Raw genomic sequence first — 288,358 nt, 5'->3', positions numbered from 1 at the left:
GAGAGGGGTCTCAAATTCTCCCTCAGATCACGTCCTGAAAGCATCATTGCTTAAAAGCTTTACGTAACAAATATAATATTACACTTGTTTCTCGTTCTACATTTAGAATTGGTAAAATCATAACTTATAGAGGATTATAATAAAAGCATAAAAATTACAATACCAATCATGTATAAATTATCCTGTAAGTTACCAACTTTGGGTCAGATTAAAACTCAAATATTTGTTTCCGGATTGCACTTAGAAGTAAGTTCTCTCTAAATAATCCGGATTGGAAATATTTATAAGCATATTTTTTTATTTTACTATTTTTACTATTCAATATTATATACACTTCATTTCCAAAATCAAAATCTCGAAAATGTATATTGTACGAGTGCAGACTCGCAAATAAATGATTATTTATCATATATATTGGTCTCTATTCGAAATTCTATTTAATCGAATCCGACAAGAACACAGACAGAAACTTCGAGAACAGGTGAAAAAAAAGAGAGAAAACGGCGTTGTACCCGGCGGGGACTCGAAGTAAGTTCGAATGGTGCTTTACAAGCCGAACGCCTTAGACCACTTTTTTTTTCTTCCTGACTTATTTTTCTATTTCCACCACTTTTCAGGACTACTAGACTCGACAGGGACACGAACACAGAAATATCGAGTACAGTTAAAATTCCACCCTTGCTACTACAGAGGGACTCGAACCCCCAATGGGCTTCACCTCATGATCATCAGCCTAACGCCTCAGACCGCTCGGCTACACCCACCGGCTGGACCACTCGGCTATGGTAACAACTAATGATTGTAGCAAAGGCTTCGAGTAGTAGTTCTTATTACAGAATAACATTTTCTATTGCCTAAAATTTAAACCTAATTTACTTTGATATAATATATCTATTAATTTGTTACATGAACACGTTTTCGTTACTTTGATGAATGATGTATGTTGTTGATATAGATTCTATTACACGTTCTTTCGTAAATATTATAGAAAGTATCAGGGTTATTTATGATCTTTCATGGACATTGACTGGCGCATGCGCAGTACACAGACAGTTCAATTGGAAGGCGAGGAAGGAAACGCTAACACACTGTTAGAATGTTTCATCGCTGTGAAGTATAAAGAAAAGCTAAAAAGTATTTTACGCTTGTCATTGCGTAAAGAATTACCAGATTAATGTTTGTCCAAGTTCTCACTAATCAACTGGACTCATGAAAATAATTAATATTGTCATTACTGCACAATATGAAGAATAAGGAACGTATATCACACCACATTGTTCTCGAATTCGAACTTAGCTATATTCGAAGGGACAATAAACAAAATATGATTTATTCATTCGAATTGAGATAATTCAATGAAACTAGAAATTACACAATCAAAAGGAAAAATATCGTTAAAAAGACAATAATACTTTTATCCGAGATGTGAAATAAAGTTATTAATTAACTGAAATGAAAGTAATATTGTTCATGATAAGTAAGAAAAAGCAGTAAATGTATTCTTAGAAACGTACAAAGTAAAATCACAAATGCTTTTTGAAGATATACTACTCTTCCTTTACGTTTTAACGAACTAATAAGTAAACAAGCAAAGGAAAAGAATGAAGAACGAAAGTATTGCTCTTGAAAAAATATAATAAACAAATGAAACTTAAATAAATGTTTACACAAAAAATAACACACTAGTACTTCGTGTAGTCACCTCCAGAGTCTGTAACTTCTTGAAGTCTGGAGCAATACGACGGTGTGTCACGAAAATGTTGCCACAGTTCCATAACATGATTTTGAAGAAACGTTTGGTCTCTGTCTTCACGTCTCTCTTCCCATTCTTGCACCATGTAGGCCCACAGATGTTCAATTGGGTTCAAATCTGGGGATAGAGGGGGCCACTCAATACAAATTAACTCTGGATGTTCACTTAGCCACTCTCGTGTTTGCCGGGAAGTGTAAACAGCACTGTTGTCATGCATAAATATATATTCTTCCTGTTCGAGGAAGTTTCTTTCTAAGGACGGTAAACACGTATTTTCGAGGATATTAATGTAAACACTGCTGTTCATTCTCTCAGGCACCGCAACCAAATCTCCAGGACCAGCAGCCGTCATGTATCCCCAAAAGTGTGCTGATATTCGTCCTGAACAAGTTCTGATAATATTTTGTTCAGCATACCTGGTTCCGCGCTGTCTATACAATATAACTCTGCCTTGTTGGTTAGACTTGAAAACCTTCTCGTCGGTCCAGATGACTAAGTCCCAATATGACTGAGGTTGGGTTATGTTATCCTGTGCCCATTTCATTCGTCTGGCCTTGTGAGTTTCAGTCAGGAGAGTCTTCCTAGCGGGTCTTGAACAGTGTAGACCAGCCCCCAGTAATCTTCTTCTTATTGTTTCGTGAGAACAATTATATTCTCTGGCTTTGTCCAAGAGGATTGACGTGTGGCCTAGAGGTCTGTTGATTAGTTCTGTAACTAAAGCTTGATCTTGAGCTGCAGTTGTCACTTTTGGCCTTCCACTTCTTGACCGAGACCTGAACCATTCACCACCTTCTTCATGTCGCTGAACCCATTTCTTGACCGTTTTCTTGTCACATCACAAATCTCTAGCAATCTGAGGCACAGTTTGTCCCATTTTTGCTCGGCCTATGATTTCTCCTCTCAGAGCAACAGACAGTTCTCCACAACCTTTAGAACGAGGCATTTTAAAAACCTGTTAGAAATTTGCGTTCTGGCGTGTATGACAAATGTCGGTAAAGTGCATCTTTCTGTTTCTACTGCGCATGCACCAGTCAATTTTCATGAAAGATCATAAACAATACTGACAATTGCTGTAATATTTATGAACGAATACGTAATAGAACCTATATTAACATCATTCGTCAAAGTAAAGAATACCGTAAACATAAAACAATTTCAACAGACTATTACATCAGGCCAAAATAGGCTTAAACTTCAGAGGATACAAAATAAATTTCATACTGTAACAAAAGATTGAACATGAAACACCCTTACTATATTTTCAACTTGTCACGTTAGCCGAGTGGAGTAAGGCATTCGGCTAGAGATTCTGAGGCACCATTCAAGAGTAGTTCGAATCCCACCACAGAATAATTTGGTTTTACCTCTTCTTGACGTTTCTGTTTGTGATCCTGCCGGATTCTATTAAATATAATTCCGTAATACGCTAAAATATACGTAATATTTGAAGTTCTTAACCTCCCATATTTACATTTTTCAAGCTCAATTGAGAAGAAAGAGGGAAAATGAAAGTACAAAGATTTACAAGTAGGTCACATGTCTCCATTTTTCGATTCTAACTTGAAAGTTACAGTTTAGGCGGTGACATATCGAAGACCCAGGGGGTTGTAACCCCTCCCATTGAAACTTTTGTATTCTATTGAAATAAAAAGTGTTTCAGTTTATAATCTTGGAAAAGCAACAATCACTGTGTGTGGAGGACGGTTTATTTATACTACGATTTATCACTTCCAAATGTGTAGAAGATGTGACTGGATATTGTGTATAATCATTCAAGAAATATAAAACAACGAAGGGACTTCGTAAACCCTTCACGCCACCCCAGGCGAACGAAGTGCGTCCCGCCGTCCCTCGGTTGGGAACTGCTGCTTGCGAGGGAAACATTCTAACAGTGTGTTAGGCTAGTTTTAGACGGAAGCATTTATCGTAGCATTTTTCGTAGCAGATGTGCTGCCAAAAATTTCATATAATATTCTATGGCATAAAAAGTATATGGTGCTTTTAAATGGTAGCATTTTGATAAGCATCTGTCGTGACTTAGCAAACAAATCACTGGAGAAGAGCGCAATTATGGCTCCGAAATTAAGCGTAAGGTAGCTAAAGCTATAGTAATTGTAACAACAGATCTCGCCGGTCATATTAAAAAACGAAAATCTCAAAGAAGTATGTGGACAAAGAGCATCCCTACTCCAACTCATTTTTCTTTACTACAATTCAATTTCCCACACAAAATAAAGAGCATGGATATTTTGCACAAAATCTTTCGCTTCTTTTTAACACACCACGGCGCTGCAATCGGACCAGAAATGCTAGGGAAAATGCTACGAAATAGAGCAGGTTCTATCGACAAGAAATGCCATAGAATATGCTATGACATGGGAAATGCTATAGCATTTGCTATTTTACACGGTAGGATATCGATGATACGAATTTTGCTACGAGAAATGCTACGATAAATGCTTCCGTCTAAAACTAGCCTTAGCATTTCCTTCCTCGCCTTCCAATTGAACTGTCTGTGTACTGCGCATGCGCCAGTCAATGTCCATGAAAGATCATAAATAACCCTGATACTTTCTATAATATTTACGAAAGAACGTGTAATAGAATCTATATCAACAACATACATCATTCATCAAAGTAACGAAAACGTTCATGAAACAAATTAATAGATATCAGTAGCGGTTCGTGGTCTGTACAAGCACCGGTTGCAATGTTGCAATATCAAAGGTATCTAGGTATGCGCAAGTGTTCCCCTCCCCCAGCATTCTTGAGTCTTATCCAAAAAATAAATAAATAAATAAATAAATAAATAAATAAAAATAAAAATCAGGAACTATGAAGAGGAAAGTCTTTTAAGCTTTATTTGTATATTATTGATTAAATTATTTCTCTAATATTGATTTAATATATAAGCTATTTCCTTTTTTTTTCAAACAACCACTATCAATGTACGTTTATACACTAATTTATACAAAACCTCTACATTCATGTTATTGAACAAGCGATAAATCGAATATCTAGTATGTGCTGTACGCCATGAATGATGGCGTTAATCCGAAATGAAGAAAGAAAAAAAAAGCAAGAAAATTGCAAGCACGCAGTTAAACAAAATTATTTAATTATATAAACTATGCATTATTTTAGAATGGAAGATCTTTTTTCGTTCTTTTGGGCTTCAAATTTTTCTATGACTTCATTGAAATCTGAAATGCTGCTTGCCATGTTTTTCTGAATAGAAAGCATCGCTACCGCAAACATTTTCAACTTTATTTTCTTTAGGGTCCAGAAACACTCTCTCCTCCGATAATATGCATTTTGATAGCATTTCTTTGTATAAATATACGGTTCAAAATGTGCATTTTCAGAAACCACGTATTTTTGTCTGCTGTTCTAGTATAAAGAAGCATGAAGTCTAAGATGTTTTCCTTCGAAAATGAAAATAAAAATAAAATAGTTTAACATTCCAGCAAATTAGGCTAAAGAAGACCGATGAGTATTCTTTTTGATTTGATATTAATAGTTTATGCTCTCCGCCAGAAATCCAACACGAGATCATGTGCACGAAAGACACAGAGCTAGGAATTAGACCAATGGTAAGACATTTTCTTTTTCGAGACTCGATCGGACACCACCCACCCACCCCCAGAATAGGATTTTTTTAAAATAAAACTTTTTACCTTTGTATTATAAATGTTAAATAAAATCTATTAACTTCGAAAGACCGCCCCCCAAACTTTCAGCCTGGATCCGTCCCTGCTACCACCAGAAACTTATATTTGTTCTTTGCGAGTTTGTTTTGTGAATAACTTCTTTCTTCCAAGCGTCTGTATCTCCGTCGCCCTATCAATTGAGTCAAGCGCTGCTAAGCGGAGGAATTCGTAACTATTACAGAAGCTGACCAGTTGCGGGATAACGTGCAACTGTAAGCCGCCAATACGGGAAGATAGGAGCGATGCAAGTATAAATCCACTTCCTCATGTTAAGAGATAGGAGCCCGCTGCCATATGCTCAATGTTACTGCTTCCAGTGGCAACGCTCGCTGCCACTGGAAATGTAAATCTCTCTATTTCTTTCAGTTTTTTAATTGATTTTTTTAGAGAAATGCATCAATACTGTTTTGCACTCAAGAGCAAAGGTTTATTTTTTACTGATACACTACTTTAATATTTAAAAAATATTTTTAGTATTAAAAAAATATATCCGGTTGCACAACCATGCAACATATAGTACCAGCCGCCGCTGATAGATATATTATATCAAAGTAAATTAGGTTTAAATTTTAGGCAATAGAAAATGTTATTCTATAATAAGAACTAATTACTACTCGAAGCCTTTGCTACAATCACTAGTTGTTACCATAGCCGAGTGGTCTAAGGCGTTCGGCTTGTAAAACACCATTTGAACTTACTTCGAGTCCGCGCCGAGTACAACGTTTTTTTCTCTCTTTTTTTCACATGTTCTCGATATTTCTGTCTGTGTTCCTGTCGGATTCGATTAAATAGAATTTCGAATAGAGACCAATATATATGATAAATAATCATTTATTTGCGAGTCTGCACTCGTACAATATACATTTTCGAGATTTTGATATTGGAAATGAAGTGTATATACTATTGAATAGCAAAAATAGTAAAATAAAAAAAAAATCGTTTAAATATTGATTAATTAGTGTTAAACATGGGTTTCCAATCAGGATTATTTAGAGAGAACTTACTTCTAAGTGCAATCCGGAAACAAATATTTGAGTTTTAATCTGACCCAAAGTTGGTAACTTACAGGATAATTTATATATGATTGGTATTGTAATTTTTATGCTTTTATTATAATCCTCTATAAGTTATGATTTTACCAATTCTAAATGTAGAACGAGAAACAAGTGTAATACAGTAAAACCTGTCTTCAACGGACCCTTTATTAAACGGAAAACTGTCTTAAACGGAAATATTTCACGGTCCCATGAATTTTGGAGAACAAAACGTGTAAAAAGTCCCTTCATTAAGCGGAAACTGTGTTACGCGGACAACGGAAAGAAAAATAAACATTTAACGGAAAATTCTGAGTTCCGGACTACAGCGTTTAGAAGATATTTAGACGTTTTGTGAGACATATACATTACACTGTCTGCGATAAAATGTTAGTTCTTTTGTTAAATATTTCTGGACAGTGTTTACCTTCCCCAACCACTACTCATATTCACCCCTACAAATTGTCCTAAATCTCCGCAACTTAATCAAAAATCATACGGAATGTCGGAAAGAAGAAAACGAGATACAGGAAGAAGAGGAATACGATACCGAGTTCGAAGAAGAGTGTAGAATAAATACATATCAAGATGCTCTCAGAAGTTTAAAGGAACTGAAAAATTTGTCTTACGGAAAAATGATTCTGATTCACTTAGTATAATTTCTCAGGCTAAAGTGTATGCGGAAAGTCAAGCAGCCAAGCAACAGTGTACACAGAAAACCCTGCTTGGCTATTAGAAAAGTAAAGAAAACGTGTGCATAGTATATTTTGTATTCATTTAAACTTTTTTGTGTATTTATTCGTAGAAGAAAGAAGTACTGTAATCGAACAATGTACGTACAGCAATATATTTTCTCAGTATGCCCCTTTATAAGCATGTTTTTTTTTTTTTTTTTTAAGAGAAAAGGTCTACCTCCATTAAGCGGAAACCTGACTTTAACGGAAATTTTTGCAAGTCCCGCTCGATTCCGCTAAAGACAGGTTTCACTGTATTATATTTGTTACGTAAAGCTTTTAAGCAATGATGCTTTCAGGACGTGATCTGAGGGAGAATTTGAGACCCCTCTCGAGCTAAGAAATTTCCGCCTTCAGGACCATATTTTCGATCGTGCTCAATGTGAACTACCAATGTTTGCCCTCCACCCGCATATTGAAATTCCCCCCGAGGATAATTTTCTGAAGTCACCACTATTTATAAATAGTTTTTCGTTACAAATCAGAGGATAATAGAGTAGTGAGTATACTTCAGTTTTTAGCTATGGATTTAAGATTCGCAATTCATATAATGTTCCGTTCTAATCGAAAGTGAAACAAAGGAAGTTTTCATTGAGTTACTCAAAAAAATATTTTCAGCCTCCGAATGAAAATAGGAAGACACTTAAAAAAGAAACAACTTGCTTCCAGGTTTGAACACACAAACATGTGAATGATAGTGTATCGACCCAAACCACTCGACCGTTTTCTATGCATTTGGACATCTTCTTTCGCCTTTTATTATAGCAGTTTACTGTTCCATACTCGCTTTTGTTTATTCCGATACGACTATGAGTTCTCAGTAAATATTTGGACGTTACAGCTCTTGCAATGTATAAAAGTGTTTTTAGAATAAATCACAATCGATATTATGTCCTAATAACATACGTAAAACAGGTTGAATTCGTGAAATGATTGAGGTTGGGCTGAGCGTAAATGTTTTCATAGTTAGGAGCCTGGATATGCAAACCCGTTTAACGTGGGGATTTAATATTGTGAAATTTGGTACAGCAATAGCTCTTAAAGCTGCTACATTCTTTTCATTTATTATATCTAAACCTAGTTTTACGTTTTGTTTTTGTATGTTAGATGGATACAAACACTTGCAAGACGAAATAAGACCATATTTTACAACAGACTTCTTTTCCACACTATATAACACTTCTAAATGCTTATATTGTGCTTTGAAAAGAACATTCTCATTATTCATATCAGGATACACTACACTGCGTCCATCATTTCTTTTGGCAAGCCAGTTATTTCGAAAGCATTTCAGGATGTGAACAGTATCGAAGATAAAAAATAAGAGTCTAGAGTTATCTACTGGATGAGAAATACTCGGTTCAAGAATTTTGTTCGGGCTTAAGAACTCAAAAGCTTTGCGATTTACAGAATTGTTATCTGAGATTACACTTAACACCTGAAAACAATTTTTCTCAAGAGCAAAAATAACTTTTAAAATCAAGTTTTTCAATTGTTCACTTGTAAGGCCATGAACAAGTACAATACTGACCACATCTTTAAATTTAGAAAACACAGAAGAAATCATAAAAACTTGAGCTGTTTTTGCAACCTTGTTAGGATTTAACTGACTAGACCCATATATTGATCCACCCTTAAAACTGTAATTCTGTTCCATGTATATTTCGTCAATCAGTAGGTGAATTACATGCTCATGCTCTAACAAAAAGGGCAATTTGGCTTGCAGGTACCGCATACTACCTTCTAAAGAGCTACCTTCGAGTGAATATTTACAAAGTAATTTTTCTAGATTTCTTGGGTGAGGAAGACAAAGTAATGTACATTTATAAAGAACAATATAGGCTGATCGTGAATGTATATATAATGAAACTGCTAACAACATAGTATTGTCTCTATAACATCTCTTAGGTTTTGGCACCTGGTTATGTTTAAGCTGTTCACAAATAAAATGAATTTGAGGTGAATCACAAGACTGAAGAACAGAAATAGCAGTATCAATACAGTCAGCTTACTATATTGTCGTTAATACTACTTTTTTCTCAAGAAATTTCATTAAATCTTCTAAAATATTTACAGAACTTAGTTTTTGTAACCCTTTTGGAAGTAGAGTTTTTAGCACTTCTGTTTATTTATACACGTTTCCAAAAGTGCATTACCACCTGCAATTCTCCTTTTCCTGCGATGGCAGGCAACCCAAAATGCTCGGCGCTTCGGTTGGTTGCGAACTCGAAAGGCGTCGGACCAAACCTCAATTTTGTAACAAATATATCAGTGTGGCAAACTGCAAATAAGAGAATAAAACAAATTGATAAAAATGACAACTTTATTATTGTGACGGAGTTGGATCACATCAAAAGTTACAAAATGATCTTACTTAAGCAGTTCAAACAAGATGAATGGCAAGAAACAGATATCAGAGGAAACCATTTCTCTCCCTCCATCCCGGAAGAAGAATTTCATAAAAAAGAAAAAATACATAATGTAAAGGTTTAATATAAAAGACAATCCCAAAATTTTCAAAGCTGACACCCGAAAGGCAAGAACAACTAAACCACAGTGAATGAAACTGTGCAGAGATATTGCAGACGTAAAATGAAGGAATACGGGTTTCGAAATTTAACGGAGAAAACGGTTGGGTGGGGAATAGGCCCCTCCAAACATTTGATCACGAAACATCAACAGTGTTGGTAACAGTATGTCAGATGTGTGTAGAGAATATAAGGAATTGCAGCGAAAATTTACGTATGGACAATACGAAAAATCAAACGAATACGTTTTTTATTTTCTGCGGAAAAACGGTTTTAGGGGGCAAAAGCCCCAACACAAAATTTTGAAAGCTGACTCCCAAAAGGCAAAAAGAAGTGAACCGAAGTAAACGATATTGTGGACAGATATTATAGACGTAAAATGTCAAAAAAGGGTTTCGTATTTTACTTGAAAAAACGGTTGGGTGAGGCACGAACCCCTCCAAACTTTGATCACAAAATATCAAAAGTGCTAGTAACAGTATGTCAGATGTTTGTAAAGGACATAGAGAATTACAACATAATTTTGTGTATGGACAATGCGCAAAAATAAACGAACACGGGTTTTTTATGTTCTGCGGAAAAATCATTTTAAGGGGGCACAATTCCCAACACAAAATTTTGAAATTTGACACGCGAAAGGCAAAAACAAGTGAACCAAAGTGAATTAAATTGTGCACAGATATTGTAGATGTAAAATGACAGAAAACTGGTTCCGTATACTCCTGCAAAAAAGGGTTGGGTAGGGCAAAGACTCCTCCAAACCTTTGATCACGAAATGTCGAAAGTGCTAGTAACAGTATTTCAGATGTGTGTAAAGCACATGAAGACTTGCAACGAAACTTTGTGCATGGACAATACGCAAAAAACAAACATATACTGTGTTTTATTTTCTGAAAAAAGGGGGGTTTTGGGGGCAAAAGTGTTGAAGTCCAAAATTTTGAGTGTTGACGCCCGAAAGGCAGGAAGAAATGAACCAAAGTGAAGAAGTTGTGCTCAGATATTGTAGACATAAAATCAGGGAATACGGGTTTAGTATATTCCTGGAAAAAAAGGGTTGTTTGGGGCACCGACCCCTCCAAACCTTTGATCACATCGTGTGAATAATTACATACAATATATTAATACTTTATTACCGTTATTTGAAAAAACGAATATAAAATTCCCCGTCGAAGTAGCACACATAAGGAAATTTGAACATATGTATAATTCTGTATTTACTAAGGAACAAATTTCTATTAATATATATGGCATTGATTATGATAATGAAACAATTTTTCCGTTACGTATAAGCGAAAATACAGGTGTTTTTAAACATATAGATTTATTATATTTAAACTCTCATTATTGTTTAATTAAAAAATTTAAATGGTTTAGTTAGACATCAGTTAGGTACTCATCAAACATTTATTTGTAGACGATGTTTAGTATCTTTTTATAACAAATCAAAATTAGATGAACATGAGAAAATTATGTAAAGAACACACTCCAACCAAAATTAACATGCTGAAACAAGGAGAAGTTTTAAAATTTCGAAATTTGAAATTGTTATTACAGAATGATGTGATAATAGTTGCAGATTTTGAAAGTTTATTAAAACCTATAAATAAACAAAGTGGATCTAGTACAATACAAATTCAGCAACATATACCATGCAGTTTTGGTTATATTGTATGTTGGAGTAACAAATATATGCAATCAGATTTAGTTATTTATCGGGGAGAAAATGTATCGATGAAGTTTATGTCTGCTATGGAGTATGAATTAACAAAAATCATAAACATATTAGATCAACAAAAACCAATAATACCATTAAATAGTTCTCAGTTACAGGAGTATAATCTATCCACTAAATGCTCTGTTTGCGATAGTAAATATATGAGTAACAATAGAAAAGTTAAACATCATAACCATTTAACTGGTCAATATATTGCCACGGTGTGCAACAACTGTAATTTGCAAACTAAACGTCAAAGTAATTTTATCCCTATCTTCTTCCATAATTTATCTGCCTATGATGCACATTTATTTGTGAAAGAATTACGTTGCACACCTGGCAATATTTCCGTAATTGCTGAAAGCACTGAGAAATACATCACATTCTCTAAGTACTTTAATTTTAATGGTAGACCTATCGAGTTACGTTTTGTAGACCTATTTAAATTTCTTCCATACAGTCTCGAAAATTTGGTGTCAAAATTAAAACCTGAGCAATTCGTCTATACAAAGCAATATTTTTCTGATGATAAGTTCCCTTTAATTCTTCGTAAGGGAATTTATTATTACGATTACATAACAAATTTAGATACATTTAATGAAATTGAATTTCCTGAAAGAGAGGCATTTAATAGCAAATTGAATAGAACACAAATTTCCGAGACTGATTATCAATATGCAAAACTGATTTGGCGTGTGTTTAAATGTGAAAATTTAGGGGACTACCACGATCTATATTTAAAATGTGATGTACTTCTCACAGCAGATGTGTTGGAGAATTTTCGAAAGACGTGTTTAAATGCTTTTTGCATTGATCCGATTAATTGTCTTACTGCACCTGGGTTGGCATGGCAAGCCATGTTATATAAAACATAAATTGAACTTCAACTTTTATCAGATATCAATATGTATATGTTTGTAGAAAAATCGATTCGCGGAGGTATTACACAAGCTGTATTAAAGTATGCCAAAGCTAATAATCCTTACGTACATGATTTTGATGCGGAAAAAGAAAAATCTTATTTACTCTATATTGACATGAACAATCTGTACGGACTATCAATGATTGACTATTTACCATATGGTGGTTTTCGGTGGGAGGATAAAATTGACAATTGGCAAGACAAGAATAAAATTATCAATTGGCCCACGGATAGTGAATGTTTTTTTTTTCTAGAAGTGGACTTAGAGTATCCAAATTATTTACACGAATACCATTCTGATTTTCCGTGTGCTCCCACTAATGAAGTTCCACCAAATGGTAAATACTCAAAATTACTATTGACACTTAAATCGAAATCGAATTATATCTTGCATTATAGAGTATTACAATTTTATCTAAAACAAGGTTTAATATTGGTGAAAGTACATAAAATATTATGGTTTCGTCAATCTAAATGGCTTGCATCTTATATACAAGAAAATACTCAGCGTCATGCAAATGCCACAATTGAATTTGAAAAAGATTTCTATAAGTTATTAAATAATTCTGTTTACGGAAAGACAATGGAGAATGTACGAAAACGAATTGATATAAAATTAATTAACAATGAAAAAAAGTGTAAAAAATTAGTAGCGCAAGATCAGTTTCAAAATTGGGTAAAATTAGGAGATAATCTTGCATTATTCCATATGTTAAAAAAATCTGTAACTAAATAAACCGATCTATGTAGGAGCTACAGTTTTAGAACTATCAAAATTAGCAATGTATGAATTCCATTACAATATAATGAAACCTCGATATGGAGATAAGATTAGCATTACTTATATGGATACTGACTCTTTCATTTACTACATTAAAACCGATTATATTTATAAAGATATAAAAGACATGAACGATTATTTTGATACTTCTAATTATGCAGAAAATCATGCTTTATATAACAAAAAAAACACGTTTTGGGTAAAATGAAAGATGAGTTAAGTGGAGTTCCTATCATTGAATATGTTGGTTTACGAGCAAAAAATTATGCAATAAAAACTTATGAAAATAAAGAATTGAAAAAATGTAAAGGGATCAAGAAAAATGTAGTTAAAGAACAAATTACGTTTGACGATTATAAATCATGTCTATTTCAAAACGAAACGATTCATAAAACAAAATTTGAAATTAAAAGCAAATATCACAATTTAACAACAAATCAGGTAACAAAATTAGCGCTAGATCCGTATGATGACAAGAGAAAAATTTTAAATTGTAATATACATACTGTTCCTTGGGGGTATCATAATAAAGATTTAACATGTAAGATTTGTATATTGTAAATATGATAATTTTTTTATATATTAGTATTAAAAAATATGTCACAATCAGTTCGAGAACAAATAGTTGCAGAATTACATAAAAGTGCAAGACGAAACTATCCTCGAATACCCGTTATAACGAAAGGTATTCATGATTTATGTCAAGCTGATTTAGTTGAAATGAATAGTGGAAAATTGAAAGGTCTAGCAAAAATTAATCGAAATTTCAAACATTTATTAACTGTGATAGATACATTCTCTAAATATGCTTGGGCTATTCCTGTGAAAAATAAAACTGGGAAAGAAATTACACAAGCATTTATAACAGTACTGAGAAAAGCAAACAAAAGCCATAAATTTTTACAAACTGACAGGGGTCGAGAATTTTATAATTCAGAGTTTCAGAAGGCGATGAACCAAAATAACATTAAACATTATTCCACGTACAGTGATGTGAAAGCAAGTATTATTGAAAGATTTAATAGATCATTACGTAATTTAATGTGGAGACAATTTACATTGCAGGAAAATTATAAATGGATTGGCATTCTGTCGGAATTACTAAATAAATATAATAATACTATTCATTCCACTATTAAAATGAAACCTATCGACGCTATTAAAAAAGATAATGAAAAACATCTATTGCAAAAAGTTTTCTGTGATAAAAAGAAAACGTAAATTTAAGCTAGGTGAATATGTAAGAATTAGTAAACTTAAACGTCCCGGTTTTGATAGAGGTTTTACTCGCAATTGGAGTACAGACATTTTTCGAATTGCTAAAGTTTTTTCACTAATCCTCCAACATATCACTTAGTAGACTCAAATAATAAACCTATTGAAGGAAGATTTTACGGACACGAATTACAATTAACGAAATTTCCAAAAACATATTTAATTGAAAAAGTTTTGCGAAAGAAAAATAATAAGGCCTATGTGAAATGGTTAGGTCTGCCAAAAAGTGAAAATTCTTGGATCGATTTAAAACATACTATATTGTAAAAAAAGAAAAGTCAAGAATTTATAGGTGAAGCATGTCGTCACAAGTATTTTAAATTCTAGCAACACTGTAAATTTTCGTTGCTTAGTTAAATTGTCATCGTCATCACGAGGTCTATCAGTATCACAAGTAAAAAGTATATTAAATCAAATTTGTTCTTCAACAAACGCTGTGTTTTTATGTAAAGGAGAAAAGAAAGCAAAATATTTAAAAACGCTATTTAAAATAAATGCAATATATCTGTAATAGAGATGGAATGGAAAATTCCTTTTACATGTATGGTAGCAGGTCCTACAGGCTGTGGAAAATCATATTTTGTTAAAACATTTCTTGACCATTATAGTAAGTTATTTAAAAATATTGTATGGTGTTATGGTGAATGGCAATCATTGTATGATACTCTTTCAAACTGTACGTTTAAAGAAGATTTACCTCAAAATAATGAATTTCAAGCGCACGAAGGTCCACATCTTGTCATTATTGATGATTTAATGCGAGAGTGTGACCATCGGATTTTAGATATTTTTACTAAGGGTAGCCATCATAGAAATATAAGTGTAATATTTATAACAGAATATTTTTCATCAACAAAAAGGAATGCGGGATATTTCGTTAAATTGTCATTATATTGTTTGTTTTAAAAATCCTAGAGACCAAGCTCAAATTAATTATCTCGCACGACAATTGTATCCAGGTAATACAAAATTTATTCAAGAAGCATATCAAGATGCAACTCGAATTGCACATTGTTATTTACTTTTTGATTTAAAACAAAATACTCCGGATGAGCAGCGAGTTCGAACAAATATATTTCCAACAGATTCTTTTAATTACGTTTATGTGCCTGTAAAAAAATAATTGCAATATGGCTTATATTCTAACAACTATTTGTGCTTTAATAGCCGTAAAAAATGATTAGTAAGGAAAATGCACATTTGTTAAAACTTTTAGCAAAGTCAAAACCGAAAGCACGTAACGCAATTTTACAAAATGCAGATCCTGATTTAATTCGCTCTATTTGCGAATGTTCCTATAACGTATTACAGGGAAATGTTCCACTAAATAAAACAGAGATAAATAAGCTAAAAAAATATAAAAAGGAACTGAGATATTTGGTGAAAAAAGGTCCGTCATTAAAACAAAAGAAAAAACGAATAATTATACAAAAAGGTGGTTTTCTTACTGCATTGCTTGCACCTATTTTAGGAGGTATACTATCTAGTTTAATTAAATAATTATGCAAAACGCACAAAAACTTATTTTAATCTCACCAGAAAAATTACATCATTATCAAACGATATCTAATCTTGATGATGAAATGAAAGAAATTTTAAATAATAGAAGTTTAGATGCGGAAGAAAAATGGATAAGATATAGAGAAGTCTTATAAAAATATTTAAATATAATTCCAAAACCGGCAGCAGTTACAACAACAGCAACTACTACTACTACTACTACTACGGAGGAAGAAGAAGAGGAGGAGGAGGAGGATGAAATAATATCTACTCTCCCTGAAATTTGTAAACGTAAAGCAAGACCTTTATTACGTAAATTGAAACAAAATCCAAATATTCAATGGGACGATAATGGAAATGTGAATATTAATAATAAATTAATTCCAGGTGCAAATATAGTGGATTTGATATCCGATTTTGTTAGATGTCGTAAGAAAAATATTTCAGTTGCCGGCTGGAAACCTTTTGCTACATTATTAGCAAAAGCCAATATACCCTTAGAGTACATTGGTAATCCTCAACAAATAGATTATATTAGAAAACTAACAGAAGACGAAGAGGACGAACAGGATGGTCCTCCACCCCGTAAACGCAAATGGTGTACTTATAAGCGATAATACTAATATTCTATTGTAATCTATTGATATTTTTGAGTATATAGAAAGAAAGATGAATGGGCCGTACTTTAATTATTACACACATCAAGCAGGAGGTGATTATAACGTGTATAAAGGTACAGCATATCAAGAAGGTTATGGCATTGGTAGTTTACTAGGAGGTTTATTTCGTACTGTATTTCCTTTATTAAAACAAGGTGCAAAAACTTGGTAAAGAATTGATACGTACAGGAATTAATGTAGCAGGAGATGTACTAGATAATAATAGACCTATTGAAGAGTCTGCATGATCGATGGCAAGAAGATAAAACAAATTTAAAAAATAAAGCTCAAAATAAATTAAATCAGGTGCTGGAAGGATCTGGAAGAAAAGAAAGAAAGTTCATTTTAGTGGTGGTGGTGGTGGTGTGAAACGGATAAAAAGATCCAAAGATATTTTTGATTGACTGATTATGGAGCAAAGTGATAGTTTTTATCTCACACTTCCTAGCAATAGTTCTATGAAATATTTTCCACAAAATACTCTTCCTTGTTATACTACTAAATTATATCAACCTATTGTACTGGAAAAGGGAGTGTGGGAAACAGCTGTTGTTGAAGTACATTATACAAGTTCATTTCAGAATGTTTCCAAATATACAAATAATATTTATTACCGTCTCATGAATACAAAAAGCTGGAACATAACTAAAATCTTACCAGGACACTATTATAATGTTGATGATATTCTATCTCAAATTAATCATAAAAGTGATATATTAAATTTACAATTAAAAGTTAAAGCATCAGTAAAACGAATCGAAGTCAGTAGAGTAATAAAGGATCAAGAGAAGCATATAGAAGTACGCCTATCTCCTGAACTAGCCAGAATACTAGGCTTTGATCACATACAACAAGAAGATAATGCAGTTGTGCATCATGCTCGTTATCCACCTGATTTACAAAAATCGCTACCTACACTTATGTATATTTACAGTGATATTGTAGAACCACAAATGGTGGGTGACACCATAGCTCCATTGTTACGTATTATAAATACAAATATTACAGAGTATGGTATTAATAATGTACATATTTTTGACAATCCTCACTATGTTCCCGTGCAACGTAAACAATTTGATCAAATTATTATTGATTTAAGAGATAGTACAGGTAATCCACTTCCTTTCCAACATGGCAGTGTATGTGTAAAATTACATTTTCGCAAACGTAATACGGTATTATAAATTTTACCATGTGTGAATATTAATAGTAAGAAAAAGACAAAAATGCAGTGTGAGTGTATGAAATCAGAATTAGATTTATTTGCTGGTTTACCCACTCAAACCAGTATTATAGGTAATAAAATAGTTCCACATAAGCCTGTGGCTTCGATAGCTGATAATGCACCAATAGAATTTGTAGTCCCCGGTCATGGGGATGACTATATTGACTTACCGCACACAATGTTATATGTTAAAGGTAAAATTACTAAATCAGATGGTTCTAATTTAACTTCTGCCGATAAGAAAATCGACCCTGTAAATGATTTTCTCAATGCAATGTTCAGTGAAGTGCAATTATATTTAAATAATCAACTTATTTCCTACTCTTCACATACATATCCATATCGATCGTATATTGAAAAACTACTAAATTATAATGCTGAAGCTAAAACAACGCATCTTCAAACATCAATGTGGTTTAAAGATACTGCAGGGCATATGGACAGTGTGGCCGATGCTAATGTAGAATTTAAACAACGTTTTCTTCTCACTGCTTTAAGTCAGTCATTTGAATTATTGGGTTATATTCATGCTGATATTTCAATCAGGAGAAATTTTTACTGAATGGTGTACAATTGCGTATTAAACTAATTCCAGCTAAACCTACATTTTGTCTAATGGGTGACGCAGATGCTGATGGAAAAGTTGTAATTACAGATGCAACATTGCTTGTGAAAAAGGTTGATGTATCACCAGCAGTTAAAATAACACAAAATAAAGTATTACAAAATCCTAAATTTAGAATAAAATATCCTATAACAAAAGTGCAGGTGAAGACAGAAACTCTGCCACAAGGAATTATGGATAGTACACTTCCAGATCTGTTTTCAGGCATAGTGCCTAAACGTATTATTATTGGTTTTGTTACTAATACTGCTTTCAATGGTACTTATCAAACAAATCCATTCAATTTTCAACATTTTAGTATGACGTTTTTTACACTGTATGTTGATGGAACTCCAGTCCCCTTCAAACCATTACAACCGGATTTTGATAATAATCTATATGTACAAGCATATTCTACGTTATTTACAGGTTCAGGTATTTATTATTCTAATCAAGGTAATGATATTTCACGTGCTGAATATCCTAATGGTTATACTCTACTGGTGTTTGATTTAACTCCTGATTCAAGCGCAAGTGTTGCATTTCATACTAGTCCACAACGGCAAGGAAGTGTACGTTTAGAGGTTCATTTTAAAGAAGCACTGCCATCTCCTGTAACAACAATTATTTATGGTGAATTCTATTCAGAATTAGAAATTGATTTCCAGAGAAAAATATATATTAATTAAAAAAATGTTAAATACAATTGAGCTTTATGAAGCATTACAACAAATTTTGCCTAAAGATCATTTTATTGGTGTATATGCTGCTGATGAGTTACCTTTGTTTATTCATACATTTCCAGCCGTCATAATTATAAATACTGATTCTAGTGATAAGCCTGGTGAACATTGGGTTGCTGTTTATATATCTAATATGTGTGTGGGAGAGTATTTCGATAGCTATGGTATACCTCCCTATATACAACATCATATAAGGTTTTTAAAACGAAACTGTCTGTATTATACATGAAATAATAGATGTATTCAAGGTGATCTATCTCAATTTTGTGGACATTACTGTTTTCTATATCTAGCATGTCGTGCATCTGGTTATTCACTGCACGATTTTTTAAACAAATTCTCACTTACCACTATTGATGCTAATGATATTATGTTTTATTCATTTATGAGAGTATGATGATGTTATTTTTTTAAACTCCGCCATTGCCGGTCCCAAGCCCTGGATGAGAAAGGAGGAGGGTTAGGGGTGTTGCTACCCCCGTAAAAGAAAATAATCTCTGCTATGTTCAAATAGGGGTTGGAAAAACGAGTTCACCCTATCTGCTATGTTTCGTAGTCTCTGTCTGATGCGCTATGTTCAATTAAGGGTTGAAGTCTGATGTTCTGCTATGGTAAAATAGGGGGTTGGAAAACGAGTTGATCCTTAAAATGGAGGTGGTTGTGTGTTACGTAGTGTTGATAGTCTCATGTTCAAATAGGGGTTGGAAACGAGTTCACCCCTGCTATGTTTCGTAGTCTCTGTCTGATGCGCTATGTTACCATACTCTTTTACTAGTTCTGTTATGTTAAAATAAGGGTTGGAAAATATGCTCATAAAAGAGAACGAGTTCACCCTTGCTTTGCTATGTGTTCGTAGGGGTTGGAAAATATGCTCATAAAAGAGAATGAATACACCCTTATTATGTTACGTACTCTTGTGTTATCTGCTCTTCTATGTGTTCGTAAGGGTTGGAAAATATGCTCATAAAAGAGAATGAATACACCCCATATTCTTATCTGTTATCTGCTATGTTAAAATAGCGGTTGGAAAACGAGTTTACCCCTTAAAAAGTGGTCATAAAAGAGAACGAATACACCCCCTAAAAAGTGCTCATAAAAGGGAACAAATTCACCCCTAAAATGGAGGTCGTAAAAGACCGTGGTTTCACGATGCTCATAAAAGGGAACGAGTTCACCCCTTAAAAAGTGGTCATGAAAGAGAACGAGTACACCCCCATAAAAAGTGCTCATAAAAGGGAACAAATTCACCCCTAAAATGGAGGTCGTAAAAGACCGTGGTTTCACGATGTAAGGTGTTCAATTTCCCAGGGGCTCCTGAGTTGGCTAATGTTGTCCGAAGGTGGCCCAGATCGATCCATTTTCTACTACTGCATAGTTATTTTATTTTCTGCGGAGAAACGGTTTTTAGATTGCAAAAAAACTCACTAGAAAATTTTAAAAGTTGATGCTGAATGCTAAAAGGAAGTGAACCAAATTGAATGTAACTTTGCACAGACATTGTAGACGTGAAATGATTATACGGATTTCGTATTTTCCTTCAGAAAACTGTTGAGTGGGGCACCGAACCATCCAAACCTTTGATCATGAAAAATCAAAAGTGCCAGTAACAGTATTTCAGATGTGTGTTAAGGACATGAAGAATTTTAACATAACTTTGTGTATGGACAATACGCAAAAAATAAACATATACTGTTTGTTATTTTCTGCGGAAAATCGGTTTTAGGGGGCAAAGTCCCCCACCAAAAATTTTGAAATTTGACACCCGAAAGACAAAAAGAAAACCAAAGTGAATGAAGTTGTGCACAGATTTTGTAGACATAAAATGAGGGAATACGGGTTAAGTATATTCCTGGAAAAAAGAATTGTTTGGGGCACCGAACTTTTGATCACGAAATATCGAATGTGTTAGTAACAGTATGTCAGATGTGTGTAAAGGACATGAAGAATTGCAACATAACTTTGTGCATGGACAATACGCTAAAAATAAACGAATACTGTTGTTTTTATTTTCTGCGGAAAAACGGTTTTAGGAAGCTAAAGAGCCCATCCCAAAATTTTTAAAGTTGACTCCCGAAAGGTAAGAAGAAGTGAACTAAAGTGAATGAAATTTTGCAGATATTGCAGATACAAACTGAGGGAATACGAGTTTCGTATCTTCCTGTAAGAAACGGTTAGGTGGGGCACGGACCCCTTTGATCACGAAATATCAAAAGTGCTAGTAACAGTATGTCAGATGTTTGTAAAGGACATGAAAAATTTGAACGAAACTTTTTGTAAACTATGGCCCTTCGTGTTTCACATGTGTCATGTCTCCATCCGATTCTTTAAATTTTTCAGATCAACTACAAGCACAAACAGTATAGCGTTTTCTATAGTATTTCAGGAGGCACTTTTAACCCTTATAATGGCTTTGCGCATAAACAAAAATACGTGTCGATTTATTTGCAGTTTGCTCTTGATCTGCCAAATTTGAAGCAAAACGGATAGGGAAACTTGAGAAACACGAAAGGGCTTATGTCACATAGGGTGTATATAAAATCTACACACAATTTCATTTGCTTCGGTCCACTCCTTCCTGTGCTATTAAGGAAATATTTACTTTTTTCGGATGGGGCCTAGGCCACAACAGTGTTTTTCCGCAAAAATTAAAACACGGTTCATTTATTGTTTTGGAAAATAAGAAATTTGGTTGCAATTCGAAATATTCTTTAGGAACGTCCGACATATGCTTATTTGCAATTTTGATATTTAGTAATCAACGGTTTGTAAGGTCCGTGCCTCACTCAACCGCTTTTTTCCAGGATAAAACGAAACCAATTATCTCATCTTACGTCTACAATATCTGTGCACAATGTAATTCAATTTGGTGCAGTTCTTTTTGCCTTTTGGGCCTCAATTTTCAAAATTTTGGGTGGGAGCTTTTGCCCCTAAAACCTTTTTTCCGCAGAAAATATAAAACCCGTATTCGTATACTTTTTCCATACTGTCCCTAAACAATGTGTTGATCCGATTTTTCATGTCCTTCAAGCACTTCGGACACTGTTGTTAGCACTTTTGATATTTCAAGTTTTGAAGTTGAATATAAAAAACCGTATTCCTTTATTTTTTTTTTTTTTTGCATATTGTTCTTACACAAAGTTTCGTTGCAATTCTTCATGTCCTTTACACACATCTGACATACTGTTACTAGCACTTTCAATATTTCGTGACGGAAGTTTTGGAGGGTTCCGTGCCCCACCTAACCGTTTTTTTTTTTTTAGGAAAATACGAAGCACGTATTCCCTAATATTGTCTGCAATATGTGTGTAAAATTTCGTTTATTTCTGTTCAATTTCTTTTCGATGCGGGCGTCAACTTTCAAAATTTTGCGTGGTGTCTTTTGCCCCCTAAAACTGTTTTTCCGCAGAAAATAGGAGACACGTATTCGTTTATTTCATGTGTAATATCTACCTCCCAAATTTTATCAAAATCGAAGTGTTACACATCGGAAGTGTTCCTTGTTAGTAACTAATATCTCTTTAAAATTTTGGAGGCGCGGTGGCTCAGTGGTAGAGCATTTACCTCCGGTGCTTGGGGTTCCATGTTCGATCCCAGCTCGCGCTGTGTGGACTTTGTGGTGGACAAACACCGTGCTCGTGTGTTTTCTTGGGGTTCTCCCGTTTCCTTCCACATTTTTCATTCCATCATTTCACTCATTTCTCCTCATCACCGTCTCCTTTAGCCTAACCGCCATATACGTGGGATGTAAAACTTAAAGATTTCATTTGATTTTTTCTTTAAAATTTTATGAACAAATAGTGGGAATTAAAGATTATATAAGCGAAAAATTGAGATCTACTGCAAGTTTCGGCTCCTTTCAACATTGAAGGAAATGACGGCACAGGTATTTAGATTCAAGGTAGACATGAAATTTGAAACTGAGATTTCACTATATTTGTCATCATTTTAATGCACTTGTAAAGTTCTTAAATGCTAATTAAGTCAGGATTTTGCATCCAAATTAAGTTGCAACAGATTAATTGTTAGAAAATCCGAATTGGCAATGGGAATTTAAGATTAGTCGATACTTTAGATAACATGGAAAAAAGTTGAAGAGTGTGGCCAAGTAGGTTGCGAGGCGATTTAATAAATTGCATGTCTTCTACTCGCCAGAGTCCACCTCAACCGTTTCATTTTGTTTTAAAACACTTTTATCATGAGTTACATTAGCATACAGTACATGAGTGACAATTTATATTAAGATAGAATATACTATGAATTTTAATAGAAAAAGTGCAGACAGTCGATAATTATTACGTGGTAAGATGTCAATAGATTCAGTGCTTGATTGTGCCGTGTGTGAACTTATGAAATAATTATCGCCCTTCCCTTGACGCTCTGGTATACACTGGATAAAATGGGTTTCAATCCTACTTTATTTACACTGGATAAAGTTGGCAACTATGCTTTAGTCCCTACCTTGATCATATCCTGGTTCGGCGGCTAGGTTTCCGAGACGAGACGAGACGTCTCTTGAAATGCCTCGTCTCGTCTCATATCTCAAAAATGTAAACACAGTTTTTGAAAGTGTTTAAAATGTATTAACTCGGAATAAATTATTGCCTTCGAAAGTATACCAGCGTTTATTATTTCAAATGGGGACTATCCTAAAAACAAGGAATACCTAACGTTTTTTTTAAATGATTCTTACAAACAGCTTTCATTTCCATTTTCCAATCGATTCAAGTTTAAATATTTTGTGATAGTGTTCCAGATTCAATTAAATGTTAAACCATGCATCGAGATCAGTGTTTCAAAAGATTTCATTCCGAGGGCTGGTCGTTATATGTATGTATAAAAATTCTTTATAGAAATACAAGTTCTCTTAATGCCAGTTTTATCAGTGACTAAGCATTGTTTCATGAGTTTTCTCGTTTCGAACAGACACAAACGTGTTAGCCTTTTTCTGTCTGAGTTTGAAAGGATGCTGGTTTGACAATAAAATTTAATTTCTTTTTATTGTTTTATGATGTTATGCGAACCAAAGCCATTTTTGGAATCGGAAAGCCACATAGGTTGCATTTCTTAATAATTTATTTCATACATACTACAAATAGAACTACTCATAACATTTTAATTACACAGCACATAGTTCTTTGACATACAGGGAAATCTTTGGTTATAGCAACATCCAGTATTACCAATGGGGATTTCCCTCATCTCCCTTGCAATTTGCACACCGTTAACAGATATAGAACATTGCTGAACATTTCTCGAACCACTTCATCACCCTCCTGGCCTTGTGACATGGTGCATTTTCTTGTCGAAAAATGCGACTTCCGTTGGAAAACATGATTGTCATGAAGGGGTGTACGTAGTCTGCAAGCAGTGTGCGATACGCCTCGGCCGTCATTGTGCCTTGCTCGAGCTCCACTAGACACATGGATGCTCACGCGAATGTTCCCCAGAGCATTATTATTATTATTATTATTATTATTATTAGTAGTAGTAGTAGTAGTAGTAGTAGTAGTAGTAGTAGTAGTAGTAGTAGTAGTAGTAGTAGTAGTAGTAGTAGTAAAATCAAATATCACGACATTAATTATTAGTTTTAATTAACTGAATTGAGCTGAAAATTAAATCTTGATTTCGAAAGATTAACTATTAAGTTTATCCGTTTTGTACCTTTCTAAAGTAATAAATTCTGGAATTGGTTTTAAGGCTGTTTCTGAGTGAATACATTCTTCAAAATAATATTAAAAATTATAGAAAGATTTTCGATACAATCGAGTCGAGTCGAGATTTTTACGAACAGTCTCGACTCAAAAATTATAGTCGAGAAATACGTTTGTCTCGACACGTCTCGAATTTTACAAAGTGTGTCTCGACTCGAATTCCAGTCAAGATTCGAGACATGTCGACTCGTGCGCATCCCTAAATATTCATATTTTAAATGTGCAATACTACCTCGCGAAAAATGACATCGATGTTAATTTACCAAAGTCTACTTTCTTCTTATTAGATTAGTGATTGCTGTTTAGGATAGATTATGCAAAGTCGGATATGGTTAGGTATGTTTACAATTTCGTTTCTTTCTTTCAAAATGTATTCCTATCTATTCCGTTTATTATTAATAATTTATTTCTTGCATTTATTAATAACTATCTGAAAAAGCCATTATTCGCATGGTGGCTGTATTTGGAAGTCAACGCCTGTAGTAGTATCACCGTTGATTTCAGCCAGTGCAAAAACTATGGATTTGACATTAATATCGGTCATTTTGGATTATTTTTACACGTGAGGGTATCCCCTCCGGTACAGATACATATAGGGATGCGCACGAGACGAGTGGAGACAGGATTTTCCTGACCAAATTCGAGTCGAGACACGGTTCTTCCAATAGTGAAATATACATTTTTCGAGTCGAGACATCACTTTTACAGCACATTTTCGAGACCAGACAGCCACAAATCTTGTGTTGTGCGCATCCCTAGATACATACAAACAGACAGACAGACACATAAACAAACTTTTTATTTTATTTATATTAGATTATGTATATTTCAAACAGTGTTTCTTCCAGAAGTATTTTTAGGGGGCACTGCTCGCCCGGAGCTGTGAGAGTACCCCCGGAAGAGACCAAAATAACACGTGTATATATAATAATAAATAGAATAATATCACCAGTGTCCCCCGGAATACGAAATGTGCCCCCCGGGAACATAGTTTCTGAAAGAAACACTGATTTCAAACCCAACAGATAGAACCAATGGCGCCGACTTTCCAAAATGTATGTGGGTGCATATCAATGGCGGGGCGTGTTATATGTTTTCAGGGGAGTCTCGATATTTTTTTTTGATTGATTTCTTTTCAGTTAAAATCTTTTATGAACGCTGTCATAAAGGGCTTTGCTGTGATAAAGTAAAATATACCGGTAATATAAGGATAAGTTGGGGCTGTCCTAGCTCAGTCGGTAACACGACTGACTTAAACGTAAAGAAACAGGTTTAAACCCGTGATCAAGTTTAATTACTGTAACACATATTACCAACATATACAATCGTGATATTTAGTATATATTTTCAACAACTTACATGATGCACAATGAGTGCAAGAAGCAGTGATATTATCAATACGTTACTAAAAGAAAATATTACATTCATACAAAATAAAATGAAAAAAAATCATCATAAAAGAAAATACTTTTAATGTTATTCCAGAAAGAAATTGCAAGGATTTTGTTGTGGACATAAAGTATAATGTGATTAACTTAGTGTGTTCCTTGGTTGCCATTGCACAAACAAACTTGAAACAAACAATTATGCTTTAGAGGTTAGAAATTTCAACTTCAATTTTGATGGTTTAATTGTTTATTTTTTGATAGTGGCAAGTGAGAAATATTTATTATTTTATGTTTCTATGAACAAAGAAAACCTTATCTCCAGCGCCCAGACAAGATTATTTGTGTGAGAGCTGGAGCCAGGGAGCACCCACGTAGTCGGCTCGCATGGACAGAACAATCCCTAGCATTTCTTACACAGCACATGGTTGTTTGGCATACAACGTTGCTACTATACTAGCGAGTTCCAGCTAGTTAAGCCTTTTATTTACAGCCAGAGGCAGCATTCTGTTATATCGTTGTAGTGAGTCGCGTGTTAAAATACTCCTAGAATCAGCGCTTTCATTCTTCTATTGACCTTGAAGGATAAAACAAATGCCTTTCGAGGAATACAAGTTCCCTTTAATTCATGAAGTTGATATAGAAATGACCTTCCAACCTATGCTGTGTATAAATGTTGGAAGTTTTTCTAAAACGAGCGGAACGAGCAAGCCATTTAACAAACGGCTCGACGTCAAAAACTGACTCGTCTCGGAACTCGATTCGGGAAAATTATCTTTGATTCGACTCGAAACTCGACTTGAATTCGAGTCGTGTTTTAGCTCGACTGGTGCCCATCCCAAGGCATTAGAAAAAATGGCAGCTTATTATTATTCTGCTAAACTAATTATATAATAATAATAATGTTGTTATGTAAAATTAAAAATACAGAATATAGAGAAACGTAGGATATACAAACTGATCTGAAAGAACTCCAATATTACATACCATCAACAAACTATTTTCTAGTAGTACAGTAGGCCTGCTCATCAGAACACAGTTTATTCATATTAACCCCTTACTGTATATCGTTAATTATGGTACCATTGTTTTCAGGGTCGAATTACCGGGGCGATGAGGGGTATTTGTCCCCCTCAATCACATTTTGTTCCCCTCCAAGATATCAACTGAAGTTTCCCCACCGGAGATACTCGCTTTTCCCCCAAAAACCATGCTTAGTATAACGCCAAATTTCACTGATTTTTGTCATTTCTTGTAAGTTTAATCTGCTAGCCGTATTTCAAAATGAGCGATGTAAACTGTTCAGTATTGGTCATTCTAATTTCCCCACAATTTTCACCGTTGCTTAGTTTAACTATAATATTATGACTACAGTTGTTACTTGCAACGGTATCCTCATACCCTTCAGTTCGTCGTCGTTCGTGAATATTGAATGTACTAATTGCGCATAAGAAAGTAGGATATGGATTTATAATTGCTCTTAGTGGTTGGCCAACAAGTAAACAAATAGCTTCCTCCATCATACTCGGGCATGTCATATCCATCCTCTACATTTGTATCGATTACCATCTTGTTTTAATTTTTGTTATATTTCATTTTAGTTTGCATGTTTCCATAATATTTGTAACATCCAATAAATAGAACAAGAGGATTTAATAGAACATAAGTGGACTATTATTGCTTGAGCATCACTGCCTTTTATAGTTTACGGAAATGAACTTTTGACACTGTACTCAAAATCTGAGTCCGGCCTATATATTCTCTCGTGGCTATATGTTAGTGTATAAACTTACGATGCGTCCGTAGTGAGCAGACACGTTAGTGAAAGTGAGTAAGAGCATAAGATTTGTTTTAGCATGTGCTAATACGACTGATTCTCCGTGTCATTCATTGTCTGTCTGTGTCTGTATAAGCACTTCAACTGGAGCGGGCTGTTTAAAGTTAACCATTCACTTTCTATCTTTCTTTTCGCTATACAGTTTGCTGTCCACTCCAATAATCTTGTCTGGAAAATTTCAATGTAATATTTATACTTCATTTGATAACATAGAACATAATGAATCAACTCAGCTGTATCCTAACAGGAAAGTAATTATAAGTGCTGATTTCCTGAGCTCCATGATAGACTTGACTTAGGGATGCGCACCAGACAAGATTTGAGGCTGTCTCGTCTCGAAAATGTGCTGTAAAAGGAATATCTCGACTCGAAAAATGTATATTTCTCTATTGGAAAAGCTGTGTCTCGACTCGAATTTTGTCAGGAAATCTCTGTCTCGACTCGTCTCGTGCGCATCTCTAACTTGACTTGATTTTAACTTCAATTACATTTGTAATCATCTTTTTCTTTTAACACAAGCAAAGCACGAAGTTTCGAACACGGATATATATATTGCTAATATTCGTAAGTTTCAAACTTGTAAAAGAAAGTAGCTGTTTTGTCTTTCTATTAAGGTTTACGATATTTCTACGGTATCTAGTCTGAGTTGCAAAACGAAAGATAATACATTTATCGATTTATGGTTAGGGATTGGTCCTTTGAGACATTTAATTATGTCGAGAGGTGATAGAAAGAAACTATCACTCGAAAAACATGCATTTTCTTCTGTGACAGATGAGAATACTACTTCAAGTTTGACTATTGAATTCATATAGTTTGGAAATCTTCGTTTCACACTGTGAAACGATACTCACATCTTTTAGTTTGGCATTGGTACTGGTAACTCGTCTTCTATATGCAACAAGTTAACACTCTTAGTCATAGATTAGAAACTTGTAGCAATACACGTTGAAACCGTACTTGGCTAACTTCAGCTACTTCTGGTTTGAATACACGGAGAAAAATGCATAATCCAGTCGGCATGTTAATGCTGTTTTTACCAGGTTACGCGCGTCACCACATTAAGTAATATTGTTTCATCAGTAGTACGATCTACACCACCGTCTAGCGAAAATGTTGTATTGTGGGACCACCATTTCAAATCTAGAATTAACGCCATACCCATTCCGACGGTGGTAACCTAAGTATTATCTGTCAAAAAAGAAAATGTATACCTATTTTTCGAGTCTGGCATTCCTGCGCTCCATCCATGGAGAGTATGAGAATTAAATCAATCAAATGTTTACTGAGGGACAAAAAGAAAAGTCTAATCTGAATAAGACGTTGCAGAGGGGCACAAGCTGCGAACACGAATAGTGCATAGTGTAAATAAAGGACGACACGGAAAGAGAAAGCCAGAAACAGCTGTTAAACGAAGAAAAAACAGTAAAAATTGTCGAAGTGGGAACATAAAACACAAATAAAACAAATACGCCGATAACTAAACCTTAAGATGCCATGATATTGGTGTAGTGGTTAAGGTGCTGGCTTACAAATGCAAAGGATGCCAGTTCGAATTCCCGGCAAGGACGTTTTTAAATTTTTTTGTTAATAGTACATACAGCTCATGGGAGATGGTAAAAGAGGTCGTATTTAGCCTTTCGTAGCAATAATTATTGGTAATGTGTAGTACTGAGAATACCGATAATGCTGGTCAAAACGTTTTACAAAGAGGCCCGGTTTAGTTCTGACGCAGCACAGGTGCGGGAAGAAAACAAAACACTTTTTCTCTTTCACTCTGTGTCTATTTATCTATCTATCTGTGTATATATAACGCTATTTGTGAATGCCATAACCACCTTAATTTTCAGCGGATTGAGACGAAACTTGGCACAAACATTAATGGTTGAAATATCTTGATGAGTACGTTAACCAGAATAATCAGATAAAATGTTCAAAATGGCGCCCCTTCAAACCCTTAAAGGAACCAAATTTCGCCCATAAATAGGTATTCAGAAAGTTTGAATAACTTTTCCTTTTTTACTGAAATATTTGTGTAGAGGGACTTATCCTCTTTTATTGAAATATTGGACCCGATTAATCGCCTAAAGAAGGTTCACGCCCTTTCGATACGGTCAGGCCTTTTCTTTTTGCAGGAGGGGGGTTATTTTCGTATCGGAACAAGATGATTGTTAGTGATGATATGAAATTACACATTGAAAGTGAAGTAACTTGTGAAACGTGTTATTTGAAAGAATAATATAATAAATGTGCTTTCCCCTAACACAGAGAACTGTAAATCATGTATTTCGAGTTCGGGAGCGTGAATGGCGAAGAGTGTTATTTGATTTGATTTTTAGTAACACATTGCAATGCAAATAAAGGTAGGCAACATTAGTGGTAAGTAAAACAACAATAATAATAATAATAATAATAATAATAATAATAATAATAATAATAATAATAATAATAATAATAATAATAATAGGTGTTGTTTGTGGCAAGGCAATATCTTCCTCAATTCTTCTTCAAACGTAATGACTGTAACACCATATCTCCCTCACAAACAAAATATTAGCAATTTATATCGAGAGAACGGGAAATTGTAGTGATGGGAGCAACTTGGACATTATGCACTCATAGTACTGAAAAAAATAAGCAATTTCCATGCAAAATGAACGAAGAGTCATTGTCATGGGGAGTCATGGGGCCACGGCAGAGCCCTCTTTAGGCAAAATGTCGATAAATTATATCGAGAGAACAGGAGGTGATAGTGGGATGGAACCAACGTTGGACACCGTGGACCCATAAGGCGCATCGACAAAATTAGGGTGGGGGCGCCAGCTATCCTTACTTATTTCCACATAATAATATAAAATTATATTGTAGAAATACACACTTGAGTTGGCTAGTAATATTTCATATTATTATTATTATTATTATTAACAGCGTCTTTTCATTACGTGTTCATGTTTGACATGAAACCAAAGAGAAGATCCATCATTCGTAGAAAGAATAAGAATAGCCAGTTACTTTAACTGTGAACGACAGCGAAAAATACGAAAAGAGTGACTACCTGTAGCGAAAAGAAACAATACTTTAGCTCAAATGGATAAAAAATCTAGCCGAGATAGATTCGAACTCGCATGGACGTCGCGAAAAGCCAGTACTTTGTCCACTTTTTTCTTAACTGACTCACCAAACGTGTTTCAGTAACTTACTTATTGCTAATTTTACTTGCTTCACTCGTTTAACTTGCTTTTTCTAATAACTTATAACGACAGGGACACGAACACAGAAACATCGAGGACAGTTAAAAATCATAAACGCTCTCCCACCGGGAATCGAACCTGGAATATCATACACCAAAAGCGCACGCGCTAGCCACTAGACCAGCGGGGAGGGCACCGCTCATTCCCTGTGTCGCTATCGCTTCTGTGGGTTGTATACTATGATCACATGTTTCTTCTTTGTTGGAAGAGTTAAACCTACATTCTATGTAATACATGAGGTATTTAGACCTACATGCTCTTCATATAATGTAATAAAAGGGTCATGCTGGGAATAAGAAAAAAAAACATTCCTTGGACAAAACGGAAACTATTGGCATCATAAATATTTATCTACGAGGCATGCGCAGTAGTATATTTCAGAATAGTTACTGTTTAGTTCAGTAAATATAGAAAGGGGTATAAAAAAGCAAATATGTCGTGTCAACGAAATCGACCAGATTTGACAGAGGCGTAAGCAGATGTGTAGTAATACAACAACTTGGTTAAATTGATAATTAATTCTGTATCCCGTAGTAGATCGTATCACAACTTTACGGGAGAGCAGAGAAAAACTTACTAACGCTATCATACAGTAAGCTTTAGTAACACGATCATATAGACACAAATGGATGTAACTGTGAGTACTACAACTTGGATTTAACGAAAGCCGTTTAGATATTCAGAGGTTTCCAGAGTTGTATAAGACACAAAAAGATATGACACAATACAATTCTTCATACCTCAGCTTCCAGTAGCTAGATACATGCAATTTCTGGTTAGATACTGAAACTCCAGTCGGATTTTAATGCATGACGTATTGCAGGATACAAAATGCTTTGCATTACTTGTTTGTTTGTAGACAGCTACTACCTTAGTGTTCTGAAAGGTTGAGTATAAAGTAGGGATACCCAATTCCGGAATTATTACTTTCCGGACTCCCGAAAGTAAAACCGGACAAATTCCGGAATTCGGAAAAATCGGGAATTTAGAAATTTCTGATTTCATTAACATTCCGGAGTTCGGAAAAATCCGGATTTTTTGAAATCCGGAATTTTTCTTCATTCCGGAATTTTCTAAATTCCGGATTCTTTCCGAGTTTTGCAATTCTTCTGAATTCCGGAGTTTAACTGAATTCCATAATTTTCCGAAATCTGGAAAGTGAAAGTTCCGCTTCCCAAAAATGAATTTATTTTTAATGTGAATTGTGGCGGAAATAAGTCTTTGGCCAGGTAATGGCGACTGCTTTGAAAGAAATGGAGAGTATGAGAATTCAATTTGTCATATTTGTAGTTCCCTGAGGAGAAAAAACAAACTTGTGAACCAACGGTTTAAGAACAACTCAGGTTATTAATGTAAACTTTGCCCACATTATAAAAGAAATGCGAAAGACATTTTGAATCGTGAAATATAACATACAAGTTTGCTAGCGGAGACAAAGAAACCTAAGGTAACCAGATTAAAGACGAATCGTTTACCGCGTAGCGATCGCAGTTCAGTGGTCAAGATGCTTGTGCGAATACACGTCGCAATTTTTTTTTTACTTTAGGATTTTTGATGGCGATTGATCGGCGATGACACGTTTTATTATATTCAGATATTTGAATACTCGGATGTTTCAATACTTGAACTATCAAACCTTCAGGAATAATAATGGTAATAATAATAAACTAATAATTATTATTATTTTCTCGTGGAAGATTGAAAACTAGGAGCTAATTATCGCTCAGGTCATACCATTACAAGCAGAAACGTGACACTTGGAAAGAATATTTCGGTTTGGTTTAATGTTGCCCACGAGAAGAGGAATTTCTCATCTCGTTTCTAAAACAAACACAATCACATGAGAGTTAACATTTTACATTCGACACGGGACAAGGCTAACTCAAACTTTTCGTCTCGCTTTGGAGATGAGAATCGAGACGAGACGAAAAGTATCGTAAGCCTTTCCCGTCTGGACTCGATTCTCGAAATAGTGTATGTCCATTCTTTAAGTAACAATTGCTCTGTAGACTGAATCTCATAGGCTATTTCGTTACATTGTATTTCAGAGCGCATTGAATTATGGTCTGTGTAGGTATTTTTGTAGCAAAGTTTTTATATTTAGCTCTGCATATTCTAAAAATTAGTTTATTATATGTCTTACTGTTGCGTGATATTCAGTTATATTTATTAAAGTTATTTTCCTTAAAACATATTGTAGAATACTTTCTGCATGAACCTTCAATGGAACGCTCTAGTTTAAATGTTGGTAGTTGCATAGGTGTGTCTTAAAGGTACGGAACACTCTCCCCCAAATCTCTACAAATCGCTACCCGGGTTGGTCTTCTGCTTGGGCTCAAGAATTCGACCGTGCAGGTCTCAGCCTTGATTTTAAGAACTACAGTATGTACTTATATTGGTGATTACGACATTTGAAGCTGTCTCGTAATAATAATAAAAAACTCTTGTCCTCTCGTTATCCAGACGAGACGAGATACACTAAAATTGCCCCACGAGATGCACTAAAATTACGCGACGAGATGCACCCCTGTCGTGAGCAAGCTAAAAGTATTCCACATTACTGCTTACATTTCTCATGGCTTTCGCTTTCCAGTCTAATCAGGAATATGTTTGGAACGAACCGGTAATGTTCCTGTAATGATATTTCCACCAAAGTGCATGCCGAAGTTAATTTATTCGATGATCTGGAGACAATTTAGTGCCCATTAATAACATACAATGGTGTAAAATTAGAGAAATGATATCGTATTATATAGTATTTCCGCCGTGAAAGTTCAATAGTATAATAATAATAATAATAATAATAATAATAATAATAATCATCATCATAATCGGTCCTGCGCGGAAAGTGAGAATTAGATCAATCACATATGTAGTCAAGGTAAGGAGAAAAGAATAAAATGAATAAGACATTGAAGCGAGTCACAAGCTGGGAATAAGAATAGTGCATGGTGTAAATAAAAGACGACACCGGAAGAGAAATCCAGAAACAGCAGGTAAACGGAGAAAAAAAAGTAGAAATTGTTGAAGTGGAAACATAAATACAAATACGAATAGGGATGAGCACGAGTCGAGCCAAAATTCGACTCGACTCGAGTTCAATTCGAGTCGAGTCAAAGGTAATTTTCTTGAGTTTAGTTCTGAGCCAAGTCGCTGTTTCTGAGATCGAGTTTTGAGTTGAGTCGAGTTTGATAATGGCTCGCTCGCTCGTTCAGCTCGTTTTGAAATAATGGCCTGATTAGAAACGAAAGCTATGAGAAATGTAAACAGTAATGTGGAATACTTTTAGGGTTGCTCACGACAGGGGTGCATCTCGTCTCGTAATTTTAGTGCATTTCATGGGGCAATTTTAGTGTATCTCGTCTCGTCTAGATAACAAGAGGACAAGAGTTTTTTTATTATTACGAGATAGCCTCAAATGTCGTAATCACCAATATAAGTATATACTGTAGTTCTTAAAATCAAGGCTGAGAACTGCACGGTCCAATTCTTGAGCCCAAGCACAAGACCAACGCGGGTAGTGATATCAACCGGCTCGGCTCCTATCAACTGAGCAAACAGCTCGAGTCAGCTCGATTGGGATTAGCCGTCGGCTCGGCCCAATTGAGCAGATGACCTGAGCCGGCTCAGTTGGAACGAGCCATCGACTGGCTCAATTGAGCAGATGGCTCAAATCGGCTCGGTTGGGTGAGCTGTTGGCTGGGCTCATTTCTCGGTTCGGTTCGATAGTGAATGAGCTGTAAGCCGAGCTGTTCGAGCCATTGACAAGCCTAAACCCGGTCCCAGCTGTTTTGAACATGTTTGGTTGAAGCCTATAACTTTTAGCAATTTTTTTCTCGAGCCCGAATACTAACCCTTTCGGAACTCAAACCCAGAACTTGACCAATGTCCTTGCCTCCTGAAGACTTCTCGACGACCGAGATCGACAGTCAATTAGCTTTTACTATTCAGATACAAAACCGCATATCTTTTAAAGATTATACACGGTGTTGATATAATAATAATAATAATAATAATAATAATAATAATAATAATAATAATGGCATTAAAAGTTTTAAACTTGTCCTAAAATTTGGCAAAACTTACTTACAAGTAGAGATTTCGGGGAAACTGTTCCGTACCTTCAAGACACACCTCTGCAACTACCAACATTTAAACTAGTGCGTTCCATTGAAGTTTCATGCAGAAAGTATTCTACAGTATGTTTTAAGGAAAATAACTGTAATAAATATAACTGAATATCACGCAACAGTAAGGCATACAATAAACTAATTTTTAGGATATGCAGAGGTAAATATATGCAGAGCTAAATATAAAAGCTTTGCTACAAAAATACCTACACAGACCATAATTCAATGAGCTCTGAAATAAAATGTAACGAAATAGCCTATGAGATTCAGTCTACAGAGCAATTGTTACTTAAAGAATGGACATACATTATTTCGAGAATCGAGACAAGACGGGAAAGGTTAAGATACTTTTCGTCTCGTCTCGATTCTCATCTCCAAAGCGAGACGAAAATTTTGAGTTAGCCTTGTCCCGTGTCGAGTGTAAAATGTTAATTCTCATGTTATTGTGTTTGTTTCAGAAACGAGATGAGATATTCCTCTTCTCGTGGGCAACATTAAACCAAACCGAAATATTCTTTCCAAGTGTCACGTTTCTGCTTGTAATGGTATGACCTGAGCGATAATTAGCTCCTAGTTTTTAATCTTCCACGAGATAATTATAATTATTATTAGTTTATTATTATTACTATTATTATTCCTGAAGATTTGGTAGTTCAAGTATTGAAACATCCGAGTATTCAAACATCTGAATATAATAAAACGTATGTCATCGCCGATCAATCGCCATCAAAAATCATAAAGTAAAAAAAATTACGACGTGTATTTGCACAAGCATCTTGACCACTGAACCGCGATCGCTACGCGGTAAACGATTCGTCTTTAGTCTGGTTACCTTAGGTTTCTTTGTCTCCGCTAGGAAATTGTATCTTATATTTCTTCGATTCAAAATGTCTTTCGTATTTCTTTTATGATGTGTGCGAAGTTTACATTAATAACTTGAGTTGCTCTTAAACCTTTGATTCACAAGTTTGTTTTTTCTCCACAGGGAACTACATATATGACAGATTGAATTCTCATACTCTCCATTTCTTTCAAAGCAGTCGCCATTACCTGGCCAAAGACTTATTTCCGCCACAATTCAAATTAACAAAAATAAATTCATTTTTCGGAAGCGGAACTTTCACTTTCCAGATTTCGGAAAATTATGGAATTCAGTTAAACTCCGGAATTCAGAAGAACTGCAAAACTCGGAAAGAATACGGAATTTAGAAAATTCCGGAATTTGAGAAAAAGTCCGGAATTCGAAAAATCCGGATTTTCCCGAATTCCGGAATGTTAATGAAATCAGAAATTTCTAAATTCCCGATTTTTCCGAATTCCGGAATTATTCCGAAATCGGAAATTTCCGAATTCCGGAATTTGTCCGGTTTTACTTTCGGGAGTCCGGAAAGTAATAATTCCGTAATTGGGTATCCCTACTTTATACTCAACCTTTCAGAACACTAAGGTAGTAGCTGTCTACAAACAAACAAGTAATGCAAAGCATTTTGTATCCTCCAATACGTCATGAATTAAATTCCGACCGGAGTTTCAGTATCTAACCAGAAATTGCATGTATCTAGCTACTGGAAGCTGAGGTATGAAGAATTGTATTGTGTCTTATCTTTTTGTGTCTTATACAACTCTGGAAACCTCTGAATATCTAAACGGCTTTCGTTAAATCCAAGTTGTAGTACTCACAGTTACATCCATTTGTGTCTATATGATCGTGTTACTAAAGCTTACTATATGATAGCGTTAGTAAGTTTTTCTCTGCTCTCCCGTAAAGTTGTGATACGATCTACTACGGGATACAGAATTAATTATCAATTTAACCAAGTTGTTGTATTACTACACATCTGCTTCCGCCTCTGTCAAATCTGGTCGATTTCGTTGACACGACATATTTGCTTTTTTATACCCCTTTCTATATTTACTGAACTAAACAGTAACTATTCTGAAATATACTACTGCGCATGCCTCGTAGATAAATATTTATGATGCCAATAGTTTCCGTTTTGTCCAAGGAATGTTTTTTTTTCTTATTCCCAGCATGACCCTTTTATTACATTATATGAAGAGCATGTAGGTCTAAATACCTCATGTATTACATAGAATGTAGGTTTAACTCTTCCAACAAAGAAGAAACATGTGATCATAGTATACAACCCACAGAAGCGATAGCGACACAGGGAATGAGCGGTGCCCTCCCCGCTGGTCTAGTGGCTAGCGCGTGCGCTTTTGGTGTATGATATTCCAGGTTCGATTCCCGGTGGGAGAGCGTTTATGATTTTTAACTGTCCTCGATGTTTCTGTGTTCGTGTCCCTGTCGTTATAAGTTATTAGAAAAAGCAAGTTAAACGAGTGAAGCAAGTAAAATTAGCAATAAGTAAGTTACTGAAACACGTTTGGTGAGTCAGTTAAGAAAAAAGTGGACAAAGTACTGGCTTTTCGCGACGTCCATGCGAGTTCGAATCTATCTCGGCTAGATTTTTTATCCATTTGAGCTAAAGTATTGTTTCTTTTCGCTACAGGTAGTCACTCTTTTCGTATTTTTCGCTGTCGTTCACAGTTAAAGTAACTGGCTATTCTTATTCTTTCTACGAATGATGGATCTTCTCTTTGGTTTCATGTCAAACATGAACACGTAATGAAAAGACGCTGTTAATAATAATAATAATAATAATATGAAATATTACTAGCCAACTCAAGTGTCTATTTCTACAATATAATTTTATATTATTATGTGGAAATAAGTAAGGATAGTTGGCGCCCCCACCCTAATTTTGTCGATGCGCCTTATGGGTCCACGGTGTCCAACGTTGGTCCCATCCCACTATCACCTCCTGTTCTCTCGATATAATTTATCGACATTTTGCCTAAAGAGGGCTCTGCCGTGGCCCCATGACTCCCCATGACAATGACTCTTCGTTCATTTTGCATGGAAATCGCTTATTTTTGTGAGTACTATGAGTGCATACTGTCCAAGTTGCTCCCATCACTCTACAATTTCCCGTTCTCTCGATATAAATTGCTAATTTTTTGTTTGTACGGGAGATATGGCGTTACAATCATTACGTTTGAAGAAGAATTGAGGAAGATATTGCCTTGCCACAAACAACACCTATTATTATTGTTGTTTTGCTTACCACTAATGTTGCCTAACTTTATTTGCATTGCAATGTGTTACTAAAAATCAAATCAAATAACACTCTTCGCTATTCACGCTCCCAAACTCGAAATACATGATTTACAGTTCTCTGTGTTAGGGGAAAGCACATTTATTATAGTATTCTTTCATATAACACGTTTCACAAGTTACTTCACTTTCAATGTGTAATTTCATATCATCACTAACAATCATCTTGTTCCGATACGAAAATATCCCTCCTCCTGAAAAAAAGCCTGACCGTAGCGAAAGGGCGTGAACCTTCTTTAGGCGATTAATCGGGTCCAATATTTCAATAAAAGAGGATAAGTCCCTCTACACAAATATTTCAGTAAAAAAGGAAAGTTATTCATACTTTCTGAATACCTATTTATGGGCGAAATTTGGTTCCCTTGGAACTTTTTAAGAGTTTGAAGGGGCGCCATTTTGAACATTTTCATCTGATTATTCTGGTTAACGAACTCATCAAGATATTTCAACAATTAATGTTTGTGCCAAGTTTCGTCCCAATCCGCTGAAAATTAAGGTGGTTATGGCATTCAAAAATAGCGTTATATATATACAGATAGATAGATAAATAGACTCACAGAGTGAGAGAGGAAAAAGTGTTTTGCTCTTTTCTCGCACCCGTGGTGCGTCAGATCTAAACCGGGCCTCTTTGCAAAACGTATTGACCAGCCTAACCTAAACACAAGCCTCTTACTTGCTAACGTAGAAACGTGGTCGAGAGGTGTAAGGCATGTAAAAATTGTATTTTTAATAATCATGAGTATGGATTCGAACCCCTCCACTTCCATGTTTTTTTTTACTTTTTGCAGCTACGTCGGAACATTCAATTCTTATTCTTTACTAATTGCAAATGGCGTTTACATTGAAAATAACAGGAATTTTTGTGGCATTTGTTCGGATATTCTTCCCTTTCGAAACGAAGAAAAGAATAAAGCAATACACAAAAGAAAAAAGTATTATCAGTACTAAACATTACCAATAATAATTGCTACGAAAGACTAAATACGACCTCTTTTACCATCTCCCATGAGCTGTATGTATTATTAACAAAAATTTTTAAAAACGTCCTTGCGGGGAATTCGAATTAGCATCCTTTGCATTTGTAAGCCAGCACCTTAACCACTACACCAACATCATGGCATCTTAAGGTTTAGTTATCGGCGTATTTGTTTTATTTGTGTTTTATGTTCCCACTTCGACAATTTTTACTGTTTTTTCTTCGTTTAACAGCTGTTTCTGGCTTTCTGTTTCCGTGTCGTCCTTTATTTACACTATACACTATTCGTGTTCGCAGCTTGTGCCCCTCTGCAATGTCTTATTCAGATTAGACTTTTCTTTTTGTCCCTCAGTAAACATTTGATTGATTTAATTCTCATACTCTCCACGGATGGAGCGCAGGGATGCCAGACTCGAAAAATAGGTGTACATTTTTACTTTTCTGACAGATAATACATAATGTTGTTACTACCTTCCTACGAGTGTCCCCTCTTGGTTGTTTCTAAATCTGTGACTCCCTACCTTACGAGAGTAATAGTTTTTAACATAAAATCAATAATGTGAATAAAATTATCCAATCACAGCGAGTCTAGTTCGACGCCGAACTCCAGACTTGGCATGGTGTTCCCACCTGCTGTACTTTTATACATGAAATTACATTACTTAAGGAGCGTACCCGCGTAAATACGATGTATCCACACGGAAATCCTAGTCCTTTTTTTCTCAGTGTAGGAATTGGTGGAAAATATTCTTGTGATGCTGAATTCTTGGAGGAACACTTTTTTACGACCCTGAATTGATTCTAAAAAAGCCGTTCCTTAATATCTCCTATTGTTTTGATTCCTGGAAACAAGAATTGAAATATGAAATAATAGTTAATTTGAAACACTTCCTGTTGATCGTAAAAAAAATAAGCCGTATCCTGGTATCTCCTATTGTTTTGATCTATGGAAAAAAGAATTGACATAGGAAATAATAGTTAATTTGAAACACTTCCTCTTGATCGTAAAAAGAAAGCCGTATCCTGGTATCTCCTATTGTTTTGATCTATGGAAAAAAGAATTGAAATAGAAAGTAATAGTCAATTTCAACCACTTCCTGTTCCGGTAGCGTGTTGACAATAATTATGGCATATTGCCTTGAGATGCTAAATCGTTTGGACAAAGATATTCTCACTATCTGTTACTGTTTTCGTTCTATGGCGAGGAACGTTCAAACAGAATATGGCTTATTTTAACAAATTCTGCTTTGATCAAAGCTGCCATGGAGAAGGAGGAAGCTATTCTTGGGACGATGAATCGATTGCAAAAAGCTATTTTTTAATATATTTTAACATTTTTGCTTTACGGAAATCAGTATTGGAACCGAAAGTACTAGTAAATTTGAACAGTTGCCAGCTTTGGTAGAGTTATATGGATAGCAACGATATGTTTGTAGAGAGGCTGAATTGTTTGCTTCAAACTGCTTCTCCCTATCTGCTGCCGTTTTCGTTCTATAGCGATAAACGTTGAAACCGTTATTGAAACCAGAGTTATAGTAAATTCTAACTACAACCGAATTTATTGGAGTATTGTTGATAGTCATGATATGTCGTCTTTAGACTCTAAATCATTTGCAGAAACCACTTCTCAATATCTGTTATCACTTTCTTTATATATCGACAAACGTTCAAACCAAAAATGGCTAATTTGAACCAATTCCGGTTTGAGTAGAAGGTTAACGAAGGAAATAAAATCTATTCTCTGGACACTGAATTAATTGCAAAAGACCACATCTTGAAGCATTTACTATTTCTATTAGGCGGAAATTAGAAATTGAAACCGGAAGTAATAGTAAATTTCAACCATTTGTGGTTTCGGTAGAATATATTGGATACTCTTGATATTGGCTCTAGATGGTAACTCGTTTTCAAAAATCAGTTCTCGCTATGTTACCGTTTCATGCTATGACGATAAAAGTTTAAACTGTTGTTGAAACCGGAAGTAATAATAAATTTAAACCCTTTTCAATTTTAGTAAAGTATTGTGAATGACCATGATATGTTGCCTATACACGCGCAATCGTTTACAAAAAGGTCTTCTCCCTGTGTGTTGCCGTTAAATGTTAGAACCGCAAACTGCTAATTTGAACCACTTCTGGCTTGAGTATAGAGTTAACGGATAAGATGGAACCTATTCGTTGCATGCAGAATCAATAGCAGAAAACCATTTCTCTATATCACTGTCTCTGGTACCTGTCGACAGCAGAGCCCTGCACGGGCCGGGAGCGCCCGGTTCGGCCCGGAATATGCCCGTACCGGCCCTGCCCTACCCGTTTCAAATAATATCCAACTGAACCGGACCCTAACTGGGCCGAACCGGGCCAAGCATATTCCGGACCGAACCGGGTCGGGCACATTTCGGGGCGAGCACAAATGCTATAGGGCCGAACCGGGCCTGGCCAATCTGAAAGACGGATCGAAACTAATCTTGTCAGCCTTTTTCTTAAATGTCCTCCACTACCCCTGCCTTTGCCGTGATCGTACGGTCTTACTGTCAGCCTATGCTAATCGTAATGTGTTTGGGAAGCTGACTCTTTATTCAAGACTGCAAAGTACTGTAATACTACCACTATTACTACTTCTACTACTACTACTACTACTACTACTATTACTACTAGGACCACTGCTAATACTACTACAACTGCTACGACTTTGCGTCAGAGTTGACATGTCTGGTGGTACCAAATTTCTTCCACCAGACATGTCAATAGAGAAAAAATAGAGAAAAAACGGAGGAATGCTAGTTATTATGGCCGGTCTGCATAGAATGTGAACCGATGCTTGATCTACGAAGGACAACGCTGGCTAAGTAGGAAAAACACTCACATCAGGTGCTAGAGGTAGTCGGATCAATCACTGCTTGTCCTATGTGTGCTTTGTGGTGGACAAACACCGTGTACTTGGGAGTTTTCGGGGTGGTTCCGCTTCCACCCACTGTTTTCATTCCACCAATTCATCCCATCATCATCCATACGGCCTGAGCCGTATGATAACCTAAAGAACGTATGATAAAGTCAAGTACTTGACCTACTAAGTAGAATTTGGTACGCTACCATAAGACCACGGAGGCCAAAACCGTGAACTGGCGTGCTCATAAGATCAGTACAATTTGTAGTAATGTTCAATTAGCAAGGCAAATACCAAATAGTGTTACATCTTTGTGTATTGTTTATAGTATGATACTACAAATATAACAAAATATAATGATGAAATAAACCACCAAGGTGCAAGGCTCGATTAGGTGTTCCTGGAATGGTGGATCAGTGGTTGAACGTTCATCTCTAGTGGATGGGGTCCCTGGTTCGATGCCAGCTCTCGCGAAGTGAACTTTGTGCTGGACAAACACCGTGTGCGGGGTTTTTCGGCGTTCTACCGTTTCCTCCCACTTTATTCATTCCACCACTTCTTTTATTTCTCATCATCACCGCCTCCTTTAGCCTAGCCGGCATAACTGTGGGACGTAAAACTCAAAGATTTCATTTTCATTGTTTTGTTTTCGTATTACTAGTAATAGAAGTAGTGGTATTCGCTGTCGCATTAGTATAGTAATGAGTAGTAGCAGTAGTGATAGTAGTAATAGTAGTAGCAGTGGCAGCAATAGTGGAATTAACAGTAGCATTCGTAATCGTAATAGTAATAGTAGTATCAGCTGTAGTAGTTGTAGTATTAGTATCACATACGGTGTAACAGTTTTACATATCTTCTCTGTTACTCGTAATGCACTAATGAGCGTAGTATAAGACTTTTACGTCCATGAGCTGTATTATTGTATAATAAACATGACTGGGCAGAGCAAGCACAGATAACAAATAGACAGACAGAAGAGGGACATAGAAAGGAAACCTTAGGTAACCTTTCACACGACTTTCCTATTCGAGAAGGACAAAAAGACATTGCAATATTATGACGAAACATTTCTCATTTCCCATTGCATATTGAAGGATTGACTTGACTTATCTACTTGGTTGTTCCCAGGCCGGTTACGCCCGGTCCGTTTAGAGCCCGGCTCGTTTGTGCCCGGCCAGTTTAGTGTCCGGGCCGTTTGTGCCCGGCTCGAGATTCGGGCCGGACCGGATCGGGTCGAGCCGGGCACTGAATACAGATCCATTCAGACCGGGCCGGGCCGGTCTTTGGGCCTGGGTTTGCAGGGCTCTGGAACTTTTCCTACTTTTATGCGCAGCATAGTTTGGAAGTTTAAAACCTGTCCTTGGTCCCATAAATATTATTAACACTAACATATCAATGATACTCTTGTGTATAATTCAAAAAGTTAGTCGTGAAATTTAATCCAGATTGGAAGTAGTTGTGGAAAGGCCTCTCGCTATAACAGATTTGTGGGTGTTCAGATAAAACGGGTGACAACCAGAAGTCCTAAAGTGCAGAAGTCCTAAAATGCAGAAGTCCTAAAAATATGGGCACTAGACCTAAATTTTAGGACTTCTGCACTTTAGGACTTCTGCATTTTAGGACTTCTGCACTTTAGGACTTCTGCATTTTAGGACTTCTGCACTTTAGGACTTCTGCATTTTAGGACTTCTGCACTTTAGGACTTCTGCACTTTAGGACTTCTGCCGTTTAGGACTTCTGCCGTTTAGGACTTGTGCCTTTATCATTCACTTGCTTTAGTTCTGAAATTCGCCACCACCACACGAAATTGGGACTATGCAGCAACTAGTTGGCAATAATGTTACGAACGTATCTAATTCCAACAGTAACAGCTATATTTGTACTACTAAGATCGTTATTATCACTATCTGTTCTGCACTTATACGCGAATTACATAATACAACCTATTTCATTCTAAGAATTAATTACATAATTTGTTAAGAAATTCGTTTCTTTCGAATGGAGATACGAGAATCCCAAGACAAATTCCTAAAACAAGAATAAATAAATAAATAAATAATAAAAAAAATGTTTAAAAAGAATATTTTACCAGACTTCTGAAACCAAGCAAACATTCAGAATTGCAATATATACTGTGCGGAGCGTATTTTATTAAGAGTAGGACAAAAATCCACCAAAGTTTACTTAATTAGGACAAAAGCACACTAGACATTTCACGAGTGAACATTAAATACCAACTGTATACATAAAGAACGCAGTAAATTTAAAATTGAGCAAAGAACATTTATTATGCAATACAGTGGGTGACATTAATAAGTCTTAAATGGCACAAGTCCTAAAAATATAGGCATTAGACCTAAATTTTAGGTCCTGTGCCATTTTTGCAGAAATTACTACATAGTCATTTAGGGGTGTAGCCTGCAAATTTTTCTAGGGGAGCATGATTTTTATATATTAAAAGCAAATCAAAAGTTTATTTCCAGATTACGAAAGCTTCAATAAGACAATAAATTTATACATATTACACATGTACACAAATACATAATATTATTATATTTCCAGTTAGTTCCTTTTTGAAACCTGGACCTTGACAGAGCGTAAATTTAAAATCACAGCTTGTGGGAAATGTACGAATCAGGTAGTTATAAGAAATCGGAAACTGTTCATGGAAATCCATTTGTTTGACTGTATTTATCTTCTGTACTCTTATATAAAAGAGTAAAGATGAGTGATTTTTTGGGCATACTGCTACAAGTAGAGTCGTTAAATTTTAATTATAAAATATAATTTTCTTATGAAAGCAGGACATAAGAAAGAATTTTTGGAAATAAGTATCGTAAAACGGGTGGGGCAAGATTTTTTTAAAGGGTAGTGTATCTCGCAAGTTTCTGAAGCTAGTAAAATGAAACTTGGCATATAATCTTTCCTGTTAAAAAACTGAAAATTGAACACATAAAAAGGAAAGAGCAAAGGGAGCACTTTTTTAATGTTCGAATTCCCCATTACTTACTCAGAAAATATGTAAATAAATTAAGGAAGGATTTGTTTAAGCTAGATGCGTGAAACTCGGTATTTGAACTTTTAACTAAAAGTAATAAAATACTATATGTTTCAGTATCTTGAAAATTACACTTCTAAGGGGAAGGAGGGTCAATTTCTATAATATTAAAATATCCCACTGCTTATAAGATTTGGGCAGAAAACTCTTTTCCTTTAGGCCTCGGTTATTCCAGTTAAGCAAATGAGAGTACAAAGTGGCTAATTAATTAGGTTCTTTTAATTATTTTAACATGTTGACGTAGTTTAATTCTTTTAAAACTGTATTCTTTCACATTCTATTATAAACATCCTTCATTTGCTGTAATTATTAAACACGTTTAAGAACAAAAGAGTAACTCATAATAGAAACAATTTCTGCAGGAACAACTGGTAGGATTCAGCCTCTTGTTGTGTTCTTTAGGCCGTTAAAAATTTTCTTGAGACATTTTTCTGACACTGTCCTTCTCTACAACTATAACATGAGTTTACATCTCCGTAATAATATAATTAAGATCTCATCACTGATTCATAATCAGTTTTCTTTTCCTAGATTTGCTAATCTTATTGGGTATGCATGATATAAAAGCGGTTATTGGAAGAAAAACCATCTGTGTTTGAAAATTTTCTTTCAAAGATTGTGCAGCATTTTGCGATTTGTGCACAGTTATCGCCGTAATAAGGTGTGTGTGGTGTACACAATGTTTATGCATCACACACTTTTTTACTATATATCATTACCGTAAAACGTTTTCCCAATCAATTAATAATTCCCAATCAATAATTATAACATTTGAGGATATAAGAAGTTCTGACATAGAGTGAAGCGAGGGGACTCACTATAAATAAGTAACCCTTGCCAATTACAGAAACATTTAATTTATATTTTATTTATTAATTTATATATTCTACTTCGTGAATTTATTTCTCCCTAACGAATAATTTTCATTTTGAAGAGTGGACGTTTCGGTGTAAACATTAGAGCTTTTACACCGAACCAGCCTGACCTTAACCGGCGAACGTCCTTACACCGAGCAATCCGTACACCGAAACGCCCTGCACCAAAACGTCCTACACCGAAACAGCCGTATCCCAGGAGTAGTTAATTACGAATATGACAATTATTTGCTACAGAAAGACTTCTGTACAAGAAATATATGTGTAAAAATAATTTACTTCAAAACAACACAAGGAAAGCAAAATTTATGACGTACATAACTAAAACACAATATTATGTTACTAATATGAAGTCAATGGTGTGGAAATAGAGAAAAACAGACATTATGAAAGATCTGGGAATCACATTTGGTAGAAAGTTAAAATTTTGTCAACATAGAAATATATCATGGAAAGAGTAAGAAAGGACAATAGGCTTCATTTATTTATTTATTTATTTATTTATTTATTTATTTATTTATTATTTCAGAACGATAGAATATGTATTTATACAAATAACTTGTAAGAACTAAGGCTCTGTAATATGAAACAGTATATCTAAAACTTGACTAACATATTGACAGTATTCTTCTTACGGACGCGATGGTAGCGCCACAAGAGATTTTTAGGACTTCTGCACTTTAGGACTTCTGCCTCGGTATGATTTTTAGGACTTCTGCCTTTTAGGACTTCTGCATTTTAGGACTTCTGCATTTTAGGACTTCTGCACTTTAGGACTTCTGCACTTTAGGACTTCTGCCATTTAGGACTTGTGCCGCGAAATAATTTTTAGGACTTGTGCATTTTAGGTCTAATGCCGTTTAGGACTTCTGCATTTTAGGACTTCTGCCATTTAGGACTTCTGCCGCGTCCCCGATAAAACCAACATAATCTTTCTATTGCACAACGGGTGAGTAATGCATAGGTCATTTCTACTGTATATCAACTTCACGGGCCAAAGCGACTTCTGACTTCATGAAAAACCATTTGTTGGTTCTTCAAGGTCAATAACAACAAAATAGCTAATACTAAGAGTACACGCGATCTGTTACTTCGATAGAAGAGGCAAATTCAACAGACGTGTTTACGTATAAAAGACTGATGCCCTTCGGCACTTACTAGAAGGCTTAACTGGGTGGAAGCAACATAGCAACGTTCTATGAGAAAGAACGCTGTTTGTTCTATCTGTTGTGTGTATGAAGCACGAGTTTGCTTGTGTGTCTGTCTGTGTGCGTCCTGGGGATCAGACGAGTTGACATAAAGTTACTAAATTTTGATCACGGAAACTTTTGTCCACGCCCCAGACTAGGACGAAGCGTTTTTTTTTTTTTCAAAATTCGAACCAGGGTTCTCAGGGGAGGGGTACAATGTAATGATATTAGAAAATGGCCAATATTTGTGTCAAATCCATAGTTTTCACGGTCGCTGAAATCAATTGTGACACTTCCATTAGCAATGACTCAAACTCGGCTACTATTGTATGCGGGCCGGGGTCACCGGGGGGTGGGGGTACCGAAACACGTAAAAATAGTCCAAAATGATCTATATTTGTGTCAAATCCCTAGTTTTCACGGTCGCTGAGATGAATGGTGATTCTTTCAAAGGCGTTAGCGTCTAAATACAGCTGGAGCCGCGGTGGCTCAGTGGTAGAGCGTTCACCTCTGGTGCTTGGGGTCACGGGTTCGATCCCAGCCTCCTCCAAGTAAACTTTGTGGTGGACAAACAGCGTGTTTCATAGCTCACGGACTCACTGACAATGACTGATTTAACACGTTTGAAAACAGCGCGTGTATTAGCTGATTTATAAACTTAGTTGATATAGCGTGTATACCTGTAGATAAGAGGGTAGCGTGTGTAACAGTTGTTCTAAAAATTCTGTGTTCGAGTCGCACCCTAGACTGAATTAATTTTTTCTTCAAGGAATTAAACACTATAAATGATGTTCGCGTTCTATGCTGAAAAGATTTATCCTATGAAGGAAGAAAAACCAAGACAGGTACAGGGGGCAGGGGGACAGACGCAGACTGCATGTTAAAATTTAATTTATTGCCATGTCTTTTGCTCTTTCCTTTCCCTCTTTCCTTTTTTCCCATTTTGTTTAGCTTTCTTTACTTTTTCGGTCTCTGCATGGTGCGTATTATTATTTTCGTTTTCTTTGCATTGATTTCTCTCTCTTAGAACTTAACGTGAATGGAATTTCTGCAGATTTATCTCGTGGTTGTTTCTCTAAGTGATGCTCTAAGATAGCAATACTTTTCCCTCCAAATGGAGGAATATGCAAGGCTACTGTACCATACGCGCACAACACCTATGGGACTATGGTAGTGAGTTGCGCAGTTTGAGCAATACGCACGGATAAACCACGCTTACATTTATATTTATTAAATCTCATATTAGAACTTACTTTGCAATACAAACTTTTAACAAATGTGCCTTTTAAAATTCTGTTCTTCTTCTTCTTCTTCTTCTTCTTATTATTATTATTATTATTATTATTATTATTATTATTATTATTATTATTATTATTATTATAGCAATAGCTATATAGAGCAATTATTTCGGCAACTTGGTCGGGCCGAGGTGGTTCAGTGGTAGAGCGTTCAACTCTGGTGCTTGAGGTTCCGGGTTTGATCCCAGCCCACGCAAAGTCAACTTTGTGGTGGACAAACACCGTGTGCGTGGGTTTTTTCGGGGTTCTCCCGTTTCCTCCCACTTTCTTCATTTCATTAATTGCTCATCATCACCGTCTCCTTTAGCCTAACCGGCATAACCGCGGGACGTAAAACTCAAAGATTTCATTTCGGCCAACTTCGTTAATACACACCATTCATCAACGGGTAGTTGTAGAAATGAGTCTTTTACAACAGGAGTTGTTAGCTCAATTGGTAGAGCGCTGACTCATGGATTAAGGGTTGTCAGTTCGAAACTAATCCGAGTCAAAAGATTTTTTTCTGATTTAATCCTTCAGATGGAAACGTTTCTCTATTCACCTTTATCTCGTAATTCTGGATAGAGATGTTCGGATGTGAAAAAAGATACTAGAATATAAGAAAAGAAAGATAAATTACGTGATATCTTTTGCAATTTTTAACTATATTTTCACCTATCTAGGACGTTTCTGAAAGTTCAGACTTCTATATCTCCTTTTCGCTCTCTTACGTGTCATTTAACTACGTAATTCCCACCCTTATTTCATAAATCACATATACATATATTGCGGTACTCTTTCTCTTCTCTCTACATCATGCCTGGAGATAAATGTTTCGACAACACGTTACAGACACGATTTACACACACACACACACAAAAAAAAAAAAACAATACGATCTACGATATCAGTGATACATGTTATGGTGTTTAACTTAACATATAAAACAATAAATAGAAAAGCTGAGAATACGAATCTTTACAGAGATGACAGTGCACTGATGCTTCAAATCTGTGTATTTACTCCCTATACCTATGTTAATTCCCTAGTGAAAATAAAAACTCTTCAAAATTAATCACAAATTCTTATACAACTATCCCTTCCTTGGAGTACCGCGCAGTCACATACCCGTCACGGCGATGTAACGGTACTTTTGGTGACGAGGATAAAAATACGCATACGTCAGAAGTCCCTAAAAAATATGGAAAATTGCAACGAAACTTCGTATTGGGACTATTTGCAAAACAATAAATGAATCGTGTGTTAATTTTTGCGGAAAAACACTGCTGGGGCCTAGGTCTCATCCGAAAAAAGTAAATATTTCCTTAATAGTGCAGGAAGGAGTGGACCGAAGCAAATGAAATTGTGTGTAGATTTTATATACACCCTATGTGAAATAAGCCCTTTCGTGTTTCTCAAGTTTCCCTATCCGTTTTGCTTCAAATTTGGCAGATCAAGAGCAAACTGCAAATAAATCGACACGTATTTTTGTTTATGCGCAAAGCCATTATAAGGGTTAAAGGTGCCTCCTGAAATACTATAGAAAACGCTATACTGTTTGTGCTTGTAGTTGATCTGAAAAATTTAAAGAAATCGGATGGAGACATGACACATGTGAAACACGAAGGGCCATAGTTTACACACCAATATCTACATACAATTTCATTCGCTTTGGTCCACCCCTCTCGCCCCTCAAAGCCTCGGTCCACTCAACAGGTTTTTTGTTTCAGGAAGAATACGAAACACATATTACCTCATCTTACCTCTGCAATATTGTGCACATTTCATTCATTTCGGTCCACTTCTTTTTGTCTTTCTTGCGTCAACTTTCAAATTTTTGAGTGGGAGCTTTTGCCCCCTAAAACCATTTATCCACAGAAAATAAAAAAACGCGTATTCGTTTATTTTTTGCCTATTGTTCATACACAAAGTTATGTTACAATTCTACATGTCCTTTACACACATCTGACATACTGTTACCATAGGTGTCCAAACTCGCGAGCCCGACGCTCGTAAGCTCGGCACTCACGCTCAACCTGGCTCGGGCTCAATAATTCAGCGCGAGCCCGAGCCCCAGTGAAATAATTGAGCGCGAGCCCGAGTGAGCCCGAGCCCAATGAAATTAGTGAGCGCGAGCCCCAGTGAGGGCGAACCCAATCGAGAGAAGTGAAAGCCCGAGTGAACGCGAGCCCGAGTGATCGCGAGCCCAGTTAAGAGAAATGAGCGCGAGCATAGTTCAAAGAAGTGATCGCGAGCCCGAGTGGGCGTGAGCGCAGTTGGGGGAAGTGATCGTGAGCTCAAGTGAGTGCGAGCCCAGTTGAGGGAAGTGAGCGCGAGCGCGAGTCAGTGCAAGCTCAGTTGAGAAAAGTGAGCATGAGCCCGAGAGAGCGCGAGTTAATTTGAGTGCGAGCCCGCGCTCATTTAACACGCACGTGGACTCATTTGCTTTAGAGTAAAAAAAAAAAAAAAAAAAAAAAAAATAGGAAACTCATTCCATGTGCAGAATTGTAAAGGAAGAATGAAACAACTTTACAAAAAGAAAAAGCACACTCTTGAGGTCCGAGCTCTCATTTTATTGTCCAGAGGACTTCAAACATCTTTCGATAGAGAACCGACTTTTTTTATGGTTATTATGAGAGGATGGTATTTGTTTGAGGCAGGTATTTGTTTTTGTTGTTTTAGTAACAACTTCTATGACCCCAAGCTTTTTTTTTTTTTTTTTGTGTGTGTGAGATAATAGAGTAAGGAAGCTACTTGACCTTGCGAAGTAGGAAATTTATTTACTAGCAACTAATGAAGCTGTGCGTTCATAGAAAAGTCGACCGAAATAATTATGTATTATTTAATTGTAGCTTCTTTAAATCCCAATAAACAAGAATAGCTCTTAAGAATGTTGATAACTTGCACCATAATGGTTATTCAACCCATTTATTTATATGGGGAAACATTGTTTTAATTTTTTGAAATAAAAGAATTTTAGCCTGTTAATTTTACTGACTACTTCTTCTTGAGATCTTTAAATGTATTCTAAGCGAAATTTAACTACGGTATTATGCAATTTTAATATATATCAATAAAAACTTAAACAATATTACATTGAATATTTTTAAAGCAAGGAACTCTTAAATAGGCCAGTAAAAGAAATTAGTAAAATTGAATGATTAAAATCTCGTCTATTTAAAAGAAAAATACTTCCTCATACAAATCAATGGGCTATTAAAAAAAAAGAAAGATAGAAATTCAACATCCAAAAAAAAAAAATAAGACACACACACTTCCTTTCATTAAAGTCTTTTTTCGAAAGCTATCCTGAAACGATGGCGAGTCGTTTGTTACAACCAGTGTTAAAAGTGAGGGAAAACACGAGGGACGTCATCCCCCACTTCCAAAAATAGCTATGGCGTCCCTCCACTTCCTAAAAAATATAGTAGGCAAAGATAGGCACAGGGGACGGCATAACGTCATGTGTTCCCCAACCTTTTCAGATCCATTTTTATCCTTGGTTACAATTCGATTTTGATGTTGTTTGACACAATATTTTCATTGCGGATTTATCAAATCTTATTACCGTGAAGATTAGCACATACCTGACGAAATAGCTAAGGGTTGCCAGCCACTTATTCATATGGATTCACTGTGAATAAGTGGTAATTATTTTCATCTTCCAGACGAGCGAGATCTCATATAACCTCACTGATGAAAAAGAATATTAAGCTCCAAACAAACAAACACAAATCATTCTAAATTTCACGATAGCTTCGTAAATTGACATAATTACATTTCCTCTTTTAACGCAGTCCTTAATATTACCTCATTTTATATAGATACTATTTTTCCGTTATGTTACGCCATTAAAGAACCCGCTTTTAATATGCATAAGGAAATGTAACGATAATTGAAAACTACAACCACAATATGCTAACCATTATCGAAAGTATTACACATAACTTCTCGACTCAAACTGATGTTATGACGTAAATTTCATTCATAAACATCTTTATTGAGCTTTCATTAACTTCTAATTTTCTTTGGTGTGTTTTAACAAAATACAGGCTATAATCAACGCATATTTTCAAATTTTCAGTTTCAATACTCTTAAAGTTAGCCTAAATTAAGAAATATTCATATTTAATGTATTTTAGCAGGACAATATGCTTTCAAATACATAATGAAAAGTAGAGGTTGCTCCTGAGGGAAGTCACAAAGTTAAAAAAATTAAAGTTTTATTTCTTCAAAGTAAGGACAAAAAGTAATATAATGGACTTAAAAGATGCAGGCCCGAATGGGGACACTATTGTGGGGCTCCAGGTTTCAGAAAAACATGTATAGAAATCGCATGAAGACTATATCATCCCGGTATTCATGGAGGTGTCATATCACTTAATAGGCCTATTTTTTCATCAGAAGTTGGAAACGTAAAGAAATAAAGAAACTACTGCAGAATTAACTTTAGAAAATATTGCTTGTTTTTTAATACAAACTATTCACTCCCTCAAATTCTAGATAGAGGCCAACAGGCTATACGTTCCCTTGTTTGTCCATTTTTATATGAGATCCCGATCCCCCATATTGTTTTATACGGAAAGTACGTACACATGGAATACTTACAGAAAGTATTATAAAACATGAGTTTTCAACTATACGTTTGCAGTCCAAAAACTACAGGATTTACAAATGTAACATACGATTTTACATACGCCACGTACACTTTTTTCTCAGTGTATGGTTTTGAAGCATGGTCTCAGATACATAGCTATTATCTACAGAGCACGACAATGAATGAGCCTCGAGGCTTGGCAATACAATACAACTTGAAAGTGAAGGTCTGCTTTTAACATATCTGGGATTTACTAATTTGGTTGTACTTACTAATTCATGCAGTTCCTGAGCACAAAATTATCATCGGCCAGGTTGATTTACGCTTCACTGACTCGGGGTTGGATAGTTTGTTTCTTAACAATGAGGATGGGACGGGGGGGGGGGGGGTTAACATTCTTCAGAGCACTAACACTTTCACTTTGAATGGCTTGGTGACAGGGGTACATGTCTCATATAGCCTCGCTGATGAAAAGGGACGGTGAAAGATAATCAATTAATCAAACAACAGTATTTCAAATTTCAGCTGCATAAACAACCTATGACTTGTAGCACTAGTTCATTTTGTTAAAGCAGCTGTTTTAACGAAGTTTAGTATTAACGTGTCGGGTATTTCTATGAGATAAGAAAAAATATTATTTTGTAACTAAATGATAGCTCTATCCACATAGATTCTGCAAACAGAAACAATGAAAATCGTGACTCACATTATTTAACAAAAATCGATTTAGATAATAGTTTGGGCTGCCGCAAAAATAGGAAAAGTCAGAAAACTCCGATTACTTGTAACAACTCCATCAGGGGTTGAAATTGGATGGAGCATACGCCATTAATCAGCCCAGTAAGGTGTACTAGCACGCGAGCATGACTCTTGCGCTCAACTGGGCTCGAGCTCAATAATTGAGCCCGAGCCTCAATGAAACAAGTCAGTGCGAGCCCAACTCAGAGAAGTGAGCCCGACTGCAATTGAGCTCGAGCCCCAATGAAATACGTGAGCCCGAGCCCAATTGAGGGAACTGAGCCCGAGCACGAATGAGCGTGAGCCCAATTGAGAGAAATGAGCCCGAGCGCGAGCGCAGTCGAGAGAAGGGAGCGTGAGCCCGAGTGAGTGCGAGCTCAGTTGAGACAAGTGAGCGCGAGCCCGGATGAGTGCAAGCCCAGTGGACAGAAGTGAGCGTGAGCCCGAGTGAGTGCGAGCCCAGATAAGATCAGTGAGTGCGAGCGCTAGCCCAGTTGGGAGAAGTGATCGCGAGCCCAGTTGAGACAAGTGAGCGCGAGCCCGAGTGAGTGCAAGCCCAGTGGACAGAAGTGAGCGCGAGCCCAGATAAGATTAGTGAGTGCGAGCGCGAGTGAGCGCGAGCCCAGTTGGGAGAAGTGATCGTGGGCCCGAGTGAGTGCGAGCCCAGTCCAGAGAGATGAGCGCGAGCCCGAGTGAGTGCGAGCTTAGTTGAGAGAAGTGAGCGCGAGCCCAGTTGAGACAGATGAGCGCGAGCCCAGTAGAAAATGGCCATCTATGACTGTTACTAGCATTTTTGATTTTTCGTGATCAAAGGTTTGGAGGGGTTGGTGCCTCACCCAACCGTTTTCTCCAGGAAAACATCAAACCGGTATCCTCATTTTACGTCTGCAGTATCTATTGACAAGTTCATCCGAATAGGTTCCTTTCTTCTTGTCTTTCGGGCGTCAAATTTCAAAATTTTGGGTGGGGCCTTTGAAACCTAAAATCGTTCTTATGCAGAACATAAAAAACCCGTATTCGTTTATTTCTTTTCGTATTGTCCGTACGCAAAGTTATGTTGCAATTCTTCATGTCCTTTACACACATCTGACAACTGTTACTAGCAATTTTGCTATTTCGTGATCAAATGTTTGAAGGGATCCGTGCCCAACCAACCTTTTTTCGAGGAAAATACGAAACCCGCATTCCCTAATTTGATGTTATACAATATCTGTGCAGAATTTCATTCAATTCAGTTCACTTTAATTTGCCTTTCGAGCGTCAACTTTCAGAATTTTGGGTGGGAGCTTTTGACACATAAAACCGTTTTTCTGTAGAAAATAAAAAACCCGTATACGTTTCCTTTTTGCGTATTGTCCATGCACAAAGTTTCGTTGCAATTCTTCATGTCCTTCACACAAATCTGACGTCCTTTTACTAGCACTTTAATATTTCGTAATCAAAGGTTTGGAGGGGTCCGTGCACCACCGAACCATTTTTCTCGAAAAATGCTAAATCCGTATCCACATTTTACGTCTGCAATATCTGCGAACAATTTCATCCACTTGACTCACTTCTTCCTTGCTTGTCGGACGTCAACGTTAAAAATTTTGGGTGGGGATTTTTGCAACCTAAAACCGCTTTTACGCAGAGCATAAAAAATCCGTATTCGTTTATTCTTTGCGTATTGTCCATACACAAAGTGTCGTTGCAATTCTTCATATCCTTTACACACATCTGACATACTGTTACTAGCACTTTAGATTTTTCGTGATCAAATGTTTGGCGGGGTCCGGTCCCCACCGAACCGTTTTTCCAGAAACATAGGAAACCCGTATCCTCCTTTTACGTCGTCAATATCTGTGCACACTTTCATTCACTCCGGTTCACTTCTTGCCTTTCGGACGTCAACATTCAAAATTTCGGGTGCGGGCCTTTTCATCCTAAAACCGTTACTCCGTAGAACAAAAATCCCGTATTCGTTTATTATTTGCGTATTGTCCATACACTAAGTTATGTTGCAATTCTTCATGTGCTTTACACACATCTGACATAATGTTACAAGAACTTTTGATATTCCTTGATCAAAGCTTTGGAGGGGTCCGAGGCCCACCCAACCCTTTTTTCCAGGAAAATATGAAACCAGTATTCCCTCATTTTATCTCTACAATATCTGCCCTGAATTTTATTCACTTCGGTTCATTTCATTTTGCCTTTCGAGCGTCATTTTCAATATTTTGAGTAGGAGCTTTTGCCCCTAAATTGTTTATTTTTTTCGCAGAAAATAAAAAAAGTATTAGTTAATTTTTTGCGTATTGTCCATACACAAAGTATCGTTGCAATTCTTCATGTCCTTTACACACATGTGACATACTGTTACCAGCACTTTTGATTTTTCGTAATCAAAGGTTTTGAGAGGTCCGAGGCCCACCCAACCCTTTTTTCATTAAAATACGAAACCCGCATTCCCTCATTTTATGTCTACAGTATCTGTACACAATTTCATTCACTTCGGTTCATTTCTTCTTGCCTTTCGGTCACCAATTTTCAAAATTTTGGGAGTGGGATTTTGCCCCCTAAAATAGTTTTTCCGCAGAAGATAAAAAACCAGTATTCGTTTTTTTGGCGTATTTTCCATACACAAAGCTATGTTGCAACTCTCCACGTCCTTTACACACATGACATAATGTTATTAGCACTTTTGATATTCCTTGATCAAATGTTTGGAGGGGACCGTTTTCTCCGTTAAAATTCGAAACCCGGATTCCCTCATTTTACGTCTGCAATATCTCTGCACAGTTTCATTCACTGTGGTTCAGTTGTTCTTGCCTTTCGGGTGTCAGCTTTGAAAATTTTGGGATTGGCTTTTATATTAAACCTTTACATTATGTATTTTTTTCTTTTTTATGAAATTCTTCTTCCGGGATGGAGGGAGAGAAATGGTTTCCTCTGATATCTGTTTCTTGCCATTCATCTTGTTTGAACTGCTTAAGTAAGATCATTTTGTAACTTTTGATGTGATCCAACTGTGATGTATGGGCAGATAGCCCACATAAATTCCTCGTTCAATCTATAAATAAAATTAAACAGGCGTCAGTGAAACATCTAAATACGATTTACAAACATGTGTATTTAGTACATTTTAAAAATTGAACGTTATTAATATTACACGAACATACATATTTACTAAGTAAGTCAGTCTTTCGAAAAAGAAAGAAGGCTCTTGTGTTATAAATGGCAGTAAAAATAATTAGTGATAGATTACATGACCGGCAACCACCAACTTTTTCGATGCCAGATCAATTGTCAATGATATATATTATATGTAGGTTCTCCCACACATGTTACACAGCTTGTGGGTAGATTCTTTGGACCAAACTGGTTTAGTTTTCTTAATACCATTTTCTAGACTACGGCTTCGTTTGTAAGATACAGGGTTGTCAATTGTGAGGCACCATTGACTTTCAAAAATAGTAAATACAATTGAAAACTGGGCAACAATAGTGATAATATATTGCAGCAAGGTGCTGTGTATACAATTAGTGCAATGAATACATGAAACATCAGTGACACGGTATTAAGAAAATTAATTTGGTCCAAAGAATTACTAGCTGTGTAACAATTTGGTCCAACCATGGTTTTTATTGAAAAAACCAAAAAGTTTTTTGTTTAAACCAGGTTTGTTTGGTTTAAATAATTTGCTCTATGTATTTATATCCCATATGGACAGAAATAGGTTTGCTTCGCCTTGGTGGTGTTATGCAACACCCGGGTTATGCTGGAAGGGGTCACGTAAGCTTAAGGCGGAATCCAAACCGCTTCTTGGTTTACATCCGAGAGAAATTGTCCTCCATTTGAACTTGAAACCGCGACTAATTGGCCACAAATGCGATACGTCTGCCGACTCACTCACGAAGGACTCCTGATAAAAATATGTTGTACTGTTCTTTACATACTTGTTAATATAACTGTCAAGAGTCATTTCAGAAACTCGGAACACTACACAGAATTGCATATGGAAAATTTCAAAGCACTGCAGAGTACAGAAAAACAAATTTAGTCCACGTTAGTTCACTACGACTTTTATTAGTCGAAGTTGAGGAAATACAATGACTTAATTTGCATATCACTAAGAAAAGTGAATATAGGTACGAATTATTTGAGCCCACTTTGGCTCTGACTCATTTATACATAAATAGATACCAAACATACTTCTGATTTCAATAAATGCCTCTTGAGGGTTTGTATGACCCCCCCCTCCAAAGTCGGCATTTCGAGGTATTTTATAAATCGTGAACACTATTAAAACGAAATGATATTTAGATTTTTTCTTTGATTGCAATTACATAACAATAATAACAAATTATAAAAAAATTACAAAAGAAACATTCATCTTCTATATATATAAAAGAGAACGTACAAATCCTTTGTTAGCTCATCACGCTAATACGGCTGAACCAATTTCTTTCATTTTTGGGGGGTTATTAAGATTTGGACCCTAGATGGTTTTTATCATATCACTTTAATTTTCAATTACCAGTGTCTTGAGATAATTGACCATTCAAGTGTCCATAACGTAGAAATCCTTTGTTAGCTCATCATAGCTAAATCTAACCGTATTTATATGCAACCCACATGACCGTGTCACTCGGCGGTTAACATAAATGACAGGCGATATAATGTTAACATTTACTGCAATCTTCTATGGTTTTTATCATATCACTTGAAAGCGAAAAAGTAAAAATTATCTAAGTAACAAAGTTTATTGCGTTCCGGGTGACCCCAGCGAAGCGGGGTGAACGCTGCTAGTCACTTATAAAAGAAACAAAAGGTGCTTTTGTAGTATAATCTATTTGAGTAATGAAAGGGTGTGTATATAATACGACTAATATACGGGAGTGAAACGTGATAACCCACAAATGTGTGTTCATCAAGATTTTACGAATTTTTTGTTTTTTGGTTTAAACCAGTTTTTTTTTTTTTTTCAGCTGGTTTAAACCAGTCAATTCTGGCTGATATGTTTCCACAACATAACGTAGTATGAAATTTAAGAACGATTTATTACATTCAGAAATAGACCTTTCAAATATAAGGGATTAATTCACGTTTGCATCAACTCGTGAAATGAAATTAATTAATTAATTATTACATGATCGAAACTGATTTTTAGTTTTTAAAAACTGAAATATATATATATATATATATATATATATATATATATATATATATATATATATATGTATATGTATATAATGGCGCAGCTACAAAGTATTCAGGCAGTACTCAATTTACGGAAACTGTTAGTGGGTAAAAAAGGAATAACATATTTATTAGTGTGGAAAACCTGTGTGCAATAATACGAAGTATTGTCATAACTTACAGGAAGATTTTAACATGTAACTTGTATCGGTGGATTTTAGTTTCATGCGCATTCCCACAATCTCTTCGCGCCTCCTGAGTTGCGATAAGTACCATCGTGCTCAGTTTTTACTCGGATTCGAATAAAAACAAGTTTTCAAATTTGTATGGTGGATGTAGGTGTCGCTAAAGTGAGTTCAAAAGAAACATCGTTTAGTACTAAAAAGTGGTTTTACAACAAGAATAGTTTATTGATACAGGGTATCGTGTTGCTCTCCTATTCCGCGACACAATTTGTCACCAACAACAATGTCATGAAAGGCAGTGAATCTTTCAGAGATGATTATCCACGTAATTGCTTTCGTTCAACTTATTGATATGAACGAATAATCAAACTAGAATTTAAAATTAACGAATGGACAGTAGCCTACGGGATTCTATCAATATTCTTTGAATTACTAACTCTTGTGTGATGTTTTTAAGCACCCTTAGCACTAATTACTTGTATCAAAAAGAAACATATTGGTAAGGTGGACTAGCATAACAGGATTATGCCACAGAGGAACGCCAAAAATATCCACACCAAAATTTTCAGTTCTGTGTCATTTTGTAGCAAGGACAATAACTTGCATTTAGCCATGCACATTACAGTAGCTTAGTGTATGTTACCTTACGTATAAACATATTCGTGTGACTGCTCCGAGAGCAGCTTGAAACCCTTCCTAACGAAGCAGAGTTTTATAAGGTTATTGCCGTTTACATAGGCATAAATATGAATGCGTGTAACGTAAAGTAGGGCGAAGTCGAAGTAGGATAGGGCGAAAGTCGAAATACATTAGGCATAAGTATTGAGCTTTTTCGTAGGTTTAGTAGTGCAAGGATGGAATAGAATACAAATGCAGTTAATTTGCAAAGTCGGTAGTATGAATTAAGCATATCTTTTTCTAGGTCTGATACTGTAGTGGAGGGGAGTAACTACAGTTAAGCACTGTTTGAAACCAATAAATCGTATCTGGGAGTGAATAGACATGGGAAAGTAAATACGTTATGGTGGAACTGTTTGACAAGGCGAAAGGCGGGTGAATACAAGCAAGGAACGAAATGCCAGTAAGTGTATGTTAAGCTTTGGAAAATGGCCGTCTGCAATGGTCGCAACGACAATTGTTTGTAACTTAAAGGTAGGGAAAAACTAGCCCTACGGGACTTCTAATCCCCTTCGCTCGCTCAGATACGTTTCGTAGCAGTAGTGGCCAAAATCTAGTGAAAAAATATTATAAAATCCGTCCATAAATATAAATTTGGTAGAGCCGTTTCCTAAAGTAATATTCCCTAATCTAACACACCATTATCTAACTTTATCTAACCTAATAATAACAAAAAAATAGCGGTTATAAAATTATATAATAACCTTAATTAACCTAACACAAACTAACCTATCCTACCCTAATCTACTAACTGAACGTAAACTAACCCAGACCTTAACATAACTTAACGCAGTATCGTAAACTCCATTCAACTGTAAGATATAAAGAGAAATGAGCAAAATAGTAACAATATCTTAGAAAAAACCCTGACCACCTCAGGGGTGTAGCCAGCAGGTTTGTGTAGGGGGGGCCGTCGTTTTTGAGGGGGGGGCAGCTACAATGTACAAAGCCAAAAAAAAGTGTTGCTGCTAGTGTTTTTGAGGTCTGAAAGAAAGGAAAATTTTGGTTTTCTTCTGGAAAACTAAAAACACTATTTTAGCTTATATTATTATTATTATTATTATTATTATTATTATTATTATTATTATTATTATTATTATTATTATCCATAAATTATATTCAAGATAGTTTTTATTATGCTTAATCAAGAACTACTGCCCGGGACCAAAAGCTATACTTTTGTGCATAACTATAAAGGTAACCAAGAAAGTTCTGTCCCTTTTCGTGGAAGTCTGTGTTCAATTGGACCTCACACCGTGAGTTGAATGCGAGTGGAGATAAGGCGAACGTCAGTTGTTGGTGTGGGTATATCCAACATACTACCTGGTTGTGGCAATTCAGACACACCGTGAACTTGCGTAAAGACAGAGGGAACATGGGACATCCACAGAGCGTCATAAGAGCATGTATGCTGAACGAGTTCAAATGGAGGTCAAACGCCGCTGTAGCGAGACAGACGATATGCCAGGCCTTTGGTGAGGGTGTCGTGACGAAACGGACATTGCAGCGATGGTTTAACAAGTTTCAGGACGATGACGGAACACCCGAAAACACCACGTGCCAGAAGACCAACACATGTATACACGACTCCAAAAGTGCATTACCACCTGCAATTCTCCTTTTCCTGCAATAGCAGGCAACCCAAAAAACCCGGCGCTTCGGTTGGTTGCGAATTCGAAAGGCGTTGGACCAAACCTCAATTTTGTAACAAATATATCAGTGTGGCAAACTGCAAATAACAGAATAAAACGAATTATTGAAAATGACAATTTTATTATCGTGGCGGAGTTGGATGACATCAAAAGTTACAACATGATCTTACTTAAGCAGTTCAAATAAGATGAATGGCAAGAAACACATATCACAGGAAAGCATTCCTCTCCTCCTCCGCAGCAAAAAATAATCTCATAAAAAGAAAAAAGTTACATAATGGGAAGGTTTAATATAAAAGCCTCACCAAATATTTTGAAAGTTGACAACGGAAAATTCAAGAACAACTGAACCGAAGTGCATGCGAATGAATTGTGCACAGATATTGCAGACGTAAAATGAGGATACGGGTTTCGTATTTTCCTAAAAAAAGGTTGGGTGGGGCACGAGCCCCTCCAAACCTTTGATCACGAAATATGAAACGTGCTAGTAACACTATGTCAAATGTGTGTAAAGGACATGAAGAATTGCAACGAAACTTTGTGTATGGACAATACGCCAAAAATAAACGAATACGGGTTTTTATGTTCGCTGGAGAAACGATTTTAGGGGGCAAAAGTCCCCACGCAAAATGTTTAAAGCTGACGCCCGAAAGGCAAGGAGAAGTGATCGAAACTGAATGAATTTGTGAACACGATATTTGAATGAATGAAAAAAACTATCGGACTATCGAATAAAAACTATCGATAGTTCAAAACAACTATCGAATGATCATTCGATAGGAAAAAGTATTCGATAGTGCCCATCACTCGCCAACTGTCGCCAAGCGAGTGGGCGGAGTTCTGGTGCATGCTGTTCACTCTACGGTGCATGTTGTTAAAGTGAATTTGGAATCACTATTGCCACAGTCCTAGCTCCGGAGTGGGCTGAAAAATAGTACCAGATTGAAACAAAAAAGGGCTGAATTCATTATTTTATACCAGTGTAATGCATGGCTCTATAACACGAAACTAAAAGAGGTAGAGTTCTAGAAAACTCCCCCTTTCCACTTCCACGAGTCCAAATCAAGAAAGTCTTTATCTTCGTCAATATGGCGTCACTAGTAAACAACTTATCCCGGTAAGCCGGCAACTACGTCAATGTATTTTTTTCGTTGCTATTATTTTTTTGGTGTAGAATCTTAGCAATGACACATAAATTGTAGACTTGCTTGAGCACACGCTGGTCTTCTTCAAAATTTCCAGCACTTGATTCAAAGCTTTCTCTTTTTTCAAGATTTCAACCTAAAATTTCCACCACACTGTTTCTTTCTCGTCTCCTTCATGCGCCCATCTAGCGTCATTTGTTTCCCGGTATAGTTCGAATTACGAATTTTCGTAGTGTTATGCGGTGCAACGTTACTGAATGAATGTTCAATAGCATTATAAGAGTCCGACACACAGTATAAGTAACGTGAGATGTAGGAAAAGTCTTACTGACACTTTTGAAAATGTGACAAGTATTTGTTAAATGGTGCTGAATTGGGTATAATTGTATCAACTTTTTCACAAAATGGGGCTGAAAATGCCAGCGTGGTACCAACGGGCCGACGAATGACAAAAAGGGCTGAATTTGGTACAATGGTACCAAGTGTGGCAACAGTGTTCGGAATCGATTCCAGCTAATCAGAGCAAGCGTAGAGAATCGAGTATGGAGCTCAGAACTAATTTATGAGAAAACAATTCCGAGCACAAATAGAATCGATTCTGGATTCAGATGTCCTGGATTCGGTTTCTGAAAAGTGAACACAAGCAGAATCGAGACCAGCTGTGCTCGGAATGGAAATACAGGAAAGCAGACGCTTTATTAGCCTACTTTGTTCGTTACTGGTCAGTCAGACTTGAATAAAGGAACAACATTAACACAATCAATGGCACCAATATACAAGATAATTACAATTTCTAAATTGCAGGTGTTCCATACGTGTATTTTAACATACATTTGCTATAATTATGGTAGCCTTCATTCTATGAATGGCTTTATCGCGCCAGATAATAACGTTCAACATAATGATACGTGGTCAGTACCAGGGATGTACGCGAGGTGGGTTCTTGGGGTTCAGGCCCCCCTCCCAGAAATCTCGATCTGTCTGTAAATTTAAAATAATTTTAGGGTTTCTTAGTTGCTATTCACGCAATATGTTTACATGCAATATTTAGTCCTATATTCATTGGAATGTTTTTCAATTCATGTACATTCCTTCGTTGTTGTTGCGGTGGTTATTCTATTGCCTTATTGTTGAAACGTTGCGTTGAAGTAACAATGGAAAGATTGTTATGTTTATTTCTTAATGTTGTCCATGTATATTAAAGTCTGTAATAACATTTTGACAAATATATTTCATTATAATAATTTTAGGGGTAATTTTACAAATTTTAATACGATTTATTCTCATATTGAATTTGAACGCACTCGGAAAACCTTTGGACCCCCTCAAAATAAATTCCTGCATACGTCGCTAGTTAGTACAACGACTCAGTGTCGTTTCTTCTTTTTCGACTCATTCAGTGGCGGTTGTAGCCCGGGGCCGAGGTACCTAGGTCCCCCAGGTTTCGAGTCACAAAAATAGTTTAAGCTATTATTTATGTATTTTTGAAAGTGTATAGTAAACTCATGATAAAGCCTATACCTATCATAGTCTGAGGTCTGGCTGGCCCCCCACAGTTTTTACTTTCTAGAAAAGCCTCTAGACTCATTACTCACAATTCACTAATTAAAATACACTCATAATAATAATAATAACGAACCATGGGAATTATGAGGTATGTATTAAGTCTAGAGTTGAATTACGCAGTAGACCCATACAAAAAGGTACACAGGTACCGTTATGTTCTTAGTTTATTTGGGAAACTCCGTGTCCTCCTTTTTTTGACTATGATTACGTGTATGCACCGTTTGGAAAGTTCGTGTCCTTTTCTGAGTGTGATTACGTGTATGTACCGTTTTGGAAAGTTCGTGTTCTCTTTTTGAGTGTGTATACGTGTATGTACACGATGTATATTGGATATTTTTAAAAAGAAAATAATAATAATGGAAATTTAGATTTGGATTTTAATTGGTTCGATTTGAATTAAATCTGATCAATTGTTAGTTAATTAGAATATTGGTACATATGATGAAACGTTATTCTGTATCACTTACTTCCGTATCACTGATTAAATTAATAATAATATTGAATATATTTACATTATTGACATTGAGATGAAGACCCGCGTTCGAATCTCGTATTATACAGATGGTTTTTGACTAATAGAAACTCACATTGAGATATGTAATTTGGAAAAATGAAATCTTTGAAAATGAAATGATACAGTTCATTAGAAGTTTCTTGTAAATTATTTTATTCTCTCACATGTATAAGATGTTCGAACAATATGTGAGTATACTAAAATAAGCTTGTTGTTGTTGTTAATTATTTATAAAAGCTCTTGAAAGAGTATATAGAAAGTGGGAGCAAACCATTTTATAAAAGCTCTTGAAAAATATATATTATGAAAGTTTATTTGGTGGATGCTAGGATTGAACCCGGGACCCTTAGCACCAGAGGTGAACGCTGTATGAGAGAATTATTGCAATCCCCATAGGTATCTTGGAGAGAAAAAAATAACATTGGGAGACAGGAAAGCTCTTGAAAAATATATATTATGAAAGTTTATTTGGTGGATGCTGGGATTGAACCCGGGACCCTTAGCACCAGAGGTGAACGTTGTATGAGAGAATTATTGCAATCCTCACATGTAACGTGGAGAGAAAAAATAACATTGGGAGCTGGGAAAATTGTGTGTGGATTGAATAGTTTATTTATTTATTTGTTAATATTCATTTTTATTGATTTTGTTCTTGGCTTTTAGTTAACTCAGTTCTTATAGCCTGTATTTAAGTTTGAAATGCAGAGAGACCGAATGATTCCTTCGTCTCTTATAGAGAATATCTTAGAAATGAACACTCAGTCTTACTATTGCAAAGGATTGCTTCCGGGTAGGTGATGTACGCTTTCCATTGCTTCCGTTAGAAATCCGAGTGGTGACACACATAGCTATACAGTGTCACTGAACTTTCTACTTTATTTCCCATTTTCCCTCTGTACTGAAACAACATCCATTAACCATGAATGACACTGACTTCGTTATCTGCATTGATGAAGACAGATAGATAGAGATTTAATGTTTGCGACATGTAGAAACATTTCTTTCCTCCCTTCACAAGATATTATGGACAAACACATAAATGTTTTTTGGCGATATCTGATTTTGGCAACGTGAAAGTTTTATTTGTAACCATTTCCTTAATTAGTTGAGAACCGTACGATGTATTCTAATTCCTACATGAACTATGGCGACAGCTTGTCGTGAATACAAAAAAATGGTAGCTTTCCCTTGAAAGGTCATTTACTGTTAAGATGCCTACCTCGGTTGATGAACTTGTAAATAAAAATTTTTAGATTTTTGCTGGAGGACTGAATACTGAATAACTTGAACGTGTCGATTTTTAAACATGATGAATAATGACCGACACCCGTTATGAACTTTTAGCTTTATAACAAAAAGAAGGAAAAATTATGTACATTGAACGTTATCGGACATGTTGACTATTTATATTTAATGAAAAGTATTAAGAAAAACGGTTTTTGAAATATGACGAAAAGATGTTAGAGGGGGACCACATTGAATTGCTTTATAAATATTACGGAAATAAAGATGAATTTTATTATTATTTACATAGTGCACGAGTGCATTTTGAAAAAGTTTATTTGTTGTTGTCTATTAAAGTTTTTTGGTCGTTGATTCTGACTGTTGGAAGGAAGTTGATTTAAGGTGACAATCAGTTAACTTTTTTAAAATGCTAAAGTTGCTTGTATTAACCACTTAATTATAATGGAAGTTTCTTGACTAATTATTTTCGAACTACACGAATCGCATTGTAGCTGTACTAGGAAAGGAACTCGGGACTAACTGCAATGTAGATCTATCAGGAAATGAACTTGGAACCATTTGTAATAAATGCGAGAGGGTTAGGATTTGTGACAGACCGGGACCAGTGGAAATGTAATCTGATTTTTTTAAATGCTAAAGTTGCTTGTATTACCCACTTAATCATAATGGAAGTTTCCTGACTAATTATTTTCAAACTACACGAACCGCATTGTAGTTGTACTAGGAAATGAACTCGAGACTAACTGCATTGTAGATCTATGAGGAAATAAACACTGAACCATTTGTAATAAATGCAAGAGGGTTAGAAAGTGTGTGTTAGGCGGGACCAGTGGAAATGTAATTTCGATTTTTATTACTAAAGTTATTATTATTATTATTATTGTAGGAGTACATATTTTGGGGGAGATGAGATATTTTACTTAAGAATATATGAATGAGCATTTGTAAAATGAATATACTTGCCTTTTCTCCCTTAAGAACCGCCACTTTGATTTTAGCAATAGCTAAAAACGAACCATTTTCTTGTAGAGTTTTATTTGCTTAATTATAGTGTGCTTAATTACAATATGTTTCACTGATTTGTTATGAATTTTAACTTTAATACATATTGTTATACCAATTGTGTACTGAAATATGATCACTTTACACTTTTAAAAACACTTACACACGATATATGTACGCACTACAGATGGGGTTGAACTGAACTAAGATGTAATTTAGAATTTTGCCGTTATATGTCATACAAGTACACTTGGTACCATATTTAATAATCTTTTAGGAAAACAAATGTTTGAAGACATTTATATAAGGACTAGTAATGACTTATTTGAAAAAAAGAAAGAAAGAAAAAAAGTTTCAGTTTGGGGGGAGGGAGCCCACTGTCCTAGAGTTTTGTATCTTATACGCGGATGGCTAGTACTTTTATTATTATTTTTTTTTGTGTTTTAATAGTAAATATTACTGAATGTTATTTATTTGTGGTTGGTATTCCCATAACGCGAACAATAGCTTTAATGTTAAGAAAAAGAGAGAGGATGAAAATTTTACGGGTGGGAGGCCCTCCCTAAATAAACAAATACATTATTTATTGAAGACTGTCTTTTGATCTTGAAAACTTGTTGTGTATTCTCGAAGCGAAAGAGAATTATGTAGGGCTATCCCTAGCATGTCCCTCCAACTGAGGGGGTCTTGCCCGCTAGATAGATCCCTTAGATTTTAACAGTATTAAAAATAGAATGAACATATATTGTATTACAGCGAAAAAGAATTATGTAGGGCTATCCCTAGCATGTTTTTCCAACTGAGGGGGCTATTGCTCCTTAGTTAGGGTCCCCCTTAGATTTTAACAGTATTAAAAAATAGAATGAACATGTATTGTATTAGAGCGAAATGAAATTATGGACGGCTATCCCTAGCATGTCCCTACAACTGAGGGCGTGTTCCCAATTAGTTAGGGTCCCCTTTGATTTTAACAGTACTAAAAAATAGATTGAACATATATTATATTAGAGCGAAATGAAATTATGGACGGATATCCCTAGCATGTCCCTACAACTGAGGGCGTGTTCCCCATTAGTTAGGGTCCCCTTAGATTTTAACAGTATTAAAAATAGATTGAACATATATTGTATTACAACGAAATGAAATTATGTATTGCTATCCGTAGCATGTGCCTCCCATTAACTGATGGGGGGCTTTTCCCCATTAGCTAGGATCCCCCTTAGATTTTAACACTATTAAAAATAAATTGAACACATATTATATTATAGCAAAAGGAAATTATGTACGGCTATCCGTAGCATGTTTTTTCAACTGAGGGCGTGTTTTCCATTAGTTAGGGTCCCTACAAGTGATGGGGCTTTTTTTTCTGAATAGGTAAACGTATGTTGTAATAGCATGATGATTATGTTCAACTAATGGGTCCTATGTGTTGGTAGGTAGGTAGGTCCCCCTTAGGGCTTTGTAACATAATGAACATGTGTTGGATTACTGATAGAAGAAGAAGCTATGCCCCACAAAGTACGTTTTATTAACAGAACACAAGTGCGAGAAGGGTTTATGCCTCTTATTTAATGCTATCACTAGTATTTTTTACGGTTAAAAAGATATATAGCATACTTTACCTTTAAAATATAGAAATATATTCGGGACCATCGACGAAATATGTCAACACGACACACGGGCTAAACTAAACTAAGGTCTAATTTAAAATTCTTCCGCGAGGTGTCACTGTTAGTGGTGGTGGGAGAACACTTGATAGAACATGATATAACCTGCATTTGATGTGTACGCTTATCATTTTTTCTTACGTCAAGGTGCGTTAAAGATCACAAAGAAAGATTTCCTGATTATTAAACCTATTTTAATAGTATTAACTAAAGTACATTGGATTATCATTATATTTATTGCAGCCTGTTTTATTCCAGACATTGAAGCTTTGCTGATCATTGAGTGGTGGTAGCAATCGCATTGAAACACCCAGACATTTACTTATCCATTAAAAGTACCGACGTAGAGTCGAGATTTCTTCTTTTTCTATTTTTGTGGATTTGTGAACGAATACTTAAGGCTTGAAAGGTGTGTATTTCTTATGGTTATTGTGATTTTTTTTAAAAAAAGAAAGAAAGAAATTATATACTTTCTAATTGTACTTGAGTTGTATTTAATCAATATTAATGAACAGAGAGAGACTTTTTGTGTGTGGATATTTTAATAGAATAGTTTACAAGTCAATATAAGTGAATATATTTACTGATTTTTCATAAATTAAACAGACTGATTTCTATTTACATATTATTTAACTATAGATTTAAAATGAGTGATTGCTCTTTTTTCTGTACATATTATTATAATTTAACTATAGGTTAAAAGTAATCAAATGGTCTCTCTCTCTTTTATATTAAAGTGATATATTAACGTCAACTTGATTACTCAAAATAGTTTTTCTTTGTCTTATTTTTTTCAGATGGATTTCTTCTGCCCAACGGAAGAATTGAACATGATCGATGAAATTTATCTTCAGGAATTGGTGCGCGGTCTCAACCAGTATCCGAGGGTTTTTAGTACCTGGAAAGCCATTATGGAATTGAACAGGCTTGGCCATAGGGGATCGGGGAGATGCGATGGCATATTGCGGACCCTTCCTGCCTTTGAAAGTAATGATACACTACTTCTCCAGCATTGCGTAAGCAGTGCTGACATAATAGATTTTTTGTATGGGTTTTTCCGTACCCATGATACTTACGAAGCGGCGCAGGCAAAACTCTTTTATTTATTATCATGTGGGGAAGGTCAGGTGGATAGGATAAAAGATGCAGAGTTATCTGACTTTTTTTATTTTGGCAAGCGCTTTGTTTCGGAACCGTGCTTAATCCCATCTGAAAATAATGCCATAGTCATGACCCCTCAAGAAACTCCTAATAATTTGAGTCCTAATAATTTACATCAATTAACGAATGAAGATTTAGCTTTTCTAAATGATAAAGCAGATGGGATTGGCAATCTAAATTCCGTTGAAATACCAATTGAAGAAGAAATGAGGAGATTGGTTGAAAATGAGGAAAATGCTATAGTGCAGTCCCTAAGTGAAATAATTTGTATGGATCGTGCATTTCCGGTTACCAGCACGAAATTTGGTCAGAGTGTTTAACGCGACATGTAAATGAGAAAAAAGCCGGGAGACAGCTTCTTAATATGTTTCGTGTGCCTAAGGGCGCCATCTTGAAAAATAGTCTACTTTCCACAAGTTCCTCAAATTTTGTCCGATTTACGCCGTCTTTGGGCTCACATTCACAGGCAAAACTACTATAGAAGACTGAAAACTGATAGACAATAACGGCAATAGCTTTAATTTCTTGAGGGGGCTAGTGAAAGGGCACAGGCATTCTGGGGGGAGGCAGTTATTTTGTGTACACCAAAAACAAGACTGTTGTGTTACTTGACCTATATATCAAGTCAACATCTCTGGAAAGGGGGCTCACGACAGGCCCGTATCCACGGGGGTCATGGGGGCCACCCCTAAATTTCTGCTGCCTCCTAAAGTTTTCACGGTAGGCATGCAAGAGCAGATATTACAGTTAATATGGTTGGATCGGGCCCCCTAACATCTACCGCACCCCTACGTTTTTGCGATGGCTACGAGCCTGGCTCACGATGCCACCAGAGGTCACTTGCCCTCTTCTTCCCATCTAGCGTTGTCACAGTGCTGCATGTACTTGTTCAAGCTGGAGTAACAACGCCCGGTCCAGCTGATACGCTCCTTACGGCATCTCACGTGAAACGTGCCAGGTACGCCCATGAAGTCACAATCGCTGCGCTACACGTCCTACTGTACGAGGCCTACGAGTCTTCCAATCGTGAAGCTTCCGAAACTAGTAATATAGCAATGTGGATATCCCAGCAGTGGCAGCACTCGACTCAATTCCAATACTGGGTTACAGTTATGGAGCTACAAACACTGTTGTTACTGTTTGTGAAAAGTGTGCGTGATGGTAATTTCATGGTTTATGTAGAAGTACTCCAGTCCATGTGTCCGTGTCCTTGGACCAAGTACACTACGGGCGATGGTTACCAGTCTTTCTTCATACTCTGAAGCAACTTCCAGTTCGTCATCCTGACGTATTTAAGGAATTCTCTAAGGGACATTTCACCAGTAGGAAATCTTACCGGAACTTTTCACGTATGTCAGACGACCAGCTTAACGAACAGAAGAACAAACTGATAAAAGAAAGTGGTTCTCTATGGGTAGCTTCCAATAACCCATTTACTCTTTTGAAGAAAATAGTCAGTTGTCAAGAAATCGCTCGTGTACTGGCTGAGTATGAAGACAGCAACTCTGTTGAGTTGCACGTATCGAGATCACACCACGAGGACACGGATGGATTCCAAAGCAAGTACACGAAACATGTGAAGAACCTAATTAATGTACTTCGTGACACTGGTAATCCTTTTGAAGAAGAGCATCTGTCTACAGTTGGGTTCACCAGACGTATAGCACCAGAAGAGTCGTGCCAGTCTGTCCGCATCGCAGCTACCACAGAAACCAAAATGTATGAGGACTTCGTTTATAACCGTGTAATGACATGCAAGCAGTCCATACACAATGTTATAAAGAAAGTTAATATGCAGCTTCTCATCTGTAGCTCGTTGAAAGTTCGTTACAAAGATAAGATGAAATTTGCTAGTGCACACAAAGATTATAACCTGTTCTGCAAGATGTTCATACCATGTCAGGAAAGGGAGGGCGATATCAGAGAATTCTTTTCTCATGAGAACACAACTTATCCTCCATCAATATCTGAATGTGGAGATCTCAGACTTCCTACCTCTAAATCAGATATTTTGAAAAATTGGATGGGCGTACAAGTACTATCATCCCCCATTCCTCTTGTCTTATCGTCGATGGAGCGATGCTGGTGCACCAACTGCAAGAAGGAGCAGCGAAAACATTTGCAGAATATGCCGCAGTTATGAATAACTGAGTTTCTTTCACACTTTGAGACACTAAACGCTTATACGTGGTCTTTGACTGCTACATTGAAAAGAGCTTGAAAACACAGATGCGTCAGAAGCGTGGGCAGGGCGATCGCTTTGTTGTCAAGCCAACGGGACCGCTTCCAAAAAATTTCAAGAAGTTACTTGCAAATTATGACAACAAGGAAAGACTATTTCATTACCTCCCCGAAACAATAACTGCAGCTGATATTTCAGAAAGAGAAATATTCTGCACAAGAGGAAATGAAGTCTTATCCTCTTCCTCAGGCTTAGATATTACTTGTATTTCTCCCTCATCCCACATAGAATCTGATGGAAGACTCCTTCTGCACGTCCGTCATGCCGTCGAGAAGGGTCACAAAAATATTACAGTTCGTAGTTGAATCCGATGTTGTTGTCAACGCTCTCTTTGCGTTTCTGCATCTGTCACCCACTCTGGAGAAACTATGGATTGATTTTGGTTCTGCAAAAATGTGACGTTTCATTCCTATACACACCATGTGCACGAACTTACCTTCTGGAACGATAGAATTGCTGCCGTTTTTTTACAGTTTTACGGGCTGTGACACAGTGTCAGCCTTCCTTAGCGTTGGCAAGACAAGTGTATGTTATACGTGGATGGCGTTTAAAGAAATGGATACAGCTTTCCGGGAACTATCAGTCGTTCATTCTCACGATGTTGTAAGCCACCAATCTCGCATGCTAATCCAGCGATTTGTGACGCTCATGTACGACAGATCAAGTACTTGCGAGGAAGTCAACGAAACCAGACCTATTCTATTCAGCAAGAAAAATCGCACAATAGACAGAATACCTCCAACCGAAGACGCATTGAATCTATATACAAGAATAGCAACTCTTCAGTGCAAGATCTGGCGACAATGCCTCGAAAAGGATGTGCATGATGTTGAACCCCTGAACTGGGGTTGGAAAGAAACAGATAACCTACTCGGCTACCAACCTGTGTACACTACGTTGAGGAGTATGTCTAATAACAGTCGACAACTAGTGACATGCCGTTACAAACTGCGCTGTACTGGGAAATGTACTTGTATTAAGAACGGCCTCGTCTGTACGTTGCTTTGCAAATGTGAAGGACAATGCTCAGTGATATCACTATGAACAGAGCAGCTGAACTTTTTACTTCAATGTGAAAGTGTATATGAGTTATGTAGATATGTAACATTGTAGAAAACGTATTAAAGTTGTAGAATGATAAACTGTATTAGTTTGTACTTGATATACAACACCTCTACAATAAAAGCTCACAGTGAGGTCGGGTGACCGGAAAGGCCATTCATGCAGTTAATCCTTATGGGACCTTGCCTTTTTAAGGTAAATTTTAGTTTCAGTCAAGCACCTATTGCAACGAGACTATTTATCGTAGGATCATGGTTCATACCTCGTTTTTTGTAATGAAGCTGCGTTTCCAACTGTATTAGTCAAATTTCCTTATTTTGTACCTAAGGCGGGAAATTCCCACCCAAAGTGGGAAAAATGGAAATTACAAAATAATGGCACCAATATCTTCCCTCGAACATGCAAATGGTACATGACATGAACATGCAAGTGGTACCAAAACAAACTTTGCTATATAGTGAATAGAATGAGGTATGAAGGATGGTCCCCCCAAAATTAGTCAGATGCTCTAGCCGATTAACTAATTTCCCTCAATAATACATTATCAGTCAATTGTTTTTCAATGAGCTTCAGCATAAAGACTATTCTTCGTAGGAACATGAATCGTACCTTGTTATCTTTGGAATGAATCAATCCTTTGAGTGGTACCACTCGCATGTGGGTACCATGTGCCTGTGGACGGAAAATTATCTCCAAATGGAAATTTTGTCAGAAAAAAATCACTCTCAAATTTGGGTCCCTCTTCCCCCCGTGTTAACGCTTGGATCTCAAAATCGCCTAAAACATACTACATGGTGTATGTAATATCTGTGGAAAATACCAATCTCATACCTTGAAAACTGAGGGCGGTAAAAAAATTTCCCCACGTGGAAAGCATAACCTTTACTACTTTAAGGGAAAAACAAAAGTCCCTGACACGTACCTATTTATCCGAGGATCATAATTCGCAAACGATTTCGTGTCAAATTATAGTAGATTTCAAATGGTACCACATACATGTCTCCATCGTGTCCCTGAGGGGCGAAATCCCGAAAAAGGGAATTTTTCCCTAAAAAATCTAATTTTTTTCAATTTGGACGAGATTTTCGCGCTTTTGATACACAATAAGGGAAATTTTAATAGTACAGTTGAAAACAGTGCTTCATTACGAACACAACGAAGTACGAATCATAATCCTAGAATAAATAGGAAGTGTCAAAAATTCCCCCAAAAAACTCGAAAATTTATCCAATTTTTTCTTCCGTAGGCATCGCACGAATGATTGCAAAATGCCCATAAAACACGTTCTTTGATGCTTTCACGCTTGAATAAATGCAAAAAACCCGATGTGAAAAGCTTCACTAGAGACTTATAAGGCAAATTCCAAAGGTCGACGCTATGGTACAGATCTGTTCCATCGGTCTCCAAAGGGTTAAATGACTAGAATCGGAAAATTTTTGCTATTAACTGTTTCTTATTCTGTGTGGCAGCAGACTGGAAAAGAAGAAAAATTTTCTAAAGCTTGCATGTAAATATTTAGATTAGGTTGCTAGAAGTTAGCCATTTTCCAATATCGCATCCAGTGTCGACCATAATGATTCTACGAACTGTATCCCGGTAATTTTTCAACCTTGATTGGACATGTAACAAAATGGCGAACTTTCATGCTGGTAACCGGAAATGCAGGATACTTACGCTAACATACCACACTACTGTGGTTATACCCACGCAACATGTCCAGGAGAAAATCGTATATACAATCCACCTCAATACTGTGTACAGGATAATCACGACTATGGGAACCAAATGATTTTTTCTCCTCAGCCTGGTCCATCATATGCTAGTGTACCACCAATGGTTGGACATGGCAACATGAACAAGAATAGTACAAATAGTACTACTGGTAGTCCTAATAGTGGTAGTACAAGTGGTAGTAGTAGTGATAATAATAATGACGGGGATAATCAAAGAAATAGTAATTTCGAAGTTGTAAGACAAAGCAGACAAAGGTTTCGTAAGTTTCATCTTACGGGCCATGAAATTGCCGTCAGACCTGTGGGTGATGAAAGGAATATTAATAACCCAGCGGCCTATATTGAAAGTTTAATTGATTTTGCGTTGGAACATGTGATCTCCAATGCACGCCCCGGGGACTACATTGGTTTATACATAGAGAGTAGTAATAGCACAAATAACAAGCCAGTGTATGTGCCTTTTAGAAGAAAGGGCAATTTCGCTGCTAGAACAGTCCTCACTTCAATCGAACGGGTACTAAATTCGAATGAAGTGTTCCTTTTGGGGCAAGAAGTTTTGTTTCGATTTCACATAGCTGAGAATTTGCACGGACAAGGAAGACTGATGCAATGAGTGCTGTTCAAAAATATTGCAAATACCAGGATTACTTGGAAAAGCGATTAATTCACATTGAAAATAAGAATATGTATTGCCTCCCCATGGCCATAATATATTGGATAACAAAACATACCTCAAGTAAACAAGTTTTATGTAATTTAAGAACAAGAGACTATAATAGGTGGCTTTTAGAAGCAGAAGGTCTCTGCGTGATGGCAGGGGTTAACGTTCAAAGTAAGCAAGGTTGTGACATTTCCGATTTGGAATCCTTTCAAACATATTTGAAAGGAGAGTATCAAATCATGATTTATGAGGAGGTTGAAAAGAATAATCGGGAATATATAGTACGTTACCCGGGAGAACCAGCTGAAAATAAGATTTTTATCCTGTATCAAAGAGGTAACACTATTGGCCATTTCGAACCCATTGCCAATATTACAAGTTTTCTTAGCAAACGGAGGTATTGTTATTATTGTTTGGAAGGTTATGATGAAAGATATCGGATACACAAGTGTAAAACTCGTTGTACTTTTTGCGAACATACTCATGAACGTGATTATACTGCAAACAGAATGAAATGTAATGCATGCAATAGAGAGTTTGCTGAGGGTGCAATAGAGAGTTTGACAACCATGTGACACGTAATAAAGCGGCTAAATCCGTATGTGATAATGTAAAGCTCTGCATCGACTGTGGTATCATCTTTGATAAGAGAGGGCGAAAATCTGATCACATGTGTGGTGAACATTTTTTTTTCAACGTGCCGTGCGTATGCTGATACAAACCACACATGTTTTGTTCAGAGAATACGACCTGTTCATACGAAAAGGTTTTTGTACATCACCTATGATGTAGAGACGATGTTGAAGACACCGAATAAGCGCGGTGAAAGAGACCATAAAGTTGTACTGGTGTGTTGTCATCATGTTTGTTACGCCTGTATAAGGAAAGGTATCGATGAGCCTTGTAAAACGTGCGGTGACAATATTGGAAATCGTTCGTTTTCTTTTAAGACAATGACGGATTTTATTAACCACGTGTTAGTAGAGCGTCCTGTCTTTCAGAAGATCGTCGCGATCGCCCATAATGGTCTCTTCTGTCTTAGAACTGTAATAGAAGACCAGCATATTGTACCTAGTGTTCTTATCCAGGGTCAAAAGATTTTTAATATTAACATAGGTAACCGTATCCTTTTTTCGCGACTCTTTCCTTTTCATTGGCGTGAAATTATCCAAATAACCGAAAACGTTAGGCCTTAGTCAAAATTTAAACAAGGGAGATTTCCCATATTTGTTTAATACTGACGAGAATCAAAATTATGTCGGTCCCTACCCTTCGCTTGAGTACTATGACCCTGAGGGGCGAAGCACGGAAGAAAGAAAACAACTGGAAGCCTGGCACGTGCGGAAAGTGGCGAGGAGTTTAACCTGCTGAAGGATATGCTGGCTTATTGTGAAAATGACGTTAGAATTCTAACAGAAGCGGTCATTAAGTTTAGCGATATCATCGAAGAGAAAACGGAGTGTTTGCAATGTTTTATAACATCATCCACCATTGCAAGTCTTGCAATGCGCACATATCGTACCTTGCACTTACCGGAAAATACTATTCCTATCATTCCCGCGTTGGGATTTCATCATAAGACCAAGTATAGTACGAAAGCTATGCAATGGCTTATGTATATGGAAGACCAATTAGCATGCTAGAAGAGGTGGGGAAAAGTATATTGGTAGGTACAAGGTCGATGGATGGCACGAAGGACTCAACGCTGCCTTCGACTATCACGAGTGCTATTTCCATGCTTCTCGGCTTTGTTTTCCCTTTAACCGTGACGCGGTTTTGCACGATGCTCAAGACTCGAACAATACGATGGAGAAACGATATGAGCAAACCATGCAGCGCCGTAGGTACCTGAAAAGTATAGGTGTAAACCTATATGAAATATGGGAATGTTCTTGGGACAATAAGATAAAGACGGACAAGGAAGTGCAAAAGTTTGTTCAAGAACCTTGTACTAATCTACCTGATTTTCTTATTCCTAAGAACTGTTACAACGGTGGTCGCACGGAGGTTTTTCGTTCCTACGTCAATTGTGCGAGTGATGAGAGAATTTACTATGCCGATGTAACTAGTCTTTATCCATGGGTGATGGCGCGTAAACCTATGCTGGTTAAATCACCTAAGATTTACACGGGGCCGGACTTTCCAGATCTGGAAAGTATTCACGGTGTAGTTAAATGCACAATCCTCCCTGCAAAGGACCTCTATTTTCCGGTGCTCCCATACGTTGCGGGAGGCCGATTACTTTTCGGTCTTTGCCGCACATGCATGGAAGAAGAAAACACTAACGAATGTACCCATAGTGACGCTGAGTGTGCTCTCACAGGAACATTTTGCACTCCAGAGTTACGCCTTGCTCTTAAAAAAGATTACAAAATAATCGATATACATGAAATATGGGAATTTGAACTCTTAGATCCTGAAGAGGGGAATTCAGGTGGACTATTCGCGACCTATGTGAATTCCTTCCTTCAGATAAAGCAGGAATCCTCTGGTTTTCCTGCTTACTGTACCACTGAAGAAGACAAACAAAAATATATCGATCAATATTATGCCCGTGAAGGCATACGATTAAATTATGATAATATTAGGGTGAACCGAGGATTGAGGCAACGTGCGAAACTATACCTCAATTCATTGTATGGAAAGTGGGGGCAACGCACAGACATGTCACAGACTGTAATCGTTAGTGATGAGGTCACATTTCTTAGGTATTTAACTACGGCAAGGTATGAGATTCAAAGTGTGGTACCAATTGATAATGACCATCTCATTCTCACATACAGAGACATTGAAAATGAAAACGTTCCGTTAGAGTTTTCCAATGTGATACTAGCCGCATTTATTACTTCGTGGGCAAGACTTAGACTTTACGAACTACTGACGACTGTAGGACCTGACAGAGTAATCTACTGTGACACTGACAGTATCATGTACCTACAGAAAAAAGATGAGGAACCCTTGTTACCGCTCGGAAACTATTTGGGTGATCTGACAAATGAAATTCCTGAAGGTTGGGAGTTTACAACCTTTATAGGTCTAGGCTGTAAAAATTATATTATGCGGCTAACAAATGCCCAAGGGGATGTTCGGCATACATTCAAAATTAGGGGGATAACACTAAATGATAGGACCTCTTAAAAAATTAACTTTGAGAGTTTCTATAAATTAGTGTCTGGACAATTAGAGTCCACAGTAATAGAAAACCCAAATAGCATCGTTCGTAGACCGGGGTTCCGTATCTTTAGCAGTAAAGAGACAAAGACACACCGTGAGGTCAACAAAAAACGAAAACGTATTGACGATCCGGACATAACTGACGATGAACCAATAAAAAACGTGCAAGTGTACCTTACGGTTATAGACCCACGAATGAGTGAATGTGACTTGTATGAATGTCTCTTTCGTGCAATGAAACCCCCGAACAATTATCGATTGTAAAATATTTATTTTTAATTTATTTCTAATTTATTTTTATATTTTCGTTTGCTGTGCAAACAATATATAAACTAGTCATATCAAGCTTTAATTTTATATCCCAGTGATCTTTTTATTCATTTCCTTTACTGTGTAAACTCTGTCTTTGTATTCTTTCGTTTCATTGGAAACTCCTTCATAAAATTGATCGTGAAAATATTTAATGTATGAGTGTGAGTGTGTATATAAAGCAGAGTCTCTATTGTATGCATTCATTTGATTACAATATGTTAAAGTTTCAACATCCCTCTACTATTTTAATCGCTGGTCCTTCAAGGGCTGGTAAAATTTGTTTTGTAAATCGTTTACTTAATAAATGTGATCAAATGTTTAGTATAAAATTTAATAATATTGTTTGGTGTTATGGTGCAATAATACCAAAATTAGATGCAAATGCAAAAATACGTTTTGTAGATTGTAGAGGGAATACCTGACATGAATAATTTTGAAATTAAAGAAAATTCATTATTAATACTTGATGATTTAATGTCAGTAACTAATGGGGATGTTGCTAATTTATTTACAAATTACATCATAAAAAGTTAACTGTAATATTTATTATTCAAAATTTATTTCCAAAAGGAAAACATGAACGTGATATTAGTTTAAATGCACATTATATTATAGTATTTAAACATCCACGTGATAAATTAAAAATACAATATTTAGCAAAGCAAACTATGCCTCGGTATAGTAAAGAAGTCGTGAGTGTGTTCGAAGAAGTAACACGGGAGCCTCACATTTATTATTTGACTTGACACAAAAAACAAACGATGCATTGCGAATACGTACAAATATTTTCCCGAATGAAATCATGTATGTGTACGCTAACGTAAAAGACATGCATACAAAAATTTTTGTTTAGTCTGCATCAAGATGTTGAAGGTGAAACATCACTACAGCACGCTCTGTGCAACTGCAAGAATGCAAAACGAAAAAAAATTTACAAAATGCCTTAGGGGATTTAATAAGAACAATATCTCAAGTAGCTGAAAACACAATAAAAGGAAACATTCCTTTAAATTCTCGTCAGAAGCAACGTTTACGTAGACATAAAAAGATCTTACGTGCTCTATCTCAGCAGCGTACTGCATCGAATAAAAAGAATAAATTGTTATTACAAAAAGGTGGTGCGTTTTACCGTTAATCTTGGGACCACTTCTTGCAGCAGTAGGAAGTAGTATTTTTAGTCGTTAAATATGTCAGAATTACGTAAAATGATTTTAGTTCCTGAAAATGCTGTACATGAAATAAATCGAATCTTAAATCCATAGATTCGCATCAATCACGTTTAGATGAAGAAATGAATAACATCTTAAATATCGTGATCTTAGTGTACAACAAAAGTGGAAATTATATCAACAAGCGTTGCATTGTTATTTACAGTATACATCTTCTTCACATAAACCAGTGTTGGGCAAAATCAATTGAAATCAATTGCAATTGATCAATCAATTGAAAGTAATTGCTCTGAAAATCAATTGCAATTGATTTCAATTGCAATTGATTTCAATTTGTAATTGACAATTAATTTCAATTGCAATTGAATTCAATCATAAAATTTGCAATGAAATTTTCGTCAATTGTTAATTGTTAATTGCTCACCAGGCAATTGAAACTTTTAATTGTTAATTGTCAATTGCAAAGGGTGCAATTGAAACATTCAATTGTTAATTGCAATTGACAATTGAAACTTGTAATTGTTAATTGTAATTGTTAATTGCAATTGAAATCAGCAATTAAAACTGAAGATAAGACGATGTGTGTATATTGTATTGTCCACTTGTTACTGTTTTACATATTTCAAATAAGTTACTTATAAGAAATGCTGGATACTTACCATCCCTTCCCCCCCCCCTGGGAAGAAAGCCGTGAAACTAAGTATTTTTTAAATATATTATGTTTATGGTTCTATCCCCCTCCAAAGAACTCTATATGCCCGTCATGCATACAATAGGAATGAGCACGAGCGAGTTCGAGTGAGTTTTCTTTAAAACTCGACTCGACTCGAAGCAGACATCTTTGAGTTCGACTCGAGATCTCGGCTCGAAAAATTTCCCCCAACTCGACTCGATTCGGATCGAGTTTCCAGTCGAGTCGAGCCAATTCGAGCTAAATCCTTTGTGTAGTTCCAAGTACTACTATCTTCAAGTATCCTACATAGACAATATAATTATCAATGATACTACTACTACTACTATAACTAATTATTATTATAACACCGTGTACCTGTATAAACACGGAATATAGGCGGTTTGTATCGGAATACTAAAAATTAGTTAACTGTCGATCTTGGTAGTCAAGAAATCTTCAGGAGGCAAGGACATCGGTCACGAGGTTCTTGGTTTGAGTTCAGGAGGAGCAAGTATTCGGGCTCGAGCCAAAAATTGTTAGAAGTTATGGGTCTCCAGCCAAACATGTTTAAAACTGCTGACCCGGGTTTAGGGTTGTCAACGACTCAAGCGGCTCGCTCACAGCTCATTCACTTATCGAGACGAACTGAGAAGTGAGCCGAGCCAACAGCTCATCCAACCGAGCCAGCTCGAGCCGAAGGCTCACACGAGCCGAACCGAACCGAGCTGATTGCTTACCCCAACCGAACCGGTTCGAGCCATTGGCTCAGTTAAGCTAACTCGAACCCAGCCTATGGACTCGTTTCAACGGAGCTGGTTCGAGCCATTGGCTCCAATCGAGCCGAGTCGATAACTCGTCTTTACCAAACCGGTTCAAGCCATTGGCTCAATTGAGCCCAGTCGATGGGTAATCCCAACCAAGCCAGCTCAAGCTGTACGCTCAGTTGAATTGAGCCGGGCCGGTTGACAAAACTATTCCGGTTGGGCTTCTACTTTGGCTAAAAAATTGAACCGTGCAGTTCTCAGCCTTGATGGTAAGAACTACAAAAAATGATATGAAATCTTTAGTTTTACGTCCCACGCTTATGCCGGTTAGGCTAAAGGAGATGATGATGATGGGAAATGAATGAAATGAAGAAAGTGGGAGGAAACGGGAGAACCCCGAGAAAATCCACGAGCACGATGTTTGTCCACCACAAAGTCCAAACTGCGTGAGTTGGGATCGAACCAAGGACCTCAAGCATCGGAGGTAAACGCTCTACCACTGACCCACCGCGCCCCCTGCTAAGAACTACAGTATATACTTATATTGGTGCTCACGGCGTCATTAACTTGTTCCACCACCAACGAATTTCGAGGTACTTTGTTTTGCATCTTTTGTGCTGTTTTGTGTCGCTTTGTGCGCCTATTCCCACATTTTGTGCATCACCGGAAGTGGGTCAAAATGGGCCTACAAATATGGCGGAACAAATTATTACTCTTCCGCCACCAATGAATTTCGAGGTCGGTTCCTTCACATCGGTTTGTGCCGTTTTGTGCGTCTACTTCCGTTTTGTGCGTCATGGGAAGTGGGTTAAAATGAGTCCCCAAGGTGGGATGAAAATGACCAAGAGTTCCGCCACTATTAAATCTCGAGGTCGTTAATTTCACATCGCGTACTCTTTTGTGCGTAGGGGCCGAGGTGACTCAGTGGTAGAGCGTTCACCTCTGGTGCTAGGGGTCTCGGGTTCAAACCCTGCTCCCGCCAAGTGAACTTTGTGGTGGACAAACACCGTGTGCGTGGGTTTTCTCGGGGTTCTCCCGTTTCCTCCCACTTTCTTCATTCCACCATTTCATTCATTACTCATTATCACCGTCTCATTTAGCCTAACCGGCATAACCGTGGAACGTAAAACTCAAAATTTCATTTCATTTCATTTCCTTTTGTGCGTCTATTTCGACGTTTTGTGCGTCACTGGAAGACGGTCAAAATGGGCCTCAAAGGTGGGACGAAATTGACCCACTGCTCCGCCACTACCGAATTTTCAGGTTCTTTCTTTCGCATCGACTAGTGAATGTTTCGTGCCGTTTCGTGCGTCACCGGAAGTGGGTCAAAATGGGCTTCCAAGATGGGACAAAAATGACCAAGAGTTCCGCTACTATCGAATTTCGAGGTCATTAATTTCTCACCGCGTACCCTTTTATGCGCCTATTTCGACGTTTTGTGCGTCACTGGAAGACGGTCAAAATGGGCCTCGAAGGTGGGACGAAAATGACCCACTTCTCCGCCACTACCGAATTTCGAGGTCCTTCCTTTTGCATCGACTACTGAATTTTCGTGCCGTTTCGTGCCCCCATTTCCACGTTTTGTGCGTCACCAGAAGTGGGTCAAAATGGGCTTCCAAGATGGGACGAAAATGACCCACTGTTCCGCCACTATCGAATTTCGAGGTCGTTAATTTCACATCGCGTACCCTTTTGTGCAAGTATTCCAACGTTCCGTGCGTCACTGGAAGACGGTCAAAATGGGCCTCGAATGTGGGACGAAAATGACCCACTGCTCCGCCACTACCAAATTTCGTGGTCCTTCCTTTCGCATTGAGTAGTGAATGTTTCGTGCCGTTTCGTGCCCTTATTTCCACGTTTTGTGCGTCACCAGAAGTGTGTCAAAATGGGCCTCCAAAGTGTGACCAAAATGACCCACTGTTCCGACACTATCGAATTTCTAGATCGTTACTTTCGCATCGTTTAGTGCTCTTTTTTTAAGTTTTCTGCGCCTATTTCTCGTCTTGTGCATCACCCGAGGTGAGTTAAACGGGGCTTTAAAGTGGGAGTTAAATGGCTCACTGTTCCGCCACTATCGAATTTCGGGGTTGGTTCTTTCGCATCGTTTAGTGTGTATTTTGTACCGTTCTGTTCGCCTACTTCCACGTTTTGAACATCACCAGAAATGCGTCAAAATGGTCCATCAATGTGTGAGGAAATAGAGCCATTGTTCCGTCACTGTCGAATTTGGAGGTCGATTCTTTCGCATCGTATAGTGCCTGCTTTGTACTGTTTTGTGCTCCTATTTCCACTTTAGTGCGACAACGAAAATAGGTCAAAATGGCCTACAAGTGTAGCGGAATAACTTAATGCTGTTCCGTCACCATCGAATGTCGAGGTCGTTTTCTTCACATTTTTTATGCATGATTTGTGTCGCTTTGTGCATCAGTGGGAGAGGGTCAAAATGGACCTTGAAAGTGGAATGGATATGTCTTTTCTGCCATATTTGTAGGTCGTCTTTGACCCACTTTCGTTGGCCTACAAAACGTGAAAATATGCGCAGAAACGGTAAAAACATGCACTAAACAATGCGAAAAAGCGACCTTGAAATTCGATACTGGTGGGAGAGTGGATCATTTTTCTTCCCACATTGAATGCCCATTTTGACCCACTACCATTGATTCACAAAACGTGGAAATAGGCTTACAAAACGGCAGAAAACGCACAAGATGATGTGAAGGAAAAGACCTCGAAATCGTTCCTGACGGAACAGCATTAACTTGTTCCGCCATATTTGTAGGATAACATTGACCCATTTCCGGTGACGCAGAAAACGAGGAAATAGGCGCACAAAACGACACAAAAAATTTCCATGTAATTAAGCTAAATTTCCATTTAAGTTTGTAAGCTTAATTATATGGAAAATTTTATACATTTTTCCTTTACGTTGGTCTACTTTACGTTGATTTGGGACTTTTAAATTTTATTCAGTTTTCCACTGAAAAGTATCTATAATTCAACAAGGAAATAATTATTAATTATAATTATTATCTTTATAATTGAATTCATTGTAATTTGTTCCATAACAAACACTTTACCATTTCGTACTAGCTGTTATGCCCGTTCTTCGCATGGATCAGATAAAATATCAATGTAAACGAACTGAACAACGGGAGAACAATTAAGAAACATTTCTAAAATTGGATATATTTTGTGTGAATATATATCCAACAACGTACATGTGTTTTCATTGGGTAGGCCGATGGGGGCTGAATTTGAACGTATACACTATCGGGGGTGTCACTATACGTCTGAGCAACCCCAATAAATATGGATTCGACACAAATTCTACTACTTTTACATGTCCCGGTGAACCAACCCTCAGACCCCCTTGGTTCGTATTGTGCAAAAATCTCCTCTGGCCCCCACTAACCCCCAACAAATACCGCGAAAACTATAAATGTGACACTAACATCTGCCATTTTCTACTACTTTTTACATATGCCGGTAAAAGTCCCTATAATCCTCTGGTTCCAGTTTTGAAAAAAACAATGCCTGTGGCCCACAGCCAATAGGGGCTGTATTGGAAGTCAACGCCTGTGGAAGTATCACCATTCATCTCAGCGACAGCGAAAACTATGGATTTGACACTAATATCGGTCACTTTCCATTATTTTTACATGTCTCGCAATTCCCCACCCCCGGTGACTCCCGGCCCGCATACAATGGTGGCTAAATTTGAAAATCATCGCTAATGAAAGTATCACCATTGATCTCAGCCACCGCGAAAACTACGGATTTGACATCAGTCATTGTGGATTATTTTTACATGTCTCGTGATCCCCTTTATAATGCCCCCCTTTCTTAGCTGATGGGGGCTAAATATGAAAGTAAACGCGGTCTTGAGTTTCACCATTGAGCTCAGCTATCTCGAAAACTATGGATTTGACATTAATATCGGTCATTTTCGATTATTTTTACTTGTCTCGGAATTCCCCCCTCTGGTGACCCAAGGCCCACATACAACGGTGGATGAATTTGAAAGTCATCGCTAATAGTAGTGTCGCCATTGATATCAGCAACCACGAAAACTTTGGATTTGACACTAATATCGGTCATTTTGGATTACTTTTACGTTTCGGTATTCCCCCTCCCCCCGTTGACCTACGGCCCGCAGCCGAATACGGTGAATTTGGAAGTTAATGCGATCGGAGTTTCACCATTGATCTCAGCGACCGCGAAAACTATGAAATCGACACTGATATCGTTCTACTTTTACATGTCCGGGTAAACGCCCCCCTGAGACCCCCTGGTTCGAATTTTGTTGAAAACGCTTTGCCTTGGTGTGGGACCTGGACCAAGGTATCTTTGATCAAAATTTGGTAATTCTCGGTCAACTTTTCTGGTCCCTAGCCCGGTCCCGGTAAACGTCCAATGGAGACCCCCTAGTAAGGAATTAAAAAAAACTCTTCGTCTTGGTCTAGGGTCTAGACCAAGCTACCCGTGACCAAATTTTGAAAAGTTTCGGTCCACTCGTCTCGTCCACAGGCTGCACAAAGATAGACAGACAGACACACGAACAAACTCTATTTTATTTATATTAGAAAGGTCAGATCCGCCGTTATTGTATTAGTGCGGTGCTTGAGCGACTGATCGTACAAATTCAAACTCCGATGAGTGATAATTTTATAGGCTTGTTTTATTACAAGTTTAAACTCTTTAGTCAGTAGAGAAGAGGGCGTGAATCATGGGCCAGAGTTGATGACAATGGGTTTTGGTGGGTCTGTGGGTCACAGTGGGTAAGAGTGGTTTATGGTGGGTAGTGGGTCAGAGTGGGTCACGGTGGGTCGTGGGTCACGACGGGTGGTGAGTCAATTGGTCGTGGCTAAAGTTTTCATTGCCCACGCCCTCTCTGAATTACAGTGTTGAAAATTAATCAGTGAAAATTAATTGCAATTGATCAATCAATTGAAAGTAATTGCTGTGGAAATCAATTGCAATTGAATCAATTGCCAATTAATTTCAATTGCAATTGAATTACAGAATTCAATTGCAATTACTTTCCACTGCAATTACTTTCAATCAATTGATCAATTGCAATTGATTCTCCTTTTTCAATGGCCAACTGCAATTAACAATTAACCATTACTTATTTCAATTGTTAATTGCAATTAACAATTAAATTTACAGATTAATTGTTAATTGTTAATTCAATTGAAATTTGCCCAACACTGACATAAACCTATTACTTTACCTATCATTCAAGAAGAAGAAGAAGAAAAATCATCAAGTTCCAAACAAAATAGCAATACTTCTATTTTACCATTTGTATCAGACATTTAACAATCAGTACTGAAAACACTTCATAGGAAAACAGATCTATTATTAAAACAGTTGACAAGTTCTGATAAAATTCAGTGGGATAAGTCTGGCACTGTACGTATTCAAGGAAAAATAATACCAGGTTCAAATATTATAGATTTAATAAATGATGATGTTCGTACAAGAAAATATTCAAGAAATCCTCTAGGTATTCATGAATTTAAAAATTTATTAGATCTTAATGTTCCTAAAGAATTTATTGATACAACTATTAGCACACCAGCATCAAAAGTGAATAGTAGTAGTAGTAGACAACGTATTCGTAAAGTAAGAAAATCTAGTCCTGCAGTAGTTGCTAATTTATTTAAACATTGGAAAGAATAAAGTATGTAAAATGACAAACTTATCAGAAATATATTATAACTATTCAAATCCTGATTCTTTATCAAGTATACAAACATTACAACGCAAAACAAAGTTATCTAAAAAGAAAATTAAAAAATGGTTAGCTTCTCAAGATCCTTATACATTACACGCACCAGTTCGTAAAGTTTTTGAACGTAAAAAGTATTATGTTAGTGCACCAAATGAAACATTACAAATGGATTTAGCAGATATGCAAAATATAGCAAAGTATAATAATAAAAATAAATATATATTATGTTGTATTGATATTTTTTCACGTTATGCATATTGTATTCCGTTAAAAACAAAGAAAGGTTTTGAAATGGTAAAAGCAATAACAAAAATTTTTAAAAATTTCAAGTTACCTCTGTTTAACGTACAAACAGATTTAGGCGCTGAATTTTATAATCGTCATGTAAAACAATTGTTTAAAAAATAAGAAATTTATCACTATAGTGTTCATTCCGAAATTAAATGCGCGTTAGCAGAACGTTTTATACGTACATTAAAAGAAAGATTGTATTGTTATTTTACTGCAAAGAATACTTATCGTTATATTAATGTATTAGATCAAATTGTAAAAAATTATAATCATTCATACCATTCAAGTATTAAAATGGCACCTGCACAAGTAAATGATTCCAATGTGAATCAAGTGTGGTAAACATTATAAGGAAATAAAAAGAATATAACTTGTAAATTTAGTTCGGGTGATTATGTTCGTGTTAGTAAGTATAAACATAAATTAGAAAAAGGATATTTACCTAAATGGTCACAAGAAATATTTATTGTTGACAAATGTATTAAGTCAGATCCTGTCACTTACAAATTAAAAGATTGGAACGGTGAAGAAATTAAAGGAATATTTTATGACAAGAATTACAAAAAGTAATTATAAATTCAAAGAAAACATATCTCATTGAAAAAGTATTGAAATGTAAAAAAGGGTGAATGTATGTAAAATGATTAGGATATCCATCAAGTATGAATTCGTGGATTAGATGAGATTCTATTTAGTCTGCAAAATGAATTCGATTTTTACACACGACTTTTACGTTACTCTTCCTTCAAATGCAAGTAGCAATCTTTTTGATAATAATACCACATCATCACTTCGAGCTAAATTGGCACAACCTATTGATTTAAGTGATGGGGAATGGGCTGTTGCATTAACACAAATTAATATTCCGTGGAGTTTTTACAATGTTGGTGAAAATGAAGAAATTATAATTACTAGTGTTATCGATGATAAAGTTGAACGCTACCATGTTCCAATAACACCTGGATATTATTCATCAATTGAATCGATTCTACAATTATTTCCTGAAAATGTTCGTATGTTACACTATTTACAAAATAAAAATCAAATTGTTATTAAACATTCTTTAAAATTAGAAGATCAATGTATGATTGGTGTTACACCAGGATTACAACAGATTTTTTGGATTTATTAATGAAAATACGTTTGATGTTAAAAATGTTATATACACAAAAGTTAAAAATATTGATTTAATATTAGCACGTGGAAAATTTCCATGTGATTCAGAATATAATATTCCCAATACAATTAATGTTTGCATTGATATTGTAAAACATCAACAAAATATAGGTCCATTAGTTCGAAAACTTAGTGTATATAATGTACAACACGGTCATGTAAAATCTTTTGTGTTTCACACACCACATTATGTTAAAGTTGAAAAGAAATATTTTGATACAATAGAAGTAAACTTAAAAGATGAACACGGGTTAAAATTACCATTTCGTTTTGGAACTTCAAACCTAACACTTCACTTTAAACGAAAATGATTTCTGAAAGTATTGATGATAGTTTTTACATTACGTTAGTTTCAAATGCTAGTGCAGATGTATATCCTACAAATAGTCCAACACATTTTATTAATCAATTAAAAAATAATATTCGTTTATCAGAATCCGACTGGTATGTAGGATTAAATGAAGTACATATTCCATTAACATGTTATAATGTTATCGAAGGTGAAAATGTTATATGGTACAAATTTAAAAATGAAATTCCTATGAAAAGTAAAATTCTTGTTGGATATTATCCATCCATTCGTCATTTACTAGAAGAATTAAACGCAATATCAAGTTTTATAAGATTTAGTTTTTCAAATGTTGTACATGTTGAATGTGATGAACGTGTACAATCAGTTACATTGTCGCCTACATTAGCTTTACAATTAGGTTTTTCTGAAAAATCAGATCTTGTTAAAGAATCTCGCGGATTCAAACAACCATACGTAGATATCGGATATGCACATCAAATTTCTATTTATACAGATATTATACAAGATCAATTTTTAGGTGATACAAAAGCACCATTATTACGTATAGCAACAATCTCTGACATTAAATACGGAAAAGTTCAAACAATTACATTTGAAGATATTCACTATATCCCACTTGCAAAATTTTGTTTTAACACAATTGAAATACTATTAAAAGATCATGCAGGGCGAAATTTGCCATTTCGTTCTGGGACACTGACCGTAACACTACATTTTAAACGCTCTCCTCCATCTTCTAAATAATAATAATAATAGTAAAAAATGAGAGCGACATGTTACTTACCATCGTGGACGTGGAATACCATATTTTTCAGGACCTGTATATCAAAGGGGACATGGTATAAGTAGTTTCTTTAAAGGATTATTTCGTTTTGCTTTACCATTTCTTAAACAAGGTGCAAAAACTGTAGGACGTCAAGCATTACAAACCGGTATGCAAGTTGCGGGTGATGTATTAGAAAATCGCCCATTTAAAGAATCGGCTCGTGAGCGTGTAAAAGAAGACAAAATAGTTTAAAGACAAAAGCAATGAATAAAGTTAGGCAGTTGCTAACTGGTAACGGCAAGAGACGGTCACGCAAGAGGAAAGCTCCTGCAATTGTAAAGTTCGGACCACCAACAAAACGTAAACATATACACGACATCTTTTCATAATGGCGCTCCTAAATTCAAGTAGTTTTGAATGTTGTGCCAATGAATTTGATTTCTTTTCTATACCAATGACACAAACAGCTATTGAGGCAACTACAAATGCTGAATATCGTCCTTTTTCCACATTAACCTCAGAAGGGCCTATTGAATTTATTATTCCGGGAGAAACGGGGGAATTTATTCATCCTGCATATCTATATCTTTATGTACGTTGTAAAATTACTAAAGCTGATGGTACAACTTCAGCTAATGATGATGCTGTTGCACCCGAAAACAATTTCTTACATTCTTTATTTAGTCAAATTGATATTTCGTTAAATGATAAATTAATTAGTTCATCAGGATCTTATCCTTATCGTGCGTATATTGAAACATTATTAAATTATTCTTATGATGCTTCTCAAACACATTTAGCATGTGCTATGTGGCATAAAGATACTGCAAAAATTTTTAATAAATTAGATAATACAAATGCTGGTTTTCAAAAACGTGCTAATAAGGTGAAAAATAGTAAATCTTTTGAAATGTATGGACGTCTTCATACTGATATTGTAAGTTTAGATCGTATGCTCCCTAACAAAGTAAGTTTGCGTGTAAAACTACATCGTAGTAAAGATAATTTTTGCTTAATGTCTCCTGAAAATACAGGTTATAAAGTTGCACTTGAGGAAGTTATTCTTCATGTACGACGTATTGATGTAGCTGCAGATTTAGCTATGCAATTAAATACACGAATGGGTTCGGAAACAGCCAAGTTACCTCTGACGAGAGTGGAAACAAGATCTTTTACTATACCTGCACAAGTAAAGTCTTACAACTTTGATAATCTTTTCCTGGGTAATGTTCCTAAAGGCCTGGTTATTGGTTTCATCTCCAACACAGCCTTCAATGGGAAATCACATCTTAATCCCTTTGAATTTCGAAACTTTAACGTTAACAAACTGCAATTACATAATCATTTCCTCCCAACCCCCTCACTCCTGATTTTAATAATAATTTATACCTTCTAAGTTACTATACTTTGATTTCAGGTACTGGTATATATTATCAAAATTATTCACATACTGTTACTCTTGATGAGTATCCAAACGGATATGCTCTGTATGCTTTTATTCTATCTCCAACAGGAACTTTAGATGATAACACGTGGGATGTAGTACGCGATTCCCCTGTATATTTAAAAGTATCATTTTCAGAAACTTTAACTGAACCTGTTACATGCATTGTGTACGCGCAATTCAATTCTTTAGCACAAGTAGACAAAGATAGAAATATTTATACTAACACCTTCTAATTTATTCAGTTGAGTACGATGAGGGTTGTTGTACCCTTCTCGGCGTATCATGATAACGAAGATGACTTTATTGTAAAAGAGCTAGCCATTGTAAATCCTGACGTTCCCTTTTCCCAAAATTGGATTTTTAAACCACCATTTCCTTTAAATAAGTTAGCTGAGCCAATCGTAAGTACAAACAAATATCTAGGTGAGAATGTGTATGGCATTACCTGGCACGAAGGGGATGTAGAATATTCACATCTTAAGGAAAGACTTCAAACATATTGTTCAAATACTACAACCATATACACATACGGAATAAATAGAAAGTGTTTTCTTCAAGAAATTCTTCAAAGAGAAGTTACAAATTTAGAAGAAATAAACTGTCCAAAGTATACTGCATTAAGTTCATCGGTGTGCACATAATAAGCATCGTTTCGGACAATATAGGTGTAGTGTTCATGAAGCATTACTGTATAGTGAATATGTGAAAGTGTATGACTATGTGTTACATGTGAATAACAGTGATAATTACATACCTACTACAATTAAAAATAATAATCTTCATCATGTATAGTCACGAATTATTAAAAGTGTTACTAAGTGATAAAGTAACTGGTGCAAGTGTTACTGGAATTTACCCTATTGACAAACTTCCTGTAACGGTAAAATTTCCTGCGGCACTTGTGATTAATCTTGATACATCTGATTCTGCTGGTTCCCACTGGGTTGCAGTGTACATCAGTAAGAAAAAACATGGATTCTACTTTGACAGTCTTGCTATGGGCATTCCCGAAGAAATAAAAAACTTTTTGTCGAAAAATACTAAAATGTACTTTACAAATAATCAACAATATCAACATGATAATTCTGTGTTATGTGGGTATTTTGTTTTATATTTTCTGCATCATATTATTCACACTCAATCATTTGAAAAGTGTTTTAAATTGTTTAACAAGAAAAATTTGAAAAAGAATGATGATATCGTTTATAAACATGTAAACAAAATTTTAAAAAGAAAACACAAATATTTTTATTTTTATTATATATTTACAATTCTTTTAATTTGCAATAATTTTTTAAAACTTACATCCCTGCATTTTATTTACAATTCCTCATTACAATCTTGATAATGCATTAGTTAATGCTGTTGATCTTTCATATTTCCACCAATAATTCAACTGTTGTGCATTACGATATGCACATCCTGATTTCTTTACAATAGTTGTGTGAAAAGAACAATATTCATTAAATGTATTTCCACATAATTCATTTAATGAAGGACAATGTTTTGTTTCTAAATCAATGGCATTATCTAATGCAAATATTCTTTTAATCCAAAGAGATTTCTCTAAACCTTTACAATAAAAGGTTGAATTCTTTGCGCATATTTGATATACAAGGTTTCGTATGCATGATACAGTATATCCAGTTTTGCTATTCTATTTCAATCCATGTAAATTTAATGTTAACCAGTCAATTTGTTATTGACATCCTAGTGATAATAAATTATATTCTACTGGTGATTTTACCAAGCAATGTAAATTTACGGTATCATCGCATGCCGTTAAACAAAACTCACGAATAATAAATTTGTTATCAGACATTTTAAATTCTTGAATATCGATAATATATTGATTTACACATGGTGAAATTTCATTTGTATGAAAAATAAAAAACGGAATTATCTGTCCAACAAATTCTGTATTTTGTAAAAGATCACAAGTTTTATGCATAAAGCATAGAAGTGAGATTTCACTGTTCTTGTTCAAACACTTCAAAGAGTTCACTAAGAGTTTTATCAAGAGATAAATACTTCACTGCAAATGTTCCAGTATGATGAAAATGTCTACATTCATGAGGAAGATTTAACTTGCATTCCACGCATTCCATTGGATTATTGTTGTGTAAGTTTACTTTTATAGTTTTTACTACACAGTTCACATTAATGTTTTTACCAGTACATAGCACACATTAAACACTATCACTATTCGAATACATTTTTTCAATCTGAAATATTCGCTTTCCGTTTGTCTTTTCTTCTGAAAATCTCTAGTAATTCCGGTAAATAGTCTGTATCACTTAATAATTCCACATAGGCATCATAAAATTTTTCTCTTGTTAATAGTCCGATAATATGCGTGTTTGCGTACAAATAAAACACATCATCTTCAACACTTGGACTTGCCATAATACTCCAAGCGCGGGTTTCCAATAATTCTGGACGCACAGTCATACAATCATGAGCAAAATCATGATTAGATCCTGACATACATCCCTCACATATTAGTGTTTCTTTAAAATACCATTTTCCAATAGCCTTCTTTATACATTCGCGATCCACTTTTTCACTATTACAACAAAAATCTAAAGTCCAAAATCGTGACGTTCTTGATAATACAACTGGAGATGATGGTGGTGTTGGTGAAACTGTTAGTACCGGTGATTCTATCGCATCAAAATCATATTCCTCGTCTGACGATGATTCGTATATTTCTGTTTCATTATCGGATATTGCTTCAATATTGCTATCGCAGTGATCCTTCTTCTCATACGACTGCATATTTTTCTACATATTTATTTCCCAGCGTTACTCTGTATTTAAAGTATTTTCATACCCCAAGGTAATCATGTGTAAAGCATTCCCAACATCAAATTTATTTTCTATTCTCAAATACCATACGGACATGTTTCAACATGTTCACCTACCGTGTCCCCAATCTTTCTTTTATGTTTTCGCCGACAATGTCTTTTGTTCACCTACCGCGGCACCAAAGTTATTTCTATTAGTGTGGCGGTATTCTGTGATGTTTACCAAACGTGTCAACGGTCTTCCTTTGTATTTGAATTCAAGTCTTAGCACCGCCGTGCAAGCACACATCATCATCTTCACTCCTACCCAACCGGTTTTCCAAAAGCACACAAACATTCAGTTTGTCTCTTGAGTTCAGCAGCAAAAGACGTACGAAAACCACGCTCTGTATACGTATATTTACCAATACGCTTCTAATCAATACAAGAAATTAAAATTAAAATAAGGTCCCGCATGAATAAATATTTCCCTCCCATCATACAAGGTTCACCTCTGGTGCTAAGGGTCCCGGGTTCAATCCCAGCATCCACCAAATAAACTTTCATAATATATATTTTTAAGAGCTTTTATAAAATGGTTTGCTCCCACTTTCTATATACTCTTTCAAGAGCTTTTATAAATAATTAACAACAACAACAAGCTTATTTTAGTGTACTCACATATTGTTCGAACATCTTATATATGTGAGAGAATAAAATAATTTACAAGAAACTTCTAATGAACTGTATCATTTCATTTTCAAAGATTTCATTTTTCCAAATTACATATCTCAATGTGAGTTTCTATTAGTCAAAACCATCTGTATAATACGAGATTCGAACGGGGTCTTCATCTCAATGTGAGTTTCTATTAGTCAAAAACCATCTGTATAATACGAGATTCGAACGGGGGTTTTCATCTCAATGTAAGTTTCTATTAGTCAAAATCCATCTGTATAATACGAGATTCGAACGCGGGTCTTCATCTCAATGTCAATAATGTAAATATATTCAATATTATTATTAATTTAATCAGTGATACGGAAGTAAGTGATACAGAATAACGTTTCATCATATGTACCAATATTCTAATTAACTAACATTTGATCAGATTTAATTCAAATCGAACCAATTAAAATCCAAATCTAAATTTCCATTATTATTATTTTCTTTTTAAAAATATCCAATATACATCGTGTACATACACGTATACACACTCAAAAAGAGAACACGAACTTTCCAAAACGGTACATACACGTAATCACACTCAGAAAAGGACACGGACTTTCCAAACGGTGCATACACGTAATCATAATCAAAAAAGGAGGACACGGAGTTTCCCAATTAAATTAAGAACACAACGTTACCTGTGTACCTTTTTGTATGGGTCTACTTTATGCATGCAGCATTTGTGGCAGGCACTGCACATCCTACCACAAATGCTATCCGAATGGTATGCAGCTGCTTGTAATTATAAAGAAAGATGAAGGGAACTAGTAAGCACTACAGCTACCATCAAAATTGCACTTGTGTGCCAAAAGAAGTTGGTTTCGTGGTGGATAAACAGTGTGTGTGGGTTTTATTGGGGTTCTCTTGTTTTCACACACTTTTGTCATTCCACTATTATTTTATTATCCACTTCATTATTACCGTATCTCTTAGCTTCGGTTCATGCTCGCAGGATGTTAAACTAAATAATAATAATAATAATAATAATCGATTACGAGTGGAGTTCATTTATGAATCATAGATTATTCTGAGTTGGTTGAATGTAAGAATGGTTAGTTTTCGATTCTATTTTTTTCGTGTAAGCCTATAGGTAATGGGGCAATTACACTTGGTCGATTTAGTCGCACGACTAAATCGACTAGCTGCATTTGCGACTAAATCGAAGCGACTAGGCCGAATCAGATCGATGGATGTGTTGAATTGTTTCAACCGAAATTGAATGTTGCTTGTTGACTCGCTCTCCTCTGGTCGATTCGAAATCGACTGGCAATTTTAAAGATGTCCAAGCAAAAAGTAATTGGTACAATTTGCGGTGTTATAGCAGAAGAAAAAGGGACGGAATTAAATAGCAGTGACAAGAAAAAAGAAAAGAAAATGGTGTTGGATAAGGAAATTTATATTAAGAAAACAGTATTTAGAAGGATAGTATACGGATACTTTGATGATAGAATTTTCAGTAGAGAATCTTTGTTTATGTTTAAGCACTTGTCATGGTTCCACAGTAATAACTCTAAACTTGTAAACATAAAATATACTTTCCTATATTATAGAGAAAGACTGATGAAATTAATATATTACAGAGTCATCTTTCATATTGAGTCACTCATCATAACCGCAGTATACCACATGTTAACATAAAATACTGCTTACCTTCATTTTGCAAAAATGTTCCATCAGTGGAAATGAATATCATATTAATCTATTTTCATATATAGACAACTCTTTTTTTACCATAAAATTGCCATTTTTATGACGGTCTACTATAAACTTGCACTATTCAATGTATTAAAAATCACTAAATAATGAAAAAAAATGATATTTTAATTAACATTATCTCGTAAAATTGACAAGATCTTTAGTGGGATAGTCATTAGTAAGTGGAAACCGTGCAGTCCCAGTTTAGGTAGACCTACACATTCTTAAAATCATAATGTAACCATTATCTATATAGTCTATGTATCCATTATAATGAGGAAGGCTATGTTACATAGCTGAAACTATAACACAAACGTATAGTTTTAATATATATATACTGCTTTGGTCAGTTGGAGTTTTATTAGTAATGTATCCATGTCTTTCAACGGCAGTTTTACTCTTGCAGAAGGGCGGACTTGCATTACTGGATGCAGATTTACTTTAAAAGGCTTACCTGTTATCGGTACAAGTACAGCGTAGTGCCATAAAAGCTAACAGTAAATAGCTACAAAAAGCACTAACCAACTTGTATTAAGTAGCTACTAAAAGCGAGACTTTAGATTTCTGGGCTTTCGGCATCAAAGGGCATGTTAGCCCGTCACGTTTTTGAGGGATGACGTCCCTCGGCAAGCACACTGAAAGGGTAGAAATAAAGAATTGAAGAAGGAAGGAAGAGACCTAGGATCTATGTTAGGTACCACCCCGGCGTTTGCCTAGTGTGAATAAGGAAACCTCATTCAGGATGGTTCGCATGAAAAACTTTTTATAGTTTTTCGATCGAGTGCCCCCACCGGGAATCGAACCCGGGACCGCTCACACTGAAGGTAAAGCAAGAATGGTATTTAAAGCGCACAGACTGGGAGCAGCAAAACCTTTGCTTAGCGCAAAATATAGATTATTTTTAACAGGTCAAATCATAACACTTACCACGTTACTAACGGGTACAGATTTTGTTTTGGTCCATTCTATTTTGGAAGATTTACAAGCAAGATTCAATACTTTGCATGAAATAAAAACATGAATAAGAATAATTTACTGTCGTTAAACAACATGATGTTGTAATAGACAACGTCAAAATTTAAGTTCGCATAATGCAATATTTACAATTTTAATTAATTAATAAAATATTTTATATTTTATCTACTACTATTTTTCTATTCTAATCCTGAAATTTCTTCCTGAAATTCTGAAATACTATATAGGGCTATACACTTTTCTAAGAGCCACTTTTTACAAAAACATTTAAAATTTTAAATCTCCATTTCTCTCACTCTAAGTCTCAATAGATTGTACAATTTCATCCCTATATATTTATAACTATTTTGAGTTTTGCACAGCCGCCCATGGGGAATATTTATTTCATTTTTGCACCTTGTATTGTGTGAGTGAATACTACTTCGAGTAACATAATTTGTACAGTTTTCTTTGATATACATAAGGCACGATAATATGTACAAGGACGGGATAGTCATTATTTCAAAATCTTTGAAAAAATGTCTACAAGATTCTCTCTCTGGAATCCCTGTTATCGTTCTTATCGCTCTTTTTTGCCACTTAAATACTGTTTGTGCCCCGGAAGAATTACCCCATAATAGTATGCCATACGACAGATGAGAGTGAAAGAAAGCATAATATGCAGTGATTAATAGACTTCTACTTACAGATATTTTTAATTTACGTAACAAGTATACTGCCCTTGATAATTTTTTACAAAGTTGCATAGTATGCACATTCCAATTTAATTTCGTATCTAAGTATATTCCTAATAGATTAGCTGAGGAGCATTCTTTTGTATCAGTTGTGGAGCTGCTGAGATGAACGTATAACTTCTCTGTTTTATTATGATTCAAATGTAATTTATTGTGAAACAGCCAAACACTAGATTTATCTATTGCTTTATTATTTTCCGTGTGTATTGCGTTCATATTATTATCTTTCGTTATAAATGTAGTGTCATCCGCATACATTACAGTGGTGTGGTTTCTGATAAATAGTCAGGTAAATCGTTAATATATACCAGAAATAGAAAATGTCCAATGACACTTCCCTGTGGCACTCCTGTTAATATTTCAAGTACGTTTGACTGTTTATTTTGTATACACACAACTTGTTTTCTACTATCTAGATAAGACCTGATCAATAACAGCTCAGTTCCTCTGATCCCATAATACTGTAATTTCTGAATCAATATTTCATGTGAAACAGTATCGAAAGCCTTACTTAAATCTAATAATGTTGCGCAAGCGATTGAACTGTTTTCAAAGGCATCAATTATCTCAGATACAACTTTTTCAACAGCTTTAATTGTGCACATACCTTTCCGAAACCCATATTGTGCACAGTTAATGAGATTGTTATTTTCAAAGTACAGAGTTAGTTGTTCTTTCATGCAATGTTCAATAATTTTTGAAACAATTGGTACGAGAGATATTGGTCTATAGTTGCTGAGACAGTTTTTGTCCCCTTTTTTAAATATGGGAATAGTAACCGCAATCTTAAGACAATCTGGGAACACTCCTTCTACTAGTATCCAATTAATTAAGTGTGTAAGAGGTTCCACTATTAGGTCTATAATGTTTTTAATTGTACTATTAGTAAACCCATAATAATCCTCGCTACCAGATGTCTTAAACTTACGAACCACTGACAAAATTGCTTCAGGTGTTACGTTTGTCCATTTAAATGTCAAGTTACTAGTTTGATATCTACATGAACCTAGAATACTTTTAAAGTCTATAACACCGTTTTCTGCGGACTTAGAGATATTGCTTATATTACCATTTACATACTTAGCACTACTTACAAAGAATTCATTAAAAGTGTCAGGGGATATTGATATTGAATCATTTTCTTACCCTACTTCTATTTCCCTATTTATAATTGTCCACCCTGCTTTACATTTATTTGCATGGTTTACAATAAAATTGTCGTTTGCCTTAATTTTTGCCGTACTTATTTTCTTTCTGTAGTGTCTTTTAGCTCTTATGTATTATTCTTTTCCCACAGGACAGCCCGATTTAGCCCTATTATACCAAGCAATGACAACCTTACGAAGCTCTGCTAGTTGCGGAGTGTACCAGTTACTAACATTTTGCTGTAATTTGTTTGTAGATAAGTTATAGCATTTAAATTTTCCTGGACAACATTCGTTTAGGCATCGTGTTAAATTATACATAAAAAATTCACACGCTTCTACTACATTTTTACATCTGAAGAATATTCGCTGCCAGTCAATTTCTTTTAATTTATGTCTTAAACTACAGATATTATCTAAACTAAGTACTCGAAAACTCTTTGTCACCACCCTAGTATTATTGTGTTTGACAAAGGGGTATAACACCCACAGGCCATCGTGATCTGACAATGCGCACTGTATTACACCACACGATAAATCATTTCTATATACATTTGTAATAATGTTATCTAAACAAGCTTCCTTTCTTGTTGGCTATCATTTAGAAAATAAAAGTTATATGATCTAAGTATATCAGAAAAATAATTCTTGGTAGGAGTATCAACTAAAACATTATTTACATCCCCCAGATATAATATTTTATATTTATCATGCTTACTTAAATAGTTAGTAAGTTCTTCCCAGCGTGCAAGGAAGACATTGATATCCGTATCTGGTGTTCGATAAATTGATGCCACTATTGTTTTCGCGCTAGGAAATAAAATTGCAACTACTTCGAATTCCCCCCCATAGCAGAAATTATCTACGTTAATAACAATATAGTCAATGGTAAAGCCATCTCTTAAATAAATTGCTACTCCGCCATGGGTAATTCTACTTCTATAATAGCTCGCTGCCATGATATAGTTTTTAGGTACGTATAAAATATTTCTTCATTTCTAAGCCAGTGTTCATTAACGCAAAGAATATGGCACAGAAATGAGTCAAGAAAAATTTGAATTTCAATTAATTTGTTTCTTATTGATTGTACGACATTACCTGCTTTTTCAAGATTTTCCACAGTACTTTCAGTATCTGCGTGTATTTTTTGAACGAGGCAGATCCTGTCTAATTCCCTTTCTTTACACGCATTAGTACTGTTTACATCAGAGCTGACAGCAACGGTGGTCTTACTTTTGAGACTGTTGTTAAATGGTAAAGCTATAACACCAGTATCATTATAGGTTTCCGATTGCTCCAGCAATACACATATTTTATCAGCAATGCATTGTTTCTTCTTACCGTTTAGATGCAGACCATGTACGGTATGGTATTGTCTAGGATACATACTTATGTCTAGTACCTTTACATTTTTGAATCTTCTGCACAATTTAATGATTTTTGCATTTGTTGTTTCAACTTCCTTGTTTGCAATTGATGTACCGATTAAGTCATGCCGATGAGGCAGAGTAGATGCAATTACATTTGTTTGTGTAAGATTTGGCAAGATGTTTTCCAAATTCCTAACCACGTTGTCAGCTTCGCTTTTTGCCACATCATTTGATCCCCCAATTATTACTACCGTATCACACTTTGACTTTGTTCACCTTTTTGTGCCAAACAGCTAACTACCTCACCTAAACCTGCACCTGGTTTAACGAAACCACTAGCCTGCATGTTCAGCTTCTGTTCTTGAATAATTCTGGCTATACTCCTTGCATGGCTATCGCCTACAATATATATGTTACCCCTTCTCTTTCCCTGAAAACTACTTTGTCGTTTTTGACTTTTCTCTACTTTATTTACACTTTTGTCCTTTGTTACCGTCTTTTCATTTTTTTCCATTCTTCACGCTTTCCGTAGTATTTTCCTTTTCACCTGTATAACTATTGCATTGTTCTAGAACATCAAACCTATTGCTGAGACGTATTTTATTTTTGGTTTCATCTACCGTATTGGAAATACTTTGCGCTTTTCTACCCTTTGATTGTACTGTCTTCCATTGTGTCCTATAACTTGCACTTGTTGATACCCTGCTGGTGTCGGATGTTCCTTGTACTTGATTTTTAATTGTTTGTCTAGGCACATTTCTAGTGTAGTTTAATCTTCGGGAATCAGAATATTTAGCACTATTTGGTTGTTCTCTATTTGTATCATTATAATGATTCGGAGTTCGTGTGATTTTGTTGTGTTCAATTTTGGTTTTGTGATCCTTTACCACTTCACTCCAGCTGCTGCACTGTTTCGACTTTGCACTACCAGACTGTCATTCCACACACCTTCTATCACTACACTGGTTCATTTTAAGATATGACACTTCCTCATTTAGAATTTCAATGATTGTACGAAGGGTTGCAATTTCTTCGTAAATCTTCGTTATTTCTTGAGGAAAGATTTATGTGATTTGAGCGTTTTCCCGATCGTCATTTGTTTGCATTTCACTCACAGTACTTTTAGCAGTTTTTTGGCTATTGATAAGAATAGAGTAACCTACGCTAATCGTGTTATTTTTCTGACCACTTAAACACATGCCTATCCCATTGTCTAGTCCAACTGTCACGCTGTGTTCAGATTTGTCATCATTACATCTACCGGGTAAATCTCCTCTTCTACTGCAAGTCGCCATCTTGCTTGCTATCGCATGTTTATAAGGAGCAAATTTCTGCAGGCATCAGAATTAAATACAAAGCAATACACCTATAGTTTAGGTTTACAAGTGTAAGGTTACTAGTATAAAATAATTACAAGTGCTTTACGAAAGATGTATGAAAGATGGCTCTAGTAGATGCTATTTTGCACTAGTGCCATATTTCTGCACAGTGTACAGGACCTCTATTTTATGTTTACAAGTGCAGCGTTACTAGGATGAAACCATAACAAGTGCTATTGAAACTCGTATCATTGCCAAAATCAACTTGTTTCTACTATCTTTGATTGCGCGCACACCTACCATCGCTGGCGCTGCTGATCTCTTCGGACTTCCCCCCTCCCGCGAAACCACGGGACCCACCAGCTTCGTCCTGTCTGACTCCGTTAAATAGTATTTTTCTTTCAATGGCCACCTAGCCAAGGTTGGTTTGCGTTTCTTAACTGTAGGTTTTATTCTACGCACCCGGAAGCCGTATTTATACGCTAATCGTAAAAGAATTGTAATTTTTCAGCAATTAGTTCTTGTGACCCCTTTGGATTTTTTCTATTCCAAATGAAGTATTTTCATGGTGCCCAGTGGAAACTTTTTAGGTTATAATAAGAAGAATATTAGTGAAAGATTTATAATTTTTTAATAATTCTTTCTAGTGGTGTGGCAAAAGTAGACCTGAACGTTCTAGTGGAGCTTATATAATCTAGCGTAAAAAGCGATAAGCTTCATGAACCAAGCTATCTTTTGTTGAGGTATATCTTCCAGACCTGCATCTAACCTTTTCGAAGCATTTTAATATTTTTAATTTGATTACGTAGATCAGCAGTTGTGATTTTTAAATTCATTTGATGAATAAATATAGTGCTGTTGCTCTAGTAGCAATATTTCTGTAAAGAGTATTTTTTGTATTCCATAAACATTCATTTTCTCTTATAATTATAAAAGCAATTTAATGTAAAATAAGCATAACCGCATGCCCAAGGTTCGTATATATACTACAGTGATGTCAGTTTTGTAAAAGCGAATTTCCCGTCCGAAGCCATGAAATTTCCCGATTAGACGCAAAACTTCTCGCTAACTAAAAAGATACAATTTACAATACCTAATAATAAATAATTTTGAAAAATGTCACTTTAGAGGGCCTATAACGTACAGTTGAACTCATTCTCGTAATATAAAAGCCACAATTTACAGTTATTCATGATAATATCACAAAGATGCTGGCACAATATTAAAAAAAAAAAAAATATTCAAAAACACTGTGAACTTTTTTTTTTATAACGAACACCATGCTTTTCTTTATGGTTTTGAAGGAGACAGTATATTCGGCATAGGAACACAATACAATTTTCTGTCTTCACAAGATTTTTGTGTTGCTGCACAGCACAGCGAAAAGATCAGCTATTTACTCATGGTTAATTCGCAGCAGGAGTCCTTAGTACCAGACCCTTTTTGTTTCATTTTGTCTTTATCTAGTCACTTTCTTCTGTCATGTAGTTGCTGGCTATATGCCTGCTTACTTGGTCAACATTGAGATAAGTCAGTGAAGGAATTGTTCATGTGAGAGAGAATGAGCAAAAGAAGTTAAAATAAATGAATAAAACATACCAGGAAAAGTTGAGAATGTTAGAATTTCCCGTTTTCAGCCTATTTTAAAGAAAAATTCCCGCATTCCCGGCAGTGCTTAGAATTTCCCGTTTTACGGGAAATTTCCCGCCAACTGGCATCACTGATATACTACAGGTTGCGCCAGCCCAATCGTTGGATGTGTTACGTCACCGGATAAGCAGACGCGAGTATTTTCTTGGCTCAGTGATGCCAGTTTTGTAACAGCAAAATTCCCGTCCAAAGCCACAAAATTTCCCTCTAACCTAAATAGATATAGCTAGTTTACATCTAGTAGTAAACAATTTTAAAAAATAACGCTTTAGACGGACTATGATGTACAATGGAATTCAATCTCGTAGTATAAAAAGGTATTATTTATAGTTATGCATGATAAGGTAAATTTAAAAAAAAAAAAAATACTGTGTACACTTTTTTTTGTAACGAACACTATGTCGTTCTTTATGGTTTGGAAGGGAATGTTATGTTCAAGAAAGCCAGAATTAATCCAGTTGTTTTGGCCTAACGATTTTTGTGTTGCAGCACATTGCTTGTTCCGTCACGAAAAAAGCTGGGAAAATCAGGGTATTTTGGAATTCCTTTACATTAACTTGATTTTTCAAGTCTTTTTGTATTTTTGAGGTTCATCTGTATCACAAAAGAGCTCAGTGTTAAGGGTCTTACACCTAAAGCCAAATATACATCGTCAAACTTTTACATCAAATATTGTATCAAACTTTTCTTACATGTTAGACGATAATTTGGTCAAATAAGATGGGTAAAACTTTCGCACCTATTATAAACGATCAAATATAAAGGTGAATATCATTGCTCAGTTGTTTATATTTCTTGATTCAGTTGTTAGGTGACATGAACGTATATGTGAGTTTTATGGTGGCACCTGCTGGTGTAACTATAATGAATAAGGTTGTAGAAATGAATGGAATGACTATTCACAGTTACTTCTGTCTCATTTCCCTCCTTTATTGCTATTCCCTATTAAATCTTATTTTCATGGTTCCTTTCTTGTTCAGTAAATACGTATGAATCTACATTCTATTTATTAGTCCGATGCTTAAATTTCTTCTAATTCAGTTAATTTTCGAGTAACTTTTGTAACTTTGGGGCACTGATTAAGAATAAATAGTCCGTCATAAAAATGTTTGGCAATTGTTTAGCTTTGGGGGGCCAGGTTTTTAATTGACTTTTTTGCGATTTTCTATTAACATTCGATTAGATTAGCTTACTAACATTTAATTGACACAGTATTGCGGAGCGAGCGTTAGCGAGTACAGAAGGGTTAGACCAGCGTTTCCCAACTTTTTTCAACTTGCGGCACACTACAGGTGTAACTTGAATTCTCGCGGCACACTCATATAGTTATTATTATTATTATTATTATTATTATTATTATTATTATTATTATTATTATTATTGTAAACATAAAACACCTTGGTATTTTTTTTCTGTGATTACTGATATCTTTTTCACAGACAAGAAAGTTCCATAACTGGTTTCAATCCGTGGTAAATCATTATGCTTATTTTTCATTCTAATTTAAAAATAGAAAACAATTACAATGAAATATAGGACTCAGGATTATAAAAATACATTTTCTCTTTCGAAAATTCTATCCAACCTTTTACTAATCTCTTGTACTTTTAAAACACAAATGAGGGTAATTTTATGCAGGTTTGCTTTCTCGAAATGATTGAATATTTTAAAATTTCAAGTTACGAAATAGTTTGCAACAATAAAGAAGCAATAATGGTGATAACAATTATAACAAATACCTTTTTAACATTAAGAATGTACAGAATAGTAACACAGTATGGAACTTAAAATTGTAGATTCATAGTAGATTCATAGTAAATGCTCAAAGTAATGTGAAACACAAATATACATTTTTCCTCACAAATATAATGTGAGACACAATGTCTTGCAATTTGATTGCAATAGAATTAATAATTATGTTTCGAATTTCCTCGCGGCACACCAGCGGCCCATTCGCGGCACACCAGTGTGCCGCGGCACACCGGTTGGGAAACGCTGGGTTAGACTCTCGCAGGGCACATTGTTTTCAGTCTTCGTTAGTGTTGGCTCCCCATTACTAAACAGTTATCAAATGTTAGGTTTTACAGTTAAAATGAGAGAGTACATGTTAACGAGGGTTCTATAGGATATTAAATTCCCGAGGAATTTTTCAGTGTAAGAAACTTCTAATTTATATTTAGAAATGCGAAAATATTACGCGCAAATATTACCTATTTTGATTTTGTGCAACATCAAGTGTTTTTCGCTACCCTTATTTTGGCTCTCACCTTCAGCTAATGATGCCTCTGCCTCTTGCGAACAAAACCCTGTGCTAACTTGTGGGTCCCATGCTGTGCTCTTGCTCTGAATCGGTTAAATATCATCCTCGCTTTTAATGACCACCTATCGTAAGATGCCTTTCCTGCAGTCTCTTTTTAAATGATATTCGTTCGATGCGTAGTTACACCTTAAAGATCTTCACTACTGCGTAATTAAAATACCGCTAATTTTAGAGTTTTCTGTAGTATTCTCAAAATAAATAAAAAATACCCGAAAAGTAGAAACGTAGTAAACTAAACAGTACGATTTTGTGTGTGATACCGTTATCACAACTCAATTTCTGCTTTCGATTTGCAACTGTAGATAGATTTAACAGTTTTTGTGGGTTATGTAAATAGCGGCATACCAAAAGCAGAATTGTAGTAAAAGTATCACATGTACAACTGTATTGTCTAGTTCACTACGTTTCTGCTTTTCGAATATTTTTATTAGTTTTGAAGATATTATAGAAAAACTAAAATTAGCGGTAGTTTAATTTCGCTGAAGTGAAGACCCTTAAAAAAAGTCCTCGTAAAGTGAATCTGCACTCATGAATGCAACTCCTACCCTGAGAAACAATTTTTAACGCATTACGAATTAATTTCGTGAAGAAATAACTACATATAACAAGATAGCACATGATCGTTTCATACACATCATATACTGGCATATTGTCAATCTGAACGCAATAATCTGAGCATGCGCCAAAGTAATAACATGCCAGAACGTCTTAAGAAATCTTTTAAATATCAAGAAAAGTGAAAAAAATGTTTGCTATTCTTTTTTAAAACAAGTCACGGAATATTCTCAATCTACGCCAATTTTGGGAAGTCGCCTGTGGTACTTAGCCCTAATATTCTTTAATTTTGTATACAAAACAGATTACTGCTAGTATGCATCAAAATAATGTCAATTGCTTTCCGTGTCCACTTACTCAATTTTAGTGCTACCGCATAGCGATTTTCGTTTGTTTTCTTTGATATAACGAAGAGTTGGATAGAAATAGAACAAGTTCTAATTTAGACCAGTTGTCAAATGTTGTAACCAACCCAAAAGTTGCATACAACTTGGTATCATAAATGTTCAAATTCCACTTTGATCAAATATTTGATACAATATATGATGGAATATTTGTTCGTCTATAGCGTATTTTAAAAAGTTGAGAATGTCTCCATTTCCCGCTTCTAGCCTATTTTAAAGAAAAATTCCGCCAGTGCTCAGAATTTCGCATTTTACGGGAAATTTCCCACAAATTGGTATCACTGGCTTGGCTGTGCTTACCTCATGACGTCACACGTGTTCGGCATAGTTCGTAATCTCAGTATGCGGCGCCCCCCTGCGCATGCCGGACACTTTTCCTTTCCCCTTAAAATGTTTTGGAATCAGGTGTTTACATTCTTGTTCTTGTTCTTGTAACCTCATATAGAGGTTATACATAGGAGGAGAAGCGGCACCGTAGTAGTTAAGTCCGCTATGGCCCTGGAATTGCTAAAAAAATAAAAAATTGATAAATCTCTACTAAAGTCATTGCTTAATGTACATTTTTAACTCGTTGCGTCCAGTAAAAACCTTGAAGAAGATACATGTTGCGTTCACTGAAGACCAGACCTCAAGGGAATAGTTGAACTTAGATAACTATGTTAGTAATGATCTTGAAAATTATCCTAGTGGGAAGATGTAAAATTTCAAATGGTTTTCGGACAGTTCTCTGGTGATGAGAGTGATGCATAACAGGACATATATATCATGAAGATTGTCAAGCAATATCATGTTTCCACTGAGGATTGAGTCAGTTTAATATTATCATTATCACCACCACCACTACCATTATTATTATTATTATTCACTGGTGTTCTTGCCTTTTGTATTTGATAAGCTTTAGAAGTCAAATTGTAAAAAAAAAAAAAAAAAAAATTCACAGGTAAAGTCGATAGTAGAACTTTCGCCAGATACATTATCAAATGCCTTGAAGTTATTCCTTTTTTTATTATTTATTTATTATTTTTTTATTCATTTTTTTAAGTTACCCATATAAAAATGAAGAATATATTTGCATCAGGTTTAGTAGTTTTAGAGCGGGATACCATTTATCTGTAAAAATTCAATCAATAATTGTATGAGAGTCCAAGAGGTCGTAGCTAAAATTTGTTCAACAGAAAAAGGTCCATAACCAAGTGCTCTGTGAAGTTTATTGATCATATAAGATCTACCTTTAATAAATTGTTCACAAACAAAAATTAAATGATTCAAAGATCCAATATCACGCTGACACCAACATAAAGGTGTAGTCAATTTATGTATTTGATATAATTTATAAGGCGTTAAGGCGGTGTCAAAAAGAAGGCGATATAATAGAATTACTCTGTATCTAGACCAATTATGTATAGTAAGCCATGGTTTGGGTTGAGAGATAGACATGATTTGCCAATAATGTCGCCCTGGTCCAAGCCTATTTTCAGATTTCCAAGCATGTAACATCTGGACTTGATTTCGTTTGATGATAGGAATAAAGTTTAAGTGACTAACTTTAATAAGAGCTGATTGACCATCATTACATGCAGACTTTGCAGCTAGGTCTGTATCATCATGGAATTTTATATTAGAATGTGATTTCGTGTGTAAAAAATGTATAATATATCCTTGTTCTTGAAGTTGATGGTATAAAAATTTTATATTTAAAAGAAGCCAAGTTGTTTTCACATTCCAATGGGTATGTCTTAAAGCGTTAAGAACACTGAGAGCATCAGAGCAGATACAGGCATCAGAAAGTTGTAACTTTTTTATTAATAAAAGAGCTTGCCGAATGGCAAAAGCCTCACCTTCGAAAATGGTAAAATATTGAGGAAGTTTGAATTTTTTGATAATATGAAGAGTACGAACAACAACTGGTGCACCGACATTTTGATGAATGTATTTAGATGCATCTGTAAAAACAAGTGTACAATTTGAAGATAGCTGATCCACACAAGAGTGCCAAATGTAATTATTGATATTTGGTAAATGTCCTGCAGTCGAAGAAGAGACGTAGTGGGGAAGAATTGTCTTTATTTGTACCAAACTCGTTGTATAGTGAAATATGTAGCACGGCAGTGTTGGAGATTGTAGGATCATTTCTTCATACATGTGAACTTTAAAAAACGCTTTGACTATCCATGGTGATTTATTTCTATACGGCACCTTCTGATGTCTATTTTCCAATATATGTTTAATCTGATGAAGCTGTGCTATAAGAGGATTATTCCTTTTCGCCATTCGTGACAAAAGAAAAGTTTCTGCTAATTTGGAAATTTGTAAGTCAATAGGAATCATACCAGTTTCCTCAAAAAGAGCATTTTTCGGGCAGAAGGTAGGCTGAGAAAGGATGATTTTAAGTGCATCATATAAAAGTTTGTTTATTCGCTGGTAAAAATAGTTCATCTTCTCCTCATAAAATATGCTTCCATAAAGAGTTTTTGCCATCATAGAATGTGTAATAATTTTGTATAGACAAGTTGGATTGAGTCCCCAACGTTTTGCACTTAAGCTTTTGAGAATGTTGTTGTATGAATCCAGTGCGGTTGATAACAGGGCTAAGTGAGGTTTCCAAGTCATTTTTGTGTCCAAATAAAGCCCAAGGTATTTGAAGTGTCGAACATAACGTAACGTACGATCTTCGATATGAATGGTAGGGCGTGTATAACAACGTCTTCGCGTGAAAACGGAGTATACAGTTTTCTCCCAGTTGATGTCGATACCATTGTTTATAGACCAACGTAATAGTTTCTGTAAGGTTTGTTCAATAAGAATTGTCCCTCGGTGAAGATCATCCGTAGTCAGTATGAATATAATGTCATCAGCATACGAATACAGTTGTAACACTTAAATTTCCCATAATGATAATTTAATGTAGCTGTTTTATTTTATCTTTATATCTAGTATGAATCATAAAATTTTAAATAACTTTTGAAAAAAAAATTATTCATGATGTTTTCCTCTTAGGCCATAATTACTGGTTCGTATATACCCCACTGAACAGATGCCCGAAGAGTAGTGTGGCCCTCACCACCATTCGCGCGCCAATCCAATGCAGTACAGAATAACCACAATGGCTTAAAAGGATTAACTCAAATTCTGACCAGACAAGTTTTGTTTCTAAATTTAACGAACGTTATTGCATCTGACTATTTAAAAAAAATGTTGTGTCATTAATTCCAAGATCTTGCTGAAGCGACACCCAGCATCGAAACCTTTAAGCTTTACTTAAATGAAGACTATCATTAATTTTATTTATAGTACTTCAACTTGAAGACAATATTAATCAATCAACTGTATGTACAAATATGTACTGGTTTCGATTTGACCAAATAAAAATTAAATATTTGTATATCTTTTATTGTAACTTCATATTCTTTAAATAACAACAATACTCCTTTACCTCTTAAGGAGTCATTTTCAAGAACGGATAACAAGATTACTTTAAGAAATTGAAAAAGGAAAATAACTCTTTGTTACCACTAACCATAGTATATAGTTTACAGTTGAGGTTAACTCCATATCTCACCAGGCGTGCCCATACTTATAATCTCCAATCAATAAACACATAACACACACAAAAAAATGTTACTATTATTTTCCCTATAATTCAGCATATTTGAAATACTGAATACATTCCCTTTACGGAGGGCAAAGGCTTGATATCTATATCTCATTTCATTTAAGAATATTTATTTAGTTATCCGCAATACCGTGCATGACATTAATATCAAAGCAATACAACATACAATAAGAAAGAAATCTACCTAACTAATCTAATCTAACCTAACCTATAGCTATCCTACTTCTACCTCATTTAGTACGGATATTGAGACCACATTTCATATTTAAGAGGGCGGATAACTTGCACATTATATATATATATATTCACATCATATGAAATTCACACAATAATAAAAGAAATCAGACACATAAATAAATTGCACGCTGGAGTTGCCTCAACATCTATTTACGCTATCAGGAATAACAAATTTGTTTTTCAAGAGTTTCTCGAAAGTATGCAAATGAGGTTTTGATTATACATCATAATTCAATTTCTGTGGAATTTTGAATTTATATGTTAACCGTATCACAACAACGCTCATGAAAGAAAAAAAAGCTAACTTAAAGTGACTATGGAATCAGTACCGTCAACAGTATTAATATATATCAAATAACATGCTTTTAAGATGTCAACATCAAGACGATGTGCAGAGCTTTCACTATCTGGTCTCATAGCAGCAGCTAATTATAAGACTCGAAGTTCATGACTATTAGATTTTGTCATTACTCATTTCCTTCCCCTCTAAAGACTGTCTGAAATTGTGTGACTTAGCGATACGCTTAACAACTCTTCATCATCATCATATACATAATGGAAAAATGACTATTGTCTCTGGTTAACAATTTTGAATTTAGTCATCAAAACAATGTCAATGATACCCCAAAGTCACTAATACTTCAAGTGGTTTAAAGAGAAGTTTTCATGCAACTTCTAGAAGTCAACAAAATGGAGGATATAGTCACTAACCTGTATCCTGAGATGCTCACACAGTACTAAAATTTACCACTTGGTTGACTATCTGGTTGGTTCCAATATTACCTGAGCATCCTCCTTGTCCTCAAATTACCTTGAATAGCACCAAGAAAACATCTTGGACGGTTTCCATCTCTTTTGATCAACCTCTAGTTGAATTGCCATGTTAAAGATAGGCCGTTCCCAGAGGAAACATTTTTAGTCACAATTTATATCTCACAAGAGCCCTATTTTTGCCTAATTATGTGCCAGGTTAGTCAAATTTCAGGTTTTGACAGGGTTTACGGTCCAAAATTTCCTTTTAGATGCACATTTTCCTTTTATATTTTAGAAGGGCTCTTGTGCTCTTTTCCTGTTATATTTTATATATGATCTTCTGTACACCTTACACACCCCCTCTTGACAACACTAGATTTAACTATAATAAGTATTGATATTTAATTTTTTTATGTCTCGTAAAATATAAAAATCAGTTTTAACAAAAAGAAAAGAGAATTTATTTATTTATTTCCGCATATTCCATTATTCTTTTTCTTCTATATTGAGTATTTAATGTGGCAGTTCCCACTTTGAGACATAACAACATGGCAAACGTTTGTTTACATTTCAAAAAGACGCACAATTCATGCAAGGTCAGACTTCAAAACCCCAGACCAGGTAAGCTTGTCATGGAACACATTAAGGTGTTCGTACTTTTATGAGAATAATGGCAGTTATGCTAAATATAATTTGAATCTCTATAAAGATAAACAATAAATTCTATCTTTCTTCCGTTCAAACATTAGGCCTAAAATTATGTAAACAAAAATAACCTATAACGTTTTTTCGTACATTAATGTCGAATAACTTTTGGATTTAAAACAATTTCATTATTATTGACTACAATCGTAATAATAAATAGGTTATCTCATGTCATCGTAGTATAATTCCGTAATATTAACAAGATAAATATAGTGACTTAAACATAGTGACTGCAAAGCACACCATCTGAGCCGTCATGCTACATCACTTACGTTGTATAGCTATCAATGTTATATTGTCGGTACTGATTCACAATATGCTAGTCAGCAGTGATACATATTATAATAAAAATAACCTACCGATAAAATGTACAAGGAATACTGTAATATAGAATTTTATCTAATGTTACCGGTAGTGAAAAACATACCGTAACATTTTTCCCCGGCCGTTAAGAAAAAAAAATATGAAGCATGTTTAAAGCTGAATATTTTTTTTATTTGTAATCCTTTAATAAATCTGCTCTCTTCTCCGCCGAACAATCAAAAAGCTTTATATTACTTAAATTTTGATTCGGCACTTCTCTCCCTTTCAAATCTTTCAAAAACACAGAATTGTGATGAATTCGAACCACTACATAAGGACCAGTGTATACGGGCATATATTTATTAGTGATTCTTTTATATGCATCTGAAAGAAAGTGGGTCTTAACCATTACTAAATTACCCTCCTGTATAACTACAGGTTGCGCTGATTTAGCACATAATTTCCGTTTACGTTTGGTTAACATTCGAGGAAACGCCTGTAGATATCGCCTTGATTCCTCTACCCCCTGCAATTCCAATGGCCAAGGGAAACTTTCTTTAAATCTATCAATAGCTGAATATGAAATGAAAAGTTCAGCTGGAGTACTATTTATCGCGCTGTTGTACGAATAATTTAACAAATCTTGAGCATCTTTTAATACATTTTTTCCATTTAGTGTGATTCTCGTAACACATTAATCGAATAATTCGGTTTAATTCCCGATGGGAACATTCCACGATTCCGTTGGCCTTAGGATTATAGGGTGTAGTAAGAATATGATGCATCTTATGCTCCAAACAATAATTTTTCCAGCGATTGGAGACAAATTGTGGTCCTTTATCTGATACTATTTGACTAGGGTAAGGGAACAAATAAAAATAGTCTTTATCTAATACTCGAATGAGTTCATTAACTGTAGCTGTTTTCAAAGGTAAGTAACAGACAAATCTAGTATAAACATCTATAATTGATAATATGAAATAATACCCATAACTACATGGAAGTTTTCCGACAAGATCTACACACAATTTTTGATGGGGCTTTTCTGCTTCAATATGTAGATCTTCCCGAGCAATTATACGATTGGAGAATTTTGTTTTAGCACACAATTCACAGTTTTTAATATGTTGTACAAAAGTACGTCTTTGGTTTTTCCAATGGAATAAGCTTCGTGCAAGCTGTACACATTTATTTATTCCAAAATGACCAGTGTTATGTATTCTCTCAACTACTTTGTCTATTAGGGTTACCGGAAGGACTAACAACCACGTATGAAGTTTTAAATTCTTTATAAATACCAAATCATCTATGACTGATAGTTTCACAGTTTGGTGTTGAATGCAGTTTATCTTTCAACTGCATACAATAAGGGTCGGACTGTTGTAACTCAATGATTTCTTGATGCTCTAACCAAGTTTTCTCTTCATATCTAATAAAATTTATTTGATGTCTAATTCGGTTGGAATCTCAGGGGTATTCCTACTTAACAGATCAGCTATTTTATTATCTGTACCCTTAATATGTTCGAAAGTTAAATCAAATCTTTGTAATTTTAATAAAATTTTTGTCGTTCGCATATCCAAATTTTGGAGAGTAAAAGCATACGTAACAGCGTTGTTATCACAATGGACCGTTACATTTCGTCCTAGAATATAATACGAAAAACGTTCGCAAAGGAACAGTACAGCCAAAAGTTCCAGTTGGAAAACAGAATACGATATTTCATATAATTTTAACTATCTACTGGCATACTCAATGACCAGTAAATCTCCATTTTCATTATATTGTGCTAAATATCCCGCCAAATTCTCCAATGACGCATCTGAAAATAAATGGAAAGGCTTTGTAAAATCCGGCTGGCTTAGCGCAGGAGGTTCACTTATCAGAATTCTCAATTCCTGAAATAGATCTAAAATTTCTGACGTAAGCCGAAATTTTCTGTCTTTCTTTAACAGATCAAATAATGGAGCAGTCAATGCTGCAAAACCTGGGATAAACTTCCTTCTCCAGGAAAGAATTCCAAGGAAAGATCTTAATTTCTTTTTAGTAGTAGGTATCGGAAAATATTTAATGGCCTCGTTTTGTTTGGGATTTGGTTTTTTCTCGATCCCATTCACAATATGACCGAGGAATAAAATTTCGGTTTGTAAAAATTTGCATTTCTTGAAATTCAGAGCGAAATTTCCATAATCCAAAATTTTGAACACATTTTCCAGGTCTTTAAAATGATCCGAAATGTTGGAACTAAAACATAAAATATCATCCAAGTACACCACTACGAACTTTCTTGTACTTAATCCAAAGTATGAATTCATGATTTTTTGAAAAATGCTTGGACTAGACTTAAGCCCCATAGGCAAAACGCACAATACGTATTGTCGACCTAAATAAATAAAACTAGTACAATCATAGGAATCAGGGTGTAATTTTACGCCATAATAGCCCATCGTTGCATCCATTGAACTAAAGATATTTGATCCAGAAATACGTGTCAATATTTCGTTAATGGGCTCTACCTGTATTTTAGGCGTTATTACTTTGTTATTCAACAATCTCAAATCAATTACAGGTCTAACTCCTCCTGATGCCTTTCTTACACAGTGAATAGGGTTCCGATAACAACTTGGTTTCTCCTTGGCAATTCCTAATTTAACCCACTTATTTATTTCTTCCTCAAATTCCCTTTGCATAGCCTGGGGAATTGGATATAATTTTCCAACAACCGGGATTTGATCTGTTAATTCAATTTTATATGGGTCACATTTTATGGGTTTCGGATATTCACAGAAAAGATGCTTATACTTGATTAGCAGTTCTAGTAGTTTAGTTTTAATGTTTGAATCTAAATCTTCACGATTATTGACGTACTCTCTGAGTTCAGATTCAGATATCTGACCATAATTCTCATCGCCGGAAAAAGAAGATGGAACATTCGACTCATTAGACATATATTCACTGTTCAACTGTACCAATAATACTTTCGGGTAGGCAATATCTAAAGTTACTTGCTCCTGACTACTATTCTTTAATATCAATGTGCGATTTTCGCTGTTCAATATTACGCTAAATTTTTCAAAGAAAGGAGATCCTAACAACATATCGGCTTTCATGTCCTTAACAACAAATACTGGGACATCAAATAAGCTACCCTGAATATTTAAAGTTAATTCAATGGATCCCTTTACTACAAACCTATCTGTTCCGGCAAATGCTTTCAAACATATTCTTGATGTAGGCTTAAGCTTTGCAGACCGAAAAGAATTTTGTAATGTTTCCCAAATTTTATAATTTAAGAGATTTACTTCAGCTCCTGTATCTAATATACAATTTATATCTATTCCCCCTACTTCACAACATATTGTTGGGGATGGAAACACTTCAACACCGTAATGGCCATTTTCGTTTTCCTCCTCCTCTTTCAATACAAAACGAGTGAAAAATTTTATGGGACCTACAAAGCTAGAATCTAAGACCGTATCTATGTTATGTATTAATCTTTCACTTAATTGATTTATTTGTGGGGAGAGAAGTCCCGACGAGCAGACACCGTCTCCCCTTAATGGCGACTGCTCATTATGTTTTCCGATCCAGTATTGTAATTAGTATTTGAATTACCAGATTGGAAAACGTTAGAAGTACTTGGATACACTCCTACTGCAGAATATGGGGGAGTCAGAGCAGATGTCACTGTAGTAATTCCCGGAACCGGTAGAGAGGTATTCGGTGTAAACAACGTGACCGGAGGAAATGCGCCAAATGGTGGCTTCGCTCCATATATATTGGTCACATATGGTGGGGGAATATTCCCATAGTTTATTCCTGGAACAAAAGAATTACTGTTATTCGTTCCGGAACGCCAACCTTGGTTAAAGGAACCGAATCCTCTATTAGCACGTTCATTTCTACGTTGAGTATTATAATTTTTATTTCTGGAAAAATTCTTTCTATTTCCAGTCGAGTGATTTTTTCAGATTTAGGTTCCATGTTTATAGGTTCCGTTTGAGCCGAATTGTCAGTTCTCAAAAGCTTATGGTGACCTATACTAGCTTGTCTAATATTGGGTCTCTTTAATTGAATCTTCAAATTTGACGCATTTCCGGAATTACCAGTAGATTCACCCTCCAATTCTGTTAATCTCATCATTAAATCGTGAACAGAATTTACAGAACCCAATTTTAATATTTTTTTTCTCGTCAGCAGGTAGACAATCAAGAATTAAGTCCTTTAATTCCGAATCTGACGGTGAACTTACGACCAAGTGATATGAATCAATTATCGACCAGGCAAAGTCAGATAAAGAAGAAAACTTAGATTTGTCATATCTCATCGAATAGAGATGGCGTTTCTGCGCCCTCTCCATCCGAGGAGATATATACTGATTCCTGAAGAGGTTGACGAAATCCCGGAAAGTTCTTATTTTGTGCGAAATACTACGATACCAGGATTTCGCAGAGTCTTCCAGACACCTAGCTATAATGTATCTTCGATCTTTTTCTCTTAATTGATACATACTCATGGTTTGGAGTAAATCCTCCAAGAATATTCTACCCGAAGTAGTCATTTTACCATCAAATTTTGGAAAATTGTGCATTTCCCGAAGATACGCACCAATTGGCCTAGGTGGTGGAGAATCATCAGATTCGTCACTCTCTTCAAGAGTTGTTTTTGCCGGTACATCAACTATTCCTAATTTATCATACATATCCGTACCAGAATCTAAATTAATATCATGCAGTTTAACCCGGTCACACCGATTTGCATAACTTTCTCTTTGACTTTTACATCTTCGCCGGATATATTTCTTTCGCCTATTCGCGGAGGAATTTTCTGAGTTTCTCGGCATATTATGCTCATCAACCGTATCCTTCCCTTGGTCGGATTCGGATGTTGAGCAATCATTTGAGGCTCCTATCCCATTACTGGTATTCTCTCTATTCGTCTCTGTCACTGCGAACTCTTTCAATAATGTTTCTAAAGGACCTTCAGAAATTGGTTCCTCTACTTTATCACGAGTGGAATGAACTTCTACCCGTGTACTTCGACCCTTACGAGAAAGAGAGTTCTCCCGGATTACCCGCTCGCACCTAGATTCCTGATTATCAAGTCGACGTGACAACTTTTCTATCTTTTTCCCAAATTTATTAATATTTTCAGTAATGAGACCTTCGCATCTAGTTTCTGCCATAAGAAACCTTTCGTTTACTGTCTTTTCAATACTTTCCCTAGTTTCACGGCATTTTTCTAAACTGTGTTTAAACGCAGCTACTGTGTCACGTTCTAAAATTTTCACATTGTTAGCTATTTTCTCATTTGCATCTTTCAGGTCTCTATACTCTTTAATTTGTTGTTCCTTTACATGATTGTAATTTACATTACAATTCTCTTGACAATTCTCTATGTCAAGTCTTAATTTTCCTAAATCACTATTCACATCGTCAATTTTGGAATTGATTTCTTGGGATACTACCTCTCGATTCTTCTCAACATCATTTGCTAATTTTTCTAAATCAGATTTGACTTTATTTACATCACTCACTGCAGAAGCTATCTCACCCGAAAGTTCTAATCTAACCTGGTTTAAGTTTTGCATTAACTGTGATTTTACTGACTGAATTTCAGAGTTTACAGTCGACAATTGAGCCTCAACAGAAGACAACTTTTTTGTCCAGTTTTGTTTCCAAACTCTCAACAGAAGACAACTTTTTGTCCAGTTTTGTTTCCAAACTTCCAATTATACCTTTTAGACTTTCCAAAAGAGGTCCTCCTGCGATTTCAATTTGAGGGACCGATTTACGTCACACTACCGTGTGTTCTTTGTCAATTTCACTGGGATTATCACCCGTCTTGTTCATGGCTGAGCACTTTTGACAAATCCATTTACCTTCATTTTCTTTAATATTTGTCACATCAGCCTGACTTAACATAATACATGTTGTGTGGAATAGTTGTCCACAACTATCACATCCTACAGATTCCACACAATCTGAAATTCGAGTCTTTCCACAACACGCATGAGTATCTGGCTCACACCTCTCTTCGTCAAAATTAATGAACATTATAATATCATCTTTCGCTAAGTCACACAATCTCAAACAGATCAAAAAGGGGGAAGAAAAGAAACTAACTTAACCTCATTTGCTTTTCGCTTACTTACCCTAAAGGTTTCGTGCCAGTAAATGTACACTCCCGCTTTTATTTTATTCTCATATATCCTGGCTGGGTCGCCAATTTTGTAACACTTAAATTTCCCATAATGATAATTTAATGTAGCTGTTTTATTTTATCTTTATATTTAGTATGAATCATAAAATTTTAAATAACTTTTGAAAAAAGAAATTATTCATGATGTTTTCCTCTTAGGCCATAATTACTGGTTCGTATATACCCCACTGAACAGATGCCCGAAGAGTAGTGTGGCCCTCACCACCATTCGCGCGCCAATCCAATGCAGTACAGAATAACCACAATGGCTTAAAAGGATTAACTCAAATTCTGACCAGACAAGTTTTGTTTCTAAATTTAACGAACGTTATTGCATCTGACTATTTAAAAAAAATGTTGTGTCATTAATTCCAAGATCTTGCTGAAGCGACACCCAGCATCGAAACCTTTAAGCTTTACTTAAATGAAGACTATCATTAATTTTATTTATAGTACTTCAACTTGAAGACAATATTAATCAATCAACTGTATGTACAAATATGTACTGGTTTCGATTTGACCAAATAAAAATTAAATATTTGTATATCTTTTATTGTAACTTCATATTCTTTAAATAACAACAATACTCCTTTACCTCTTAAGGAGTCATTTTCAAGAACGGATAACAAGATTACTTTAAGAAATTGAAAAAGGAAAATAACTCTTTGTTACCACTAACCATAGTATATAGTTTACAGTTGAGGTTAACTCCATATCTCACCAGGCGTGCCCATACTTATAATCTCCAATCAATAAACACATAACACACACAAAAAAATGTTACTATTATTTTCCCTATAATTCAGCATATTTGAAATACTGAATACATTCCCTTTACGGAGGGCAAAGGCTTGATATCTATATCTCATTTCATTTAAGAATATTTATTTAGTTATCCGCAATACCGTGCATGACATTAATATCAAAGCAATACAACATACAATAAGAAAGAAATCTACCTAACTAATCTAATCTAACCTAACCTATAGCTATCCTACTTCTACCTCATTTAGTACGGATATTGAGACCACATTTCATATTTAAGAGGGCGGATAACTTGCACATTATATATATATATATTCACATCATATGAAATTCACACAATAATAAAAGAAATCAGACACATAAATAAATTGCACGCTGGAGTTGCCTCAACATCTATTTACGCTATCAGGAATAACAAATTTGTTTTTCAAGAGTTTCTCGAAAGTATGCAAATGAGGTTTTGATTATACACCATAATTCAATTTCTGTGGAATTTTGAATTTATGTTAACCGTATCACAACAACAACGCTCATGAAAGAAAAAAAACTAACTTAAAGTGACTATGGAATCAGTACCGTCAACAGTATTAATATATATCAAATAACATGCTTTTAAGATGTCAACATCAAGACGATGTGCAGAGCTTTCACTATCTGGTCTCATAGCAGCAGCTAATTATAAGACTCGAAGTTCATGACTATTAGATTTTGTCATTACTCATTTCCTTCCCCTCTAAAGACTGTCTGAAATTGTGTGACTTAGCGATACGCTTAACAACTCTTCATCATCATCATATACATAATGGAAAAATGACTATTGTCTCTGGTTAACAATTTTGAATTTAGTCATCAAAACAATGTCAATGATACCCCAAAGTCACTAATACTTCAAGTGGTTTAAAGAGAAGTTTTCATGCAACTTCTAGAAGTCAACAAAATGGAGGATATAGTCACTAACCTGTATCGTGAGATGCTCACACAGTACTAAAATTTACCACCTGGTTGACTATCTGGTTGGTTCCAATATTACCTGAGCATCCTCCTTGTCCTCAAATTACCTTGAATAGCACCAAGAAAACATCTTGGACGGTTTCCATCTCTTTTGATCAACCTCTAGTTGAATTGCCATGTTAAAGATAGGCCGTTCCCAGAGGAAACATTTTTAGTCACAATTTATATCTCACAAGAGCCCTATTTTTGCCTAATTATGTGCCAGGTTAGTCAAATTTCAGGTTTTGACAGGGTTTACGGTCCAAAATTTCCTTTTAGATGCACATTTTCCTTTTATATTTTAGAAGGGCTCTTGTGCTCTTTTCCTGTTATATTTTATATATGATCTTCTGTACACCTTACACACCCCCTCTTGACAACACTAGATTTAACTATAATAAGTATTGATATTTAATTTTTTTATGTCTCGTAAAATATAAAAATCAGTTTTAACAAAAAGAAAAGAGAATTTATTTATTTATTTCCGCATATTCCATTATTCTTTTTCTTCTATATTGAGTATTTAATGTGGCAGTTCCCACTTTGAGACATAACAACATGGCAAACGTTTGTTTACATTTCAAAAAGACGCACAATTCATGCAAGGTCAGACTTCAAAACCCCAGACCAGGTAAGCTTGTCATGGAACACATTAAGGTGTTCGTACTTTTATGAGAATAATGGCAGTTATGCTAAATATAATTTGAATCTCTATAAAGATAAACAATAAATTCTATCTTTCTTCCGTTCAAACATTAGGCCTAAAATTATGTAAACAAAAATAACCTATAACGTTTTTTCGTACATTAATGTCGAATAACTTTTGGATTTAAAACAATTTCATTATTATTGACTACAATCGTAATAATAAATAGGTTATCTCATGTCATCGTAGTATAATTCCGTAATATTAACAAGATAAATATAGTGACTTAAACATAGTGACTGCAAAGCACACCATCTGAGCCGTCATGCTACATCACTTACGTTGTATAGCTATCAATGTTATATTGTCGGTACTGATTCACAATATGCTAGTCAGCAGTGATACATATTATAATAAAAATAACCTACCGATAAAATGTACAAGGAATACTGTAATATAGAATTTTACCTAATATTACCGGTAGTGAAAAACATACCGTAACACAGTTTTACTTCATGCTTAAGTTCTGTTATGAGGTTCAATATATACAGATTGAATAGAGTAGGACTTAACTTACTACCCTGGAGTAAGCCAACCGCTGTAGTTCTAGGTTTATTGTAATGTTTGTTAAGTTTGATAAAAATCTTTCTGTTGATAAGTAACTTATGAATGATTCTAATAAATTTGGAAGGTATCTGTAACAGATATAGCTTTTGAATGAGAAGATCTAAGATAATTGAGTCACATGCTTTTCTCAAGTCAACGCTAACTGCAATAACAAATTGTCTTTCAAGATAAGCCTGGTAAATGTCAAGAATAAGAGGCCCAAGTGCGTCGTATGTTGAGGTGGCTTTTCGAAAGCCGGTGATAGTAGGAGGAAAAATTTGATTATGTTCCAAAAACCACTGTAATCTGGATGAAAGTAAGTCTTCAAATATCTTGAGAGAGCAAGGAAGTAACGCTATTGGTCTACAGTTGTCCGCTTTGCCAATATGTTGTTTGTTTTTTAAAATAGGAACAATAAGAACTTGATTCCATTGAGATGGAATATGGGCAGTGCCCCAAATTTTATTATATATTTGTAATAATAGAGCCTTCCCACGAACAGCAAGAGTGGTAACATGTTTATAATAAATACCATCAATGCCAGGAGAGGTGTTGGTGCGAAGATGCTGAAAAACTAGTTCGAGTTCCACTTCTGAAAAACTAGTTTCCAAAACAGAAGATCCCTGTGGCAGAATAAAAGGTAAAAGATGACGCCGAGAATTATTGACAGTGCAGGGAGCCAATTGTTGATGAAAATCTGCGATCCATTTCTGGTCATCCAAGCGATGCATAGGCTGAGGTCGTGAATTATGATAACGATGAATTTGATGTTTGAAGAAATTCCAAATCTTATATTTGGGAGTGAGATAGGAGAGATTATTAAAAAATGTTCCCAGCTTTTCCTTTTGTAATACAAGGTGATCCTTTTAACAATGGCTTTACATTTACGGTAATGAAGAAAATCGTCTTTTGTTCTGGTCTTAAAAAATAATTTCAAAGATTTTTGACAATTATTGACTGCTTGTTGACATTCTACATTCCACCAATGTGGATGATGAGATGTAGAGGTACGGTTTGATAGTTTCCTAGATGGAGGAGTAGTGGAAATTGTCTTCGAGACTGATACAGCATGTTTGACAAAAGTATGTATGGTATTGACAGAAAGAGACTCTTTATTGATAAGGTGACAAGAATCTTCAATAGTATGTTGATATGTATCCCATTCAAGGTGAAGGGTAATAGATCGTAATTTCGACTTGAAATATTTTGCTATAGGATTATGAAAAGGAGATGTGATGGCTACCGGATGAGTGGAGAATAAAATAGGATAGTGATCACTTCCTCCCGGATCAAAATATACCGACCACGTAGTGTGAATATAATACGAATTTTTCACAAGAGTTATGTCCGGAACACTCGTCCCATACTGGGTAACGCTTGGAGAAGATTGTTTCCTGCAGTATTATTTCTAGAGCTTCCAAATAATTGGCATTGGGTATTAGTGTCTCCAGTTATGTAATCAAACTGATGAGTATCAGAAAAAATAGCTTCCCAAAAATCTGCATGAGGAACAATATGTGGAGGTATGTAGATATTCAGGAAGTTGATATTTTGAATATTTAAAGAGAAAAGTTGAATATCAGGATCCGGACACGGGATGAAAAGCTGATTGGTGATGTATGAAAGATTGTTTCTGATACAGAAGGCAATGCCACCATATCCGTCTGCTCGGTTTTGTGTTACAATATGATAGTTCTTGAGACGAAAAGGTATGTTCGGTTTTAACCAAGTTTCCTGCAATATAATGATATCAGGATCAAAAAAGCTGATAAGATTATATAGACAGTATAATTTGTTATAAACGCTTTGAGCATTCCATTGAATGATGAAGAGTGGACGAAGTTCTTTTACTTCCATACTGGGTATCTTCCATACTATGAAAGATTTAAAGTATTGTAGATTTGTGTAACCAAATTCTCCAAGAACGTATGCGAAGCGTCTATATTTTGAGAAAGTAATATAGTAGGCAACAATTTCTTCAATGCTTCGGTATGTTTAGGGGATAATTGTGGAGAGGAAGATGAACATTTCAGAGATGTAAAGTTACTAGTAGTATCAGATGTAAGAGTGGTAGAAGTCAAATTAGCGTGGTCACTGGAAATAGAATAGGGTCGCGTGTCGGCTGAGGTCTTAAGGGGTTTTTGAGGAGCATAAGGCTTCTGAGGATCCAGCAAGGTGAAATTCGATGCTTTAACAGAGGTGAGCTTTCAATCCAATTTATTTCTTGTTTTATGCGATTGTGGTAAATCGAGCTGAAATGGCTTATCCTTCTTGAAACGAGATGGCATTACAGTGGACGAAGAAGGTAAGAAATGCGGAGTAGGAAAGGGAAAAGCCGATGGTTCAGAAGATCCCTATGGATGATCCAAGCTTCTTCTCTTTTTTCCTGGGGGTGTATCAATATCAAGTGTTAAAGCAGATTTTTTCATGTGTGTGGTAGACACTTTATCACCATCTGAGGGATGAGATGAAGGAAGGTTAGTATATTCCTTAGGTTCGGTAGAAGGTTCCTGCAGTATTGCGGAGAAGGACGGAGTATGTGAAGCTATTGTGGTGATCTTGCTAACAAGTTTATTCGCTTCATTGAACGAAAGTCGTTGTATTGCCGTCAGTTGCATGTTTTGTTTCTGTCTGTGTCTTTCCGCACACTGTTCATAATCCGCCGCATGTGAAGCACCACAGTTAATACAGTGAAGATCACAATCACAAAATCCAGTACCATCAACATGATTAGAACCACAATTTTTACATAGTTTATGTTTTAATTAACAGGAACGGGCAATATGTCCGTATTTCCAGCAGCCATTTTAGCATTGACAAATGCTTGGAATATATGTTTCAACTGGAATTGATTGATAATAAATTTTAATATCTTTAGGTAACTTTTGAGAATCAAATGTTAGAACAACCGAGCGAGTAGGCTGTCAACCTTTTGTTAAATCATAACGAAAGATTCTACGTGCAGAGGTAATCGGTTAGTCACATTTACTATCTTTTAATAAGTCATCCATTGTAGTAGTAGTCCCCCCGTTATGGCTAGCCGAGTCAGCAAAAATTTTAGTGACGTCATAGGTCAAAGGTCAATGACCTTGGCCCGGGGTCAATGACCTAGGGGTACCTAGGACCACCCCCTCTAAATTTTGGCAGGGGTACCTTGGCCCACCCCCTAAATTTTGGCAGGGGTACATAGGACCACCCCCCTTAAATTTTGGAAATTGCCAAATCTAAAAATTGGGTGTGGTAGCCTAGGACCATAGTATGTACCTCTATCAGTATTGGGTGTCTATGTCGTTCCCTTTCATGGGTAAAAAATTGCCAAAAATTCAAATTTCGGGGGTTTTTGACCTAATTTATCCCCTTTGATGAGGTATTATTACCTTATATGGTTATATGGGGCGTATACAGGGGTCCATTCCCTTTCATAACATATGGGTATATTAATGCACCCCTTGAAAAATTTGGGAGGGGTACCTTGGCCCACCCCTTAAATTTTGGAAATTGCCCAATTTCAACATTGGGTATTATAGTACAGGACCCTAATATGTATTAGGTTAAATTTGGGTGGTCCACCTCGTTTCCTTCTAGGGGTACACAATTGCCAAAATATAAACGTAAGCAATACGTTGTACCACGTGTTTGGTTTCGACCTAAGTTATCCCTTTGATGAGGTGTTATTACCCTATATGGTTATGTGGGCGTATACAGGAGTCCATTACCTTTCATAAGACATGGGTATATTAATGCACCCCTTGAAAAATTTGGGAGGGGTACCTTGGCCCACCCCTTCATTTTTAGAAATTGCCCAATTTAAACATTTGGTATTATAGTACTGGACGCTAATATGGATCACTATAAATTTGGGTGGTCCACCTCGTTCCCTTCTAGGGGTACAAAATTGCCAAAATATAAACGTAAGCAATACGTTATACCACGTGTTTTGTTTCGACCTAAGTTATCCTTTTGATGAGGTGTTATTACCCTATATGGTTATATGGGCGTATACAGGGGTCCATTACCTTTCATAAGACATGGGTATATTAATGCACCCCTTTAAAAATTTGGTAGGGGTACCTTGGCCCACCCCTTCATTTTTAGAAATTGCCCAATTTAAACATTTGGTATTATAGTATAGGACGCTAATATGGATCACTATAAATTTGGGTGGTCCACCTCGTTTCCTTTTAGGGGTACAAAATTGCCAAATTTTAGTACAACCACGTGTTTGGTTTTTAACCTAATTTATCTCCTTGGATGAGGTCCTATTACCTTATATGGTTATATGGTCATGTATAGGTGTTCATTCCCTATCATAAGACATAGGTACATTGGTGCATCCCTTTAAATTTTTAGGAGGGGTACCCTGGCCCACCCCCTTCAATTTCAGAAATTCTCCAATTTAAGCATTTGGTATTATAGTACAGGACCTCATTATGTATCATGATAAATTTGGATGGTCCATCTCGTTCCCTTTCATGGGTACGAAATTGCCAAATTTTAGTACAACCACGTGTTTGTTTTTGATTTAATTTATTCCCTTGGATGAGGTCCTATTACCTTATATGGTTATATGGTCATGTATATTGGTCCATTCCCTATCATAAGACATAGGTACATTTTTGCACGCCTTTAAATTTTTGGGAGAGGTACCTTTGCCCACCCCTTTAATTTTGGAAATTGTTCAATTTAAACATTTGGTATTACAGTATAGGACCCTAATATATATTACTATAAATTTGGGTGGTCCACCTCGTTCCCTTTTTAGGGGTACAAAATTGCCAAAATATAAACGTAAGCAATACGTTGTACCACGTGTTTGGTTTTTGACCTTATTTATCTCCTTGGATGAGGTCCTATTACCTTATATGGTTATATTGTAATGTATAGGTGTTCATTTCCTATCATAAGACATAGGTACATTGGTGCATCCCTTTCAATTTTAGGAGAGGTACGTACCTTGGCCTACCCCTTAAATTTTGGAATTTTTTTGATTTAAGCATTCGGTATTATAGTACAGGACCTTAATATGTATCATGATAAATTTGGATGGTCCACATCGTCCACTTTCATGGGTACGAAATTGCCAAAATATAAACGTAAGCAATACGTTGTACCACGTGTTTGACATTTTGACCCAATTTATCTCTTGGATGAGGTCCTATTACCTTATATGTTTATATGGTTATGTATAGGGGTCTATTCCCTATCATAAGACATAGGTACATTTGTGCACCCCTTTAAAATTTGTTAGGGGTACCTTGGTCCATCCCTTAAATTTTAGAAATTGCTCATTTTATGTATTTGGTATTATAGTACTGGACCCTAACATGTATTATGATAAATTTGGGTGGTTTACCTCGTTTCTCTTTCATGGGTACATGTTATATGGGTATGTACAGAGGTTTATTACCTTTATATGTTTATGTTCCCTTTTAAATTTGGGGAATTATCAAATAACAAAATTCGGTAAACCTTTTTCTAGGACCCATTGTAGATGTTGGTGTTCCTCTTATGGCCAAATATTCAAAATTTAAAGGTTATTGACCGGCTTTATTATTGAATAAGTACAGGATTTATTACTTTTTTCATAACACACAGGTGTATTTGTGTACCAATCTCAAATTTTGAAGGGGGTACATTTCTTATTGTCATATCAATAATTGGTAATTGGATAGTATCTCATTCATTGGGTAAATCATTGTGATCACGTAATCAGTTATTGACCTATGATGGAATTAGGAGTCCAGGACATTGGAACATTGAAACTTTGTAGGATAATTTGAGAATTGCGTCATTGGTTTTGATTATTCCCGCCAAATATAAACGTAAGCAAGACGTTGTACCACGTGATTGACCTTGATGAGATAGTGTACAGGGATTCATTTCCTTTGTTGTGGTACTTCTTAAGTTTGAGTACACACACACTTCTAGAAAACAGTTGGTTCTACTCAGGTAAACATTTGATGGACATTATTGACATTATTGAGCATATAATGATATGATTAACTCTAAGACTTAGGTATATCAAGAGAAGTATTCTTTAAATTTGGGAATGGTGATAAACAGAATTTTAACATAAGTGGCGAAATTTGAAACAATACATTGAACTTTAGTCACAGCTCATAGTCTAAGATCATTGGTGGTGATTGATTTGAAATCTGATAGCTAACCTTATTGAATCTTATGACTCATAGACGAAAGGCAATACATGCTACAACACTGGCAAAGTTATTGTTAATGCAATTTGATTGGTTGATCACTATCTTTCCTGCAATCTGATTGGTTGATCACTATCTTTCGTGCAATCTGATTGGTTGATGATTTTCAAATCTTTGCTGTATTCAGTTTTAAGTTTTGTTTAACATTTAAAAATCTTGGTTTCGTTCAACATTTTGCACTCACTGATAAATATGATCAAAACCGTTTATTTGTTAATCGAATAGTTAAAAACCGGATAAAGTTTGACGGTTAACCGTGAAACGTAAATTTTTTTTAGTTTGAAATTTTTTTGCTTGAAATTTTTTGTTTGAAAATTTTTCGTTTCCAAATTTTTTTGTTTCAAAATTTTGTTTGAGATTTTTTCGTTTGAAATTTTTGTTTGAAATTTTTTGTTTGAAAATTTTTGTTCGAAAATTTTGTTTAAAATTTTTCGTTTCCAAATTTTTTGTTTGAAATTTTTTGTTTCAAAATTTTGTTTGAAATTTTTTTCGCTTCAAAATTTTGTTTGAATTTTTTTCGTTTGAAATTTTTTGTTTGAATTTTTTTTCGTTTCAAAATTTTGTTTCAAAGATTTTTGTTTGAAATTTTTGTTTCAAATTTTGAGTTGACATTTTTAAAAGTTTGTGCACTTATTAGTAAAGAACTGGAACTGTTTAGAACAAAAACCTTTGACAACATTGTGGTGCAATAGTACACGTCAGAACCTGGGGGTTGTACTTGAAATGAAAAAACACAATTCATTGAAATGGATCATTTTATTACACTCCACATACATCCATACCAGATAGTGGTTCTGGATATTGTCGATACAATGTATTTTGAACTTCTTGCACTAGTTTGTCTTTAGCATATAATTTTAATTCCAGTTGAAGTCTTTTAAGGTCTAATGCAATATCAATTGATGGAAACTCAATGTCCATTTGATCACAAATAAACTGTTTATCAATACAGGTATGCAATAGCCGGAAATGTTTAGAAAAAAAAACATCTGGCAACGTTGTGGTGCAATAGTACACGTCAGAACATGATAATGCAACGTCATCAGTTTTGCATCATATATAAGTATCGTTCGAGTTAGTATTCATGATAACGTCATCATGGCTACTTGTCTGCAGTTTCTAAACACGCGTGATGTGATGAAATCATTTACCAAGATTACTGATTTACAACAGAATGTCCCTTATAGAATCTTAGCTAGCCAAATGATCCCTACAAAGTTTGGATTAAGAATCGTAGTGAAGGTTGAAAATGATAAGAATATAATTTTACCAGCAAGATATTTACCCATGGAATCATCAAAACAAGAAGAACTGCTGCGTTTCTTAAATACTGGATCTGTATCTTTATGTTACAAAGGATTCTTGGGTCGAAGTCATCAACTTGAATTTAGTACACAGCCGGATTCGTCAGCAAATCATGAATTCAAACGTCAGCACATTTCTTTCCAATGACGTCAGCTGTAGTTGTATGAATATGGTTGGTCGGCATGACGTCAGCAACTGTGATGAAATCATGAATTCAAACGTCAGCACATTCTTTACCAATGACGTCAGCAATAACTATAAATCAACCAATACAGTGTCATCCCACGAAATCATTTGAGCAAGTGCTTTCCAGGAGGAAAGATGTGTACTTCTAACGATAAAGAATTCATCTTCGCAAGCTATTATCCAATAAACAAAACATGTGATGATTGGTATCAGTGCTAGATCATTTGAACCTGTGATTCGATTGGGCAAAGCAGAACAATTTGGTGTACAACTGACCTGTGAAGAATGGCAAATATTATGTTCACGAATCGACCAAATGAACGATTATTTTCATGATGAGCTAAATGTGACCATAGTCAAATCATTAGGCTCAAATCATGAAGTGGTGCTGCGTACAGTCCTCGAAGAGAAGATGGTGCTGTTACGTAAAAAGAGTACATTCCATGTCCCTCGCAACATGGTGTATCTAACGGAAACAGAATGGAACAAATTTATCAGCGTATTTCAGTGTGTTAAACATGCAGTGGAAGTGTGCAACAAAACTAGTATATTCCTGAAAAAGTACTATTTTGAAAAATGTGTTATGCATATTGTACAACATGTATCTAGATATTGTGACGGTTGTCAACATCGTTCGTGGGTGCATACCTGTATTGATAAACAGTTTATTTGTGATCAAATGGACATTGAGTTTCCATCAATTGATATTGCATTAGACCTTAAAAGACTTCAACTGGAATTAAAATTATATGCTAAAGACAAACTAGTGCAAGAAGTTCAAAATACATTGTATCGACAATATCCAGAACCACTATCTGGTATGGATGTATGTGGAGTGTAATAAAATGATCCATTTCAATGAATTGTGTTTTTTCATTTCAAGTACAACCCCCAGGTTCTGACGTGTACTATTGCACCACAATGTTGTCAAAGGTTTTTGTTCTAAACAGTTCCAGTTCTTTACTAATAAGTGCACAAACTTTTAAAAATGTCAACTCAAAATTTGAAACAAAAATTTCAAACAAAAATCTTTGAAACAAAATTTTGAAACGAAAAAAAATTCAAACAAAAAATTTCAAACGAAAAAAATTCAAACAAAATTTTGAAGCGAAAAAAATTTCAAACAAAATTTTGAAACAAAAAAATTTCAAACAAAAAATTTGGAAGCGAAAAATTTTAAACAAAATTTTCGAACAAAAATTTTCAAACAAAAAATTTCAAACGAAAAAAATTTCAAACAAATATTTCAAACGAAAAAATCTCAAACAAAATTTTGAAACAAAAAAATTTGGAAACGAAAAATTTTCAAACGAAAAATTTCAAGCAAAAAAATTTCAAACTAAAAAAAATTTACGTTTCACGGTTAACCGTCAAACTTTATCCGGTTTTTAACTATTCGATTAACAAATAAACGGTTTTGATCATATTTATCAGTGAGTGCAAAATGTTGAACGAAACCAAGATTTTTAAATGTTAAACAAAACTTAAAACTGAATACAGCAAAGATTTGAAAATCATCAACCAATCAGATTGCACGAAAGATAGTGATCAACCAATCAGATTGCAGGAAAGATAGTGATCAACCAATCAAATTGCATTAACAATAACTTTGCCAGTGTTGTAGCATGTATTGCCTTTCGTCTATGAGTCATAAGATTCAATAAGGTTAGCTATCAGATTTCAAATCAATCACCACCAATGATCTTAGACTATGAGCTGTGACTAAAGTTCAATGTATTGTTTCAAATTTCGCCACTTATGTTAAAATTCTGTTTATCACCATTCCCAAATTTAAAGAATACTTCTCTTGATATACCTAAGTCTTAGAGTTAATCATATCATTATATGCTCAATAATGTCAATAATGTCCATCAAATGTTTACCTGAGTAGAACCAACTGTTTTCTAGAAGTGTGTGTGTACTCAAACTTAAGAAGTACCACAACAAAGGAAATGAATCCCTGTACACTATCTCATCAAGGTCAATCACGTGGTACAACGTCTTGCTTACGTTTATATTTGGCGGGAATAATCAAAACCAATGACGCAATTCTCAAATTATCCTACAAAGTTTCAATGTTCCAATGTCCTGGACTCCTAATTCCATCATAGGTCAATAACTGATTACGTGATCACAATGATTTACCCAATGAATGAGATACTATCCAATTACCAATTATTGATATGACAATAAGAAATGTACCCCTTTCAAAATTTAAGATTGGTACACAAATACACCTGTGTGTTATGAAAAAAGTAATAAATCCTGTACTTATTCAATAATAAAGCCGGTCAATAACCTTTAAATTTTGAATATTTGGCCATAAGAGGAACACCAACATCTACAATGGGTCCTAGAAAAAGGTTTACCGAATTTTGTTATTTGATAATTCCCCAAATTTAAAAGGGAACATAAACATATAAAGGTAATAAACCTCTGTACATACCCATATAACATGTACCCATGAAAGAGAAACGAGGTAAACCACCCAAATTTATCATAATACATGTTAGGGTCCAGTACTATAATACCAAATACATAAAATGAGCAATTTCTAAAATTTAAGGGATGGACCAAGGTACCCCTAACAAATTTTAAAGGGGTGCACAAATGTACCTATGTCTTATGATAGGGAATAGACCCCTATACATAACCATATAAACATATAAGGTAATAGGACCTCATCCAAGAGATAAATTGGGTCAAAATGTCAAACACGTGGTACAACGTATTGCTTACGTTTATATTTTGGCAATTTCGTACCCATGAAAGTGGACGATGTGGACCATCCAAATTTATCATGATACATATTAAGGTCCTGTACTATAATACCGAATGCTTAAATCAAAAAAATTCCAAAATTTAAGGGGTAGGCCAAGGTACGTACCTCTCCTAAAATTGAAAGGGATGCACCAATGTACCTATGTCTTATGATAGGAAATGAACACCTATACATTACAATATAACCATATAAGGTAATAGGACCTCATCCAAGGAGATAAATAAGGTCAAAAACCAAACACGTGGTACAACGTATTGCTTACGTTTATATTTTGGCAATTTTGTACCCCTAAAAAGGGAACGAGGTGGACCACCCAAATTTATAGTAATATATATTAGGGTCCTATACTGTTATACCAAATGTTTAAATTGAACAATTTCCAAAATTAAAGGGGTGGGCAAAGGTACCTCTCCCAAAAATTTAAAGGCGTGCAAAAATGTACCTATGTCTTATGATAGGGAATGGACCAATATACATGACCATATAACCATATAAGGTAATAGGACCTCATCCAAGGGAATAAATTAAATCAAAAACAAACACGTGGTTGTACTAAAATTTGGCAATTTCGTACCCATGAAAGGGAACGAGATGGACCATCCAAATTTATCATGATACATAATGAGGTCCTGTACTATAACACCAAATGCTTAAATTGGAGAATTTCTGAAATTGAAGGGGGTGGGCCAGGGTACCCCTCCTAAAAATTTAAAGGGATGCACCAATGTACCTATGTCTTATGATAGGGAATGAACACCTATACATGACCATATAACCATATAAGGTAATAGGACCTCATCCAAGGAGATAAATTAGGTTAAAAACCAAACACGTGGTTGTACTAAAATTTGGCAATTTTGTACCCCTAAAAGGAAACGAGGTGGACCACCCAAATTTATAGTGATCCATATTAGCGTCCTATACTATAATACCAAATGTTTAAATTGGGCAATTTCTAAAAATGAAGGGGTGGGCCAAGGTACCCCTCCCAAATTTTTAAAGGGGTGCATTAATATACCCATGTCTTATGAAAGGTAATGGACCCCTGTATACGCCCATATAACCATATAGGGTAATAACACCTCATCAAAAGGATAACTTAGGTCGAAACAAAACACGTGGTATAACGTATTGCTTACGTTTATATTTTGGCAATTTTGTACCCCTAGAAGGGAACGAGGTGGACCACCCAAATTTATAGTGATCCATATTAGCGTCCAGTACTATAATACCAAATGTTTAAATTGGGCAATTTCTAAAAATGAAGGGGTGGGCCAAGGTACCCCTCCCAAATTTTTCAAGGGGTGCATTAATATACCCATGTCTTATGAAAGGTAATGGACCCCTGTATACGCCCATATAACCATATAGGGTAATAACACCTCATCAAAAGGATAACTTAGGTCGAAACAAAACACGTGGTATAACGTATTGCTTACGTTTATATTTTGGCAATTGTGTACCCCTAGAAGGAAACGAGGTGGACCACCCAAATTTAACCTAATACATATTAGGGTCCTGTACTATAATACCCAATGTTGAAATTGGGCAATTTCCAAAATTTAAGGGGTGGGCCAAGGTACCTCTCCCAAATTTTTCAAGGGGTACATTAATATACCCATATGTTATGAAAGGGAATGGACCCCTGTATACGCCCCATATAACCATATAAGGTAATAATACCTCATCAAAGGGGATAAATTAGGTCAAAAACCCCCGAAATTTGAATTTTTGGCAATTTTTTACCCATGAAAGGGAACGACATAGACACCCAATACTGATAGAGGTACATACTATGGTCCTAGGCTACCACACCCAATTTTTAGATTTGGCAATTTCCAAAATTTAAGGGGGGTGGTCCTATGTACCCCTGCCAAAATTTAGGGGGTGGGCCAAGGTACCCCTGCCAAAATTTAGAGGGGGTGGTCCTAGGTACCCCTAGGTCATTGACCCCGGGCCAAGGTCATTGACCTTTGACCTATGACGTCACTAAAATTTTTGCTGACTCGGCTAGCCATAACGGGGGGACTACTACTACTATTGTGATGTCCGTGTCAACGTCTTTGATAATACCTGTAGTATACAAAACATGATTAGGGATATATGCTTCCCATTTGTTATGTTGAAGAATGTCATGACCCAAAAAATTATTGGCGTCCTGACCAGATTGAAAAGTAAGTTTAATTAAATTTCTACCAATAACATTAATATTAAGAATACCAGGTATTTCAGCCAAGTAAAATTTGCGGCTGATGGACATTGGATGTTTCTTACCTAAATCTTCTGTAGTAGACTTCACATAGACAACATACGGTGCAAGGTGAGTAGGTTTGTATAAATTCTTATCAGGATGGAGAAAATGCACATTCTGATTATCGACTGGAAGCACAATAATAGATTTCTGATTGGAAGGTGTAGAAGTTGATTGAATATTAGTTGAAACCGCAATAGTGGAGGAAGAATTGGGAGGAGTAGAAGTAGGTGAATCCAAAGGTACTTGTATTTCCATAGCAATATACTTAGTAACATTTGCACTATTAGCATCAGCATTGTCATCCTCCTCCATCTTGAAAAAGGAGCAAAGTGTAAACCAAAAAATCTATAATTTTTAAGTAAGTTATACGAGGCCAAAACACATCATAATTACATGCTGTAGTAATATGTGAACTATGAATAAATAACACAATGTATGCAATAAAACACAACAGTAATAATGAACCAGAACACAGAAAAAAAACACGACAGTAAATATAACACTCTATACACCACACTTTACCAAATTGTAATCGCACTACACTTTCACTATTATACACAAACTAGATTATTATCCGCCATTTGCATTCGTGTTTACATTCCTAGTCTTGTCTTGTCTTGTCTTCACTTTTAAAAGTGCTGGAAAAATAAGAAGGGCACCAGGAAATGACCAATTTGTGCCGTATTTCCTAGGCAATCTGATCGAATCGACCACAGAAAATAAAACGTCTTTCAATTCAGTTGCCAGTCGATTAGTCTCCTTCGATCAAGAAGTGATTAAATTGAAGTCCCGTTTACACGGTCGATTAAGTTGAAAGTGACGTCAATTCAACTGAATCGAACGCAAATTGATTAAGTAAACGCCTCATAATAAAACCGAATCCAGAATCGATTCCAAAGAAAGCGAGCACAGAAAATCGAGTACATTAAGGAATCGAGTGGAATCGATTCTTGGACTGTATTCTGCCCATCTCTGACATATTCCTTCTTTTCGGAAAACTTGTTTCAAGGTATATAAAATAACGTGTATTGTGTCATTTCATATCGAGATTCGAGAAGACTGATAAACTTTAACTTCTTTAAAATATGTTTAGAAGTGTTCGTCAAATAGTTAAAATGGAAAAATTCTTGGAACAATCTCTTTTATAATGCATTTTATCCTTAGTATTAGACTGAGAATTAAAGGAGATTTTTTTGCGAGGCTTCCGTGAAAATTTTAAGGGGTTACTAAAAATTTAGGGGGACCCGGCCCCTTGTTCCCTGTTTATACGGACCTAGTCAGGCCTGTAGTATAACGCTAATAATACGTCAAAATGACTCTGCATAAGGCTCTTAGATTTTAAGTTGCATTACAGAATGAACATCATTGTAAGATGAAAGTAGTCAATCGAATAAAAAACAAATAAATATTCAATGAATTAATGTATGGGTTCCTACCATAAATCTACGCCGAAAGCAGCTTATAATTTCCTTTTACGCAAACCATTCAAGAGTATAGTCCTAGATTTTATTCATACTTCTTCCTAGCTGATTCTCCATTATCTTAAACAGTATTCAATAAGTTTCGTTTTGCAAATAATATCAATTCAGACTCATGTATTTTCTAAACTTAATTCACGAGGGTCACATTCAGTGCCCTCATTCCAATTCGTTTTGCATTAAAGCAAAGTAATATTAGTGTTAGTTAAGGTAGGCCTAGGTATTCTGAACGTTGAATATCAGAGTAAGTTTAGATTTAGAAAAGTCTTAAGGACCGAGATTAATGGTGGAAAGGAGTTATGGCTGAAAATTTGCGGAAGAGACCTGCGAAAGGAATATTAAAGTCTTCGTCAAGTTTTGAGAAGTCTGATGGACCCAAACCGTAAGTATAGTGATGTGTTGAATTTAAAATGAAGCAAAAATGCAGTTGTCAGTAATTACTGAAATCTAAAGAATGAAAGATACAAGTAGGCAATAGTTAGCATACTACAGTCTATTTTCAAGCACTTTTCTTTTGCAAGTAATTACAACTGTGACTTTTAAGGAATTTTATTCAGATTAAATATAAGTGTACCATTATTTCAGCGTCAAAGGTGCCTAGTAAATATTAAACACTTGCATAAGAGAAATGTAAATCCTATTAGAAAAGGCTTAGGACCTTGGGTTAGAATTAATTTCGGCACCAAAATGGGCAAGTCTTTAATTTAAATTTAGGAAGGCAGTGACAATAAGCAATGAATCTGAACCAGTTCCCGTAATTATAATTACAGTTCCCAAGAAGGAATGACAGAAAAGAACGTGCCCTGCGGGGCTCTAAACCGCCTTCACTCGCTCACGCTCGCTCGGTAATAATAGGTACTGGCAGTATATCACTGCCTTGCCCAAACTAAAGAGTTACCACAAAATGGAATATGGGGCCGCTGTGGAACATCTACCGGTAAAATTTTTAATTCATGAAGGTAAAGTGATATTTACGAAATTCGTTTATGCAGTTTCAGATACCGAACTCGTGTGTCAGTATACACTTCTCCATATTTTCATTTCATCATTGCACACGTATTTTCTCAGCCACTTAAACTAGGCACTTTGGCAAGAACGCATGGAATAAGTGCTAACGAAACTTACGAACACAGTTCAAATGGAGAACACACATGTGCTTTTGGTTTCTTATACGGTTATACCCTCTCCAATAAATACACACGAAAACAAAACAAATAGACGTATAAACAAACAAACAAAAATTAAAAAAGTAAGAGACAAGAAAGTTGCTGAAAAGGTCGTTAGCTACCCTATTACAACTGAAGGCTAACTCTACAGGGGTTAACTGTCACAGTTGGCGGCCTCGAAATTCAAAATTTGCGGAGAAATGAGCAGAGGAAACTAATAAGAAATTTGTATTATCTGAACTGAATGTACTGAAATTGGGCAAAATTTTGGATACTATCCCATTTCTTGTGTGTGTGTGTATGTAGAGGGGTACGGGGGCGTAAATTAGTAAAATCCACTGAAGAAATATGTTACTTGATTTTACAAAGGGATTGCACAAATAAGGAAATTACATCGGGATCTTACATCTACATATCTACTGAGGTAGAAATTGGAAATGGAAAGTGAGCTCTTTACCACACAGTCCTCCATAATAAAAATGTGAAGTGCTATAGCAAAGCAGTGCACAAAGTGAACATACAAATGTCCCAAAGCTGTGCAAGATACTGATTATGTATTTTATGCCATATAAAGGGTTTTTTCACTATCGTGGTGTCTGCTTATACGCACCGTCGCTGACGCGCTTGTTTCCTACGGCCGCAAGTGCTAGAGTCCTCCTGTTGCGCTTGTGTCCTGACTAAATTGGATAGATATATATATATATATATATATATATATATATATATATATATATATATATATATATATATATATAAATGGCCACCAAGCATAAATTGATCCGTGTTCTGTATACTGCAGTTTTTATTGCATGTGTCTGGGAAGGTTCTAGAACACTGGTTTCCCTTTATAAAACCAGTGAAATATATTTTACGTACCTTGTTTTCTGTATTCTTTTCTTCTGGGGGCCGCGGTGCCTCAGTGGTAGAGCGTTCACATCTGGTGCTTGGGGTCCCGGGTTCGATCCCAGCCCTCGCCAAAGTGAACTTTGTGGTGGACAAACACCGTGTGCGTGGGTTTTCTCGGGGTTCTCCCGTTTCCTCCCACTTTCTTCATTCCACCATTTCACTCATTTCTCATAATCACCGTCTCCTTTAGCCTAACCGGCATAAACGTGGGACGTAAAACTCAAAGATGTCATTTCATTTCTTTTCTTCTGGTTTTTGGACTTTTTATCATTGAAATATTTTATTACCGAAACTAAGAACACTGAACTTCAATCTTTGAACAGATCACTACCACTTTTGTTTACTTAACGCCCCATATGTAGGTCTATTACTTTATACATAAAGTAATAATAATAATGTTTTAATTAATTATAATTTTAGGTAAATGAAGGTGTTTGTTATTTCTTTGATTTTGAGTGTATAAATTAGATTTTAGCTTGCTTTTTATTTTATCCGAAATTCCATTCATTTTCGGAGTCGATGTTGAATTGTTCATTGCCAGTAGACGTGGTACGTGATTGTATTGTCTGAATCTGTTGAAATATTTAATATGTTGTGACAAATTACTTTATCTCGTGTGTTCTGTGTACATTTTATATTTTCTTTTAGTATTCAGTTTCTTGATGCTATTGTGTTCCTGTGGAATTTATAGGTTTACAAAATGTTTTTTGTAGCGTACATTGTGGTGTTCTGAAATTTGTGTGTTCGCAATGGGTATATTGTTTTGCATTGTCTGATGTTGTTCATGTTCCTGGTTACTTTTGTGTTTTATTGTAAGTTGAGTGAATTACGATTATATAAATTCTTCGAATTACTAATCAACCAAAATTCTACTTCTTCCAATAACATATATTCTAAAACAATGAAATTTTAGGGCGAGTGGGAGCTCTGCCGCCACACTGTTATTTTATAATTTAGATTGGAAGAAATCTTTTTATGCAAATGGTATTTCGGTTAGTTAATAGTTTGAAATAATTACTTTGTCGTAATTCACCTAACTTGGCCTTTGGGTAATGGACCTGGAGGAGGATCTGTGTTCTGAAACCTTGCCCATAAACATCCACACTGTATTTATAATTAGTCCTTCTGAAGTCGGTCTGTAACTAGTAATGGAGCTCCTCATTTATGCATTTTATGCTAGAAGAAAAGCATTGTGTATAAATTTTGTGTTTTTTGATACCCGAGGAACATTCGTTTGATAAGGGACACCAGTCCGAAACCCCTTCTTAAAGTTTACGTACGTCATACTGGAATGATTCATTGTTTCAGTAATTTCTGAGTAGTGCGCACTTTGCAACACTTAAGAATTAGAGGGTACTAATTTTGCGCTGTTATATATAAATGCGTTTGGATTAAGAAAGAGCAAAGGATGCATGAAAATAAGAAATATTTGTAGTTACCAATGAAAAGTGAACGACGGAAGTGAAACAGGAGTAATTGAAGGTAAGGTATACGAAAATAACTACAGCTAAGTAGTAATCCAACTATGAAAACCGGTTCATGTGTGTCTACGGAAGACTAGTTAAATTCTGGACTATGTAAGTTCACAGATTGATGGCGATATTAGAGGGCATAATATGATAGTGTTACAAAACCACTGCCTTATTAACACTAACCTAGGATGTATATGCTGGTGTAATGGAGAGGAATACAGAAATGTAGGGCGGAAACTAATAAGAAAGGAGTTGCATTTGAACTGAATGTACTGAAATGGTGTAAAATTTTGAATGCTACGTATCCTATTTTATGTGTGTGGGGGGAAGCGTAAATCTTGTAAAAATCCACGGAAGAAATATGTTACTTGATTTTACGATAGGATTGCACAAGTAATGAAATTACCGCAGGATCTTACATCTACATGGATACAAAGGTAGAAACAGTAAATGGAAAATGTGCTTTTTACCACATAGTACTCCGTAAGAAAGACATAATTTTGAGATGAAGTACTATGTTAAGGCAGTGTACAAAGTGACCGTACAAGTGTCGTAAAGCTATGTATTTTATGATATGTGTTTTTCCAGTATCGTAGTTTATGCGTATACCCACCGTCGCTGACGCGCCTCGTTACTGCACGGGCCTCCCTGGTGTGCTCCTTCCTGACTTGGTTGGGTGCCAATCGTGGTTTTTAGTGCCCACCTAGCTAGAGCTGGTTCGTGTTTTATGTAGTGTAGTTTTTATGCCATATGTCCACACTGTATTTATACTCAGGCCCCTGAAGTCAATCTGCAAGTAGTAATGGAGCTCCTTATTTAGTGCGTGTGACGCTAAAAGAAAGTCATTTTTCATGAATATAAGTAGGGATAGCACACAGGAAAGAAGTATTTTTGTGTGAGTTTTATAATTTTTAATATCGCAGGGATATGTGTTTGATAGGTTTTTAATATCTCCGAAACCCCACCAAAGTTTGTTTACGTAATACTGTAAGGATTCATTGTTTCAATAATTTCTGAATAGTGTGTAGTTTGCAACACTTAACAGTTGGAGGGAACTAATTTTGCGCTGTAACACTACATAAGTTCAAATGGATGTGTAGGAAAAGGGCAAAAGAAGCATGAAAATGAGAAATATTTGTAATTAATAGTGATAAGTGAATGTCGAAAATGAAGCAGAAGTAATTCTGGATAAAATATACCAAAGTAACAACAGATAAATAGTAATACAATTATAAAAATAGGTTCATGTGTGTCATATCCAGAGCCATCCTGTACAGAAGTTTCGATAGCCGTGCGTATTGGGCTGTTCTCTGTATTGGGATTCAGTTTTTTCGATTCCCACTAGATTTTTTTTTAAAACCTTTTCGTTATCTTTGACTTGGAGTTTTTGATTTTCTGATTCATTTTCTTCTTTGTGTCTTTAGAAGTCACTAATGGATCACTTGTTAGGACAATTTCCCAGATGCCGGGAAAATGAATGATCGCAGCATTTAAAGCATAACGATTAAGAAATTACAGCAACTACAGTGAACGAAATTGAAATGTTTTTTCTAAATGTTGATTATTGCTGAAACATTTGGAAGCTGATCTGCTAAGACGTCACCAATCAAGACTGTAGATTTCTCCATGATAATATCTTTCTGTATACAGGATGTTTCAAAACAGCACCAACAACGTTTGGGAGGTGATTCCTAACACCAAGATAAAACGAAAAATATAGACCAATCTGGGTGCACAAATGCTTCCTTTCGGAGTTATAGGCTGCCGAAAACGTTAAAAAAAAAAAAAAAAAAAAAAAAATAGCTTTAAGGGTCCATAGGCCCAACACTATGGAACACCGAAGTCGGGTCAGGACTTTGTTTAGGAATTAGGATGTTCCCTATCCAATTATCCATGTTTCAGAGTCCTGCGGTATGCCCGTAGTCAAACTGCCACTATAAAAATTGTTGTGTGAGTTACCTTAGGATTCTTATACATGTATATTTGGATAGCACACATATTATTTCCTAAGTGAAGTCTTGAACCGACTACGGTAGGTCCCATAATTTTGGAGTATGGACCTTTAAAGTTGATTTTTCAATGTTTCCGGCAGCCTATGACTCCGAAAGGAAGCATTTGTGCACCGAAGTTGCTCTATCCTTTTCGTCTTATCTTGGTGTTAGGAATCACTTCCCCAACGTTGTTGGTGTTGTTTCGAAACACCCTGTATATATATGTAGGTAGATATACTTCTGATTAACACTAGTTATCAATTAAGATTTCGCTACAGGAGCTTATTATGGTAAGGGTTCAGAGTCAGTCTGTTCTTGTTTGGGAATTACCCATATATAGTGGTAATCGAAGTCCCTGAGAGGGCGCATGTCATATATAATCGTATGAGGGTTCGATCTGTCATTTTTTACTGCTGCTGGGTTTAATCCCTATCTGTCTGTGATCGGAAACAAATCTTTTCCATGACAGTACTGGGTTCAATCTCGCATGTCTCTGTTTCGGGAGGTATACTAGGATATATACAATTGTTGCTCGACGAAAGAGAACATGTATAATGCATTAATCATGCTTCATAACGTATGGTCAGGACGTACCAGGCAATATGCATGCACTTCTGATCATAGAAATCTAGACGACAAAAGCAACTAGATCGGAAAAAAAGAGGTACCATAGATCTTACGTCCTTCAGATCTGTTCTTTCAGGGAAATCGATTTTTCCTCCATTCTGCTACAGAGGAACATGACCATTTGGGGCACAAATATTGACTATCTGGACGTTGCCGTCAACTAATATATAATTGTCGTATACGAAAGACAGGGTTGGCAAAAACTATGGTTTTTATTTAAAAAAAACAAAAGACCCAGTTTTATTTGGTTTAAACGCGTTTTTTTTTAAACCAGATTATTTTGGTTTAAATAATTTGTTCTATATATTTATATCAAATATAGACAGAAATAAGTTTGTTTCACCGTGTGTTATTATGCAAGAACCGGGTTATGCTGGAAGGGGTCATATAAGCTTAAAGCGGAGTCTAAACCGTTTCTTGACTTACATCCGAAACAAATTGTCCTCCATTTGAACTCGAAACCGGGACTAATTGACCACAAATGCGATACGTCTGCCGACTCACTCACGACGGACTCCTGATACGTTGTACTGATCTTTACATACTTTTAGTATAATTGTCTAATTGTCAAGTCATTTGAGAAGGACAAAAGGATAAACAGTTGCACAAGTGAAGCCATTATACAGAATTGCATATAGACAATTTCAAAATACTGCAAAGTACAGAAGAACTAATTTAGTCCAAGTTAGTTAACTACGACTTTTATTACTCCAAGTTAAAGAAATACAATGACTTAATTTGCATGCCAGTAACAAAGGGGAATAAAGATACGAATTATTTGAGCCCACTTTGGCTCTGACCCATTTATAGATAAATAGATACCAAAGATACTTCCGATTTCAGTAAATGCCTCTCGTGGGGTTTGTATGACCCCCTCCCCCAAGTACGGTATTTCAATGTGTTTTATCAATAGTAAACGAAACGAAACAATATTTAACATTTTTCTTTGATTGCAATTGCATAACAATAATAACAAACTATAAAAAAAAATCACAAAATAAACATTCATAAACTTATAAAAAGGTGCTTTTGTAGTATAATCTCTTTGAGTAATGAATGGGGAATTTAGGTCTGAATAATATGAATAATATGCGGGAGTGACACGCGATAACTCGGAAATGTGTGTTCAGTAAGATTTAACGAGCACGTACACTTTTACTAACATTTTTCGTTTGAAACTATTTTTTTTTTTTTTTTTTGAAAAAAAAAAACCAGCTGGTTTAAACCAGCCAATCCTGACGAAAGGTCATAAAATATAACAGAGAAGGAGAAATGAAATCAAGATCTAGCTTACTTTGTGATAGAGAATTCATGCTTCTACGGGGTGCAGGTCACTAAGGTAATAATGTACACAGACGGACAATTTCTATAGTGAAGTCATCTTCGTGTAGTGGTTAGCATAACAGAGTTGCATGCAGAACTTCACTTTAATATAAAGTCAAATCCTGTTTACGATTCTTTTTTTAAACAAAGAATCTGCATTCTATTGCAGAAAGTATGCATTCATTTCACAGCTATGTAATATAATACATTACATTATGTAATTTAAACCAAATAATAAATTATTCTCCTTTTGTCTCTAATGTATATTTTTGAGCCGAAAGTAGCATAGAAAGTGCTCATCTACAGGGTGTCCGAGAAGTCCTTCCCTGATTACAGAAATTGATAACTCAGGCTAGAAATAAGATAGAAATATGAAACTGGTGTTGAATTGTTTACAAACTATAAAAGTTTTTGTCTGTGTTAGGTTTGTTCTGTTTTACCAAGTCTCAATTTTTTTTGTTTTAGGTTTGTAGTACGTAAGTAAGAAGCCCAAGAAGCCATGCCAACCAACCAGGAGAAGCCACAGTGTGTCCTGTGGTACCATGAGACACGATCACCAACCACGGTGCAGAGACAGTTCCAGACAACATTTGGGAGGACTCCTCCTACCGAACACGTGTACCAGATCTTGAAACCCTGCAGCAACGAATAACCACAGTCGTTGCATCGATCCCTCCAGTGATGTTGGCTAATGTGTGGATGGAAATTGAATATCGCCTAGATGTGCTACGTGCTACCAAGGGTGCTCATGTGGAAGTGTACTGATGTGACCAAAACTTTTATAGTTTGTAAACAATTCAACACCAGTGTCATATTTCTATCTTATTTCTAGCCTGAGTTATCAATTTCTGTAATCAGGGAAGGACTTCTCGGACACCCTGTAGTTCTTCACTATTTCGCGCAAAGGAAATCATAATGTAAGAAAATAGACTCACTAAATTATATCTATAGTTTCAACAGCAACCAATGGGAATAATCTGGTTGGCCTGTAGAAAATATATACTTTGATTCAAATGCGAGGACAAATTTATTTTGTAAAGAATATTCCAAATGGAATAGTTTCTAAAGTAATATAACAGATTTATCGTATCGAAATAATCGAATTACAGTCACCAAAGAATATCATTGTGAATTAAAGAAAATAATGAAAGAATCAGGCAGGGAGAGAAAGTAACGGGAAAACCACTAATATGAAATATGTTACTACTTTGCGGCATAGTGAAATGGTTAGCGTACGGAGCGCCACACAGCAAATGAGGATTAGAATCTTATGCCCTCTAATATATATATATATCCCGCTGGTGTTGCAAAATAAGTGTTACAACTCTTAGGAGATGACTCCCGCCACTGAAACAAAAAGAAAAGTTCTCTTGAACTTTCGGCTATCGGACATAGTGTCGGATCTACAAGGTGCCGAAAGCGTGGGAAAATGATTTTTGGACGCCAATAGTTTGGAAACTATCCAACGTAAAGAGGGCGGGTAAAAAATTCACTGAAGAAGTCATACCTGCTGTATTGAATTTTGCATGTTTCACAATCCTACCATGCACGCGCAATGGATTCCCCAAAGGAAGGTAGGGAATCCCGGATAATCTGCCAAATGAAAATTGGTCTAAATGGATATGAATTGATAATGTTTCTACCAGGTAACAATAATTCGTTTGTATTAAGTCGATATCTGGAATAAATACAAAATGGCAGACACCTTAATGTCCGTTGTGTGTGGTTGCATAATTGCCAGGTACGGATGTTGCCCAACAGTGACGTTCTGAGTATTAAGTGTAGAGAATTTGTACTCAAATGCTCTAGAAAGACATCTGGAGTGTTGGTAGACACAACAGATGAAGCAGCGTGATTCACATGTGTGGAAACACTTAACGAAAAATGTCCAGAAATGCACTCATACTCAGTAAACGTGAGTTCAAAGCATCAGAAATGTAAGGAATAACATCAGGAACATGAAAGCCATTGCCAATTCACCAATAATATTCCCTAAATCCGATGCAACATGATGCGCATGGTTGCATACCAATGAGGATGCAACAACTGAGGCCAAGTTGAAATTGTGCAAGGGGACTCACAAAGAAACAGTAAACTAAGTGAATGTCACTAGTGGGATCGCATGATCGATATTGAAATGTGGCCAATGTGTGTGTTGATATCAACATCAAGGTTGGCAAATACCATGGTTTTTATTGAAAAAAACAAAGCCATGTTTTTTTGGTTTCAACCCTTTTTTTTTTTTTTGTTTAAACCAGGTTTTTTGATTTAAATAATTTGCTCTATGCATTTATATCACATATGGACAGAGATAAGCTTATTTCGCCTTGGTGTTAGTATGCAACAACCGGGTTATACTGGAAGGGGTCACATAAGCTTAAAACAGAATCCAAACCGCTTCTCGGCTTACATCCAAGAGAAATTGTCCTCCATTTGAACTCGAAACTGGGACTAATTGTCCACAAATGCGATACGTTTGCCGACTCACTCACGAAGGATTCCTGATAAAAATACGTTGGACTAATCTTTACATATTTGTTAATATAATCCTCAACAGTCATTCCAGAAGGACAAAAAGATAAACAATTGCACAAGTGGAACCATTATACAGAATTACATATGGACAATTTCAAAGTACTACAGAGTACAGAAGAACTAATTTAGTCCAAGTCAGTTCACTACGACTTTTATTAGTCCAAGTTAAAGAAATATAACGACTTACTTTGCATATCAGTAAAAAAGAATGAATAAAGATACGAATTATTTGAGTCTACTTTGGCTCTGACCCATTTATACGTAAATCGTTACCAAAGATTCTTATGATTTCAATAATTGCATCTCGTGGGGTTTGTATGACCCTCCTCCCAGAAAAGTACGGCATTTCGATGTATTTTATCAATAGTAAAGTATTAAAACGAAACAATGTTTAGAATTTTCCTTTGGTTGCATAACAATAATAACAAACTATAAAAAAATCACAAAAGAGACATCTATAAAGTTACATAAAAAAGAGGTTGCTTTTGTAATATAATCTCTTTGAGTGATGAATGTGGAATTTAGGTCTGAATATAGTACGAGTAATACATGGGAGTGAAACGTGATAACCCACAAATGTGTGTTCATCAAGATTTTACGAATAGTTACACTTTTACGAACATTTTTCGTTTTTTGGTTTAAATCAGTTGGTTTTTTTGAAAAAAAAAACTGCTGGTTTAAACCACATTGGTTTAAACCAGTCAATCCTGATCAACATGTAGCTAATGGACAAATGTCAACATGTCCCACTACTGGGCTGGGACACCGTCCCAAGTGCGAAAACTAGCAAAATAACGTTGTATATTCTGGTATTACATCTGGTGCATTTTTTTGTAGAACGTAACTAGAACACGATTGTATCAATGTCCCTCTTTGTTTGGGACATTGTCCCACAGTCGACACATATGAAAAGAAATCTCTTAATCCATGGTTCAAATTCTGATAGAGCGTGAAATTAACAAACTTGTATCATGTCCCACGTCTTCTGGGACATATGACGTACTCGAAATATAGGAAAATACCTCCAGAACTTCGTATCTTACACACAGTGCACATGCCAAAACAAAGACGAAAATGAACCAATTTGGCACATGTAACACCACTGCTGGAACACCATACATATATAAAATAAAACATGAGAAATAGGAAGAAACGTCTTAGAGCTCTGATTATTTACAACTGTGCAGTAGAAGTAACAAAATGAAACACACAAGCATGTCGGGAGGCTGTACAAGAGCGCTTGCCAAACAAAGTGTGTACTCCTCAAAGAAAAGAATACAGAGAAAGTGAGGCACCCTCGAAGCATCAGGGCCAGAGTGCTCGCGTGGTCGCAGTTTCCAATCCTACTGGGAGCCCACGGCCTCAGATTCAAAACCCGAGTACTTATTTTCATATTTTTCGCACGTGGTACGGTGTCCCAGCAGTAGTGGGACATGCTGACATTTGTCCATTAGCTACATGCTGATATCAACACACACATTGGCCACATTTCAATATCGATCATGAGATCCCACTAGTGACATTCATTTAGTTTACTCAGTTTCTTTGTGAGTCCCATTGCAGAATTTCAACTTGACCTCAGTTGTTGCATCCTTATTGGCATGCAACCGTACACATCATATTGCATCGGATTTAGGGAATATTATTGGTGAATTGGCAATAGTTTTCATGTTCTTGATGCTATTCCTTACATATCCGACGCTTTGAACTCACGTTTACTGAACATGAGTGTATTTCTGGACATTTTTCGTTAAGTGTTTCCACACATGTGAATCACGCTGCTTCATCTGTTGTGTCTACTAACACTCCAGATGTATTTCTAGAGCGTTTGAGTACAAATTCGCTACTTTTAATATTCAGAACGTCACTGTTGGGCAGCATCCGTACCTGGCGATAATAGAACCACACACAACGAGTATGAAGGTGTCCGCCATTTTGTATTTGTTCCAGATATCGACTTAATACAAACGAATTATTGTTACCTGGTAGAAACATTATCAATTCATATCCATTGACCAATTTTCATTTGGCAGATTATCCGGGACTCCCTACGTTCCTTTGGGGAATCCATTGCGCGTGCATGGTAGAATTGTGAAACATGCAAAATTCAATACAGCAGGTATGACTTCTTCAGTGAATTTTTTACCCGCCCTCTTTACGTTGAATATTTTCCGAACTATTGGCGTCCAAAAATCATTTTCCCACGCTTTCGGCACCTTGTAGATTCGAAACTATGTCCGATAGCCAAAAGTTCAAGAGAACTTTCCTTCTTGTTTCAGTGGCGGGGGTCATCTCCCAAAAGTTGTAACACTTATTTTGCAACACGCTTTATATATATGTATATTAGGGTGGTCCAAATTTATACTGGGAAAGATAAATTTAGGAATTTCTTTCGACTCACTCCCCTAACATGGTTCCATATGGAACCAAATTAAGCCAGGAGAAAAATTAGATCCATTGAATAATTTTAAATGGTGCCCCAAACGACCAAAAATTTTGAATGCGTTTACAATACTTAGTGTATGGGGAAAAGCTGGAATAAACTCTCGTAATTTAGAAACGGCTCAAGGGAATGAAAAGATATCTTGGATAATGGAACTAGAGGAAGAAAGAGACAAACCTAATCTTGTATACATTATCATGGCGGCCGTCTTGAATTAAGGTCAAAATGACCCTCTTTCAATTTAAAAATTTTGACCTGAATCCAAGATGGCGGATTTCAAGATGGCCGCAATGGCAGTACTATACAAAATTAGATATGTTTTTTCCTCTATTTCTATTATCCAGGTTATCTTTGCATTACCTTCAGCCATTTCTAAATTACATGAGTTTATTCTAGATTTTTCCCATATACTATGTACTGTAATCGGATTCAAAATTTTAGGTCGCTTGGGGCACCATTTAATATTATTCAATGAAGCTAATTTTTCTCCTGGCTTAATTTAGTCCCATATGGAACCATTTTAGGGGGTGAGACAAGCTCGATCTGAAAATTGATATTTAAGGACCACTCTGATATATACAGACTGTCCTATAATTCCTGTGTAAACTTTAATTTCATAGTACTCAGAACTGGTAAAATCTAGAACTATGAAATTTGCAGGCAATTTAGAGGAAGGTCAGAAGATTTGTCTGATAGCAAAACGAGATCGCGGGTGTTATTGTTTGCGGAGTTACATTGTCAAAGGTCAAAATGCGATTTTTTCCTTATGGGATTTCAATGTTAAATAGTAGTCTCACATGTCATTTTTTTTGAATATCCATCTCCGGTAGCAAAAATTGGTATATCGACATAAATTCTGATCCGAAACAATGGGATAACGAGAAATGTGGGCAATCGTAACCCGGTGTCCTCAAACAGGTCATCTGTGACCTTTGAGGAAAAAGCTCACTTTTCAACAGCTTATTGTACACAACTAATTCAGTTGAAGATAATGTTAAAAAAAAAAAAAAAAAAAAAAACATATGCACAAAGGATCTACCGAACATCCTTTTTAGCAAAACGAAGAGGTCAGCAATATCATCAGAAGTCAAAGGTCACGTAGTTAAAATGTCATATTTGATTTGTTAACAAATAAGAAACTGTAACATTGGAAATAATGCATTGAAGTGTATAGAACACATGCATAAAGATCCTTCCAACGAGTGGGTATGGGCATAGGGAAAAAGGTCATCATACGAGGTCAAAGGTCACGCAGTGAAAATTTCATGTTTGATGTGTTAGCAACTATGAAACTGTGACGTTTGAAAAATTATTTGAGCTACCATGGAACACAGGCTTAAAGGTGCTTCGAATTGGTGTGTATGGGCATACCAAAAAGGTCAAAGGTCACGCAGTTCAAATGTTATGCTTGAAGTGTTAACAGTATGAAACTGCGATGTTGGAAATAATAATTTGAGCTGCCACTGGAAACATGCAGAAAAGATCTTCCAATTGGTGTGTGTGTGATGTCAACAATATCGTGAAAGGTCAAAGGTTACGCGGGTAAAATGTCATGTTTGTTGTGTTAGCAAGCATAAAACTGTGATGTTTTAAATACGGATTTGAGCTTCCATAGAACACATGCAGAAAGGTCCTTCTAAGGGTGCACATGACCGTAATGAAAAGGTTAATATTGCCATAAGGTGATGAAACCTAATTTTGTAATTCAGATCTTGCAGGCAATGGTAGGTATGTTTCTGTGATGTTTAAAACAACGAATTGAACATAGTATGAGTCCCACCTTTTGTTAATTATTTAGCTTTGCAAAACTGCATTCAAATTTTTTTTTTTTTTTTTTTTTATCGAAACATATTAACAGGTATTTACTGCACAGAAATATTTGAAATATTGTCTTACCTGTACAAGAAACACTAACGCCCTTGTAGACTGTAAATCTTTTTAGTACTTTGCAATTTATTCCACGTGATCTCCTTGATGTGCTAACCTTAAGTTCACTCTGTGTATAAGAGTCTTTGTGAAAATTTTTTCAAGAGTGTCTGGAGTTATCTGTTCAACGGCACGCTGTATCGGTCGTCAAAGTTCTTCAAATGTTATTGAATGAGTTTTATAAACTTGTTGCTTAAGAAAGCCTCATAGAAAGAAGTCGCATGGGGTTAGATCAGGACTTCTAGTTGACCACTCAACCTCAGAAACTATACTTATTAAACGGTTTCCAAACCTTCCTCTTAAAATTTGTACTGTTGCCCTAGTACGATGTGCTGGAGCACCATCCTGTTCAAACCACGTATCATTGTGTGGATCAAGATTTAAGCGATCAACTTCAGGGAAAAGAAATTCTCGCAACATATTTTGGTATGTAAGTTGATTAACATTTCCTTCGAAGAAAAACGGCCCTATTACACCATGATTTGCACAGCGTTCAATTCTTGCCGCCGGTGGACTGGTTTCCAAGAACCGTTTACGTGACGAAGACACCGTTCCATTAAAAAACAACAGCTTCATCTGACATAAGTTGAAATAAAAACATGGGATTTTCATTTAATTTGTCTATGAACCAGTTACAAAATAAAATTCTGGCACCGAAATCACCATGTAATTTATGCACAATCTTCATACTGTATGCCTTAACCTCAAGCACACGCAACATCTTACTCAGCGAACTTCTTTTAACGTTGGGTGCAACACTCCGGCGACGGATTGATTTTTTTTTTTTTTTGTGAACTAAGCACAGAACGAACCACATTGCGTTTAGTATCCTCGGTAGAGATCCTTACAAGTGGTCCTGCCTTTCGTTGTAGCTGAGAAAGATGTTCCTTGCTAAAACAGTTACTCCGAAACTGTTTGTAAAGATGAAGAATTTGGGTATTGCTTATTTATTGCCCACCGTGCAAACACCTTTCTCTGCGTTTTTGTAACCTACTTCCTACTAAGAACTGCAGGCAAATCGGCACCTTTTTTCTTTGTTAGAGTATCGGTTGTGACTTACACAATTACACATACACACACACACTTCCAAACACGTAGGCCTATGAGTATAGGGAAAATAAGAAATACAACAGTTTTTATTTTCTTACACACTCACAAGACACACAAGATTCACAAACTCATTTAATTTTAAGCTCAACTCCACACTCCACTGCCTCACTGTCTCTGTCCAATCAGATTATCAAGGGCGGATCCGAGGAGGGGGGCTAAGGGGCCATAGTCCCCCCTTGACGCTCAGGTTTACACTGGATAAAATGGGCTTCAATTCTGCTTTACACTGGATAAAACGACAACTTATGGTTTAGCCCCTCCCTTGATCATATCCTGGATCCGTCACTGCAGATTATCATTCGAATAACACCAAACCACCCTTGTGAACAAAACAGACTGATTATTTGATGTGAGTCCAAAACATAAACAGATCGTGTTCATGCTTCAATCACGAAAGGGTATAAATAAACGATAAAAGTGCGTCTCTTCCTACATATGGGGAAGCAATTTATTGCCAGTGAAATTATTTTTATTTTCTTCTCAATTTCCTAGGTAAGCATCGAGGCAATACTAAGGCTGCCATATTTATTTTTCATGAGAATACGGGACGTCTTTGTTCTCTTCTCAAACTTCACAACACAATGCATTGCTTCGAAACAGTTTATTTTCAATACATAATCCTATTTGATATGGATACAAGGAAATACGAACAATCTGTAGTACAGTCTGTTCTCAGGATTTTTTTTTTCTTTTTTGAGAACTGAGTGATTTGCATTTACATGGGATATTTTCATTGGAAAATGCTACCCAAATAATGTGTTTTTAGAATCTATTAGACGAAAGAAAATCGTGCACCCACTATGTCCTAGAATGTCCTGCACACAATAGTGCGCATTCTATAATGACTTCCTAAAATTAAGTATTCTTGTTATTGAAAAGAAAAGATTTCCGAGAGCCCAAATAAACATTCTTAATTTTATATACCATACCAATTAAATTAGTTCTCAAACATTGCCGTCTCATACTTGCCAACATACGAACTATAAACTTCTTATTTCGTGTCATAAACTTCTTTTATGACATTGTTGACCATTAATTATGCATGTATTCCATGGCCACCATTTTGCAAGTATTCTATAGCAGGTCAAATCACTTTTCAAATGTCACACTTTCATATTTGCTAACACATAAACTATGATGTTTTAACTGCGTGACCTTTGACCTTTTATGATATTGTTGACCTTTTTCTATGCCCATACACTCCCCTTGGAAGCACCTTTCTGCATGTATTCTATGCGAGCTCCAATTATTCTTTCTAACGTCACAGTTTCATACTTGTTAACACATCAAACATGATATTTTAACTCCATGACCTTTGACCTTTTATGAGATTGTTGACCTTTTTGCTATGCCCATACACATCCGTCGGAAGGACATTTCTGTATGTATTCTATGGCACGTCAAATCATTTTTCAAACGTCGCCGTTCCATATTTTCTAACACATCAAACGTGAAATTTTAACTACGTGACCTTAGAAGTTTTATGACATTGTTGACCTTTTTCCTATCTCCATACACACCAATTGGAAGGACCTGTGTCCTGTGGCAACTCAAATCATTCTTTCTAACGTCACAGTTTCATACTTGTTAACACTTCAAACATGACATTTTAAGTGCGTGACCTTTGACTTTTTATGACATTGTTGACCTTTTTGCTATGCCCATACACACCAATTCGAAGCACCTTTAAGCATGCGTTCCATGGTAGCTCAAATAATTTTTCAAACGTCACAGTTTCATAGTTGCTAACACATCAAACATGAAATTTTCACTGCGTGATCTTTGACCTCGTATGATGACCTTTTTCCCTATTTCCATACACACTCGTTGGAAGGATCTTTATGCATGTGTTCTATACACTTCAATGCATTATTTCCAATGTTACAGTTTCTTATTTGTTAACAAATCAAATATGACATTTTAACTACGTGACGTTTGACCTCTGATGATATTGTTGACCTCTTCGTTTTGCTAAAAAGGATGTTCGGTAGATCCTTTGTGCATATGTTTTTTTTTTCTTTTTTTTTTTTTTTTAACATTATCTTCAACTGAATTAGTTGTGTACAATAAGCTGTTGAAAAGTGAGCTTTTTCCTCAAAGGTCACAGATGACCTGTTTGAGGTCACCGGGTTACGATTGCCCACATTTCTCGTTATCACATTGTTTCGGATCAGAATTTATGTCGATATACTAATTTTTGCTACCGGAGATGGATATTTAACATTGAAATCCCATAAGGAAAAAAATAGCATTTTGACCTTTGACCTTTGACCCTGTAACTCCGCAAACAATAACACCCGCGATCTCGTTTTGCTATCAGACAAATCTTCTGACCTTCCTCTAAATTGCCTGCAAATTTCACAGTTCTAGCTTTTACCAGTTCTGAGTACTATGAAATTAAAGTTTACACACGAATTATGGGACAGTCTGTATATTAGGGTAGTCCATTTTTTTTTTTTTTTTTTTTTTTGTGAATTTAATTGCGCATAGTTGCTAATATTGTTCCTTTCCTTTCCTACAAGTATATTTCACTGCAAAAAATCAACTCAATTGGATAATATTTAGGGGTCGCTCAAGCGACACGAAGTTGTGCCATAGGATGCATATAATTATATCGTATACGAGACATATTGGAGGTTTAAAAATTCAATCCTTATAAAGTAAGTTGTACTTTTTGCCGTACAAAATGAATTATTTATTATTATTACTAAACTTGCATATAGCTATTGCCAAAATTACCATTTATTGATTTCAAAATAAGTGAGATACCTCTAAATATGCAGTAGCTGTTCATTTTAAACAGAAAAAATAGGGTTATTAAAGAAGTTGGTAATTTTTCAATGTGCTCTTTCGAGCGTCTGAAACACGCTTTCTGTGATCCTCAACAACCTGAATTAGGCTCTGCATTTCACTTTCTTTGTGATTGACTCATTGAAATTGGACATAAGAGCCACTGAACGTTCAGCAGCATCGTTGACAAGCTTAAGTGACTCGACGATTCGTTTGTCGTTTTGGAATTTGTCAGGACTTACTCCAGTGCTCGGAATCACATTGAAACATGAAATCGATGTCAACTCGAAGAGAACGTAAGGCGCAAAGAGAGGCTGAATTAATCAAATGTTGAAGATTCTTTGTTTCTAAGCCGTAGCAGTCTGTGAGTTTTAAGCCTCTTGAACTCCAGTTTTCTTTACAAGACTTAAGACTATTTATAATATTCCGCTTGTCCTCGAAAGATAACTTCTCAGAGAACAGTGAGAGTGGAACAAACTCTGCTTCAAGATACCACAAGTGAGTTTGAAACTTGTTCATTGCAGATTCAGACACAGATTTATTCACTATGGCGTATTGTCTGATCTGCTTGAGCAGAAGTAAGTCTTTGACGGGGGCATCACATGACTTGGGACACGAAATCCATGCTTTCACGTATATGAGACTTGAAAATAAACACACTTCCCGTAGATGTTTTTCCTGTTTGACTGTAAGCTTAAACATTTCACGGAAAAGTTATATCTTGAAGCAGCATATTACCTTTCCCATCCAACGAGCCATATTGTAAGCACCTGGTGACTTGAAGCGGTACTCCTTTGCAAATTCACTAAGTATCAACAGACAAAACTCTATCATTTCTTTATAGTCATCACGAGGAACATAGTTATTATCTTCCTGTACAAGACAATTTTGTAGAAACATAACTTCATTTTTCAGTGTTCGTACATATAGCATGGAAAGGCGTTCGGCTTCCAGCTCCTTAAAATTATAATGCTTAAGGTTTGGCCAAAACTCTTGGAAGCGTTGAAACAGTGGAATATTTGGACCTCTAGTATGTTCTCCAAAATTGTGGAAGGTGCATAATTAATTAGGTGAAATTTATCAGTATTTTAGACGATACCAATCATAAATATAACTCCGTTTCTCTTCCAGTCGTGGACTTATATGTCTTATATTTATGCCTACACTAGAAACGCCGTTTCAGGCACGTAGACAGGGGGGGGGGTATGGGTATGTGTCCAGAAACGGGGGGTGTAAGCTGAAAATGGATATTGTTGTAACGGGGTTATTTCATGTCACGGACCCCTTCTCCCACTATTACGAAATTCTGGCCACTTTAAATCATCTTTTTGGATGAAATTCACAAGCATTGCACAAAACAACGAAAAGATCCATCACCGCTTAAATGTGAATACGTTCAATATTTCAAATAACGTATGGAGCATAATTGAAGGCTTTGAGCGACGTCTAAATATTTTTTTACTGCGATGAAAGTTTTCATTCAGTATATTTAGACCACATGGATCAAAATTGGCAACTATACGTTTAGATCAGAGATCTTTTTTTCTTTACCATTCTATGCTGGACCACCCTAATATATATATATATAACGTTTGGTTTTGCCATTCGATAGAAACAATGTTGGAGAACAGTTGCCAACTTCATACGAATGCGAGATATTGTCAACTATTAACATCAAGCAAATAATGTCATGTTAAAGTAATACCTAAAGAGAGAAAAAATATGAAGAAAATACTAGAAAATAGAAATTAGAAAATTCGCCCAGCACATACTTGTATAGTCGGAGGTCGAATCAGAACCCCTCGCACCAGAGGGGAGTATTCTATCACTGTCATTATGCCCTCCTTACGATACTAATTAATGATTATCGTTGTATATACAGCGTGAGTATGTAAATTCGTCCCGACTGGGAATTTAAAAAGAAAAAAAATCTGAGGAAAATGCCACGAAATTAATCAAGTTGAGCATTTTGCTTGTCTCTCAGAACTCTTTAATAGGGGACCCTGGGGATTACTCGAAAATTTCTTATATTAATATTGATCATGTAGTTTCTACTTATTTCCTTACACAGTGACTTCTATTGAGCGAAATACTGTAATATTTTGTGTTTATTATTTATCTATATGCAAATTAAATCGGTGTTATTTGTTACCTTATTACGGGAAAAAATGGTTACCGTTTGAAATGAATTTCTAAACATAGTGCTTGACTCGAACCGGGCTTTTATCATGTCACTTTCATTAATGGGAGAGGAGTAGGATTCTATTTTTATGCTAAAAGTAGAGTTCTTCACGAGCCCATCATATTACGGAGTTGAAACTTGGTATATGAAGTCCTTATCGAACATAAGTGGATACGCTTAGCGTTTCCGAAACTTGCTCTTCTAACCGGGAGAGAGCTATTACTGTAACATGTTTTTCGATATATAAACATTACTAAACGTTGTCGTCTCGATATTACGGAGAAACGTTGAACTGTTTAAAATGAAGTTTACAACATAGTTAGCACTTGGTATCAGCTTGGAATTTACAGTTTCATTTTCTATTCAAGTAAGGTTCCTAAGGGAGAGAAAGTGGTCAGATATATTTTCAAATATCTTCCATAAAGCTGTTCTTCTGCGATGAACAAGCATTTTAGCTAATCTATCTGTGTTGCTTTCTGTGTAAGAGTATATGTTATAGACAAAGAGAGTTGTAATTTTTTCAAAACAGTGTATGTGCTCTTAATTACTATGTTACATATCCATAATATTTGTTCTAATTTTCTTACAAGCTTACAAGCATATTGCGTGTCAGTTAAATGCTATAAATATTTGGAAGTCCATACTTGTGTTCTGTGCAAAATCTTTGAAAATGAAGGTTATGCGGATGTACAATGAAACAAATTGAAATATAAATCTTGATACACATCGTCATAATTAAACATTCGTTGAAGTGTTGTGGTTGCATTAAGAAAATATTCTTTGACAAAACATTCTTTCAGGTGACTGACAATGTGGAAGTCAGAAAAAATGTGTATAGCTTCTTTGTTTTTGTGATGAACAAGTGGAACTTTTTCTCACAATTTGATCTTTATTGTTTTCATCATTTTTTGTGCCTTACTTTCCTTGTATATCCTTAACATTTTGTATAATTCACCAGGTTACTTTTCTGTTTTCTTGGTGTTCTAGAAATTGGTGTTGTTTGTTACCTTATTATGTAAAAACAGTGGCTACCGTTTGAAATGAATTTAAGGGTCATAGGGTCATTTTTGACCCATCAATATAGTAATTATTATTATTATTATTATTATTATTATTTTTTTAAGGAAAACATAGTATTATTACTAGATTTCCAATTAATTTAAAGCTTGATACTATTGATGAGCATATTGGTCTTCAGTGGCGGATCTAGAAAGTAAAAGTTAGGAATCGCAGTCAGAACCCAGATTATGATAGCTTCAGCACTTCCTTCTAGCTGTCTAATCACTTCACGAAATATCTTACCTGAAGTTTTCAAAATCTTTTGCCATACATTATTACCGCAGAGAAAACACGCGCACAGTTTATTTACATTTTTCGCCTCCACGAGTGAAATTGGACTAAAATGTTTTATATTTATTCTGACAGTGTTACTTGTTCATATATATATATAGGGTGTTTCAGTTAAAACGTCCAGTGCTTATAAATCAGAAACGGCTGAGAATAAAAAGATGAAACAAAAACTGATATATGAAAGGAAAATTTCATAGGGCACATCAAATGATGATGATGTGGTGAACCCCAGGGCCCTCCTTGAAGGGGGCCCAGGGGCCAACTTAAAATTTTCAAATGGAAACATGTATTGCATCATACCTCATTCAGTAGTCTTTGAAAACGAAACAATTTTCGATTTGGGCCACCGTTTTCAAAATGGCCGCAAAAAGTAGGTCCTGTGTCAGATAAAACTTCCAGTGCTTATAAATAAAAAAATGGCTGAGGACAACAAGATGAAACAAAAACTGAGATAGGGAACGATGATAAAGTATATCAAATGGTGGTGTTGTGGGGACCCTCAGGGTCCTCCGTGTAGGGGACACAGGGCCAACTACAAATTTTCAAATACGTACATTGAGTGGGTTACCTTATTAAAGGTCAACTGAAGAGAAACAACGTTTGTTGGAAACAATGTTTGATTTGGGCCACCATTTTGAAATAGTGCGTTCGGAAAATGTCGTAGGGTGCATTCAACACAGCGTGCTTTAGTCCCACAAAAGGCTCATAACATGTTTCACCTTTGGGAAGGGGGAGGGTAGAGACTAGACCATTCTAAAATGAAATGTATGTAGTTGACTTCATGATTGAAAAAACTGAACAATAAACGTTTCTTGCAGAATATTTTTCTTATCTGGCAGGGTTTATTGAGATCGGAACGATTCAGCGGTTTAAATTCGTAATACATAGGGAGAGCAAGATGTGTGGGGGAATAAGTGAACACATTCCTTTGGGTAGTAGTTCTTACTTTTGTAGTTTATCTGTTAAAGTCAGAGTGCTGCTCTCAAGCTTCCTGATTGGTTTCGTTAATTAGAATAAACAAAGAACAAAAGACTAACAGATTTAATTTAAAGAAAATATTCCACGTTTGCCATAGCTAAAATTATGACTTTCTATTACACATTTGTTCCCGTGTTTATACGATTTTAACAACAACTCTCCCCCTGGCATCTGCAGACTTAAACAGCGCCTCACTAGCACCAGTATCGTATCCGCTGAGCACAGAAGGTGGCGTTCACACTCTATGGCCATTAGTCTTCCTGGAGGTTCAACGAACAATTCCAGTGGCAGTTGTCAAATTACTCCGATACAGGTCAAAACCCAAGAATATACTTTCTGACTAATTATACAGAAGTTAAATTTTATAGAGGAGCCGTACAAAAAAGCAGCAAATGTAGTGTAATTTTTGGTGTGGTGGACGCAATGTTGTGTAACAGCGCTGAAGCATTTCACGTGCTTATGGTGCGTGGAGAATGGCAGCAGAATTACAGCGCAGCAGCAGTTCTGTACAGAGAACGATATCCGAACCGACGTTCATTTACACGGCACGCATTTCGGCGTCTTTCTGCGCGGCTACGACGAACTGGCAAAATACATCATTTCCAGCGTGTGTCTAGGAATTCTCGAGTTGTGAGCAACAAAGACACCGTTATTGATGTTCTTGCAGCTATCGAGATAAATCCTGTCGCCAGATTGCACGTTAGTGCTGTGCGTATTCTTCATGAGCATAAGTTTCATCCTTGTTTTTCTGTACATCAAGATCTCTCATGTCGTAACTATGAACAACGACTTGTTTATTGTGAGTGGCCAAGAAACAAAGAAACGCAAGATCCTAACTTTTTCCGGTATGTGCTGTGGACAGACGAGGCGACTTTCACAAATGAAGGACAAGTTAATCTGCACAATTCTCATTATTGGTCAGTAGAAAATCCACATAGGATTAATACAAAGTATGCATCAATATCGATGGAGCATTAATGTTTGAGGGGGCATAATAGAACATTATGTTGTTGGTCCTTGGTTTTTTAATGGAGCATTGTCTGGTGAACGTTTCAGTGGTTTCCTTGCCAATGATCTCCAACCGCTGCTAGAAGATACATCATTCGGTCCTCGCTAAAACATGTGGTTTCAGTTGGATGATAGCCCTGCTCATCATACACGCATTTCCAGAGAACATTAACAATATGTTTCCGCGGCGATGGATTGAAAGAGGCTCTCCTACACCCTTTTCTCCATGATTCCCAGATCTCACTTGTATGGACTTTATTTCTGGGGACGGATCAAGGACATTGTGCACAAGGATATGCCAACAAGTGTAGCAGATATGAAGTGCCGTATAGTGAATGCTTTTCGCAGCATTACTAGAGCGGAATTAGAAGCTGTTCACCGAACATATCATACCAGAATTGCACGTTACATTGCAGCTCATGAGCAACATTTTGAAAATTTATGAAAGAGAATTGAGCCCATATCATATTACATGTGACGAAAATGTTTACTGGTGAAATCTTGTTTGATGTATGCCAGTAAAATTATTTGCTTCTTTTCCACTAGTATTTTACTACAGTATGCTCACTTATGACACTTCACACACACATATGTCACACTCCTCGAATTTCCTTCCACTTTGCAAAACACACGTTGCGACTGAATAACTGGGTTTGGTTGTCGGACTTTTCTTATAATATCTGTTTCAATTTTGCACTTTTTCGAATGTCGTAGTAGCATATAATGTTCAAGCTCCCGTATTTGAATGGTGGCCAATTCATCAATGTTAACAGGATTGCACGTAGTAGACAATATATGCCCCACAGTAAAACAAACCTACAAAATGTGCATGTGTTTCATATGTTTACAATGATGTATCATATCGCATACGTTCTCATTCAAAATATTAGTGTCCTTAGCGCTGTATGTTAAAGGCCCCGTGAAAACAAAAGGACACTGCATGAAATTTGCCTTATGACATTTTCTTAGCAGTCTTTGTTTAATCATTCACCTTCAGTCATTTCTGATGTATAAGCACTAGACGTTTTATTTGCCTACATAAACAAAATCTGTATGTAAACGGTGGCACAGACGCATTTTTCCTACCAAATTTGTTTGTTATACAGGGTGGCCCAAAATTAGGTATACATCCCTGCATTGATCAAGTATAACATTCTAGTTTATGGATTTATTTGCATCGACTGTTCCGGGTTTAAGTTACAAGTAAAAAGATGTTAAGAACAAATAATAAAGAAACCAGGTCTACCTTTGTGATAACAATAAGAAATTATATAAAATACAGTACGGGACTGTATACCTACTTTTGGGCCACCGTGTATATATATATATATATATATATATATATATATTGGAAGGAAATCATACATATCCCGCATTCCGAGCACAGATATGAATTTCCCGTTTTGTGGGATTTTTTTTTGACACCTATACAAAAGTTCAGGTTAGGATCAGAACGGAAGTGACGACAGTTAGCACGGTTGTCAGTACATCAGGTAGAAAATGTTTATTCTAGTGTGTGTGAGCGTCTTCAAACCTTTAGAGCAGGAAGAACAAGCTAGTCGTATGCAAAAATGAAATGTGGCGGATGGCAAAGATTTCTTACGCATATATATATATAATATATTTCTGTACAGTAGTATGATTTTACATTAGTTCCTCAGAACATCCACTTAGGTTTTCTTTTTCAATTTCGTCACAGTGATCTTTAGATGTGTCAAATTATGCATAAATATTTGAAAGAAGAATAAACAAAACAACTGCAACGATAGTTTTCTTTGTACCAAGTATTAATGAAGCAGTGTCACTTTAAGCTTTGAACGATATCAGTAATTACAAGAAATAAACATTTTATATCTGGGATTATGCTTTGTTGACATATGTACAACTTATTTAAGATTATTTTTTATATTTAATTTACGTAGAAGCAGATCTGCAGTTTTCTCAACTCTATGTCATGACATTTGCCAAAATGTCGTGCGACTCCAGAGGAACTTGATTCACATACATCTACTATAGAAACAGAGATGATCTCTGCACCACTTTGACATTCAATTCTTAGACAATATACGAGTTATTACGTTGAAAATGATTCTACAAGATGTAACTGAAAAATAATTATCACACAGAAGGACTGGTGATGTGATTTGAACTTGACCTTTCATTTTGTCCCAGATTAAATGGAATCGGAGGGACGGTGACTCACTGGTAGAGCGTTCACCTCCGGTGCTTGGGGTTCCTGGTTCGATTCCAGCTCGCGCGTGTGGACTTTGTGGTGGACAAACACTGTGCTCGTGGGTTTTCTCGGGGTTCTCCCGTTTCCTCCCACTTTCTTCATTCCACCATTTCACTCATTTCTTATAATCACCGTCTCCTTTAGCCTAACCGACATAAGAGTGGGACGTAAAACTCAAACATTTCATTTCATTTAAATGGAATCGGTTTGAATTACAACCGAATTCCTTAGCCATGAGATAGCAGATCAAGAAAAGTTTCCTTCTTCCGAAGTATATCAACCTGAAGTGTGAACTGCAACTTTTTTTAAAAAAATATTAATATCATAGAGCTTCTATAGCATTGGTTGCTGGGCAATTAAGATAGTGCTACACAAATACTTCTGACAAATGTATAGTAAATAATATGGGAACGTTTTCGCTGTAAATGGACTTCATATGGCACTATGGACGCAGATATATTTTCAACATTGGTGGGACAGGCCAGGGCGTTCGCATAATCTACTTAAAAAAAAAAAAAAAAAAAAAAAAGAGCAGTGGTTAAGATATTTATGAAGTTGAAAAACAATGTAGTGGAGGATCAGAGGAGCAGGGCTGTCTTCAACATTTTTTTTTTTTCATTTTCAGAAATATGTGGAATAAAAAAGAAATGTTTAGTGTTTTAGCTCTTAAATAACCTACAAATACCTTTGTATTTTTTCTGGTATATATTTCACAAACGAAAGAGAAAGCAGCCTCCTCCCCCAGTACTAGACAATGCTAAGTACAAGTTCTCGAAAAATATTAGTGCATGAATATGAGGTTTACAATTTTCACATTTCAAGGAATAAAGTTAGCAAAGCCCCCTGAAACAAAACCGTAAATATCATGCTGTCCTATTAAGACAATCTCTGATGAATCCCAGCACACCCTTTTAGCCAAATTCTAAGAAAGATGGGGGGCCGCGGTGACTCAGTGGTAGGGGGTCCCGGGTTCGATCCCAGCCCCCGCCAAGTGAACTTTGTGGTGGACAAACACCGTGTACGTGGGTTTTCTCGGGGTTCTCCCGTTTCCTCCCACATTCTTCACTCCACCATTTCATTCATTACTCATCATCACCGTCTCCTTTAGCCTAACCGGCATAAACGTGGGACGTAAAACTCAAAGATTTCATTTCATTTTTTCTAAGAAGGATGGTCATGCACTGGCAACCGTTCATTGACCGAGGGGTAGGCCCTTGTAGCGGTGGGTGTCGTGTTGTCGGATTTCCCGTGTTGTGTGTGATATATGGCTTTTGAATATGCATTCACGCAGTCTTTGCGGAAATCCGAAAACAATGACCGGAGACGTTGCCACGGGTTGTCAATTCACTTTGACATTTTGGTGTCCTTTGTAGTTATCAAGCGGTGGCGTGCCAAGTGTTTTTATCTACGTTGCTTTTACCTTAGTTTGCGGTGGTGTTTAACATTTTTTTGTAGTTTTGTTGTGTTGTCTTGTGTTTAGTTGTTATTCTTGATTTTCAATTTGCGAATAAATCGCAATGGCTTCAAATTCTCCTCAGTGCTACAAACAGCAGCGGAAACAAGGTAAACCTCTCACTGCAGGAGAGAAAAGAATCTTGTTAAATATGTATACATACTTTCGTAATCAGGGGGAAAAGGGGGGCATGGCAACTGTTAGAGAGACTTTGAGAAAAACATCTGAAGCAACTCTCATTTCTCCCTCCACTATTATGAACGTGAAGCGGGAATTTTTGAGTAATAATGGTCAAATGTCCACTCCTAGGAAGAAGAGACCGAATGATAGGAAAGTGACTCGGCTACAGAAATATGATACCTTTACACAAGCAGCAATACGGCGCAAAATTCATAACATGTATGGAAAAAACGAACTCCCTACTCTAGCAAAAATTCAGCGCGTTATAAATGAAGATAGTGACCTACCGAAGTTTTCTATTTCTACTCTTCGAAGATTCATCATTGATACGGGGTTTAAATTTATAAAACGTGGCCGCAAATCGTCGTTGATTGATAGAGAAGACATAATAGCATGGAGGCATAGGTATCTGAGACAAATAAGAAATTATAGAGCTGCCGGCAGAACTATTGTTTATACAGACGAATCGTGGGCGAATGCCGGAATAACCAAATCAAAAGCTTTGAAAGACACATCAATTAAAACGGCAGAACAAGCGTGGACGGAGGGGCTAACTCCAGGTCTCAAACTGCCGTTGGGGAAGGGAGGAAGGGTCATCATAATGCATGCAATGTCCGAAAATGACCTAATTGCTGGCGCTGCCAAATTGTTCCACGACAAAAAATCAGGTGACTACCACGGCGAATTGGATGCTGCTGCGTACGAAAAGTACTTCAAAGAAACCTTATTGCCTAATTTGCCCCCCAATTCAGTTATTGTAATGGATAATGCACCAACGCATTCTGTGAAAGTTGAAAAAGTTCCTACAAAATCATGTTCAAAAAAAGTAATCGTCCAGTGGTTAGAAAGTAAAGGAATTGCGTGTGATCCGACCTGGAACAAATTTGAAGTAATTGAAGAATTGAATAAGACATTGCAAAACATAGAAGTACCGTATAAAATTGACATTTTAGCAAAGGAAGCTGGTCACGAAGTGCTACGGCTGCTCCCTTATCATTGCGAACTTTCCGCCATAGAGATGGTTTAGAGCAAAATTAAAGGATACGTAGCAGGGGAAAATCAAAATCGTACTAGTTTAAGTGTTATAGAGACATTACTTAGGGAGGGCATGGAAAAGGTTACAGCTGAAGACTGCAGAAATTACGTAAAACACGTGAAAAATGTTGAAAAGGAAATGTGGGAAGCAGACGGTCTTATCGAAATAATACACGACAAGATATTAAGTCTCGAGAGTGACACGTCAACGAGTTCTGAAGAGGAGGAGGATTGTGACATTTGGGAGGGAGCAATTGATAATGCGGTGGAAGACGAAGGGGACCTCGGAGTTAGTATTCTACAAGACTGACCTTACATGGTAAGTTTTTCGACGAATTTATTTATCTCATTTCATTTCCATAAATTTGCTTTACTTTCTCACAGAATGCAATTAAATTATGAAATTCATAGTTCACGTTAGATAACTTACCACGAAACTAATGTTACACTGTGAACATAATATTATTTGACCTTATATATATATAATTTAGTCTCTGAAAACAAAACAGTGTAACTATTTTCTTCTCTTCCTTTTTTAACTGCCTTTTCAGTGCGCGACATTGGAACTCCGTGATCTGAAGCAGACGACACCATTCTCTCGCGTTAAGCAGCGGCAACGCTGCACTTCGCTTCCCCTCACTTCCGCTTTGTTCCGAACTAAAGGTGAATTTTAGTATAGTAACATTACTGACATGTTGGAGCATTCTACGAGAGTGAGCAAAGAGAAATGAAATGAAATCTTTGAGTTTTACGTCTCACGGTTATGCCGGTTAAGCTAAAAGAGACGGTGATGATGAGTAATGAATGAAATGGTGGAATGAAGAAAGTGGGAGTAAACGGGAGAACCCCGAGAAAACCCACGCACACGGGAGAGTGAGAAAAGAGTAGAAATGATCGTGCAGAGGGAGAAAAATGGCAACAAATCGCACAGTGTGAAGTAGACAAGACAAATCAAATATCCCTCATGTAAACAGCGAAGATCGGCTCATTCAAGACCCAGACAAAGAACTGTTTATTTGTTTTTGACAAATGAAGAATGCTAGGGTAATAGAAATACTACTTCACGGGATCTGGAAGGCCATTGAATGTCACCATTTTTCAAAATTATACACGTTTCCCAAACAGTTAGCGTACAGTAGCCATCGATATTCGTGCTGTGTGGGACGTTGATCCATCTTGTTGAAACCGGACTGTGTCAATAATGTGTGGAGTAATTGTTGCACAACAAAGGTTTCAAGCATGGCGACATAACGATTCGATGTGACTGTAATCACATGGCGATTCTCGTCCTCAAGAAAATAAGGACCGTATGGTGAATAGCACACTACACAGTAACTTTGTTGCCTTGTGCCCAATATCTAAAATTTTGTTTAACAAATCCATTGAGGGGGAAATGGGCTTTGTTTAAAATCCGCAGTTTGTCAGTAAACACCGCGTAACATGATCGTCGGATTTCAGTTCCCGGACGATCTGCAACTTGTATGGATGGCATTGCGGGTCCTGGACTAATCTTCGAACACTTGAACTATGCAACTGTAAAGATGAATGACGACGAATTGACCGACGTGGACTTCTTATGACAGCATCTCGAACAGCTTGGATATTTTCCGGTGTATGAACGGTTCGCATACGGCCTGGATTTTTTTTTTTTTTTTTTTTACATTGCCGAGCCAATTTGCTAAAAATTACATATCTGTGTTTTAATTGCATGTGCTGATGGAACACGATCGTAATTACAATGACGGCGGAATTCTCTACGTGCCCCTTCCACAGTGTCAAAGTTGGGCGAGCCGTTTCTTCGCGGGGTTGTCAGCGCGTTCGTGGAAAGTAGCAGCCTTAGCGACTGAAGGAAAATCTGTAATGATTTGCTGTGAGAATTCAATTATAAATTGAGGCAACATGCCGGTGATAGTGTTTGCGAGGAAATCGGTAAAGGACTGGTTCGGTAACGCTTCGTCAGCCAGCTACTTCTTTTCGTAGATGTAGTGAGTTTAAGGTTCTTCAGATTGTTGAACACGAAAGCGATAAACCTCAATGGCTGAAAGTGGAATCTTCTGAGGTCCGAATTGTTGGAGAAATTACCACCAGAAGGACGAGAGAGAGGATGCGTTTTTCTCGTACCAGTAGAGCGGCGGACCGAAAACAGAAAACAAAAATAGTCGCCGTCTTCTGATCAGACCAATTATTGATAGCGCAGGCACTCAGAATTAGTCGGGGGGAAAAAATTAGCTATTCCTGTGGGACCGGCAGAAAAGTTTCAATGGGTGTAGATTGCACAGTGAAAGGGTTTGGAGTTTGAGGTAATGCGTTTGATGAGTATGTAGAAGAGGAAATTGAAGTTGGAACTGAGGTTGGCGGTGGAAGTTGAGTAGTGGAAGTAGGCTGTAACAGGGGGTATTTGAATCGTTTGTTAAGTTACAGTAGCGAGGGCTAGGCATAGTAACATATAAAAGGGGACAGGAAACAAAATAGGCTGATATAATATATGTAAGTTATGATATTGCTACGGTAAACATACGTGCGGATTAAGGGTCTAGGTTTCACTGGGAGCTGTGTTTTAATCTTTTAAATGTTTTATGCTTTAAAAATTAAGTCTAAGAAAGGAACAAAGAGAAGGTCTGTTACTGAATTACGAAATCAGACCTTTCGGTTCAACTTAAACGAAAAGATTTCACAGCTAGAGATTTCTAGTTTACAAATATTTCACAAGTTGTATAGTGGTATAAAACTATCCCCTCATGGGATATCAATTCCACTATCCTATTCATAACTTGAACGAATACCGTATGGAAAAGATAGACTTAGGATACAACTTACAATGTGAACGCAACTTCCAGTTCCATCTTCCTTCTTGCAGGAGAGCTACTGCTGTAATATGTTCGATCTGTTGTACGTTTGACAAAATGTTTGAGGTTGATGATTGATTGAGTGAATGTTTCCCTCCTACTTTATTTATTTCAAAAGTTTATCTTGACATTAAGTTTATCTTCAGTTTCAAATTTTATTTTAATGATTAATTTCCAAAGATGCATGCGGGGTCATGATTTGTCTCGCCAGTTTAGGTTTTGTTCAGTTTCGTTCTGGCCGTTCTGGTATTACAATTTAATGTTTTCTTTAAGCATTGTCTCCAGGGTGTAAACTCATTTTAAATGGCAAAATCACCTGCTATCAGATCTTTTTATTTTTTTTATTTAACAACAAACTTTTTTGTTTTTCTTTCTTTCTGGGGTAGGTTTGTGACTCAATAGAGAATTTAGTGTATGTTGAACAGGATTTGCTACCTTTTATATGACAATCAGATCCATTTGAACGAAAACAAAAGTGCATTCTTTATAGCAGCTTCTCATTATCTGCAATTTTAGGCATCCAAACTGTGCTATGTTAAAGGATACAAAGTGATATAGAACGGTTATGTTCGTCCGTCCTTCAGCAAGTATCATAGCAAAATCTGTGAGATGTCTTAAACGTTTTCCAAATATGGACTCAGTGTATCAAGAATAGATTAGCTTTCTCCCTTAGGCCTGTACTCATAACGAAAATGGTAGAAATCAATCACATCCAACTTCATCATTGATCACCATAGAACAAAAACTGTAATATACAGCGAAAAGGTGCTTCTTGAAATGAATTTTGCGTCCCAAGAATAAAATTTGTCCTCCCTTTTATTTTTATTCAAATTTAACGAGTAATACTACTACTTTTTTTCTTTCTTTTTACGCCAGGAAGAAACGCAATAATAAATAGCTAGAAGTAGTTTCGTATATGAATTTAGCATCGTAGGAATAGGTTCTTTTTCCTCCTCTATATTTATAGAAAAACTACAAGCCATAGAAATCCATAGAAGTGCAAGTTTCAGTTCTCATTTTCTTGGATCAAAAGCTGTAATATATAGAGAGAACACTTTCATATAAATTCAACGTCTGAAGAACAGGTTCCATCTTCGGTCTTTTCTCTCTCTTGCAACCAGAAATTATATATAACCTATATACAACTTTCAGGTTTTATATTAAACACCATAGTCTTAAAAACTACCGTTCTTCCACAATACGCATTGCAGCTCTCACTTGTTCATTGAAAGGAAAGTAAACTGAATGGTAATTTAAGTTGACAGTTAATAGCACTGGTAGGACTAGAAAATATTTAATTCGACACGTGTAACGGACAGTATGGGTACTTTGAGTATTTCGTGATACTGATGACCTTATCTAGATCTCACGTCGTAGGTGAAAGGGAGTGAGCGAATGACAACACCAATAATTTGTTGTACTATGATTCGCATGATTCTTTCGTAACATTTGCGCCAAAACATTCTTGTCCTACATCGGTTTATTTTTCACTCAAATGGCAGAGGGTAAGAATAGTGTTCGGTTTAATTTTTTTTTTTTTTTTAAATATGAAATAAAAATAAACTTGATTTAGGCATCATTCGACTATAATGAGAGTTAGAAAATTAGCACTTGTATAAAATTAATTTATTGCTAAATATAAACTAATTATTTGCTGAGCAAAACTATATATTTTCATTAAAATTCAACACGTGTTACAGTTTCACCAACTAACTCTTTGGCTTCATCAGACACTATATGATACAGGACAAATGTACAATCGTATATACATACCACAGTTATTGAGTTTAGGATATTATATGAGTGTAGGATAAACAATGGTACAAAGAAAAGTTGAATGATATCTGTGATGATACTTACGAGGTGAAAGATCTATGTGTGAGGAAATTAAAGAAAAAGTTTTGGTGTCAATAACAAAAGCAGGTTTTGAAAGAGGTCTCAATAAAAAGGTAGAATACCGATAATGAAAGGTTTTCCTAAGGTTCATAAGGAGGAAGTAAAACTTAGACCAGTATCAGATTGCAGAGGGAGTATATTTGAACCACTAGAGGAGGAGTTAAAGAAGACTATAGAAATGTTAAGGAAACAACAAGACACTAGCAGTGTGAAAAACTCGATGGAGTTAAAACGAAGGATAGAGGAAGTAGGACAGAGCAAAGCTAAAACAATCATGTTCAGTATTGACGTGAAAGCTATGATTCCAAGCCTAAGAAGAACAATGTTATTAAAGTCATTACAGAATTGATGAAGAATAGGAGGATCAATGGTTGGAGTGGAGAAGGACTGAAGGAGGCCCTGAAGACTATATGAAATAACAGTTATTGTATTATAGGCGAAAAGTTAGTAAAAATTAAAGAGGGAATAAGCATAGGTTCCAAGTTGAGTCCGGTGCTGGCAGAAATTGTTATGAACTACTGGGAGAACAAAGTAAGGATAAAAGGAAGTAACAAATTAGTGTTTTTTGGTAGATATGTTGATAATTGCATAGGGATTTGGAAAGGAACTTTAAGGCAATTGGAAAAGTTTGTCTTTAAGGCAATTGGAAAAGTTTGTAAAAGAAATTGAGGATACAGAGAAAGGAATACAACTAGAGCTTGAGGTGGAAAAGGAAGAGTCTATAGTGTTCCTGGATATGAGAATAAGGAGAAAGCAAGGAGTGATCTACACAGAATGGTACCAAAAAAGTTGCTCGTCGGGAAACTATTGCCACGCCAAAAGTGATGTGGATCATTCGACCAAAATGAATTTTATCAATAATATGAAGAAAAGAATTATGCAAATAAGCAGTGAAAAAGACAAAGCAGAACAAAGTATACAAACATTCCATAAGCAGCTAGAGAATAATGGATATGATAGAAAAAAGTTAAAATACAGAAGATGGGAGAACAAAAATGGAGAAAGAGAAGAAAGAAGACAAGATGGAAAACGAAGTGAATGAGAGATAGGAGAAAGAAAAATGTGGTGGGTGATGGACAGTTTGGGAGAAGAAACAGAAATTATTAAAAGAATGTTGAAGAAGATGGGAGGTATATCAACATACAGAAAAGGAAGCAAGAGACTACTGGAAGTAATAAGGGAGAAAAGAAGGAAGAAGAGAGAAGGAGAGCAAAAGACATTGATGGAGAAAAAAGGAGTGATACACAAAATTCAGTGCAGCGAGTGTGATATGTTATATATTGGAGAAGCAAAACAAAACAAAACAAAACAAAAAAAAAAAAAAAAAAAGAGCTGTTGTATGTGTATACGATTGTACAGTTATCCTGTATCACATAGTGTTTGATGAAGCCAAAGAGTTAGTTGGCGAAACTGTAACACATGTTGAATTTTAATGAAAATATATAGTTTTGCTCAGCAAATAATTAGTTTATATTTAATTATAACAAAGCAAAGCTTCTACTTATGGGAAATAATTTATTGCGTTTTTCACAAAAGTGTAGATTTACCTTGTGGACTACGTAATGCCAGTTCTGCAATTCTTGACGACATTACGGATTCAGAACTTAATGAAAAGTTCTATGTACATACTTTCTAAACTAGATATATCTTAGGCAATGTATAGAATGACAGTTAGCACTTGACAATGCACATATATTCATTACTTTTCCTATATACAAATTAATACGTAGATAATAATTAGTTATTTCACTAGAAGCTGTTACATTACAAACTATAAGAGATTTAGCTATTTTCTGTAAGTTCGCCACTTGTCATTGGAACCGATGGTGACCAACATAGTTAGGTTTCATTGTACTTTGACTGATATAGTTATGACGTAGTACTTTTCTATTTGACCAAACAACTTTAAATAATATTGAGGGTAAGCGTTATTTGAAAAGAAACAGATAAATTAATGTACTTAAAAGATCTTTTAAAAAACGTGAAAATAGCGCGTTTTTTATTGAAAAAATTTCATTTATTTGTTTGTTTAAAACACTTCTCTTGACGACATAGGCGAATAAGTTTGAAAATAGTTTCTTTGGATTCATCATCCTCAAATTACTATAAAAGTCGCAATTAGAAATTTATCCAAGCGTGGGCACGTTAATATTAGTTGTGTGATCGGATGTTCTTTTCACAAAATTATCATTATTTGCTTAGTAACAAGTTTGCGGTTTGACTAGTTTTTGAGTTGGGTTTTACTTTGTGATGAAATTCGATTTATTTCCAACTGAATTACAACTAAACTGATAGTTAATTAAACTATGTATGTTAGATATTAAAATATGTAGTTCAGTTGAATTATGTACGTTGTTTTATTGTAACAATATTATTTTTCTGGGACGAATCAATTGTTAATCTTGTTTCAAAGGAAGTAATTATTAAGAACTAACTCTATTTTGTCTCATGTAGTTTTTGAGCTTATGCAATTCATGAAGTACTCAATGCTGTTTTATCAATAGAAGTCCTATTTAGTGCACTATTTACATGTTGTTTTATTGTAATAATATTGTACTAGAAAAAACTATTTGCTAATCGTGTTTTGAAAATAGTGATTGAACAATAAACACTGTTTTGTGTTACGTAATTTTTTAGCTTATGCAATTCATAAAGTAGTCGACACAGTTTTATCAATATGATTTAGTTTACTATTTAAGTGAAATACATCAGAATACAAACAAGAAAACGCCTTGTTTAAAATCCTCCGGCAGTTTTTGTATTGAAGATACACATAATCTCTCTCTAGCAAACCATAAACGACACGTGACTGTTTTGATGGCGCGCTATTTCCATCACTTACGACATTTTAAAATTTTGGATATTATACCTGTTATTTTTAAATATTCATATATCTGAGTGTGTATTATTTGTAGCCCCTTTGCTTAGCAGAACTAGGTGCGGGCCACTAGATTGTAAGGCAGGGATGGAGTGGCCAGATCTTTCCGTCAGAATTTAACCCTTACTGAGGTGGCTCATTATATAAAGACAACCAAGAAAGTTCTGTCACTTTTCATTCACACCTTCGAACATCGATATGTCACCTAAGACATACCTGGAAGATCAAAAATAGTCTCCATCAGCATCGACGGCGTACCACCAACGTTCTGGAAGGCCATGGATTCCATCGCGGTAGAAGTTGATGGGCCGTGAAGCGAAGAAGGTATCAAGTGCATTTTGCACCTCTACTAGGGATTTGAACTGGCGTCTTCTAAGGTGATTGTCCAAGGAGTGGAACAGGTGATAATCGGACGGTGCAAATTCCGGGCAGTACGGCGGATGCAATAGTGTTTCCCATCCAGGGCGTAGAATGGTGTCTCGGGTAATCCTAGCCACGTGTGGCTTAGCGTTGCCCTGTAACAGGAGGATCTCAATAAACGGGATTGACCCGTTTTCGAGAATGCTGTATGTAGGAGTAGAGGTGAATTGCACAAGTTTCTATGCCTGCTCCTGCTGCTGCTGACTTCATTCAAAATAGGAATTGCAATTGCAAGGTGCATCTTTTGTCATTGTAACTACAGGGTGCGGCAGCTTTCATAGCGTAATTTGACTTGCGTAGTACAATGACGTACTGCATGAATGCGCGCCAGCTCCTGCCGCATTCGTGTACTAATGAGCTGCCATTTCGAGTGTGACAGTGATATCGAGCGGTGGAGCATTGTACCTTTGTTGTTGAAAGTTATTTCAAGAACTGCTTGCTACCCAGCGTCTATTTCGACAACATTTCAACTTGGGACGTCATGGGAAAGTTCCAGATGGACAGACCATTGTGAAGTGGGTACGTGCATTTCGAACAACAGGTTCTGTTTGTAGTGGCAAACCGGGAAGAAGTGAAAGAACTGTGCGGACACCAGAAGCCGTGGAAAATGTTCGTGTTGCAATATTGCGTAGCCCAAAAAATCTGCTCGTCGTCATTCGCAAACTGTGCATATGTCCGATCGCTCATTCAGGAGAATATTGCCCGAAGATCTCCATTTTCACCCATATAAGCTGCAGATTGTTCAGGAAATTAGGCCTCGCGATTGGGTTTCAGGAGAAACATTCTGTTTAAGCATGCGTGATCTCCTTCACCAAAATCCACAAATGTTGCAGACCATCCTGATGTCAGATGAAGCTCATTTCGAGTTATGTGGTTCAGTGAATAAACAGAATATGCGTTATTGGAGTGATGTAAACCCGCATGAACTGCACATCGAGCCCTTGCACAGTTCTCTTGTCACAATGTGGTGTGGAGTTGCTTCCTTTGGGATTATTGGCCCTTACTTCTTTGTAGAGATGCAAGGGCTCGGAAAAAAACGGATTTTTTTGGAAAAAAACTCGGTTTTCTCTGCTTGCTTTTTTGCTTGGGAAATTTTGGGCTTTTTTCAAAATTCTGCTTTAACTTGATAAAGCAGACTTTGTTTCGCTTCTCTGTAACACAAAAAGTCATTTAATTAGTGGTTTATGCCGATAATAATATAAAACCTCGAAAACAAACCATGAATTTCGAAAAGATATTTCAAACAATTTTACTTCAACATATTTACATTATGAATTCCAAAGGATTAACCAATGTATATAATAAAAATTTTTTAACCTCCTATATACAAAAGTAAGCAGAGTTGGCAAGAAACATGGTTGTTTTTGAAAATGCCTAAAACCCGTTTTTTGGGGGAAGTTTAACCCAGATTTTTTGGGGTTTAAACCAGTTTTTTTATTTAGATATTTTGCTTTATGTATTTATATTATTACATATTCACAGAAATAAGTTTGTTTCGCCTTGGTGTTATTATGCAACAACGGAGTTATGCTGGAAGAGGTCCCATAAGCTTAAACAAGTCCGGTCAGTAAATTTCTGAAATTGAGAAGCTCCAGCCCTAGCCATCGTGAAAATCCCGTCATTACTTTAAATGTAAAACAATAACGGGAAAATCCTGTTATTGCTTTGCATGTAAAATTTGAAAGTCAACGTGTCGTATTCAGTACGCTAAAACTGAGGTATTAAATTACAAATTTAGTATGTAAATATTGAAAATCCAATCCAAGCTGATGTTGGAAGCTACGTAGGCAATCGATAAATTTTGCCAATTTCTATCAATATATTTAGGCAACCTTGGCTTCTTTATAAAACAACAGGCATTCAGGCATGCAGAAATATATAATTTGGTTTCGTTTCGTATGTTTAGGCTTAACATCCATACGTAATACCGAGGTTACCAAGGAGAAGACTTTCGCTTAAAGTTACATCCGAACCGCTACTTGTTTACACATGAAAGAAGGGTTGTGGTTCGACCGAGAATTGAACATGGGACACCTTGATTAAAAGGTGAAAAGGAAATAAAATTAATGCAGATGGTTTGATATGTGGAAACGTCACCATGAAGTTCACAGGATTCGCATTTTTCGTTCTTTTTAATTTTTTAGTTTAAACCAGTTACATATATATATATATATATAAAAAAAAACAACTGGTGTAAACGAGCCAACCCTAAAAGTAAACACTTCTTTTAAAAAATATACAAATAACTAGCAAAATTCTATGTAGTATATTTACTTATGATACACTTAAAGACTGCACATCTAGAACTTTTGGTTCTGAATATTCTTGAAATTCTACAGTTGTTTTTTTTTTTTTTTTTTTGAAGTTTTCTGAATTTTTAACAAGAGGGATTCAACATATTACGGAACTCCCCCCCCCAAAAAAAAAGACCGGAATATATCTAAGTTAAGCTAAATACAACTGCACAACGAAGATGACTGAGTGGTTAGCTTTTGCGCTTCTATCGGGAAGTCCGGGATTCAACCCAGCATTCGACCATTCTGACAAAGCTTTTCTTCATTCCATCTGTGAATGTAGAAATAGTGCGTGTACTGTGAGTTGGCCGACTACTTCCTTTTTTATTGTTTTTAAATCGTTGTTATTACTAATTACCAGCAGTGACGGTTTTGTAAAAGTTAGGGGGTCGGTCTTTCGAACTGAAGCCTGTTCTCCAAAGTTGCGGAATGTCTAAAACAAACGAAATATCTATAAGTTATGCCTTTACTCATAAACTTTAAGCTCCCGTCAAATAAAAAATTACGAATGTTTAGAAAAACTAAACATTAGTAAGAAAAACCCCTCCCAAAATACTTTTCTAAATTCGCCACTGATTCTCAGTATAAAATGATCTTCAAGGTTGTATCCGGAAGATTATTGCTAAACATATAAACGAAACGAAATATTAGTTATGCTTGTACTCATAAACTTCAAGCACCTTCCAAATAAAATTAGGACTCTTTAGAAAAGGAAACAATCAGAGAAACTCCACCCAAAGTAATTTCTAAATCTGCTGCTGATTATTTGTATAAATTGATATTCAAGGTTGTGTCTGGAAAATTATTGCTAAATCATTGCACAACTACAGTATAACAGAAATGTGGAAGTACGGTTAGACGGACATATTGAAAAACGTACGCTTTGACGGATATATAGAAAAACGTAAGTTGAACTCTTGTGCTTGAAGCTAGAGTATTAAGCTCATAGAAATGAAACACGGATGACAAACTAAAATGATCTAGAGAAGAAAAAAATATCGATAACTCAAAAGTTAAAATAAAGTTAAATAGCCTGTAAAATTGCCCTCAAATACTACATTCTTTCTGTTAGCTTTAATTCGTAAAACATATGCTCCATCCATCTTGATGGTGAATTTCAGAGCGAAATATGGCATTTAGGTCATGGAATTCTTATCTAACTATAGAATATACTATAAGAAAGCTATTTAGATAGAAAAATCATGAAAATGGAAAAAGCCAAAATTTCCAAAATTCTCGTTTTTTTCCCAAAAAAGCCCGGCTTTTTATGTAAAAAAAAGCATCGATTCAAAAAAGCCGGCTTTTTTTGTATCTCTATTTTTTGAGGATGACAGCGGTGTGGCTGTAATTGTCACCAGTGAACGCTACCTAAAGATTCTGCAAGACTTCGTTCTTCCCCAATTAGGCATGGTCGATGTGGATGTGGAACAATTATGGTTTCAACAAGCACCGACCTCGCATACAGCCAGAATTTGCATGGGTTATTTCTTGCGACATACATTTCCAGGTAGAGTAATTTCCCGTTTTGGTGACATTTTCTGGCCGCCCGCTCACCTGATCTTTCATGTGCAGACTTTTTCCTTTGGGGCTACCTGAAGCAAGAAGTGTTCTGAACACGTTGTGCCACCATTCCTGAGTTGGATCGCATCAGAACTGCCTTCGGCAATGTCCCAGGGTATACGTTACGCCGAGTTATGGAAAGCTTCCAACGCCGCCTAGATGAATGTGTTGTGCAGAGGGGACATCATTTGACAGGAGTCATATTCAAAAAGTAATCCACGCAATGGACAATGACTTACACATTAGTAAATGGCATACCTTTAACTATTAATTGACGTAAGAGGTAATAAATAAATTACAGTTACTGCCTGATGGTGTGTTTTTAATATCCTACTATGAACGCTGCCGCACCCTATATGAGCAATAAAGTCCAACACTGACAATAAAGTCCAGAAAATGCATTGTATTCATTAACGAATCTATAATTTTCTATGGAAAATAGAGTGAAACCTCCCTTAACGGACACCTCTATAATACGGACAATTATTTTTGTACCGGCAAAAATATATGTTCTCTTATGGAACAAAACCCTCCTTTTTACGGACACTCTCAGATACGGACAGTTCTTTTTTCCCCAAACGTTTTAATAACCTCTTCATAACAGACAGGAATTATTCTCGGTTCTGCGATATATTATACTACAGTAGACAGAAAAGTCTTCCCCACAAGTGTATCTATCATGAGTCTAGACCTGGTGTACCATCAAACAGAACAGTTTCAAGCTGAACTTGATTTTTTTTTTCCTGCCCGCAATAAACTGCTTTCTGGTGGAAATTCTAGAAAACCTCCAATAAGGAGTAACAGGGTCAGTCGTATGACCAAGGAATCAATGTGAAAGATCTTCCCTTCCCTAACAAATTTAGTCCTTTTTCCTCTGGGCCTTGCATCTTTCCAGACAATTTCATAGATACAAAACAAACATTGTTGGTTTTACAATAACATTTTCAATGAGCAATGTTTCCTCTCTTACGTTTTTTGGAAAAGCAACATTTTTCTGTTACTTATGATACTGGAACAGGTTTTCCCGGCTTCCTTTTTCACTTTCTCTAAGAAGATATTCTTTGTAATTGGGCCTGGGTCAATAAACATATGCACTCCCAATAACTTTCCTTTTCATCCATTCCGCCAACGAAGGCACCGCGCCAGTACACAAACACACACACACGTTTCTTCCGCAACCGTACTGAGAATTCGCAGAGGACATGAGTTTTATTACCCTTGTAGAGAAAAAGCATGCCTTTTTCGCTAAACTAAAGAGTTTAGCCCGTTAGTTGGTTCCTAACGCATCTTTTGACAAGGTTTACGGGATGATGACATATACTTAAGAAAATTATCATACACGCATTATCTTTTTCAGTATATGAGTATGTTAACACATCCCCAGCAATAATATTATTTAACAGAAATAAATTTCTCCATCATCCCTCCCAGTAATTAAAATACTGTACGTACCAAATAGCGTATTTTCATATTGGATTTTTACGAATTTACGCCCATACATAATGTATTTACTATATATTATTGCATACAATTACCGTTGTGAGAAGCAAATTTCTGTAACCTCTCTGTAACGGACACCTCTCAGTAACGGACAAAAATTCATGTCCCATTGGTGTCCGTTATTCAGAGGTTTCACTGTATAACCTAACGTAACTCATGTGGTCAGTTACGACAACGACCATTTGTAGGATATTAAATAAGTGTGCAGTCATTCTTTAATATATCTATAATTTTCTGTCATAATTATATAACCTAACTTCTGGTAAAGCCTCAACAAGCGTTTGTAGCATATTTCTCGTCTTATTTCCTACAGTTTCGACTTTTATTGCAGAAAGGTACTGGAGTCACAACTTTTTCATCGCCACTGTCTCTAGCAGCAAAGTGCAAGGGGGCACATTGAGGGTTCAAAAATTACACTTACACTATGTTTTATCTTTGAGCCAAGAATGGTAAATTTGTTTGTTACACTATTAATGTTATACGGTTTTTCCCGTTTTTCTCAGAATTATGAAAAAGTGACTTAGGTCCCTTTCTGCAATAAGCTATTCAGTTGCTCTGGAATGCAGCAGGTATCTTAATCAGTTATCCAATGAAAGGAGCGAGCAGGACCGTGTAGTGCATAAAGCTAACAATGGCATCTTCTTTTTCACACGAAAATTCGCATACTTTTCCCTCGAAATATCACATTTTCCATCCACTAAACATTGTTATACATGCCATATATTGCTCAGGTTGTGAACTTGCAGTTGAAATAGCTGGAATTTCGTCATTTGCTTCAAAGGCATTAATTTTGAATGCTGCAACATTACTGGATACTTTGCTTACTGTGATATTATTAAAATTAATGGGCTTAAATTGGTGATTTTCTCTTATTTCCAATATTTGTGTGCACCCTGGAAAACCATCATGCTGAATATGTTTGATATTGTCATGGCAGAATTCGAACAAATGACGTGGAGTCGATATTGGGTTATGTAAGGGCCTCTGAAAACTAGTATGAGTTGCTAACCGTTTTTCTGTTCTTCCAGTGGTGTAAAAAGACTTTCCATGACTTGTTCCGAAGAAATTCCATGCACTACTGCCAAAGTTCTTTTCATATAAGACATAAATTAATGAAATTCTTATACTGAGTAGCCGATCCATCACTAAAGTAGTAATTTTCTTGATTATTCCTATCGTTGTCCTCAGTCCAACGCATTACAAAAGCATACACAGTGATGGTATGGTGGTTGGTCACACATGTGATAGATAATATTCTAAATTTCATTTCCAACAACAGAGGTGGCAAAGAAATGCAATGTGGTCTGAGTATTCTCCCAATTAGTTGTCAGAAAAATGCATCAATATGATCAATTTTGTTATCTGCAAAATTGATTTGATTTTCAGTTCAGCGTCCCTTTCAGGAGCTAGATTATTGATCTTTAGCTTCCGACTCACGTGGAGTCCGAACCACATGAGCTCGTGACGGAAATCGAATACGGATCTCCCACGCCAAAGGCGCCTGCGGTTACTGCTTAGCTATGACGGAGCTCATCAGCAAAAGTGTCTTTAAGCTGTTCACGGTATAAACGTTACTGTTTTGGCACAAAGTGATATCTTGTCAAACTGTACTTCTGTGAAGTCTTCAACAGCTTCGATGTCTGCGACGTGAAGAGTCAGTGTGGATAATTATAACCGTTAAAATCATCTCCCAAATAAGACACAATTCGAGTTTTTCCTAGACATTTTCACAGCATTGCATCATACAGTCATCTGCTTCCAAACTACACAGTTTTCTTGATCCGTTCCTGGTAGTCATCTTTTATTAGTGTTTCTGTAGCCAGTGTCGGTTTCACGTTCTGTGAATTGCACACATACGTGCACTGAGTGTGTTCGAGAAGCATAATCTGTAATGCACTATTTTGGTCCTAGTTAATTAAATTCCGAGAAGCTAAGTTGATTTCCATATTGCTTAAAATAAGCTATGGACATTTCTGTCAAATTACAAACAAACAAACGTTTTTGCTTATGTATTTTTTCACCATTGTTTTTTACTGAAATACATACCATCCTTTTTGCCTGGGCGCAGACGAGAAAACTTATCCTCAAACAAGCTGAGGACATTTTGTTTAATTTTTTCCTTGAGGTGTTTTTCTTTACTGTTCTTAGATATTGCCAAAATGCCAGCTTCCATTGAGGCCAGGGCCAGAATCAGAGTTTTCTGGGAATGACTTGAACGAACTCTGAAACTAATTTCAAACTCTTCAATTAAAATGCGCGTGTGTTTACACATTCGACACACTGTCTCCATTTGTGTTTTAACAATATCATCATCACAACTGCTGCAATCACTTGAGTAATGCTATACTGGCTTTCTGAACTTTGCGACTTATGTAACTGAGTGAGCTCTGTGTATTTTTGATATTTTCACTAAATGTTACCTTACTAATCAGATGATGAGAAAAATAAGTTTTTTTTATCTGCCACCATCATGGATTTAGACTCATTTTTTGTACTGCACGCGTAAATTTAAAGGTTTGTAGCGATAGGAAAAAAGCTGCTGCATGGGTACTACGAAATATAGAAAAATTGAGTTTGTATTATCTTATAAAAAGATATATTGACCTTATGAAGACAGGTAATGTTTTGGTAAATTTTCGAGGTTCCGAATGCAGTTATCAAAAGTACAAAATTCAATAATTTCGAAAGGCTGTAAATGCATAGTTCTTGAAAACACATGATAGGGTTTTCTGTACAAGAAGTACGGCTAGAAGGGTTTTCAGAAATGGTGGAGTGTAGTTGGAGTTGAAAGTGCTTCATGCCAGTTTTTGCCCCGGAAAAGTAAAATTTTGAAAAATTTCACTGTCAAATTTCTGGAAAGAAGGGGAGAAGGAAGAAGAAATTTTGGCCGTAGATACTGTACTAGTTTTGAATAGAAACTGGATTTTATTTCGTTGTTTGCACTGATGAAGATTTACAGGGTTTTAAAATCTTTATATAGAAACTATGAAAAAATGAAAAGTACAATGTGACCCCACATCTATATTTTATACCGTGAATAAGTTTGTATGGGTAAAAATCAATTGTCCGGTATTTCTTTTAGATTGTTATGGATGTGAAAAATAACTATAAATACTTACTTGTATTACTGTTTGCACGTCAGTACTGTCAAGTTGTGCATGCATTAACAGGTATATACATGCTCATGCAGATTCGCGGAAATTGTGACAAAGAAAAATAAAGTAAGTTGGTTCTAGGTAGTCAGTCGATTGTGAACCACTGTATTGTACACCATTCCATTGTGGTTCATGTGTATTTGGAGTTCGCTAAGCTTCATTGTTTGTGTTACTATTAAAAATTGTACAGTATACGGTGGAGTGCTCCGTAGGTTATGTTGGTGAAGCCTGTAAAATTAATTCTTACGGTCAGATTTTTTAAGAACAACAATAATGTTCTGAGTTTTCAATTACAAGAATCAGAAGATAAAGCATATGAGATAACCTTACGAAAATTAATTCACACAAAAACTGCTGTCGAGAGAGTTTAAGTGTATTTGGCTGGAAAATTTAAGACGTGATTACCACAAATATATAATGAAGACACAGAAAATATGTTAAAAAGATATGAAACATAGAAACCGTTCATGGTATATGATGATGTAAAAAGTACTGAGAATGAATAGCATATTCACTAGCTGTCTTCTAAAAATGAAGTTATAAAAAATGAAATAAATTCTTGCAAGTGAAAAACGAGTTGTTAGTATGGAACCTCAAAAGAAGTTTAATAAATAATATCAATGTAATTGTAAAAACTGTCCAAGACAATAAGCAGATTATTTTTGGAATTAATAATGGTTTGTTCACACTAAACTATGATTAATGGACAGAGTTTAAAAAGTCATTTTCAAACAGACCGTTCGAAGTTGGTTTCGTGCGGAAAGACTTCTTTCTAATGCTTCAAAGCTATTGTGTGCAGAACAAAAATATAATATGCAATGAATGTTATATAAAAATATTCATCTAACATGCGAAGTGTGATCATCTTATGAATGAAAGTGATATATTATCTACTTATGAAAGATAATATTTCAGATAAAGATTACAAATAGAAGCTGCGTGGGTTTTATTCTTGTGTAAATCGTTTTCGTGTTCCAGGTATACTCAGCACGGAAAAGATTGCTTGATTCAGTGTGTGTCGACCTCGACAATCCCTGGTTTTTTATTCAATAAATAAATCGTACTTTCAGTTGTAAAGAGATTGTGCTGTATAATTGTTTAATACTGTTGATGTTGCACCAAAGTTTGTGTTTTAACTTAAATGTGTATTCGCTTAGCAAGGAATGAAACAGCATCCTGCTGCTACTGCTGCAAAACTGCTTTAAATCTATATCATATACAACTTGAGTTTAAAAAATCATTCAATATAACATTGTGATACTTCACATTATACTTTTTAGTACAGTAGCGTTATCAATTTAATTTTCTCGTATTACTTTGCTATTGCTTTTTTGTTTCCTGATACTTTTGATACAAGGAACAGAGATTTTTGTTTCATTTTACAAAAATGTGTATTATAATTACAGGACAAAATACAAGGAAACGAAATGGGATGAAATGAACATTTTGGCTACACTTCATCCACCAGGCAAAGACTATGGACACATGAAAATTGATGAGCCGAAAACTCCGTATCATCACCTAGACGGCGATGAACATTCAGAAGACGAAACAGATAGTCTGGACGCAGATATGTTGGCGAAAAAGTAAGTATACATATATAGACAAAAATTCTGATGGGATTTAGATTTCTGGTACTCAGTGCTATATTATTTGTTATTCTGGTGTCCAATGGTGTAATTAGTTTATAATCATGATGAGTGTGGTAATATCACTGTTCCAGGGTCTCGAACTAAAGTTAGGAATTTACCTCATTGATGAATGATCCTTCAACGTACCCAGAGGCGAGTAATCGTAGTATTTTCTCTTGATATTGTGCTTGCTGCCATGACAGTTCGTCACAGCACTTCCAGACCTATATGGTTGCGTAGAATAAATATTTTGATTAATTAGTGCTACTTGTTCTGTAGTATAGAAATCTTAAGAATTTCCTCTCCTTTTCTTTCTTTTGTTTCTGAGACCCAACAATTAACATTTGAAAATACCTAGGAATGAGCTTATAGTATAAAGTACGAAGTAGAATATAAACCGTGATAAAGAAAGAACAGAAAAGTAGCTGTCAAGCGTTTAATTGAAGTACACTCCAATAATGTAAATTTTCAAGATACAACAATTTTCAGTATATAATACTTCTGTTCAATAAGTTTTTCATAACATTATTAAAATGAGCGGCTTTGTTATTGCATCAACCACGTGGGATATTAAAGTATTAAATTGCAGTAATTAAACAGCGAATCTCGTGTTCATTATAAGAAGTTTTATTCTGCAGTACCGTTTTGTTTTGAAATTTAACGAAACGCTAAGACTAACAGTATGAATGAATTAGAAGAAACATAAAGCCTGTCAAGATATTAGTCGTGCGAAGCAGTGCAGAGAAATATACCTAGCTGAAGATAATCTTTCTGACGGAGAAATCGGATAACATCTAAAGCTACATCTGACGACTGACCAATATCATCAAGAAACTTAACAAGTGAGTTTTCCACAAGGTTACCGAGCAGTGAAAGGCCGAAGAACCACGATGTAGTCCTATTGCCTGGTGGAAAGGTTCTTTTCCTCCTATCCTGATACCTGGCAAATCAACTACGTCCAGCTCCAGTTACACAGTTATTGCTTTAACTAGTTGCTTATGCAAGTTATGGTTTCCAGAACTTTCGTTCCACTACTGATCATCGTGTTTATCTTGAAACTGCAATTCAGAATGATTTTTGCCGTCGCCAACATCTGATCGCCAGCTTCTTTGATCTTCTGAAATCGTATGACACCACTTGGCATCTTGGAATTATACATCAGCTACTTCTTTGGAGAGCACGTGGCAATATAGGCTCTTTTACACCAGTTTCTTGGAGATCGTTACTTTCGAGTCCCAGTAGGATCTACACTTTCCAATTGTTTCTTGCAAGCAAATGGCGTTCCACAAGGCAGTATCTTAAGTGTTACACTGTTTACTTTGGCGGTAAATGGTGCTATAACACAGATAACACCTCCCGTTAATGGAATATTGTATGTGGCTGACCTGGCAATTTACTTCCGCTCTTGCGATCTCCGTGTTGCTGCTAGACTATTACAACTTAACTGAGCAGGCTTTCACATTGGCCAACTGGATGGATTTACTTTTAATTTCTCCATCAACAAGACTAACTCTGTCCCCTTTGGTCGCTTACGCAATCGCGCATATCCTCCAGACCTTTATCTGAGCCATACACGTTTGTCTTGCGTTGACAGCATCTGATTTCTGGGCCTTCAGTTTGATCACCGGCTGTCTTGGGCAGTCCATCTGCAAGAGCTGAAATTCTGAAAATGTCCCATCTTTCTTAAAATACTGATGACTCATTATTCTATGAGTGTATTGTACCTTAATCCACTCAAAGTTGGACTATGAATGCATTGTTTATGGATCCGCCGGACTTACTACGTTACACAAACTGAACACTGTCCAACATCTTGGTATACATGTAGCATCTGGTGCATTTCGTACCAGTCCTATTCCAACTTTTATGTTGAAGCGCACGAGCCATCTTTAACTCAACGCTGTCATCGGTTGATGCAATTACTATTTTGCTCATCGAAAATCAATGCCTCACCATCCTTCCTCTTTTGCACTGGAAGCTGGAGAGCGCTACCAACGTTATCAAGCACGACCCAATGCTACCAGCCGTTTTGGAATTTGGAATTCATGTTGTGGAACTTCTGGAACTTTTGGATGACTTTGCCGCCGAAGTTCCCCATTTATGTCAGTTGGGTTTTCTACGTACAACCACATGTAAGATGTTTCGTTCAGTTCTTTCTTTCTATCTGGTCCAATACAAGAAGCCAAGCACCAACCCTCACGAATTTCAAGTTTCGCTCCCTCTTACAGCAAGTTTAAGACTTTACTATCTTCTTTACTGATGGTTCAAAATACGCACACTTACATGGATCTATATTATGCAAGATTTAGTCATCTCCGTCGGAATTATTACCATCCATGTTATTAAAGAAAAAGACATTACATAAATAAAGTGCAACAACTAACATGTTACTTTATTTTTTTAAACAATTAAATTAAACCATACGTACACTTCCAAGGATCTATACTATACAAGATTTAGTGGTCTCCGTAAATGGTAAAATTCCATTCATTTGCTTACGGAATTATAAGTAATCCATGCCATTAAAGAAAAAGACATTACATAGTAAAAATGAAGTACAACATACATGTTACTTTGTTTCTAGAAATGATGCAATGAGGAATATTACAAAAATTTGACTAACACACAAGCGGAGATAGTAGGTGATGGATACTATCCATATAGCAAGTGAATAAGAATGGCAGTATGCTACACGTCACGTTACTTTCATTGTAACTGCACTAGTAAATTATAAATACATTTCAATGCCAGTGTAAAGTTGAATAAGTCAGAAAAAACAAAAGTGAGAAAACTGAATTTGAAATTTTGAAAAGTTGCTGTATATCCCTAAATGAGACCATAGTAATTTTATTTATTTTTATTGTTATTTTCATACAAGAATAACGATTTTACATCTATATCTTGCCAACTTCAAAGTTATTTCGGTATCAAGATGATGATTGATGATTTAGAAATTTACTTAGATTGAATCTTCGATTTATCTGACTTTACAAGAACGATAATATGACTTCTCTTAGATTATACAGGATTTAAGGTACAGTTTATGGAATGGAATGTTACCCTTATCGCTTTACTTAACTGTATACTTCGATGATACAAAAGCGACACAGAAGAGATCAGATTGGAGTCGACTGAACCAACATGATATAGAAATAGCTTGCATTAAAACTAAGAAATCAGGTAAACTGGTTGTTATTTAGTTACTGATTCTTACTCTCAGTTTACCTACTCTCCCGGAATATGTCAAGGTTGGCTATTGTCATAAGCTCGCCCGTATATTTCTAGCGCCCTCCGATGTTCCAAATCTCAACATTTTGGCCAGGGTGCCGAACCCTGTAAAAATACCAAGTTCTTTTGCGTCACCAGCAAGGGGAATAATTCGGCATGCTATAGGGACTGTTCAGTAGGGTGCATCGAATTTCCACTTTTTTTGAAATCAGCTTACCCTTAGTGATATTTTTTTGCGAAATGGCCTCCATATAACGTGTAAAAAATTGCAAGTCAATTGGTCAATATCTTTAGGTGCCACCAACGGCCAAAAGTTTTAAAAGTTTGTTAAAAAATAAATGTTATTTTAAAAAATGTAAAATATCTAGTTTTATGAAATATGGTTATCCTATGTGGTTTTGTTTCTGTAAAAGGACAATATTTTACGTGAAAAAAATTTCAGCTTGATGAGTCAAGTCATTCAGGTGCCACCTTTGGCTTAAAATATGGCCAAATGTGTCCCTACTTTTTCATTTTTTAAAATTAAGTTGCATTGTTTGTGATTCATCTGGATTGTTAATTAGATAAGAAAGATTTTGTTTTACATCTGCAGCTATTTGCTTATTTCCAAACGTTAATGATGGAAATAACCCAGAACTCACCATGAGGAGGTGGCTGTAGTTCGAGTTCCGCCCACCCGTATATACTAATGTTGCATATGGTAGTGCAAGTCATATTGTTACTCTTTTACCTCAAACTGTTTCTCTTTTCTTTTTTGTATTACATTCTGGTATGTTTTTTCTTGATTGTGGTGTTGATAGGACAAATCTATGTCGTGCTTCTTGCCCACATACCGTTGATGCCGCTTCACCATTCTTTCTACCGCGCGAGTGTGACAAGGTAAGGATGTAATATATTCATTAGCCATTGGAGCCGTCTTTACATTTTCTCTTAGCTTCTGCACGCTCAAGTGTTTTGTCAGTGGTGGCTCCGTCAGCGTCATGTTGACCAATTAATCATATCAACATAGTTTGTCGCTTCTAAGTTGATTTCAGGGATAACGAATTCTCGTACCGGTACGCGATCACCAGATTGGGTCGTTTGTCTTGCTTTTAGGACTCGCCTCCAGCTGAGCTCTCGTACGTTAGCATCTTGGTCAGTCAACATTGATAGAAGTAGGTTCTCAGGATGACCGTACCACGCATTTATACGGACACTGGATCAATTATTTTTCTGTATTTCGCTTCCATGTGGCGAGAAGTCGTGATGAGTTGCCACAAATGACGAGCTTCTTCTGCACACGATGTATTACGGATCACAGCAAACCAGAGTGGCGCGTAGACCATCATGATGTACTGGACGATGGTTTTAAGTTCATTCGTGGGTTCTTTTGTTCCTACACACAAACTTAAGACTCTATTTGCTGTAATTACCCATCTGGCTTGATGAATTTTACCAGGCTTCATGTGAGCTAACTCAATGGGCCATTCTTCTGAAGAAACCGCTTGGCAGATATTCAGCACATACTTTTGATCCGTGTTTAATGAATCCTCAGTGAAGTTGAGATCCCAGTCTACTGTAACGGGCTGAAAAATCTGGAGTGACAACTCTTCGCAGATTGGAAGTGCCGATCCTATTGGTCCTTTAAATGTATTTGGTCCAGTAGACTTGCCGTCTATAAATTCAATCAAATGTCGAAATGGGAGCTCATTCGTGTGTATGATGATTAATTGGTCAACATGACGCTGGCGGAGCCACCACTGACAAAACACTTGAGCGTGCAGAAGCTAAGAGAAAATGTAAAGACGGCTCCAATGGCTAATGAATATATTACATCCTTACCTTGTCACACTCGCGCGGTAGAAAGAATGGTGAAGCGGCATCAACGGTATGTGGGCAAGAAGCACGACATAGATTTGTCCTATCAACACTACAATCAAGAAAAAACATACCAGAAGGTAATACAAAAAAGAAAAGAGAAACAGTTTGAGGTAAAAGAGTAACAATATGACTTGCACTACCATATGCAACATTAGTATATACGGGTGGGCAGAACTCGAACTACAGCCACCTCCTCATGGTGAGTTCTGGGTTATTTCCATCATTAACGTTTGGAAATAAGCAAATAGCTGTAGATGTAAAACAAAATCTTTCTTATCTAATTAACAATCCAGATAAATCACAAACAATACAACTTAATTTTAAAAAATGAAAAAGTAGGGACACATTTGTCCATATTTTAAGCCAAAGGTGGCACCTGAATGACTTGACTCATCAAGCTGAAATTTTTTTCACGTAAAATATTGTCCTTTTACAGAAACAAAACCACATAGGATAACAATATTTCATAAAACTAGATATTTTACATTTTTTAAAATAACATTTATTTTTTAACAAACTTTTAAAACTTTTGGCCGTTGGTGGCACCTAAAGATATTGACCAATTGACTTGCAATTTTTTACACGTTATATGGAGGCCATTTCGCAAAAAAATATCACTAAGGGTAAGCTGATTTCAAAAAAAGTGGAAATTCGATGCACCCTACTGTTCAGCCTTTCAGAGAGAAAAACGTATCTGAAAACTGGTAGTTGAGAAGCTAAATAGCGCCAAAAGGAAAGCGTTCCAATTTCACCTCCTGCTCCGTTTGCCACTGTAGTCGCTAACTCTCGAGAGCCTGTTGCGACTCAAACCTCTGACGTTTCTACTTAAACTGATCTCGTTATCGAAGTGTGTCCTGCACCGAAAACCTCATACTAGTTTGAATTACTGAATTTCCAAAATCCCACGTGTTTCTGTCAATACTGGACTTCAGTGAACTCCATTTCATTCCGTTCCCCTGATATCATTAGCCTAAAACTTAGCCAGAATATTAATTTACGATTTAATGATCCTGTCGTCTTTCGGAGGAAATCGAAATGTCCGTGACCGTTTGTAAACTCCGTATAGGTTCGTTCAAATATCATATGGTGGAAAATGAACTCATAAATAGTGAGTAGACGGTCATTGGTATACTTCTATTCACAAAAACCTGCAAATCCTTTCAGACTAAGCCCAAAAAGTGAGCCTAGATCCATCACAGTTCCCACAGATCTGTACAGAGGAAATTGCATCTTTCTTTACATGGACACTAGCTGCAAGAAATATCTGTGCCAACGGTAGCTGAACGTGATGAGGCATTGAGTCTTCGTGAAGAGCTTATAAAACTTGGAAGATCGAGGGTTCGAAACCCTCTGTTTTTTTAACGAAGATATGATGAAATAACTAAAAGTGTAATATTGTTACACATCTAATACTTTGGTGTTAAAATTCGTGTTTATTACCCATATTTTAAGTTCCAAAACAAAAACAAAAAAAAAACAAACAGAAAAAAGAGCAAGGAACTCTGCACAGTTGTAGTACCTGATCTTATCAACATACTAAAAGTCTCCTAAGATTGATCTTGAGCTTCGGCCGCCGATTTTCAGTTTTTCGCCGATAACTCCAAAATGAGCAGAGAGAGCGTAAACTATAAACAGTAATGATATGTGAAAAATTAAAAAAAACATACAATTTGTGATATTTCCCATAAATCCCTTTCAATTATACTTATTTGAAAATTTTCTGTGTAGATGCATTCTATTGTTGCTGATTACACAAAATGACGATGTTAACTAATTTAAACTAACAATTAATTAACTTACATATACACAAACACAAACACACACACACACACACACACACACATATATATATATATATATATATATATATATATATATATATGAAATTAATAAATAAACATATAAACACTATTACACCTAAATATGCACACATATACACATAGACACATATATAAAATGTACAACAATCAATATATATATATTCACATTTTATACTTTAAGCTTTTGTAACAATTTATTCTACTGTTGGTCTGTGTTAAGTCCTGAGTTCCAGTTCATTACTTTATTACCCTCCATTTCAATACATCTTGCCGCCTTCCATTTTCTGACTATGCTTCTATCTTGATGGCCTAGAATTTTCACTTCTTTCCAATTTACTGCATGTCCCGTGTCCCTTATGTGTTTGTAGACCGCATTTTTGTTCCTCTCTAACCTAACGTCATCTTTATGTTGTTTTATACGTTCTCTAAGTTTTTTTCCAGTTTCTCCAATATAAACCATATCACACTTGCTGCACTGAATTTTATATATCACTTCTTTTTTCTCCATCAATGTCCCTTGCTCTCCTTCTCTCTTCTTCCTTCTTTTCTCCTTTATTACTTCCAGTAGTCTCTTGCTTCCTTTTCTGTATGTTGATATGCCTCCCATCTTCTTTTAATAATTTCTGTTTCTTCTCCCAAACTGTCCATCCCCCACCACATTTTTCTTTCTCCTATCCATCCTTCACTTCGTTCTCCATCTTGTCTTCTTTCTTCTTTTTCTCCATTTTTGTTCTCCCATCTTCTGTACTTTAACTTTTTTCTATCATATCCATTATTCTCTAGCTGCTTATGGAATGTTTGTATACTTTGTTCTGCTTTGTCTTTTTCACTGCTTATTTGCATAATTCTTTTCTCCATATTATAGATAAAATTCATTTTGGTCGAATGATCCACATCACTTTTGGCGTGGCAATACAGTTTAAATTAACATCATTTTGTGTAACTAGCAACAATAGAATGCATCTATATAGAAAATTTTCAAATAAGTATAATTGAAAAGGATTGGCTGCTGCCAGTAGCCAATCAGAAGAAAGATAGCTGTTGTATGTATATACGATTGTAGCTATATATCGTACTACAATCGTATATACCTGATTACGTAGTGTCACATAGTGTCTGATGAAGCGAAAGAGTTAGTTGGCGAAACTGTAACACGTGTTGAATTTTAATGAAAAAATATATAGTTTTGCTCAGCAAATAATTAGTTTATATTTAATACAATTTGGTGCATAATACATCTCTCTAGCTTTATTCATTGAGGAGGTACGAAGTTTTAAGTTATGGCAGCTTTGTTATTTTATGTTCTAGTATATGTTCCTTATTATGTAATCTACTAATGTTAATGATATTATATGAATAATGCAAAGAAATTATAGATGCATAGGTGGTTGGCTTCATGATGGTGAAGTAGTCAAAAGTACAGGAGGACTTCCAGTTATCATTAGTGCCAGTAAAGAACGAAATGATAGTAAGGTGGAGATAGTGGCCGTGTCCAAAAGTACGAAGTGCACACGTGGAGTACGGAAGCTTGAAGTATACAATTAGAGTGCACACTAGATAGTGTATACTTCATCAGATTTTGTCAGCTCTTGCAGAAGTAACTGTCCATGCCAACTGCAAGAAGACAGATACCAGCCCTTCAAGCGTAACAGCATGTAAACAAGCGTGGGGAGAGACACAGTCGTCCACTGATGGTTCTATCCGAAGGTCTCAGGTGGACATATTTAATTATAAATCTTATTTATTTACTTTGTGGGAAAGCCGCTGTTGGTCCAACATCGAAGAAACCAAAAAAACGAAGAAGGATAGTGACACTAGTGAAATAAGGGAATCGATTTTTGATAAGTGTGCTAGTAAAATTAAGGTTAGATGTCGACTTAATTGCAGAAGAAGCAAGACATCATCTTGATTGTTATATCAACTTTAGAAAATCTGATAAACCTGATAGGCCTCCTTATGATAGTGAAATTCCTTTGGAACTGTTCTATTACGTTGAGGACAATGACGAGTGTCAGTACATTCGCTGAACTAAAAGACATAATGAAAACTTTGTCGAGGAAAGAGAAAGTGACGTCTTAAGCAGCCGGTTAAAGGATTATTTTGATTGTAGGATAATAATAACTGAGACAGCTGGAAGATAACCTGACATATTTAGTTTATTGGGAACGACTCAGAAACTGTTACACGATTACTGGTATGCGGAGAGAAATAATGATCCCGAGTTGGAAAGGCTACGAATAGTAAAAACAGCTGGAGCAATAATAAGAGACGATATCCAAAAGGAAGTGTACAATGTTTTCTCTCAGTTTCAGCATTCGGAAAGGGAGTTCAAATCTTGTCCCTAAATTCTTCCTATTTTCACTGAAGCTGTGATCCATGGTAATGTGAATAAAAATGCTCAGAAAGAGAAAAAGTGCTTAAGAGGCCTCATCCCGGCAAAATTAAAATACCGCCAATTTTACAGTAATTATGTGATATCTTCAAATAGATAAAAGATAATCGACATGTGGAACAAGAGCGCCCCAGACAATATTATTTTGCGTGGGGTACCGTTATCACAAGTCACCTAGTGGCTTTCCGTTTCCAGCCGTTTAGAAACGCGAAAATAAATGCCGATTTTCAAAATGGATCGAAATCGAAAGCAAATAAGTGAGTTGTGATAACGGTGTCTCACGTAAAATAATATTGTGTAGCGCGCTCTTGTTCCACATTTCGGTTATCTTTTATCTATTTGAAGATATCACATAATTACTGTAAAATTAGCGGTATTTTAATTTCACCGGGATGAGGCCTCTTACCATGTAATAATATCAACTTGCTGACCAGACATTTATGTCGCCAATACAGCTAGGGTTGTCAGTATATCTATATTTTAAGTATGTGTCTAGGTATCTAATCGATGTGCTCCATGCATTAGGGCATTGCTCATCTTACAAGATTTTTTTATGAACTGCAAATAAAGCAACTCAATCTATAGTCACTTATGATGCGTTCCAGCAGTATGTCTTTGATAATGCAGATGCTAACATCAGAACCTTAGATGGAAGGGGTACAATCCACATATTAGGAGGAATCAAATGTGTAATTCCTGCTCAAAGTGTTAACACTTTATCCTGTATTCCTAGGATTAAACATAAGAATATAGATATTCATTTGAGTAGTATACCTGTAAACGTGTACAAGAAGACGAATGTACAACGTCTTGCAAGTATTCCTGACCTTTCTGCAATGCCATGAAGAAATCATGTTTTGACACTTTCGAACAGCTTTTATAGAAAGGTTTGTGAAATTGTGACCTCGACGGAAACAGACGACCCAGTAGAAAGATTGTTTTTTTTTAAAACAAAATTCGTGCACTATAAGTATTTGTTTTGGAACTTAAAAGAATATAGGCAATAAACACGAATTTTAACACCAAAGTATTAGATTTGAAATTTACGTGGGTAGCAAATATAACACTTTTAGTTACACTATTTGACAGTAATTTATTCCTTCCATTTAATATTTTCAATGATTAAATTTCATTGTTATACTTAAGTCTCTATATTAATATTTTATAACAGTAACAACAATGAAATTTAAACATTATTTCTAAGGAGCAAACGCAATTTGAATAATATTATGTTAGAGGTGGATGGATCAACATTCAAAGTTTAAACTTAAAATACTGTTAAATTTCTCTGAACGTTGATATATTATTTTTATTATTATATTGTTCGCTTGTTTCTGTTGTACTAGAGAAGAAACACGTCCTACAGTTTCCTTCCAGGCGGCAACGTACCAAGAACTGCCGAAACGTTGGACCGCAATGGATATACGTTGGAATAAGAGGGATGCTGAACGAACATCTCCAGAAACGATAGATATGCGCCTGCCTACCTCTGATAAAATCAAGGCTTCTAGAACCCCATGCTCCACTGGTCTCGATGGCTGTTGGAGCAAATATACGAGGATCATTCAATAAGTAAAGAGACAAAGTCTATATTTTTAACACTAATCAATTTTTTTTTTTTTTGTTTGTTTGTTTCAGGGGTGTTAGCTGGCAACCTTGGGATATGCTCTGATCTGCTGTTTCGTAATTTTATGTCAACATAACTTCAAAAATATCAATTCATCATGGCAAGTCCTCTAGAAGATTGCACCTTAGAAGAACAGCGCTCAGTCATTAGGTTTTTAGTCGCAGAAGGTGTAAAACCAAGTGAAATTTTTTCTCGAATTTTGAGACAGTACGGTAACAGTTGTATGAACCGTGGGAATGTGTACAAGTGGGTTGATCGGTTTAAAAGTAGCCGAACAAGTGTAGGTGATGAACCCCGATGTGGACGTCCAGTGGAAGTTTCTGGTTCTTCGTTGGAATCGAGGATTGACGGACTTATTCGTGATAACAGAAGAATTACTGTTGAAATGATAGCTGAGGAAGTCCAAGTATGTGTTGGAACTGTTCACAATGTCATTAGGAACATTTTAAAGTACAGAAAAACGTGTGCCAGATGGGTTCCCAGACAGCTTACTGACGCTCATAAAGAATCAAGGCTTTCCATTTGTCAAGCCTTAACGCAACGAAGTTTGATTAAAGGAGACGCTTTTTTTGAAAGAATAGTGACTTGCGACGAGGCCTGGATCCATCACTACGACCCTGAGACCAAAAGGCAGAGTATGGAGTGGAAACACACTAGCTCTCCAGTTCGCAAAAAATTCAAGGTTCAACCATCCGCTGGTAAAGTGCTGCTGACCATCTTTTGGGACTCACAGGGTCCAATCTATTGCGATTTCCTTGAAGACTAGCGAACTATCAATAGCCTATACTATTCTGAGATGCTAGAACACAAAGTTAAACCAGCTATCAGGAGGAAACGCCGTGGACTCTTGTCAAAAGGAGTCACTCTTCAGCACGATAACGCCCGCCCTCATACAGCCCAGCTGACCCGAGATAAGCTTCAAGAATTGGGTTGGCAGGTCTTACCTCATCCTTCCTACAGCCCAGACCTCGCCCCGTCTGATTTTTACCTGTTTGGACCACTCAAAGACGCCCTACGTGGAAAAAGATTTGCTAACAATGAGGAAGTTAAGGCAGCGGTGCAAAGGTGGTTTCGGGGTAAATCGAAAGATTTCTTCGCCAAGGGAATTAAGAAGCTGCAAGAAAGATGGGACAAATGCATAACTGTAAAGGGTGATTATATTGAAAAATAGCCTTAGTTTTGAAAGATTGAAATAAATCTTTATTGAGCTATAGCAATTTGTCTCTTTACTTATTGAATGCCCCTCGTAAATTTATCGAGGAGATTATTGTATTTCCTTTCCTTTTCCGCCTCTCTACGTCTAGCAGCTTCTCCAGCATTCACAACAGTCAACGGGAGGCTTGAAAGGCAAATGCATCCGAACATGTAAAATCCCATACTAGTGATTTGCCTCTCATCCAAGGTATTAATGTCATGCCATCAGGTCGTTTACCATCGGAACGACAACAGCCTGACGGTTCACGAATCGAAGGAATTCCTGCCGTCATGAGGGCTGCAAAATGATGTCATTAACAGATGAATGTCTGGTGTTTCTGCCTATGCTCTTCATGCATGAGAGACCATGCAGGCCGCGTTGGGAACTTGATCCCCGCAAGCTGGACAGCGATGCGGCTCACAAACAGCTGAACCTAGTCTGAGGGCTACTGCGATTCGAAAGGTTTCATTAGACATGTGAAGACCTAACTGGGGGAAGGTAACGCATTTAACCATGCCCCAGCATGGGGGTATGACGCAGCAAGAAGTCTAGCTGTGTCCTCTGGAACAGCAACGGATTGTAAAAGAAGTTTATGGAAATGTACTTCTATTGGTGTGTACCAAGATGCCAGAGAACCTCTTTTGCTGATTTATGGAAGGTCCGTATCTGTTATATTTATCCATTGGCTAGAACCTTCTTCAACTATCCCATCTGGGTCCAGGTGGTAGCCTTGAGGAAGGAGAGCCTCGATTAAACGAAGAGATCCGTGGTAGGACGCTAAAGAGGTAGGAATCGCCATATCAACGGTTCGTTGAATACCAAGGCCTCCCAATCCAACAGGTAAGGATGCATGCATCCAAGAGTCGTCAGTCAAGGAGCAGTTCAAAATTGACTTCAGACCCATTTTTAGGATATGATCATATTTCTTCAGCAGTGGAGTCTCATTCCAAGATGGAAAGCACCGTAGAAAGTAGTATAGGCGAGGGATTGACAGTGAAGTACGTAGAAGAAAAAAAGCTGCGTGTGCTGAAATAGAGTCAAGACGAGACAGAAAATATTATAATTTGGATATTTTGCTTGGTAACACAGTTGTAAATACTTACTTTGTGAGATCAGAACGTAGAAGACAAGCATCCTGTTTGGTTAGGAGACGTATTCCTGGGACAACTTGTCCAAATCTTCTGATTAATTGGTCGGATGTGACTTCATCTGATCCAAGAAAACCAATTTCGCATTTTGAGAAATTCAAATGTAAGCCAAGAGCTGATGCTTTCTCATTTCTATGTGTTAACATTGAAAGGACTGTCTCAGGTTTGTCAGCAATAGTCCCATCATCCAAATACTAGATGTTTAGTTCAGTATTAATTGAATGTACAAAAGAATGTATTGTTATGGCAAAAAGTGCTTGGCCCAAGGGATCACCTTGTTGTACTCCTCTCTGGGATGAAATAGTGTGTTGGCCTAAGAATTTCCTTTTAGTTATTTCATCATATCTTTGTCAAAAAATAAATAAATAATATCTGACGAGGGAGGGTCACGAAGTGGTTCCGCTGAGATCCGAACAGAACAATTGTGTTTGTATTTGATATGATATAACTAGACGAATCCCGAAATTATATGTGCCACCGGGCGCAATATCGTGAGTTACAACATATTTTGTAATGTAAAAGCTACAAAAAATTACCTGGCAGAATAGTTTCAACCGAGTCATTTGTTCGGAAACGGTTGGGCAAATGCAAAATTCGGCGAACAGTATCCCATCATTTTCAAGGGCACACTTTTTGGGATAAAAAAGTTTGCCCCAGGCTCCCTCGTAGGGTCCCAAACGGGGTCCAACTCAAAAGTTTCAAATGCAAGGGCGTTAGGTAGCACATCGTTTGAAAGCAGCTGTAAAATGAAAGTAAATGGAGCAAGTCTCGACTCTCTACGACAACCCTGTGCAAAATAGCGACGGGTCAAAATGTAAACAAAAATTTAATTGAAAAGTCCATGGCTACCCCTATAAATCGGAAACGGTGAAACAAATGTAAAAACAGAAAAGGACATGTGGCATTATTTTCAAAGTACAACGATTGAAGTTAAAATGTCTTGTCTCAAGACCCCGACAGGGTGCCAAGTGGGGTCCAACTCAAAAGTTTCAAATGGCAAGGGCGTTAAGTAGCATATCGTTTGAAAGCTGGTGTTAAATGAAAGAAGATGGAGCAAGGCTCGACTCCCTACGACAACCCTGTGCAAAGTGGCGGCGCATCAAAATGTAAACAAAAGCTTAATTGAAAAGTCTATGGCTACCTTGAATCCAAGATGGCCACTTAAAATCTATGTCGAAAGGATAGGCATACCAAACTGCTGAAGCTAGGAAAACCAAATTTGTCATGAATGTTGATCAGTAGGTGAAGAAAAGATGCGAAATGTTCAAGAACGCGACATCTTGAGTTAAGCGAAATGAGGTATTTACGTTAAGATCCACAAAATATCAAAGAGTATCATTTGTAATCCAATATGGCTGCTAGCATGAAAAATGAGTTTGTATATAAATATACTATTTCTTGGAATATTGTGACCAAACCAACAAAGTTTGACGCAGCTCGATGTACTGAAATGATTTACACATGGTTTGGTAGTGCACGCCAATCTTGTAAATTAACCTTTTTTGTATATTTGGTATTGCTTGAAATATTGCGATCAAACCAACGAATAGCATACAAATGTTCCCATCACGAATACGTTACAATAGAGAACCCAACCTGACTGGTGCTGCAAGTCCTTTATGCATGAACTACGTGTGATAAAATTAGAAAAGAATCCGAAGGTATTCAACTTTTGTTTAGCAGTATGAATAGGAAGTCAGAGTTGGGTGTTCATAGCATATTCTTATATTCACGTAAATGATATCAAGAGAACCGTGACGAACGTGCATTAGGAACAAAATATATGTGTGTTGTTACGGAATGAAATAATAGTTGAAGTGAATCGCAATTCAATTGTTCTTTAGTCTTCCTACTGTTTCTAAATACATAATAGAGACAAACAGAGATTTAGATACGAGGGGTGTAGATGCAAAAGTGGCAATCTCCAATTTTTTGAGAAATTGAGTTAGAGGTTGGACTGTATTGTTTTAAGTGTCCCCAACCGAGCGGTGAAGTCTGTTTGGATCAAAACTTACATCCTCGCAGAAAAATTGAAGGCGAATATCACGATTTTTTTTCAAAACTTGCAGTCTTCACTACCGGTGCGGTTCAAAAGTGACAGTCTCCACTTCAGCCAATCAGAGGCCCGCTGGCGTCAGACGTTGCCATGGTGACCGTGTCGCTTGCCTGGAATCGTTCCAAACTTCCTCACTAGTTTGTAATGAGTCAACAAGTCTGTACTAGTTCACTGCTTTGTATAAAACTGAAACACTGCTTTCAATCTCGACGAGTATACGAAGGCACCCACGCCGGCCTAACCACAACAGCAATAACAAACCAGCATGGTGACAACAATACTGCCTTCGCGCGTAGTTATCTTGTAGAACCTACTTGTTTTAGAAAATTATTTAAGTGATTTATAACCTTTATTTTAGTGGTACAACGCAATGAAGCAGAAGTAACGCCAACTAAGGCTAGGAAGCGCATAAAATAAAGAAATGGAAAAGAAACCTATTGAAGGAGAATAGGTTAGTATGGTCTTCGATTTGCTTCACTTGTACAGCAAACGGAAAAGATTGTTCTTTTGACGATTTTAAAATGAATATTATAAAATGTGTACATTTGTTAGGATAGATATTAGCTGAGACGTAAAAGTATACGAACTTCGTTCTATTTGCATTAGGAAAGTAAACACAAATGTACATGTAGGCCTATCACCTGTTCTATTGCCAACACAGCAAAAACTTTAACCCTTTTAAATTCTTTGGCCTGTATACAGGCCATGGCGTCGACCTTCGGAATTTACTTTATAAATCTCTAGTAAAGCTTTACCCACCGGGTCTTTTGCATTTATTCACGTATGGAAGCATCAAAGAACATTGTTTTATGGGCATTTTGCAGTCATGTGTGCGATGTCTGGGGGCAGTGACGTCACAAACAACGAAGGCGGCTTGTAGAAAAGGGTAATTATTAGAGCTTTTTAAAACATTCGTGACGCATCCCTATTAATCGTAGAAACATAGTTTGTACCTCGTTGGTTTCGTTGTAAAGCGGAGTTTCCAAGTGTAGCACTGAAATTTCCCTATTATGTACCAGAAGCGGGAAAATCCCGCCCAAATCTAGACAATTTCCACGTTCATTTTCAAAACTTTCAATCTCCAATTTTGAAACAGTAATTACAAAAAATGAGGGACTTTCTCTGGAGAAAATTTATGTTCAACCCTCTAATATTGCTACGATCTACTATGCCAAAAAATATGTACGTTAAAATCTTATGGGGTTTACGAGATATCAATTAATCGCTCTTCCTGAAAAATTCGGCCGAGTGGAGATTGAGACTTTTGCATCTACACCCCTCATATGTACAGTTATGAATGACATAGGTTTTAAGCGGCCATCTTGCATTCAAGGTAGCCATAGACTTTTCAATTAAGTTTGCGTTTACACTTTGACCCACCGCCATTTTGCACATGATTATCGTAGAGAGTCGAAACTTGCTCCATCTTCTTTAATTTAACAACAGCTTTCAAACGATGTACACCCCCCCCCCCTTGTCATGTAAAACTTTTGAGTTGGACCCCACCTGGTACCCTGTGCGGGCCCTGAGACAAGATGTTTAAACTTAAATCGTTGTTTAAGATGCTTTAACTTTGAAAATAATGCCCTATGTCCTTTCCTGTTTTCACGTTTGTCTCATCGTTTCCGATTTATAGAGGTAGCCAGTTAAGTTTTACATTTTGACCCGCCGCCATTTTGCACAGGCTTTGTCGATCATCTACTTTGTGATTGACAGAAAGAGTTCCAGTATTTTTGATTTTGTTGTTGGGTTGCATATAAGCGTGACAAGACGAACATAGTCATTACATGAGAACCTCGATTGAAGAGCAAAGTTTAAATCACGCACGTATGAAACACGAGTTTTACATTCCTTTTTTTAATAACTAGAAGTTTCTTGCACTGGAATATTTACGTTGTATATTCTGGAAATTTTTGCGGTGGTGTGCTTCGAAAATTATTCTTCCAACTGCCATCTTTTTCTCCAAGCATAGGCTGTCTCTTGATGTGTCTTAAGAGGCGATGGAATCTTTAACGGTGTTACATTAAGTTCCATTTCCGCAGATGTTAATATTGAATTCTTCAACAGACTGCAGTGGATCTTCAAACACTTCACCACAGTTAGCAGTTCCTTCTTCCAATCCCGAAGACACTGAATCCTCATATTTTTCTGGTCAAAAATAAAAATTCACGCACCAGTCACAAAGCATCACCAACTCTTGCAATAGTATTTGGCCTATATCGAGCTACTTCAGTAACATCATCCTCCTTAAGCACTTTGAACTTGCGACTTTTTGGTTCATAAATGACTTTCTTGTATCGTTTTTCATAGTCTGCACAATGAACACGAACATTACTATATCTTGCAGCCATATTTACACACGAAAAACCCTCATTGCAACAAATTAATGCTAAAATATTAACTTAGGAAAGAGAAAATCAGAAGATTTAAAACACGCTCTTTATAATCATAGCTCCAATTACCACTGCAACCACAAGTGTTAACTAGGATATGCGTGGCTTAATTCGGGAAATTCCCGTTTGACATAACATCGGAACTTTCCGATTCTTTCCACCTTTTGCTTGGACGTGGTGGTAGCCCTCGTACTACCAATTGCCATGCAGAAACGTATCGAGTTCATCCATTGCCTACAGTAAAAATTTATCCATTGCTTGCAGTAAAAATGCAACGGAGGCTCTCTGCTTTAATAAAAGAAGGGGGAGGAGGGATTGCCACATTCCAGAACTTAAAACCGCCTCTTTAATAAACGAAAACACTAAAAGGTACTTGGGAAAACGTTTCGTATCTTTATTGAATGGATATGAACCACAAACATCATCAAGTTATTGCACTTTTATTGTTGCCGGTGTTGCCAACTGCAACATCAAAATTAACGGAACTTCGATAACTTCAAAAAGCTGTAGTTCATGAAGCATTGCTCGAGAATGTTATTTGGTGTGTTTATTATTCATATAAAGTTGAACTATCTGACAAAATTTCAGAATTTTGAAATATGGTGTTTTCGAGAAAATGGCGCTCAAAAATGGTGATTTTTGAAAATTTGACAATTTCTCGAATTTCTTGCGGCAAAACGATTGCACACAGAAGCGATATATTTTTATTTCGGAAAGCGGGTAACTTGGTCTTACCAACCGTGAAAACAGAATTTTAAAATTCGAACCGGAAGTCCTCGGAAAAAAATCGCGAACTTCGGCTTTTCAGATAAACTGACGTTCATTTATTAATTTATGTACAAAAAGATACGCATGCGCAAACCAAACTCTAATAAATTATATTTTTTTATATCCCTGTGTACATACCACAACAAGAATTATAACTACCTGTCGCCATAGCTAAATGTTGGGCTCCAAAATTGACCACTTTCCGTGTTTCCTACAATTCATAAATTATACTGCCAGTCTTTGATGCTGCATTACTTTGCGGGATTTTTTTTCTACAAAACAAAACAAACAAACAAACAAAAAAAGAAAAAAACCGGTTCCCTTTAAAATATTTGAGATGGTGATGGTATAGTAAGGGACACTTCTGGATCGTACTGCCATATGGAGATTTACGGCAAATGTGTTCCACCAGTTGAGTCCGAAGCATTTGCCGGGAAGTATTGCAACCGAATTAGCTTTAAAGTGGCATAATCACCAGGGAGTGAAAATTCCCGTACACTTGGACGAAATTCCCACTACCGTGTATAGCATCATTTCTCTAAAATGAAATGAATCTCAGTTGTGGTTCTTATGGCAAACGTATTACTTGATATATGTCCTATTCGTGAAGATAAAGTGCAACTAAAAATGAAAGTCAATCCTGTTGCTGTTGGAATAAACACACTTCAAGTTGTTTGATCTGAAATGACTGCGGAACCTGAATAAATATTCTGTCACTTCAGGGGGATAGGAAGAGCGAATACCCCCTCCTTCAGTGTGAAAACACATACATTTAATCAAATGCTTAGTGAGAGTGAGCCCATTGGTGCAGCACTTTTATGATTTGAAGTTTTGCTCCCAAGCCATCTTATGTCATAGCTGATACCATTGGAGAACGAGAGATGCAAATATGATGAAAGAGAGATACAGTCACATGTGCAAAATTAGAATTTGAGACAAAATGATCGGATAGCATCCATATTTTGTCGCAAATTTTGATTTTGTAAGTAGACATGTAAAAGTTCACCCGAAACTGAGAGCATCCCACTACCAGTTGTTGAATTCAAGTGGAGAACTTAGTTGAGAGCATCAGATGATTACGGATGGGGAGAAATATCTTAAGATATGGGAAACAAAGAATGAAAAAAATGTCAACTGCCCTGGACAGGATTCAATCCATCAAACTCACGATTACCAAACAACGACTATACTCACTCATCCACGGAGCCACGCAGAACGATAGGCAGTCTTACGTCAGACAAAGAACGTAGAACGTTTATTTGTAAGAGGGAAAGCTAGGGAAATTCCCCGTTTCTAGTTTTGTTCTTTCCCTGGCACCTTAATTACTGTTGTCCCAGCCTGGGAATAATATTTTCCACCCCTGTAGAAACTTTCCTAACAATTTTCATATATTTATAGCAACACAAAACATTTATCCATGGCTGTTCTGCAAAATTATACTTACACAAAACAATTACTTCTAAATCTATTAATTCCAGTAGCAAGTAAACAGAAAAATGCAGTGATATGAAATATATATCTTGCCAATAGTCTTGCAGAAAATACCCAAATTTAATTTTTCTATTTCAAACCGGGGGAGCATACACGCAGGTTGCGCCCATGAGATTTGTTTTGTTGGAGGAGGAGACAGAAATTTACATTCAAAATGGCAAAATCGCACTTTTTAATTATACCATTATGCCATACCATTATACCATTATACCATATTACTTTTAAGGACGCCAAGTGCGAAGGAGAACGAATGTATTCTGTTTGGCTTGAAAGAATAAAATTATGTCTGAAGGTGGAAGTGAACAGAGACTGATGATGTTTAGGAACAATGGATACTACCAAGCAGTGGCGCAACCAGGAGGTCTGGAACCTCCGACATTTGCATAAGTTGTTAAAATAAGGTCTAAGGTAGAAACATACCGAAGATACCTCGCGATCGAGGTCGAGGTTTATGTCGCGGTCGAACCCTCGATATTGGCACAAACACATCGATTCAAATGGGTATTCTCATGCCGAAGATGTACGCTATATCATAACCTAGAGGTCGACCGCGAGGGTGAATTAGTGGTAACGATGATAAACAACCGAGTTTGTTTTTACATCGATGTCCAGCGGAAGCATCGCCGTGGCTCATGTTCTCTTTGGTTCTCCCTGAAGCGCTGCATGGAATAAAGGCTTCATTTGTTTAAAATTTCCTCAGCTGAGGATTCTGTATGTCTATACTAGAGAGGTTTTGCTGCGCTGTTAAATTTGATTATGAAAGGCATATTAATAGAACTAGTGAGGAATGTTCCTGTAATATGGGATAAGGAGCACAAACAACATAATAGACACGTTGTAAATAGAGAATGGAAGAAAATAGCAACTGAAATGTAATTTACGTTATTGATATTTATTTGAGAATCATCTCTATCTAATTATTATATAAGGCAGTGGCGGTTACAGGAAGGGGTATTTTGGGCTGATGTCCGTAAATTGTGGAATTTCTAAAGAAAAAAAGAAGCTACTGTTAATTATATCTATGTTTAAAAACTCCACTCCTCTCCCCCAGTTTCGAGATTAATAGAAAAAAGGTTTCTTCTAATTCGTTACTGATATAAGGTAAAGATATACCTGTAAAGACAGCCACATATCCATAGGGAGGAAATGCCGGATAATGGAATTGCAGTGACGAAACTTCATTTGTTGCAGTTAATACCGCCGCCAAACCGAAACCTGAAGACATACCTGTTTTTTTTTATTTTATTTTACTGGGAAATAATTTCTCGCCTGAGTGCTGAATGAGGGCATTTCTTCACAGAAAATTAAAAAAAAAAAAAAAAAAAAACGAGTCTTTGATTTATTGATAGAGATGGATAAGAGATGAGACTCAAATATTTTTGCGAAACAAGAGACGAGACTTTAGCATTTCACATGTCTCGTCTCGCGGCCACCTCTATTTATAAACTGCTTGATCCTTTCAATTTCAAAATGTTGTTTTGCAGGGATTTTTATGCAATACATTCAGACGCGTTACAGTAATGTTTCTCCTGAAACTGAGGAGTTGCAGCAAGGGTGTGACCACCTCGCTATGTGCGCCCTTCATCCATCTAGACCTAGACATCGAGGTAGCGATCACTACTTAAACCTCGACCTCGATCGCGAGGTCTCTTAGGTATGTCTTTATCCTAAGAGTGTGGTTTTATTCAAAATTTGTCCGGGGGTGAACCCCAGACTCCTCCCAAATAAACTTTTAGCCAGCGACCCCCTGAAATCAAATCCTGGTTACGCCCCTGCTACCAGTGATGTTCTCTCCTATGTATGAGACATGCATATCAATGTGGAATTCATTAGAGGAGGGGAGAAATCTCGCTAACAATTTAGGCACTTTTTCTGGGGGAGGGGAGGAAGCGAATGATAAATGTGGGAGAAATTTCGCCCAAGCATCTGGAGGGATGGTTACTTCTGGCCCAGGGGGAAGCTGCAATTTTTAAGTTGCCAAGAGACTAAGTTCTTTCCCCTCTGGAAAGTCAGTAAACAAAACATTGGTTACTATTCTGTTCGTTAAGTTTTATTTGGAAGAACCGTCTGCTAAAAACTACTACCAAATAATCAGACACAAAGCATAGCTAATATTAAAAAAATTGTCTGAAACATGTGATATTTGTAAAAGACAAGAGAGAATTAGACCTGCACATAATAGTGTCCCTCAGTTATAATTTTAAACAAAGGAATGCTTTCGGTTAGGTTTTTTAGATGAGAGGTTAGCGTACTGTAATTCTACGTATAGGGTCACGGGTTCAGTTCCACGCAAAGCACATTGTTTTTTTAGCAACATTTATTCTGAGCATTCCACAAGTTCTGTGTAACACTTATATTGTGTAGTCTCAGGCAGTTTGAGCCGAATTTACTTTCAAATATGAGACTTTTATTATATGTTTTTCTTTTACCTGCAATATTGCAAATTTAATTTCAAATCTTACAACGTTAATTCCACTCATTGTCCTACGTCAGATTATGATGAAAGTTTGCACAGCGACTGCAGTCGGGTGGTACTATAATATTTGATTCTTAATGTGATACGTTTAAATATAGTGCGGAAAGGTAACTAAGAAAAAAGTCTTGTAGCTCGTACGATGCACAACAGACCGTGGAGGAATTCCATATAAATTTAGCATACGTATATATTACCAAGGAAAAAATTACTGTAGGGTTAAGACACTAAAAACATCTCTGGGAGCAGGGAATACCAGGGGAAGGGTTTGGAATGTGTCGACCTCAAACTTTATAAAGATAAGAATTGAGGTAAGGTTTTGTTGCACCTTATGTACTGAGAATAGTTCCGAGACAGATGGATTAAAATCCACAAATTCTGAGGGGGCACGTTTATAACAAATACCTCAAAGTGCGAAATTGATATTGAGTTAATATTATAATCAATAATAAGAATCTGTGAAGCAACAACACTTGAATAGCTTAGACCTGCCTAAGGAATTAGCATAAATAAAGGGGGGGGGGGGAGTGTGATCATGGCTTCCCACAGCGGTGGTCGATGTTGCCCCCGCTCTGGATTTTTAAAACAATTTCGGTTCCTTCTGGATACGTGTCAAAACATTAGATTTACTTACATACTATAGTATTGAAGGTATTCACGGTAGTTATGCAGTGTGCTTAATAGCTATTTTACATTAAGTATTGCGGGCCGCGATGGCACAATGATAGAGCGATCACCTCTTGTAAGTGGGGTCCCTAGTTCGATCTCATTTCGCGCCAAATGGTCTCTGTAGTAGACAAACACGGTGCGGTGGGTTTTCTTGGGGTTCTCCCGTTTCCTCTCCCCTTTGATTCCATCATTTCATTATTTTCATCATCACTATCTCCCTTAGCCTTCTCGGCATATTCGTGAGACGTAAACCTGCAAGATTTCATTTTACATTAAGAATTATGTGATTCAAGATCTGTGTATTCGCAACTTAGGTTATGTCACGTTTCTCAAAAAAGCACTTTCAGTGACCATACTTCCTAATTCATCTCTCCATTGAGTTTCATGACAGAGAAATGTGCATTACAGTAAAACCAAGTGAAATTTCACCACTCAATTTCAAAAAGGATAAAATAATAGGAACTCAAACGTGGGACTGCTCCGTGGAAAGCAAGGAGTTTTCCAATACGCCATTACGACACTCCGCGACACATTTAATTTATATTCATTATAATTTGATAAAAATAGCATACTACTTTTCCACAAACATAATCACACGACTTGTTGCCTCCAAATTGCAATTCACGTGGAAACGTTTAGTATTTTTTTCCTCACGAACATGATCAATGCCAGACACGATTAGAAAAAAAACAGAAAGACCCACACCCAGAATCGAACCTAGTACCTTTGGAACTTAAGAGTTATTCAATTATTTCCAACCACAAAATTATCTATTACACGTAAGAGACAGCGAGGGATCATTTTGTTTATTGGGAACTTACATTCATAACCTTGTTAGCTATTTTATCATGCTATACACGCGTTCTGTTACAACAATGAATTCTGCTGCGAGAGAAATATACGAAACAGTTGTAAAGAAACAGAATTATCATCAATCACAGTATACAAATCACGATGAAAAAGCTTCATAGGTTCATAATATAGCAACGAAGCTACTGGCAACTCACCATGTGTATAGTGTAGTGGTTAAGTCACGTGAATCCTGTTCGGCGCACTCGGGTTGGAATCCACAGTAGTGTAGCTTGAAATTTTTCCTCAACAAAAATACATCATTTTTGAAAATAGCTGCAACGTAATGTAGAAATCCGTCAATTCCATCCAGAAAAATAACAATGCAGGATTCAGAAGTGTCCTCAACAGCGATAGTGTGCAAGCCGAGTTCAATTACCAGGCATTTCAAACATCTTACCAACATATCTGACAAGGAAAAGGCAGACTTTGGTAAGTGAACTTCGGGCCACTTTTTGCGAGGTGCTAGTGTACATTTAAAGAGTTAATATTACAAACTGGGAAAGCGCAATGGCCACCAATAACCGAGAAAAACCGTCTTAAAGATTTCTACTCGCCGCATATATCGTAAGATGCGCAAACTTCTTAAGTGACGGCATGGCAGAGTGAGAAGAACCTGAAACTCAAGTGCAAAGGGTCCCGGGTTCGGTTCCCATTCGAGTCGAACTCTTATTTTCGTTTTTTGCTTCAAGCAATAAGGTAGCCATTGTAACTATAAGTAAAATATTAATTCACCATATGTTTATAATGTATTAAAACAATAGAAATTTTCAATCACTTCTAAAATTTTTCAATGTTCCATGTTAACTAGCAACAAAATTTAATCTATTCCGTAAATATAGTGATATCACGAGTTGTATTATGGTTACGACAGTCGTTGTGTAATAAATGTTCTTGACGCTTCGTGTCTACATCTGTTGACAGTGTGCGAATTACGAGAGTTGAGGAGGAAATCCCCTTTGCTAATACTGGATGTTGCTATAACCAAAGATGACTTCCCCCTCATTCCCCTTGTAATTCGCACACTGTCAACAGATGTAGACACGAAACTTCAAGAACATTTTTACACGACTGCGGTAACAAGAATATTTACGGAAGAGATTAAATTTTGTTCCTAGTTAACATGGAACATTGAAAGATGTTACAAGTGATTGAAAATTTCTATTGTTTTAATACATTATAAACTTATGGTGAATTAATATTTTACTTATAGTTGCAAATGGCTACTTTATTGGTTGAAGCAAAAAACGAAAATAAAAGTTTGACTCGAATGGGAATCGAACCCGAGATTCTTTGCACTTGAGTGTCAGGTTTTTCTCACTCTGCTACACAATCACATAAGTTTGCGCATCTTACGATATATGCGGCGAGTAGAAAACTTACGTTTTTTCTCGGTTATTTGTGGCCATTGCACTCTCCCAGTTTGTAATATTAACTCTTTATATGTGCACTACCACCTCGCAAAAAATGACCCGAAGTTCACTTACCAGTCTGCCTTCTCCTTGTGAGTGAGCTATTATTGGCCTCCTGTCCAGTGATCTCACCAATAAAGTGAAAATGACATAAAATGAGCAGAGGCAAACAGTACTTTCACGTCATTTATTTCTCCATGTTTTCTTTGTAGAAAAGTTATTGAAGTTGGTTGTAAACGATATTACCCATATAGTTTGAAATAATTTGATCAGTCCGCCATTGTAGTAAATTTACGTTGCGAACGTGTAAGGTGGTGCATTTTGTATTAACAAGTTGGTTTCCAACATTCGTCAATGTTCGCTTATGCATGTATGTAAGTACTAGTGCTCTCAAATGGGTCAGGTCGGGTTGTCAGGTCAGGTCACTCGGGTCGGGTCGGTTGTCGGGTCAGGTTGCTTTGGTCGGGTAAGTCGGGTCAGCTCGGTCAGTTTGTCGGGTTGTCACTGGGGTGGGGTCACGGATCGGGTCACTCGTGTCGAATCGGGTCAGTCAATTCGGGACACGGGTCGGGTCGGGTTGAAGAGCACTAGTAAGTACAGTAAATGAAATATGTATCGGCTGCACTCTTGTAGTCGTTTTCAGGTCTCTTTCAGGCTAGGGTCCAATTCGGGTAGCGTCGGATTCGTAAAAGAAGCCCTCTCTCTCACACACATATACACATACTCTCTTACTGCCCAGTACCTGGTTATACCACTGCTTCATATCTAAGTGCAAAATACCACAAGAAAATACAACTGGTATACGTTTGAACAATCTACAATTGTCAGGGAAGATATACCATAATTATTGTTTGAGAATAAGAAAACAATAAATCTGCCTAGGCAATTTGGCTAAGTCAATACCTCTAGGTTTGAAACATTGCCCAAATGCCCTTGATGAAACGAGTGTAGTACAGAAGGTTGTTCGCTTTATATCCGTCCATTTTGACAGGTACTCATCCGTAGATATACCGCGCTGCCACAGCCCATTATGTTCTATTGGATCCCTAGCATTGTGGACTATCGCAAGACATCTCCGTTTTCACTGCAACTACCTCCGGCGCAGTACAAGCATAGGAATTCTGTCCCACTCCTTTCCACAAGAATTCCATAGATCATCCAGGGTGCGCAGACGGCGATGTTAAGACGTCATTTCAACAGTCGAAATGCGCGTAAAATCCATTAGGCTGGTATCTGTGCTCTTCATACGTGGGTAACTATGAAAGTTTTGAGATGTGAAATAACTTATATACTTAAAATCAATTTAACACTTACATTTTCTCAAAGTATTCACCATTACACTGTACACACTTTTGCATCCACCAAAACCACTTTTGCGAGCAGTGTTGCCAGTCTTTTTCTTCAAGTGGTGAAAGTTCATTCTCGTTAGTCACTACAGCTTCTTCAAGGCTGCAAAATCTCTTCCCACGCATGCGATCTTTGATCCTGGGGGAACAGAAAAAATCACACGGGGCCAGGTCAGGGCTATACGGCGGATGAGTCATAAGTTTGACCTCTGTAGATTCTAAAAACTGAATTGTGATGTTGGCCGTGTGTGCGGACGCGTTGTCATGATGAAGCAGGGTCCCACGCAATCCAGTTCCCGAAGCTTTTGGAACACTTTTGTTAGGCAAACAGTGGTGTACCACTGAGCAGTAACAGTCCTTTGTTCTTCAAGTGGACAGTTGCAACATGGCCAGATTTGGAGAAGAAAGTTGTGACCATCTTCTTCCCCACACTTCGCGGTCGCTTCACTTTCGTAGGTGGATTTTCGTCTGGAAAGATCCAAACTGTAGACTGGCGTTTATTTTCAGGGTCAAATTGATAGATCCAAGTCTCATCACCAGTAACAATGTCAGAGACGCGTCGAGAATTGCCTCCATCAAATCTTCCAAACATTTCTTCACACCATTCCACACGCATGCGCTTCTACTGTTCAAAGTGTGAGGCACCCAACGAGATGAAACCTTCCTGAGCCGATGATTATCATGAAGAATTTTTGTTACTGCTGGCGATGCAATGTTCACTGTAGACTCAATGTCCTTGAAAGTTGTTCTAGGATTTTCTCGAATCATTTGTTCCACAGTGGCAATGTTTTCATCTGACACAGCTGTTGCCGGACGTCCAGCTCTCTCTTCATCTTTAAGTGATATCCGGCCTCTTCTGAATTCACCAAACCACCGAAAAATTGTAGCACCGGAAGGAGCAAGATCCCCAAATGCCCCCTGCAAACGGTCAAGGCTTTGTGTCTCGTTCAAACCACTTTCCAAATGGTAAAGGATCATTGCCCGAAAATATTCTCCGTCGAGCTCCATTCTAGACAACCGAATACTGCTCACATCAACAAACAAGTGAAGGCGATACGGTCACGCCGATAAGCGAGGCGAGTTGAAACTTGCTTCGCTTCTTCGCACTGGATACCACTACCGAACGCAATTGTTGGAATTCAAATACTCTGCCACAACAATGCGTATGTCAAAACTTTCGTAGTGACCTTCGTAGAAATGTCTCCAAACTGAATGACACGAATTCCTGAGACCTGCTATTTTCTGATAGAATGTAGTAATGTTCTGGTGGTATGACTCGAAGTCTTGTTCATATGGCTCATCACCTGGTCCGCTTCCATTACATACAATTGAGGGGTGACTCCGGTAGATAGATGTCCGAATGAAGTCTTGGAAGTATCTGGCATTGACCTTCACGTTTTTATCCACCGTGCATATCATCAACTTATCCTCATATCCGAATCCCGTAACGACCGCAAAGAAAAGAAGAAAACTTTCCCTGCGCGGACGAACAGTTCCGATATACCCTTTGCTGTCCATATCACAGCATGTGATCGCCCAAGTGTAACCACCAGCAGTGAGATGGACAAAAGATTCATCCATTGTGGCGACTTTCTTCCATTCGGAACCCGTCAGGTATTTGTTCATACAGTTTCATACAGTTCGTCTTCCGTTCGGCAATGTAACGCGGTAGAAGGTGGTATACATGGGCCTTCCGTACACACTTCAAGTGGAGACGCTTGGGAATTGTTTTGTTCACATTTGACGGTGCGAGGTGAAATTCTTGACCCATACCACGTTGAGTTAGGGAATTGTCTTGGCACGCCAATCGACGGATCCCGCTTAACACTATGGGTGTCACTCTGCTTGCAGCCCTTTTCTTGATGGTTTTCGTGGGTTAATTTTTTTGCAAGGGGTTCCTGTTGTGTGTAACAAGCCTCAATAGCTTTCGCAGTAGTCTCCTCGAGTGTTAACCCTATTCTCCCGACATATTTTCACAATACGTATGCACAAAAACGTGGAAAAGGGCAATATCATAACCCTCCCAACACCGGTTGCTTTTCGTCGCCATTTGGTAACACTCATCACAAACAATCACTTATCTACAAGGTCAAACATAGGAGTACTGTACAGCACCACATCACAAATTGTAGGATGTAAAGTAAACAATCTTCTGTGTTTAAAATAAGAGTAATGTTATGCATTCACAACGATGCAATTAGACTTGCAGTGCTCTATGAATTCGTGAATCCTGTATATCTCCATGGATTTCACGAAGAAAAGTGTAAGCTGATGTGAAATACTTTGGGTTCCATCTCATTCTGCTTCACTATAAAACTACTCATTGGTTTAGTGGATGCCGGTGGCAATGGCCGTGTGTTCTCGGGCGTATAATAATAATAATAATAATAATAATAATAATAATAATAATAATAATAATAATAATAGCTGTTCTGTCTTGGGGCGCCTTTCCGTAGTATCATACTGTATAATAATTGAATAATTGTCTACTCAAGACATTATTAAATAGTTCATTTGAGCAATAGAAATATATGACAGGGAAATAATTTGCTGTAGTTGTTATTTTTATTATTATACATTTTCATATCAATATAGTTATTTCCGTCAATCAGCTTTATTCTCTGATCACCTAACTTGCTCTATTTAACAACAAAGGCGATGTGAAATTTAAAAAACTTTATTAAAAATAGTAACTACAATATTATGAGATATTCTGTACATTTGTATAAATATCATATGCTATGCATATTGAAAGAAATGTTCTAATTTATACGAAATACGTACTTGTTTTCAGTTGATTTTCCTTCGTTTTTAGTTTGTGTACAGACGTCGGGAGATTGAATGTTTACTTTCTACAGATGAAAAGACTAACAAAGATGTTTCATACGTACCCTACTTAGTAATGTGTCTACCACCCATCGTTGTCCAAAACGTCTTGCAGTCGCTGACGCGTACTGCCAACTAGCTTGCTGCATATTTTGGGGCGACGTCGCAGCGATTCCCAAACTCAAACACGTTTTCTACCAATGTCGCTTTTGTTGGTCTTTGACCTGGATCCAGTGGCGTGATTACGTTTTATGGGACCTCCCGCGAGAGAATACCCAGGCTCCCACAACTTAATGACATGTTTTTTTTTGGGGGGACGATAGATAACATAATAAATATCCATACTTCCCTGCATTTGTGAATAATGAGTTAGATGCGTGCAGCTATTAGGCTTAAATATTCATAAATGAAAACCATTTTGCTATACATATAATTTATTCAATAAGCATATGAAATATGGACTTCCCTCTTTGTAGTCAGTGACGTCAGTCATGAAGAGTAGTAGGAATTGATTGAATGATTTCCTTCTTGCTTTCCTGTGAGCAAAATTCTTTACTAAGTCCCGTACATAATTTTTTTCAGCTTCGTCCGCATTTATTGAAAGCAGTGCTAGATTACTTAAGCTATTATGGCCCATTGTGCTTCTCGCATAGTTTTATATTAATTTCAATTTTGAGAACAACCTCTCCGCAGAACTAACAAAGACAGGTAGCGTCAAAAATAACAAATACGCGGCAATAAGTTCTGAAAAGCTAGATGCCAGTGACGTATATTTCACAATTAAAAGTCTTGTAAATCAAACAGAATTCTGAACACTTATTTCAGATTTCAGCTGTTTCACAAAGCAAATTACTTCCATCGGAAACGAGGAACCAATATCACAACTGTAAGTTGTTTGAAGTATCTGTGTCCCTAGAATTTCATCATAAGCGAGATGAATTATATTGGCAGAAAACAAAAAGGAAAATTTGGATATTGTATCATGCAAAGATGTAAAACGACAATTGAACTGTAAATTTAGTATATCAAATAGTTTTAATATAGATGTTAATTCCAAAGTTTGATTTAATATTTCCCGCCGAAGAAAAAGATCAGAACCTATAAAAGCCAACCGAACCTTTTTTTTTTTTTTTTTTTTTTGCGATGCTTGACCTACACGTCAAGCCTCCGGAAGTTTGTCGAAAAGAGAGGAGGGTGGAGGAACATTGCCCACTAATACAAAACTGAAAATCATATTGATTCGACCTATTAGGAGGTTAGGGTGAATGGCCCCCTTGGAAGTGTCGGGCCCCCTGCATTGCGGGATTTCGCGCCATAGTAGTTACGCCACTGCCTGTAACCCAATCTCTAACCATTATCGCTCAAAGATTTTCAATTTGGTTGTCAGGTGATTTTGATGCCCACTGCAAAACTTCGATTTCTGGATGTTGTAATAACCAGTTACTAGTGTGATGCGCAGCATGCACACTGGAGGTGTCATGAGTACGAAATGTGGGTACTTCTCGGGGATATATTGCCCTAAAACTATGAAGTAAATGTGTTTCCAGGATTAATGTATATTCCACGGCATTCATCCTTGGATTTATCACGATCAATTCTCCAACTCCATATGCAATCATCCAAACCCACAGACGCGAATATTCTTTCTTGTCTATGTTGTTGCAAAACATGTCCAGGGGATAATCTTGTGTTGCCTGGTCGCAAGACGAAAAGCGAATCTCTTTCGTCCGTGCAGAATACTTTTTCGTCACTCCAAACAAAATTTTTCCAGTGATCTTGTTCGTTTCCTCCGTGTTGCTGGGCGAATTCTAATCTTACCCGGTGACGATCATCCATCGACAACTGCTCCGAAAGAAAAAAATCACTGCTATTAGTAAAGCTGGTCTCATTTGCATTGAATGTTGAGATGCTGTATTACAAGACCCGAAAGTGTATGAGAACATGGACATTTATAGTTGTTGCTGTGAGTGCACTCTCCTCATGGCATTCGTTTTGTATCTTTACAATTGTAATTTTCTACTAGGAAACGGTCTATTACTTTTGAACGACACTGCCTTCTTCAATGGCCAGGGTTTTCAGAATTGAAAGTTGACGGCCGAAAGGCAAGACGAAGTGGAACGAAGTCAATGAAAGTGTGCAGAGATATTGTAGGCGTAAAATGATTGAATACGTGTTTCGTAAATTCCTGGAAAAAACTGTTGAGGGAAGCACAGAGCTCTCCAAACTTTTGATCACGAAATATCAAAATTGGTAACATTACTACGTCAGAAGTACACTTCTGTCCAGAATTTCTGTCACATGTCTTTAGAAATTACGTAAATGATAATAACTCTCTTTTTTATGATCAAACTTGTCACGCGTTTTCTTGGAAATATGCAGAAGGAGACATATTTCCAAGAAAAAAATAATAATAAAACATTTCAATAAAATATTAAGAAATACGCAAATTATATTTTAAAAAGTACTCTGCGAAATTTTGATCGCCAAATTCTAAGTTCCATGTTCGTAAACGTGGCAAACGCCCAGCGAAATTTTTGAAAGAGAAGAAATTTTATGCTCTATTAGAAATATAACGTAAATCTTTCATAATGTTAATCACTATACATATAACACAGCGATAACAATCATAGGTTAAAGATTTTACACGTAAACAAAAGATTAAATAAAAATAAGACATAAAATATGCGAAACTATAAGGCATTTTGACTCATTGGTTTCCTCATATATGTCTACCAAGTGACCGTGTGTTAAGTTGTTTTCGTAGAGCAGTCAGTTAAGGCGTGTTCGTTGGATGTTCAACTCTTTCTACGATCGCCAGTTCAAATCCCATACCCTACTGTATCTTTTTTTTTTTTGTTTTCTTAGAAAAGCTTGATTGTCAATTCGTTAAACAACAATGTTTTGTTCTAATAATGTTTCTTAGCATAATTCTCTTCATTCAAGTTTTTTTTTTTTTTTTTTTTTAATATTTCCAAATAATTCAAAATGATGTCCTTAAAGAATGTTACAATGGTCAAGAATTTTATAAGAGGCGTGGGTCCTCTAGTAGGGTTCATCCGTTTTATCCATTTTTTGCATTCCATCATTATCACGCATCCTATTATCACTGTCTCCCTTAGCCTTACAGTATAATCGTGGGACATTAAACCTAAAGAAAATATAAAATATATAATTAGATAACTATAATATTTTTTTCATTATGTAAACATGAACTCACCCACAGGAATGAAACATTTAATCAAATATTTCTAACATTTCTTATATCTTTAGACTCTATATAAATAATGCAAACAGTGAAAATTATCTATCAAAAGGAACGAACTGGAACACGATAATAATGAAAATCATGTCTTCCAGTAGAATAGACACGTAGTGTAAAAATCGGTAACACGAGGCGGCAAAAATGTATAATGTTAGGGGTAAAGATGCGTAGGGTGTAAAAGCAGAGATGTTCACCCTCGCGAGGGTGGCTCTCTCGAAGGCATCCTCACCCTCAAATTCCCTCGCCCACAATTACGCGAGGGCGATGACAAGCTTCGACAGCGACGGTGAGGACAAGCTTCGACAGCGAGGGCAAATTCCAAACACGAGGGCGATGGACAACTCCCTTCGCGAGGGCGAGGGTGAACGAGGGCGAGAGTCAAATGTCACTGCGAAGGCGAGGGTGCGCGAGGGCGTGGACAAGTTTCGGCATCGATGGCGAGAGTGCGCGAGGGCGAGGAGAAATTCTCAACACGAGGGCGAGGACCAACTGTCACTGTGAGGGTGAGGGTGCGCGAGGTCGAGGGTCAACTTCCTCTGCAATGGAGAGGGTTTGCGAGGGCGAGAATCAATTTCCTTCGCGAGAACGAGGGCATGCGAGGGAGAAGGACAAGCTTTCTTAACAACTATTTTGAATTTGCTGTTTAACTATTTTTGGAGGATTACGAGACAAGACGAGAATTTTTTCGAGTCTTGCGAGCAACACTAGTTCACCCAAGTCTTAGGTGTCAAACACTATTTTAGCGCTCAAATCACAATATATTCCAATAATAAATATGGTTTAAATGTTCTTATGGTGTAAATGTTCTTACACCTCTCGTGATGCAGAAGGATTCTGAGAATTTCTAGATAAGGGAATACATTTTGTACGTAAATTTACAGAACGAGACGAGAAGTGAGTCGTCGACAATTGAGAGAATAAAGAAGTTTCCGAAAATTGAGACGAGACGAGACTTCATAAAATTTACGAAACGATATGATAAACTTTATTTCTCGTTTCGTCTCATGGGCAGCACTAGTTTGCACCGAAAGATGTAAAGGAAACTATTCAGATTTCATCTGAACATATTCATGGTAATATTAAGCGTGAAGTAGTTAATGATTTGTTTGATAACAGGGAGAGCTACAATGCACCCTTTAGTGCTGATGAACTGTCTTCTGTTCTACGCTCTACGAAGGATACTGCCCCAGGTCCGGATAATATTCATTATGCTATGCTTCGGCATCTCCCTTCTGAGGGTCTTCACTATCTTCTTACCCTCTATAATCGAATCTGGACTGAACAGGTTTTTCCTACTGCCTGGCGTGAAGCCTATATCATTCCGATCCTGAAACCGGACAAGCTTGCAACGTCTTCTGCCAAGTCCTCGAAAAGACCCTCAACGCCCGGTTGGTTTGGTTTTTGGTGCATCATGGCTACCTATCAAATTTTCAGTGTGGATTTCGGCGGTATCGTTCCACCACCGATCATCTTATTCATCTTGAGACTGCCATCCAGGACGCCTTTCGACATCAGGAGCATCTTGTCGCCATCTTTTTTGATCTGGAGAAGGCCTACGATACGGTCTGGCGCTATGGTATCTTGCGGCAAGTGCACGCATAGGGCGTGCGTGGACATATGGGATTTTTTCTCCAGCATTTCCTCTGCGAGCGCTCCTTTAGAGTGAAGCTTGGATCCACATTGTCTCGGTCTTTTTCTCAGGCTACTGGTGTTCCGCAAGACAGTGTGCTCAATGTGACTTTATTTGCTGTGGCTGTGAACAGTGTCATGGCCAAACTTTCACCTTTTGTGCATGGGCTGCTGTATGTCGACGAATTCACCATCTACTGTCGGTCACACGACCTTCGCACCTTCGTTCGCCAGCTACAACTGACGCTTAACCGCCTTCACCATTGGTCTTCCCACACAGGCTTTCAGTTCTCCTCATTAAAGACGAAATGTGTACACTTCTATCGTCTGAAGAACTGTGCTTTTAATCCGGATCTTTATTTGGGCCCTATTCATCTGTCTTATGTGGAGAGTGTTCGTTTTCTGCGCCTTGAGTTTGATCGCCGCCGTGCTTGGACTGCCCATATTCGCCAGCTGAAATATAGTTGTCTCCGTGCTATGAATTTGCTGCGCATGGTTTCCCATACCACTTGGGGTGCTGACCGTGTTGTGCTGCTTCGACTGTATCGGAGCCTCATTCGCTCTAAGATGGACTATGGTTGTGTGGCGTATGGCTCTGCCCGTTTGTCTGTCCTTCGTCACCTGGACACTGTTCACCATCTGGGCCTTCGCATTGCGATTGGTGCTTATCGCACAAGTCCGATCCTCAGCTTATACGTCGAAGCCAACGAACCATCTTTGGATCATCGTCGCTAGTTGTTGCAGCTGCGATACTTGCTTCACCTGAGAGCTTCTATTGACCACCCGTCTAGTTTCACCCTGGATGCTGGTGCTCGTCTTCAACGCTATCAAGCCCGACCCACTTGCACCCGGCCTTTTGGCATTCGTGCCCTTGAGCTTTTAACTGACCTGGACGTCGATCTCCCTGCGCTTTCTCCGCTGGGTTTCCTGCCTCTTCCACCTTGGCAGCTTTTGAAGCCTGTGGTCAATTTCCACTTGTTGCGGTTCAAGAAGACGACTACTACCGATTTGGAATTTCGGCACCAGTTTTTGTGCCTCCTCGACTTTTATCGAGGCCACCGTCTTATCTTCACTGATGACTTCAAGCAGGCTGATGCTGTAGGAAGTGCTTTTGTCCTGGATGCCCACCGTTTCAGCAGGCTGATGCTGTAGGAAGTGCTTTTGTCCTGGATGCCCTCCATTTCAGGTTCCAGCTTCATCCATTCTGCACAGTCTTCACTGCAGAGCTGGTTGCCATCTTGGAGAGTCTCCACCATATCCGCCGTCGCCATCTTCGCCGTGTTGTGATCTGCTCTGATTCCAGCAGCGCCTTACATATCCTAGCCGATGCCACTTCTACGCATCCGCTGGTCCAGCACGTCCTCCTTACTTGTCATGCACTACTTGCTGAGGGATATGATGTCACGTTCTGTTGGGTGCCTGGTCATGTTGGCATCCCTGGCAAGGAGTTTGCTAATGCTGCTGCGAAGGAGGCTGCTGTTGCTGGTCGACGCTGTCTTCTTCCTGTTCCTAGCTCTGATGTCTGCTCTGTGTTTGCTCACGTTCTCCGTCAGCGCTGGCAGTCCTCCTGGGATGAGCAGATTCACAATAAGCTTCATGCAGTGAAGCCCCGCCTTGAACTCGGGTCGACGAGCTCCCGATCATCTCGCCTGGAAGAGCGGACTTTGGCACGCCTTCGGATTTGACATAGTCATCTCACTCATGCACATCTGCGACGTACGCCTCCGCCTGTGTCTCGTCATTGTGCTCAACCCCTGAGTATTCGTCACCTCTTAGTGGAATGTGTGCCTCTTGCTGCTGCCAGACTTTTGTTTGGACTTCCAGCTGACCTCACTACTGTTCTCGGCGATGATGAAGCCACTGTGTTGAAGCTGTTCCAGTTTTTGCGGCATTTGCATGTTTTGACGGCGCTTTGACTTTCATCTGTGTTCCAGTGCTTGCGACCTACGATCTGTGTACACTATCTTTACTCTTGCCAATTATTTATTCGTCGTTTTATTCATTGTATGGTACTTTTTCTGTCTTCCTTTTGGTGCTAGCGAGTGATAGTTTTAATGTGTGACCTTCACGCACATTCAGTGACTAGCCTGTTTTTTTTTTTTTTTTTCGTTCGTGTGACTTTGTTTCTTCCACGACCAGTGACGGGTGCAAAAGACCTTTGTCGTTGAGGCAACCTCCCCAACCCCCTTTTCCATTCATTCAATGATTTGTTCCATTTTAGGTGATCTGGGATAAGTTATACGATGATATGTGTAATTTTCTTTGTTTAGGGCGTATGTTAAGGAAAACAATTTAGCAAATAGGCTGGAAAATTGAGGATCTGATCCTCGCGAGGGCTTCCTCACCCTCAAATGAAGGGCAAGGAAAAAAAAAACAAGGAATGTCCATGTATATGCTTTATCGGGTGCTTTGTCCTATCTGTTGGTGACTCTTGGTACTATTTGACTGTATATGCCATGTATGTGTAGATGGAGAAATGTCCATGTAAAAAGAGGCAAAAGTCCAACTAACCTTATTCCTTTTACGCGGTTTTCAATATTAAAACACCTTTTTCTCGAAAATGCAGTTTTGTGACATTCCTTCTTTTTTTTCCCTTACCCTTCAAATGACCTCGCCCTCAATGATATGAGGGCGAGGGCGAGCGAGGGCGATGGACAACTCCCTTCGCGAGGGTGAGAGTGAACGAGGGCGAGGGTGCGGAGAAGTTTCCAGTACGAGAGCAAGGGCGAGCGAGTGCGATGCACAACCATCCTCGCGAGGGCGAGTGAACGTGGGCGAGGGCTAACTTCCACTGTGAGGGCGAGGGTGCGCGAGAGTGATGGACAACTCACTTCGCGAGGGCGAGGGTGCGAGAGGGCAAAGACAAGTTTCCAGCACGAGGGCGAGGGCTAACTGTCACTGCGAGGGCGATGGACAATTCCCTTCGTGAGGGTGAGAGAGGTCGGAGCAAAATGAACATCTATGTGTAAGTTATGACTTTTTGACTCATAAATAATTATATGTTCCACCTACTACTTATTGTACTGATTTTTTTTTTTATTCTAGAGTATATTCCATTTAGCGGATCATGTTTTTGGTCTTTAAATATTCCTTAACAGCTACTGTTACCAGTTTGCGGCCTATAAGTCTTTTGTGCACGGACTTAAAACTATTAATTAGTTGTCTCACGATCAGAGTGAAAGCATATCTTGAAAAGCTATTAAGTCCTTACCCATATGATCTTGGACACAATGATCCTATTCATAAGACGTCAATCTCGAGGCCGCGGTGGCTCAATAATAGAACGTTCACCTCTGATGTATGGGGTCCCTAGTTCGATCCCAGCTCGTGCCAAGTGAACTTTTTGATGGACAAACACAGTGTGCGTGAGTTTCCTCGTAGCTCTTCCATTTCCTCCCACTTTTCATTCCATCATTTCATTCATTTCTTATCAGATCTTTATTTCTTTTCATGAATCTGTAGCAATTTTATCCACGAATTATTCCAAGGTCTTTGACAGAATTAATCATAATTATCTCTTCCAAATTTTAACTAAATACGGAATGGGTGATATTTTCATTTTTCTTATCAAAGGGGCATATTCGAAACGAATTACAACGTTGAAGCTAAATGTTGGTTTAGGTGCTCCCATCTCAGTTTGTAATGGTATTCTACAAGGGGATACAGTGTTTAGTATTTTATTCAGCTTATCTTTAGTATCACTTATATGTAACATACTGCCTACTCCTTGGTATTTCTGTGTATAGTAACAGTCTAGCAATGCAATCGTAGATAGATGATACTATTACGCAGTGAAACAGATCTGGAATGTATACAGCACCTGCTAACCCTATATCAAAACGCATCTGGCGCGCAATTTCATAAAGCAAAAACCAAAATGTTATGTATACTTGAAAAATATCAGTCCCTGTATAGATTGGCTAATAGTAATACTGACAAGGAGAAGGCAGACTTTGGTAAGTAAACTTCGGAGCCATTTTGTGCGAGGTGCTAGTGCACATTTAAAAAGTTAATATTACAAACTGGGAGAGCGCAATAGGCAAAAATAACGGAGAAAAACAGTCTTGAAATTTTCTACTTAATGCATTATCGTACGACGCGCAAACTTATCAAGTGACGGCGTGGCGGAGTGGGAAGAATCATCGATTTATGTACAAAGGGTTTCGGGTTCGATTCCCGTTGGAGTCAAGCTTTTTTGTTTTTTGCTTCAACCAATAAAGTAGCCATTTATAACTATAAGTAAAATATTAATTCACTATGGGCTTTATGCACAGTCGTTCTGACGCGTTATTAGTACAATATTAAAGAGATCGACTAATATATGTTTCCTGTAGTAGTCAGACCTTTAGTATGACGCTAATCATACCTCAAAGCGTTTCTGCATAAGGCCCTATATGTTTATAATGAATTAAAACAATAGAAATTTTCAGTCACGTGTAAAATCTTTCAATGTTCTATGTTAACTAGGAACAAAATTTAATCTCTTCCGTAAATATTATTGTTACTGCAATCGTTGTGTAAAAAATGTTCTTGAAGCTTCGTGTCTACATATGTTGACAGCGTGAGAATTACAAGGGGAATGAGGGGGAAATCTTTGGTTATACCAACATCCAGTTTTATCAAAGGGGATTTCCCCCTCAACTCTATTTGTAATTCGCACATTGTCAACAGATGTATACATGTATGAACAGATGTATAATTCTAGACAACTTGTAGGTATGGTGGAATCACGAAATTTCGTTCAAGTGTGTAGATTACAGCGTAAGTAAGGGAAAAAATCGAGCATGTTGGAAAAGTCATCATCTTCGATTCAAGATGGCGGTTCAAAAGTTGTAATCACGGTAGGACAGACGTATTGTTATATTATTAAGGATGAAGTGTAGTTTAAACGAAGAAACAAATCGTTGAAGAAGTCGCCATCTTGAATGCAAAGTTGCCATGTTGTTGAATTGGCTTGATTTGCCTTGTTATATGCTATGTCAAGCATAATAGAAAAAACATAACTCAACGTACTAGCGTGGCTCAGAGGTAACGTGGCCGCTTTCTAAGTAGCAGGTCTGGGTTCTATTCCCGGGAAAACTTATTTTTGTCTTGTATTTTTTCTTATCTCTATTGCTTCATGTTAGCAAAGTAGTTTGTATTCGTATTGCGCGAACAAAATATTTTCGTTATTACATACGTAAAGGGAAAGGCAAAATATTTATACGGCAACTGTTGAAATGGTCTCGATACGAGGCAGTATGTTCGGGTGAAGCTTCGAGACAATACTGAAGTATTTAAAAACAAACATATGTAGCTTTGGAGATGGGGCATCACCAGTGTTTTTTTTTCAGAAACAATGTTCCGGGGGCCATATAGTGTGTTTGCTTGTTGAAGTGAGTAGACGTGTCTTCGCTCTGTGTAGCAAGCTCTGACGTGTTTACTTTCAACGCTGCTTTCCTTAGCAATCAGGTTTGCTGTTCCTTCTTTTTTTCTCTTATCTTTGTGAGTGAGTTAGTTGAATGAACCATGTCGTTAAAAAGGGCAAATACCCTTAAATATGATTTTGGTGGTGTTTCGCAGCGACCAAGTACCTTGAGTTTGCATCAGTGCCTCAGTGATAACTTCAAGTTTTCTGTTGATGATGTATTAAGTATCGAAATGGACGTATTAAGTATCGAAATGGACGTTTATCGCAAATTATTATGTGTTGTGAAACTTCGTACCGAAGAGCTTTGTGAAACAGTTTTGCGTACTTCTGACTGAACTGTGTACTATACTGATCCAAACGGCAAACACCCAGTACCAGTTTTGTGGGCCGATGTGCAAATTGTAATAGTTAAGTTACAGTGAGTGTAAAAAGTATTCATACAGCCAATATTTTTGTAAAAAATGAGATTTAGTCCCGCTTCCATAATATGTAAATACAGCTCTTACTGGGCGATTAGAAAAAGATGTTCCGGAAAGGAAGACGTAGGGGAAGTATAAACAACAAATGCTGTGTTGACCTTGGTTTACAGAGACAAAAAATGGAAAAGTCTGAAAATTAATGCGCAAAAAGTATTCATACAGTACCACAACTCTCACAGGAATACCCCACTCTCCGTATGCAGAAACGAACAACAGGCCTGTAAAGGCACTCTAGTTTGTTCTACGTTCCCTTGGAGTGCATTCAAGTTCACAACATTATCGCGGAGTTTGGAAGTGCGGCAGTATGGGGCGTAAAGATCGTGAGACTACAGAAAGAGGAACGAAGAATTATAATTCGTCTGCATAACTAGTGTATGTCACTTTCTGAAATCGCAAGCATTGTTGGTAGGCCTAGAGGGGCTATACAAAGCATTATTGATAGAGTGGGACAGAAAAAAACGTTGAAAAATGCACACAGAACAGGTCGTCCAGTGAAACTAAATACGCGTTGTCAGTCATTGATAGTTCGAAAAATAAAATAGCATCCGCGTCTGAGTGTGCCAGAGCTTGCAATTGAGCTTTATAATGAACTTAAAGTGCATGTCTTACATTCTACGATTCGCAATTACTTAAGAAAGGGTGGCTTTCATGGTCGGGTAGCCCGAAGAAAATATTTTGTGAGTGAAGAGTGAGTGAGTGATAGGAAGAAAAGGTTAGCATTTGCCAAAGCACACCGAAATACACCACAAGAATTCTGGAACCGTGTGATATTTATGGATGAAAGCAAATTAAACTTTTTTGCATCCGATGGACGAACCATGGTGTGGAGGCAAAAGAATACAGTTTCGAAAACAAAACCTGAAACCTACAGTAAAACGTGATGCTGGTTCTATCATGGTTTGAGGGTGTATAAGGTGTAGGGTTCTTGAACTTTATAGATGGTACGATGGACCATTATCAGTACATTGATATTTTAAAATCGAATCTCCATTCATCTGCTGAACAAATGGGCATTAGACAAAACTTCATATTCATGCAGGATAATGATCCAAAGCATTCCGCTTTAGACACATGCCTTTGGATCTTGTATAATACGCCAAAAGACATGCCAACATCTCCCCAATCCCCCGACATTAATCCGATTGAGCATTTATGGGACTACCTTGACAAACATTAGAAAACGACCGATTTCAAATAAACAAGACTTGCACAATGCTCTGCAAGAGGAATAGCAGAAAATTCCCTCATCAAAGACCAAGGCTTTGGTAACGTCAATGCCAAAGCGTATTAAAGCTATTATAGCAGTGAAAGGATGTCCTACCAAGTACTAAAGTGGCCCAATGTGACGGAAACAAAGACACTAAGTGAAGTGTATGAATACTTTTTGTTGATAGTTATTTCTTTCTTTTCACAACCTTTTTGAATTTCCTGCACGAACAGTAGCTTCTTCCGTTGCTACAATCCTAATTTGTTTCATATCAGTGTATTTTTGTGTTATGTTTCCTACACTTGAAGAAATAAAATAGAAATTTTCAGTTCAAATGGTGTTTGTTCACCGTGATAAGTTACATATTTCCATTTTCCGAGGTGTATGAATACTTTTTACATTCACTGTACTTTGTACGCCAATCGAACTTGACGATGTTGAAATTAGAAGAGTTCTTGGGGACTATGGTGTCATTTCTAAAATTTCAGATGAACTCTGTTCTGCTGATCATGTTTACCCTATACGAACCGGGCGTAAATTAATACGAACAGAAGTGAAACGACCTATTTCATCGTTTGTTGTAATCCAAGGACAAAAGTTTTGTGTTACGTACCCCAATCAGACCCGAACATGTCTCAGGTGCAATGGGGCACATATGTATTCCAATTGCCCCCTTCGAGTTCCCAGTGATCCCAATAGTTATGCAGCTAAGGTAGCTCCTACATTTCGCACAAATAATTCTGCAGATCGTCTTATGCCTAAATTTGACAGTTTGCCCATTACTTCCCGAAATTGGAACAAACCCACCATCAGTGTATCATGCTCATCTGACCCAAGTGTGCCTACAGTACATGCAACTCACTTTTCAGAACTACCAAATACGAGTGTTTCGTGTGAGCCGACCAATGCCAATAGTGTCTCTTCAGAATTACCCGTACGTACGTGTCCTAGTCCTTCCACTGAAACAACAGCTGCCTCACAGCAGTTACCAATTACATCTGATGTCCTCTTGTCTAATTGTGTTCCTGATGTTGAACCAGTTTCTGGAGAACAGGACTTCTCATCGATTACATCGGCTTCTACGACACTTCATCGTAACGAGTGGTGTACTTCTGGTTCCCAGGACAATTGTGGTTCTTCTGAGGATATGCTTCGTGCACCACCCACCCCATCTGAGCCTAGTGAGATGCAGGGTGCTCCTCCCATCACGGACTTCAATGCAATTAGTGACGAAAATCGAAATCGCCGCATGCGTATCAAACGTAATGAACTGAGTCAAAAACCTTTTAAGAAATGTGAAAATGACCCGAACAAATATTGATTCATTGTTGGTGCATGTGTTATGTTTCAATTGCTCCAGATCAATTGTGTTACGATAAGTTAGTATCTCCTATACTGCGTTAGATTGACTTGTATGTCGTTTCGATGTTCTACGCTTCTTTTCACACTTTTACTTGTTTTTGATTATGCTGTTATCTTTATTTTCTTCGCTCTTTTGCATTGGTGGGGTTACGTGCTTTCTAGTGTGATGGTGCTTAAAATTGATACGATTAGCATTAATAACTTGCAAAGTTCTGCCAAACAAATTTGCACTTCGTGACTTTTTCCATGTAGAGGGTATTGATGTTAGCCTTTTACAAGAATTTGGTCTTTTTGAACTGAATCTCGGTCCAACCTATACTGTAGAAAATAATTTTGACAATAGTGGCACAGGTACACGGATTGTTTTTCGCGATTCAACAAGTTTCTCTCCTCCTGTGCTGCATCCATCCGCTCGAATAATACGTGGTAACCTAGGCGATATCAATCTTGTCAATCTTTATTCTCCGAGTGGTTCACAAGCTCGAATCAGGCGAAATACTTTCCTTTCCCAGGACGTTGCTCCGTCCCCTTGACCCAATGTTGTCAGGTTAATTTTGGCGGGAGATTACAATTGCGTTTTAAGGCCTGAAGATCAAACGCCGGGATTTAACTACTGCCATGCTCTCCAGGAATTAGTGAATGGACTCAATTTACGAGGCACATAGATCTGTCTGAAGCCGCAAGCACGGGATTACACGTACTTAACACACCAGAGTGCATCCACGCCTTGGCCGCATATATGTATCTCCCGTATTGGTGCCATGCATTAAGCGAGTTGAAATTGCCCCCACCTCCTTTTCTGATCACTCAGTTTATATCCTTCACCATTCCTGATCTAACTGGTGAACGAGGTCGCGGTTATTGGCAATTCAACACATCGTTATTGGAAGGCGACCAATTTTGTGCTGAGTTTCAATCCAAGTGGAATTACTTGCTTAGACAACATCAATACTTTTCCGCTGTTAGTGATTGGTGGCATGCTTATTTCAAACTACGATTTGCAAGTTTCTGTCGGTGATACTCAGCTGAAAAGTCCAAAGATCTTCGTAATCTGCTTTACTTTTATACCGGGTGTTTGCGCGAAGCTCGCTGTGGTGCTGTTTCTGACTTCACTATGTTCTTTCAGGTTAAGCGTTATCAAGCCTTGCTTCTCAATTTGCATCGCCGCCGTGTAGCAGGTATCAAGGTCAGAAGCAAGGTTCCAATAATAGATGCTGATGAAGAGTCATCATTACTTCATATGCTCAAAGAAATCAAACGAAGCCAAGGAAAATGGATCCCTCGGATCACTGATGACGAAGGACATCTTCATCAGGATGCTGCTTCCATTAAACATGTGTTTTGGTTGCACTACTCCAAACTTTATGGTATGGTTAACATTACTCCAACGTCTGAGGAATTTTCTACACCACCCTCTGCTCTTCTTGATGATGCTGAACAGTAATCTCTTGTTCGACCTTTTAGTATTGAAGAGGTACAGCACGCTGTCCTTGCAGCTTCCAAAGGTAAATCTCCAGGCCTAGATGGAATATCTGCAGAATGGTATATCAAGTTTTTCCCTCATTGGTGAAATACTGACCTGTATCGTTAATGAGTACTTCAGTAATAACCCACAGCGACTGTATCGTAACCCAGGTATTACAGTATTTATACCTAAGCAAGCACATCCCACAAGTGTTACTCATTATCGCCGTATCACTCTCCTCAATTGTGATTACAAGTGACTTGCCCGTTGTTTGAACAACAGACTCAGACTCTATATTGATATTCTCGCTGGACCATTTCAGTATGCAAGAGTAGGTGTGAAGAAAATATACCACGTACTTCACACTATTCGTGATGTTATCGCAAATTTTCAGACTCACACTACTAGTTATGCCTTGCTTGCCTTGGATTTTAACCAAGCCTTTGATCGTGTAGATCTCAGTTATTTGTGGTCACTATTGAAGCATATGAACGTTGGAAACTTATTTGTTCGTTGGATTCGCGTCCTGTATGATGATGCGCAGTGAAAATTGAAAATCAATGGGTTCCTTACTACACCTTTTCAACTCAAACGCGGCGTCAGGCAAGGATGTCCATTAAACATGACTCTTTTAGTAATTTCTATCTGTCCCCTACTGTACAGAATTGCCGAACGTATCCAAGGCCTTAATATTTGTAATGTTCCTGTCAAGGTGTATAGTTTTGCTGATGATGTGCATGTTTTCATTCGTGATCCACAGGATTTAGCAATAGTTAAAGATTGCGTTCAAGAGTACTCTGAACAGTCAGGAGCACTTCTTAATAGACTGAAAACGAACCTCATGCCATTAGGAAATGTTTCTACAAATGCATTTATAAATTTTCTTCAAGTAGTGAAGAATATGAAAGTACTTGGCATTTATTTTTCCTGTAACTTGCATGAGAGTATAGCAAAGAATTTTGATGACGTTTTTCTGAAGATAAGATCTGTTTTACATCAGCATAGATCTCGTAACCTCTCGTTGGTATCTAGGATCTAATTTGTAAATACATGTGCCTTTTCCAAGTTGTGGTACATCTGTCAAATTCTGCCTATGCCTACACCTTATATTCAGAAATTCACCAGCATTGCTAACTGGTTTGTATGGACAGGTATGATTCTTCGAGTACGCTATCCAATTCCATGTCTATCATATAGTGCCGGGGGACTAAACTTGCTACATGTTGCCAGCAAAACGCAAGCCTTTATTTTCCCACAGGGGATTCCAAAAAATTCAAGGTATTGGAGATCACCTCTTCACTACGCTCCTTTCGTCTCTCGTAGCTACTAATGATGGATTACTACCAGTGAACTTATCTATGATTCCTATCGACTTTTGGTATTTTAAAGATGTCATATGTAATTACTTTTATTTGTCTGTCAGTGGCCTGCAAAACTTACCTCAAACAGCAAAAATTCTCTATAAATTGTTTCTACAAGAACAACCCAGCCAACGTCATCTTATAATTTCCAAATCCCCATCTGCGAATTGGCAACGTATTTGGACGTATTGGGAACGAACATTTCATGTAATTTTGTGTCCACCTCAGCTCGTTCGTTATGGTACAGATCTGTTAATAACATAGATACCAAGGCTAAACAGCATCATCTTCAAATTATAGATGACAACCACTGTTATATTTTGTGGGAAAGTTGATACTTTGGATCGTCTCACTCATGCAACGAATCGATGGAAAACTTATCGTGAATATGGTTCAGTATTTGTGTAAAATAAGCTCGGATAGCATTACTGTTCAAATGATCTTGTTTCCTGATTTTAGATTTTTTCCTACAGATAAGCAAAATTCTGTTGTTTGGCTAACTGCTTACACTGTAGAATTTATTCTGTCGCCTAGGTTACCTCAAGCACATCACACATAAAAGGATTTCCTGTGTTCACGATATGGTAAATCCGCACCACCAAGAAAGAAAAAACTCTTTGTACATTTCCTAAACTACTGATTGTATGGACACGTGCTATAATTGACATGTAAACTTTTGTTAATTTTCCCTACTATACATTGACTTTGTACCAATGTACACAGTGTGTACCAATGTGTAACTTTATTTTTGTATTTTGACATAATAGGTAACGTCAGTTAGTAACAATAAAAAGTGATTTAAAAAAAGAGGTAACGTGTCCGCTTCTTAAGTAGCAGGTCTGGGTTCTGTTCCCGGGAAATTTTATTTTTGTCTTGCATTTTTTCTTATCTCCATTGCTTCGTGTTAGCAAAGTAGTTTGTGTTCGTATTGCGCGAACAAAATATTTTCGTTATTACATACGTAGAGGGAAAGGATATATTTATACAACAACAGTTGAAATGGTTTCGAAATGAGGCAGTATGTTCGGGTGAAGCTGCCGAAGTATTTAAAAACAAACATATGTAGCTTTGGAGATGGGGCATCACCAGTGTTTTTTTTAGAAACAATGTTCCGGGGATTCACAGCTAGTATTCCGTGGGCACTGTTGATAAAATTCTATTTTTTTATTGTATTATAGACATATTATTTGGTCTCCTGCGAGGTCACTTTGAGAGCTCCGTGGAGGGAGTGTCCCCCCCCCCCCAAAAAAGTCTGGAAGAAAAATTGTGCATCATTTTCACTATATAGTGTCCACACCAGACAACAATACATTTTGTCTCCGACAACAGTGTGTGCTTCAAACCGAAAATGGTTGCAAAAATTCTCTCCTTTTATGCTCCTCGTTTAGATACATGCATATACCACATTTGAAGTCTATACCACAACTGAAAAAGTATAAAATTATAAATTTTAAGGAAACACACACACAAACATGCTTTTTGGCAATTGTCTCATCTGCAGCGTACATAGTTATAATATATGAGATACATGGAAAAGCGCCCCTTTCGATTCAATAGTTTGTGTGGCGGGACCGGTTTAAATGAAATGCCGTGTATACTAAACTCAACCTTATTAGCAATCAATACACCCTATGAAAATAAATGTTCGAAGAAAGAAAAAAATGAAAAAAGAATTTATGGTAATCGAACCCCGGGTTCCTGCTCACTAGTCCCACTTGCTTTTCCTAGACTACTGAATTCCTTACTTTTTCAGTTATCTACATACTGCTTACCTAGTACCGGTACGTAGGGTGCCACGATCTGTGGAATTACACTTTTATAATCGGAATGCTGATGGGTTTATATACGCGTTTTTTTTAAAAGAATATTATGCAAATCACGTTGTTAGCTGATTGTAATAAGAAATGTGTTTTTTAGTTACTGAGACATGATTAACTACTAAATTGATGTCTTCGTTGAAAATACAAAATAAGTATATAGGAAGTCTGAAAATATTTTCATACTCTTATATATCAGACTTGCTGCAGGCAAGGGCGCTGATCATGGGGGGGACCGGGCCCCCATAGTTCATGTGGGCCCCTATTTTTATTTATGAATATAGAATATGTGGCATAATTTGAGTGCAATTTGTCGTAAAATCCTCATATATATACCTTCTGCATTCGAATGGGCCCCCCAAATTTACAGAGAAATCGGCGCCGTTGGCTGTAGGTAATATGTATATACAATTAGCCCCAATTGCACTGTTATAATACATTGTAGTGTATTACGGGGCAACTCGTAGTGTTCACGAAAATCCTATGAATAAATGCTTAAAAGTCCTGCAACAAAATTCATATTGGTAAACCGTGAGTGTTTGTGGAAAATACGAGATTTAAAATATAGGAGATTGCAAGACAGTGTCCGCTATTATGTAGCAGAAAGTAAGTACTGTTGTCTCTAATATGTATAGATGTGCGTAAAGCGCACATAATAAGCCTTTTACATGATTGTTATTGTGCACGTAGGAGTTTAGTTCTTTTTAATAAATTGTGTATTTGCTGTCCAAAGTGAAATGCAGGAAATAATACGCGTTGAATTGAAGCAAGTGTTGATGACAGGTGTCTGTTGTAAGGGGAAGTAAATTCCTCAAGACTAGTTTTCTAGAAGTTGACACAGTTCACGAGCTTTAGCGACTATAGGTATAAAAGTTGAAATAAAAATTATTGTTTTGTTGGGACGTTTCATTGATTCCGAAACACCGATTCTCGATGCCTCTTAGCATTTTTGCTCTATGGTTAGCAATATCTAAACCTGAAGTACTAATAAATTTTTACCTCTTCCGGTTTTAGTAGAGTAACAATGATGAGATGACCCTTTTACTTGAGACATTAAATCGAAAACCCGCTTCTCTCTTCTATTACCGTTTTTGTTCTATGACGATCAACAATGTATCTACAAACTCTTTACTTTTAGCAGTTTTGGTTCGAATAGAGGTTGACGAAATAAGCGGAACCTATCTTTAACCCTTGTAGCCCCAAGGGGGGGGGAAATGCACGTGCACCCCAACTTCAATTTTTTATGCACAATTCCTTTGTGTGTTTTAGCATAAATGTATGCATTTAGGACATTGCTTTTGTAAGTGTCACGTTTCTTTGAGAAAACTTTCAGAACATTTCAGCAAATAATTAGACGTGGAATATTTAGTTTTGTTAATGGGGTGCAGCTGCACCCCCCGTTGATACTTAATGTTTGTTGTTTTTATTTCTTCACTTTTGAGATTTCTGAGTTGCAAACACTGATTGCAGTGCTGATTTTGTGAACGCTATTATATAGTAGCCTTGGCGATAGTGTTTTGTTCCACTTTGATCTAAGTTCAATTTTTTTAACCATAGATGTCACTGCTGTGTAATCTGTTTTTTTGCCTTTTGACGCATTTGACGAAGTTGTATTCTTTTGCTGTTTAGTGCTCAGTGCTGAAGGTTAGTACTTGACTTTGAACCGTGCGTTGTGATGTCTCAGAAACGAAAACGAAGCCCAGTTGCTTCAACTTCTCGTGCATCGGGTTGTAGTCTCACAGAAAATGAAACCGTGAGATACCTTGACGACGAGGACTACGACGATCCAGTGTTTGCACTTTCAGAATCAGATACTGAAGAAGACTATTTGCAAAGTGAAGAAGAATGTGCTGACATGATTTGTGGATCATCTAGTGGCAGTGAAGGTGAAAATACAGCCCATATTAGCAGTTTTATGACAGCAAAATCTGGTGAGAAGTGGTTTAGGGAGCCGTTTACACAGAGAAGATATAAAGCACATAACGTATTACACCAGAAACGTGGCCTTACACAACACAGTGCTTCCGAGATTCAAATGGACGAATCATTCAAGCTTTTTATTTCAGATCAAATTATTGATATCGTTGTGATTGAGACAAACAGAAAGGTAGTTTCAGTATTTGATAATTGGAACGAACATCACCCTGAAAACATTCATACCTGGAAACCAACAGAGAGGACAGAAATAACGGCTTAGAGTGGTTTGTTGATTACTGCAGGAGCTTTGAAAGCTAACAAAGAAGCAGTCAAAATGTTGTGGACGAGTGACCTTGCATATTGTCGACCGATATTTCCAGCGACAATGTCAAAGAACAGATTTGTAGCTTTGACATCTTTCCTTCAATTTGACAATTTAGAAACAAGGGAAGAACGACGAGCTGTAGACAAAACAGCTCCCGTAAAGGACATTTTTGAAATATTTGCTGAGAATTGCAGGAAAAACATGAATCCGGGACATTGCTGTGTGTTGATGAACAACTTGTAGGGTTTAGGGGGAAGGCTCCATTTAGAGTGTATATGAAGAATAAACCAGATAAATATGGCCTAAAATACTGGGTGCTTGCTGAGAACGAAATCCCGTATGTACACAATATACAACTTTATGCTGGGAAGATACAAGAGAAGGCAGAGAAAGATCAAGGGAAATGAGTAGTTCTAGACCTTGTAAGCCATCTGCAAGGTGGTTATGGCATAACAACAGATAATTTCTTCACAAGCAAGCAATTGTCCGATGCCCTATTGGAGAAGAACCTCACATTGTGTGGGACGATAAGAAAAAATAAAACTGACATTCCGTCGGAGTTTTTACCAAACACACGAGAAATATACTCAAGTGTATTTGGCTTCACTGAGAAACATACACTTGTGTCGTATGTACCAGCCAAGAATCGAGCTATTGTTCTTCTATCAACGGAACATCACGACGCGAAGATATCTGAAGGTTTAGAAAGGAAGCCCGAAATAATCCTCCATTACAATGATACAAAGGGAGGCGTCGATACAATCGACAAAATGTACAAAGAATTTTTTACCAAAAGGAAAACCAAGCGATGGCCTATGACAATATTCTCCAATATGTTAGACATTGGCGCTATAAATGCTTTCGCAGTTTGGGTGACAAAATTCCCCAAGTGGGAGTTACAGAGAAAGGACAGACGCAGAATATTCCTCTTGTCGTTAGGGAAAATGTTGCTTTTGCCTCAAATTGAAAAACTGAAACAAAATTCTGTGGGTCTCAGTTACACAGTGTTAAGCTTCATGAAATACTTGGATCCAACTGTTCAACTAAAGAGGTCTGGAGTAAAGGACATTCCAAGAACATCTGCTTTCCAGGGAAGATGTCACTTGTTCCCGAGAAAGAAAGACAGAAAAGTTCGCACAGAAAATGCATGCAGTTTGTTTGCACAGAACACAGTACTGTGGTATCGAAAAAAAACTTGCAACATATGTAAGGAGGGTGAAGAAAGATGTACGTATTCTTCAGAAAGACAACCAAGTTTTTTTTTTTTTTTTGTACTCAAATTATAAGTTGTTTTCATTACTTCTGTATTACAACTAAGGACATAGGTGCAGTTTTACCAATCAAGGAACATTTTTGCAAACTCTGAATTCAACAAGTTACAAGGAAAGCAACATCATTGTACTGGTATTGATATTCGAGGTGAGACAGTCAATTCGCGGTGAATAACATGGTGAAACAGTTAATATTTTCTCCGGTTTCTTTTACTGTGTACAAGGGTCAAATTTATACTACTCTGTATTAGCCCTTGTACAAAGGAATCACAGGAGAAAATTGTATTGTTTGCCTTTGTATAAAACGGAACACAGAAAAAAATATTGACCATTTTACCATTTTATTCAACGACCCAAAAGATCCAAGAGAGTAAGTACGCATTATAATACAATAGATGACAAGGTTTTATGACAAGTTTGTCGGAGATTATAATTACCTAGGCATATGTCGGACAGAAGGGGGCCAGAATTTTTCACAAAAATTGTTATTTTTTAAAGCAAATATTGGCTAATTTTGGTTAGATTTCGTTAGTCGAGGTTATTTATGTTAGCTTTGAGTAGATACGGTTAGTTAAGGTAAGGTTAGGTTAAGTTTGTTTTATCAAAGACATTTTTCACCATTGATATGATATTCGCAACGAAATATGTACGTATTTTGAAGTCTTAAGTTATTTCTAATTACATATAACACTTTCCGAATTGTGTTTTCAACAATTGTACTTCATAAATGATATGAACTCATTCTTTCTGTAAACATTCTGCTGTTACTAGTTTTAGCTCCCTTCTGTCCGACATAACCCAAAATATGAAGCTTGGACATTGCGTTAAATAAGAAATAAATATTTTAATATGGGGTGCGCTTGCACCCCACCTTGGTGCTTAATGTAATTTTTTAACCTTGGGGCTACGAGGGTTAAAACGCTGAATCAGTTATAAAAAATACCGCTTCTGGATATGTTAATATTTTTGTTCTGACTGGTGTCGAGAGACGGACGGAGACTTTCGATATTTAAGCATAGCATAGTTTGCAAGTCTAATATTCCTGCTAGAGCCAAGTGATAACTATGTTCATTTCAGACGGTTCTGCCATTTTCCTGGTATAAGGCAGACAACTTTAGAATTATGTTCATACAATGAGAAAAATATTATAGTTATCTAATTATATATTTTATTTTTTCTTTAGGTTTAATGTTTCTGGGTTCCATAGGCCATAGAGTTAGTTAGTTAGGTTTAATGTCCCAAGATTATACTCTGAGGCTAAGGGAGACGGTGATAATGAGATGCATGATAATAATGGAATGCAAAAATGGAGAAAACGGATGAACCTAGAAGACCCACGCTTTTTATAAAATTCTTGATCACTGTAACATTCTTTAAAGATATAATTTTGAATTATGTGAAAATATTTTTAAAAAACTTGAATGAAGAGATAATACTAAGAAACATTATTAGAACAAAACACTATTGTTTAACGAATTTGCAAAATCAAGCTTTTTTAGAAAAAAAAAAGAAAAGAAAGAAAAGTAACTGGCGGACATGGAATTTGAACCGACGATCGTGGAAAGAGTAGAACCTCCAACGAACTCGCGTTAACCAACTGCTCTACGAAAGCAACTTAACACCCACAAAGTCGGTAGACATATATAAGGAAACCACTGAGACAAAATGCCTTATCGTTTCGCATATTTTGTCTTATTTCTATGTAATCTTTTGTTAACGTGTAAAATCTTTAATACCTATGATTGTTAGAGCTGCGTATAGTAACTTACAATATGAAAGATTTACATTATATTTCTAGTAGAGCATAAAATTCCTTCTCTCTTCGCAAATTTCGGTACGTGTTTGCCACGTTTACGAAAATGGAAAATGGAATGGATCAAAGTTTCGGAGATTTCTTTTTTAATTATAACTTGCTTATTTCTTAATGTTTTATTGAAATGTTTTTTTTTTTTTATGTGTTTTCTTCTGCATATTTCCAAGAAAACACGTGACAATTTTGATCATAAGAAAGAGTTATTCTCATTTATGTTATTTCTAAAGACATGCAACAGAAATTCTGGACAGAAGTCTTCCTATAGAACATGAGGAATTACAGCAAGACTATGTGAACAGACAATACGCAAAAACTAAACGAATGTTTTTTTATATTCTGGGGAAACTGTTTTAGGGGGCGAAGCCCCCACCCAAAGGTCTTAAATCTGCAGTCCGCAAGGCAAGAAGTGAACCGAAGTGAATAATATTGTGCAAAGGCATTGTAGACGTAAAATGACGGAATACCTGTGTCGTTTTTCTGGAAAAACGTTTAGGTGGTGCTTAGAGCCCTCAAAACAGCCGAGCACGAAATATCGACTGTAGTTATACAGGTACGTCTAATGTGTTCTTACGACAAAGAGAACTGCAACGAAACAGTGTAAGGAAAATACGCAACAAATAAAAGAATAAGTATTCTGTTACTTTGTGCGGAATAACCGTGTAGAGGACAAGCCCTCCTCGAAAGAAGATATTACCGCAGGAGCACGTTAATTCCACTTGATGTAAACGTAGCTAAAAAAAACAGAAAACAATGTGCTTTACGTGGACTCGAACCCGTGGTGGGTCACCACCCACCGTGACCCATTGCGACCCACCACCCACCATGACCCACTGCTACTCACCGACTCAGTATGATCTACCGACCCACTCTGCTCTGCATTGTAGACAGTATCTTCTGAAGACTGGTAAATTTGTCTTCGTTTTACTTTCAAGACCTTCATTTTTCTTCCTTTTCCATTTGTTTCTATCTACTTACCTGAGGTGCGTATATCTAACCAAGTGAAAAAAGAACTTCAGGCACATTTGGATATTGATATTTTTAATTGTAATAATAGCAGTAGAACTTATACTACTACTTGGCTTTCGAGACATGTGAGTTTTTAGAGGCGCAAACTACTGGAAAAAATACATTTTTGAATCATTGTAATATATAAATTATTATATAGAAAATTCAATGTAACTATGTGTGCCTAATCATTACGGTCAAATTGCAAAGTCAAATGAAATTACTTTTGGTATAAAGTTAGGCCTTAATCCAAACTGGGATGTTATATGCTTTCATTATAATGCATAATATCCTAAGGAGGTAATGAGGATCCGAATTTTTGCGAAAAGAAAATGAGTATCTCGCAAGCCGTTAAACTTACGGAGCTGAAATTCATTGTGTTAACTTTTTATTGAAAATAAACAGAATGTGTTCTAGCATTTTTTTAAATTCTCCTTTATGAGGGGGGTGGGACTTTCTATATATGGAAAATTGGTAGTGCTTTGGTTTGTAAAAATGATCGAAAACGATAGATGTTGATTAAGAAAAAAGTCAGAAACAAAAAATATAGTGCTTGGCTTCATATATCCATTGCTTTCTACTACAATAATTGCTGAAGCTTATGTTTATTATATGGAGCGCTTACAGCACAGGGCAATCAACCTATAAGGTTGTGAGAAAAATAGGCATAAAATTTGTACTGTAAGCTTAATTACACGGAAATTTGAAGTTTGTATTATACACATAATTGTATGGAAAATTTTACACTTTTTTTCCCTATACGTTGGTCTGCTTACCTTGATTTGGAACTTTCAAATTTCATCCTCTTTTCCACTGAAAAGTATTGATAATTCAACAAGGAAATAATTATACTATGATAATTTAATTGAAATTCATCGTAATTTGGCACATGGCAAACAGCAGTGTGGTAATTAAAGAGGAACGAGGGAAATTCCCGATCACCTCTGAACACTTTCCAGGAACCTCGTTCCCTTTCGCTTTCTAGACGGGGAAGAGAACTTGGTAATAACATCAAACCTTCATGTGTAATTACAAAAAATAAATTTATAAACAAATAAGAAATCATGAGTTTATCAGGCTTTAATTGATAATTTATTCACAAGATTCCCTATCGAAGGCGTGGTAGATGAAGTTTCTGTTCTCCATGAGTCGACATTGCCAACTGACATGGTCGATATGGAAACGATGTTGTATGGTGATAGAGAGATGATACTACTTGCTGAGTATTTCAAAACTGACCAAGAAAAATCGTTATCAGACTTAAGTCTAACAAGCAGATTGTCGATGAGGAGTTGCAGAAATCAGGTAGAAGTATTATCAATTTCTACGACAGAGTGCGAACGGGGATTTCCCCTTATGAATTTACAGATGACTGATATTAGAAATAGACTAAGTGCTCAAACATTGTTTAACTTGTTGTCCATCAATGTTAATGGCCCACCGCTAGACAAGCTCGAAATAGACGAGCTAGTTATTTCTTGGCTGAAGGATGGACATCATTCCGCTGCGGATGGTCTACCACGAAAAAGTTACCAACAGGAAATAAACCCGATTTCAGATTTGTTTTAAAGTGGAAAATTACGAATTATGGAAAATGTATACTTGTATTACTAATGGCTTATTTGTGTTATTCAACTTTGTACCTAACTTTTAGTAAGTCTCTTCTTTGCTTAGGTAAACTACTTTGAATAAATATTCATAATAATTGCAATTATGCATATTTGTAACTTAAATTTAACGTGGTGTTTAGTGATTACACAAATTACAATTATGAGCATACTTTATGTAGAAGCTCTCACGTAGGGTAACCTAGCACCTTTATACACTATGAAAAACTGATTTTTTAAAATCTTTTGTGAGAAAAATACTGTGAACTGAGAAATCATAACCTTTTCCAGATTGTACAGGGGTATTTTCCTGCGAATAAAAGTTCCTTTTAGAATGCGTTCAGAAATTAACACTTGCACGAATACTCTCTTAGTACAAGTATATTTTAGGCACACACTAATTTCCCCCCACCTCGAACTGTTTCAATTTCCTCACTGACAAACACTTTACCATTTTATATCGTAAAGGCAGATCCACCGTTATTGTAACAGAGTGGTGCTCGAGCGATTGACTAGAAATTCAAACTCCGATTAGTGACAATTTCAGTCTTGTTTTATTACAAGTGTAAACTCTTTAGTCAGTACAGAAGAGGCCGTGGATCGTGTTCAGAGTTGATGACGATGGATTTTGGTGAATCAGAGTTGCTCATGGTGGATCAGAGTGGATCACGGTGGGTGGTGGGTCACAGTGGGCCGTGGGTCAAATTTTCATTGACCCACGCCAACTCTGCTACGTAGAAGTCAAGTACGCCAACCTTTCATCTAAGAAACCTAACGGAAAGCATTTCTTTGTTTAAATTTATAACCGAGGGACATTGTTATATACTAGTTTAATTCTTTCTCTCTCACACAAATATCACATGTTTATTACATTTTTGAATATTAGCTATGCTTTGTGTGTCATTATTTTACAGTACTTTTTAGCAGACGGTTCTTCCAAATAGAACTTAACTAACGCACTAGTAACCAATGTTTTGTCTACTGATTTTCTGGAGGGGAAAGAACTTAATCTCTTGGCTAGCTCTTGGCAACTTAAAAATTGCAGCCCCACTCCTTCATGGGCGATAGGTAACTATCCCTCCAAGTGCTTGGGCGAAATTTCTCTCACATTTATCATTCTCCTCCTCCCCACCAGAAAAAGAGTGCCTAAATTCTTAGCGAGATTTTCCCCTCCTCTAATAAATCTCACATTGATTTACATGTCACACATATAGGAAAGTACATCACTTGGTAGCAGGATTTCATTTCGGGGGGTCACTAGCTAAACGTTCATTTGGAGGGAATCCGGGGATCCACTCACGGAAATTTTTTTTAATAAAACCGCAGTCTTAAGCCTTATTTTAACAACTTTTACAAATGTCGGAGGTTCCAGATCTCCTGGCTACGCCATTGCTTGGTAGCATGCATTCTTCCTAAACATCATCAGTCTCGGTTCACTTGCACCTTCAATTATAATTTTATTCTTTTAAGTCAAACAGAATACATTCGTTCTCCTTCGCATTTGGCGTTCTTAAAAGTAAAATTATGGTATATTTAAACGTGCGATTTTGCCATTTTGAATGTAAATTTCTGTCCCCTCTACAAAATAAATCTCATGGCGCAACCTGCGGGTATGCTCCCCCCTGTTCCAAATAGAAAAATTAAATTTGGATATTTTCTGCAAGACTATTGGCGAGATATAGAATTTCATATCCGGTATTTCTTTTTTCTTGGTACTGGAATTAATAGAATTAGAATTAATTATTTTGTGTAAGTATAATTGTGAAGAACAGCCATGGATAAATGTTTTGTGTTGCTATAAATGTATGAAAATTGCTACGAAAATTTCTACAGGAGTGGAAAGTATTCTTCCCAGGCTGGGACAACAGTAATCAGGTTAGTGCCAGGGAAAGAAAAACTAGAGACGGGGAATTTCCTTAGCTTTCCCCCTTACACATAAACGTTTTGTAGGTAACAAACGTTCTGTGTCTGACGTATGACTGCCTACCGTTCTGTGTGGCTCCGTGGATCAGTGAGTAGAGTCGTTGCTTGGTAATCGTGAGTTTCATGAATCGAATCCTGTCGGGCAGTTGACATTTCTTTCTTTCTTTTTTTTTTTTTTTTCATTCTTTGTTTCCCATATCTTAAAATGTTTCTCCCCCTCCGTAATCTGATACTCTCAACTCAGTTCTGCACTTGAATTCAACAATTGGTAATGGGATGCTCTCAGGTTCGGGTGAGCTTTTACATGTCTACTTACAAAATCAAAATTTGCGACAAAATATGGATGCTATCCGATCGTTTTGTCTCAAGTTCTAAATTTGCGCATGTGACTGTATCTCTCTTTCATCATATTTGCATCTCTCGTTCTCCAATGTCATCAGCTATGACATAAGATGGCTTGGTAGCAAAACTTCAAATCATAAAAGCGCTATACCAATGGGCTCACTCTCACTAAGCATTTGATTAAATGTATTTGTTTTCATACTGAAGGTGGGGGATTCGCTCTTTCCACCCTCCTGGAGTGACAGAATATTTATTCAGACTCTGCAAAGTAATTTCAGATCAAAGGACTGAAAGAGTGTTCATTCCAACAGCAACAGGATTGGACTTCAATTTTTTGTTTTAATTTATTTTCACGAATAGGACAAATATCAATTAATATGTCCGCCCTAAGAACTACACGTCTGAGATTCATCTCATTTTGAGAAATGATGTAGATGGTAGTGGGAATTTCGCCCAAGTGTACGGGGATTTTTCAGTACCTGGTGATTATGCCACCCACCTTCTTTTAAAGTTAATTCGGTTGCAATACTTCCCGGCAAATGCTTCGGACTATCTGGTGGAGGATTTTAGCCGTAAATCTCCATATGGCTGTACCATCCAGAAGTGTCCCTTACTGTACATGCTCTGCCTGAATTGAAATGGAAGGCACTACGATATGTCTTTATTTTAAACGCTACAGATTTCGAAACTTTTTAAATGTAAAAAGTATCAAGTCTGGCGTAATAATATTCGGTTCTCATTACATTCTGGAATATTGAATTAATGAAGGGGATACTTCTTGAACCAGCTAAGAAATCTCTTTTTTATTTGCTATTGTATTTTCCTGTAGGATACAACTTGGAGCAAACCTTCCGCCGAAAGCATTAACGAAGAAGGACGAAGAGGAGGAGGAGGAGGATGAAGATCTAACGCCGGAAGAAAAGAGTAAGTGATATAACCAATGTAATGTGTGATTATTGATTTATTTATTTATTTGTTAAGATCATTTTATGGTAAAACTGTAGTTTTAGTAAGCATAATGAAGTGAGCATTTCCTATACTTCCGTTGAAAATTTCAAAAGAGAATTTCTTTAGCATAGGGTGAGACGATACTCATACTTTTGTCTTCACTTACAAGATCGTATCGACGTACGTTTCATCGTAAGTTATGCTAAGGCACAGCAAGTATCAGGCTGACCTTCAGAACCTTCAGAGTCAAGTGCTTCTCACTATTGATTTTGCTGGAGTCATAATGTTTAAAGTGATACGTTACATCGTTGTCTATCCTTAGTATATTCTCAATTATTATTTAATTTTAATCTTTAATTTTCTAAGTTCTTTTTACTTAAGTCATGTGTTTTGACCGAGAAAGTTCATCAAAATGTTCCTAGTTATTTTTCACTGTCTTGCAATATTACTCTGGAAATACTGGATCATTTTGTTTACAGTGAGTTGATATACCAAGCTGAAAATATTATTATTATTATTACCTTCGCAGTAACTGGAATCCATGGTATCTCAGGAATTCATTATGTCTCATTCACATCTTGACATATTGAAACATTTTTACGAACAGTATCATATTGCGGTACGCATATCGGTTCGCAGACTCGAGACGTGAAGGCTTAACAGTAGATCCCAGAAATCGTCAGAAACCTCGAGGGTCACAGTCACAAATCACTATAGAGGGTAAGGTGCCGAAATTTAGGAATAGAAGGGCACATTAAAATTCAAGTTGCTTATGATTAAGAATCAAAGACATTTAAGTTAGTAAGTTAAATTAAGTATAATTTAACCTCCCTCTGTGACAGCCATTTTAGGTTAAACATTGTACTAAAAGTGGTGCATACATTTTTCTACAAAATAATTTGTTCATCCTTATTCTCTCTATACTGATCCCCTTAGGTCTGGTTCTTCCTTAAGGTCTAATTGATGAATGTTGTACACATACGAACTTATTTTAAAAGGTATACATAGCGCATACCTGTTAAAATAAGTTAGAATCGTATCTGCTTAACAGATCTGAAGAACCTCCCTAACGGCTAGAGAGCTGGAAAATCGTAGTTCAATTCAACCGAAAGAGTTCTACTCGTTTTTGTTCATCAGTTTTTATAGGTGTTGTTTTCTTATCATGTATATGGGTGGTATAATTTTGGTTGCAATTTCTGTAGAATCCCGTAATCTAAATAATAGGTCATCGAGTTGGGTAAGTTTGGTTGTCAGTAATTCTGTGTGAATTGTCTGTGTATGTGCCTATTGGATTTTCTGTTCAGCCAATTATATTCATTTTTATTTTCTGAAGGCTATGCTAATTCATTAAGTGCTTAAGATTGCTCTTAAAATATTGTATGCGACAAATACTTAGTATTCAATATCTGATCGTGATTTTGGATTCTTATAGTTCTTCAGATGTTTCTAGTATGTCTCTTTCTTTTGGAAAGAATAACAGAATTACCAGATGTACAAATTTATAGTAATTCAAACATAAAAGTAAAACTAGTACCTCAAAATTGATTTCCATTTATATAGACCCTTACAAGTAAGACCTGAGAGATAAATGGAATTGTATGTGAAAGAGTGAAAACACACGTTCTATTGAAAATGAAAATAGAATAGGATACAGGAATACAAAAATAACATGTATTAATAATAGATCTAAAACTCATAAACAGTTGGTATATGAAAAAATAGTCGGTATAAAACAAGGTGTGTAAGTACTTCTTTGTAACATAATACCATTATTATACAGCAGAAGTATTGTGACTGCATAGATTTATTTTAGCGGCATGTACACATACATGTAATCAATTATGTGAGAAGTATAACTTACAGTACAATACGATTCGTATAACACAAAATGCTGTTAGATGTAGGCTCAAATTTGTTAATGAGCGCGCTCATGTTAGCTACTTCACGTGGGCGCACTCGTTTTTCATGGGTTTTATCGTAAATTAGCTCACTTTCAAAAAAGTAAGCGTGAGTTGTGTTTAGCTCGAAATATATGAGAGTTTGAGCGCAAAACCACATTCAACTTTACGCTCAATTCAGGTTTTAGCTATTTTCATGTCAAATCTCAGTCGTTGTCAGGTTGCTGTTTCCCACCCTCTAGGAACACTCTGATAGAAATCTGCTTACAAGGAACACATACATAAGAAAATTTCCAGAAAAATGTGCTCAGAGCTACTCAAAAAAGTGACTTAGTTTGCCAGTTATGGAAAACATCACAATTGAAGCGATTGGACTTAGAACAAAGACGATTTATTGATATACTCTTATCCAAAATACATTAAACAATAAAATTCACTATATTTGCGAACAAAGATCCGTTTTATTAGTCTCATTCAAAATTACGAGATTAAAACAGTCCTCATGGTTGTTGCGCACCTTGAAAACCCGGAAACGTCAGGCAATTCCAAATCTCTTGGAAGAGTCAGGGAATTCTTAAAATTTTCTGGAAAAATATAAGATTACATATGTTTGATTTTGTATATTCTATTAGCATTCGGCTGGCTGGGGGCTTCGCTCCCCAGACCCCATGTATGCTCGGCCTACGGCTTCGCATTTCAAAAACCTGCATCTATACCGATTTCCAGTTCAAATACAAAGTTTCATGTCTCTTACTTTCCGGGATCACCAGATAGGAACATTTTATTATAATGATTGCCAAAAGAGTGGAAAGAATCAATCATTGTTCCAATTCACAAGAAAGTCGACAAAACTGACTGTAATAATAATCGAGGCATTTCTCTTCTGTCAACATCCTATAAAATCCTTTCAAATATTCTATTAGCAAGACTGACCCCATACGCAGATGAAATTATTGGAGATTATCAGTGCGGATTTAGACTAAATCGATTAACTATCGACCAAATATTTACCATTTCCCAAATACTCGAAAAAAGTGGGAATACAATACCCCGGTACATCAACTATTTATTGATTTTAGAAAGGCGTACGACACGGTTAGGAGTGAAACATTATACAACGTTCTTACAGAACTTGGAATACCGAGAAAGCTGATTAGATTAATAAAGATATGTTTAAATGAATCCGAAAGTAAAGTCTGGGTAGGAAAATTTTTGTTCACGAGCTTTCACGTCGAAAATGGCCTGAAACAAGGAGATGCGTTGTCGCCATTATTATTTAACTTTGTTCTGGATGGAATACGCTATAAGGAAAATCAAAGATAGCAACCAGGGCCTAGAGTTGAACGGTATTCACCAGGTTATAGCATATGCTGATGATGTAAATTTAATAGGGGATGATAGGAGAACAATAGAAAGCAATGCAGAGATGTTATTAAACGCTAGCAGGGACATGGGTTTAGAAATAAATGCAGAGAAAACTAAATACACGGAAGTGTGTCGGGACCGTAATACAGCAAATTATGGATGCGTTAAAATATTAAATAATACTTTTGATAAAGTGGATAGTTTCAAATATCTAGGATCAATATTAACAGAGGAAAGTCATATTCACGGAGAAATTAAATGTCGACTAGAGGCGGGGAATTCATGTTACTATTCGGTTCAAAATCTCTTGTCGCGAATTCTGTCGAGGAATTTGAACCTTAAAATATACAAAACCATAATCATGCCTGTTATTCTTTATGGTTGCGAAACATGGTCGCTTACTCTGAGGGAAGAACATAGACTGAAAGTATTTGAGAATAAGATCCTGAGACGAGTATTCGAACCCAAGAGGAACGGGAATGGGGAATGGCGGAAACTTCATAACGAGGAACTACATAATTTATACGGTTTACCCAACGTTGTTAGGGTCGTCAAGTCTAGGAGGCTTAGGTGGGCAGGTCATATAGCTAGAATGGAAGAAAGTAGAAACGCTTTCAAAGTCTTGATTGGAAGACCCATCGGGAAACGACCATTAGGAAGACCTAGGCGCAGATGGGAGGACAATATTAAGATGGATCTCGCAGAGATTGGAATACAAAGTAGAAACTGGATGCAGTTAGCTAAGGATAGAAGTCAGTGGAGAGCTTTTGTGAACGCGGCATTGAACCTCCGGGTTCCATAGGCCATAGAGTTAGTTAGTTATCTCCACCCAACTGTAGAGCCCCGTACCTAATAAGCCTGCAAACATACTGAATTTTAGATCCCAAGTTTCCCTTCTTCCCCATCGAATTTCCAAAAATCCTTCCGTAGAGGTACTCCAGTTCACAAATCTTATGCACTTTCCATTAAAAAAAAAAAAAAAAAAACAAAAGCGTAAGTGGTTTGTTCTTCGGGTCAATTAAAGTGTTCGCCATTAAAATTGTAACACCTAGAAGGAGATGAGGTAGAAATGAGAAACTTGACAAAGAGGTAATAATAAGAGAAGAAAATGATTACACTTACAAGTTGGCGATGTGACATGTGCCATGAGCAGCAGGGGTAGCAGAACCTCCAGGAGCTAGTAGCGTGTAGAACCTCCACGGACGAGGTATGGAGAGAATGAGCCCATCAATGTCTGCTTAAGGTATGGCGTCCCAAGCGGCTTTCACTCGGTGCCAAATCTCCTCAACATTAGGTGGAGGAAACCTGTGTTGAGTCAGCCGGTGACCCACCATGGACCAGACATGCTTAGTTGGTGAGAGATCAGGCGAACATGCGGGTCACGGAAGCAGGGCACGTGGTTAGCTTCCAGGAATGCGAGGACATTTCTTCCAACATGGGGTCGTGCATTATCCTGTTGTAAAGTGACATGATGCAGTCCATGAATTAATCGACAGCAATATGGGTGAGCACCTCTGTGGTGTACCATTGGCTGTTCTCTGGAATGCTTAGACGACGACGGCATCCCATATCATAATGTCCAGTGAAAGGCCTGTGTGACGATATATGATGCAGGTGTCAAGAAGCCTCGTCGTTCATCGTTATGCTCTAGACAGAAGCACGATTCGCCGGAGAAGAGTACAGCATTACATTCCTCAATCCATGCATGATGATATTCGCATCATATCTGGCGCACACGCCTGTTGTACCCGCAGAGGAATCCGAAGCAATGATCGCCGAGAAAATAGTCCCAGCTCCGCCAAACGACGAAGCACGGTGCATGGGGACACGGGACGTTGTAAAAATCGCCCCCTAGTTCCTGCGCCTTCGTCTTAATGTGGTCGTGCGATCTGTTGCGGCTATGCGTACCTGGTATATATCCTCGTGGTCCGTCGTTTGATGCAGACATTGGAATTTCTACGTCGCTCTGCTGTGCCTTCCTGTACCCACTTTTTCCACGGTAGGTGCATTCCGTTCTACTCTGGCACCGATCTATCGGTATAATAAACCACAATCACGGTATGCAACAATTCGGCCCCGATCGAACTGGGAAACCTGCTGGAAGCACTGCCGTATTCGACGACGAGGCACTGCTGACCGCTTTTGACACACTACACTCACGACCACGCACATTCACTGCTCTTCTGCGCCTCTCTGGCCTGCTCGAGGTATCTGACACACGACGGCGTTGACCACTTTATCATTTCCTTCTACGATCATCCCCTACATAGTGTGCAAATTTCTTGCTCTTCCGATAACTCCTTCTGGGTGTTGCAATTTTAATGGTTATAATTTAGCTCACGAATCTGTGCCGCGATTGACGCCAACGAGAAATTTCCTCCCAGACAGATACTATTGAATTAACTTAAGTATTATGCTATATAATACTTAAGTTACTTCAATAGTATGTCTTGGAGGAAGTTCTTCGTTGGCGCCAATCGCGGCAGAGATTCGTGAGCTGAGCTGTAGCAGTTTATTAATTATTATTGACAGTGTTTATTTATTTTTATGTTAAATTTAATTATATTGCCTCATCAGTTAGCAGAAAAATTTCATTCTTATCATTTGAAAACAGAAGGAAATTCATAACTAATTATGTTATTCCTAATACAGGGCGTCATTCCCTATCGGTTGAGGAAAGGCAACGCAAAAATTACATTTTAGTTTGCGGTAACAGACATAGCAAATATAATAGCTTTTTCATTTTGATGTTACGTAGTGATTGGCAAATTTGTAGCTAGTAAATAGAGAATGAAGCACAAAGTGTAATTGGCACTCAAGGGCTCTCATTCCGTAGCAGTTTGTGTCAATTTTACTATTTGCTTATCTAATGAAAGCTGTGAAATGAATGTTTCGAGAACTGTTATGTACAAAGATAATTCGTACTGTCCTACTTTAGGTTTACGTTCATTGTGAACGGCGCAACTACTGGGTCGACTTTTATAGGATTTCATTTTGTTAGTCGCGCAACGGACCGGTAGCGACATCGCAAAAGTACTCAAAGAGAGAAAAAGAGAGAGAGAAGGGAATGAGGCTCTATTTCATGTTAGCGTTTATTCACTTTTCTTTTCTACTTGATAGTTTTAATATTCTATTTTAAATTAGGAAATATACGTTGTAGTTGGTTTCTTATTTACGTATATTAAATAAATTACGAAGGTAAATCGCCTAGTTTGTGTAGTTGTACTTGATATCGATAGTTTCGACTTCGAATATACGTTAAACGGTGAATAGTCTGTGACGTCGTACTGAGCCCGCGGAAAATGATAGAAAAATTATTGGGATTTACATCTTCGAGGAATTGAAGCTTTTCCGATGGCACATGTTGCCCTCGTAGACATGTATCCGTACATTATTTCGTCAAGGAAAAAGAAATATATCATTGATCACATTAACACATTCACAGAATATTTATCAAAATAGCACAAATATGAACATTATTGTAATAAAACTATAATATACGAGGGTCATTTAACTCGAAGTAGCGACATAGATGTGAAATGGAATGTAGTGAATCACTCACCTCAAGAAACTTACAGCCTCCTTCTCCCCATCCTTACGTTGTTCCGCCAAAGTGAAATGATAAAATCCATCCCAGACACGAACGTCATCTATGTGGAAAATTTAATCAAGATTGGTCGTTTGGTTCAAGAGTTACTAAGTCTTGTTTATTCTTTTATATTTTCCCCTCCCCTAAGTTCTACCGTCAAAGTGAATAGCTAGAAATACTCCCAGGCCAGAACTGCATCTACGTAAAAAAAATTGATCGAGATCGGTCGGGTGGTTCAGGAGATTAAGAGGCACAAACAGTCACTTTCAATTTGGATCTGAAGTTTTTGTTCACAGATACCGCTATTAATATGTAGACACCCCAGAAATTTCTGATGATTTGGATTATTATCGAATAAATTTTGCATTGTATGAGTTCAAAATCTGGTTTGAGCATCAAGAAATTGTTGATTTGTAATCTTTAGACCCTTACTGTCAGCAATTAAAATATGAAACTTCATGTTACCCCGTTATTCGAAAATACAGAATTGATTGATAATTTATTTTTTGTTAGGAAAAGTAAATTAATGCCTTGGTTACTTGTTATCCCCCCCTTTTTTTTTTTTTTTTTTTTTTTGTTGTTGTTGTTGATAAGGTGGTAGCATGTATCAATAATGCAGAGTATTTTGGCATAAATAAGTGTATGAAATTAGTAGGAACCTTGGCGATAACAAAGAGAAGTGTGTACACAATATATATATAAAAAAAATATATGAATTGTTTATTCAAAGTTTTCCAATCAAATAATCACACGAGAAGATCACATTCAGGCCGATAAACCATACCAAAAATTATGTATAGATTCGGTAGGAAAACTCCTTTGTAGCTACCGATACTATTTTATTTTGTGGGTAATTGATGTTTACAGTCGGTTTGTATGTTATTTACCACTAAAAACTGCTACAGTAACAGAAATTTTCCATAAATAAAGAATATTTCTATTTAGTCTCATATCAAAGACCCGACCTCTTTAATAACTACTTCTGCAAAACATTTACTTCCCTTCTCTCTACAACCCATCTTCCCCCTCTCCACCCTATCTGTTCGGATACCTTATCCAACCTCTCTACCACCTCGGGCGAAGTTCTGGCTCTCTTGCAATCGCTATCCCCACATAGATCACTTGGACCTGATAACATTAGTCCTCTCTTTCTCGTCAAAACTGCTTCGGTTACTGCGGTTCTTCTATCTGTCTTATTCAATAGATGCTTCAAGGAAGGGTATTCTCACCAGTTGGAAACTAGCTCACGTGACCCCAATATATAAATCAGCACTTAAAGATCATGTATCCTCCTATAGACCAATATATATTCTTTCTTTAATATCAATTATCTGCGAAAAAATAATCAAAGACAGGCTACTTAAATTCACCTCACCTTACATCCACAGGTCTCAGCACGGCTTTCTACCGAGAAGCTCTAGTCTCACAAACTTAAATACTCTTCTTTCCTGTGCAGTCAAATGTATGAATAGCAATACTCAATTAGATGTTATCTACTTTGATCTCTCGAAGGTCTCTCTTTAATCACCAGCTACTTGAAGGACCGTAAACAGAGAGTTGTTCTTTCAGGGACGACTTCTAACCCCGAACCCGTGATCTCAGGGATGCCTCAGGGAAGTGTACTCTAGCCTCTACTATTTGTCCTGTATATGGATGATCTCTACACGCACTTAGCAGCTCAGCCTACTGATCTGCTTTTTGCTGACGATTGTAAGTTATACCATCGTATCTCCATGACACAATTGCTCTACAGGAAGACATAAATTACCTTATAGGCTGGTGTGAAATGTGGCATTTGAAACTCAACAGTAAGAAATGTGACAGTATTACTATTACTTTGAAAAGGTCTCCTGTTCCCTCCACATACCATGTCAATGATTTCCCTATCATACATTCTGCTAGTCATAATGATCTTAGTGTCATCTTTGATTCAAAACTCACATTTTCTGACCACATCTTCTTAATATTTAAGAACTCAATGCGCATGTTGGGACTTCTGTATCGATTTACTGAATTACGCACTGTTTCGTCATTAGCAACTTTTTGCACCCAAGATCAAATACTGCTCTCCCATATGAGCCATGGCAACACCTACGCGTCTCTCCTGACTTGATTCTATTCTTAATTTCTTTACCGCTATAGTCCGTTTTCGTGTTCTTGCACTTCGAATGTTATCTAAGAAGGAACTCTTGCGATACCTTAATATCCAGACTCCGAAAGTACGCAGAATTATCTTGACCTGAAATATCTTCATAAAATGGTTATGGAAACTTAAGATCGGAAATATTACTTCAGGAACTATCCTTACATGTCCCTTCCCGCATCACCCGGAATACCCACCTATTCCATCTTGCCCGTCCTAGGTTGGCAATTATACAGAGGTCTCTTTTTTACAGAATACCAAACTGTTATAATCAAGTAACAACTGATATGGACATTTTTTCAAGTTACCCGGTGTTTGAAAGAGCAATTAAACGAGTTTTGATGGAATAATAATAATTTTACACTCTTTTTTTGACACTGTTCTATGTTGTTATTGTTGTCTTGTTTTTTTTTTTCTTTCTTTTGTTAACATTTCCCTGTGTAAAATGACAAAGTTATGCTGCATCTGGAATTTGTTCAATAAATAAAATTAAAAAAATATCCTAATCAGATTGTTTCTGATAAGGCCCATGTCTGAACGGTGGAGGAAATATTGTATGGAACATAAAATAGCACATATTTTAACTATTCCATACAACTCAGAAACTAAATGGAAATGTGGAACGTTTACATTGGAAGGATAAATCTACTCATACGTCTGATGTGTCACGATAACCATACAAAATGAAAAGAACCGCGCAATACTTTCTCATCTACTCTTATAATAGTAGCATAGATTGTACACCTGCAGATTTTGATTTCATACTTTGCTACCCAAAGATTTAGGGAAGTTGCAAAAAGCTGATTTGAGACTCATAAAGAGTTGAAATATAGTTATTGATGATTTGAATTCGGCTCCAATTATGGAACCTAACGTTATAATGTTCGCTTAAATTTATCTCCGCTATGTCACGCACATTCGAAACATATCATGGGGAGAAACATGCTTCAACTTGCTTGTCAGTTCACCAAGCCTATTGCTGCTACTTTCCTTAGCATAATTAAGCTCTATATCGCATTGTGAACTTGACCATTAGAATGAAATCAAAGTTAGGAAAACGATGAGTGCAGCTATTTGATGGTAAACTATCCCGAAAATCATTATTAGACATTATTTACTTACTATTGAATTAATAGTTCGAATTTGCTGTCTTTGATAGCAAATTTACTACCTTTAAAACAAAATGGTCATCCAATAGATGAATTGTATAATCATTATCTCATTTCCTATCCGAAATTCGTGTTAAATTTTTATTAGGTACTCTCATGACCAAAATGATTGTCGCATATCTATAACTCTGTTGTTCTAAGAATATAATTTGATAATGATTTTGTAGGGTACTTTTAATACCCATAGTATGTGTATAATCGGGAAACGTATATTTATGGTAAATTTCATAGAGAAAGAAATTAAAATGAGTAAAACAAAATGTTGCTAAATGGACGAGAAAGTTTTTTTTTTTCGTTTTATTGTTCTTATTTACTGCACTTTTGACATGAAATTTGTTACATACATGTCTGCCGATTATACACACTAACATTGTAAGAAATACCGGGCGAATTCGTTATCAAATTATATTCTTACAACAACATATTTATAGACATGCGACAATAATTTTGGACATGAGTATACATGCCAGCGATTTGTACTACTTATAAATGAAACAGAAATGTTAATTATTATTTTCTGAAGGGTGCCTGATCCCAGGTACCCTGTTGTTCGCACATGTATAATGTTTTTTCTCTCCTTTAGTCACATATCATTATTATTGGTACAGTCAGCGACAGTAATAACTGGAGGTTGGATACATAAGAAATGATAGCTTTTTCCAGTAGCAGAATAGTTTCACTCGATGTCTGATAGTTGGACAACCAACATGACAGCAAATACGTGCCCGAAAACATAACATGCCAGCATATTCCTCCACTTGGAGGAAAAAGTATTACTATCTGAGAGCATCATTTAGAGAAACAACCACGAGATAAATCTGCAGAAATTCCATTCACATTAAGTTCAGAGAGATAGGAATTAATGCAAAGAAAACGAAAAGAATAATACGCTTCATGCAGAAACCGAAAAAGTACGGAAAGCTAAACAAAATGAGAAAAAAAGGAAACGGAAAGGAAAGAGCAAAAGACATGGGAATAAATTAAATTTTAACACTTAAGGATAAACAGTGTACGTCTTTCCCCCTGCCCCCATCTTGGTATCCCTTCATAGGATAAATCTCTTTCAGTATCAAACGCGAACATCATTTATAGTGTTTAATTCCTTGAAAAAATTTTAACTCAGTCTAGGCCGAGACTCGAATCTCAGACCCTTAGAATGACAGTCTCACGCGGTATCCACTTACCTACACAGGCTCTATCTACTGCGTTTATAAATCAGCTATTACCCGCGCTGTTATCAAACGTGTTAAATCAGCCATTGTCGGTGAGCCACCCCAGTTCCATTTGAAGTTTAAATTTTATTTACCTCACTTAGCCATCTATGGGTATCAGTCCCCTTGCTTTCATAAAAAGCATTTGTTCTGTAGATTAAAATTAAGAATAAATTAATCTGTACTCTTGAGAGCTTACTGGTGCACCAACATATCTATCTATCTATCTATATATCTATATCTATCTATCTATCTCTCTCTCTCTCTCTTTCTATATATATATATATATATATATATATATCTTGAGGATTAAAAGAGCGACTTCGTAAATTTACGGAACGCGTGTTAACACAACAGTAAGGACATCTTGTAGCGTTGTTACGTAACACAAGGAGTGTAAATAATGTTTCAAAACCAGAAATCGGAAGATATGCCGTGGGTAAGTCGGTAAGACGTCTGCTTACTGAGTGGAAAAACCCAGGTTCAAATCTGGGCTGATACGTTTTGTTTGTTCCGTTGAAAATACATTTCTATATTTTTGCGTTTGAAATTGCTTTCTTTCATTTTTTGTAGATTATCTTAAATTAGTGAAGGCCAAGTAAGGTCAGGTTACATATGTGTGCTTTATCTGTGTGTACAGTCCAGAGATGGAGTGAGTCAATTGGGTCAAAATTTGTGAGTAGGTCAGTGGGTCGTGGGTCAACAGGACGTGGCTCACTGTGACACACCACCCACCGTGACCTCTCTGACTCACGCTGACCCTACGTTTTAAATTTTAAGGTCTCCCTCTTTATTCGGCCTCCCTCCTTCAAGGTCTCCCTCCTTATTATTAAATTCAATGTATAGATAATTATTGAGTTGAGTTGATTTTGAGTTTAGCGTCCTTTTAAGCAGCGAGGCTATATGAGACGGGACCTACTGATTAACTTAGAAATCGAAACACATGAGCTCCCGTTGGAATCAAACCAGGGTCTCCCACGCCACAAGTATATAATTGTCTTATATAGCAGTTACTATTCTTGTTATAAAGTATCAAATAACTGAACATTTAATGTAAATAAATGAGAAACCTAAAATATTGCAGATTACTGCAATTGCGATTTAATTCAATTTAAAGCATTATACCTGCATATGATTGTATAAGTTGCTTTATAAAGATGCAGATTATGAATTATAGTAATTTTTTCAATGAAATGAAATTAAATTAAGTTTGACGTCCCATGCTTATGTCGGCTAGGTAAAGGAGACTGTGATGATGAGAAATGAATGAAAATTGTGCAACGATGTAGGTAGGAGGAAACAGGAGAATCCTGAAGAAACGAACGCACACGGTGTTTCTTCACCACAAATCTGACTTTGTGCAAGCTGGGATCGAACCAAGGACCCCATGCACCAGAGGTAAACGCTCTACCACTAAACCACTTCGGCTCTATGAAAAATACAACCATATTTATTCTCTCTCTCTCTCCATATATATAGGTATCAGAAACATGAATAATTTTCATTTTGGGGGGCGCGGTGGCTCAGTGGTAGAGCGTTCACCTCCGGTGCTTTGGGTCCCTAATTCGATCCCAGCTCGCGCCGTTTGGACTTTGTGGTGGACAAATGCCGTGCTCGTGGGTTTTCTCGGGGTTCTCCCGTTTCCTTTCACTTTCTTCATTCCACCATTTCACTCATTTCTCATTATCACCTTCTCGTTTAGCCTAACCGGCATAACCATGGGACGTTAAACTTAATGATTTCATTTTATTTCAATTTTTATTTTGAACGTATGGTTTGAAGTTGGTATTAAACTCAGAACTCTGATCTTAATGAGTTGAGTTGATTTGGAGTTTAACGTCTCTTTCAACAGCAAGACCGTATATGACGTAGACATATTGATTAACGTAAAACCCGAACCATGTAAACTCCCGCCGTGTGGTGGTGATTGTGATTTTGAGTTTAACTGCCCGGTCAACAGCGTGGCTATAGGAGACGTGGACCTACTGATTAACATGGAATACGAAACACATGAGCTCCCACCGGGAATCGAACCCGGGTCTCCCACGATAAAGGCGCGCGTACGCTAAGTCCCACCGGGAATTGAAATCTGTTCTCACTGTAAGAATGTTAACGTTCCTTATTTTACCGTTTTTGTATAACTTCATGGACCAAATTTCACAGAAGTAAATCCCAACGGTAAGCAGGTTTGTACAAGTATGAAAACATTTACGCTTACTCCAACCTCAAACATTTCGTGAATTCAACCTGATTTGCGTATGTTATTAAGACGTAAAATTGAATGTGATTTATTCTACAAACACTTTTATATGTTGCAAGAGCTGTGACGTCCAAATATTCACTGAGAACTCATAGTCGTATCGCAATAAACAAAAGCGAGTATGGAACAGTAAACTTCTTTCACAAAAGTTAAAAGAAAGCCTGCAAAAGCATGCAAAATGGTCGAGTGGTTTAGGTCGATACTCTGTCAATCATATGTTTGTGGGTTAAAACCGGTTAATAAGTTTCTCTAAGTGTTTTCCTATTTTCATTTGGAGGCGGAAAACATTTATTTGAGTAACCCATTGGAAACTTCTTTTGTTTCAAATTCAGTTAAGATGGAACAATATATCAATTGCAAAACTAAAATCCATAGCTGAAAACAAAATAGAAAGTATGTTTACTACCTTATTATTATCCGCTGATTTGTAACGAAAAACTAATTATAAACAGTGGTGATTTGAGAAAATTATCCTCGGGGGAATTTTTAATAGGGGTGGTGGGTTTACTCACTGGTAATCCACATTAAGCATGATCGAAGATAGGTCCCGAAGGCCGAAATTTCTTAGCTTGAGAAGGGTCTCAAATTCTTCCTCAGATTACTCCCTGAAATTATCACTGATTAAAAGGTTTTCGTAACAAATAAAATATTAGACTCCTTTCTCGTTCTGCATTTTGAAATAGTAGTATCATAACTTATACAGAATTATAATAGAAACAAAAAAAACTTATAATACTAATCATGTAAAAGTTATCCTGTAAGTTACAATTTTGTGTGGGATTAAAACTATATTTTTTTTCGCATTGCACTTGAAAGTAACCGTAAAGTAATGGTAGTATAAATTAACCGTCCTCCACACACGGTGCTTGTTGATTTTCCAAGATTAAAACTTAAACAATTTTTATTTCAATAGAATATACAAGTTTCAATGGGAGGGGTTACAACCCCTCAACCTCATGACTCTTCGATACATCACTGCCTGAACTGTAACTTTCAAGTTAGAATCGAATAATATAGACATGTGACCTACTAAATATATTTTTGGATCATTATACGTTTTCAGAAATATCCACTATTACAATGTCAGTAAATGTTAAGTAATTTATTGTAAATCTTTGTACTTTCATTTTCCCTCTTTTTTCTCAACTAAGCCTGAAAGGTGTAACAAGAGGAGGTTAATAATTTGAAATATTAAAATATTTTAGTAATGTATTGCCTCACTTTACTTTAGGCCTATGTTTTGTATGGAAGGATAGGTCTTCTTAGGAAACTTCTGGTTTCCTTTATTTTTTAACCAATACAAAACATTGGTTTCATTGCTGTGAAGTATAAGGAACAGCTTAAATGTATTTTACTGTTGTTATTGCGTAAAGAATTATCAGTTTAAAGTTCGTTCAAGTTCTCACTAATCAACTGGACTCATGAAAAATGATACTTAATATTGGCAGTACTATACTATACGAAGAATAAAGAATGTAAATCACACTACATTGTTCTTGAATTCGAACTCAGCTATTAAAGAAGTGACAATACACAAAATGAGCTTTATTCATTCGAATTAAGATAGTACTTGTATCTAGAAATTAAACAACCAAAAGGGAAAACATCATTAAAAATACAAGAATACTTTTATCCAAGATGTGAAATAAAGTAATTAATGAACTGAAATGAAAGTAATATTGGGCATGATATACGAGTAAGAAAAAGACATAAATGTGTTCTTAGAAACGTTCCAAGTAAATTTACAAATACTTATTGAAGATATGCTACTCTTCCTTTACGTTTTAACGAACTAATAAGTAAACAAACAAAAGAAATGAATGAAGAACGAATGTCTTGCTCTCGAGAAAAATATAACAAATAAATGAAAAATAAATGTTTACACAAAAATAACACATTAGTACTTCATGTAGTCACCTCCAGAGTCAATAACTTCTTGAAGTCTGGAGGGAATACTAGATACAAGTCTCGAGCAATATGACGGTGTGTCAAGTAAGTGTTGCCATAGTTCCGTAACTTGATTCTGAAGAAACGTTTTGCCTCTGTTGTCACTTCTCTCTTTCCATTCTTGCACCATCTAGGCCCACAAATGTTCAATTGGGTTCAAGTCTGAGGATAGAGGGGTCCACTCTATACAAATTAACTCCGGATGTTCACTTAGCCACTCTCGTGTTTGCCGGGAAGTGCAAACAACACTGTTGTCATGCATAAATATATATTCTTCCTGTTCGGGGAAGTTCCTTTCTAAGGACGGTAACAATGTATTTTCGAAGATATTAACGTAAACAGTGCTGTTCATTCTCTCGGGCACTGTAACCAAATCTACAGGACCAGCAGCCATCATGTATCCAAAAAAGTGTGCTAATATTCGTTCTGAACAAGAAGTACTGATATTTTGTTCAGCATCCCTGGTTCCGTGTGGTCTATACAATATAACTCTGCCTTGCTGGTTAGACTTGAAAACTTTCTCGTCGGTCCAGATGACTAAGTCTCAATATCACAGGGGTTGGGTTGTGTTCTCCTGTGCCCATTCCATTCGTCTGGTCTTTTGCGTTTCAGTGAGAAGAGTCTTCCTAGCGGGTCTTGAACAGTGGAGATCATCCCCCAATAATCTTATTGTTTCGTGAGAACAATTATATTCCATGGCTTTGTCCAAAAGGATCGACGCGTGGCGTAGAGGTTTGTTGATTGCTTCTGTAACTGACGTTTGCTCTTGAGCTGCAGTTGTCGCTTTAGGCCTTTCACTTCTTGACCGAGACCTGAACCATTCACCACCTTCTTTATGTCTGAATCCATTTCTTGGCTGTTTTCTTGTCACAGCCCAGATTCCTAGCGATGTGAGGCAGAGTTTGTCCCACTGTTGCTCGGTCTATGATTTCTCCTCGCAGAGCAACAGACAGTTCTCCACAGCCCTTAGAGCGAGGCATTTTGACAACCTGTTAGAAATTTGAATTCTGACTTGTATGAATAATGTCGGTAAAGTGTATCTTTTTGTTTCTACTGCACATGCACCAGTGAATTTTTATAAAAGCTCATAAATAATCCTGATAATTGCTTAATATTTATGAACTAATACGTAATAGAGCCTATATAAACAATACATATCATTCGTCAAAGTAAAGAATACAGTTAACACAAAACAATTTCAATAGACATATTGCACCAGGCCAAAATAGGCTTAAACTTCAGGTAATACAAAGTAAATTTCATACTGTAATGAAAGGTGTAACATGAAACACGCTTACTACAATCGTAACTGCTTACAATAGTCGAGTGAATGCCCTCCCCGCTGATCTAGTGGCTTGCACTTGCCACTTTGGTGTACGGGCTCCCGGGTTCGATTCCCAGTGGGAGAGCCTTTGAAATTCTTCTTTCCTCGATGTTTCTGTGCTCATGTCCCTGTCGTTTTAGGTTACTGGTAAAGCAAATTAAACAAGTAAAAAGTGAACAAAATTAAGTAGTAACTAGTAATAAGTAGATTAAAAGAAGTGGATTAAGACATTCGACTGTAGATTTTCGAGGCACCACTCAAGGGTAGTTCGAATCTCACCAGACTACAATTTTCGTTTTACCTCTTCTTGACGTTTCTATTTGTGTTCCTGTCGGAATCGATTAAATATGATTTCGTAATACGCTAAAAATATACGTAATATTTCGAATTCTTAACCTCTTATTATTACATTTTTTAACCTTCGTTGGGAAGGAGGAGGAAAAATGAAAGTACAAAGATTTACAATAAATTACTTAACATTTACTGACATTGTAATAGTGGATATTTCTGAAAACGTATAGTGAACCAAAAATATATTTAGTAGTTCACATGTCTATATTATTCTATTCTAACTTGAAAGTTACAGTTCAGCGATTTCCACGTTAATCAGTAGGTCCACGTCTCATTTAGCCTCGCTGCTGAACTTGACGCTAAACTAAAAATCAAATCAATCAAAATGTTTGAGAACTTACCCACCTCCACTTGACGGATCGTTCTAACTAAAACTAACAGACCATTTATGTAATTTTGCGTTTAAGTACAGGTCCTATCCTTATGTCAATTGTTTTCTTGCAACAGAGAATGAAAAATGTAACAGTTATAATGTTGATCGCGCATAATCTTGTATAAATAAAAGGCACATAGAGTTTCGGACTCCGTGGCGTAAATACAGTAGTTACTGCCTTGGTAAGTTCATCGCTGAACTCGTTTCCGTCCTACTCGTGCAATGACGTCACCTTTGTCACACGCTCAGAACAGGAGGAGTAACGCTGTTGTCTGCTTACTCGCTTGCTTCTCTGTATTCTCTTTGGAACCTGATGTGAAATTACTGTTTTCTCCTCACTTTCAGCTGTCTTTGATATTTCTAATTTAGATGTATATTGTATTAGTGGAATTTTATTCCGTCATGGAAATATATTGTATTTCTTTTTAAATGTAAATAAAAAGAAAAGTCTATTTGGACAAGTTTTCCCCCGTGATGCGCTTTTATTTTCTTTTGCTTAAAGGCCGCGGTGGCTCAGTGGTAGAGCGTTCATCTCTGGTGTTTAGGATCCCGAGTTCAATCCCAGCCCCCGCCAAGTGAATTTTGTGGTGGACAAACACCGTGTGCGTGGGTTTCCTCGGAGTTCTTCCGTTTCTTCCCACTTTCTTCATTTCATTTATTACTCATCACCGTCTCCTTTAGCCTAACCGGCATAAACGTAGGACGTAAAACTCAAAGGTTTCATTTTCTTTTTTCCTTAAATTGTATTCCCAGTTGGCTTAATCTACTTGCGTTTGTCAATCAGATTTCCTTCGTGAACTTTTAATTCTCTCCCTTTACCACTTTCTTCATTTTCTTTTAAAATGTTCTTTTGGAAGAACTTTTCAGTTGCTTGTTTCTTTAATTTATTCTTATGTATGTTCTGAATGGGATAAAATATTAAAAACCCCGGGTCACAGTTGCTAACAAATTCATTTTCTATTATGCCTGTTAATTTTCTAATGATGGTCTTTCCTTTGCGAATAAATTCTTCATTACATTCAAGAAAATATTCGTTGGCTATTTTGATTGTGTCTAGAAGTTCCTTTGATGAAAATGTTAGTCCTCGTTTTGAGATAATAAATTTTGTCCAGTTGCACTGTAGTCCCTGAACAGGTCGACATAAAGCCGTGGATATTTGACTTTAAATTAGAAAGCTAGCTTCTCAGCTATAAATTCAAGATTTTGTTCTTCAAGTTCGTGGGTATTAAATAAATACATTTGATCTTCAATTTCATTTTTATCTTCTGGTAAAATATGCATCTACAGCTGTACTGTTTAGTGATGTCAGCCGGCTCCGTTACCATGATCCATTGGCTCGGTTTGGCTTAGCTCAGGTGAGCTATGGACTCGGTTCGGCTTGACTTAGATGAGCCATCGGCTTGGCTCTCTTCGGCCCAACTGAGTCGAGGGCTCGAGCGGGCTCGGTTGGGTGAGCTGTTGGATTGGCTCGGTGGTAACAGCCTTGAGCCGAGCCACTCGAGTCGTTGACAACACTAGCTTCAGGAAACTACGATCTCAGCCTTCAAATTCCGATTGCTCCTTGACCTTCATTAGGTTCGATTTCGATCTGCGAACTGCAAATATTCTCTGTCAAGAAAGTTTATGAATATTTCCATGGGATAGTATCTTGCACCTTGTTGCTATGAAAATATAATACTACACATTGCCTCCATATCATTTCGCCAGTAGCTTCTATTTGCTCATCAATTAAAACAGTATTCCTGGGCATCGTGACGAAAAATGTATTTGGTTTTTCGTGCATTCTACGAAAAAAACAGAGTGAAAACAATAAAAACAAAACAAGGAAAAATACAATGCGATGTAAAGTGCTTGGACTATTTCGACATATCACTCAATGTAGCGCTTTCCTTGCAAGCAGGACTTGATGGTGTAATCGGTTACACCGTGGGCTTAAGTTCACGGGGTCCTCAGATCGATTCCCTTTGAAGACATATATATATTACAACAATAGAAGTTTTTTAAATTATCCCGTCATTTGAAAAAAAAGGAAATTATGTAGAAACACAACATTTCACTTTTGTAATCACATTATCGCGAAGAAATATGATCATTTCTTGCAGTTCGAACCGTAGACAATAAGTTAGCGAATAATGTTTTGCGGACTTTTTATAAACAATGTCCAGTGTGTTGTCGTCGGCAGAGCTCTACACTGTAGACCTTAAAGTCGCAAGTTTCTGAAGAAAACAGTGTCCATTTACTACTACTACTATTATTATTATTATTATTATTATTATTATTATTATTATTATTATTATTAGAATGACAAAACAAGGAAAGAAAAAGACACATTGATAGGAAGAGAAGAGATATATTTTATGTCAGATTCTTTTTAGGTTTACACATGAAAATAATAATATTGTTCCATTTATAGATAGACAGATAGAATTATTATTTTATGAGAACAAAAAATGGAGTATAAATATGTGTTAGCTGATAGTATTAATGAACTTCGTTTCGCCCTTCTTCCAGATATGTTGAGTTGATTTTGAGTTTAATGTCCCTTTAAGCAGCAAGGCTATAGGAGATGGGACCTACTGATTAACGTGTAATCCGAAACACATGAGCCCCTCCCGGGTCGTTTGCTAGATTGGAAGGTGAGGTGACACCTTGAATAGAATCCTTCTTGTGACTAGAGTTATAAGTTCGATCACTATTTGTAATTTGTGTTATTCTTTAATGCTTTATGAACGTTGCATGTAGCGTTGAAGCTTATAATAACTTGTTAGCGAAATCACGTGTAAAATTTGAAGACCGAGTTAGTTGTGTAAATTCGCACACAGATTGAGGTAACGAAGCCAGAGTAATGTGCGTATGTCTCTTGAACAAAGAAATAGTTTCTCTGATCTGGCCATTCTCCCTCGGAGAGTATTGGACAGCAAGGTGGTCTGAAGATCTAGTCCACGGATGAATTCTCGCGCACGCAGAACCATTTTTATTTCTTCAGCACAAGTAAAAAAAAGGGAAAAAAAAAACAAACGAATCGAGACGCATGAAGTTTAGAGCTAATAAGTAAGACTGAACCAAAGATATGGGTCATTACTTCATATGTTTAAAAAAATATATCAAATGGAGGAAAGTTGTTTTGTCTGTGTCTAGAAATAGAGTATAAATAAATAAGAGAAGAAACTACAGTTCTGTCCAGAATTTTTTTTGCATGTCTTTCAAAATTACATAAATAGAAATACTCTCTTTCTTATGAGAGAAAATGTTAAATGTCTTCTCAGAAATATGCAGAAAAAGAAAACCACATATTTCCAAACATATATATATATATCTGTAAAATATCAAGAAATAAAGAAGCTATAATTAATAAAAGAAATCCCCGAAACTCATCGCACAATTCTAAGTTCCATTTTCCTAAGCGTGGCAAATGCGCGGCGAAATTTACAGAGACAGGGAATTTTATGATTTATTAGAAATACAACGTAAATCTTTCATAATGTTAGTTACTATACATATTGCACAGCTCTAAAAATAATAGATATTAAACATTTTATACGTAAACAAACAAGTGAAAAGAAATAAGCCACAAAATATACAAAACGATCATTCAGTTTGTGGCAGTGATTAAAATGCGTTCTAATATGAGTTTACTAAGATAAAAGAAACCTAAATATACCTTCGTAGACTAGACGGTTAGAGCATGCTCTCAGAGTATTTTGTTTTTATCCACGATCATCAGTTCGAGTCGCAGACTACACTTCCATTCTTTCTTTTTCTTTCTTTCTTTCTTTTTCTTTTTTTTTTTTTTGTAAAGAAAAGCTTGATTCTGTCAGTTTCTTAAACAACAATGTTTTGTTCTAATAATGTTGCTTAGCATTATCGTCTTCATTCTAGTTTATTTGAATATTTCCAAATAATACAGAATTACGTCCTTTAAATAAAGTATTACAATTATCAAGAATTTTATAAAAAGAGGAAACTTCATTTTTTTTATCATTATCCTAACGGGAAGGGGAAACTTATAAATATTTGGAACGGCAATTAACATATGACTAAACTTTAATGAAACATTACTAAAATAAAACATTTACAAAACCGTAATGGCCCAGTGGAAGCCGGTGGGTGTAGTTGAGCAACCTGAAGTGTTAGACTGTAGTATTGTCAACGGCTCGAGCGACTCGGCTCACGGCCCAGTCACCACCGAGCCGAACCGAGGTTATCTTGTTCGAAGGGTCAGTGATTTTGTGTCGAAGGTAATGTCACAAGAGACAGAAATAGGCCAAGTAGAAGAGACAGGCTGTGCGTGGGCTTACCTTGTCTTACGTTTGGCAACATTCCTCTTGGTCAATTGGCCTATTGCTTATGCCTTTAGGTATCTGCCCTAAAGCTATACAGCGAGCTGTGTGCGTTCTGTTACTCCCTCCCTGCCCGTGGCTGTGTTTGCGAAAATATTAATTGCTTTTCATGCATTGGGATAAGGGGTAAGACACCGTGCACACCTTGGAGGAATGGAAGGGAGTAACATAAAATGATCGAAAACGACAACCGATGTTAATGTAGAGTTTATAGTTTCGAGGTCGCTGAGATGGTTAGGCGTAAAGCTATCAGCTATTTTCTGTTAGTGGTTTCTTCATATTCGTCTACCAAGTTAACGAACCTTGACTTATCTGCTTACAGTACTTGGTTAGTGTGTCTTCGATGGCTAGTTTTACTTTTTCCATGATCATCCCATACCATACAGTATTTTTTTTTGTTTTGAAAAAGATTGATTCTATCAATTCGTTAAACAACAATGTTTATTTTTTCTAATCACGTTTCTTAGTATTATCCTCTTAATTCTAACTAATTTAAATATATATTTCTAAATACATACTTGTATTTTCAATAATTCAGAATTTTGACTAAAAATGTTACAATGATCAAGAATTGTATAAGAAGAGGAGCCATCATTTCTAATCATTGTCATAACCAGAAGGGAAAACTTACAACAATTGAAATAAATCGTCGTAGACGTAGAAAATCGACGTAAATAATGAACATCAACTATTAGTTGACTCTTAGAAGTATAGTAGATATAGTTCTCAACCCAAGTAGAAAATGCACTCTTTGCTTCATGAAAATAATAAACATTTAAAAAAAATAATTACAGAAAAGTAATTTGATGACATTTACTGAACGAACATAGGTTACTGGTTAGCGTTGACGCTTCGTAATTGGGAGTCTCCAGGTTCAAATTTCGATACGAGGCTTCCTGACTAATGATTTTGGAGTACAACTGGGCAAATACCGGGATACTTTTAATACATAAGCTTTGGCTAATTTTCTTGAAAAGTTTGTTCTTATGTTGTTAATGTTTCAGTGTGAAATGGCATTTTGCTGCATGGAAAATATTTTTAATAAACAAAATATAGTAGATGAATGGTTAGTATAAGGGACTCCTACTTGTATGGCTTAGGTTCAAATCCCGACTGTTCTTATTGATTTTTTATTTTAGCTACGCTCATGTTGCGCTCCAGAAGTTCAATTTTGAATTAAATGTAGTCGCAGCTAGTTTAAACTGAAATTATTTTCAAAACTATTTGCTATTACATGTTTTTGTCTTACTTGCGATGTTTCAACTTTGATATTAGATCTTAGAACCTTAATGTAACTCATTTCCCTACGTCATATAATGATGAATGTTTTCACAACAACGATAGTCGGGCGGTAATACAGAATTCCATTGTTACTGCATGGCCGGATCTTGAATCCTGCAAACTACGCGTTCGCAGAAGGTGCCAGGTGAAGAGGGCGCCAAATAAGGAAAATGCATTTTCTTTTAAATGTGAATATTTATTAAAGTTAATCCTAGTGGCCTTTTGCTTTTTGCTGACGATTGCAAATTATATAGAGAAATATCATGTTTCCATGATACAATTGCCCTACAGGAAGACATAAATTACTTTGTAGACTGGTGTTAAATGTGGCAATTGAAACTTAACAGTAAGAAATGTGACAGTATTAAAATTACTCTGAAAATGTCTCCTGTTCCCTCCAAATACCATACTAACGATTTCCCTATAACACATTCTGCCAGTCAGAATGATCTTGGTGTCATCTTTGATTGGAAACTCTCGTTCTCTGACCACATCTCCTCAATAGAGAAGAAATCAATGCGTATGCTGCGGCTTCTTTACCTATTCACTGAACTACGTACTGTGTCATCATTAACAACATTCTATAAAACTCTAATAGCACCCAAGATCGAATACTGCTCTCCCCTATGGGCCATGGCTACACCTGCACATCTCTCTAGACTTGAGTCTGTTCTCAATTTCTTCATTGCAATAGTACGTTTTCGTGTTCGCGCACTTCGAATATTACCTAAGGAGGAAATTTTGCGATATATTAATATCCAGACGCCGAAAGTACGCAGAAATAACTCTGATTTGAAGTTCCTTCATAAGATTGTTAATGGGAACGTAAGATCAGAAACCCTAATTCAACAACTATCCTTACATGTCTCTTCACGCAAAATCCGGAATACCAACCTATTCCATCTTGCACGCCCTAGGTTGTCAATTATACAGAGGTCTCTTTTTCACCGAGTACTCAACTATTATCTAACTAGTGAGGTGGACATTTTTTCGAGCTACCCGGTGTTTGAAAGAGCAATAAAACGCGCGCTGGCCAAATAATATTACTTGTGCACTCTTTGTTAATACTATTGATGTTTCTGCTGTTGTTTATTTTATATTATTTTTCTTTTTTCTTTTCTTCCCCGCTTGTTGACATTCCCCTGTGTAAAATGGCACAATTATGCTGTATCTGGGAATTTGTTCAATAAATAAGTAAGTAAATAAATACAATGTTATGATGAAAAAGATTCCTCATATAGCTTCAAATAAATATTGTACAGACTGAGATACAGATCAAAAAACATCAAATGGACAATAAAGTCGAATCTTTGCGGGGTTGGCTGTAAAACACCCCTTTACAAATGAAATGGACTCGTACATCAATTGATGTCAATGCCACACTCACAAGTGATGCTAGTTTGAGGAAAATTTCCACGGCACAGGATAAATCTTTTAAAGAAGGAAAAGGGATATTTTACGAATATGAGATAAAATGAAGGTAAATTTAGCTTTCCAATAGATGTTGTATTAAGCACTATGACCGTAGGGCTAAAGACAGTGGTATTCTTTCCACAATACCACCATATGCACAAAATACAAATATAACAGACTCTTCATTCCTCTCTCAACAATCTTTCCGACACCTTGCTAGAGAATATCATTGTCAAAAATGTTCTTAAAATCCGAATGGATCAACAAACAAAAGGAATTCAACTGCACGTATTGTTTATGGATTGGGTAGCATTATCACTGTAGAAAGAAATGTCTCCAAGGGTGCTCCCCCATCCTATCTTAAACAGTGCCTTCGCATAGTGCTTTGGTTCAATGACCACAGTTAAGGGTTGAGAAAGATCACCGTAAATGAAATGCACATTATCGAAGTTGAAGCAAGCATGGGCCCCCCAAAGGGTTCGAGGGGACCGGGCCCCACCTGGCTTATGACAAGTATAATGTATATGTATAATTTCTTAAGATTTTCTTAATACAAATAAAAATACCAAACGTAATATAGCAACCAAAGAGATGACCCTTCCAAAAAATTTCTTCGGACCCCATGCAAACAAGTAGGCTTTTCTTGTCCATTCGTCCAGGGAGTGGAGCGAATACTAAGAAAAGACGGGCGGTACAAATGGAATTTAAAAAAAAAAATTCTGAGGGAAATTTTAACAAGTTCCTAATGGCTCACAATCTCTTTCCACTGCTTAATGCTCACTTTGTTAATATCTATTAGTCCATTTGTCATTCGTCAATATTTTCATTTCTATCCTAAGTCGTTTCGTTTATTTTTTTTTAATTTATGATGATGTGTGCTTTCACTTTTTAGCAGTACTTTGTTTTTCATGTAATAATAATGACCAACGATATAAAACCAAGTTTGCATTTTATCGGAAAAGAAAGCTACAAAACTTGAAAGAAGATAAGAGGCAAGAAGGCTCTAAAAAGTTTCTTTCGAGTTCTGGACAAAATCATACAAATGTTAAGTTGGGGAGTTGTCAATACCAGTCACTTTTAACGACGCATTTGCAGGTTGACATTCTTTTGAAACTAAGTTTATTTTACCTGATTGCAGTAATTTAATTATTGAATTAAAATGGAACGATACGGTCATTTCGGTTACAGTTCTGAATTAAATTTCATATATTTCGAAATTTGTTTGAATACAATTAGTTTTCACGCGGCATATAAGTATATAACTTGAAATGATATAATCGAAAGCGATGAAAGGTAATGTTAATGACAAGTATTTTTTTTTAGTGCTCTCACTTTCAATCACAGCAGCGTATACAGATGCTCGTTTTATTACAACAGTATAACAGAATTATTAATCCATTCTCTGGTATTAAATTTAGGTGGAGTGATATTTTAAATTAGTAATAATTGTAATGCAAAGTAGTTTTGATTATTAGTTACTTGTGTTCTGGGATATACCGACATAGGTACTAGGGATGCGCACGAGACGAGTCGAGACAGAATTTTCCAGACAAAATTCGAGTCGAGACACGGCTCTTCCAATAGAGAAATATACATTTTTCGAGTCAAGACATCACTTTTACAGCACATTTTCGAGACGAGACAGCCACAAATCTTGTCTCGTGCTCATTCCTAATAAGTGCAGTGTTCCTTTCAGAAAAAATCTTCCAGGGAGGCACACTTACTATTCAGAGGGCCACTGCTCGTACTCTTTTATTTATTATTATATTATAGACGTATTATTTTGATTTCCCGGGGGGCAGTTGCCCCCTAAAAATATGTGTGGACGAAACACTGCACAGGTAGTCTGAGAGTCTGAATCCCCCAATTAGCACAATTTCAGGGAGCAAATACACAAAATTATTTGCATTTTGTAGGCTATTCCGAAAAATCTTCGGACCCCAAAGAAAAATCTTGGGTGCATCATTGCTTGTGTTTACACTGTGTTACTGTCTGATTTAGAACGTCTATGTTGGAAAGAAAGATGAAAGAATTGAATTGTTCTGTGGGCCTAAGGGGACCTGAAAAGAATTTTTGCGGAGAAACCTGATTTTAAAGTTCCACCACTGGATCGGGGACAAATTAAATATCAATTAAGACACACACTTTTGTCATTTGTTGTGTATTGAACTAGTTTAACTAAAATTAATAAAGAATTATTTCAAATCAAGTATATCACAAGACCGATTAAATGGACTAGCTTTGAAGGCCATTGCAAATGACATTTTGAATGAAATAGATATGGATGCAATAATATGAGATTTTGCCAAATTGAAAGCCAGAATAGTGTCTTTATAACATGAACTTTTCAGTAACAAAGAAAACGAGAAATTAAGCTAATTACCATATTTGTATGACTAGAAAACACTATTTAAATGTGCTTTTAATGAAGTGTAAGAGCATATCTCTTTGTCAAAATAAAACCTGTGATAATGTTAGACTTGAAGCTCATGAGTTTTATTCTATTTCGACTTTTATGTTTTAACTGTATTTGTCAAAGTACATCTTAGGTACATTTTAGTTGTTTCCTGTGCTTATTTAATAAAAAAAATAATATAAATTATTAAAACTGGAACTTTGGTCATGATTCATCCACAGATAATTAGTTTTAATTTCGCCATTTTCGTTTAATACTCATAGGAAGACTGAAGTATTATACATTGAAGAAATTCAGCATTCTATTCTTTTATTATCATTTAGCCGGGGGCGCACTTACGAAATGTTTACAACCGACCCTGTTACTGATATATATATATATATATATATATATATATATATATAGATATATAGATAGATAGATAGATAGATAGAGAGAGAGAGACAAAGTTTTGACTCAGAAAAAAGCAGAGTTGAACGTACGATGCAACATGGGCTCCTGGAGGGATTTCAAACGAATTTAGTATACGTATACATTACCATCTGAACAATTTACCCCTAAAAATGCTTTCGATCACTGAAATAAATTCCTGCCTACGCCACTGTAAAGCAGTAAGAATTTTAGGGACTGATCAGGGGTAATGCCTTCCTGGAGTAACGACAATTCCCCAGAAATCATACCTCTGATAGGTCCGGATGTGACACCGGTATTTGTGTATTACCACTCTTCACTCTCAGTGTATTGAAACTTAAGTCAAAGGAACTGTTCTGAAATCTTCACCGGTTCTCTCCTCTGAAACAGCATGCAAATGGGGCCGACCTTGGTCATATACCACATCTGGAATATTACTATTTATGTCAGTAATCCCGAAAGATATATATTCGGCACAAATAAAGGATGTTTTCGATTTTATTTTATTTTATTTATTTAATATTATTTTTTGTCTGTCACCCTCCCACTCCGACCTCCATGCCAACCAAGGCTTAACTTGAACTTAAGCAACATCGACAGCGTCACTATTCATCTGCGACCACGAAAACTATGATTTCGATACTAATATTGTTCATATTTGACTACTTTTACATGTCATTTCCCCCCTTATTACGGATGGCTTCAGTGTCTCGCCCCCACAACTATGGAGCAATTTCAACAAACTTAAGTATAACTATAAACCACCATCTGTAAAATAAATGTGCGGGTGAACTTTTTCGGAGAGGAATTCATTAGCTACTTTTCCAATATCAATGTGGTGGCTTTTTTCGCTTTCCATGCTAAAGATTGCCAAAGAGCTCAACTTCATTTGCACCACTGTGCTATGAATATAGATTTTAATTTCATTTACTTTACTGAATGCTCTCTTAGGTGTTCCTCTCGTCACAGGAAAAGTGAGATACTGTTATAAATGAGTAGGGGTCCAAACAAATACGGAAAACTATTAGCAATGACACTACTCGAAATGAGTTTTCGCAATATAATGGAAATCATTGCATAAATTGTCCCTTCCCCTGCTTAGAAGTCTAAGCTACAATACTTATCTAATAATTTTAAATTCGAAATATATGCTTCGAGTTTCATATCCTTAACTTTAAGGTTTCCTGAGTTAAGTAAATGAATAAACTTCCTGCTAACAAAAGAGTAAAGCTTTGGGCTTTAATGGTATCGGGAGTGTAATTATTCATTTCAGCGACCCCGAAAACTATTAAATAAACACATATCTTTCAATTAGGAATTTTTAATTTTCACCCCTCCCATTAAACCTATATGCCGATAATGTTAAACTTTGATGTGAACGATATAGAGGGTATCATAATTCATGTACTCAAAAACTATGGATTTAACATTAATATCGTTCATTTTCGATTAGTTTTACAGTATCGATTTCCGGCAGGAGTCATTTGGTTCGGGTTCCACGTTAAGTCGTAGATGCACGTCTTGTATAGAGTCGCAGCTGAAAGACACGCTAAACTCTATATCACCTGACCTCGTGAGATATTCTACTTTTGCATAATTTCTAAACCACTTTTCTTTCTTTCAATCTCCTCCTTCCTCTTGGGACACACATTGGTTCAACCCGAAACATTCTTCATGGTTGGAGGATGCAAGGCTACTGTACCATACGCGTATAACCCCTCGTATATATAATTAATAAAATCTCATATTAGGACTTACTCTGCACGTCAAACTTTTAACAAATGCGACATTTTAAAGTATCATCATCATCATATTATTATTATTGCAATACTATATGAAGCAATTATATCGGCCAACTTCGTTAATACACACCATTCAGCAACCGGTAGTTGTAGAAATCAAGCTTTTGCAACAGCAGTTGTTAGCTTAATCGGTAGAGCGCTGACTTATGGTTTCAAGGGTTGAGAGTTCGAATCTAGTCTGTCAAAAGATTTTTTTCTGATGTAATTCTTGAAATGGAAATGTTTCTCTCTTCACCTTTATGTCGTAATTCTGAATAGAGATGTTTGGATGTGAAAGAAAAAGTATACTAGAATATAAGAAAAAAAGATAAATTACATGATACCTTTTGCAATTTTTAACTATATTTTCACCTATCAAGGACGTTTCTAAAAAGTTCAGACTTCTAGACCTTTTCGCTCTCTTACGTGTCCTTTAACTAATTTCTACAGTTACTTAGTGAATCACATACCTATATTACAGATGTCGTATCTCTTTCTCTTCTCTCTACATCATGTCTGGAGATGAATGTTTTGACAATAGGTTACAGACACGATTTTAAAAGAATAATACGATCTGCGATATCAGTGATACATATTGTGGTGTTTAACTTAACATATAAAATAATAAATAGAAAAAATGAGAATACGAATCTCTTCGTGCACTGATGCTTGAATGACAGTACACTAATGCTTCAAATCTGTGTCTTTACTCCCTATAGCTATGTTAATTCCCTAGTCAAAATAAAAACTCTTCAAAATTAATCACAAATTCTTATACAACCATCCCTTCCTTGGAGTACTGCGCGGTCACATACACGTCACGGCGATGTAAAGGCACTTTTGGCGACGAGGATTCAATCCAAAACACGTTCAAATTAAACATTTCTGGTTTCAAAGGTTATCACTAATGGTAAACAAATGGTAATAGATAGTGACAAACGGTATTTGCAGTGGATACAACCTCTCAATTGTATATATATCATCACAGCTTGCAGCATCATATCAAAAGTAGGAGTGGTTGAATTGACTAATACATCTGGTTTCAGATTTTCACAGAGCATCAACTGTCAAAGATGTCGAGGAGTTTTCTTTCGATCGATTTAATGTCCCAAGGATAGGTTCTACTCCTTACCTTAACCTTCAATTTATACTGTAAGTGCTTCAAATTAACGATTTCTGGTTTCAGCACTTCTCTCCATATAAGAAAAGTGTAAGGGTAATGGTTTTGAATGGAAATTTTTAAGGTTTACGTTCCACAGTTATGCCGGTTAGGCTAAAGGAGAAAGGTGGTGATGAGAAATGAATGAAATGGTGGAATGAAGAAAGTGGGAGGAAACAGGAGAACAACGAGAAAACCCACTACACGGCGTTTGTCCACCACAGTCCAAACAGCGCGAGCTGGAATCGAACCAGGGGCCCCAAGCACCGGAGGTGAAAGCTCTACAACTAAGCCACCGCACCCCCCAAAATGAAAATTATTCATGCTTCTGATACCTATATATATGGAGAGACAGGGAGAGAGAGAATAAATATGGTTGTATTTTTCATAGGGCCGCGGTGGCGTAGTGGTAGAGCGATTACCTCTGGTGCATGGGGTCCTTGGTTCGATCCCAGCTTGCACAAAGTCAGATTTTTGGTGAAGAAACACCGTGTGCGTTCGTTTCTTCATGATTCTCCTGTTTCCTCCTACCTACATCGTTGCACAATTTTCATTCATTTCTCATCATCACCGTCTCCTTTACCTAGCCGACATAAGCATGGGACATCAAACTTAATTTCATTTCATTGAAAAAAATTACTATAATTCATAATCTGCATCTTTATAAAGCAAATTCAACAATCCATATGAATGTATAATGCTTTAAATTGAATTAAATCTCAATTGCAGTAATCTGCAATATTTTAGGTTTCTCATTTATTTACATCAAATGTTTAGTTATTTGATACTTTATAGCAAGAATATTAACTGCTATATAAGACCCAATTATATACCTGTGGCGTGGGAGACCCTGGTTTGATTCCAACAGGAGCTCATGTGTTTCGGATTCCATGTTAATCAGTAGGTCCCGTCTCATATAGCCTCGCTGCTAAATAAGGACGCTAAACTCAAAATCAACTCAACTCAATAATTATCCATACATTGAATTTAATAATAAGGAGGGAGACCTTGAAGGAGGGAGGCCGAATAAAGAGGGAGACCTTAAAATTTAAAACGTAGGGTCAGCGTGAGTCAGAGAGGTCACGGTGGGTGGTGTGTCACAGTGAGTCACGTTCTGTTGACCCACGACCCACTGACCTACTCACAAATTTTGACCCAATTGACTCACTCCATCTCTGGACTGTACACACAGATAAAGCACACATATATGTAATCTGACCTTACTTGGCCTTCACTAATTTAAGATAATCTACAAAAAATGAAAGAAAGCAATTTCAAACGCAAAAGTATAGAAATGTATTTTCAACGGAACAGAAAAAAACGTACCGGCCCAGACTTGAACCCGGATTTCTCCACTCCGCAAGCAGACGTCTTACCGACTTACCCACGGCATATCTTCCGACTTCTGGTTTTGAAACTTTATTTACACTCCGTGTGTTACGTAACAACGCTACGAGATGTCCTTACTGTTGTGTTAACACGCGTTCCGTAAATTTACGAAGTCGCTCTTTTAATCCTCAATCAGTCCCAAGAATACAGATTAATTCATTCTTAATTTTAATCTACAGAACAAATGCTTTTTATGAAAGCAAGGGGACTGATACGCATAGATGGCTAAGTGAGGTAAATAAAATTTAAACTTCAAATGGAACTGGGGTGGTTCACCGACAATGGCTGATTTAACACGTTTGATAACAGCGCGGGTAATAGCTGATTTATAAACGCAGTAGATAGAGCCTGTGTAGGTAAGTGGATACCGCGTGAGACTGTCATTCTAAGGGTCTGAGATTCGAGTCTCGGCCTAGACTGAGTTAAAATTTTTTCAAGGAATTAAACACTATAAATGTTCGCGTTTGATACTGAAAGAGATTTATCCTATGAAGGGATAAAACCCAAGATGGGGGCAGGGGGAAAGACGTACACTGTTTATCCTTAAGTGTTAAAATTTAATTTATTCCCATGTCTTTTGCTCTTTCCTTTCCCTGTTTCCTTCTTTTCTCATTTTGTTTAGCTTTCCGTACTTTTTCGGTTTCTGCATGAAGCGTATTATTCTTTTCGTTTTCTTTGCATTAATTCCTATCTCTTTGAACTTAAAGTGAATGGAATTTCTGCAGATTTATCTCGTGGTTGTTTCTCTAAATGATGCTCTCAGATAGTAATACTTTTTCCTCCAAGTGGAGGAATATGCTGGCATGTTATGTTTTCGGGCACGTATTTGCTGTCATGTTGGTTGTCCAACTATCAGACATCGAGTGAAACTATTCTGCTGGAAAAAGCTATCATTTCTTATGTATCCAACCTCCAGTTATTACTGTCGCTGACTGTACATTAGATAGATTTTCACCTCCATCATTAGTTTAGGTATCGGTTATCAGTATGTTTTATATACAGGGTGGACAATTTATCTGGAACATCCGTTATAATGGGGAAGTCAGAAGAGGGACAAAAGCGAAACTTTGCATGAAGCAACTATATGGAGGGGGACATCGTTTTACGTATTAAACAATACCACTCAATGAACAGTGTTGCCATCTCAGTATAAAGTTATATTTTTTCAAATGCCATTACTTGAGGTTATTATATATTTCAAATCAACACGTTAAACGAAAACTTAAAATACCAAATTTATTATTCAGTGTTGCAAACTAAGGATGTTATAATATCACAAACATCCAAAGGTTGGAAACCTCTATCACACATACAGCACAACAGAGATGGACTAGACAATGCATATCGGAAGTATCTTAGGGTTTGATACTATGATCACGGTATGACTTGTTTTGAATGAATAGAAACGAAGTTACAAGGGCTTCAAAATTTCATTTTTTTCGAAAAGCTTTATTTCGAAAAAATGCTTAGATAAGTGTAGTATCTAGTTACATGTGTGGTTTGCAATGGATGTGTAAATTATTGTGCCGTTTACACCACTTCGATATCTAAAACCGTTCCGGAGATATAAGCACTGCTGAATCTTGCAACACTGCTTAAATCACGTAATTGCGAGAACTTGTAATTACACCTACTAAAAATTATTCCTACAATGCTATAAAAGAGAAGGAAAACAACAATCAGTTTAAATATTGTCCAAAAATACGCCATTTTCAGCAGTGTTGCGAACTTTATCAGTGTTTATCATATCTCCGGAACGGTTTAAGATATCGAATTGCTGTAAACGGTAGAATAATTTTGTTTGCTAATTGCAAACCACACAAGTAATTAGATATGATACTTACCTAAGCACTTTTTCGAAATAAAGCCTTTCAAAAAAATCAAAGTTTCAAGTCTTTGTAACCTCGTTTCTATTCATTCAGGACAAGTCATACCATGACCATAGTACCCAACGCTAAGGTACTTCCGATGTGTGTTATCTTGTCAATCTCCGTTGTGCAGTACGTGTGATAGAGGCTCCCAAACTTTGGATGTTTGTGATTGATTTGAAATATGCAATAATCTGACGTAGTGCCATTTGAAAAAATGTAACTTTATACTGGGATCGCAACACTGTTCACTGAGTGGTATTGTTTATGTGACTAAAGGAAAGAAAAAGCATAATGCATGTGCAAACAACAGGGGTCAGTCATAAGTATATGGTAGCTGGGATCAGGAACCCTTCAGAAAATAATCAACATATATATAAAGGTAACCAAGAAAGTTCTGTCGCTTTTTCACCCATCACTTTCGAACATCGGTATGTCACCTAAGACGTACCTGAAAGATCAAAAATAGTCTCCATCTGCATTGACGACCTTTCGGCAACGTTCTGAAAGGCTACGGATTCCATCGCGGTAGAAATTGACGGGCCGTAAAGAGAAGAGGGTATTAAGTGCGTTTTGCACCTCTACTAAAGATTTGAACTGATCCTCTAAGATGATTGTCCAAGGAATGGAACAGGTGATAATCGGACGGTGCAATGTCCGGGGAGTATGGTGATTGCAATATTGTTTCCCATCCAAGGCGTAGAAGAGTGTCCTGAGTGATCCTAGTCACGTGGAGCTTAGCGTTGTCCTATAAATGGATATTCCTTTGCGATTCAGAAGTGTTGGCTCCAGGGCTTTGAATTTTCCTTGAACACGGCTCAACTGCTGACAATATACAGTTGCATTGATGCTCTGACCAACCAGTAGCAGTTCCCGATTTACGATACCGTGAGCAGTCCACCAAACAATGATGGTAACGGCGCTATGGAGCTTCGTACAGGACCCACTTTTCATCACATGTCAACACCCTGTCCAGAAATGACTCCTTCCTCAGACGAGACAACAAAGAAACAAAGGTGTTTGCTCGCGTTGCCTTCTGGTCCGGAGTCAAATCATGTGGGACCGATCGATCCAATTTATAGTGCTTCCCAAGTTGATGAAGGTGTTGCCGAATGGTTTCTCCACTCACACTAAATTGTAGTCCCAGTTGCATATCTGGCCACTGTTCGCCTCAATTGCTGCCTGAAGATCTTTATTTTGTACATGGGTTGGTCTTCCAGCACGTGGTGCGTCTTCGAGTGTTTCGTCACCGTCCCTGACTTGTTAAACCACCGCTTCATTGCCTGCGTAGTCACGACACCCTCACCACAGGCCTGGCATATCGCTGGAGTGGCGTTTGACTCCAGTTTGAACTCGTGCAGCATACACGCCCTTATGACGATCTGTGGAGGTCCCATATTCACTCTCCCCTTCGCAAGTTCACGGTGTAACTGAACTGCCACAACCAGGTAGTATGTTGGATGTACGCACACCAACAACTGACCTTCGCCTTATCTCCATTCTTGGTTACTTGGTTACTTTTATTTGTATATGTTTAGTAAATTAGGTTAGACGACATGACATTCCTATGTAATTACAATTTGATAGTAATCGAATCACAAAGTTGTAAGATAAAATGATACTATATGATGCGTCTTCGGTTGACTACCAAAATACAAATAGTTGATTTACGTAGAATCCTGACAGAGTATACTTTTAAAGTTGCGAGATTTTTCAGTGTTCTAAATGCTGGGAAGAATGTTGATCTTAACTTAGTTATTTCACTTTTGAAGCCACCGTTGTTTCTAGATTATTTGATAGATTTCTTCCCTCAGACCTGCCCGTTGAAATCACTTATTGTTCTTTTCATGCCCCTCTTCACTATAATGGCGATGCTTCAGCAAAACAAAATATGCATTTAAAGTAGTATCACCCACCGTTGCTGTAAACTTCAATAGGTAAAATCATACGAAGCCCTGTTAAACATCAAAAACATTTTAAATATTACATTATATTTCTAGTACTCTAACGCGAGTGGTGGTAACTCTACATGTTTTGTTATACGAATTTGTACTACCTGTAACCACTGAAATATAACATTGTCTGCAAAAGAAGAAATGAAATTAAAATACTTCATTATGAAAATACTATAATGCAGTCATCTAGTCTAGGTTACTTTCCTTCATGAAAGGCAACATCAACTTTTGCTCAAAAAAGTCAACCTTGTTTTTGGGAACAGGCCTTAGTATTTTTTTTCCTGCAGATTCTGTGAAAATGCCCACAGAAACTTCCGAAGTAAGGTTTAGTTCATAACAAAACGTTGTTTAGTTTGCTGTTAGGCTAAAACGATTTTTAATTTAAGATTACCTTCTGGAAATTCAGTGCATTAAAATAAATGTTAATCACACTTTCCCCAAATTAAAAATAGTTAAATTTGTAATGAATTAATTTAATACCCAGATAATAGAAAATTTAGTGGTTCTTTATATTTATCGAATAATAGAAAATAGTAATCACCATCCTTTCATCCGAAGCATTCGTTTCTAAATTTCAAGTTTAAAAACGTAACTTGTCCTCTGTGTATGTTCAGGATAATATATAGGAGGATAAGAACTACTACATATAAAATCATGCCTGAGCTTAAGTGTTAATTTGTACTTGTATTTTGTGTTTTTCGTCAGCAGCTAGTGTGTGCATATATATATATATATTACAAGACCTACGGCGTAAAGTGAGATCTTGATCAATGTAATGCGTTCAATATTGTCCCACCGAAAATCAAACCTGGTACTTTATGTACTAAAGGAGTGCGCGGTAAATGCTAGACCAGAGAGAAGAGGTGCTTAGGGCTAACACATTGCTTGAGTTGGTTTTTGTACTTAGGATCTGGTATTTTTACCTGTAGTTCTACCATCCTGTGTATTTTCCTAAGCATACAAGTGGACGAGTGACGAGTTATGCTTAAATTCGAAAGGTGATATTTCATATTTCGGACAAACGGATGGTAGGTATCGTTTGTTGTTATTTGGTAAATTAATTCGTCATTACAAAACCAAGCAGCTTAGAAAAATGAAAAGTGTTATGATCGTTTAGAAGCAAGGCTGGTTCAGGAGCTATTGATGATGTATTGGTGTACTATGCACAAAGTTATTACAATTAATAAAATTTCTGTTTGAATTTTCATAGTAGTTCTTACAACTTAATGTTCATGTCTGTTCTTGTCACTCACATTGTCTAGGATACTAATACGTATATTTGAAATCATTACAGTAAGAAAAAAGGTTTTCGAGAGCAAGCGTAAAGCTCATTACAACGAGTTCTATGCTGTGAAGTTAGCACGGAAGTTAATGGAAGAGGAGGAAGAAGATGATGCAGATGAAGACGACGATCAAGACCGAAACCATGATAGCAGTACGCCTGCTGTATCAGACGAAGAACCGAGCACAAGTGCGAGATCTGTAAAGAGAAAAGAGCGCTCGAAGAAAGGAAATGAGTCTCCACAGAGAGAACAAGGTGCAATTGAGTAATTGTTAATTTGTTTTGCGAACGTGGAAAATCTTACCACAAAATGCCATTTGATTATGAGTGTTGTTGCACTCTTCGGGCGCACGTGCCTGTGTATGCATGCATGTATGTATGTATGTTTAATTATAACAAAAAAGAAGTGAAAAAGTGTTCTGAAATATCTTACAATAGTTTCCGTATGGAAAGAATATGACTGACTTTAATTGACCGGTAAATATTTGTAAATGAAACAGACAACAGTGTATGTATGTGGCAGCACTTGGAGATGAACATATATTTATGATTGTAATAGAATATATCAGTGAATGAACATGTTGTGTGTGTGTGTGGGTGTGTGTAAATAGTGTTATGTATATATATATATATATTGTATTATGTAGACGGCAGTTGTATGGTGTTGATCACCAATATGAAAAAGCAAGGATAAGTAATACTTTTACTTGGACATGTTTACAACCACAGCGTTAAAATATCTTAGTAAAAAGCTCCATTATAATCAGATCGTATAACTTGGCTCTATTAGAGTTGAAAATAGTTTAGTGTAAAAGACCATTTAATCAGATCCTATCAAGTTTTATCAGAATGCTCACTTATGGTTTATTTTCAACTTACTTGATAGTGACATTCTCCATGAATGGGAGAAGAATGGAAACGATCTAGTCTATATTAAATTGTAGTCGTAGAAGAAAGTGTCAACTAGTAATTCGCTCATGTGACATAGCATAGTTTTTAAATTTTTAATGTACCGTGAAGTCTTTGTGCAGTTTAGAGGTATGTAATCAGTCAAGTTATAAGCTTCGTATTTTACAATACTTTTATTTTTTCCGTCGTGTCATCGGAGTAATGTTAACTGTATAGAGGAAATTCTGTTTAGTAAGTTTGAAATGAACATTCACACTTAAAGTCTATCGATATGTAACTTCTTTAAAAAAAAAAAAAGTGCTAATTAATGCAAACATAAACATTCGTGCAACATATAAAATTAATAGCTTATTTTTGGTTACTTGTGTTTTTACTAAATTACTGTTGTCTTTATAAATGTAATAAGTGAAATTAATTGTAGGAGAATGCTATTAAATCGCATTCTTTCTTCAAAATAATCCAAACTCAGACCAGATAAAAGTACACGTTCGTCACTGACATAACTATACAGTGGATCCTTCTCTTAAAATTATATTATATTTAACTTTCTTGAAATCACCAACATGAGATTTCTTTGACTTTTCTGGTATTGTTATGCTTTTCGTGTAAGCAGTTCGTATTATGAAGCAGAGGAGAAGTTGTTTATATATATATATATATATATATATATATATATATATATATCTGCAACGTGTTAATGAACTGTACCGACAAATTACAAGATATGATTCCTCACATCAAAATAAGAGAAAAAGTTCAAATTCACCTTAGGGGAAATGCATAGTTTCAGAGCGAGAGCTGTCCGAAATCATCGAAAAGCTCAGTTTCAACACGCGCTATTTTCAATTCGCGAAACCGTGGAATGGCAGTCCATATTAGCGTAACGGAAGTCATGAATACGCAAACCAAAAATGCATATTTCACCAATGTGCAATGTGTGTGGAAGGGATTCTCTGCGGGATATAAATCCGGATACGCTTCCAAGAGAATTTTAATATAATCTCTGATTTACAGATGGGTCCAAAATAGAGAAAAGCCAAGCCGTAGCAACATGGACACGGAATGCTTCGATGGAAAGTGGGAAGTGTTAGGGAACACCATCCTTATGGTCCCTCATGTTCTAAATAATACGTGCTTCGATGTATTTTGCCACAGTATATTTCATTTTTTTTCCCACATATAAGAGTGAAACAAAACATCCCAGCACGCGTTATTCCCAAAATGAGAAACCGAGGTGCTGGGGTTCTCTAACACTTTTGACTTTCTGCCGAAGTATTCCGTATCCATTGTTGTGAAGACTTCCTTTTGTCTACTTTAGGCCCACCTTGAAATCAGAGCATATCTGAGAATTCTGTTGAAAGCATGTCTGGGAATTATACCCTGTAGAGAATCCTTTGCACACACATTGAACATTAAAGTGTGCATTTTTGGATTGTGTATGTATGACTTCCCTTACGCTAATATGTACCACCTCTGCACGAATTCTCGAGTTCAAAATAGCGTGTGTTGAAATTAGCTTTCCGACAATTTTGACGGCTCTAGCTCTGAAAGTATGCACTTTTCCCCACAGATCTATATGAACTTTTTCTCTTATTCACCTCTTATAGTTTGTCGGTATAGTTAATTAACACCCTATATATCAAATATCTGACAAATCCCATCAGTTCATTGTTGTTGTATATGATGAAGTTTAGTGGCCAGCATATTAACTGGCACAAATTCCGAGATTGATTAATAATTGTGCATTATGCCAGTGTGGCCTCCCTTCGAAAACTGAATTCATAACATTGTGGGAGTAGAAAAAAAAAAACTAATAAAGAAACATTACTGTGTAGACGACCTTGGAAAAGTATTCATCTGCCTGCAGTGGCCGGGAAATTACTTATTTGCTGGAAGTAACTTACTTAGAGGTATAGGTTACTGCCAAGCAGTATCACAGGTAGACACTCAAAAATATAAAATAATCAGTGTCAGTTTTCCAGGTTGATGTTAATTAATGATTTTAAATTAACGATGTCGTGGAATGAAGATAGTTACCTTCCAGTAATTTTGAGTATGTTTTGCTGTAGTCACTACTGAAAGTAAAAGGATCAGTAATATAAATTAAAAATAGTTTTAAATACAAGATAATGTAAAACTTTGAGGGGAAAATTATAAAGTAGTGGCAATCTAAAAACAAAATGAATCGATATCCAACGCAGTAGACAAAAACTAGTAGTAATTTGTGAAGCTAGGTGAAAAGGTAGTGTGTAATTTATACGTGAGAGGTGTAGGATGATTCATTCATGTAATGAGAAAAGTGGTCATAATTGTTTCGTAACAATTCTCGATAAACTACTAGACTTATATAATACTCACCTAAATAGAACGTTTAACCATCCCGAGTGGTCACAGAAACAGCTACTCTGGTAGGTCGTACAGATGCATAGTGTTTGGGGTATGGTATACCACACTCGCATTAGACTTTTTCATAGTTTAGCAATAGTTGTTGGAGAAGCCCAGCTGATGGTTATTTGTTGTTCAACCATGTCCTGTACGTGTTCATAATACCTAGGTCCGTAGACCTAGGTCAGGAAAAATTCATATAGCGTGCTGAATAGAACAATCTGGATTGTCCTGGTGGTGTGAGTATATATGATACCTGTTGGAAGATGGAGATCTCACAGTATCCAGATAAGATCGGACGATAGAGTCGACGATGCCACGAGTGTACAACACATTAGTCATACTCCTCTGAATGAAACCGAGACAGAGAGAAGGTGCTCGTAGCTGAATACCATTGTCTTCCATTGTACTCTTTCCCGACACTACCGAAAAATTTCTCGTAGATGAGCGGATGATACGGGTGATCCTGAGAGAGGAACATAGAAGCTTAGATTTTATTCTAGTAATATATATTTAGTGTTCAGCATGGGGTCCACGATGGCTGTAAGTTTGTTTGCAATTGCCATCTTGTCAGTTAGGATGGTGTGAATGACCCTTTCTTCCAGACAGCTCCTGTTGCTTTTCAGCAGCACTAGGGATAGTTTGTTGTAGAAATTCTCTTCTTCCATCGTGCACTATCAGTGAAACACTAGTAACATCACGACCCACACGAGAAACATTCTGCATAATGATCTGGCGTCTTCGAGTACAACTATACGGATATACTCGAAGTCACGTAGTTTTACGCTGTGAACAATAGTAAAGAGTATGTGACTACGAAATATTGTAAGGTAGGTCAAATTGCATGAAACTATGATTTTTTTAATCTTATTTTTTAAAATGTATTTTTAACGAGAGAATTAATAAGCTTTTAAGACTTAGATTTGTTTCATCTCTGAATACTTCCGGTTTCTCAGGGGCCGCGGTGGCTTAGTGGTAGAGAGCGTTCACCTATGGTGCATGGGGTCCCTTGTTCGATCCATCTCGCGCCAAGTTAACTTTGTGGTGGACAAACACTGTGTGCGTGGGTTTTCTCGGGATTCTCCCACTTTCTTCATTCCACCATTTCATTTATTACTCCTCATGACTGTCTCCTTTACCCTAGCCAGCATAAGCGTGGGACGTAAAACTGAAATATTTCATTTCATTTCATTTTAGTTTCGGTTTCTCGGTTTGTTGTCTAATACATTATTAGAATTATCACAATATGTATCACGAACAGTGCAGATCGTTTTATTTTTTTAAAATCGCATCTGCAGCCTATTAACCAGAAGATTAATCTCCAGAGAGGATACAGAGAAATAGAGGAGTATAACGTACATTTGTTTCTTTATACAACTAAGACGGTGGAAATGGAGGTAGTTTCTTTGCAAGGCAGATATTGGGAGGGGAAGAGAATCTTAAAAACACTAAACTTGTAAAACGTTTTGGAAAGGTGTTAATGTTGTAAATTAATTTATCTTTCTCTTGTAACTTAACATACTTATTTCAGCATCTTAACCTCTCCAGTATTATTATTAATTATTAGTAGTAATGCTGTACATTGTAGAAGCGAGCGACCCTCTCTCTTTACTCTTGTTAATTTTAACTCCAACTTATACGACTAAGTCTATAATCTACAGCAAAATACATATTACAGTTTATAAAATTGGAAGAGTCTCTCAAAATTATCATGAATATTTGACTAATAATTGAGAGATGGGTTCAGTTCCTTACTGTTGATCTAGCCTACCTCAGATCCAAGCTGTAGAGACAATTAGAAGTGCTCGCAAAATATCACGGAATATTACATCAAAGTAAATTTTACGAAGGCTGTTGTTGATATATATATCAAACAGCCTTCGAAAAAATTACGGTATATATATTTTTAACCCTTGGATGCATGCCGCTTTTATCCTACTCTTTTCTATGTGAGAGGTCAATTTGGCCCCCAGCAATTTTCCATTGAAATAAGTACGGCAGAATATAGTGAATAATTTGGCATCGATTAGTTCAAGTTTTGTTATGTCTAGTTATTTAATTTAGATTGTTTTTAGTTACGTTAGGTTAGATTAGGTAAGTTAAAGTTAAGGATCTAGTTAGGCAAATATACAGTTTAGCTGAACGTGTTTTGTTTATCAATAGGCCTAAAGTATGAAACAACGCCAATATACTTTTAGGTATCTCAATTGCTTTCCCCTCCCCTTCTGTCTAAACAGCTCAGAGTATTTCAGTCTTCATACTAATATTTAGTTACAGTTCACTTTCACTAATCCAAACTGCAATTCAGCACAAAACGATTACTTGAGAAAAAAGCCTTCTAAAGCAATGCAAAATAGCACTAAAGATGTAAAACATACCAATGTTTTTGCTCTGTCATACCAGTATACTTCACTCACATTCAGAGCACACCACTAATACTCTGCTGTGAACTTTGTAGACATATTTCACACATCTGCTGCAACGTTGTGTTGTCTTTCTGTTCTCTTCCATTCTACAGATCTGACATCTAACTCCCTTGTTCTAACGTGTATGGACCGATGTCTTTGTTTCCCTCTCGACACCGCAAAGTTCCATTGCGTCAATTATTGGTTTCATCAGGTTCAAACTTTAGCACCTCAACCGCATCAGAGGAAGAATCAGTTTGTTCACCAACTCAGCTAGAAATACACGACGTTTGTGACTGATGCCTGAACAGTAGTCGGGATGTTGTAATAAGTAGCATGTGTATGCATTAAGAGCGCCTACATTAATTATAATATAAAGGAGGGCCATTGGCCAGCGACATGTCTGTCTCTTACAGGCGTATGTTTGAACAAATTTGTCCATGGCGTCAACTCCACTCTTTGTTTGGTTGTAAAATTGTATGATTTCTGGCTTCATGGTGCATGATGCTGAGTAATTTTTTTTTTTTTTTTTTTTTTTTTTTTTTTTTTTTTTTTTTTTTTTTTTTTTTTTGCACGTAGCGTACTAGGGTCACAATTTGATTGAAGGCGAATTGTGATCTGCAAGGCTGTCTTGTCTTGATATTGATCAGAGCAGGTAGAATTTCACGTTTGTTTTTCTTTATTGTGCCAACAATAGTTATCTTCTGTACCAAGAGTTCCTTAGCTAAATCATGACTTGTGAAAAACTAATCAGTTGTGATATTTCTCTCGAAATTCCGCAGCGTGTAGTACAATGTCTTCACGACGTTGCTGGCGAGGTTCGTTGAACTGGTTCTCCTGGCTGTCGTCCCAAGTACACGAAACCGTCTTTGACATAAAAGTTCTCAGCATCACACAACCAGAAGAACGATCGTGTTTACTTGGTTTACTTGGCATGTATTGTACAAACTTGCGTCTCCCATGGAAAAGCACTAAGAGTTTGTCAACCTGAGGAAAAGGCCAGGAACCATGACTTTTCGACAGTTTTCAATGAAAAGTGTCCAGATATATCGAAATGCTGCCATGTGATCAGTTTCCAGACGCAAAGCGCGAGTACATAAGTCATCGAACCGAAGCAACCTTCTGATGTTTTCGAAACTATTCGCGCCGAAAGTTGCTTTGTACTTAGGGTTAGCGAATTTGGTGAGAAAAAGTTCGCGAATAGCAACAACCTAATTCCTCTCAGTACTCGCGACAAGAAGGATGCCAATGTCAGGTCAGTCCACTTTTTACCAGATTTCTCTGCCACTCTTCCCTCTAAATTCGTACACTGCACAATTTCCTCCAAAATGTTACGGGAAATGAACAAATCGAAGGCATTTTTGGGTGACGTCAAGACTATGGAGCGTGGGAAACCTTGTGTCTCGTACGATGTTATGTGAAGCAGTCTGGTAAGTGTTTGATGGTTTGCTTTTCCACTCGATTCCATTCTTTGAAATCATACCGAAAGGCGCTTGCCAAACCATTGCATCCTCTTCTTCATAATCTTCATTACTAGTATCGATTTCAAAATCACTGTCTTCGTTCGGATTTTCTTCCTTTTCTGAAACACCACCGTCATCGTCTTCCAGCAATTCCTTTATTTCACTCGGAGATAACTCTCCTCTTGTCATTATTGTCTATGTCATTATCAATCTAATAAATAAGCTTTTATAGAAGCACGTAAGAGCAATAAACACGCACTTGTTGAAAATTATAATATGACGTCCTCCCAGACACAGTTTGCAAATGTTTTCATAACACAAAGAAACGAAACCGGAGTGCTAAGGAAATGCCGACTGACTCCACACGCCGCCCGTCAAACAACAACTAGTTGCAGTGTTGCCAGGTTATAGAGGGAAAAAAAACTACTTCAAAGTAAGGCGAAAACATAATTTTATTCGCAACAATTCTATAATATATGTACATAAAAATACAACAAAATGAAATACTGTCAATGCATTTTGTAGAATGTCTCAATGAATCGAGATATATGGAGAAAATCTTCCATGCTTCTTCTGACGCACTAACTTTTTCGCTTACGGAAATAAACCTTCTTCCGCATAGGCTTTTGATAGTAAGGCACGAGAGTGTGTAAGGTTGAACTTGAAACAGCGTGCGACTTTATGAGCACTTTACAAGAGCATGAAGTTTATTTCAAAAGAAAATAATATGGGGAAAGTCAAACTTATTCAGATATCCAGTTTTACAGGAAAATCTCCCCACGTGCTTCCGATAATTTGCACACTGACTTGAAGTCGTTGTCTTAATTTTGGTTATAGTTGAACATTACATGCAGAGAGAATTTCGAATTTTAACAGTATTCCAACTGTTGTGAGGCTGGGATCAAATTGTCCCCACACATGTAATAGACGTTTAGTGTTTATATATATATATATATAATAATTTACAAAAAAAATTACATTTTTCAGTACCGCAAGCGTCATGCTTAGATATCACAGAACATCAAAATATCTTATTGATATTTCATGGTAATACTAGGAAATAAACACAAGATGGGGTCAAAATGACACCACATGCATCCGAGGGTTAATTGAATCATAGAGATTTGGGTAAAATGACTTGTCAGTTTTAACCGACTTCAGCTCCCAAGCATTGGGAGTTGCGTGAAAGCTTCAGTAAATATAAACAATTAATATGCCTGTAACTTTTCCCCAAATGTGTGTATCTTAAAACTAACTTCACCATAGTTTTCGTGATTAAATTCTAGCCCGAAATTATGTATCATATTACCCTATTCCCATTTAAAAAACTTGATCTTAATTCAAAATGGCTGTCGTCAAGGTCATACCTACCATACAGCTTCCCCCTAGGCCAAGTATTCATATGGTTGCTCTTCACATTTTTTCATTAACACTGCGTGTACAAAGAGTAGTAACGGATTTCTGCAATAATCTATAATAACCACATCACAACTCTTAAAAATTATTTAAAAAATAGAAAACATGAACCATGGCAAAAATTTCTGTCATCACAAATAATGCATACATGCTCTCTATCAACTAAAAACAATTCACTGAAATCGGAGCCCGACATTTGGGTGATATTCCTTGTAAGGAAAGCGCAAAGAAGCAATAATACATTAAGAAAAAAAGTGTTACTGGGGGAAATGATATGCGAATAACGGTACATTTGAAGAAATCTGGTTTTTCTCAAAATTTTAAGCTGCCTGCCTTCCAACTAGGCGCCCTGGGTTCGATCCTCACCGAAAGCGGATACTTTTTTGTCTTCTGCCCACTTTCTAATGCGGCACTGAAGTTCTCCCAGCCTCTTTGGAATGGATACGTACACCAACCTAGGGAAGCACAGGGTGTCTACTGACCTGGAAAACCTTGAAAACCTGGAATTAGCCTGGAATTTACTTTTGGACCTGGAAAGCCTGGAAATAGCCTGGAATTAGACGAGAAACCTGGAAGTTTTAAAATTGTTTCTAAAATATTGTTTTTAGGATTGGTATGGAATAAGTATATTTTTGTAAAATGCAAGAAAGCTATATACTACAGCATAAGTTAAAAGCCAGTAATAACTTATTCAGTGGAGACGTAGTTGAGAAATACAGACAGACGTGAGCAGAGTGCAGGCGGTAAATGTTTTTGAAAAGTATGT

The 288,358-nt window shown here is 36.5% G+C and overlaps 1 protein-coding gene across 1 annotated transcript; it reads left to right on the top strand.

The window, feature by feature from the left end:
• Positions 1-136,699: 136,699 nt before the first annotated feature.
• Positions 136,700-280,284, top strand: LOC145686325 (protein phosphatase inhibitor 2-like). Its single transcript, XM_081759535.1, has 4 exons — positions 136,700-136,887; positions 183,169-183,348; positions 241,971-242,065; positions 279,027-280,284. The coding sequence occupies exons 1-4, from the start codon at positions 136,805-136,807 to the stop codon at positions 279,281-279,283; spliced, it is 615 nt and encodes a 204-aa protein (XP_081615661.1). The 5' UTR covers positions 136,700-136,804; the 3' UTR covers positions 279,284-280,284.
• The last annotated feature ends 8,074 nt before the right edge of the window (positions 280,285-288,358 follow it).

The sequence above is a fragment of the Thermobia domestica genome, chromosome 5 (assembly GCF_964235325.1).
Source record: "Thermobia domestica chromosome 5, izTheDome1.hap1.1, whole genome shotgun sequence".
Classification (NCBI taxonomy): domain Eukaryota; kingdom Metazoa; phylum Arthropoda; class Insecta; order Zygentoma; family Lepismatidae; genus Thermobia; species Thermobia domestica.
Note: the sequence above shows the minus strand (reverse complement) of the source record. Positions and strands in the feature narration are given on the sequence as shown.

What these genes read in the sequence shown, in the direction of transcription:
- LOC145686325 (XM_081759535.1), top strand. Translation starts at nt 136,805, where the DNA reads ATGGCTGAAAATTTGCGGAAGAGACCTGCGAAAGGAATATTAAAGTCT. An exon ending in AAGTCTGATGGACCCAAACC is followed by an intron (nt 136,888 to 183,168) that starts GTAAGTATAGTG and finishes TTATAATTACAG; the next exon opens with GACAAAATACAAGGAAACGA. An exon ending in GCAGATATGTTGGCGAAAAA is followed by an intron (nt 183,349 to 241,970) that starts GTAAGTATACAT and finishes ATTTTCCTGTAG; the next exon opens with GATACAACTTGGAGCAAACC.